We start from the raw sequence: 280787 nt of genomic DNA on the forward strand, positions 1-280787 counted from the left end.
TCTCTATATATAAAGTTAAATTTTAATACAAAACATATTTTTTTAAACCACATATTTAAATAAGAAATAAATTATAAATTACCAGTGGGTGCAAGTCTAACTTATGTAAAAAAAAAAAAGACATGTCTATGTTATGGTAAATTTGTTAATAAAAAATTTTAAATCAATAGTATTGTTGGTATTATGATAAATCCACATCAAAACTCATGTATTCTCTTTATATATAGTAAGTATAGATTCTAAACAAAAATATAAAATCACAAATGCTAATGATATATTATTTTAAATATAAATCTAATTTTTTTAAAATATACTGTATTTAAGAGTATTATTCTATAAATAATATTTTCATAACTAAAAAAACAACCTCAAAATCACTAATTTACTACTTAAAAAGAAAATCAATAATTTATAAATTAGAGGAAATCCTTTTCAAAATTGATACATTTTCATAACTAGAAAAAAAACAAAAAATCACTATTTTACAACTTAAAAATAAAATCACTAATTCTTGACAAACAAAAAATCACTAATTTATAAATAAGATTTACAACTTAAAAAGAAAATCACTAATTTCTAAATAAATCAGCAGAGAGGAATATCATCCTTTCAAACCTTTATCGGGTAAATTTTTTTTCTTTCCTTTTTCTCACTTTTCTCAATGGGTAATCTCTCTTTTCTTTTATCCTATTTTTCAAATTAGTATATTTTTGATTTGGTCAAAATAATCATAATCATAATTATTATAATATTTGTGATATTTAAAAAAATAAAAAATAAAAAGGAAAAAAAGGGTAATCTGAAGAACATTCTCCTTCATCTTCATTCATTCTTCCTTTTTTCTCTCTCTTTTCAAACCAAACACAAAAGAAAAAATCAGAGCTTTTTCATATTTGAATTCTTAATCTCAAACCTCTTTTCAATTTCTTTCTGATTATTAACGTTGATCTCTATTCAACCATCACTGTTTCTGATCTCAAAGTTTCAATTTTTACAAAAAAAAAAAAAAAACTCTGAATCATCGAATTGGGTATGGTTCAAACTTCAATCCAACATCACTATGTGGAAAATTAACCAACTGGGTTTTCTTCTTTTACCTAAATAAGAAAAGGGTTTCTTTTATCTTCACCATAATCATCATCTTCATATCAGGTATTGTTGTTTTCTAGATTCGTAAAAAAAGTGTTTTTTTTTGTGTTTGATGAATTATGTTCAAAAAGGTATTTGGTAAACTACCTAAAAAGTCCTCAAAAGGTTCAGAGAATCGTGAACAAAGTGGGAATTCAAGAAGCCATGGTGGTGGTGTTGCAACCTCGAAAAACAGTGATGTTGTTGTTAACCAATCAGGGAGTAGCAAAACTGGTAATTCTTCTTCTACTTTGAATGTAGGACAATATCATAATCATGGTAATAAATCTTCATTACCTGTTAATGAGAATTCCAATGGAAATTTTAATTCTTATGAAGCATTACCAGCATTTAAGGATGTTCCTAATTCTGAAAAACCGAGCTTGTTTATAAGAAAGCTTAAGATGTGTAGTGTTGTTTTTGACTTCACTGACCCTACCAAGCATCTTAAGGAAAAAGAGATTAAGAGACAAGCTTTGGTGGAACTTGTTGATTATGTGTCTTCTGTTAATGCTAAATTTACTGAGAATGTAATGCAAGAGGTTGTGAAGATGGTGTCTGTAAATATATTCAGAACACTAAGTCCTCAACCGCGCGAAAACAAGCTTGTTGATGGTGTTGAATTGGAGGAGGAGGAGCCTTCGATGGATCCTTCTTGGCCTCATTTGCAAATTGTGTATGAGCTTTTTCTTAGGTTTATTGCATCGCCTGAGCTGGATGCAAAGTTGGCTAAGAGATTCATTGATCAATCGTTCATTTTGAGGCTGCTTGATTTGTTTGACTCCGAAGATCCTAGAGAAAGGGAATACTTGAAAATGTCTTTGCATCGCATCTATGGCAAGTTAATGGCGCATCGCCCTTTCATCAGGAAATCAATCAATAACGTCTTTTTGAATTTTGTTTTCGAGACTGAGAAGCATAATGGGATTGCTGAGTTCTTGGAAATTCTTGGGAGTATTATTAATGGTTTTGCGTTGCCGTTGAAAGAAGAGCATAAACTGTTTCTGGTTCGTATATTGATTCCGTTGCACAAACCAAAGTGCTTGGCAATGTATCATCAGCAGTTATCTTATTGCATTACTCAATTCGTGGAGAAAGACTGCAAGCTTGCTGATACTATCATTAGGGGGTTATTGAAGTACTGGCCAATAACAAATAGTTCAAAGGAAGTTATGTTTCTAGGCGAGTTGGAAGAAGTTTTGGAAGCAACTCAACCTCCAGAATTCCAGCGATGTATGGTGCTATTGTTTCGTCGGGTTGCTCATTGTTTGAATAGCCCCCATTTTCAGGTATTAAATTTTCCATGCTTACCTCAAGCTGATTTTCTTTTACCATAAACATTGTGTTGTTTTTTAAACAATTAGTTTTCAGAAACAACTGTATACTAACCATATGATTCGTTTCCTCATAGTTGAGAAACAATATTAGCTAAAAATGAAAGGTGATACTTGCATCATCTTCACATAAGATGAACTAACTCAAGGGTTTCCTTAAGATACATACTTACAATTTTAAGACATCAGACAAAACCTTCCTGGATTATTAAGGGAGTTATTCGAACTTTATATGCAACAAAAAACCTTCCTGGATTTAGATGTCATATGAAGAATTATCTTGTAGGCACAACTAATTTTGAACTACAGTCATATTCCAGTAAATCTATGTTTCTTATTGATTGTCACTTCACTTCACAGAAAGCTGTTAAACATGATTGTAATCACCATCCAAGATTGCAACAACAACCAAACCTCTTAAATCACTCTTAAGGATTGGCATATAGTTTTTCTTGGTTTCTTTAGCTTTAACTTTGGGCTATTCTTCGTCTGATATACTCTCCTTATTGCTTATCATTGGTTCTTTAGGTCTTCTCCATCTATGCCCAAACCACATAAGATGAGATACTACTATCTTCTATATTATGGATGGTATCCCAATTTTCTTTCTAATAATTGCATTTCTGATTCTATTTTTTCCGTGTAACCACTCATCCAACATAACGTTATGTCCGCGACACTAAATTTGCTTTCTTGTTGGCTTTTTACTGCTCAACATTCACATGTGTACAACATCGCATGTCTTATAATTGTGCGATTAAGTTTTCCTTTAGCTTGAGAGGTACTTTTCTATCGGATATCACATTTGAAACATTCCTTCAGTTCATCTATTATGGTTTCCATTGTTGGGGATCACAAATATATAAAACCAACTACAGCTGAAAATTCCTACCAATGATCAAAGCAAACGAGCACATTTTTGAGTTCTGAAATAACACATTTGGTGTATAAAAAACCACTGAGATGGTGCTGCAAATTCCAATAGTCCTTGCGAATAGAATTTTGACACATACCAGGTCAGAAAAAATCAGCACTTTCACTATATACGTATCACTTTAGACGCGCCTGTTTAAACATATATATCCCTGCTGCTTTCTGATTTAGGGTTAACAACCTCATACATTACGAGCCCAATCCGATAACAATTACATTTCGTTACTCGATGAACATTCATCAAACACAAAATAGTAAATGAGTTTAATATCTTATATCGACTCATTTCAGCATTGTCATGCATTTTACCGTCTTACTCTCGAGAGAAGACTAAAGATATCACTATTTTATGTATGAGGGATGGATCTCATTTAGATCACTCACACTCCTCTAAATGACTTATTGCATGTCCAATATCTGCCTTTGTGACACCCTGTTACAAGTGATGTTTGATAGTGTTAAAACATACAGCTCTCATTGTAGGAATCATAGTAATTTCAAATTGAAGGACTACATACGCTATAGTCTCCTTTAGAAGCGCTTATGATACTGACATAATATTCTATGTAGCGTTCTTATGGCGTGCTAATCTAGTACAATATTACTCTATATACATGACCCGTGAAATGTGATCATCGGTGTAATCACATACTGTTTTTGTCGTCATCGTTAATAGTAGTACTTGACTAAGGATATTTAAGAATAATTTCTATCATTCAATATGATCTCACCATCAAATCATGCACTTGATGTCCTATGGTATTGAGTTTACTCTTCCAAAGACTTTGTCATATTCAAGTATAACAACGAAAATAATTAAATACCTCAAATTACTAATAAAATCAAGATAAAAATGTAAAACTCGATTGAAAACACATTCACTCTAGAGCTCACACCAACAAAATCACCCTTTTTCTTCCTCACTTTGTTTGAAGGAACCAATGTACTTGAAACGTGAGACTTGTGGTACGGTGTGCCTATTTTCTCTACTTTCTCCAATTTTATCCTTTGCATTGGAATATTATTTGTCCTTTGCTAATCTGGCATTGCATATACTCTGTTTTATTCTATATAGATAATAGATTTTCAGAACCTGTGTATTCCAAGCTTTGGCGCTGTATCTCTAACTTTTCAAAAATCTCTTCTCTCAATTCTCTAACTAAGACTATATCAATGGGAGATGGCCCAATAGTACCTTACTCAATTTATCTATTGTGTCCTCTCACCCAAAAGCCAAGCATGAAAGATGTATAGGCCATCCAAAATCATATGCCGAAATTAGTGTAATCCAGAGATTAAGGGTAGTGAGGAGTCAGCTCTTGAACTCGGATATTTGGTTTCTGATACAATGTTTAGCAGACAAATATATAAAAAACTTGGGCTGTTAGGCAAAGGACCTATAAATAATTTATATTGATGTCTGACGGGTCTGGAAATGGAATGACCTTTATGAAGTTAGTCAATGTTATATAGTACGGCCATTCATAATTTAGGAAGGTTTGTTCTGGTGTCTTAAAATGTAAGCTTCTGTCTTGAAGCTAATTCATGTGTTGGTTCTATATTCTGTTAAAGTAAATGAAAATACATGACTATCTTTTCCCTAGAGGAAATTGATTATACGTTCTTGTGAGGCAATACCTCTTTTAACTTTTCATTAAAAACAATTGCTGACTTTCTGTTCATTATGATGTGCTTACTAGACAAGAATGAGTGCAGCTGTCCGAAGATTTTCCCCATAGAAAATCTATTTGCGACTTTAAATAATTAGGCAGATTACATTTTTCCTGCAAATCGTCTATTACTTTATTGCTAAATTTTGAATGTTGATGTTTTTATTTGATGAGGTGAAAGTAACCGTAAGTTTTGTCTAGTTAGTGCAATATGGCTGTGCTTGCAATTTTAAAGACCTAATCATTTCTATGGGGGATAATTTATATCAATGAATAATAGGTTATATTTATAATTTGTACTTCTAGTTAATTAACCTACTTACACAAGTAACAAAAATAAGTTGTAAGCCACTAGTAAATAGGGTATCTCTAGTTTAGCTTTCCATTCTCAAATTTAAAATTTAGAATGGTACTCATTATTACATAGTGCGAATTATATGTGGATAGTGTGCTGTCAACATGATGAAATTATTCTGATTTGATAAACCTTATCATACAATATGTCTTCTGTCATTTTTTCTTTCGTAACATGTTTCTCAGTCTCAAATAAGATAATTTAAGCCTTCTATGTAGCCTATCTTTAGTTTTTACCCTAAACCTTCTAAATATAAAGATTGTGCTAATTTCATTTTAGAAGTGTTTGCACGGCCAGGAATTACTTCATAGCTTTCAACTGATCATAATATTTTTCTTAGTCTTTTGAGTTGATTTTTTGTTGATGTGTTTGACTTATGCGCCTAAATCTTGAATTGCTGTAGAATGTCTAACATGTTTCTTACTCTTTTGAGTTGGCATACATACACTGCACTGTTGTCAAATATCAGCCATGGTGGATTTTTTGACAACCGTCATGGCTAATTTGTCATAAAAAATGGCGGCACCTTGACATTTTATGGCAGATTTTTGGCTTTCCGCCCCACAATCGATAACACTGGTGCACTGATGTCTCAATTGCTCAAGTAGTATTTACAAAGGATTATATGCATCAATTGAACAATAATTTATCTAGCTCAATATGAAGCTGCAGTTTCAATGTATTGTTCTTGTTTTCATGGATATTCGTTTTTGCTTTAGGTGGCGGAAAGAGCTTTGTTCTTGTGGAATAACGATCACATTGTGAACTTAATCAAACAAAACTGCAAAGTGATACTGCCAATCATCTTTCCTGCTTTGGAGAGAAATACTAAAACTCATTGGAATCAAGCTGTCCATAGCTTGACTTTAAATGTTCAGAAGATTTTTCACGATCTCGATCCTGATCTGTATAAAGAATGCTTACAAAAGTTCGAGCAAGATGAATCAAAGGAAGAGGAAGTGACAGCAGGACGTGAAGCCACGTGGAAACGCTTGGAGGAGGTTGCTGCAAAGAAAGCTGCAAGTAACGAAGCTGTGCTTATTAGTAACCTCGCAAATCTGCAGGTTAGATAGAAACGGAACATGTAATCTGTTATATAGCTTCATTTTTTAAGAATGGATTTTATAGTATTTTTTTGGCATGTGATGGGTTGGCCAAGAAAGGCAATTTCTTGAATACTTTGATATTCACTTCCTATAGGAATTGAAGGCTATTTATTATTAGTAGCGGATAATCTCATATTCACGATGATGTCCAAAGCTTAACTTGCATATAGCTTATGCTTTTGTAACCTGAGCTGACACTCAGCACATTTGAGAACTTTTATTTTTAATGCATTTCCAATGAACATTTCATTGACGTTTTGTTACAACAGCAAATCCGGTTCTAAAGAAAACAACTAAATAAACACACAAAATAACACGAGTCCATTTCTCAACAAATACGAGTCATATTCAACACTTCAGGGCAGTGGCTGATTCTAAGTGATTGTGTGCTATTCTCTCGTCTTGGATTGAGGCAGCAACTGGATTTCTCAAGGATCATTCCTCTATCAAGGACTTGAATTTCCATCCATCTATACTTTATCGATCCTTATTACTGGACGGGTTGTACTTTTATCTATGTGCTGGTAGAACTCAACACATACTCAGCACATAGATACAAGTACAACAAGTCAAGTACAAGCATTGCCAAAGTATATAGGTGGATCGAAATTCAAGTGTCTGTTTGAGGGCCTTTGACCCTCTTTTGCACCCAAAAAAAGTCTCTGTTTGAAGCATTAAGGGACAAGTGTTTTGTTTCTGACGTTTGCATTTAACCGGACAAGAATAAGAAAAATATGCTCCCCTTTTAAAGAATTATTTTGGCCCTAAATATAACAACTATGCAATTTATTAGGTGCATTTATTTATTTTTCTTCCAAATATATCCCTATAGTAATATAACATCAAAACTCGTGCAATCTATCTTTTCAAAATACAACATATGCTCTTTTCAATACAAAAATTATTATTTTTGGTATCCTTAGCAGGGTACTAGTTAGCAATTAGCATGATCCATACTTGTCTTGGAATTTGAAAAATTAAAGTTATACATTAATATACAAAGGGTGTTTTTGGAAAATCAATGGACACATTAAATTCACTAACATTTTTTTTATACTAGTATATGTGAAAAAAAGTCAAAGGTACTTACAATAAGCAACGAACAAACAGTTCGCGTGAGTTTCATTATGTTGATATTCATGTGAGTTTAACTCAGTTGATATAGACATCATATTATATATATAAGGGTTGAAGTTCAAACTTCAGACACTCAGTTATTCACCTTAAAAGGTTAAATTTTTAAATACTAAATTACTTGACAAAAAAAGGTACTCCCCCCGGACACAAATATAAGCAAAAAAATACTTCAAATTTTGGTCACTATTATAAGTAAAAGTTAACTATTTTTAAACTAATTAATACTACTATTCCTACTATACCCTTATTTAATTCTATTTTATTTTAGGCATTTATTTCACTTTTACACTTTTACACTTTTTAAAATGGGTAATATAGTAAACTTAACTTATGTTTACATTAAATCAAGAAATTTAACTACACTTACAATTTTTTTTTACTTATATTTGTGTCCGGAAAAAGTATATATATAAGTATATAACTAACCAATTGCGAAATTAATGAAATAAAACAAGTTGCAATGGGTGTGAACAAAAATTATCAATGTCAACGACAATTGTAATATGTTCTTTTGGTCGTTGTAAAAGTGGGCATGACAAAGAAAAATATAAAACAATGACGTATAAATGTTTCCTTACATAAAAATATCTATAGTGTTAATCCCAATCATATATACTTAATTTTTTGTGTGACCACAAGTTGAATCAATGAGGAAATCCACCAGCATGCCAACCGTAACATTAAAATTAATGGCTAGAATTTGTGGTCAATTTTCTTGATTGTGTGAAAAACATATTTTAAATCTTACGAACAAAAGGCATCCTAACAAGTAAAAACCTAACCTATTGTTAATTATTGTAGTTAATTAATTAGATTTTTTTGTTGAACAAGAATTAGATTTTTCTTATTATTATGTTATAAGTTACGAAGTTTCAATTTTCACTGCTATCAATGGTGATTAATCTCTGTTAGAGACTCTGTTGAAAACTATTCTTTTTTCTTTCATATAATGGAGTCGAGAACCCCTAGTGACTACTTAAGCGGTTCAAAATCCTTACCACTTGGATTAATTATGTTGTATTTGGTTTAAATTAGGCATAATATAAAGGTATAAAGTCGATCATATCCATAAGAAAACTTATGAAACTGGTCAAGTCTAATCTAATCTAGTACGAAACAATAATTCAAGAATTCTCTATAAAAAATATACAAGTATAAAGCTTACAAGAAACTTCAAATTTACTAGGAATTAACAACACATATGATCATGAGTATATATGCATGCATATGGAGCATGCTAGGAAAACAAGACAATACAACATTGAAATTGTTTCAACAACATAACGAGAAATTTAAGAATGAAGTTAGAAGTGGAAATAATTTCCAAAGAAACAATCAAACCTTCTTCTCCAACTCCCAACCATCTTCGTCATTACGAACTTTCCTTTCTCGACCAAATTGCTCCGATGGTCTACAACCCAATTGTTCTCTTCTACTCTCAGAATGACACACTCAACACAACCACCATATCCAACAATCTAAAAAAATCCCTATCAAATATATTGGTCCATTTCTACCCTCTTGCCGGACGAATGAACAACGACAACACTTTCATACATTGCAATGACGAAGGAATTCCTTTCATAGAAGCAAAGATCACAAACTACAAACTTAAAGATGTTATTCAAAATCCAATCCCAAGTGAACTCCATCGTTTGCTTCCGTTTCAACTTGATGATATCACAAACATCACATTCGGTATTCAACTCAATTTTTTTGATTGTGGTGGAATTGCCGTCGGTGCTTGCCTTTCTCATCAAATCGCGGATGGTTTATCATTTTTCAATTTCCTCAATAGTTGGGGAAATATTACTAGAAATTCGCATTTTCCAAAACCTAAGTTTGATTCTTCTAATCTTTTCCCGCCCAAAAATATTTCAGGATTTGACCCTAGAAGTGGTATCACTAAAGAAAATATAGTTTGCAAAATGTTTGTTTTTAATGCTGACATGGTTGAAAATCTTAGATCAAAATATGGTAATCTTAATTTTAATTTTAATCCTACACGTGTTGAGGCTTTATCAGCTTTTATATGGAGTCGTTATATTGATGTGATTTATAACGATGGTGTACAAAGAAAATACGGCGTGGTTCATGCAGTGAATCTCCGTCCAAAAATGGAACCACCATTACCTTCAGAATCGTTTGGAAACTATTCGCGGTTTACTATGACGATTCCAAAGTTGAATGGTGGAGAAGAGTGTTACGGGTTAGCGAAGCAAGTGAGAGACGAAATAAAGAAGATTGATAAGGATTATGTGAGGAAGGTTCAAGAAGGTAAGGAACATTTGGAATTTCTTAAGGAAAATTTTGATAGAGTGGTTGTGAAGGAGGAATTGGTTGTGTTTAATTTTACTAGTTTGTGTAGGTTTCCGTTGTATGATGCTGATTTTGGTTGGGGAAAACCTATTTGGGTTGGTTCACCTGCTTTGGCATTTAAGAATTTGGTTGTGTTTGTTGATTGTAAGAATGGAGGTGGTATTGAGGCATATGTTAGCTTGAAGGTTGAGGATATGATCAAGTTTGAAGCTGATATAGAGTTACTTGCATGTGTGAATAAAGCAAGCACCTATTGATTTGTTTGAGACTGCTTCAAATACTCGAACTAGAAGAAGATGATGAACGACATGATTAAAATATTGCACAAATTCCAAAGCGTGTGTATTACACTAAACTTTAGGTTCGATTCGTCCCCACCATAAACTGGATCCAAAAGGGTTAACTGGCGAATCCCCTCCAGGATACTTTGGAAACCTTGACATGGATTGCATACACATATCAAGCATATTGATCAATGATATTTTACGGAATAAAGTTCCTTACATATCAAGCATATCTCAAATGTATATTTTATTCAATCAAATGCTCATAATAGTTGGTACTGTGCATCTTTCTTTCAATTGCTTATGTTATTATTGGTACGTTCAACGCATCATTATATTCCTTATTCTCATCTGGAACTTTAATTTGTACACCAAACACAATTCGCAGCTCACGAAGACAATTTTATTTATACCTATGAAAACGATCAAAATTGGAGAAGATAATGAGTTTAGGGGTATTTTTGGTTGGGTTTGGTGTGAGAATTGAGTTTTTGAAATGGTCAGTTTGGTGTTTTACCATGATCGGATAATTAAAAATACTCACAGAATATTATTCCTTAAAATAATATGAGAGTTTGGTGTTTTACTCTTATATATAATCAATTTTAGGATTGTTTTGGTATAACAAAACTCCCTTTAAATTAAATTGAATTGTTTAAGTGTACTGAATAATCAAGAGTAATAAAAATAGTCACAGTGTAATTGACATCGATGAGACCGATCCGGATCCTCAGCTGCGAGACCCTCTGCTGCGGTTCCTGCTGCATGTGTATTGGCCATTGGATTATTTGTACGGCTGATATATTAGTGAGAAAAATAATGATGAAAACAGTCTAACATGTCCTTGTTTCAATTGTTTTTGCCGACTTCACCTCTGCTCTTCCCTTCCCTTCACTTTCTTTCTTCTATTTATTTTTTTTACGAATTCTTCTCACTTTGCAACTTAAATTCACCTCTGCTCTACATGTTTCGATTAACTAACTTAACCCAATTTCTATTTCAACTTAAATTCACCTCTGCTCTGCATGTTATATATGATTATAGAAGTCTTGGGTTTGAACTCGTTGTTGATTTTGCTTCAATTTTTCCCCCCAATTTGTTGATATATAAGCATAATTAAAGAAGTTTTTTTTTACTCAAGTATTGTCCCCAAATCCCAAATTGATTTGTTCTGCATAATCAGGAGGAGAATAAAATAAAGAAAAACTGTATAGAAAATGGGTTGAAGATTGATTGTGTTTAATAAAAAAGATGATTATCCTGAATAAATGCATGGTGTTTGATAAATAAAAGAAGATAAAGAAAATGGTGTGATGGCGATGGTAATGGAAGCTACGCGAAGTACAGAATCTTGAAATAAAAGACTGAGAAACTGGGAATGGAAAGAAATTGGCTAGAGTGTTTTACCCATATTTTTTAATGTTAGTTTTTATTTTCTATCTCAACCACTGGATTTTGCCAAAATAGAAATTGGGTTAAGTTAGTTAATCGAAACATGTAGAGCAGAGGTGAATTTAAGTTGCAAAGTGAGAAGAATTCGTAAAAAAAATAAATAGAAGAAAGAAAGTGAAGGGAAGGGAAGAGCAGAGGTGAAGTCGGCAAAAACAATTGAAACAAGAAAATGTTAGACTGTTTTCATCATTATTTTTCTCACTAATATATCAGCCGTACAAATAATCCAATGGCCAATACACGTGCAGCAGGAACCGCAGCAGAGGGTCTCGCAGCTGAGGATCCGGATCGCGATGCGACCACATATTTTCGATCTTTGCTATTTTGGGAAAAAGATTCGCTGCTGTCAGATTATCATGTTGTTACACGCAGTAATTGATTTCTGCCGTTCGATCAAAAATCAACGGATATGATCAGTATTACTGAAAAGACACAGTTTTAATATACACCGTTCGATCTGACATTGACGGCTGAGATCAAACACAGTGTGAAACTGTGTGATTTTTGTACAGCAGCAAATCTTAAGACAAATAGGTCTGTCTTTAAGGCGAATTAGCTTTTTGAATTATTAAAATTAATATGTATTTGCCAAAAAAAAAATCAATATGTGATTCATTGAGATACACCGTAAATAAATGTGTTAATTTTTTTTGGTAAACTAAAGGTATCCTTCGCGCGCAACTGCAGAGATTAATCCCCTCGAGGTAACTGAGATCCATTTAAGGGGTTAACCTCTCCCAACAAATATTTCTCCATACGCACCGATCATTATGAGCCAAAAGTTAATTTCAACAAAGAATGTTAAACCAAATTAATTTATTATAAACTAACGGGCCAGACGCCCCTGTGTCTAACTTATGTCCAAAAAAAAAATATGCCTTAAGTTATGATCAGTTTGTTAATAAAAGATTTTTTCAAAGATTTTTTCTGCTAAAAAAAAAAGATGTGCTTTATGTTATGGTGAATTTGTTAATAAAATATTTTTGTTGTTACTAAAAAAAAATCAAGGGTATTGTTGGTATTATGAAAAATCCACATCAAAACTTATATATTCTGCGCTTATCTGTGTTTATTATGTAAGCTTATGTAAAAAAAAAAAAGAGACACGCTTTATATGGTGAGTTTGTTAATAAAAAAAATTTGCTACTCACAAAAAAAGAGACATGTCGGGTATTGTTGATATTATGAAAAGTCCACACAAATTTTTTTTATATCTTCTTTATATATAGATGTACATATACATAATAGAAATATAGATATAGATATAGATATACATAATAGTTATATTTATTTTAAAAAAAAATTGAAAGGAATTCTATGTACAAAAAAAATAAAAATTGAAAGGAAATCTTCTTAATTTATTTCAGTGTTCAACGTGATGATCGGGACTAATGGTGTGTATGCCTCTCCATCCTCCACGTGTATATGGCATTTTCAAAAAAAAATTGTTTATTTTAAATTTAATTATTTTGCACCGTTAATGTAAAGATTTTTCACAAATACATCTAATTATATATTATCACATCATTTAATAAAGGCTTAATTAGTCTATTGGTCCCTTAAAGACATTTTAGGTTTCACAATAGTCCCTTAAAGAAAAAAAAGGCTCGGATTGGTCACTTAAAGAAAAAAATGTCCGGATTGGTCCCTCAAAGACATATATGTTGTCATATTGGTCATTTCCGTTAAATTTTAACTCCAAATATAACAAAAAATTTAAATGGTTAAAATTTTAAAAATTAATAAGGTTTTTGGTGGACCACTTACACTTAATGACATCCACAATTCAGTCAACTAAAACTAATGTTTTTTGTAAAAAATTGACGGAAAGGACCAATTGAGAAACGAACGTGTCTTTAAGGGACCAATCCAGACCTTTTTTTCTTTAAGGGACCATTGTGAAACCTAAAATGTCTTTAAGAGACCAAAAAACTAATTAAGTCTTTAATAAACTATGATTATTCTGATAGGAGAAAATAAAATATATTTTACCATGAGTTTGAGGTATCTGATAATAGTAGTGTATTTTAGAAAGTTTAATTTTAGTTATTAAGAATAAGATGGAGTTTTGCACGGAGATTAAGAAATGATTACTAATGTCATTTGGCAAATTCTTAACTACCCATTCTATAAGATTGAGTCATGTAGCCCATCCTAAGTGTCTTAAATGTATTGGTCCACCAAAATATGTTTTATAATATTATTAGAATATAGTTAATTTTCAATTGTTACCACATAACTTTTAACAATTGCAAATACACACATGTTCCAATTCATGTTTTCTATCCTTCTGTTCCATTTTTTTTTTTTTTTTTTGCTTATTATTCATCATTCTCTTCCATCTTCTTCCTCTTGATATGCATCTTAAGGATTCTCAAAATTCTCTTTTTACTTCTTCTTCTCAAAATGCATCTCTTTCTTCTTATCAAAATTTTTCTCTTTTATAATGGGTAATATGATTTAGGTATCAAATCTGGGTATTTTCTTCAACAAATTTGAGTAGTTCTTTAGCAAATATGAGTTTTTGTTCTTCATATTTTTTCAGATTTTGATTTTTAGTATTTGATTTAACACATTTTTAATTGAAATTAAAATCAGAAATACATTAGAAATGATTTGTATGATGTTTCTGAGTTATTAATTGTGGTTTTTTATGATAAAATTGCCTTGCAACAACCGGAACTAAATCTGCGGCGGCTAGAGGATGGAGATGAACCGTTTTTCTTTTTTTGTTGATGTTTATAATGTATATATATCGTAGGAAACTAATTAATGGCATAACAAGGATGCTTGGTGCGGTGGTTAATGATTGCCTTAATCAAGCAATGGTTGTGGGTCCAAGCCTTGTTGAAGGCAATTTTTTTATGCCAACTTTATTTTCTTTTAAACTATTGGATTTGGGTTCGAGTTAGGATCCTCTTCATTTTTAATTCTTTCCATTTCCTCCATTATTATATAGTTTTGGGAATATAAATACAAAAATGTGACATCAAGTGAGTTCAAATGTCATTTATACATCCCAAAATATTTAAAAACTTTGGTAATGGAAGAAATGAAAAACATAAGAAATGGAGAGGATCTCAACTCTTTGGGTTCAATCCTTTTTTTTTTTTTTTGGTATTCCTTTGGGTTCAATCCTTTGGTTAAACCTTTTTTTTTGTTCAATTTTATTAATCTATTTTTTAAAACTAATTAGATTTGTTCCTTTTTTTTAAAAAAAAAAAAAGTTAATTTGGACTGTCCATAAATTATAGTTCAATTGACAAAAATGTTGAGATTGCTAGTGTCGGACACTGTAATCGATGTTTGAACTTCGGTCCTCCACTTTATGTGTGTGAGTTTCCAATAGTTTACCATTTCTTCTATCACCAAAAAAAAAACTAACTAACTTAGACTAACAATTAATTATAAATTCGAATTTTAAATTAACGAGATTGAAATGTTCGATTGTCGAAATTCAAATATTTTCAATTGTTTGTCCATTTAAGTAATATATTAAACGGTCTAGATCGTCTCATGAATTTTTTTGAATTTCTTTATCATAGTAAAGTTTCATAGTAAAGTTAGTTTAGTCTATGCATAAAATTATAACAAAACAAAAACAATAAAAATATTTTAAAAATTTTAGTAAATAAAAATATTTAAAAATATGCATCTATGCATAAAAAAATATAGAAAAAAAAATAAACATTAAAAAGGTTATAGAAAGTATTAAAACAAATTATCAAAAAAAAAATAACAAGATTATATATGAATCTATGCTTAAAAAATAAAAATAAAAAAACAACAAAAAATATTATAGAAAGCTTAGTAAATAAAACTAAAATTATAGAAAGAAAAAATTATAGAAACAATAACATGAATACGTCTAAGATTTTGGTTTCAATCCATAGGTTTCGATCTTATCTATATCCTCGTGATTGATCGGACTGTTTGTGTTGTCTCGCAATTATCAAAATTTAATTTAATTAAGATTGAAGACACATTTTGATCCATCGCAAATTTCTGACGGAAAAATTTAGTCCCTGGCATTTTCATATTAGGGATAAATTAGTTTTATATTTGTTATAACCGAAGGACTAATATGTCCCCGATATAAAAATGTCAGAGACTAATTTGAATTTTATTTTTATCAAGTATTTTTTTAAACATTTTTTATTAGACATTAAATTATCTCGTAAAAAAGTGATTTTGTTTGCTTATAATATGGAACGGAGTGAGTACTACCAAAGTAGTAGTAGGTAGTATGACGGTCGACTCTGCAAGTGCACAGAATCGCTACCAAGTAATAAAGTGATAAGTTTATCGTTCTCCACAGGGATTGTGCCAAAATTACTAGTTTCACTTAGGAAAATGGATAGTTGTCTTCGCTTTGTTTGTTTGAAAGGTATCTTTGCGGGTAATAGTAAATGACAGGAAATTAAAGACAAAAAATAAATGACAAGAAAAGTAAATATTGTGTGTGTGACCACACGGGGTGGTTAAGTGTGGTCGGATCCCTCCCTTACTCCTGCTTGGTGGTTATTCCCTTGTCTCACTCTATTAGGAATTAGACTATTAAAAATAGGTCAAGAAACAATCGTTCCTTATTTTTATTACAAACTGTTAAGAGCCTAATTAGTGGTTACCCTTACTCTATTTAAGTTTCATCGCCCCAGGTTCCACTTTTTTGTTAAAAACGTTGGTATCATTACCTTAGTGGCTCCATGTGCCATAAGCTGTCATGTGTGCCTTTAACTAGTCCTAACTCTGCCTCAGGTAGAAATTATCGTTCTTTTTAATCCTATACTAAGACCTCAGATACTGAATTTAATGGTCTCATGTTGGACCTTAGCACACCGTCCTTCGTTCGGGATTACTAGCTTCGTTTCCTATGCGATATCCATTAGGTCCTTAGATTTTATTCTAACGTGATTAATATTAAAATAAATATAAAACCAGACGATAAAGGAGTTTGAAAACAGAAACAATTGAATTTATACCCAAATTGTACAAAATACAAAACCAAACATTCGTAAGGGAGTTCCTCGACTCCACCTAACCTAGGAAAAATAAATTACAAAGACAGAAAGGAAAGAACCTTATTGTTCTTGGAGTTCCTTGGCCTCCTCTTTAGAATTCTCCTAACTCTCTTGTGAATATTCAATGTCTCTGAATATTTCTGAATGAATAATAGTAAAGGAGGAAGACTCTATTTATAGTTTTATAACTGGTTTGGGCTTTTTCTGCGCGTCCATCGCACCAATCGTGGACAGAGAGGTACAAATCTAATTAGTTTTTAATAAAATCTAATGTGTAAAAAAAAGGAACAAATCTAATTACTTTTTAAAAAAGAAATTAAAAAATTGAAAAGAAAAAAAAAGTTTTAACCAAAGGATTGAACTCAAAGCAAATAGTTGAAAATAAAATAATGTTACTATAAAAAAATTGCCTTTTACAAGGCTTGAACCAACAACCCATTACTTGCATAAGGTAATCAGTAACCACTACGCCAAGCATCCTTGTTATGCGTTTCATTAGTTTCCTATTATATATATACATTATAAGCAACAACAGAACAAAAACACACGGTTCATCTTCAACCTCTAGCGCCACAGATTTAGATCCAGTTATTGCAGGCCAATTTTATCATAAAAAACCACAACTAATAAGTCAGAAACATCATACAAATCATTTCTAATATATTTCTGATTTTAATTTCAAATTAAAATGTGTTAAATCAAATACTTAAAAAAAAAATCAAATACTTAAAAATCAAAATCCGACAAAATATGAAGAACAAAATACTCAAATTTGATACATGAATCATATTACCCATTATGCAAGAGAAAAATTTTGGTAAGAAGAAAGAGATGCATTTAGAGAAGAAGAAGTAAAAAGAGATTTTTGAGAATCCTTAAAAATGCATATCAAGAGGAAGAAAATGGAAGAGAATGATGAATAATAAGCAAAAATAAAATAAAATGGAAGAGAAGGATAGAAAACATGAATTGGAACATGTGTATTTGCAATTGTTAAAAGTTGTGTGGTAACAATTGAAAATTAACTATATTATAATAATATTATAAAACATATTTTGGTGGACCAATACACTTAAGACACTTAGGATGAGCTACCTAACCCAATCTTATAGAATGGGTAGCCAAGTTCTCACCATGTCATTTTTTTTTGGTCAGGTAGCCTAGTGGCTTGAAATTCCACCTTTAAAGATGGATAAGTGGAGTGTCCAGGGTTCGAACCCTGGCTCCTGCATATAAAATGCTGATGTCCCAACCAATTGAGCTAAGCTCATAGGGACCTCACCATGTCATTTTTATTCTTACTTTATTAAGAAAGAGAAAATATATTTAATTAATATTTTAACTTTAGTAAGAGTGCAAATGGTAAAATATCACTCAATATGCATTGATTTCTTAAAATGACTAAAGTTTCGGGACAAAACTAAAAAAAATAAGGACTAAAGATTTGAGACGGAAGAATTATATTCTTAGACGCATGTGTAAAATAACTTTATTCTGATGATGGTGTATAAATTAAATTCATTTTTTTAATAGATTACATTGGGATAATAATTTCATAATCCTCCATCTCTCTCTCTATATCTCTCACTACCCTATCCAGTTAGTTGAGTCAGTTACAAACCAAACGCATGGAAGCAGCAATGTCATTGAACGCACTCGTTCTTCCACCTCTCTCAAGTTCATCTTCCAGATTCTTCAACGATTCATCACTGAACCACTCACTCTTTTCAATTCCAAGATTACAAACCAGCCGAAGAACTCAACAACAACGACGACATGTTTTGGTTGTTGAAGCTAAGGGTAAAAAAGGAATGATGTCTTCTGGTAAATATCAACGTCCACCTCCACCTCCTCCTTTACCTAAAATTGAAGATGATGGTAATCCGAAATTCGTGGTTTTCATTCGTATGGATGAGCTTTATATTTGGTATCCTCTTAGTATTGTTTCTGGTGGTACTACTGCTAAAATTATGGTTGCTGCTAAAGATAATTTTCTTGGCAAATATATTTATAAGGATACACTTGCTAGAAATCTTGCTGCTGTTATCTACAGAGTATGCTGTTTTCCTTTTTCTTCCCTAATTCTCCTCTAATTAATGGAAGATTAATTAATGCATTTTGCATCATTTTTTTTTTTTATTTCTTGAAATAATTGTTCAAAAAAGAAAAAAAAAATATGGGGGGGCATTCCGAGAATTGAACTCGGGACCTCTCGCACCCTAAGCGAGAATCATACCACTAGACCAAATGCCCTTTTATATGAAGCTATTTGTGTCGTTTGGAAATGAATGATACTTTGGTTTGACTTTTGATATAGTATAGTATATATTATTATATATAGCATATGGCATTTGATTCACATTTATGTGACGTAGCAGAACCAGAGTAAAATATTTGTATGAAAGTTCCTGTGAGCTTAGCTCAGGTATATCACACTATATGTGTAGGAGCCCTAGTTCGAACTCGGGACACTCCACTAATTCACTCTTAAGGTGGATTGACAAAAAAAAATAAAAAAATTGTATGAAAATACATTGTGAGTTGTAATTAGATGGTACATGACTTAGCTAGAAAATTGGTAAAATCTAGGTTATGTTAGTTATTTTTTTCTCCTTGTCACGGCTTGAACCTTGAACCTTCAACTTTTTAACCCTTAGCTCCACGCTCAAGGAAGAGATTGAATGTCATGTTTTATATATACCCCGTTTTATTATAAAATTCACCTTAGAAAAACTAAGGTCAACAACAAGATTTGGTGTCATTTTTGGTATGCCTCCTAAAGTTTTGAGTAGATGAAAATTCTCCCAATTTATGGCCTACCATACGATCCGATATATAAATCGGTAAATGTTCTTTACCATTGTGGATAGCATTATAGCAATGGTATGTCCAATCATTGTTGGTATAATTGTTGATGAGCTCTGACACAAACACCGAACACGGGACTAATATGTTGATATTGGTATATATTTGATAGAATGGCATGTGTTGGACACCAGACACACCGTCGATCATAAGTATTGGCGCTAAAAAATTGATGAGTTTGAGCTCTTATTAACCTTTATGGAATTCCTATATATTCATGATGCTGGGTTTGTGCTTTCTTTTTTATGCATGATCCTTGTATTTCTTACTCACCGGCACTGCTTGCTTCAATTTAAACAGGATGAGAAGGAGATACAGGAATCTGCAATCAAACAATTTCGTGTGCTAAAGTCAGCTACTAAATTCAGATATGGCTACAAACTTGTTGTAATGTTCCTATATTTCCCTAGATATATAATTGAAGATGAATTCCGGGAGACTTTTTCTTTTGTTTATAAACTTTTTCTGATGATGATTTGCAGGAGAATGGTAATGTAAGAGCTGCACTTTCTACCAGTAATGTTATTGAGGTGATATTCTTGACTTGTTTGTTCTTTATCACAATCATAAAAGTAATATTGCTAACAGAAATTTTGCTGAAATTTTAACGATTTTCAAACCTTATACTGCATTAGAGACATATATGTTCGACAAATACACCAAAGAACCCTAGTTGTTCATGCAACTTTTCATTTTAATAAATTTGCACTAAAATATGTAAAGTATTAGTATCATTAGCTTGTAGATTTGTCATTGTCTGCATTATAAAAAATTTATTAGTTTCCTACTTAATTGTAAGGTTTCTTTTACCAAATGTCGAGGAGCAATATTTTTGGATGCATTCTAGTCCTATTGATATATTGTTGTGTTTATTTATATATCCGTTTTGCAGCTTCCTACACCAGATAAACTAAAAACCGTAGCTGATAAAGTGAAAGACTTTTTCAAAGATGTAAAGGGGACCTTTCGCGATATAACATCGTTTGACGATACAGATGGGTCAAAGAAAAGATCCAGAAGAAGAAATTAAGTGAGTTTTACGTCTTTTTGCCTAAACAACAACTCTCAAATGTGCTTGTCAAAGGAAAAAATTTCATCTATATTTTTCTTTTCCAAATCTCTTGATGCCACATATTTGATGACGGTAGGTTACTTTTTAAAATTTCTAACATTTTAAATTATTTTTGTGCTAATGCCAGGGTTAAAAGATGAAACTATATGAGGAAACAATTTGCTTGAATTGTTATGTGCTGCTTGGAGCCACATGAGGTTTAGAAAGCAAGCTTCATGCTGTTTGTAGATTGGTTAATGTCTGCTTTCTTTGCACAACAAGTGATACTCTTGTTTTGTTCTTTATACCTGCACCAAACACATAATTTTATGTTCTGATGAATGAATACCACCTTTATGGCGCTGGTTACTAATTTATGTTTTGATTCACATTGGTACGGAATCACGGATAGCTTGTGGGATGATCATGTAATGGCATCATTTTTACTTCAAGAGATTTATGGATCTGCTGTACAAATTACTTGTTGTAATATTGGCATTCATGCATTTTATTTCAAAGGAATTCATTTTGTTGATCATATGAGTTTTAGGCTTAAACACTTTTTTGTCCCTTATTTTTTAGATTCAATTTGGTCTCTTAAATCTCAAAAATGTATTTTTAGAGGTGTTCACGGGTGGTCAAACTCATTATCCGATCCAACCAAAATTCATTGGTTTAGGTTTGGTTAAAAGATCGCAATGTTTTAGTTAAATCTAAACCAATCCAACTTGGTTTTCAATCTGGTTTAACTGTAACATTACGAACTATTAGTAATACAGGTTTGCTAGGCTAACAAAATCTCCTCTATGATGAACCACTGCATCAAAATCATAATCCATTGCAGATACTCGTGCTCTATTTTGTAAGCACTATATATTGTTAGCCTTCACACACGACAACCACCGCCGTATGGAAGGTGTCTTTCAGGCTCTCACCGCAAAAACCATTTCTCATGAGACCAACTTCATAGTCTTTGACCCCAACTGCTCTATATTTTGACTAATATTGTTAACATTTTAACAGAAAGAATTAATTTGTATTAACAGATTTAACTTCAAGGATTAAAATGACACATTTTAGAGTTAAGAGACCCAGTTGAACCTCTAAAACATTTGCATTGTTAATAGTTGTTGTACTTTTTACAGTATTTTTATATAACAGCATAAAACATACTAAATTAAGAATCTCATCTTGAACATACGCATGTGATTGCCACTAGAAATGCTCTAAATCTATGTATATGTTTTGTGTTTTAGAATGTCTGAATAGGGAATGATTTATGATGGAGAAACTGCAAAAAATGTCAGTAGAAGACAAAGTATGGCATATATATTCAACCAACGTCAGCTAGCTTTTCTATGAACCATATAATTAAGGAATGTGGGAAGTGGCAAACTTATTAATCCATCAATCCAAATACAAGCCTAAATTAACCACAAAATTAAGTTGTGGTACATGCAAGTTCAACCTTTCATTTAACAGGTTAAGCTTTATCTCACATTCATCATCATATCATATTGTAACTATCCTACTATATTCCTATGACTTCAACTGATTCTCTATAATAATATATGTCTGGTTCTGAAAAATTCTGGATAGTTGAATGCTACATTTACATGACCTCAGGTCCCCACCAACTGATCGTGCTTTCCAGAAGAACCCTCCATCATTCATTCCCAAACTTGTATATATTTCACAAACTAAACTTATATAGTACTTCATAAAAATACAAGTAACATTTAATACTTGTGATATTTGTATCTAAAGAAAATGGCACACTCTTTATCCTCAAATCTAGCTCTTAACCTCGCCATAATTTCCAAGACTTCAAGAAGATCACCCCATTTGAAACCCCTCAGAGTCAGAGCCGTGGCAGGGGACGCAAGAGAAAAACTCGACAATTTCTCAAGATCACACAAAAAGAGACTTGTTCCTTCCCCCCCTATAGGTAATTGTCCTTAATTAATTGATCTTTAATTATGAATTTATGATAACTATAGTGTGTATAACCGATCATTAGTTGGTCTAGTGGTGATTGACGCTAGACTTGGTAGGAGGATCACGGTTTGATCTCCCACGACTGCGATCAGGAGGGGGTTGAACCCACTTTATGCCAGAACTGGCCACCAAATTAGATTAGGCAGTCCAGTGGGCAGTGGGCCGAATATCGATTGTAAAAAAAAAACTATAGTGTGTATATAATTAACATTGCACATATATAAAATAACAGGACTATGGGATAGATTTCCTACAGCAAAGACAGTGCATGAGATGATGGAAACAATGGAAAGAATGATGGAAGATCCATTTGCAATGAGCACAATTGAGTGGCCATCATCACCACTTCCGAGTGAAGGAGCTGGCGGGTATCGAAGAAGAGGAAGAACACCATGGGAGATTAAAGTAGGAGAAAGTGAATACAAGATGAGGTTTGATATGCCTGGTATGAACAAAGAGGACGTGAAAGTTTGGGTGGAAGAGAAGATGTTGGTGGTAAAAGCTGAGAAGGAGCCAAAGAAGAAACAGAGTACTCTGCCACAGAATAGAGAAGAAGATGATGAAGAATGGTCAAAGAGCTATGGAAGATATAGTAGCAGAATTGCTTTGCCTGAGAATGTGCAGTTTGAGAGTATTAAGGCAGAGGTTAAGGATGGTGTTCTTTACATAACTATTCCTAAGGCTATTAGTTATTCCAAAGTAGTTGATATTAGTGTTCAATAATTCATATTTTTATGTGGTCTTGTTAATTAGATTTTTTGTGATTTTTTATGTATATGTTTAGATTTGGTTAGAGTTTTTAGTACCCTTTATGTATGGAGAATATGTTTGAATGAGAAATTCTTGAGTGTTATTTATAGCACCTAATATCAAATGCTTACTATATCAAAATAATATCTAATGCTTACAAACAACCAATCCAAACCTCACAACACATTTGTCAAAATAAAAAAAAAAACCTCACGACCATTAAAACTTAAACCTTCTAAAATTTTATATTTTAAATGAGATGACATGATCTCTTTTAGCTTAACTAAAGTTTTGGGCTTGATGTTTAGCGACATATATGATAGAATTATCTTATCCTACTTAAATCTCTTGTTTGGTGCATCAATAGGATATGATAAAATAAACCAATTTCTTATTTTATCTTGTTACTCCTTTGTTATTATAATCCTTATTTTAAGTTGGGTTAACAACCTGATATAGGATTTGCTAAACCTGCCACATGGAAACAACAACATGTGTCTTCGAATCTTGTAAGTGCCACTTTGATCAACTTTATTTTATTTTATTATTTCACCATATTTTTGTCCTACATCTGGCATTTTTTTTTTCTTCAAGTAGGCTAGTGGCTAGAAAATTCACCTTAAAGATGAATAAGTGGAGTGTCCTGGGTTCAAACCCGAGCTTGTGCACATATATAACATGTATTTTATCGGCCTTTTCAAAAATAAAACAAAAAAAACATGTATTTTATCATGTCCATATCAAGTGCGCACAAAACACAGGATATAATAAAATAATGATATTATCTTTATTATCCTATGTGCATCAAACACATGACATGATATATGTTTATCATGTCACTATCCTATCATATCTTTATCTACCTTCTTATCATATCCTATTTTTATCCTATCATGCACACCAAACGGGCCGTTACGGTGTTGAGTGTGATTTTAGGCCAAAAAAAAAATTGCCAAAAACTACCCCTTATGGTGAAAGAATGAAAAGTGGGAAAAATTATGAAAAAATGGGTGGCGGCTAACCCTATTTTATTGAAAGAAAATAGGAGTCGAACATTAATATCACACAAAGACTATCATCATAAAACTCACAAAGACTCATGTGTTACTTTTATAAGAGACTAGTCAAAGTTTCAACTATAATTTATAAAAAAAAAAAAAAGTAAAAGTGAAGTTAAGAAAAGAATACACATTTGTAATTTTTCACGAGAATGGATCATCTCAATTTTCACGTTTCAACTATTGATCAATTTTACACCATTTCTTTTAAATTTAAAAATATTATTCTATATTTTAAATTCAATAGTTTAGATCCCGACATTATTTTCTCAAATTTTTTTTCCAATATGAGAGGATCCTTTCTCATTTTTCACAAAGTTGATCATAGTAAATTATAATAAATAACATTTTCCTATTCAAATCTATACTTTTTTTTATAAAATTCAAAATCAATAAAAAAACATTTATCATCAACTCTGAATCCATCTTCACAATTTAAGGACTCGTTTGACCTAGCTTTTTTTAGAGCTAATGCAAACAACTTATGCAATTTTTATATATTATTATAAGTTTGTCAAGGTAGTTTATGATAAAATAGCTTATAAAATTACAATTTTCACTAGTGTGAACTTATAAAATAGCATAAAACCTAATTTATATTGCATAAGCTCTAAAAAAAGCTAGGCCAAACGAGCCCTAAGTCTTTTATCTAACCTTTTTTTTGGTTAATAGTTTTTTACCCCCTGTAATGTTGGTGATTTTTGCTTTACACCCCTGTAAAAAAAAATTGCTTTTACCCCCCTGCAATTCAAAGTTTTTTTGTTTTTAGACCCTCACTGCACATGTAAATATCTGACTGGACATTTAGATGACATGACTTGCCTACATGTCAAATTATTTTATTTTTAATATTTTTTTAATGCTAGCTGGATATTCCCTCTTTCATTAACACAAAAAAATATTAAATTTCCTTTTTTAACAAATCAAAAAAAATTGAAATATACAAAATAAAATTAAAACATTCATCTTTCTCGTTGTTCCATAGAAACCCAGAGCATTCCCTCTGTTTAAAATTTTGCTCCTTCATCTAACAACAACATTCCTCGAACCTACCTTTTCATCTTGTCACATCTTCTCCATCTTCTTTGATTTACCTTCTTCTTCTTCTCTCTCTCTCTCTCTCTCTCTCTCTCTCTCTCTCTCTCTCTCTCTCTCTCTCTCTCTCTCTCTCTCACGCGTTCCTTCTGTTTCTCGCAAGCGTTCGCACCACCACCACCATTTTCTGGGGTTTAATTTTGATTTGTGATGTTCCTTTCACCATCAAAATAGAGATCCATGCCACTAACCCAAATTCATACCACGAAATCAACAGCGACGACAACGAAAACGAAATCGATGGCAGATCTTATTCATCATAATCTGTTCATTAATTTCGATTTGTGTTGTTTTTGGTGTTTTAGGGTTCGATTAATGTTTGTGTGTTATGATTTTCAGTTTTGCAAATCTGTTCGTTAAGGATTTTGTAGAAAAATGTTTCATTTGGTGTTTTGGATTTGCCTCAAGGGAATGATTCAATTGTTCCTCTTGCTGCAACTATCTTTGCTCTTGGTGGTTGTCGTTTTAATGTTTTTTGTTGTTAGATGAAGAATAAATTTTCATTTTCTGGGTTTTTACTTCAGGAGGAATGTTGTTAGATGAAGGAGCAAGTTGTTCTGGGTTTCTATGGAACAAGGAGAAAGATGAACGTATCAATTTTTTATTTTGTATTTCAGTTTTTTATTAAAGGAAATTTAATATATATTTTTGTTTTAATAAAAAAGGGAATATCTAACTAGCATTAAAAAAATCAAAAACAAAATAATTTGACATGTAGGCAAGCCATGTGCAGTGAGGGTCTAAAAACAAAAAATCTTTAAATTGCAGAGGGTAAAAGAAAAAAATAATTTTACAACGGGGTAAAACAAAAATCACCAACATTACAGGGGTAAAGAGCTATTAACCTTTTTTTTTTTTTTTTATCTAAGCATCTCCCATATTATTTTGACCTTATTTATTTCTGAAAAAGTCTTTTATATAACCTTTTTTTGTTGTTGTCATTCAAATGCAATTACCACCAAGTTGACCAAAATAAAATCTAACGGCTATAAGTATAAAAGAAAGGAAAATATGAAAAACTAGACGTTACTAAGTGCAAAGTTGGATCCACCACCACACCTAGAAAAACAACTTACCTTATATATGATTAATTATATAGTAATTATTAATTAATAATAAAAATTATTATTTTTTAACAAAATTATTAATTAATAATCAATGCTACACAGAAAAAATTCATACTCAAATAAAAACCACAATTCAGTAACGTTTCAAGAAGGAGCCTAGTGAAATAGTTTCAATTTCATTCATCATTTTTTTTTCATAAAGTTTCAATTTCACTCTCTTGAATGCGTTTGTAGAGAAACAAATACTGTGTTTTTCTGTTTGTTATTTTTGTTAACTGTTTTCAGTTATGGCTGAATCTTCAACTTGTCTTGTTCGTTCTTTCTCAACTCCTACAGAAACTAGTTGCGTAACACACGAGGTTAGTTTTCGTTTCAAAATCTCATCTTTATCTCGATTTTGTTGTGCCCATTTGTTCAATTTTAATGGGTTTGTTTTGAATTTTTTAGTTACTGAGAAATTTGTTATCTTTTATTTTTGGGATTGGTTTTAGTCTTTAACTGCTTTTTTTTTGTTTTTTGATTCTAGATTTTGTTTTTCTAATCTTTTCTGCAACTTAATATTTTGTTAATGCGTTAATTTTTTTTTTTTTGAAGAAACTGTTAATGCGTTAATATTATGATTATCATTGTATATGTGTTTGATTATAACAATCTTGTTTGATCCTTTAAAAAAAAACAATCTTGTTTGTAATGTCTTCAATTTTCATTGCAAATTTTTGATATTACTTTATGTTTTCCGTCGCTAATTATTCTATAATTTAGCCTCCTCATGTTGTCCTTATCGAAGATCGAAATAACTCTTGGGTTTCTATGTCACTGGTAAATTCATTAATGTTTATGTTGTTGTTCTGTTAAGGATGTTTTGTTTTTATTTTATCAATGTTCATAGCTAGAAATTTGTTTTCAATTTCCCAGTTTTTAGTCTCTGATGTTTTGTTATATTAATATTAAGTGGTGTTTTTTTTAAAAAAAAAATAGGGTAACCCTCTTCGTGCTCTTAGTGAATCGATATCTTTTGGGAGGTATATGTCAGAAAGCTTGGATTGGGAGAAATGGTCAGCATTCACATGTAATCGCTATGTTGAGGAAGCTGAAAGATATTCCAAACCAGGTTCTGTTGCAGCCAAAAGAGCCTACTTCGAGGCTCATTACAAGAGAAAAGCTTCCCAGAAAGCAGCTGCATTGGTTGAAGAAGCAAATGTTCAAGCTAATCGAAATTTTGATTCGGAAATTTTGGAACGAAACGGTACTGACTCATCCGCTCAGATTAAGTCAGAATCTGACAACATTGAGATTGCCAATGAAGAGAGAAATAAAGATAACCATGTTGTTGATTGTGGTGATGATACAAACCAATGTAAATTCGGTGATGTACAAGATGATTTTGAGATGAAGTCAGAAGCCGACAACATTGAGATAATCAATGAAGAGATGAATAAAGATACTGTTGATAACCAAGTTATTGATTCTGATGATCGATGTAAATGCGATGTTGGAGAAAATGATTTGGAGATAAAGTCAGAAGCTGAAAACACTGAGGTAATCAATGAAGAGATGAATAAAGATACTGCTGATTACCAAGTTGTTGATTGTGATGATACAAACCAATGTAAATGTGACGACAAAGAAAATGATTTAGACATTTCCGAGGTGGAAGGAGCAGAGAAAGTCCTACATCCTTGCAATGCTATGAATCTTGATGTAGAAAGTTGCACGTTTGTTGATAATTCTAATAAGCTTGATCATGTTGAAGTCCATGAGAATATTGCCATCCCCATTGAAGAGAATGTGCCTGATCCTGTAATTTTGTTTGCTTTCTTTCTTTGTTTTTTCCTCTTCACACGAGAAATTTTGTGTCTGTAGCCATTTTTAATATTTGTCATTTTGATTCTGCAGGGCATTACTGGTCAGGAAGTTTTGGCTTTGCCAGTCAAGGGAAGAGAAGAAAATTCTTCTCCAAAATCATTGGCCGAAACTAGGGTTAACAAACTGCCTCATTCCTGTGATGTAAGGAAGGCTTCTGCCGCCCTACCACCCAGAATCAGAATAAACAGCAGTTTGAAACGCGAGAATGCTATTGGAGATGCAGTTGAGAAGAAGAGACTAACTTTGCGGTCACTCCGCACGTCGATCAATCTTCCTTCTAGCACCGGTGAAACAAGCAAAATAGCTGATGCAGTTTTACGACCCAGAAATGGCATGAACAGAATTTCAACAAGTAAGAACTCAGTTGGAAGCTTAGTTGAGAAGAAGAGACCGACTGCATCATCACTTCACATGTCAATCAATGTTCCATCTGGCACTGGTATTGCAAGTAAATTAGCTGCGGTAATGCCTAAACCCAGAAATGGAATGAACATTGTTCCAAAAAGTCCAAGTAAAACAACTAGTAAAACAACTGTAAGGTCACTCCACATGTCTATCAATCTCTCTTCTAGTGCCGATGAGACAAGTAAAGCAACTTCAGTGATTGAACATAACAGATATACAAAAATTCATTGTGATCTGCCCAAAGTTCATCCAGCGACATCACCAAAATCAACTAAGGTATTAACTTATCCTCTCTTTGTTCCTACGTACATTTATCTTTAGGGTTAACAAATAAACATGAATTGAAATCAAAGTCGAACTCGTTAGAAATTGTGCCGGTTGCTAAGAATTTTTTCCCCTTCTTTAGGCATCTCATGGTTTGTTAAATCAAGCTCCAGCAACTCTTCCTTCTCAGGGCAAGAGGTATTTATCTTCCGAACCATTTTTTTGCTGTTAATGTGTTAGAATATCATGCAAATGAGCTTTAGCTTCTGCTGTTTACATCATTCGAAAATTTTGCTAACATGGTCACATTTAACTATGTTAGGACTGAAAGGCCACTTAGCAAATCTGTGTCTGGAGATGTTACCGTTAATGCGAACAGCTGCCTGAAATCTTCAAGCACCGCCAAAATAATCCCCCGTCCCCCTACCATAACATCAGCTTTTAGATTCAGAAGTGAAGAAAGAGCAATAAAACGCAAAGAGGCAAGTTCTTATCCCTGTTCAATACACTAACCATGCACATTATGGCACTACTTAAGGTCACATTATGGCACTACTGAAGGTCACACCATAATATCTTTTCCATTTTTCTATTTCAGTTGTTGCAGATTAAAACTCAGCAGATGAACAAGAACTTGCCGCAGAGCAGTGGCTCTAAATCCAAACTAAATGATGATGGGCCAAGCGGATCACAATCACCAAAAAATCAGATTAGAAAGGTATATTTACTTGTTACTTAAGATTTTGAAAATGACACCGTTAGCCACATTCTATTTAACAACTGTAAATGTCCTTTTGTCGATTCATCTAGATGTTTATCAGCAGATTTAAGCCACATTCTATTAATCATTCTATTTAACAACTGTGGCCTTTTTATTTATTTTTTTATTTTTTATTTTTTTATTTTTTTTGAAAACTTGGTATCCGGCCTTAGGACCGACTAATCCAAGTGGACCAATCCCACCGCCCACTTGCGGGGGCCCCGTTTAAAGCCAGAGTTTTTTTTGCTCTGTATGGACTTAACCCACCGAAATTGGCACCAGTGGGAATCGAACCTGAGACCTTGAGAGGAGCATACTCCAAGGGCCCAAGCCAACACCACTCGACCAACCCCAAGTGGGTTGTGGCCTTTTTATTTATATTTTGAAGGATGTTTGTTTTAGACATTCTATTCATTTCAAGACAGGCGATATGTTTGTTGGGCTGGGATATTTTTTGTGATTATTTTACTGGCAATTTTATTTTATTCTGATTGATTCTTATCTTCAATTTTACTTATTTGTTTTTGTCCAGATATCAGTTGCATTGCCCCGGTCACCAAGACAAGTGAGGCAAGCAAGTTGTAGTTCTAGTACAACAAAAAGCGTGGGAAATTCACGGAAGCCTCCAATCAGCACCAATAATTCCAAACGTATTGCAGAAAAAGATAACATAACAAGACAATCAGGAACTTCATTATCAAATACCACATGGGAAAATGCTTCTCCAAATATTCAGCGTTGAGAACATGAAATTGATTACCCTGAGACTGTCTTTTGAAAAACATGCTGGCGAAGATAGTATACCGAAAGTTAATACTCTGCTTATGATTCGATTCTAAGAGGATCGTTTGGAGGTTTCATGCATGCCGTGATATGTTTTCACAGTTTGTAGGAAATTTTTTAGACCTTTTTTTCTTTTCATTTTTCTAGGTATGTCTAGGCTTCAATAAGTTTTGAACTAGGAACATTATAAAAAGAAAAGAAAAAGTTTTGAACTAGGAACATTATAAAAAAAAAAGTTTTGAACTAGGAACCTTTCAGTGTTAGAAAATTAAATCTGTAACTAAACTAGGTTTAGGCTATATACCTAAAGGCTATATATACCTAAAGGTAACTAGGAAACATGTATATGCTATAATGCTATATATTTGGCATTAATTTGCATGAATGAAATTACTATGGTTTTTTGTTTTTGAAAAAAAAAAATTACATTTGCTAGTGATTTCACCACTTTGCTACTAACCAATTCAAATCATAAGCACTAAGGTACATAAATGTTTTCTGAGAATGTGTTAAAAGCACCTTACCCTTAAAATTTAAGGTCATACATTAGTTGTTGTGGTGGTGTAAACTTCTCTGTTCATATTACCCCTTTTATTTTTAGAGCTGTGTCAATTTTATACACATATTTAACAACAAATTTCGACAATAATTTATATGGTTAACATAGTTCAAACAACTTATATGGTTAGTCATACCCCTAGGAACAGAAAATAGAAACTACAGTACGAAAAATATTTGGTCCTTTATACTTTGGTTAACCCGAAGTTACAATGCATATTTTTTTCACGCAAGTCCTGGAACAAAATAAGTAAGAAGGAAGCAAGCTTATTACTTAAGCTTAATATTTATCACCCCCTACTTTTATACATGCTTTAATATCCAAATCCTTGATGACAGGAAAAAGAATCCCCCAATCCTTGTAATTGTTCAATAATAGTAGATGTAGTTGGCTACTACAAACATTGAATCTGTCATTTCATGCATGAAATTCTGATTTTTTTTCTGAATAAGCAGGAAATATCAGTCTGATCATGCTATGAATAGACCTTGATCAATTACTAAATAATCTGCTGAATCATATAAGTGATTTGGAACTTCTGTGAGAAGCCCTGGATCATAATACTCAGACATTCCTATATTCGGCTGACCAAAGTTCATATTATGCCAATAGAAATATAAGTCCTCGTCCAAAGGTGCTGCAGAAGCAGCCTCGCCTCCGAAAAGTAGGTTTCTTTGGTAAGACTCTAGATCAGAAATGCAACTGAGATTATTAGATGACTGTGTTTTTAAGCTGAAATTAGTAGTTGAAATGGGTTGTGAAGGTTGATCATTCATCATAAGGTTTCCGGGTCGGAAAGGAAAGGTGTCAACTGAACTTCTTATTGAACTCACTGAACTAGTATAGTCTTTCTTGTAACCAGAAAACCTAGGTTTGGTTTCTATACAAGCAGCAACATCTTGCTCGGTTATAGAGGGAGTTGAACTAATTGAAGCAATTGACTGTGATTGATCAACTTGAATGTTATGCTTCTTACCATGGAAAGGCAACAAGTTGAAGTTGTCCTCTAGATGAACAACTGGCTTTTGTTCTTTCTTGAGCTGTGATTTTGGAATATCAGTCCAAGAATACGGTATTGACATGGTGCAATCAAACGCTGCATGTTTTCTTTCTGATTCGAGCGAAGCAAAAGGTTGAATATTTGTATCAGTGATGTTACCAGTCAAAGGTCTTGCCTTTTCTGCAGTGGTGGAATGTGGAACAATTCCTTTGGGATTACCTTCATGACTTTTAGTTTCCATGTTCTGATGATGTAAGGTTCCTTCTGAATAGTTGCATCTGTCAATTGAAGCATCGTTTTGTTGCTTGATTGCTGAGTTCGGAAAATTGAAATTTCCTACATCTTTTGAAGGTAAATCAGAATGCTTCATTCCACTTGGGGAAGATTTTTGTTCGTTATCTTTCTGAAGCCTACTCAAGTAAAGCCGGTATTTCTGCACATAAATTTTTTCTTATCAGGAACTTAAGTTTCAAAATTGTAGAAACATCGTATTTTCCTTTTTACTTCAGTTGTTTTTGCATTTATGCACTATTCTATTAATGTGAAAGCTGTATTGTAAATCTACTATAAGCAACATATACACAAAGTTTAATCACACATACAATAAGAAATATCAAGAACAATCTAGATGCTTATCTGAATGAAAGATATTATACATGTTTCTTTCTAAATTTCTATAGGAAATTATTCAAGAAGTGAAATTATAGAATCACCTGCAAGTGGCTAGCAACATTCTCTCTACTCAGCCATGGAACATTCATCAAATCTAGTATTTTCTTCGGACCAACTTCTGCCAAACAGAATTCACTTGTTACACATCAAAGATATGATGATGACTGTATTAACAAACAGCTTGGCAATCACGCCTGAAAATCTTATTTACAGCTTATTTTGGCTTTTGTAATGATGTTATCCTTGTGTTAGTATTTAGAAGAGCTTATGAAAATAGTTTATAATTGTCCATTAGTGGTTTTCAACTTAACTCACTAAGTTTTCTAGGATAGTTTACGAAAACAACTTACACATCTTATATATAAAAATAGTTTAGCCAAATTCCCTTTTGGATTAAAGAAATAGTTTATGCATGAGCATTTATGGAATAAGTACTTATTAAATAAGTGCTCAAGTTGTTTACTCAAACAAGCTCGTTTAGGGTAGTGCCTAGGTTTAGCACACCAATTAGATTTATAAACGTCCCGACTCTGAAAAACATTTTAGAGAACCTTGACAAGAAACTTACTATCAAAACCAATCTGATTCACTGCTTTAACAAACTTCTGATGAAGATCTACAGACCAAACTACTCTGGCTTTCTTTGAGGAAGATGAATCGAGAAATTCTTTGTCGTCGTGTTTGTTATCTAAATCTTTTCTTTTCTTCGTTGTGGTCATATCTTCTAAAGCAAACAGGTTCCCCTCCTCGGACAGTTCTGATCCATTTGTCATCAAGTGCATGCTCTCAAAACTCTCGAAATTTTCAAAGTCTCTAACCTCGTGTATCCTTTTTCTGAATACATGTTGCCATATATTTCGCAGCTCTTTCATCCTTATAGGCTTAAGGAGATAATCACATGCTCCGTGTTGAACGCCTTTCATCACCCTGCTTGTTTCTCCATCCACAGACATCACTGAACAGCATTGCAAAGTGACTTGTCAGAGCATTTGATCAAAGGATTACAATGTTATCATTGAACAAAAAACTTGAATATATTATTTGATAGAGAACTGACTAATGACAGGAAGATCCATTTCAAGTCCAACGTGCTCAAGAAGTTTGAAACCGTCCATGTCGGGCATGTTTACATCGCTGATCACTATATCGTATCCGTCTTTCCTTTCACGAAGCAAGCTTAGAGCATGTCTTGCTAAGCAACACGTCGTCACTGAAACAATTACCAGAATAGAGTCAGAATGTTAACTGAAGATGTGCTGTCATTACAAAATTTGCTAATTCTGTCAAATCTCACTTATATTAACAGAGTTAGAAACAATGGAAAATGTAACAGAAAAGGAATTGGAATCCTACAATTTGACTGAATAATAGGCTACTTATTATGCTTTATTATTACTACTGTTAGTGTCAAATTGTTGAGCTCTAGCTTTTCCTGATCATAGGTGCCACATATGGTTACATTGAATTATGTCATTTTCTTAAATTGTTGTATGTGTCGACATGTCAGTGTCTGTGTCGTATCTGGTGTGTGTCCATGACACTGCTAGTGTCTCTGTCACATTAATCCTAGTACATGTTATCAATGGATTACCAACATTGGTATGTTAGTTCCAAAGATACCATAAACAATGCCAAAAAAACAGTCAAACTAGATTAGCTAGAATCAAATTTGCTAAGGGAACTCCTTTATTCCTTTTTCTGTCTTTTAAAAGTAGCAGACATGGAAACAGTAACACAGAACCCTAAGCTAATAATTTGGTTATAACCCTTCACCATCTAATATTTCAAGATTTTCTTCTTGAAGATTGGAAAGGATTATACTTTGAAATTTCTTAATATTAATTTACCAGGTAAGAGAAAAGCTATTCCCTCATGTAAGTATAAGAAAAAAGTCAAATGTATTCTGTCCATATTTGGATCAAATACATTTGAACTTTGTTTTTATATTTAAGACCGGATGAAGTAAAACTTAAACAAGGACAAATTTGAAGAAAAAAACAGAAAAATGATACATATAGAATCCAAATAACATAAGTTTTTAACTATTTAAATGCCATCAATTTTTCTATATGCTTATTTGAACTTTGTAGGAAACTGAACCATAACTGTATATTATATAACTCAACAACACACTAAAATTCAAGAATTCAAGAAAAACATGATCATATTTAGCAAAGAATTTAAGCAAAAGTACAAGAAAAATCTATGTCAAATTTGAAGATCCATAGTAATACTACATAATAACAAAAGAGGCAAAAAAACCAGTACTGTGTTGAATCAAACAAACCTTCATAATTACACTTTTTAAGCATCTTTTCAAGGATCTTAAGCCATGTTGGATCATCATCAACAACAAGAACTCTTAAACCATTAGGAAAATCACGCCGAGGCGAAGAAAAGCAACCATTATCCATGTCTTTGAGAGACAAAGCTAGTTCTGTTTCAGTTCAAAAAAGTTTTGGCTTTCTTTGTTGCCTTATAATAAGCTCATAAGTTAAAAAAAAATATATACAATACAGAAAATGCACACAAACAACAGAGAAAGAAAAAGTTAGAGAGAGTGCAACAAGGAATATTGGTGGTGCTAGATAAGTAAAAGTTCATGTGGTGTATGTTAGTATATATCCTTTTGTACAATACAACAAGTTCTGTTCTGTGCTAAATATTTTGAGAAACTAGGAACAGTGAAGAAGGTTTCATTAGTTTAATGAAAGGTAAGACAAAAATGTGTACGTGACATGAGATGAGAGAGTTTGTGACATGCCAAACTTTACAGCCGAAAGATGATGGAAATTAGATTGAGACATTTGGTTGATTTAACATAAGGTTTAGTTGAAAAATAAACTTTATTTTTTGTTGAGATTATGAAGAAGACATTTCAAGTATCTCTTAAAATATGCAAAAACTAGCTCAATTTATGGGAAACGGAGTATACGCAGTTTTTTTTTTTTTGAAAACTTGGTATCCGGTCTTAGGACCGACTAATTCAAGGGGACCAATCCCACCACCCACTTGCGGGGGCCCCATTTAAAGCCAGAGTTTTTTTTTTTTTGCTCTGTATGGACCGGAGTATACGCAGTTACTGCATTAACACAGTAATTATTGTAGACCATTCGATAAAAAACAAACGATTAAGATCAAAACCGTGTTATTGCTATAGACCATCCGATAAAAAATGAATGGTTAAAATCAAAATTTTGTGAAACTATATTGAATAAATGATAGCTGTCTGATCACTTTTTAATGGTTGAGATTGACTACTGCGTGTGACAGTTACAGCAGACAATCCGATTCCAATTTATGTAGGACTATATACAAGCCCTATATATATATCTACTACCAAGGGAAAATAAATAGTAATGTTTTTACTTTTCTACTAGAATCCGCCTATAGTATATAGTTAGTTACCTTAATATATAGTATGATATAGTTATGCTGTTATGCAAGATGTGTGGTGGTGCTTGTTGTGGTTTATTTTAATGGGTCATGCTAACCAGTGTCCCCGGGGCACTAGTTAAGGATATAAAAGGAGTAATTTTTGCATTGAAAAGAGCATTTTTTATACTTATAAAAAGTAGATTACACAATTTTCAATACATTCATACTTTATTTAGCTCCTTAACCAGTGCCTCAGAGGCACTAGTTAGCATTTTCCTATTTTAATAAGTTAATGAGGTTAGAGTGGGAAATCTACGGTTTACATATCACTAGAGAAAGACAAGGAATAAAAACTGGCCAGCTTCTATTTTGGAAAAATGCATGAGACAGGAATTTTATCAACAAAAAGTAAAGTAAAGAGACAGAAAACATATAAAGAGGACATGTCACATCTATTTTGTCTCCTAATTAAGTATTAAATTATCTAACCAAAGAATTAGCATAGTTAATTAGTTACTCTCAGAATGATTCGTTCGAAAAAATCTGAGTTTGATTTTTAGTTGAAACAATCTCCAGTTATAATTTATTTACTTCGTTGCCGAACTATAGATTATTAGAACCCTTTTTCTAGAAACTAAAGAGTTAATTCCAAAAAAGTAGTAAGTTATCTTCTTAATTTGTAGACAAGAGCTTTTTCAAAACAAATAAACCAAACAAGTTCATAATATTTTATGTTTATAAGATAAGTTATTTAAGTTTAGATGATTTTTATGATAATTTTATTTAAATTTTGTATAAATAGAAAAAGGAAATACACAGGCTTGAAATTCCATTCTATTAGTTAATGAGTGAGGAAAAAGTTATGGTGGTGGAAAGGCACGTGGAATGCATTTCAAAGACAAGATCATGGGAAAGTTGTTGGAGGTAAGAAGAGTAAAAACATGTAATTGTTTGACATGTCCTTAACATCATTTGAAGTTGGATTTCCTATTGAATTCAAACAAATAGATAAAAGTGTCCACACCTTCAGTCCTTCACTCATTGAAATGGATTAGTACTCTGTCTGTACTCTCCTTATCCTATGTGATTTTGTAGACCATTTTTAAATAGGTCTTTGATTTTAAGAATATTTTAAAAAAAGTTTTTATTTTTGTTAAATTTTATTTATATATTAGTCCTTTTGAATGTGGGCTTAGACACTAAATTAATAGTAAGTGGATAAAGTTAGACACTAAATTATATAGTAATTTATTAAAATATAGGAACTTAATTGATAATAAGTAATTAAATATAGAGACTAACTCGATAGATTAATAAAGTCATAAACCTTAAAATATTCGTAAAGTTAGAGACTTATTTGAAAATATATTACAGAGTATTTATCCGTGCTTACATAGTATATATATATATACACAAACCATTTATTCAAGCTTCCTGCACTTGGATTTTATCCCTGATTTAAGTTGTCCAAATGTCCAATACCTTAATTAATGGAAGTGGATACATGAAGCAATAAGTTCCTGTGCTTTGAAACAACTTCACATGTATGATTTTTATAATCAACTTTATGCTTAATAATTATTGTTTCCTTATTTTCACCATTAAAATCTAATATTTTTCTCATAAATTGTAGTTCAACTGACAACAAAATGCTGAATTTATTAGGTCAGACGTTATGATTGGAGTTCTAACTCAGACTCCCATGTATGTATGAGTTTGTGATGGTTTTACCATTTCGTCTATGTACCAACAAAAATCTAACATTTTTTGTTCTTCTCATTATATTTTTGAACTAAAATATTAGTGATTAATATTTTTTAAATAACTTGGTATATGATATAATGATGAAAAAATATTAATATCGATGTAATCGTAAGAAAACTCTCTTAAAAATTTCAACTACATGTCATACCACCATATTTTAGACCAAACATTTGATGGAAAGACAAAAACTATCAAATTTTAAAATAGACGATCAATTCTACAAAATGTTAAAAATAGAGGACCAAAACTACAATAAAACCTCAACTTTACATGTTTAATGGTGCAATATTATGTATCGTATTATCTTTGCAGAGATTAATATGTCAGTTATAACTCACGACCACTAGTTAAACTAGAATACCTTGAACCAATACTCAGAGTATTATAAAAAAACAACAAATATTAAGAAATAAAAAGAAGAATTGATAAAAAAAAATCAATATTTAATTTTAGAAAAGTACTACTAATAAAGTAGGACAGAGACATTCTTCCATAGACACATGATTTAGACACACACTCACAAATTAAAATAATTAAAACAAGGGTTATGTTAACGTGTGCCCTAAGGGCACATGATAAGGTATCCTGATATAGAAATACTGCATTTAATAATGTAAAAAATTTAATGATAAAAATAAAAATGCACAAGTTCTTAGAAATAATTTCTATATTTGCTTCCTTAACATGTGCCCTTAAGGGCACAAGTTAACATTCTCCTTAAAACAAAAAGAAAATAGTCACATCAATTAATTTTACTTTAATCATTTTATCTTTTTTTTTTCTTATGTGAATGTGCCTAAGAAAAATTTGTTTAGGTTCGTGCCTATACAAGTATTTCTCCGGTAGGACCTTTTTTTTTTTTGAATAAAAAATGACAACTTTTACGTATATAAAAATTGTACGTTCATGTTAACAAGTGCTCGTGTTTTAAACCGTGATTTGAACAAGGCAATGTTAAACCTCCCTCCAGGGGTGGCCCCTTATGGGGTGGGCAGGGTCATGGCCCGCCCCAAGATTTTAATTTTTTTTCATAGGTATACTATTTAGCGGCGGTTTAAACCCCCGCTAAATAGTCTGTTTAGTTTGTTACTTCCCAGTTTGCGGGGGTTTCAAGTACCCTCAATTTGGACAACCAAAATTCTTTAATAGGTTTCTAGTTTGCAGGGTTTTCCAACCCCTTCTATTTGGACGACCCAAAATTCTCCATTATATATTAATAATTCAAGAAATTGTTTTTTACCCCAACAATTGTCAATCTACCCCAACATTAATTTTGAATGAACGAATTTACCCTCATATATAAACTAAAACCCTAAAGAAAAAAAATTGGTTACCGGAACACTGCTTTCTAATTTTTTTTTTACCTGAACACTTTGGAAAAAAGTGTGCAGGTATGTAAAATTTTTACATATCAGAACACTTTTTTCCAAAGTGTTCCGATAACCAAATTTTCTTCTTCAGGGTGTTAGTTTATATATGAGGGCAAATTCGTCCATTCAAAATTAATATTGGGGTAGATGGACAATTGTTGGCTAGAAAAAAAAATTCATAATTCAAATATCCTTTCTTAATTTTTTTTTTGGAGCATCTCTTCTAATATTTTATTGTTTAATATTTATAGATATTCTAGAATGTGTAATTTATTTTGTGAAAGTATTCAAGTATATTTTTTTTGGAGAAAAAAGTACTCAAATTTTTATTTAAAATAAAGTTTGTGTATAAAAATTCATGTTTGATCAATCTTTTGTTAAATTTTTTTAAATTTATTTATTAAAGATGCTAATGGTCCACCTATTGACTCCTTTTGAGATATCCATTTAGACACATCCTCAACTAGAACATCGACCCGTGCAGTGCACGGGTCTGATTAGCTGTAAGTTATATAATGATTAAATAAGATATGATAATTCCAATAATGTAAGGTATATGAAAAAAGTTGAGTAACATTAAACGATAGTTCAACAATTATTTTGAAAAAATATTCATACGAAGAAAATTATGTTATATTACAGAAGACTTCCTTATAGACCACATTCGAAGTCTTAGTCGTATCTTCACCGTCGTCATCGATGATCAATATTTTTAATCCTTTTCTAGAAGTAACTCTTGAAATTGCAACATACAACTGACCATGTGAAAACACTGGCGACGGAAGATATATCCCAACATGCTTTAAAGATTGTCCCTGACTCTTATTTATAGTCATCGCAAAAGAAATCATTATAGGAAATTGTTTCTGTTGAGATTTAAAAGGAATTATCACGTCAGATGGTATCAGAGAAAATCTAGGTATGAAAACCTGATCACCAATATTACTTCCTGAAATAAATTTTCCTTCAAAAGCACGTTTTCTCAATCTTGTAATAATAAGTCTTGTTCCATTGCATAATCCTAATTTTTTATTCAAATTCCTTAATAGCATAACTGGAACTACAACTTTAAGTCTCAACTTGTGATTTGAAAGTCCCGACATAGAAATCGTGGTCAAAAATTCGGGAGTATAAAAATCATCCACTGTTTGACCGTCTACATTTTTGTGTGAGTGGAGTATCATAACTCAAATATGTTTTTTCTTCACCAGGAATTGAATCCAGCATATAATCATTTATTGTGTCGACTATTGAATTTTTAGGAGCTAGTATAGCTCTATTTTGGAAATACGTTATATCGTTCATGTTTTGTAAAAGTTGAGGATAAGTGCTTTCAACGGTAGAAGCAAGAGGATCACCTGAATTTGGAATCAATAAATCTGATGGAATGTCAAGTTATAAATCATCGTCGTTATCGTCTTTAATTTCTCCATCGCCAACACCCAAAATCCATTCAGAAAACAATCTTCTTTGTTCGACGTCTGCACTCGAAGCACCACCGAGAAGCCTCGTGTTTTTACTCAATGTTAAAACTTCACAAAAATTCCAAAGAACCGAAAAATTAATAGTAGCATGAACAACTTCTGGCCTTGTACCTTTGGATATTACTGGTAGAATTTGTCTAAAATCTCCGCCAAAAACAACAACTTTTCCACCGAAGGGAATGTGTTTATTTTTTTTCATCAACAGGCTTGAGAATATATTTTAAAGTTCGATCAACAGCTTTGAAACAGTGTTTGTGCATCATTGATGCTTCATCCCATATAATGAGCTTTGCTTTTTGTATTAATAGCGCCAAAGGGCTTTTAGGAACTATGGTACATGTTGAAAACTCGTCAACATTTAGAGGAATACAAAACCTTGAATGTGTTGTTCTACCGCCAAGTATAAGCAATGCAGTGATCCCACTTGAGGCAACTGTTAAAACTATCTCACCTTTTGAGCGTAATGCGGCTGACATGACCCTCCAGATAAATGTCATCCCTGTACCGCCATAACCATAAAGAAAAAACACACCATGTTTGTTTTCGTTAACCCTTGTCATGATTGTGTCATATACTTTACGTTCCTCTGAAGTCATAGTTGACATCAATATAACATGTTCCTCGGCTAATGATTGTCTGTTATAATTCAATTCGTCGTGTATTAAACTATTTTGTATACCAGGAACTAATTATGTGTCTGCTCTAGACATTGGAGGATAATCTTTTAAACTCTTCCCACAACTACGTAATATCATCTCAATATCTGCTAGTGCATATTGTATTAATTGATCATCGGTTAACATTAAATCTGCAATGTTAAAATTAAAATAATGAATGTGATTAGTGACATGACTATGGTTGTGTTTGGTTGTATTGCAAAAAAAAAAATTGATTTAGCAGAATTGAGTTTGATAATAACTTTCCAAATCACACGTGATAATAACTTTCCAAATCTCACATGATAATTCTTCTCTAAATTTATGATCCGATAGAAAAAAAAAATCATTGATCAGGAAAGACATAAAAATATTTCGTGATGAATAATATAGTCAACAATAATTTTGATATAATATACTTTTAAAATTGATGGTGCTTATCAATTATTGCACATAATTTTAATCACAATTGATATATTTTCTATAATGGTTGGAAATATTGTCTTGCACTGAAAGGTTGCGGGTTCGAATCCTAATCAAGACAAAATTGTATTATTTTTGAATAAAAATTGCAAGATAAAATGGAGGGAAAACGAGGAAAACAAATTAGGGTTTAGAGTTTGCTTGTGTATACAAACTTATAATATAAAAGATATGATATGTCTTTTTTTAGTAATTTTTTTACATATTCAATTTATATTCGTAGCGGCATGTCCCAACTTTTTTGGCTAGCTCCGCCACCAACTCGCTCCATCTCTCTCTAACATTAAAACCCCTCCATCTCTCTCTATAACACTAAAACCCTTATAAGGTTTAGTGACTCATCACTCATGCCATGTCATGATGCCACTGCTGTTTCCTTTCTGGCATGTAAATATTGACTCCTAATGGATTATTATGGAACCAAACAAACAAAGTAACCGAACTAAGAAAAGAAACATATAAATGTGGAGGGACAAAAAATACTCAAAGGTTCTCTCCGTACGGTACTATTCATAATGCTGCGTCTTTTCCACACTTTTGTTTATTGTACAAACTATGGTTTACGTTTTTAAATTTGTTTTCACATTTGTCTCGAATGTATTAAATAGCGAAGGCATGGTTAGAACCGATTCCCTTCATGTCCTAAATACAGGAGCTTTTAAAGCTCTAACCACTATGCTATCACTTGATTCTTGTATATATCTTCCTTCACTAATATATATATTATAATTATGTAATTTTATAATATACCAAGGATATATTATAGTAGTTTCGTAATTTTTGGAGAGAGACGCGGTCCACCTCAGTCCTCCCCTAATTTCGCCACTTGTATCAATAGATTAGTGGTAGCCTCTAATATTTTTGAATGCAAGGTGTTTGGTTCAAATTCCTACAATGTATTTTTTTTTTCCTTCATAATTATTCAAATGAAAGATGAGAATTGAAATTCCCCATATATATGGTGACTACTAAATAATTGTTGGGATTGATTGCAATGTAAGTCTCACATTGCTAATGAAGGGAAAAAGGTCAAGGAAATTATATTTGAGAAATCTCACATTGTTTAGAAAAGTGAAGAGTGGAGGAGTTCAATGCTATATAAAGAGACCTAAAGTTCCTTGTTTCAACACACCAAGTAGTAGCACTTGTAAACACTTTAAGTTTATATTTGTGTCTTTTCCTTTTTTTCTTATGCTCTTGTTTAAGAGTTTTGAGATGTAGTTCAAATATTTACTTTGGAGAGTGTGGGTGTACTGGGATCATGGGGTGGTTGAGAGTGAGTTTATGTGTTTATTCTATGAGTTTAATTGTTGTGCACTGTCGGTGTAAAGATTCTTTACACATACATTCAATGATATGTTGCCACATCATTTAAGGAATGTGACACATTATGTGTTTTTAAATATCATACATGATGTGTCAGTATATTATTGGATGTATGTGTAAAATAACTTTACACTGACGGTGCATATAAATTAAATTCTTATTCTATATGTCTGTTTTTTTCAACAATAACTAAAAACACAAACAAAAAATATCGAATTATGCCACCATACGATCCATAGAGTCATACATACGTGCACCATAGTGAATTAGTGACGCAATATTGCCAACCAATTTAAATTACTATCCAATTATTATTATTTAAAAAAATAGAAATATGATGAATGATGAAATGAAAAACAAAATGTGTGCAACTGGTAGAGGCCACGATACCCTACAAATACAACGTTTGAAGGCCAGGATAGCTCCATTTGTTGCGCATATGAAGAAGGGATAAGGTTGCATATGCATCTACTTTAAAACTTTTAAAAAATTATTTAACTAAACCAATTATCACTTAATTAAGTTCCATGATCTACAGTCAGAGTATTATTAGTTAATGTTTCATTTTTTAAAAATCTTGCTTTTGGCAGCGCACTTTAATTCTATTTTGAATTGGACTTCAAATGACTACTCAAACTTAACATAACAAACTGTATTTTACTTTGCTTAATTATTTGGTATACACCTTATTTGAATATGTATCGGTACATTACAGAGAAAGATAATTTTGTTAGGTTTATAAATGATATTTATTAATTTTTAAACCTATTAAAATTATCTTCTCAACGGTATACCAATACAATCCAAATTATGTTTACGAGAGTGTTTACCTTTCATTCTATGTTATGTAAGCGTGTCACTTCACCACTTCTAAAGATATATGTATCATTTTAAATCTGACACCTGGATAATTCTTGAGTTTGGAAGCATGGCTTTAGTGGTAGCTACTCTGTTAAGTCGGTCTACTTGGCACTTACAAGTGTGGATGTTGTTTTTAAGTCAATTTCTCTTTTGTTGCGTGTGTGGGAGTCTTGAGGTCTCTCAAGAGCGGTAATATTCTCCTAACCATTACTTTAGGATAGATTAATTGTTATGGAGACTAGTAATTTAAACGTCAAAATATTTATAGATACGTTTCAAGTATTAAACATCATCCCTATCGTAAATGTCAGTCAAATGCGGCCATCCGATAAGCACTTTTCGACCGGTGGTCATCACCGTGAGTCTATGAGTTTGGTTGAGAACACTTTTCATCCGTAAATTCTCTAGAGAAAGGTTCCCACTTTCAAGTTTGTGGGGTAAGAGGCAAAGGTTTAGGGAAATAAGCTAAAAAAAATACTAAATGATCCTTAAAAGGAAATTCCCACTAAGAAATTCTTTATGATAAGGAGAATTAATTACTTAAAAGAAGGGGTAGTGAGTATGCTATGCATGATTGGAGACTCACATAATAGAAAAAGGATCAACTCCATGCAACTTAAGCTAAGTGGAGCATAGCTTTTCATTAATTTAATTTAAACTTTAGAAAATGGGTCTGCCTTATTCTTCCCCATGATGCTTCATCTAGTTGTTGTTTACATGTTTATTCTTTTTAATTAACTTTCTTAGTTAAAATTTTCACTATGTTGTTAGTGTCGGAGGCGGCTTGGAGGCATGTGCGAGGTGTGCGACGGCATAGGGCCTCAAAATTTTGAGGGTCTCAATTCAAAATTTTGAGGTCCTATAATATTACTTATATATTATTTATACCTATAAAATATCAGATGTATATTAATAGATTAATTTTTAGGCCCTAAAATAATAGTTATATTGTTAATGTTCATAAATATCATATGAGTATCAATATATTAGTTATCTATACTCGTAAATATAGTTCTAGTTCATTTTAATTTTTGCATAAAATTTAATCTTAGATTATGATGTTCCTTTTTGATGTTATATACAAAGATAATTATTTTGTATTTCTTGTTCCATTTAATTTAATGCAAGATTTAATATTGATAATTTATATGTTTACAAGAATGTTTTTTTATATTATATGCAATTTAAATCGATAATTTTTTTATTTTTATTAAGGTGTCACTTTTATATTTGGCACAGAATCTCCTAAAACTCGGAGACGCCCCTGGTTACCGTAATTGAGAGAGATGCTAAGTAATGCAATAAGCTAGTTGCTTTGAGAGAATATGCGTAACCTAATCATTTGAGCCACTTGCCATAAAAATGAAACACGTTACGATTACGAATTATGATGAAGTGCATGATCGTTTTAAACCTCCTTTTTTTTTTTTTTGCTGGAATCATTTTTTAACTTCATAAGATATTTGGCCTACTAAAGCAAATGGCCTTGGTATTAACATTCGAAGATTTCTTTTCTCAGTTTCTTTTCTATTCCCGTTTTTTCAATTTTGCCCTTAAAAATAAATATTCCGGAACATATTTTTTTAATTTCTTTTTGTCTTAGAATTTAGAAAGAATCTTCATAACGTGTTTTCTGAATTTTTCTCAAATTTAAACTAAAAAATCTTCAAAAAACGCCCTCTGAAGTTTTTATACTCCATTCGGTCTTAATTATAGGAAAAAAATAATATTTTTTAGATTCATTAAAAATCTAATATATCTAGATTATATTATAGAGTAGATACATTAGGTTATCAATGAACCTAAAAAGTAGTGTTTCTCTTATATTTAGAACAAGAGGGAGTACAAAGCAAAAATAAAAAAGGAGTAGAAAAGAAACATGGGAAGATGGGAAGAGAATTTTTTTTTTAACATTCTAACAAAACAATACATGTTTTTAGTGGGCCAGAAAAATATGTTGAAGTAGCCCAATATCTAAAAATCAAGTGGGCTCACCCATCCACCCCCACCTCTCACGTCTCTCCTAAAATTCTAATAACACCCTACTTAGAATTTTAAAATTTGCAACGTGTTTTGTTTATTTTGGATTTTAGAATTTAAATTGGAAGGTTTATAAAAAATCAATATTGTTCGAACTTTATTATCTGAAATAGGTTATTACGAACATCATCATTACAATTAAATATGTATATATTACCATAGAAAGTAAAATTATGTTAAATATATTACACTATTCATGCTCCAGACATCTATGTCTAGATAAGTCAAATGAGTTTATCTCATATCTCGCATTGACATCTTCTAAGAATAAAAAATGAGACTGCACAACTCCGCATCGATAATTCCATGGGAAAATAGTAGTTTGTCCCACCATTACATTTTTGAGTCAACTTTTTCATTTTTTTCAGTCAACTTTTTTCTTTTGAAAAATGTTCAACATTGCCATTTTTTGTAGGGAAAAGGTTCTATAATTTTTTTTTTCAAAAATAGTTTTTCTTTTTTCATTCAAGGAAAAAAGTTTCATAAATTTACCCCCAAAAATAAAATTTTATAATTTTTTTTGAAAAAAAAAACTTCATAATTTTTTCTGAAAAAAAAAGTTTCATAATTGGCTTAAATATGTAAATTATCCCTCTAAATATAAGTACTTTTGATTTTAATCCTTGTAATTTGTTTTTAGTCCTTGTAAATATATAATATTTTGTACTTGGTCCAATCCTTGTTGTTTTATTTTAGTCCATGCAAAATTAATTTTTACTAAAGTTGGTCATTATAATATGTAAAATATTTGATTTTAGTCTGTCAAACTAGGAACAAAAGAAATATTACAAGACTTAATTTGAACGTAAAAATTTTATAGGGACTAAAACAAAACATCAAGGACAAAAAAAAGAATATTTGAAAGGATTAAAAATAAAAATAAAAAATATATTTTTACCAGAACTAAAACAAAAATATGGTATATTTGCATGGACTAAAAACCCATTTAAACCATAAACCAAAAAAAAAACCCCATTTAAACCTTCATAGTTTGTTTTTGGGAAACTTTTTTAAGTTGGATGGAGTGATTTCAAAATAACAAAATATGGTATATGGACATTGATCCAAGTTTTTATACATCCAAGATGTATTAAAAACACAACTTTTTATTGTCTTTCCACTTGAGATTCTTCAAAAAAGTTTAAAAAGAATAAAAATAATTTGGAGAAAAGTTGACATGCTGAATAAAAATGATATCACTACTATTGTAAGGTTAACAAAATTAATAACCGCCACTTTTAAATACAATTACTATGAGTAAAAAACAATTACTAATTGGCTAATAGATGAATATCAAATATTTTTTAATTTAGAAAAGTAATTCGTAAATAGATAATCAATAAATTAAGAAGAAAATGGTTTCCTTTAAACTGCAAAAAATATTAAGAAAAAAAAATACAAAATTTTAAGTAAAACTAGTGAATAAGGGTGGACAAATTTTACTGTCCTGCTTGAAAATCGAAAACTAGACCACATATATATGGCTCCGCTCCGCTCCATGTTTGGCCCACATGGCCTATTTCTTTGGACTTATCCCTTAAGCTGGTCTAGTCCATCTCCATCTTATAAGTTGACTACTCAACTGTCAATATATTGTCCTTGGTAACCTATTAGGTCTTCCGCCTTCAGGGGTGAGGCGAGCCCAATGAGAAGTTTGGATCTCGCCCGGTCCAAACAACAATTAATATATCTTGCCCGGTTTAGTGTGTAAATGATATTACTACTATAAATTGTTTCTTGATGTTTTTTCCTTTAAAACCCTAAGAGCAGCCGCACAATACAATCTCTCTCTCTTTCTTTCCTCCTCCTTCAAGTGTAACGTCCAAACTCCAAAGAGAGGATGTTCGCCCAGTGGTATTCATTCTCTCTCTATTCTTCTTATTCTTCTTCTTCTCATATCATAACTTTTTCCTATTTTTATTACTTGTTTCTTTCAAGCTTTAGTATTTTTGTTGGTACAAATATGAGGTTATCTTGTACTGATTTTTTCATTTTGTATTACAAATATAAGTTTTTATCTTCTATTTTGCTCTCTTTTAGAATATTGTTTTGTTAAATAAGAAATTAAGGCTCAATCTTCCTCTTCATATTTGATTTCAAGATTTAAATTTTTATTCACTGTTTCAATTTCTCCTTTATATATTTTTCCACAAGGGATTTTGAAGAACGGATCTTGTGGTAAAGTTGAAAGATCTGCATTCTTCATTCCTCGTTTATGGTAAAGTTGAAATATTTGAATCTCCATTCTTCATTTCAAGCTAGATCTAAATGTTGTTGTCTAATAAAAAAAAATAGGTTGGAGAAAGAAAAAACAACATAAAAAATTATAAGAAATTTGATGAGACTATAAATGAAGTAATTAGACTCAATTACCCTTTTATTTTTTCTTCCGGAGATTTCAAAGAAGGGATCTTTTGGTCTTCCCCTTCTAGTTTGCATCTTCATTCATTGTATTGACATGTTTAATTAATTCTCCATTGTTCGTTTAAGGCAAGATCTGAGTAGATGAGTTGTGACTAAAGTTTTGGACTCACATACTCAGATCTTACCTTAAACAAACAATGAAGAATTAAACATCACAACTTTGTCATCTCCGACCTTCCGATCTCATCTGATGTGGTAGACCATCGCCTCTTTGAAATCTCCGGTGAAAAAAATAAAAGGGCAAACTGAGTTTAATTACTTGTTTCTAGTCTCATTAGACTTTCATATAATTTTTTATGTTGTATTTTTTTCTTCTCGAAACTATTTTTTTATTAGACAACAATGAATAAGAATTTTAATTCGGACTTGGATCTTGCCGGAAATGAGGAATAGAGATTCAAAATCTCAACTTTATCATAAATGGGGAATGAAGATGCAAATCCATCAATCTCATCTGAAGGAGCATACCACAAGTATGCAAATCTTCCAATATCTAATCTGAAGAGGAAAAAGATCCCTTCTTTAAAATCTTGTGAATAAAAAAGGTAACTGGACCTAATAACTTTTAGTTTCCATGTTTTGATGTTGTAAGGTTCCTTCTGGATAGTTGCATCTGTGTTAGAAGTCCCACATTGGTTAGAGATATGGCATAGATAGCCTTTATAAGTGTAGTGCAAACCTCAACTCTCAAGCTAACTTTTCTGGTTGAGTATAGGCCTCACAAATTCTAATATGGTATCAGAGCCTGGTTAGATCCATTTGTTGTTTGTTGTGGAGACCTCCCATATTTGGGCCACCCGTTGTTGTTGATTCCACGTTCCAGCTTGTTCAGTTCTGGACGTGAGGGTGTGTGTTAGAAGTCCTACATTGGCTAGAGATATGACATAGATAGCCTTTATAAGTGTAGTGCAAACCTCAACTCTCAAGCTAGCTTTTGTGGTTGAGTATAGGCCTCACAAATTCTAATATTGGTATCAAAGCTAAAGAAATTGCTGAGAGGAAGTTCATTGCAAAGGACATATTGGGAGCAAAGAAGTTTCCTTTGAAAGCCCAAAATTTATTTCCTTCCCTTGAGGGTATTCCTCAAATGGTAGCGACACTTGATGTGTATATTTCCGCTGAGAATAAAGTAAAAGGAGAAGAAGATTGGTATGGTATACTTGGTGTGAACCCGTGTGCCGACGATGATACGGTCAGGAAACATTATAGGAAGCTAGCTCTCATGCTTCACCCAAACAAGAACAAGTCCATCGCCCAAGTTAGATGCTCCATTTCCCTCCATGGCCCCTCTGTCCCCCATTTGCCGCCGCTTTTGCTGATGAACTGCCGAAAATGGTGGAACCTTTCTGTGCTTTTGCATTTATCTTTTTATCATTAGCTGCCCTTCTAGCCTTATCGGACAGTATACTCCACGCCTCTGAAATAAATTTAAAAGCCCCATCGGCTCCGATGGACTTGTTCTTGTCTGGGTGAAGCATGAGAGCTAGCTTCCTATAATGTTTCCTAACCGTATCATCGTCGGCACGCGGGTTCACACCAAGTATACCATACCAATCTTCTTCTCCTTTTACTTTATTCTCAGCAGAAATATACACATCAAGTGTCGCTACCATTTGAGGAATACCCTCAAGGGAAGGAAATAAATTTTGGGCTTTCAAAGCAAACTTCTTTGCTCCCAATATGTCCTTTGCAATGAACTTCCTCTCAGCAATATCTTTAGCTCTGGTAGCCTCGTCCTTATTGCACTCCATTTCTCTCACCTGCTTTCTTGATAATCTCCTCTACTCTCAGTACTTTGATGTAATATAACATCAGCAGTTCTCCAGCTGTGGGTGCCTTAAATGTTTATACATAGTTTGAGTTCACATACTGCTTGTAACTCATCCATGACAATCAAAAACCCACATCTCAATAACTTCAAGACCCAAAATCTTCAGCCAAAAACCTCTAAGCTTCTAGAAATCACAACAAGTCCTGGAAGTTCAAATTAATTGAAGGAATGAAGATCATTGAAGAGAAAAGAGGAAGCGATTTTGGTGAGAGTGTCGTTTATTGCAAAGGACATATTGGGAGCAAAGAAGTTTGCTTTGAAAGCCCAAAATTCATTTCCTTCCCTTGAGGGTATTCCTCAAATGGTAGCGACACTTGATGTGTATATTTCTGCTGAGAATAAAGTAAAAGGAGAAGAAGATTGGTATGGTATACTTGGTGTGAACCCGCGTGCCGACGATGATACAGTTAGGAAACATTATAGGAAGCTAGCTCTCATGCTCCACCCAAACAAGAACAAGTCCATCAGAGCCGATGGGGCTTTTAAATTTATTTCAGAGGCGTGGAGTATACTGTCCGATAAGGCTAGAAGGGCAGCTTATGATGAAAAGATAAATGCAAAAGCACAGAAAGGTTTCACCATTTTCGGCAGTTCATCAGCAAAAGCGGCGGCAAATGGGGCTAACAATAGTAAAAAGAAACCCCCTTCAAGTGCAAAGACTAAAAAAATACTGCTAAAGAACAAACTTCGTCCTCTGCCAATAAATCAAAATCCACATTTTGGACTACTTGTCATCGCTGTAAAATGCAATACGAGTATCTCAGAATGTATCTTAACCTTAAGCTCGTGTGTCCTAGCTACCATGAAGCATTTTTGGCTTTAGAAACTAATGCGCCTCCTGCAAGTGGTATCAGAGCTGGGGCTACATTGAATTTTAAGCAAAAGCCCAATCACCAAGGACCTCATAAAAGCACAAGCCGGTTTTCATATTAGAATTTGTGAGGCCTAAACTCAACCACAAAAGCTAGCTTGAGAGTTGAGGTTTGCACTACACTTATAAAGGCTATCTATGTCATATCTCTAGCCAATGTGGGACTTCTAACAATCTGTCAACTGAAGCATAGTTTTGTTGCTTGTTTGCTAAGTTTGGAAAACTAAAATTTCCTACATCTTTTGAAGGTAAATCAGAATGTTTCATTCCACTTGAGGAAGATTTTTGTTTGTTATCTTTTTGAAGCCTACAGAAGTAAAGCCGGTATTTGAGGATGGGGACAGGTCTCGACGGAACTTTCTCCCCATCCTCATTTCTATAGAGAAAAATTCTCCCCTTCAGGTAGGGGTGTACGTGAGCCAGTTTGGGTTGGGTTTGGCCAAAACCAAAACCCGAACCACATAGGATATTTCGGATTGGGTCAAGTAAAATAACCACTCGTTACAACATTGGGTCTGGTTGGGTAAATCCATTAATTTCCGGGTTGGATTGGGTTGGATCGTGGGTTACCCAAATTATTTTTCTATTTTTTTAATATTGAATATCTAAATGAAGAATCATCATATTTTTTTCATAAAAATAAGTTAAATAACTCACTCATTGTATTTTCTTGAAAAATATTGTAACTTTATTTCTCTATTAAAAATAGTGCAGTGCAATGAATTATCATATTTATTTATAAAAAAATATTCAATTTTTTTATTATTTTTTTAAATAGTACGATGAATTATCATATTTGTTTATAAAAATTATTCAATCTTTTTGTTTTCTAAAAAAAGTAGTATAATTTATTTTCACTATAAAAATATTTAACGATTAAATGACAAAACTTTTAGTATTTTTATAAAAAATATTTCAAAAAACATAACACTAGTGGGCCAGTGGGTTTTTTGGGTTGAGTCCGGTTTTACTCGGAACCCGATTATTTTTATGGGTTTTACACTTTTCAAATCCATATCCACCCAATTGCCCGACCCAACCCATTTTTTTGGGTTGGATTGGTGGTTTGACCGGGTTGACCGGATTTGTCCAATCCATGTACACCCCTACCTTCAGGTCTCCAAACAGGTCAATCTTCGTGAAAATCCTAACTTACAGATACAATTGACATCCCTTAGTATTTCTGCACGACAATAATTAGTTTCCCAACAAGACACTAAATCTCATGAAATCAAGAAAAATATGATCATATTTAGCAAAGCAATTAAGCAAAAGTATAAGAAAAATCTATGTGAACTTTGAAGATTCATTCCATAGTAATACTACATGTAATTTAATTTGCACACAACAAAAGAGGCAAAGAGACAGTCCTGTGTTGAACTTGAATCAAACAAATAAACAAACCTTCATAATTAAACTTCTTGAGCATCTTTTCAATGATCTTAAGTCATGTTGGATCATGATCCTAATGAGAAAATTATATACAAACACAAAATGATCCTAATGAGAAAAGAAAAGATAAAACTGACTCATAAACCAACTGTAAAATCTCTATTATATATTCATGTTTGAGAAACCAAAGTTGCTTCTGTTTGAATTCAAAAGTGTTGAATTGTGATGTAATTATTTACTATCAATTAGGTCCTTAATTATATTTTTACAACTCACTATCGATTATTTTGTCTCTATGTTTAATCACTTACTATCAACTTAGGGGTAATTCTATGGTGCACAAGTTGGTTTCTATTATTGGATCGATAAATCACACTATTAGATCAAATGAGATATGATGTAACTTATTGATCTAATTTTGAAAAATACATTTATGCATGGTACATACAAAACAATGTTGCTTGTGCACATTAGATAATGGGATACCAATTTAAAGAGTCATGAACACCATATGTGCTCACTAATGACCACTGCACGCGAGTCGTCTAGCCGGCTCGGTTTGGGTCTAGACTTGTGAGGTGTATTAATTTTTTAGTACTCGGAATTGAAAAAATAATTTAATTATTTTTAATAATAAGTGTGTTCCTAAAATGCACACTTATTTTGTGTGTTGATCGAGTTCGTTCATATTCGTTTCTAATTGACTCGATCAACGATCGATCTTATCTCTTTGCACGCATGTTGATAACGCTCAAATAAATTTGTTTCTATGCATGCGTTTTTTTTTTAGAATGAATTCTCTCAATTTTCTTTTTCTCCATTTTGCAGGAGTAATTACGGATCGGATCAGTCTGCATTTAGAAAGAGCTCCCACACGTTTCTCTCCAAAACCCCTCTACTACATCGGTTCAAAATACTCCAAAATTCTACAAACCGCAAATTCTCTCTATCCTCTCTCCTCTCTTTCATCTTAAAAATTATTTTTTCTTTGTCAATTCGAGTGTTCATCGTGCAATATTTTGAGTGGTCGTCGTACCATAGAAGGTGCACTTCTCGATCAGTTTTATACAGTGTAGTAGTAAATCAAAGCAGTTTTGATTTATGCTATTTTATTCCTGTTTTATTCCGGGTCATCGTGGTTGACCACATCTTGCATATTTTTATGAAAATCATCTTAAAAAGCTGTAACTCATGTCTGGTATTTTTTCGATGATGTATTTTAAAACCAATTTTCTAAAATTGAAAAGCAACAATAATTATTCAATTGACTAATTTTATTTTTTTGGATTAACTTAATCGACTAAATTTTATTTATATGCATTTTACTCAGGGAAAACCTATACTCCACATTAAAATTGACTTGAGCGTCAGAGTATCTGCAAGTGCACAACCCCCTCCGTTTTATCGAGATCATCAACAGAATAACGCCGACGAAGTGGTTTCTCTGATCCGGTAAGATCACCATCCTCCACCATCTTCATAATATAAACTCCTGAAAGAGTGAAGTAACCAAATTTTGAAATGAAGAGGACAGAGTGAATCTGTGCTCACTGCACTGGACCACTAAATTAATTGCATGGAAATTTGAGAGGGGACCGCACGATATCTGTTCTGTTGCATACTTTTTCAAACTTCAAAAAGCAGAAAATACTAAAACATCAAATAAAGTTGCACCTTTATCGAGTAAATATAATATTGTGCGCTCTATAAAAGCAAAATTTAAAGTACACAGATCAAGTAACCTGCTAAGATTTGGTCCAGTAATGACCTAATGTTCAAATTCTAATAAAAAATTGTAACATTCATTGAGCTATAAGATTGAGCTATAATTTTATAAAAACAAAAAAGTATATAAGTTAATTTTAACCCATCTAATCAAATATATTCCCTTTCGTCTTAAATACTCCCTCCGTCCCGAAATATAGACAAAAAAAATCTCTTTTTGATGTCTTAAAATATAAGCAAAAGACATCATTTTTAATGATAAAGTTACAATATTACCCTAAGTAATACTACTACTCCAATTCATTACTTGTTGTTGAACTCTTCGTAATAATAAGCATTCCTAATTAATAATGTTTTACATAATTTAATACAATAACACATAATATAATTTTCAATCTCAATCGTTCAATCTCAAATTATAACACTCAATCTTATTTTCAACTTATTTTATTATTGTATAATTTAAACCGTCAAATATCATATTGACGGCCGAGATTGAAAATTTACAGTGTGCAAGAAACTCAAATCCACTATCCCACATATAAGTTGCAATAAAATATTCTTATAGGACTTTTATTGTAAATTTTCTTCTCCATCCATTATTCATTATTATACGTATTATCTTTTGAAAGGCTTATCACTATTAACATAACATTTTTTAGGATTATTAACAATTATTTGCTTTGGCCGATAGACAACGTGACAAATACCACCCGATAAAATTTTGGACTAGATTGTACAAAAAAAAGATTCGGGCTAGAAAAATAATGTCAAGTAAATTAATATCGTCATTGTCAATTAAACTAAAACTTTTTTTTTTTACGAATAAAACTTATATATTACCATTGTCAATTAAACTCGAACTTAATATCGTCATTATCAGTTAAGCTAAGTCAGTTTTTAACCCACTTGGGTTGGTGCATTGGTATTGACTTGGGACCTGGGAGTGTGCTCCTCTTGAGGTCTGAGGTTCAATTCTCTCTGTCGCCAATTTGGGTGGACTAATTTAGCTTCTTCAAAAAAAAAAAAGTTAAGCCAGTTTTTAGGAGAAGGAGATTTCAGTAATTCAGATTTTGAAAGTTTAGTTAAGAATTACTCTTATTAGAAATCAAACTTGGATTCTGATTGTCCTGCATGAAATCAGCACTCGAACCCGTTATCGTTCTAGTAGACATATGATTATTAAACTCATATAATTATAAATTATAAATTATAAATATAAAGAAATAAAAAAATTCGGAATTTAAATCACAATTCTTTAATAATGGCTATTAATTGAGCAGCTTTTACCGGACAATTTATTGGAGATTTATTAGTGCAAACAAAATAAATGTGCACAAGTCAAATTTTTATTTCTTTTTATACCAAATGTTACATGATTTCTTTCATTATTGAGCTTGTGTGTTCTCTTTTTAGTATGGTAAAGAGAAAAAGGAAAAGGAACATGTAGTCTTATTTTCTTAAAGAAAAAGAAGATTCCAAAAATCAAATAAAGAAAGCTACACACATGAATGAACCATCAATAGGAAAAGTTAAAGTAATAAAGTTATAAATAAGTGGAAGAAAGCTGGTTGAGATGATGCTAATCTCAAACAAATCAATTATTTTTCTCAATCAACCAAAATTCTTGATGCAAATTATTACTTTGTTCTCTTCCTAACTCCAATGGCTTTATTTTCTCTCTTTCTGCTTACACTTCTTGTGTTAATATCATGTTCAGCTTCTCAACTTCAAGGTATGTATAAGTATAATGTAGCCATGCATGTTAATTAAACTAGACTAATGTTTATTTATTATGTGAGAATCATAGGTGGGAACAATTCTTAGTTGGACTTTATTTATGTCAGACCGAATATCATGTCATTTTTTATATATATGATAGAAGAAGAAGAAAACAGAATTATGATGGTAGGGTTATAAATCTATGAGTTTTTTTTTCACCACTAGCCGGTCTACTAGATCGCCTAATCTGGTTCTGGAGTTAGGTCTGACATCAAGTGGTTCTAGCCCCTCCCGACCGCAGTTGCAGGGGATCCAACTGTGGTCCTCCCTATCAAGTCTAGCGTCAATCACCACAGTACCAACTAACGAGTGATTATTATTGTCTTTGGAATGCAGAGTTTATAAGCATTGATTGTGGAGGAACAAGAAGTAACTACACTGACACAACCACAGGGATACCATGGATTTCAGATTCTGAGATAATGAAACATGGAGACAAAGTAGAAGTACAAAACCCTAATGGAAACCAAAATCAGTATCAGAAACGCAGAGATTTTCCAACAGATAGTAGAAAATATTGTTATACACTTGAAACTGAAGAGAGAAGAAGGTATTTGGTAAGAGCAACTTTTCAGTATGGAAGTTTGGAAGATGGACATACATACCCTCAGTTTCAACTTTATTTGGATGCAACAAGATGGGCTACTGTGTCAATTTCTGAAGTTGAAAGAATATATGTTAAGGAAATGATCTTTAGGGCGCCTTCGAATTCTGTTGATGTTTGTGTTTGTTGTGCTACAACTGGTTCTCCTTTTATATCTACTCTTGAGCTTAGGCCTTTGAATCTTTCTATGTATGCAACTGATTTTGAGGATGATTTCTTCTTGAAAGTAGTTGCAAGGATTAACTTTGGTGCTCCAACTGAGGATGCTGTCAGGTTTGGTAGTTCTGTCTTATATTTTTCTTTGAGTGAATCGTCGATTTAGTCCTTGAAATTGTAGCGCACTGTCTATTTTGGACCATCAAATTGTTAATACTATTTTAACTTGGTCATTGTTCGGTATGGCTCATTGTTTATTGATAAGTGGTCCGGTCGCTTGCCCTTTGTACTTAGCCTATTTGTTTGTTGGGCTGTGACTGAGAGGTGCAGGGGGCTTACCTTACCACCCCGTGGTATGGCTCAGGGGTAATCTTGTAAACTGGGCCATACTCCGTATTATTTAAGCACGCATGTTGTAATTTGTAACCATAAGCTTCAATAATAGAAAGACACTGCAGTCTGCAGCCACTTTGCAGTCAGAGATCTAGGAAAAATTTGCTTAACTCCATGATCAAATCATGTGTGTTCTATGTTTGGTATCATGGTGGCTATGTCAGAATCACGGTTACTCACCATGATTTTTCAAAAGCTATTCTTTGTAGCTTCTGCAAACTCATGGTGGATCACCGTGATTATGACATACTCACTCTGATACCAAATATAGGCTTAATCCTTTTGGATCAATGAATTTAGTCCCTAAATTTGTCTAAGATAAACTAATGTGATTAAGACATTTCAAATTCATATACCATTTTGAAATTTCATTAAATTTAGAGGCCAGGTTGATGTTGCATGACTAGCTTAATTTGAAAAAGTTTGAAGAATAAAAATGTCATATATTTGGTGCTATGAGCTTGATTTATGTATCTAATGTTTATCAGGTATCCGGAGGATCCATATGATAGAATATGGGAGTCTGATCTTGTTAAAAGACAAAATTATCTTGTCGGGAAGGCAGCAGGAACAGAAAGAATTAACACAACAAGGAACATAGAAATAGAGACAAGAGAATATCCGCCAGTTAAGGTGATGCAAACTGCAGTTGTTGGCACAAAAGGGTTACTTAGCTATAGAATTAACCTTGAAGACTTTCCTGCTAGAGCTAGAGCTTATGCTTATTTAGCAGAGATTGAAGATTTGGGTCAGAATGAGACTAGGAAATTCAAATTGGCACAACCTTATATAGCTGACTATAGCAATGCAGTGGTGAACATAGCTGAGAATGCTAATGGAAGCTACACTCTTTATGAACCAAGTTATATGAATGTGAGTTTGCAATTTGTTCTTAACTTTTCCTTTAAGAGGACACTAGATTCGACTAGAGGACCTCTATTAAATGCAATGGAAATAAGCAAATATCAAGAAATTGCTTCGAAGACCTCCAAGCAAGATTGTAAGTTCTTAATATTAGTCTGTATTTCGAAAAGTAGATGTTTTGGTGCATATATATTCAAGGATTTTATATAATATTCTAATATTTATAGATACAAATTATAGCATATTAGTTACAAAAATAGGAATCAAGGTGTGTACCTGTAGGATCTATGAGAGCCGAGTGAATTAAGGTTCATAGAGAACAAGGATGACAGCAAAACTACCATCCTTGCCGTCTAGGTTTTCGGCCTTAGCAAATTATATTAGTAAAATCAACAATAACATATGTTGTATTAAATGAACAAATTGCTAACCATACTTTTGTTTTACAGCAAATTGTCTAAGTGCGTTTGCCTCTTTGTCGGATGAAATTATCCCGAAGAACGAAGGCGATCCTTGCGTTCCAACTTCCTGGGAGTGGGTGAATTGTAGTACTATTACACCTCCAAGAATTACAAAGATGTAAAGTCTCTACACCGTTTTGTTGACACATTATAATTTTGATTTCCAAAAGTTGATATTATAGATTGCTACCGATATCTTCAATGAAATGTTTCTATTGTTCACATAATAATATAACATTTTTTCCATAGTAAACATTTTCTTGAAGTTAAAACTGCACATGTTTTACTGATTGCAATAACTTGTATTAGAAACTTGACAAGAAAGAATTTGACCGGTGAAATTCCGCGAGAGCTCAGTAACATGGATGCATTGGAAGAACTGTAAGTAAAACATCCTTCAAAACAACAAATGATTTAATTTATATTTATGTTTTTAATTTTCTTTTCTTTTGTAATTCATAATTGTTTTCTTAGGTGGTTAGACGGAAACTTACTTACAGGACAACTACCAGACATGAGCAATCTTATCAATCTAAAGATTGTGTAAGTTCTTTAGTTTGGAATCAATATCTTGGAAAACACTCTTCTTTTTTTCTTCTCATTTTCATTTATTTCCGATAATGATATGCAGGCATCTAGAGAACAACAAATTGACCGGTTCATTACCGTCTTACCTCGGTAGCTTGCCAAGTTTACAAGCATTGTATGTAGCATTTAATCACCAATGTTAATCGTCTCTATGTTCGGAACAACTTTAGCATTTTTCGTTGTTAGCCCCGAATTACTCCAACTGAAATGTATCTTTGCCAGGTACATACAGAATAACTCATTTACCGGGGTTATACCAGACGGATTATTAGCTACAAAAATCACTTTCAAGTAAGTAAGCACAGGAAAATCATTTGTTTTCCCGACTAGTTTAATATCCAGATTGAAGTGACGGACATTTATTTTCTCTTCCAGCTATGATAATAATCCAGGACTACATAAAAAGAACAAAAAGCATTTTCAGTTGATAATAGGAATTTCTATCGGAATACTGGTGATTCTATTCGTCTTGTTCTTAGCAAGTTTGGTGTTATTGCATTACCTGAGGAAAAAGGCTTCTCGAAAGAGAAATGATGAAAAAGGTAAATGAAACAAATCAGATTTAATAATTTTAACTTTGACAAATATAAATTTCTACCGTTAAAGCATTATCGTGCTATGCAGGTATTTCAGGACGCAGTACTAAACACATAACTGGATACTCTTTCGGTGTGGATGGAAATTTAATGGATGAAGGTACTGCATACTATATTAATCTCTCGGATTTGAAAGAAGCTACAAACAATTTTTCAAAGAAAATTGGAAAAGGAAGCTTTGGATCTGTCTATTATGGGAAAATGAAAGACGGAAAAGAGATTGCAGTTAAGACTATGACTGATCCATCCAGCCATGGGAACCATCAATTTGCAACCGAGGTAGAATTACTCGTGGTTCTATCAAAAGATTTGTGCTTCTTCAATTTTATTAGTACTAGCATTAATTCTCTATAGTATAGTTATAGAATCAAATATAATAGGAACTAAAAGAACACGAGATAATCTTTAATTTCACCGAATTGACTGTAGCGTCCCAAATGCAGGTAGCTCTCTTATCAAGAATACATCACAGAAACTTGGTTCCTTTGATTGGATATTGCGAAGAAGAATATCAGCATATTCTGGTTTATGAGTATATGCACAACGGCACTCTAAGGGATCACATTCATGGTTTAGTTCCATTCCTTTGTATTCATTTACAAACTTAGTTGTGAAAACTATATCATGATTTAAATTCTAATGTTTTCCCAGAATGTTCGAGTCAGAAGCGATTAGACTGGTTAACTCGTCTTCGAATTGCAGAAGATTCAGCCAAAGGTTGATCGATGACATTGATTAATTCCTTGGTCTATAAGTAATTTTCTATATTTCATTTTTCCAAGATAACAGTTGAATAACAAAATTTTATTTCTATAGGTCTTGAATATTTACACACCGGATGCAATCCTAGTATCATTCACCGAGACGTAAAGACAAGCAACATTCTCCTAGACATTAATATGAGAGCAAAAGTGTCAGACTTTGGACTCTCGAGACTGGCCGAAGAAGATTTAACACATATATCAAGTGTTGCAAGGGGAACTGTGGGCTACTTGGATCCTGAGTAAGACATTATACTCATCATTTTTCCGTGATCAACATCAACGATATCATTTTTCGTAAACATGTTGAGCTCAAATTATTTTTCCACATTAACAGGTACTATGCAAATCAACAATTGACTGAAAAGAGCGATGTATACAGTTTTGGAGTTGTTTTATTGGAACTGATATCTGGAAAGAAGCCTGTATCACCAGAAGATTATGGTCCAGAAATGAATATAGTTCATTGGGTATGTCGATGATTGCCTTTAAAAAACTATCCAAAATTCAAAAAGTAGAATCAGTATCAGGGCCGGCCCAAGCATAAGGCAGCCCAAACCTTTGGTAGAGTTCAGGGAAACAACTTTTACCCATAAGCTGTTTTTAGCTTATGAAAACAGCTTATAGTTTTATGAAAACAATTTGACATTATTTTATCTTGTTGCAGAAATAGCTTATACAAATAAGCACTTACTCCATCCATCCTTATTATAAGCAAAAGTCCACTTTTCAGATTCATTGAATAACCGGTGTATCTGGTCTATAAATTGATGTATCTAGTCTATATTATATATCAGACCAGATACATCAGTTATTCAATGAACCTGAAAAGTGGACTTTTGCTTATAATTAAGGATGAGTAGTATATGATAAACGATTGTGCTATAAACACTTAATTAAGATGTTTATCCGAGCAAGGCCTAAATTACAAATCTTGTTTCTGCAGGCAAGATCTTTAATCCGCAAAGGCGATATAATTAGCATTATGGATCCTTTACTAATTGGAAGTGTGAAAACTGAATCAATATGGAGGGTTGCTGAAATTGCCATGCAATGTGTAGAACCACATGGTGCATCCAGGCCAAGGATGCAAGAAGTGATTTTGGCTATACAAGATGCTTCTAAGATAGAAAAAGGGACAGAAAGTCAACTAAAGATATCATCTTCAAGTGATTCAAAACCACAATCTTCAAGGAAAACTTTGCTTACAAGTTTTCTTGAAATTGAAAGCCCTGATTTATCAAATGGTTGTCTTCCATCAGCAAGATAATTTTATTTTGTTTTCTTATATTCATATTAAGGTGAGTTATATTTTGTACATGGCATATCACTATTTTTGTCCTTCCTTATACTATTAATTATTAAATATATGTTTATAACACGATAACACTAAGATCCCTTCAAATCTTAGAAGCATAAATTATAAGTTGCAATATTACCGAATTATTTGATTTACTTTAGTCATTTATATAAGGAAAATGTGTTTTTTTTTATTTATTTAGAATTTTCCTCTTTAAAGCATATTATAATGTCTCTATCAACTAGAAATTATGATCATGCTCGCTCACGGGGACATGAAAATGCTCTTTCTTATTGTGGATAGATAGAGAATTCGGACAAAAAGAGACATCAAAACTAAAATTAGTCTTTCACTTTTAAATAAATTTTTTCTCTTTCAAGTATTAGATTTGTTGCAGTTTCGATCGCAATATTTCTATTGGCAAATAGGGGACTTAATATATCTTTAACTAGGATATGATATTCATGTAAATTTAATTTGAGCTAGTTATTTTTAAAAAAAAAGTTTTAAAACAATATATGATAGGAATTTATCTTTATTTATCCATCTACGATCGAAAAAACTAAAAATATCGTAATCTAAATGTAATGTCTTCAATCCCTCATTGATCAATATTGTTGTTTCTACACATCTTTAATCTTGTAGATATGTCTGATATGTGCATAAGGAGAGTATACGCAAAGAAAAAATAATTATTTTTGGGACACTTGTCCGACACGTGTCATATGTGAGTCTTACAGGTATCAGACGCTGATCAAAGGAGTATCAAACTAAAGGAAAAATTGAATTTTTTCCGACGCCGATATGAGCTATCCGACACGTGTCATACAAGTGTCGGACACTGACACGTATTGAACACCGCGACACGTATTGAACACCGCGACACGTCTAAACAAAGAGGTGCCGGTGCTTCCTATGTATTAGCTATAACTAGAGCAATCTATACTCCTACAAGAATAATACTCTCATATTTCTTTTCTTCTCAATCATTCATTTATTTTTTTTCTTTTTCTTCTAAACTTTTTTTTTTTATGAATCATCACTTTTAGATAATGAAAATGAGTTAGTCAAAAAAAAATAATAATAATGAAAATGAGAGATGACAACACCAAAAGAGTATAAGATGATCAAAATCCCACAAACTTGTGTATATAACATATCAAATATTTCTGAAGTTTTTTATCGTATGTATGACATGATTGGTGCATAATAGCATTTCATAAAACTAACTTCGAGAGCCTGTTTGAAGATTATAATGTTTAATCATAATATTTGTACATTTTAACTAGAAATTAGTATATCACAAAAACCTAATCGGGGCATCTAAAAATGAAAACCTAATATATGTATAATGTTATAATAATCGATGGCATTGGCAGTTCATCTGGAATATACAATAGAGTTGTTATTATCAAGTACTCCTAACTATCAATAATTATAAATAAAAAGAATATACAATAGTGTTTCCATTGATTGGTCAACTCATGCGTGCTTTACGAAAAGACTAGGATATGATACATTTTTGTTAGAAAGGATAAGATAAGATAATTCTTTTGCTTCCTTACCAAAAAAACATATAATATTTGTATAGTATTTATATTTTTTTTAAATGATAATCTTAACAATTTTAAACTTACTCGGCTCCTGTTCATAAAAATAAAATAAAAACTCTCTAAGACCATGAGCAATGAGTGTTGAAAGATGATGTTGAATGAGTGTTGAAAGTTGAAAATGATTGGAGGAGGTGTGTTGAAAATGATGTGGAGGAGAGAAGTGTTGAATTTTTTCAACTGTGTTGAATGGTGAAGCATGGGACACGCGGCGCAAATTTTGTGGTCCAACCATGGCGCGTGCCGCACACGCGTAGATAGGGCGTGTCGGCGAGGCTGTGACGCGGAGAGAGAAGCTATTGCAGGACACGTGGGGAGCTGTAATTGGCCGTTCGAATTTTTATTTCATCCATACTTTGAACTCAATTATTTCATTGCAAATTAATATTTTTTTTTTTTTACCAAAATTCATGATTTTTTTTTTGTCTATAAATAGAGACTTGGTTCATTTGATTTGGACAAAAAAAAAAACTAATTTTTTCACTATCTTAATCTTATTATTATCTTTCTATCAGTGTTTATTTTGAAGTTTTAGTATTTTTTAGTGACTTGGTTCATTAAGTTGTTTGTGTGTCTATTGCATTTTAAATTACTTGTATCGTACTAATTACGTTACTTGTGTGTTGTATTTTAAATTAAGTTAAAATGATTTGTATCGTATAAATTATTTAAATAAATTTTTTTTATTAAAAAAACTAAAAAATAAATTGTTAAGTGTTTATTATTTTAATTTAATTTTAATCGATAATTGTAATTTTATGTAATCATAAAAACAAAAAAATAAATTTAAATAAGAATATGAAATAAAAATGGTGGGGTAGAGAAAGTGGTAGGATAGAGTGTTGAATGAAAAAACTATTGGAGAAGATAAAAGTTGAATGAGTGTTGAATGATTAGGTAGAAAAAAGAGAAAATAATTTATAGCTTATATGTTCATTCAACGTGAAAGAAGAAAAGAAAATTACGTTATTTCATATTTACTTTGTGTCTATGTCTACTTTTTTTTCAATTTTCTATAAATAATAAATTTATACTCTTATCATTTGAATTCCGGTATGGATCTTATAAATGACATGAACTACCCTATTCTCTACATTTAGAACGATGTTTAAAAAAAAAGTATTTTTGTACAAAAAATTAATCATTAATAAATTCAATCCATCCTTTGCACCTTAAAAAAAGTGCATGAGCAAGTTGGACGGACTAATTTAAAGGTTTAATGTGAAATATGAAGTGAGACATTTTAAAAACTAACAACCAGTTTAATTAGTTTTTTAATAATATTAAACAACACAAAAATAAATACTATTAAATACATTAATAAACTAAATTTATGTTGTGACCTAAAATAATTAATTTAATAAAATTAATACTATTAATTAAATCAAACTAATAAATTTAAGGCCTAAAAATTGTAAGGTCCTAGATGGCCACCTCACTTGCTACCCTTGGAATTGGAACGGCCATGTGGACCACCCTACCAATTGAGTACAAAATTTTGTAATTTTGTAACTTCTATCTATCATTAGAAAAGCAAGTTATGTTTTCGTGAGTTTAACCTAATTGACAGAACCGGTAAAAAAAAAAAAAATCTAGTTGATAGAGATATTTTATTTTATATGTGTAAGTTGAAATTTAAATCGGATATTTCACTCATTTATCTTAAAAAAAATAAAATTTTAACCACTAAACTACCTCATAAAAATTTGAGTTTGTCAAATTTTATAATTTATATAAGAGTTGTGTTAATGTGTAAAAAAAAAAAAGCTATGTTAATATCCATATTTAGTGCACATGCACATGTTAAAGTATCTATATATAAACAAACTTTACATTAACAATGAATCGTGCTACTTAATAACTAGTGACTTTAGATATTAGTTAAGAAAAAATAAAAATTGAAAAAAAAAACTATTTTTTTACTATAGGAAAGACAATAATGAGGATGAGAATACCAAGATGAACACTAACATCAAAAAAAGTCTTCGTAAAGTTGCAGATGGACACTTCACAGTTGCTGTGAAGGTGTTGGGTTCATCTGGAGTGGCCCTCTATAATGAAGACACCATGAAAGTCTCGGAGGAAAAACACTCGTACAAGCCACCTCCCTCTGCACCAACCACGATGTTTGTTGAAGCTCCTCTTGCGGTCAAAGTCGACACTGTTCTCAAGTGCATTCAATCGTTCCCTAAAGGGACATCAGGTGGTAGAGATGGATTGCGTGCCCAATACTTATTAGATGCGATGTGTGGAGAAGGTTCTTCGGTGGCAAGAGACCTTTTAGATGTTATCACGCTAGTGGTCAACTTATGGCTTAAAGGGAGATGCCCAACCAGTTTGTCTGAGTTTGTAGCTTCTGCACCCTTGACACCGTTACTAAAGTTGGATGGTGGGATACGGCCTATTGCAGTAGGTACTATTTGGAGGCGTTTAGTATCTAAGGTCGCTATGAAAGGAGTCGGAAAAGATATGCCTAAATATCTCAATGATTTTCAATTTAGGGTCGGAATATCAAGCGGTGCAGAGGCTGTTTTGCACAGTGCCGACAAGGTACTAAGCCAGCGACATGAAGATGGTTCTTTGGCTATGCTTACAGTAGACTTCTCGAATGCTTTCAACATGGTTGATAGGTCGGCATTGTTACAAGAGGTAAAGGTGAGATTTCCATCTATTTCTTTGCTGGTTGAGTTTCTTTATGGCCATGCAGCGAGGTTGTACCTTGGGGATGGACATATTATGGCAACCGCTGGAGTGCAACAAGGTGACCCGTTGGGACCACTCCTTTTCACTCTTGTGCTACACCCCCTCATTCATAAGATCATAGACAACTGCAATATTCTTCTTCATGCTTGGTACCTTGATGACGAGACTATCAAATGAGATTCAGAGGAAGTGGCTAAATCCCTTGATACCATCAGAGCGACGGGTCCAGGATTAGGCCTTCATTTGAATATTTGTAAAACAGAGATCTTTTGGCCCTCTTGTGATGAAAGCAAACTTCGTGAGGGGTTGTTCCCTCCGACATTGGGAGGCCGTTGTCTGGGTGAAATTGCTCAAAGGTGCTGTTAGTCGAGATAAAGATTTTATTAAGGAGGTGGCCATGAAGAGGGTTGTTAGGGTTGTTGAGTTAATTCAACTTCTTCCTAAGTTAAGAGATCCACAGAGTGAGCTTCTTCTACTTCGGTCATGCATGGGTATTGCCAACCTTTTTTTGGCCTCAGGACATGAACCCATTTACATTGAGGAGGCAGCTGTTTTGTTTGATAAAGAGTTGAGAGTGGCGGTTGAGAACATCGTGGTTGGGGAAGGTCCGTTCTTTGGAGACCTTCAATGGAGGATTGTTTCTTTACCCATTAAAATTGGGGGCTTAGGTTTGTATTCAGCAGTAAAGGCCACCTCATATGCCTTTGTAGCCTCTAGGGCCCAATCTTGGATTTTGCAAGATCATATATTGAGAGACAACGGAGTTTGCGGCATGGACTCGGATTTTGACAAAGCTTTGGACGGTCTGCGGGATTTTATTCCGACTTTTGACTTTAGCAATTTTGCTAGCAAGGACACCGTCCCCCCTAAAGCCCAACATGTTTTGACGAGTGTTCTTTTTGGTAAAATTGTTCAAGACATGGAAGTTGGTTTTAACATGACCACAAGAGAAAAAACAGTTTTTGGGTGTTTGAAAGCGGCACATGCTCAAGACTTTATCCTCGTTATTCCCATTGATGAGTTAGGCCAACACATGTCCCCGATTGAGTATCGTACCATCCTTAGATATCGCCTCATGATTCCATTATTTCCTAAGGATGGAGTTTGTCCGGTTTGTCGTAAAGTGTGCCTCGACACTTTTGGGGACCATGCACCGCATTGTAGGGAGCTCCCTGGCTTCAAATACATACATGACTTGGTCAGAGATGTGATTTTTGATATCTTTAAGCATGCGGGGATCTCTGTGAAGAAAGAGGCACCAGTGAACTTCTTGACCGACCCACAAGAAGGGAGATCGACACTTCGCCCGACGGATGTTCTGGTGTTTGGATGGGTAGGCGGGAAACATGCTTGTGTGGATTTGACTGGAGTTTCCCCACTTGTAGGACTAGCGGTAGGAGATTTTACTTTAGGACAGACAGCCCTCAAAGCTGCTTCAAGCAAAATGACCAAACATGGGAAAACATGTTCTGACAACAACACGTTTTTATACCATTTGCATTTGACACTTTTGGCTTTCTAACACCGGAGGCAACCTTTTAAATAGAGTTCAAAAGGTCATACATAATAATGTTGTGTCGCCTAGGTCGATGAATGTAGTTTTTCAAATATTGGGTTTTGCTGTCCAAAAAGGTTTAGCAGCGCAGCTTGTTGTCCGTCTACCTTTTGTTCATATTTAATCTAATTATTATAAAAATTAATATATCTATTCTGAATTGCTGTAGAAAAAAATTAATTTTTTTAAGGGTCTTGTTAACATGTGCATATAGGGCACATGATAAAGTATCTTAATATAGAAATTTAACATTTAATGATACAAGACATTTAATGCTTGAAAAGTTAAAATGCACAAATTCTAAGGCATAATTTCTATTTTTACTTGTTCAAAGGTAGGGTGGGCCTTGGACTTTTGACAACTTTACACTGATTATTGAAAGGTTGAAGGTGGGAGTTTCACTATATGATATTCCGTTATTTCATGTCAACTTCTGGGTGCAAATTCATCATGTTCCGGTAGGAATGATGATTGAGAAGGTAGGGAAAGGGTTGGCAAACTATATTGGAGAATTTTTGGAGTATGATAAAAATAATAACACGAGCTTCTGGAGACAGTATATGAGGGTGAAGGTTCGGGTAGATGTTAGAAAACCATTAAAAATCGAGAAGAGGATTGCTGTGAATGGTGGTGAGGGGGGTGTTGTAAAATTCAAATATGAAAAACTCGGACTCTTTTGCTTTGTGTGTGGTATCCTTGGCCACTCAGAAGATAAGTGTGATGTTAGATATGCCATGGAGAGGGATGATGGGAGGCGAAGTTGGTCTAGCGAAATTAGAGCAGATGTCCGTCGTCCTGGTGGTCGTATGGACTCGCGATGGCTGCATGAGGAAGGGAGAGGTAGGGCCGATACGTTTACTGGAAGCCAGTCAAGGGGAAGTGCACCGAATTCTTCGCATTCTTCCCAATCTCATTCAGAACGCCCAAGTGCACATGCTACAGATAGGGAAAGTGAACCAGGGGTTAACGCTGTGGTGCTTCATGACAACAATGACATAATATCTACCCCGTCAATGGTGGCTAATAGACGAAATTCAGTTGTTCCCACTGAACCAGGTGTTATTAGGAATGTTGATACACCGCTTTTAGCCCTCTCTGCTAGGTCCAATCTGAGAGAAAGTAGACAGATTAACCCATTGTTAACTGAAGTGGCTCACCTTGAGCAGATGGAAACTCATATGGAGAAAAAGCGCAGACGTGCTGAAGTCATAACTCCAGCAGCGACAGATGAGCAACTTAATCAGCATTTTTTAGCGGCAGGTCCTGGCAGTTCCCAGGACTGCCGGGACTCATGAATGTTCTTAGTTGGAATTGTCGGGGCTTGGGCGGCCCGAGCGCAATTCCTAATTTACAGAAGCTTGCCCGAGAACATAAGCCGGATATTTTATTCTTGTCTGAAACATTATCTCATGCTCGACACATTGAACCTATTCGGGTCACGTTAGGTTACGATTCTTGTCTGGCCATTGATGTGGAGGTATGGCGGTGTTCTGGAAGGATAATAGTAAATGTAGCGTTTTAAATTATTCGAGAAATTTTATTAATATGTTAGTGGAGGATGAGCAGAAGGGGGAGTGGAGGTTAACATGTTATTATGGATATCCGGAGCGTAGTAGACGGAGGCATGCATGGAATCTTCTGAGAGAGTTAGTCAATATGTCCCCTGTACCCTGGTGTATAATTGGTGATTTTAATGATCTACTCTCACAGGAGGATAAAAAGGGCATTCACCCACATCCCAATTGGTTGTGTATGGGATTCAGACAAGCTATCGCTGACTGCAATTTGATCGATATTCCTCTTGCAGGACACCCATTTACTTGGATCAAAAGTAGAGGTACACCTCATGTTATTGAAGAGCGGTTGGATAGAGCTATGGCTAGTACGAGTTGGATGCATCTCTTTCCTGACGTAAGACTATCTAACCTCTTGGCCTCACATTCAGATCATAGTCCAATTTTACTCCAATGCTCTCCTACTATAACAGTCCGCTTCAATGGCGCCTTTCGGTTTGAGAATAAATGGCTGAAGGAACCAGATTTGGAAGAGACGGTGATTGATGGTTGGGGTACGAATGACAATGTTGCGATAGTTGATCGTGTTGCTCGGTGTGCTAACAAGTTACAAAGGTGGGGCAAAAGGAAAAGAGTGAAGTTTAAACAAGAGATTGAAGAATGCGTCCGTGAGATGGAGGCGTTGAGGGATAATCAGGGGGAGGAAGAGAGTAGGAGGTTTCAGGAATGTTCTGACAAGCATGCTACTTTACTGGTTCAGGAGGAAGGGTACTGGAAGCAGCGAGCCAAGATGCATTGGCTTCAAGAAGGTGACTTGAATACTCGATTTTTTCATATGTCCGCTTCAGTTCGTAGTAAGAAAAAAAAGATTACCAAACTTATGGATGAAGCAGGTACTGCAGTTCATACTCAAGAGGATTTGTGCGGGGTAGCTAAGAATTATTTTAATGCTCTCTTCAGAAATATAAGTGGTATTCATGAACCTGTGCTTAATCTTATCCAGCAAAGGGTGACTGAGGAGGATAATCATTTACTTACGGCACCCCTGACCAAAATTGAATTACAACAAGCTTTATTTCAGATGCACCCGGATAAATCACCAGGTCCTGATGGTTTCAACCCAGCTTTCTACCAAAGGTTCTGGGAACATTGCGGAGACGATATTTTTGTAGCTGCATCTTCCTGGTTAGATAGGGGGTATTTCCCTTCTAGCCTTAATGAAACAAATATTTGCCTCATCCCTAAATGTGATAATCCTACTTCGATGAAAGATTTGAGACCTATTTCTCTGTGTAATGTCCTCTACAAGATAGTTTCTAAAGTGCTTGCTAATAGGTTGAAGCTTTGTCTGGATAAATGTGTTTCCCAGGAGCAGTCAGCTTTTGTCGAAGGTCGGTCGATCCTTGATAATGCTCTTATTGCTATTGAAGTTATACATGCTATGAAGAGAAAGACTAGAGGATATAGAGGTGAGTTAGCATTAAAAATTGATATTAGTAAGGCTTATGACAAGGTGGATTGGGGTTTCCTTCGTGGTATGTTAGTCAAAATGGGGTTTGGAGAGAAGTGGATACAATGGATGATGATGTGTGTGAGTTCTGTTAACTATTCAGTGCTTATGAATTTTGACAAGGTTGGTCCTATTACTCCGGGAAGAGGTTTACGGCAGGGAGACCCATTGTCCCCTTATTTATTTATTCTTGTGGCGGAAGGGCTGACCGCTCTAATACACCAAGCTGTTAGAAAAGGAGACATTCATGGTGTGCGAATTTGTCGAGGCGCCCCTGAAGTGTCTCATCTCTTGTTTGCAGATGACTGTTTCTTATTTTGCAGAGCTAATGTTGCTAAGGTGACCCAACTTTTAAGTATTCTACAAACTTATGAACATGCCTCGGGTCAGGAAGTTAACTTGTCTAAGTCTGAAGTGTTCATTAGTCGCAATATGTCACAGGCGGCTCAAGCTGATTTAGCCGGTATACTCGGTGTGCGACATGTGTTGGGCACAGGTATTTATCTCGGCCTACCGTCTATGGTAGGTAGAAGTAAGAAGGCAATTTTTTCCTATATTAAAGACTGTATCTGGAAGAGGATAAATTCATGGAGAGGACGAGCCTTATCGAAAGCTGGAAAAGAGATTATGATAAAGTCAGTGCTTCAGGCCATCCCAGCTTATGTTATGAGTATGTTTATCCTCCCTTCTTCTTTTATTGATGATATTGAAAAAATGATAAATGCCTTTTGGTGGGGAGGTGGTAATGGTAATAGTTAGGGTTGGGAACAGGCCAGGCCAGGCCAGGCCTTGACAGGCCTAAGCCTGGCCTACAATTTTTTTTCAGTCCTGAGCCTGGCCTGCGGCCTATCAAATGTTATTTTTTTTGGCCTGGCCCGAGCCTTTTAAAAGCCTGACCAGGCCTTATAGCCTGTGTTACATTAAAGCTTCTCTATATAGTTTTTTTAAATAGGCTAAACATGCCTTAAAAAGTTCACATTTAAATTTTTATAATTTCTACAACATTAAGAAAAAGCTAATAGTATGATTAACACAATAATTAAAAACTAATAAAATAACAAATACGATTACGAAAAATAATAATTATTATAAATAATATTTTTTTATAAGATATAAATAATAATATTATATAAATAATAATTATTATAAACAGGCCGGCCTATCAGGCTTCGTAGGCCTTTTTAGAAGCCTAAGCCTGACCTATTTATGTAAACAGGCCGTTTTCAAAGCCTAAGCCTGACATTTTTAATAACCAGGCCAGGCCATGCTTATACAGGCCAGGCCGAAGGCCCCTGTAGGCCGCCTGGCCTATTCCCAACCCTAGTAATAGTAAAGGTATTCATTGGTTAGCATGGGAGAGACTTGCTTGCCCCAAAGACAAAGGGGGTTTGGGTTTTCGGAATTTTGAAGCCTTTAACATGGCTATGGTAGCGAAACAAGCATGGAAAATTTTACAAAGTCCAGATACATTGGTGGCTAGACTTATTAAAGCAAGGTATTTTCCACGATCTACTTTGTTGGAGGCGTCCTTGGGCTATAATCCTAGTTTTGCATGGCGTAGTATCTGAAAAGCTAGACAGGTTCTTTTACTTGGGTGTAGGTGGAGTATTGGTGGTGGTGACAAGATACACGTCATGTCGGATCCTTGGTTACGTGGGAATGGGGAACGCTGGATTCCTTCGCCTCAACCTGAAGGAATGTATAACTTACTTGTTAGGGACCTGATGATAGATAATTATAAAGCTTGGAATGTGACTAAAATTCGCATGTTATTCCCAGTCCAGGTGGTAGAGAGGATTATTGCGACACCTCTCATTGGGTCGGTTTATGTGGATAAAATGGTTTGGGAGGAGGAACGAAATGGGTGTTACTCTGTTAAATCCGGGTACAAGCTTGCTATGAAGTGTATTTTCCGTAATGATAAATACCATGTGAAAGGTAATTGGAAAGAAATATGGAAAGCGCATGCTCCACATAAAGCGCGTCATCTTCTTTGGCGGTTATGTAGGGGATGTATTCCAACGAGGCGTCGGTTATTAGAACGTCATGTCGATTGTGATGTTCATTGTCCATTATGTGAAGATGAGGTGGAAGATGATGTACACGCTTTTTTCACCTGCGCCTCTGCTCAATCTAGTTGGCAAGCAGCTGGATTATCATCTGTCTTGGGTTCCGCAGCTTGTCAGCAAGGTAGTGCGGCGGATAGAATGTTTGCCTTGTGTCGGAATGAGGATTACGCTACTATAGGTAGAGTGGCTATGCTGTTATGGAGTATATGGCATAACCGGAATGATAAAATTTGGAACGATAATGTTAGAAGCCCAAATCAAGTTGGCCGGGCTGCGTTTGATCAGTGGAACGAGTGGATTGCCGTCCATAAATTGCGAAGTAACGATGATCATGATGTTCCGCTTGCCAGTACCATTCGGTGGGAAAAGCCTCGTATAGGATGGTTAAAGTGCAATGTAGATGCAGCATTTTTTGTCGGTGCAGGTAGGACCGCGATGGGTGCTTGTTTTCGTAATAATTCTGGTGAGTTTATGGCTGGAATCACGCAGTGGCAGCAACTGACCTTATCAACAGAGGAGGGTGAAGCATGGGCACTATTGCAAGCTATGAATGACGCTAAGAGTAGGGGTTTTGAAAGCGTCCAGTTTGAAAGTGACTCTCAAGTGTTGGTTGATGCTATTCGTACCAAATGGTGAGGCAATTCAGAGTTTCTTTCAATCGTTAATGAAATTATTCTTGTTATGTTATCATGTGTGAACTTTGAAGTTAAGTTTATTAGGAGACAAGTGAATTCGGTTGCTCACACTTTAGCTAGGGCGGCCAATTCCTGGACTAGTTTCCATAGATTTGAGATTATTCCTTCATGTATTGAACTTTTGATAATTAATGAAATGCAGTAAGTTTGTTTGGTTCAAAAAAAAATTTCTATTTTTACTACCTTAACATGTGCCATATATGCACATATTAACATTCTCCTTTTTTTAAAAATAGTACTCAAAAAATATTTTTTTTGACGGAAGTACTCCAAAAATATTAGTTATCATTATAATAATTAATAACCCTTTGATTTGTTTCAAAAAAAAAAAAAACTTTGATTTGATTTTGAAATTTGCTGGAAATATTAAACAAAAAATTGAAAAAAAGTGAATCTAAATACGATAAAATAGGGATCCACTATCCCACTAATAACAATGTGGATGAGGAAAGAGAAAGAATAATATAATAATATAGATTTTTGAAAGAACAAAAAAACAGGATAAGTGTTTTATCAAAGAAAAAGATATGCGTCGAAAATACAAAAGATAGATTAATTTTTTTTTTTGTTTACATAAAGATAGAGATTAAATTTAAATGGCCGTGTTAAAAACACGGTCTAATCAATACTTAATTAATGGTGTGTCGTTGGTCTAATCAATACTCTTAATTTGACGATCATCAACGCATCTTTTTTCTTACGGCATTCCTTACCTCACCCACCCTCTTAACACCAAAACCCAACCACACTCATTTCATCCTCTTAATCACACCTTCTTTCTCTTAAAACTTTTCAACTTTTCTTCTTTTCATCCATTATTTCACAATAACCCTTTTCTTTTTTTCACTTTTTCGTTCAAATTTAGATAAAGGGTCATCATCAAAATTTCATTACCTTCAACCCAGTTCATAAAAATCAAGTCTTGAATCAAATACTTTTGAATTAGGATAAAGGGTCATCATAAAGAGTTGTTTTTTGTGAGTCCCTTGATTCTCTGCTTCAACTTTCCACAAAATTAGTTATTATGGCACTCATACCATACTACCTTTCTCGGTTACCTTATCAGGATTCCCTCCAAATACTTGAGGCTGATATTCAACAAGCTAATGCTTTGTAAGTTTCAATTTTTCTTTTTTCAACTTTCCTTTTTCATGCATATTTTTTAGGGATAAAGGTGTTTTTAAATAATTGTTAATTAATTGCCTTTAATTGTTGATCATGAATCATGGAGTTCAGATAATAGGTTATCAATTTGAATTAGTGTTGCAATTTGTTGCCAGTTTGCCTTTCATTCATGTGTAATTATTAATAAAAAAAATATTATTTGAATTTGAATTTGAATTATGGGTTTGTGTGACTTCTAGGGCTGCTGCAATTCCAAGAGCTAGAGGAGGGACTCTTATTAAAATGAAATTGGTTTGCAATCAATTGGCTCCTCTTGTTTTGTTGTTTCTCCAATGGATGGATTGTTCTTGTGCTGGCTTTTTGCACAGTTATCTCAGCCTCTTTCACATACTTATATACAAAGTGAGTTCATTTGTTTCTTTCTTTGTTAACTCTTGATTCTACATATTTGGTTTTTTGCCGAGGAGCGTAGTGGCTAGAAATTCACTTGTTTAAGGTAAATAAGTGGGAGTATCAGGGTTCGAACCCTGGTCCTGCATATTAGATGCAATGTTCCTACCAACTGAGTTATGCTCACTGGGACTACATATTTGGTTTTGTTGCCTTGTTCTTTTGTTTCTTTTTTTTGTTCTTGTTGTTGTTGTTGATGATGTTATTGCTATCTTATTTTAACATAGGAACCAAATGATGGTAGATCAATCATGTCTACTCGTGGTAGGAAAGCAACCATCAAGGACTTTTATGGTATGTGAATGAATTTGACTTGCATAAAGTGTTTTTTTTTGCTTATCCTAAAATGTAGTATTGTTTTTTATGGCTGCATTGACTGATTATTCCTTAATTTGTTGTTCTTATGTCATTGAAAAACTTGAACTTTCAGCCGTTATATTACCGTCTCTTCAACGACTTCACGGTAGCTTTGATGACAAGTTGGAAACTTGTGAAGATGGGAAGACGTGTTTAGAAGGTTCAAGTTGTGGTAATAAGGTAATTGAAGGAGATGGGAAACTAACAAATGTTGATTTGCAAAGAGAAGATGAATGTGGGATTTGCTTAGAGCCTTGTACCAAAATGGTTTTGCCTAATTGCTGTCACGCCATGTGCATCAAATGCTACCGCAAGTGGTAATTAGTCACATTTTTTTGTATCTTATACTATTAGACTTGTTTAAATTGACTTATTTGAGCTTATTTATTGACTTAAGCATTTATGAGACTGGTTGGGAGAGCTTATTGAAACAATTTATGACATGTGCGTAAACTCTTTTCAACTTATTTCCGTAAGCTCTCCAGGATAAGTGTTTATGCTATAAGCGCTTGATTAAGTTTTTATCTAGACATGGCCATTGTCAAGTTGCATAGATGGTTTATTGGTTTATCATTTTGACAATCTTCTTCTGCTGGACTTGTTCAATTCGCAGGAACAGAAAGTCAGAGTCTTGTCCTTTTTGCCGCGGTAGCTTGAGGAGGGTTAATTCGGAGGATCTATGGGTATTAACTTGTGATGAAGATGTTGTTGATACTGAAACAGTTTCTAAAGAGGACTTGTTGCGTTTTTACCTCTATATCAACAAACTTCCCAAAGATAGCCCAGATGCACTTTTCCTAATGTATTATGAATACCTGATTTGATTTTCTTTTGAAAGAGTAGGAATCGAACTCAGTACCCTGAGGTTTACAACACTCACTTTGCGCATCAACCACTTGCGCTAGACCTCAGTGGTTTATTACTTTATTTGATATTATTTCACAAAATAAGAAGAAAGTATGTACATATAGAAAAATCCGGACCGCAAATGTGAATAGAGTCCGGCAAAAAAATTAAATTATTGTAATTTCATCGTAGCAATTGTAAGAGAAGTTTCTTGGATTTTTAGACCAAGAATACCACTCTTCTTAGTTCTATGATGCATCTTCATTATTGTAGACATTGTTCTTACAATTAACTTGGAATTCCTTGTTTAAGTTCTACTGGTTAGCTAAAGTTTTCTAACAAAGATAAGCAAAATCTTATTGTATATTACTTGTTGATTACTTGTTGAAAAAGATTGATGTTGAGAAGATGAATTCATGTGATTAGAATATGTATATTGGTCAAACAAGTTTATGAAGTTATCGAATCTTCTATAAGCTGTCAGAGTAGACTTTGTCAAACATAGGCATCATTTAATGGTTTGAAGAAATATGAATTTGTTTGAATACTCTTAAATTTATTTGTAGGCTAATGCTGCGGTGGACCACAAGGTCCACCGTGGACAAGTGATCTACCGAATATAAATTTTATGAAATTCACGGTTGGATTGAAAGTTTATATCGTATAGATCATCCATAAATTTTTTAACATTTTTTGAAAATCATTTGATATGTTATTGAGACCCATCAAGATTTACGTTATTTAATAAATCATTAATCTTAATGTGTCTCAATAACATATCAAATGATTTTCAATTTTTCTAAATTTTTCTATGGATGATCTATATGATATAAACTTTCAATCCAACGGTGGATTTTATAAAATTCGTATTCGTTATAATGTTATTCATGACTGGTCCACCATGACCACTTAATGAAGTGATCCATATTAGAATTTAGCTTTTATTTGTATAAATAGTTGTTAGAGAATTATGAGTGTTATAAAGTTAGTAAACAATTTTATTTTTATTTTTTTGACAAAAAGTAAACAATTCTATTATATTTCTAATTTATGATTTATGATATATGTATTATGAATTATCTCGTGAATTCAAAAGAGACTTTGTCAAGGACGAGTTTGCATTTGTCTTCACTATAGGTTGAAAGAAAGACTCTCCCGATTTTAGTAGTGCCAATTCTGGTTGGTCTAATGGTGTTGGCTTGAGATTTTGGAGTGTACTTTTCTTAATGTCACAAGTTCGATTTCTCTTTGTGTTAATTTCGGTGGACTAGTTCATACAGAGGGGGAAAAATGGCTTTAAATTAGACCTCACAAGTGGCGGTGAAATTGGTCTTCGGATTAGTCGGTATTTGGTCCGGATAGTTTTTAAAAAAAATTAATTTTCTCAAATTTTAAGATTATTTATGAAAAAAAAACATAATTCAAAATTTAAATTCAAATATATTTTTAAAAAAAAAAAAACAATTCAAATTTTAATGTCTTAAACCCATTTTCATGGCTTAACTCTTATGAGGGTTTACATCATAACGGCCATAGAGTACGTTAGTCTGAGAAGTTCAAATTTGTTAGTATATATTGGATTTTACTAAGAAAGGAAAAACTTATGCTGTTTGTTTTTTTCTTTGAGTAAAAAATTCCTATGTTGTTGAAAAAGGATGAATAGGTTCTCAAAAGGAATAGTTAATGAGAAAAGATTCAGTCAAAAAAATAAAATAAGATTAATGAGAAGAGATAGTCAGAGTACAATTAATGATAACAGATTTTTCATTATCTAAGCATGACATTGATCCCTCAAATAAAAAGAAGGAGCGTGACACAGGATTAAGAATAAAGAATACTCCCTCCGTCGTCCAAATCTTTAATCAGATACATCAAGTTTTATCGACTCACTTTTGCTTATATTTTGCGATGGAGGAGTACTCTACTACTACTTGAAAATAGAGATTAGATGGTGTCATGTTTGGTGCAGTCAGATCTTTTGTACCGTCCAATCAAGATCGGACAATTTAAATTTTTGTTGACAATAAAATACAATAGTTTAGTACTAAAATTTTAGACTGTCTGATTGAGATCAGATGGTCACAAATTCTTGATCGCATAATTATATGCTTCTCTGAATGTGTGTAATCCAGATCCCTACTCTTAAGTAAAATCATCGAAGAAAAAGAAGAAGCGTGACATTGATCACACAAGGCAGGTTGGAGAGCAGCAGAGATGCACTGTGGCGAGTCAAAATCCTCTCTATTTTTATTATTACTTATGTTTTGGGAATATAAATGTAATAATGTGATATTCGATGGTTTCAACTATTTAATATATATTTTACGTCAACAAAAATTAATATATATTCAAAAACTATAGCATGTATAATATTTAAAAACTATAGTTTCTGTGATTCCGTGAGTTTAGCTTAGTTAACAGAGCATCACAATATATACAGGAGTTAGGATTCGAACCCCGGACACTCCACTTACTCACTTTTAAGGTGAAATTTTTATTGGCTACTTAACCAAAAAAAAAAGTAATAGAGATAAAAAATGGAGAGAATCACAACTAGCTCGTGGTTGTGACTCACAATCATGAGTGGACTGTTCTTATTAGGGGTACATACAAGTAAAAAAAAAAAAGGAGCATAACTATTATGGTGTAGAAATATGCATAAGAGATGATGAAGAGAGTTTTATTCGGGTTCAAACCGTGTGGACTTCTGGCAATCCCTTACCACATGAAATTGAGGCATGAGATTAACCAAAACCATTATTTGACTATGAGATTTGGGTCTATTAGTGTTGTCATAGGACTAGATTGCAAGTGGTAGATGACATTACCGTTAAATTCAACATTTGTTCCAAACTTGATGCCATTTTGAATGTTTATAAAGCTTCAAAAGACAACCAACCATAAAAATCACAAACGCTTTGTCCTCTCTATACAACCAAACATCACCTTCCTCCATATTTCCCAAATCCAAATGCTTTTATGTTAATATCTTATGATGGTGGTGTGCTTGTCGGTTTCGCAGTGGCACCACCTAAAAACCCAATCAGGGTTGTTTCCATAGTCGTCAGCTCTGCCGCGGACTACTTTGTCTTATACCCGGTTGGGTTGATCTCTCTCGGACGTCGTCATTCGTTATTCGGGCTCCGATAGTTCTGTTGTGCTTATTATGTTCTGGTTGTCCGATTGTTGTCCTAGCTTGGTTCTGGTTGCTCTGCAACTTCATTACTATAGTTTGGTGTTGCTGGATTTTTGCCTTGTTGCATCGCGGTGTGAAGTTTGGGTTCTTTTTGTTTTCGAGTTTACACGCTTAGCCTTGACCTGGATCTGTTCGTTTCTCGTTATCCTTCAAGTTCTACGTTTTTTATTTTCAATTCTAGGTTTGCTATGTTTGGACTATGTGCCTTGAAAGAGCCTTGGCTTCGTGATATGAAAAGCTTTTATGTTTCAGGTTGTTTTTATGGCCATTGGTAGTGATTGAACTTGTTTTCGTGTTGTCAGTCGGTTCCATTCGTCATTCTTAAAGATCTAGGCTCGGTACTCATATTGGGATGAGGATTCACTGCTGTCCAATTTTGGTGCAGTTCCTGCATTTAACATGAGATTGTGGGAGACTTTAAAATGTATCCAACAATTCAACATAAATCAGGTTGAAATAAAGTTGGATTGTCTTCAAGTGGTTCAAACTATCGAGTCCAAGACTAAACAAATGACATAATTCAACATTATTATTGAAGAGTATATGAGATTATTAGATGTGTTTATTAATCGTTAGGTCAGTTCACACTACAACAAAACTGCTCTGGAGCGTCGGCCAAAATTAGACGCTAAATGACAAAAAACGGACGCTACAACGTATTTAGCGTCTGCTTAGCGTCCAGGTCGTGGCAGACACTTAAACGCCTGAAGCTAGACAGTTGCGTCCAATAGACTCTATTTGGCGTCCATCTGAGGAGATGCTATGTTGAAGCTACAATCACAAGTATACGGCAGACGCTAGTAGCTTCGGCGTTTGTATGACGCTATGGGTATGGTTTGGTTCTATTAATTGTTGCCAATAGAGTCCGTGTGGCGGACGCTATTTCTAGCGTCTGCTTTATTTTGAAGCTATTTATTAGCCAATAGAGTCGGCTTAGCAGACGCTATTTTATTTTATTTTAAAAAAAAAAATATTTTTAATTAAACTCTCTCCCAACCACACATTCAAATCCATAAAATCAATAGTCATACAAAGTGACAAACACAATATCTCAACCAACAAACAAACTAAACTTATTTGGTGTAAATTTTTAGAATCTCAAGAGATTGGCAACCATTATGTTATACAACAATAACACTAAAAAAAACAAATCAAATATATGTCTAACAAATCGAAAGTAAAGTCTACACCAAAAAAACCTATTTGGTGAAGATCCTTCCAAATCTTCGGTGACAACCTGAAAATTTATACACAAGAAAGATTGGTAAAGATCCCAATAAGATATAAAACACTAAATGAATAACTCAAATCGTTAGCTCATATTGCACCAAATTAGTGGCTAAATTAATCATGAGGCAATTCAAAGAGTAAGGACCAATTAGATACAATTGAGAAGCTTAGGGATAAAACTAAACAAATGCAAATCAGATTTTGAAGTATTTTTGTCATAGAGATAGATAATTATATGCCCATACATATATGTGTAATTAGCTAAAGATAAGGCAACTGATAAGCACATCAAAAGTCGTCCAAATTCAAAGAAAATTAAATGTGTGAATATGTAGATGAAGAAATAGAAGAACTAATCACTCACAAGCTGAGTGGGATAAAAAATTGCAAAATTTATGCAAATAACTGATACAAGACATTAAATCCAATAGCACACATCCCACAAAATCTTAAGGTCATAAACTTTTTGAGAGAAAGGCTCACATAGAGTGGAGAAGCAAACGACGACAACAAGTATGCATTTTGGAACAAGTTAAAATCATGCGTATATAACAAAATGTCAATTAGACTCAAGCAATCGGGACTTTTATTTGTTCAATGTGAGGGAAGAAAAAACCAATTAAAAACATAGTAGATTCAAGAAATGTCACAAATACATAGACTTTAGCAATTTCTATAAGCAACAAGCATGTACTTTCTCCAACATGTTAGAGATGAAAAGAAACAACCACAATGTACATATATTTATGGATCACCCACATCGTAAGCATGCTATTTTATACACTTTCATTCCAAGCATGATATAGAGATGTAAAACATGATTTAAAAATACAAAGCACGAGAGATCACAACTATCAGACAATCAACCAAAGAGTCACACAACACAATTTAATCCTAATTTTCACACTTGTTGCAATTAATAGAATAGAGTACTGATGCAGAAATCTATTTAATCCTCAAAGGAAATTAATCCTAAACAACCGACGTGGAACTGTTACTTTTTAAAAAAAAAAATGTTTTTTTTCTGCTGCTCTAAAAAACCATTTTTTTGCTGCTATACAAACATTAGAAATACTCCAAAATCATACACAACTCATAATTCAAAACAAATTACTTGAGTCTCTTGGAATGACTAACAGAAATAAAGATAGAACCTCCACTATCATTCATACATTACAATCCATAACTAATAAGAAAATCATGTAATTGCAAGTCATTGAGGCACAATAATGAACATAGGTGAAATGACAACAATAAATTCTCTTGAGCAAAGAGCAATATAGAGACTAAAACTATGATGGAACCAAAGAGCAATATAGAAACTAAAACTGAAATGAAAGCATATCAAGATCAATAACTAAAAAACCTTTGTCCCCATCATCAGTGAATGAGGACATACTAATACAACACTTACTTCTAACCACTCTTGAGCTCCTGCCTGCTCCCATGCTGACAAACCACCCTTTCTACTCTGCAATAATTAAAAAACAAATCCAATTATCCTGAAACAAACAAGGTTCAATTACCTCAACCTCAAGCACATCAAGGTCTACCAAAAAAGCAAAACCATGTTCCTTGAACTCTTACCTTCTAACATTAAGCTTAGATAATAGAAAGTTAGAAAAAGAGGGAAGATTTACTAATACTGACCTTCCGATAACCCCTTCATAAAAAACAAAGAACCATCCTTGCTATTTTAAACTGTCCCTTTCCGAGCAGCTCTAGTAGCCATTTGTAACACTGTCACTTTCCGAGTAGCTCTTTTTAGACTAGAGAAATCAAGAAACACATTTTCAATAAGAAAAATAAGTTGACGAATCACATAAGAACTTATATGATAAATGCTTAAGCTACTTATCCAAAACAAGGAGTGGAGTTCAATGTATAAAATTATATTCAATGTATGGATATACAACTTATATACCATACGATGTGAAGATTAAAGAATTTACCTACCTCTAGTACTCGAACTCAGAGTTTCAGATTCGCTGCCTCTACTTGTTTTGCAAAGTCCTCTATTGTTTGAACTTTGTAAGGCATTGACATGAAATTTGTTCTTACCTATGAATGTTACAACAGACTTGCCGATTCTAGGCAGCAAGAGTGACTATTCTCTCATATCTTAGTGGTCTTCTTTGATACCAGAATAAATGTATCCAATTCAATGGAAATGAGGAAACATGCGGAAGAGGTTTCTTCTTGAAGGTTGTTTCCTCAACGAATGGGAGTTGTTGGTCAGCTTTGTTGGCGGGTTGCGTCAATAATGGGATTCAAAGAGACAAGATTCACACAAAGAGACAGAGTTAGGGTTTCTTTTCTTTGAGAGGGAATATGCAGGGATAATGAAAAAGGGATGGATTAATTAATGAATAAAGCACAATATGATAAGCCACCAGGTAAACTATAAACATTCAACAACATTTATTCAAAGGACATATCAATCGAGCAATACCATAGTAAAGTTTCAAGATAGAAAGTTGTGACCTCAACAATGGCATAGCTAACTATAAGTAGTATAATATAACCAAATTGTTGTCACCAAATTTAAGTGGCATGCATAATATAGTAAATTATGTTGATTAAAATAAAATATACCTATGAAGAACCAACAAATCTAGTATTTTGCATGATAATCAAATAGCTTTAGAGATGCATAAGTAACTCAGTATTCTGCAATAGAATCAATGACCAAATAGTTTTAGAGATACAAAGAATTGTAACTAATTCCACAACAGTGTCAAAGTTGAGTTGCTATATTCAAATTGGTCAAATTCACTTACGTATGATGTCGTTGTTGTTCGGTAAGGTGTTTGAGAAATCAAAATAGAAAATCAAATCCATATCTGAGAAGAACATCTGGTATTTGATACCAGGAGCTTTTGTCACCTTAGATCTGAAACGGCTGTTCGGCATCGTCGTTGTTGAACCTATCGTTAGTTGGCATGGCTAAATTGAAGAAGGAGATAGCGATAGGTGGATGATTTGACGATGGATTCAGCGACATGTTTTTTGGAAAAAAACAAAAGGGATTCGGTTGAACGAAAACCCTAAGAAAATCATGTGACCTTTGATTGAGTGATCTTTGTGAAGTCGTGAACCGTTCACCGAATTTGAGGAAAAAGGTTTTAGGGTTCATATGAAGCAGTGAAGAGGGTTTCGTCCCTTCTATTGAATTGGGTTTTTTGAAAATTTGAAAATCGAAACTAGGGTTCTTGAGATTGAGTGAGAAAGGGAAATAAAAAATGAAAGGGTATAAAAGAGGATTTCATGGTTAAAAGTAAAATATCAAGATTTTATTAATTTTCTTATTTTAGTATTTATTTAATTTAGTCTTTTTAGCATCCGCTCCAGCAGATGCTAGTAAATTTGTTAATTAACTAATAAAAAAGAGAAGTATTTGAGTCTAACAAATCAGACGCTAATATGTATTGTAATTTTCATTTTCGATTAGCTTCGAAGTAACGTCAATAAGAGCGGATGCTATGTTTAATGATTCTTTAAAAATTAAAATTAAATGGAAAATAGTTATAGCGTCCAGTCAGCAGACGTAATTGTGATGCTAGTAGCGTCCGTGTCGTGGCCGACGCTAAAATGTTGAAGCTAGAAGGCAGTTTTCTTGTAGTGTCACTACAAGAAAACACTGCATTATTGAGGGCTCAAAGCCTCCCAGAAGAGCTAAAAACCGTCAATAATGTATTAATCGACAAGCTATTCAAGTATTTTACGAGTTAACTCAAACAATTCACCGATCATGAACACCGTCTTCGTGGACCTTCCTCAAGAATATTGCCGGCCAAGAATTTTGTTTAAAATTGCGAATGGTGTGGGCACAACACCATTGACGTTATATGAAGCAACAAAATATGCTCGTGTTCCATATATATAATTTTAAATTTAATTTTTAAATAACGTATCGCGGCTATATCGTATCGAAAATTTTGAAAATTTTCTCATATCGATGTCGTATCGTATCGGTATCGTGTCACGTATCAGAACTTCATAGATACTAATATTTTGAAAGTAATAATGTGACAACTAATAATGAGAGGCAACTTGTTGTTGAGCCAGAGAAGAAGAAGAAGAATAATAATAATAATAATAATAATAATAATAATAATAATAATAATAATAATAATAATAATAATAATAATAATAATAATAATAATAATACATCTGTACCACAATATATGTCGCTTTGACACTTTTACACATATTAAGAAAGGTAATTAATGTTGTATGAAAAAGAGAGATTATGAGTTGATTTACAAAATTATCCTTCATTTATGGTTTGGAAAAAATAAATTGAAGAATTGAAAGAAGAGAGAGAAAGAAATAGTTAAGAGTATAATAGAAAAAATAGCATTAAATGCTTCATTGGTAATATAAAGGACATATATTGTGGTACAATTTTTTTCTCCAAAGTGGCATATATTGTGGTACGGAGGGAATAATAATAATAATTAGCTTCTCATTCTTAATGTTCCTAATGTAGGTGAGTCTTCGACAGACAATTCAGCTGAGAAGATTGTTAATAAAAACGCTAATGAGATTCTTAAAGAAATCGATGCTGCTATAGTTACTGATCTTGGACGGCAGAATGAGGATGTTGCTCTTCTTAAAAAAAAAAAAGAATGAGGATGTTGCTGCCATGATTACTACTCCTGAGAGGCAGAATGATAATGATTTTAATCATAGTGCTTCTGAGGAAGTCTAGAAGATAAATAGCGCAAGTTCATACTGATACCACACAGAATAATGCAGAGATTGTTGATCCAAATATTCCGGAGTTAGTCTCTGACTTGGAAGAAGAAGTAGTATACTAGTATTTGAAACTCAAATTATTTTGCACCAGCTATTTTACCACAAGTAGTACTTGATGATATTGAGAAAATAAAAAAAAAATCATGGGCAACTAGAACATGTATCAATATCGAACGAGAGGTTTTATTCATTCCGTAGATCTCTAAGAAAACTAAAAAACAAAATCTACAAATTACGCGAAGCGTTGAGAGTTATCATACTCGGTCTAGAGGTCCACCTCTGTCATACTTTCAATGATCCTTTGTGGGAGTATTAGAATGAAATATGAAAGTGTTACCAAGTCGACTTCTCTTAAATACATTACAAATGTTTTCTTCTGTGGGAAATCTTGACTAAAATCTTTACTGAGGACTAGTTTATAGATAGCATCCGTAATTTTGGATTTGTTTGTTTCTTTTTTCTATTTTTTTTAACTTCTTTTATGTTTTTGTTTATTTTGCTTTTTATATGGGTAAGAGGTTTTAGTGTTTTACCCTCCAATTTATATAGTTTCTCGCCTTTTTTGTATTATATTGACTTAACTACACATTTGGTCCCTTACGTTTATTTTAAGTTTTAATTTGGTCCTTTACGTTTAAAAAGTATCAATTTGGTCCCTTACGTTTATTTTAGGTTTCAACTTAGTCATTTCCGTTAGTTTTGTCACTAACACCGTATGAATAGTACACGTGTCAATGTGTCCAAGTGCCACGTGTTTGTCCACATAAGCAAATTGGCTATCACATGTGACAAAATTGACGGAAAGGACTAACTTGAAACTTAAAATAAACGTAAGGGACCAAATTGATACTTTTTAAACGTAAGAGACCAAATTAAAACCTAAAATAAACGTAAGGGACTAAATGTGTAGTAAAGCCTATTATAATTTATATGAGCAAAGAAGATGAGATTATTGCTACCAGACGTTATTATAAATTATAATATCTATTATTACTATGATATTTATTTTATAATACTCTTAATTTACAAAAAAATGTTACTCATCAAATCTTTTATTATTATTCACACTGGATTAATAATATTATTTTGCTTGAAATGTCTCAAGTTTATTACCATTAAAAAAAATAATAATATCAAAGTAGCAATAAAAATAACAATAATAATAATAAATTTATGAGGTTATTGAATTGAGATTTTGAAAGACTATTTTGACAAAAAAAATCTCAAAAATTTTAAAAGATTTTGTGAAATTTTAAATAATTTTTTTAAAAGACATTTTTTTTGGTTTACTTTAAAAGACATTTTAGAATCATGATTCTTAACGCAAAATTTTAATGAATTTCTAACACAAATTTTTAGATTTCAAAATATTCAATACATTTATTGTCAAAAAAAAAATTCCATACAGTTTAAATAAAAAATTACAAAAATAAATGAAAAAGATGATAAATAAATTAATGTTTGAATAAAAAATAAAATGATAGAAATTTCAAATCTTTTAATAACAATGTCATCACTACCTAAAAAAATAACAATTTTTTTATGAGAATGATAATAGTAGTAATTTTTTTGAATAAGAATAATAATGATTTTTTATTAATACTAGTCAAAATATTTTTTTGATTGTAATTATCGGTAAAAAAAAATAAAAATAGAAATGCTGATGACTTTATTATTTTTTGTTTCTTACAACAATCTGAATTTGGTCGTCGCAACGTAACAAACAGATTTGGTGTGCATTAATCACTTTGCTTGCCACTCACTCTCTGCAACTTATTTCAGATTTTCCAACTCAATTTACATTTTAGGGTTTCTTTTCAGATTCTCTGGTTCGTTTGCTTCATTTCAGATTCATTCAATTCAATTCAATTCAATTTAATGCTTATTATTTAGCTGTTATTATTCTGTTTTCTAATAAATTTCAAAATCAAAAAATCGAATTTGCAGATCCGAATGAAATGTCTGAGAATAATCACGTAGAAGAGCAGATTCCGGATTCAGATCCTCAATCAAATGGGGTTACCGAATCAAACATTGATACTATTCAAAATCAGGTACATATCCCCAAATTCCCAATAATCTATGTGTAATTCAAATGGGGATTGTAAAAAGTTTTAATTTTTAATCAATTAATTAATGGGTGTGAGCAAAGTTTTAATTTTTAATCAATTAATTAGTGGGAGTGAGCAAAGTTTTGATTTTTAATCAATTAATTAATGGGAGTGAGTGAAGCAGGTAAATCATGTTGATATTAAAGATGAAGTTTTGGGAGAAACTGAAGATGGGAAATCTGTAGAGGATACTGCTAGAGATGACATGTTTGTTGATTGCCCCGACGAGTTAATCACATTCGATGGTAAGCTAAAGGAAGAAGAAGCTGTAGCTGCTGAAAATGAAGATGAAAAGGAGGAAGGGGAAAGTCAAATTCTAAATCAACAACAGAGTCAATTTGTTGGATTGGATAATGGCGTAGTGGGGGAGGTGGAACAGCTGCGCCTTAAGTTGGAGAATGCGGTTGCTGAGAAAGATAGTGTTGTGGAGGAATATCAGGTGTGTTGTTTATAATTGACTCGTTTTTGGCTAGTGCAGATTTGATTTTGTTGTTGAAAAAGACAATTTTGTTTATTTGTTTATTTTGGTAATTTTCAGGATCGTCTATTTGCGAGGGACCGTGAGATAGAGAATCTAAATGCAAAGATTTCCCAATTAATGCTATCCAATGAGAGCTTGCAAGATTCAACAGAAGTTCAGCTTGAAGAGGATAGTGATATTGATAATGTGATAGCTAAGATGATATCTTCGCTTGCAACAGTTATTAATCAAGAGCAAGTACTGGATAACTCTAGAAGTGGAAAAATAGTATATATCGAGGAAAGTACCCGGGTTTTGATCGAAAAGTATAATCTGATTCTTTCTGAAGTTTATCAACTTGGGCAGTCGTGCTCTGAGGTCGGCTTGGATATTAGAGAGCAGGAATATGGGAACATACTCACTGATGCCCGTGGTGGGTTACTGGAGCTCAAGAGGAAGCAAGATGAATTGGTCGAAAAACTGTCGCATTTAGAAGGCGAAAATCAGAAACTGGTAGAAGAGCTTGACAAGGAAAGGGCGGTGATAGGGACATTGAATGCTGAGCTTGGAAATGTAAAAGTAGAACTTGAGCATGAAAAGGTTAAAAGTGGTAATACCAAAGAGAAGCTTAGTATGGCTGTGACAAAAGGAAAGGCCTTGGTACAGCAGCGGGATTCATTAAAGGCATCTTTGGCTGATAAATCCAGCGAGCTTGAAAAAAGTTTAATTGAATTGCAGGAGAAGTCAGCTGCACTAGAAGCTGCTGAATTTATTAAAGAGGAGTTGGCACAGAGTGAAAATATGGTTGCATCCCTGAATAATTCATTACAACAAAATAATGCAATTTTTGAGCAAGTAGAAGAAATATTGTCTCATGCTGAACTTGATCAGCCTGAAATGCTTGATTTTCCAGAGAGATTAAGATGGCTCGTAGATGACAGAAATAAACTTAAGGGTGCCTTCCTGGAATTATGCAAATTGAAGGAATCTCTATCTCTATTGGACCTGCCAGAATCTGTTTCATCATCCGACCTGGAATCACAGATGAACTGGCTTATAGATTCTTTTAGTAAGGCCCGCAATGATATTTATGTTCTACAAGAAGAAATTTCTACAATCAAGGAAGCATCCGTCAACTACATTGACCGTTTGAGTATTTCACTTTTGTTGGAGTCACAGGAAAAAGATTACCTTCAGTCTGAATTAACAGATTTAAGGTTTGAATATGGAGAGTTTGTTGGCAAGAACCATCAGAACTCTTTGGAGAAGGATCAGATAGTGAAAATGTTAGTTGATTTTTCTGGTCTAAACATGGAAGATGAAGGAATTGATCAATTTTCTTCTAACACTTCGATGATCATTGATTTATGCTTTAAAAAAATGAAAGGAAAGAATGGTAACCTCTCCAGAGCATCTCATATTGATCCCGAATTGTTTGAAAGGATTCAAAGTCTCCTGTATGTTAGGGATCAAGGCTTAAAGCTCTACGAGGATATACTGGAAGAAGATATGCTAATTAGATCAGACGTGTCAAATGAGTTAAAAGTGGTATCTGACGAAATTATAGCACTGAAAAACGAAAGGAGTTCTCTGCTGAAAGATCTTGAACGATCAGAAGAGAAGACTGGCATGCTTAGGGACAAGTTGTCCATGGCAGTTAAGAAAGGAAAGGGATTGGTTCAAGATAGGGACAATCTAAAAGGTCTTATAAATGAAAAGAACTCGGAGATTGAGCGGTTGAAGGTTGATTTGCAGAAGCAAGAATCTGCAGTTTCTGAATACAAGGATGAGATCAATAGATTGTCCAGTGACTTGGAAAGCATTCCAAAGCTAGAGGGTGTTATAAATGAAAAGAACTCAGAGATTGATCAGTTGAAGGTTGATTTGCAGAAGCAAGAGTCTGCAGTTTCTGAATACAAGGATGAGATCAACAGATTGTATAGTGATTTGGAAAGCATTCCAAAGCTAGAGGCTGTTATAAATGAAAAGAACTCAGAGATTGAGCAGTTGAAGGTTGATTTGCAGAAGCAAGAATCTGCAGTTTCTGAATACAAGGATGAGATCAATAGACTGTCCAGTGATTTGGAAAGCATTCCAAAGCTAGAGGCTGTTATAAATGAAAAGAACTCGGAGATTGAGCAGTTGAAGGTTGATTTGCAGAAGCAAGAATCTGTAGTTTCTGAATACAAGGATGATATCAATAGATTGTCCACTGACTTGGAAAGCATTCATAAGCTACAGGCTGATATAAATGAAAAGAACTCGGAGATTGAGCAGTTGAAGGTTGATTTGCAGAAGCAAGAATCTGTAGTTTCTGAATACAAGGATGAGATCAATAGATTGTCCAGTGATTTGGAAAGCATTCCAAAGCTAGAGGCTGATCTTCTAGAAATAAAAAGTGAAAAGAATCAGTTTGAACAGTTCTTGTTGGAGAGCAATAACATGTTACAGAGAGTGATGGAATGCATTGATGGTATTGTTCTTCCAGTTGATCCAGTTTTTGGCGAACCTATAGAAAAGGTGAAGTGGCTTGCTGGTTATGTCAGTGAATGCCAAGATGCTAAGGTGCATGTAGAGCAACAGTTGCAGGTAGTAAAGGAGGAGGCCAGTATACTTGAAGCTAAATTGGCAGAAGCCCAAGAAACTGTAAATTCCCACGGGCAAAGATTGTCAACTTCAGAGGGCAGTGTTTCTCAACTTGCTGAAGAAAAGGCAGAGTTAGAATGCGAGAAAGAAAAAGTTGCGGAAGAGTTACAGAAAGTTAAAGAAAAAGTTGCTGAAGCTTGCAGTACTAGTACGTCACTTGAAGATGCCTTATCACAAGCAGAAAAAGATATTTCTGTTCTTTCTGAAGAGAAAGAGCAGGCTCAAGTATCTAGAGTTGCTGCAGAGACAGAGTTAGAGAGAGTTAGAGATGAAGCAGTCAACCAGACAAGAGAACTAGAAGAGGCAAGAAGAACCATAAAGGATCTAGAAGTTGAACTATCTCAGGTTGAGAGTAAGGTCAATTTATTGACTGAAAAGTATAATGCTGAGCAAGATGTCAAGGCTGAATTGGAAAGTGAATTGAAGAAGCTGCAAGATGAAGCAGAAAATAATGCTAGCAAGTTGGTAGGTTCCTCTGCAACTATAAAATCACTGGAAGATGCATTGTTGAAGGCCCAAGATGATATTTCTATTCTAGAAGATGCAAATAAAATTGCCAAACAGGAAATATCTTCGCTCAGTTCAAAGTTAAATTCATACATGGATGAGTTATCTGGAAAGAATGGCAACTTGGAGAACAAATCCATAGAGCTCAGTGGCTTCCTTAATGATCTTCAGGTTCTTATGAAAGACGCTACTCTATTTCTCAGGATAAAACAATGTTTTGAGAGGAAATGTGAGAGCCTGAAGAATGTGGATCTCATTGTGAACAAAGTAAGAAACCACATTGCTGTGGTTTCTAAGGGTTCTGAAGGGCACCTTGAGATGGAGGTACTATTCTTACTGTATCCTTTTTATGCTGTCATTATTTTCTCACGTTCTGTGCATTTGATACTGTTTTGATTTAATCTACACATATTTGCAATCTAAGTCTTCCGATCACTAAGATATATGCATCCATATATAATTGGGAAATTCTGTGGTAATTAATACACGACACTTTGAATTTGTACTGAATAACAAATTGCATGGGGTTTTTGGGTCTGTTCAATTGTCCTATATCACTTTTCTAAATATTTTCCATGTATATGTGGTGTTTGTTCCAGGAAGATCCACCTGTGAGAAAATCAATTTCAGACGGCCTTGAAAACTTTGAAGTTGAACTGGACAACGGGGAGTTTAATGGAATTGATATTGACACCTTAATCTCATCATTTGGAAAGATTGTGAAAGGATTTCAGCTGAGAAATAAACATATTGCAGATAGGTTTGATGAATTTTCTGATTCTATTGATGACTTTATTTCTCCTCTCCATGGAAAACTCATGGAAACAGAGTCTAATATAATGGCTATTGTTGAGCACGTGGAAGTTATGAGAGAAAAGGCAAATAGTGTGACAAAGTTGAACGAAGAAAAGGATAGTACCATTGCCGCTTTAGAAAATGATATCAATTTATTGCTGTCTGCATGCACTGATTCTACCAGTGAACTTCAGAATGAAGTTCACCATAATCTTGGGCAACTTGGCTCCACTTTTGAGGTTGAGAAGTTAAACCATGAAGCAGATGAACAAGTAGCAGATCATAAGAACAGCAAATATGCAGATGCATCAAGAAAGTTGATAAATGCTTCTGGCAAAGTTCAAACTTTGATTAAACTATTCAAACTTAAAAGTGAGCAAGTAGATGCAATAGTTAGAGATTTGCAGACCAAATTGAACGAAACAACGTTTGATTTTGAATTGGCTACAGAGGAGAGAGACTTGAATAAAGACAGAGTTTTGCTATTGGAGTCTGATATTCAATCACTCCAAAGTGCATGCAGGGAGCTTAAGGATAAGGCAGAGGGTTATCATGTTCTGGAAGAAGAATTAAAGGAAAAAGAGGAAAAGATTTCATCATTGCACAGTGCTTTGTTGGCAAAAGAAGAAGGTATACAATGTTGAAATCTGTATTGACCTAACCATGTTAAATTTTATTTAAACAATCATTTGTTGATTTACTTTGTTGTGACTAGATTTTCCTTTGTCTATTGGCAGAAAGCTCCATCCTTTCAGCATCTCAGCTGAGTGATATCTTCAACAAGATAGATAGGATCGAAATCCCTATTGTAGAGTCTGAAGATGATATTGAGCCACATGCTTCAGACCCTGTGAAGAAGCTCTTTTACATTATTGATAGTGTTAGTAGGTTGCATCATCAAATAAGTTCTCTGTCTCACGATAAAAAGGAGATGCAATCAATCCTCGAAACTAAGGCTCTTGAAATTAAGGATCTAAAGGAGGAAGTTAAACAACTCAGTAGACACTCTGAAGACTCAAAAATGGTCAAGAATGAACTGTCTGAACTGATGTCTGTTTTAGAAAAAATTATAGATATTTTGGGAGCCAATGAATGCGTTGTAGATAGAAAATCTAAAGATGTTAGAGAATTATTGCCACCATTGGAAAAGCATATCATTGCAATTCTTTCAGAATCTGAAAACTCAAAATCCAAGGCCCAGGAGCTTGGTATTAAATTAGTTGGAAGTCAGAAGGTTATTGATGAATTAACAACCAAGGTTAAATCACTTGAAGATTTGATTCAAGATAGGATTGCTCAGCCAGAAATTGTCCAGGACAGGAGCATATATGAAGCACCTTCATTGCCTGCTGGCTCTGAGATAACTGAAGTTGAAGAGGTATTTTATTTTAACAGTTTCCTGAGCGTAAATTTTTTACATGATGCAATGTTAGAGCCTACGGGACAATTTCAGTTTAAATGTTTAGTCATTGCTACATCAAAAACAGAACATATTTCATATTATTATTTTTTTGTTTGCCGTAGTATAGGTGGGCCCGAATGATTAACAGTTTGACAGAAATACAGCATATAGATATGTCTGCTAGCGCTTTATTTTATTCTTGCACTCGAGCTGATGAATAAGTAATTTACTTTGAGGGTTTGCTTTATGCATATCGAAACTTTATTTGCTGCTTCCTGGTTGACCCTTTCTTGGTTTATCAACAATGAATTTGTCCAAGTGGTATGGGATTTGGGCCCCTTAAACAAGTGTTCATGGGTTCGATACCCGACTCTTGCGTATGGAAAAAATTTGGTTGGGAGAGGAGAACCCATTTTGTGTGCCCCACAAGTTCCATGACAGAGATTAGTCATCGCTAAATGGCGTTGGAAACTTTGTACCTATAACATGATAATGCAGTTTATTAATTTTTTTATTATGGTGCTGCCTTCTCAAAGCTGAAATGCTTTTCCTCTAGCTGCCAAAAGCACATATTGAGGTAATTAAGGGAAGTGCATATATAAATAGTTTGCTTATTTACACAGGGACCTCTTGGCAAGAAAGCATTATCTCCTGTCCCATCGGCTGCTCACGTACGAAATATGCGAAAAGGATCTACTGACCATCTAGCACTTGATATTAACGTGGAGTCTGATCCTTTAATCAACAGTGCTGATACTAATGATGATAAAGGTAATTACTAGTTTCTCTTTGCTGTAAATTGTTTGATTTTAAAGCTCGAAGACTTAATAATCGATTACTTTGCAGGTCATGTATTCAAGTCTCTGAACACTTCTGGATTCGTACCGAAACAAGGAAAGCTCATTGCAGATCGTATTGATGGAATCTGGTAAGTTGCTATTTTCTGTATATATAATTTTCACCGATGGTAAAGTGGAGCATTTGAAATTGCCTGTTTCAGCATTTTAACGTGTAACCGTATAAGTAAATTGTTAGACGGTTAGACCTCTCGTTAGAAATATCAGATTCTATCACAAGCTTAAAAATTTCATTGAAAAACACTTATGTTGGGTTGATTTCTTTATGCAGGGTATCTGGTAGCGGGGTTCTCATGAGTCGTCCGAGAGCAAGATTAGGACTCATCGGCTATTTGCTAATCATGCATATATGGCTATTGGGGACAGTATTGTAGAAAAAACTGTGATCTTACCAATCTGTACTACTCAACACAATGTCCTACATCTGCAAATTGTAATGTAGATAGATATAGTAACAATGTCCTTCAGAAGCCTACCTTGTTTTTCTTTAGTCTCATCTTCAAGCCCTCTATTAGTTCTCTGCAATCACATTTTAGGGATTCAGAGATTCTAGTTTTCATGTTTGGGCTCAAATTTTTTATGTTATTTTAATTGCAGCCCCTTACATTGTATTGTCCCTACATTTGTTTCAAAATTAAGGGATGTGGTAGGTAGGAAATAGATAGATGAATTTTTTCACTTGTTAGTATAATAAAAATGTAAAATGATTTTTAAGTGATTCTTTTCTATCTCAAGCAATTAATAAAATATATTATACTGAGATCAATGAAACATTTGTATATTTTTCTTTAGGCCAAAATTCAAATGCATCCGGACTCCTGAGTTCCTTCAAGTAATTTATTGTAACGTTATCCTTTTAAGTTATTCTTCGTTACAAAAATACTTATTTTTGAGCTTATGAAAATAGCTTATCAAATAAATAAATTTTTGTGTTAATTTATAAGTTTTTACTAACAAAAATTGTATCTTTATAAGATGTTTTATTATAAACTACCTTGAAAAGCTTATAATATACACAAAGCCTTATTTATTTGCATAAATTGTTTCTCATAAACTCAAAAATGAGTCAATCCAAATGGACCCCTGGTGAGGTGGTACTTGTTGAGACAAAATCCTATTTTGATGTTTTAAAGATAACAACCCTTAATTAAATTTTAATTTGATTCTGATCATTTTGTGATCTAACAAGTGCTCTTGAGTGATTTAATTTAAGAACAGATGCAATGGATTAAATTAACCTTGTTTCACTCATAAGAAAAGAATCAAGCACGTTTTAGACAAATCTGCCTCAAGAGAATGATCTCAGATTGGTCTCCAGACTTATGTGTTCTAAAGCATAAGCACTTATTCAAGTCAACTGGTACAAGACAAGAATGAACTTTTAAGTTGGACTTATTAAAGGATCATAACAGTGCAAATAAGTCATTTAAGGCAAGGAATTGATTTTGGTTCTTGAGCTTACTCGAATAAGCTTCTTTAAGGAATAATAACTTCACATCTTGCAACAAGGCTTTATGTTCTCCAAGAACATCATTAAAGAAGTTAATCTAGACCAATGAGAACTCAGCAACAAGTACATACAGCTTGCAATGAAGTTTCATATCTGATCCAAAGTACAAGCTTATGACATGGGTGGCTACACTCTCCCATAAAATAGTACTTATCTCACTATTCATGTGTCCTTTGAAGGACAAGTGAACAGTGGCTACTCTATGCCTTTGATGAAGAGTTTACAGCTGGTTGACAACTTGCAACAACTTGCAACAGCTATATTTTCGTTGGGCCTTATCCACACCATCTCAGAGAATGGTCTCCAACGTCCTGGAGAATGATCTCCCAGTTTCTGCACTTAGGTGGCAATCTTATCCAAATGAATTCAAATCTTATTTTCCCACATGGGAAATACATTTGTAACGGATATACACTCAGAGACAACTCATTGACAGTTGGTGGAAGAATATTTCTGACCAACAAGTACAATGTGACAGTCAGAGACCATTAGAAGAATGATTTCCTGGAGCATCTCAAAGACAAAATCACATGGGCTGTTTTGTTTCTCTCACAACGGCTAGTTCCTCACTCACAACGTATATGTGTGATGTCCAAGCAACAAAGGAGCATCTCCATCTATAAATAGCACGTTGGTTTAATTGGAAGAGCAAGAACTTGAAGCACACAAAGCAATCTAATACATTCCATATCAAGCAATCAAGCTCTCCTTTTCACTCTTACTCTAAAGCTCTTTAGAAATCTAGGATCATATATTTGTAGAGTACTTTGAGTGTATCAATTTGTAAGCTTCACATCCGGTTAGGTGTATAAGCTTAGATCCAAAAGAAACCATTGAAAAATCATTAGGATTCTCTCAAGTCAATTGGGTATAATTGATTGAGGTAGATCAGCTGGTTATAGCTGGATACTTTGTGATCTTGGTTTAGATCATAAAGGGTCTTTGATCTGGGCTTAGATCAAAGGGAAGTTTTCTGTAATCTTGGTCTAGATTATAGTGGATAATCTCACGCAAGTGGGGACTGGAGTAGCCCATACTATTAAGGGGTGAACCAGGATAAATTCATTGTGTTATTCTCTCTTCCCTTACTCCTTTTTATTTGTGCAAGCACTAACTCATTTTACTGCACTTATATTCCAGGAGAACGTTCTCCAGTTAGTCTAACCGTTTACTGTCATAGTGTGTGTTGTGCTTAAATTGTTTTGCAGTTAAAATTTTAAAGGGTCACAATTCAAACCCCCCTTTCTTGTGACAAACATTGTTACTTCAATTGGCATCAGAGCACTGCCTCTAAAAGCTAAGCATCTAACAAGTGCTTGAGGAAAAGATTTAGGAAGGAAGTAATGTCTAAACCTGCAAAATTCATCTCAGAAGGAGGATCATCAACTAGACCACCTCTTTTTGAAGGAAATGACTACTACTACTGGAAAGACAAGATGGAATTGTTTCTTAGGTCACAAGATATCAACATGTGGGCTGTAGTAGAAGTTGGAGACTATGCTCCACTGGTCAAAGATTCATTCACACCAAAACCACAGCTTGAGTGGACAACTCAAGAATCTGACAGGGTACTACTAAACACTAAAGCTCAATTATTTATTAAAAGTGCTCTGTGCAGGGAAGAATATGACAGGATCATGGAATGCAAGACGGCCAAAGAAATGTGGACCACTCTTCAAACACACCATGAAGGAACCAGCCACATAAAAGAAACAAGGATTGACATAGGAGTACGAAAGTTTGAACTGTTTGAAATGAATAACAGTGAAACTATAGATCAAATGTATGGAAGGTTTACAGTCATCATAAATGAGCTAAATTCTCTTGGTAAAAAATATACCACACATGAGAGAATAAGAAAGCTACTAAGATGTCTACCAGAAGAATGGAGACACATAGTAACTGCAATAACTGTAGCAAAAGATCTCAAAACAATGGATCTAGAAGATTTCATTGGATCTTTAAAAGCTCATGAAGCAATACTTCAAGAGAAGAAACCAGCAAAGAACAAAATGATTGCTCTAGAATCACAAGTAGAAGAAAACTTAAAAAGGGAAATAACATGTGATGAAGAGAATCCTCTTCAACAAGATGATGAGGAAGAAATGACTTTTCTCTCAAGAAGAATCCAAAAGCTAATGATGAGAAGAAATCAAATCAAAAGATCATTCCCATCAAGAAGAAATGAAACTGACTTAAGTCAAGTAAAATGCTACGGATGCAATCAAACTGGACATTACAAAAATGAATGTCCAAAGCTAAGGCAAAGAAAACCTCCCTACAACAAATCCATGATGGCTACATGGGACGATCTAGAAGAATCACCAGAAGAAGAAGAAGCAAATGTTTGCCTAATGACCATAACTGACTTTGATGAGGTAAACCTTGAACCTTGTTCATCATGCATGAAAACTGAAAAATTATTTGATAATCTCTTATATGATTCACAAATTACTGCTCAAAAATATGATCAACTTAAAATTGAACTTACTAGAGTAATTCAAGAAAAAGATGAATATAAAACTAAAAATAAAATTTTAGAAGAAACTTTGGAAAAAGCTCAGCATGATCTAGATAAAGTTTATAAGTTAAAAGAAAACTTAGAACTAAAACAAAGTGTTTCAGTTTTAGAAAAAGACATAACCAAATGTGTGAAAGCTACTGAAACTTTTGAAAATATTATAGGAGTTCAACAAAGAGTTGTTGATAAAGATGGAATAGGTTCTAAAACGTATCAAACAATTTATGATAAAAATTTCTTACCTAAAAAGGATCAAAAAATAAAAAGACTATTTTGTTCCTTCTGTCATAAACATGGACATATAAGATACTTTTGCTTTAAGAAAAGATCTACACACCATGTAAAAGATCATTCTCCAGATAATCTCCAAAACTATTTTCAAAAGAAATCATACAAAAGATCACCTCATAAGAAAATACCATTTAAAAACACTAACCATCAAGGACCCAAAACACTATGGGTACCAAAAGTCTTACTAAACTCAAATGCAGGAATGTCTACTAGCAGTCAAGAAAAAGCCATGGTACTTGGACAGTGGCTGCTCGAGGCACATGACCGGAGACAGACACAGCTTCCTTTCCCTTGAGGAAAAGGAAGGAGGAACCGTTACCTTTGGTAATAATGAAAAAGCTAGTATCAAAGGTAAAGGTATAATAGGTAAAATTAATTCTGCTAAATTAGAAAATGTTCATTATGTAGAGGGTCTAGAACATAACTTAATAAGTATTAGTCAACTGTGTGATAATGGTCTTGAAGTAATTTTTAAAACTCATACATGCGAAATTAAACAAATATCTACTGGAAAAACTCTTTTTAATGGATCAAGAAAAAAGAATGTATATGTCATATATCTAGATGAACTGCCTGTTGAGTCATGTTTTGTATCTCTTGAAAAGGATAAATGGATTTGGCACAAAAGGGCAGGACATGTAAATATGAGGACAATTGCAAAACTTTCTCAACTTGATCTAGTAAGAGGATTACCAAAGATAAGTTTTGACAAAGATAAATTATGTGAAAGTTGTACAAAAGGAAAACAAACCAAAAGTAGTTTTAAACCTAAAGACTTTATTTCAACTAAAAGACCTCTTGAATTACTTCACATAGATTTGTTTGGACCTGTCAAAACTACTAGTCTAGGTGGTAAAAATTATGGCTTTGTTATTGTTGATGACTACTCTAGATACACATGGGTTTTGTTTTTAAAAAGTAAAGATGAATCTTTTAAATCTTTTAAAATCTTTTGTAAAAAGGTTCAAAATGAAAAAGGTTCAAATATCATTTCCATAAGAAGTGATCATGGTGGAGAATTTGAAAACTCCTATTTTGAATCATTCTTCAATGAAAATGGTATTTCTCACAACTTTTCTTGTCCAAGAACTCCTCAACAAAATGGAGTTGTTGAAAGGAAAAATAGAACCTTACAAGAAATGGCAAGAACTATGATAGATGAATCCAATGTTGAAAAATACTTTTGGGCTGAAGCTATCAACACTGCTTGCTATATCTTGAATAGAATGTCTATAAGAAAAGTTTTAAACAAAACACCTTATGAACTTTGGAAAGATAAAAAACCAAATGTCTCTTATTTTCACATTTTTGGGTGTTATTGTTACATCTTAAATATTAAAGATAATCTAGGAAAATTTGACTCTAAATCTGATAAAGGAATTTTCTTAGGATACTCTCTAACCTCTAAAGCATATAGAGTTTATAATCTAACATCAAAATCTTTAGAAGAAAGCATGCATGTAAAATTTGATGAATTTGATGATATATCATGTGTAAGAGAAATAGATGATGAAGATGAGCAAAACTCATCAAAAGAACAAGTTATAGAACAGGAATCACCACCACAAGAACCTCCTAGAACTTGGAAGGTTGTAAGCAATCACCCTCAAGAACAAATAATAGGTGACACTGCAGAAGGTGTAAGAACCAGAAGATCATTTCAAGTTGATGAGAACAATCTAGCTATGATCTCTCAAATTGAGCCAAAATCCATAGAAGAAGCAATCACTGATGAATCATGGATAATTGCTATGAAAGAAGAACTTTCACAATTTGAGAAGAATGAAGTTTGGAAGCTAGTACCAGATCCTTTAGACCATTCTATCATTGGAACTAGATGGGTCTTCAGAAACAAAATGGATGAAAATGGTAAGGTAATTCGCAACAAAGCAAGACTTGTTGCTCAAGGTTATAATCAACAAGAAGGTATAGACTATGATGAAACATTTGCACCAGTAGCAAGGTTAGAAGCAATAAGAATCTTACTTGCATATGCATCTCATAAATGTTTTAAACTTTTTCAAATGGACGTAAAAAGTGCTTTTCTAAATGGATTTTTAAATGAAGAGGTTTATGTCCATCAACCTCCTGGTTTTAAAAATGAACAAAAACCTAATCATGTTTTTAAACTTACCAAAGCTCTATATGGACTTAAACAAGCACCAAGAGCATGGTATGATAGACTAAGCTCTTTTCTAATTGAAAATGGTTTTTCTAGAGGAAAAATAGATACAACACTTTTTAGAAAAACAAATGAAAATGATTTGTTAATTGTACAAGTATATGTTGATGATATTATATTTGGTGCTACTAATGAAAAAATGTGCGAGGATTTTTCAAACCTTATGCAAAGTGAATTTGAGATGAGCATGATGGGAGAACTCAGATTCTTTCTTGGCTTGCAAATCAAGCAACAAGATGATGGAATTTTTATTAGTCAAGAAAAATACATCAAAGATCTTCTCAAAAAATACAACATGAATGAAGCAAAGATCATGACTACTCCAATGCATCCATCAACAAATTTAGACAAAGATGAAAATGGTAAAACTGTGTCTGAGAAGGAATATAGAGGAATGATTGGATCACTTCTATATTTAACTGCAAGTAGACCAGACATTGTATTCTCAGTTGGTCTTTGTGCAAGATTTCAAACATCTCCAAGAGAATCTCATCTTACAGCAGTCAAAAGGATTTTTAGATATTTGGTGGGAACACCAGATGTTGGTCTATGGTACAAAAAGGGATCTCATTTTGACCTAAAAGCCTATTGTGATGCTGACTATGCTGGTGACAAGCTTGAAAGAAAAAGCACAAGTGGTGCTTGTCAGTTTCTTGGTGAAGCTCTTGTAAGTTGGTGCTGTAGGAAGCAAAACACCATAGCACTCTCAACAACTGAAGCAGAATATGTATCAGCTGCAAATTGTTGTTCACAAGTGATATGGATCAAAAACCAACTTGAGGACTTTTCTCTAAGGTACACAAATATTAAAATTCTTTGTGATAATACTAGTGCCATTAATTTATCAAAGAATCCCATTCAGCATTCTAGATCTAAACATATTGAAATTAAACATCATTTCATACGTGACCATGTTTGCAAAAAAAATGTTGAATTAATATTTGTTGATACTGAATCTCAATTAGCTGATATTTTTACAAAACCTCTAGTTGAAGATCGTTTTAATTTTATTAAAGAAAATTTGAAAATTATAAAAATCCCAGCTAAGCATTGTTGAACAAAACCTCATTCTTGAAGAACGTCAGGAGAACATTCTCCCTCTAAACGAATAAGAACACTTCTTAAAAAGGTGATATATTTTTATCTGAATTTCATATTTGTTTCTTAAAAAATTCTGATTAAAAAACTTTAAACCTTTTACTCTTCCCAGGTCATCTCTCTCTCTCGCCTTAACTCCTTCTCTCTCTCTTTTAGTTTTCCTAAGTACTAATTGCAACTATTCATAATTGTACTAAGCTACACCTAACCTATCCATCAAATCTTTTCCTATTCTCTAGACACTCTCTCATTAGCGGTTTATTTAATCAAAACAAACTCTACACTCTTTCATCATCACTTCTGAAATCCTTATCTCTTCTCCACTATTCACCAAACCCTCACTGTTCATCTTCCAAAATCAATTCTGCTTCCATGGCTCGTTTGAAGAAACCTGCAAACAAGAACAAAATGGAAAATTGTTCATCCTCTTCTCAAAAGTCAGGTACCAAATCATCCTCCTCTACCTCTTCTAAATCCCTTTCAAATCGTGAAAATGAGATTGAAGTTCAATCAAATCCCTCAAATACCCCTCAAATAAACCAACCCACTATTGAAACACAATCACCACCACCAACAACGGTTCAAATCTCTGAAGTTTTAATTGGAACCATTCCAATTACTTGTAAAACCGTCATTGAACCCATTCAATGTTCTCAAACCACTGCTGAAATCAAAACCACCACTCCAAAAATCAAAACTAACCCTATCACTAAGAAAACTTCAACTTCAACCAAAACCAAAAAATCCAAATCACTTGATGCTTCAAAAGTCAGAAAATCAAGTAGATTAGCCTCAGGTGCTGGGAGAAGACCAGCAATAGATAAAACTGTGTACTCTCTCTCTGATGATGATTCAGAAAATACACACTCAGGCTCTCCAAAAGCCAAATCTGTTCCTGAAATTAAAACCTACTCAAAAAGACCTTCATCGTCCAAACACCACACCAAACCTTCAAAATCTGAATCTTCTGAAGAAGATATCATGATTAGAAAACTCAAAAAACCTGCTCCTCTTATTCATGAGGATTGTCAACAAAGTTTTGAAATTTTTTCCAAGAAAAAACCTGTTCTTCCTGGTAGAGTGTATAACTTTGATGATCTTATTAACACAGATCATGACCTAACCCAATATACCAACCCTCTTGGATGGACAAACTTGTTCAACATTAGAGAAACTCATTATCCTAACCTTATCTCAGCCTTTTACTTCAATGCTGTCATTTCCTCTGAACAAACCTACATTGCCTCTGAACTCAAAGGAGTAAAATTCAAGGTCTCTGAACAACTTCTAAGTGAACTCCTAGATGTACCCTCATCTGGTCACAAACTATATGGAGAAAGCTGGTTCTCCATGGCAGGAATAAACAAGGAAACATTCATGTCTGAAATCTTTGAACCCGGAACCCCTCTCAAAAATCCATCCTCTTCCAAACTCAAACTTGTGTTCAAAATGTTCCACAACATGTGTCTACATGCCATATTTCCCAGAAAAGGTAGCAAGGATAAAGTCACTGACAATGATATGTTGATAATGTATCATATGTTCAACAAAATTCCTCTTAACCTACCCTTTGTCATGCTCAAACATATGATGTCTGTCATTGAAAATGAATCCAGAAAAGTCACTCTTCCTTATGGAATGTTTCTAACAAGAGTCTTTAACAAATTCAAAGTAAGCTTTGAAGGAGAAGAAGGAAAGAATTCATCTACCACATTCTCTCTAAAGAATATTGGAAGAATGAAGTTCATAGGAGATATTGAAGACCACACCATTCCTGATCCAAGCCAAAAAAGGAAAAGAGAGGAATTTGAAAAGGATAGCAATCTGAACCTTCTAGCTGAAGTCATCACAACACAGCAGGGAGACCATCCAGAGATCATTCTCCCAGTCTCAGCTCAAACAGAACAAACCAAAGAAACTGTAAGTGAGAAAACCACTTCTGCTCAGTTCAACCCTTTTGTATCCCTAGAGTTTGATAACCTAAGAAATGATTTTGACAACCCTCAAAACCCACACACCTCTGTCTTGGATAAAAGCTTTTCCACCATTAATAATCCTGTCAATACATCCATCTTCTCACCTTTATTAACCTCTCCACAAACCTCTTTTGACACAACAGATTTTCTGAAAAATTTTATTTCAACTCCTTCAGATTTTTCAAAAATACATCAGCCTATCTATACTGATGCTGGTCCATCTCTGCCATCCTTCCCTCAAAACTTTGCTTCCATGAACTCCTTTTGCACTAGCTATCCATCAACTGATTCTGCTGCATACCAAAACTCTGCTAATTTACCTCCTTTTGACTCAAGACCCACCAAAAAGTCAAAAGTTGAGAAAGATATGGCTAAGCTTTTCCAAGCCATCAAGATCAACAACACTCTGATGAACTACACTATCCATGAGCACCAGCTCTTTAGGACCTGGCTCATTGAAGAATTCTGCCCTGCAATGCGTGTCAATCCACCTCCATCCAATCCTCCTCCACAAGTTCCAGATTTTCCAGAACTTGACAAAGACTCCAACTCTGATCCTTCCTCTCCTACAGATCCTCAGTAGCACTCCTTCATACCTCCCAGGCCTTTTTGCTGTTGACAAAAGGGGGAGAATGAATTCTGTAGTAATTAGGGGGAGATTGTGATATTTTGAAATATTTTAAAAAAAAAACTCTTTTGATTATGTTGTTGTCAGTCTTAGAATTTGTAGATATAGTTGGAAGTTGTTTTGGTTTCAACTTCTAATTGTATGTTGTTTGAATTCTAAGAACTTAGATTATGTTTTTGAATTATTATGTTTTGATCATTAATCATGTACTTGAACAATGTCATATTCCCTGATTATGAGGTTGATTAATGAATGTTATGTTTGATTCAAATTTATGTCTTTACATACTTTTACTCAATTTGCATTTGCATATTTTATAAATTGATAAAGAATGCTAAAATTGAGGGGGAGCCTTATATGATTAAATCACAAGTATTATTACTGAATATGGTTTAATCAGAATCACAATCAAAAATTAATTAAAGGTTTTGTCATCATCAAAAAGGGGGAGATTGTTGAGACAAAATCCTATTTTGATGTTTTAAAGATAACAACCCTTAATTAAATTTTAATTTGATTCTGATCATTTTGTGATCTAACAAGTGCTCTTGAGTGATTTAATTTAAGAATAGATGCAATGGATTAAATTAACCTTGTTTCACTCATAAGAAAAGAATCAAGCACGTTTTAGACAAATCTGCCTCAAGAGAATGATCTCAGATTGGTCTCCAGACTTATGTGTTCTAAAGCATAAACACTTATTCAAGTCAACTGGTACAAGACAAGAATGAACTTTTAAGTTGGACTTATTAAAGGATCATAACAGTGCAAATAAGTCATTTAAGGCAAGGAATTGATTTTGGTTCTTGAGCTTACTCGAATAAGCATCTTTAAGGAATAATAACTTCACATCTTGCAACAAGGCTTTATGTTCTCCAAGAACATCATTAAAGAAGTTAATCTAGACCAATGAGAACTCAGCAACAAGTACATACAGCTTGCAATGAAGTTTCATATCTGATCCAAAGTACAAGCTTATGACATGGGTGGCTACACTCTCCCATAAAATAGTACTTATCTCACTATTCATGTGTCCTTTGAAGGACAAGTGAACAGTGGCTACTCTATGCCTTTGATGAAGAGTTTACAGCTGGTTGACAACTTGCAACAACTTGCAACAGCTATATTTTCGTTGGGCCTTATCCACACCATCTCAGAGAATGGTCTCCAACGTCCTGGAGAATGATCTCCCAGTTTCTGCACTTAGGTGGCAATCTTATCCAAATGAATTCAAATCTTATTTTCCCACATGGGAAATACATTTGTAACGGATATACACTCAGAGACAACTCATTGACAGTTGGTGGAAGAATATTTCTGACCAACAAGTACAATGTGACAGTCAGAGACCATTAGAAGAATGATCTCCTGGAGCATCTCAAAGACAAAATCACATGGGCTGTTTTGTTTCTCTCACAACGGCTAGTTCCTCACTCACAACGTATATGTGTGATGTCCAAGCAACAAAGGAGCATCTCCATCTATAAATAGCACGTTGGTTTAATTGGAAGAGCAAGAACTTGAAGCACACAAAGCAATCTAATACATTCCATATCAAGCAATCAAGCTCTCCTTTTCACTCTTACTCTAAAGCTCTTTAGAAATCTAGGATCATATATTTGTAGAGTACTTTGAGTGTATCAATTTGTAAGCTTCACATCCGGTTAGGTGTATAAGCTTAGATCCAAAAGAAACCATTGAAAAATCATTAGGATTCTCTCAAGTCAATTGGGTATAATTGATTGAGGTAGATCAGCTGGTTATAGCTGGATATTTTGTGATCTTGGTTTAGATCATAAAGGGTCTTTGATCTGGGCTTAGATCAAAGGGAAGTTTTCTGTAATCTTGGTCTAGATTATAGTGGATAATCTCACGCAAGTGGGGACTGGAGTAGCCCATACTATTAAGGGGTGAACCAGGATAAATTCATTGTGTTATTCTCTCTTCCCTTACTCCTTTTTATTTGTGCAAGCACTAACTCATTTTACTGCACTTATATTCCAGGAGAACGTTCTCCAGTTAGTCTAACCGTTTACTGTCATAGTGTGTGTTGTGCTTAAATTGTTTTGCAGTTAAAATTTTAAAGGGTCACAATTCAAACCCCCCTTTCTTGTGACAAACATTGTTACTTCAGTACTGAACACTGCGTTTTCACTTCCAAATAACAAAATGTTCATTGCCACCTTACTAAGTTAACAGTTATATATGTCGGCGCTTTAGTAAAGGGGGTTAGAAGGATAATGTTGCAATAAATTAAGAAACTTAATGGACTTATTTGTTACTTAATAACTTAAAGGCTTTAATGCAGTTTTGATCCCCTATTTTGAAAATCATGAACTTTTGATCCCCTATTTTAAAAGTCAGCTTTTTGATCCCCCTATTTTAGTTTTTTATGAGTTTTAGTCTCCAAACTCATTTTGATCAATTTTTGATGATGTGTCAAGCTAATTAATGACATGGCAGTGTCCATGTTGGACAAACATATATTATATTTTAAAAAATTAAATCAAATATGACATGGCAGTGTCCATGTCATTATTTTTTAAAATTTAAATCAAATATTATATTTTAAAACAATAAAATAATTCCAATAAAAATCATGAACCCAAGTACCCAAATATGAAAAACGCAGCAACGCATAAAGTTTATCTTCCTCTCAATCGTGTCCTTCATATTGCTCCTCCTCTCTCTCAGTCTCCTTCTTCTTCGATTTTCATCATTCATCGTCTCTCTGTCGCAACAATCTTTCTCCAACATCTCCCTCTCAATCGTTTCTCTCCCTCTTAATCATGTTTACTTCAAACTGTATAATCAGCTCCATGTTATTTTGATTTCTATTTTCAAAATAATAATATGTTTATCCTTTCACAGTTAAAGGGCAAAAAAGGTTGTAACAATTTTGATATAGTTGATGAAGAACTAACTATTCGAGGGAAAAAAGTGATATTGTCTTTGTTGGAAAAAATTGAAAGTTGAAGAAGGTTTCAAATTTGGCAAACAAAAAGGAGAATGACTTTGAAGATGAAGTTTTAATGCAGTTGGTGGCAAACAAGGGATCCATGAAGTTGTCATGGTTTTTGAGAATTTTCTTGTTGGTGGCAACAATTATGTTGAAATAGGCGGTTTAATTAAGTTATAAGATATCTTGTAATGGATTAAGTTAGGTGGTAACAAATTATTCAAACTCTGCTTTAAGGTTGGTTCCATGATTTGGGAATAAGTTTCTGATTTTTTTTATTTCCGCGTTTTTCTTTTTCGTTATCTTCGTTTTACTAATTTCTAATTATTGTTAACTATTTATTTAATTATTTTATTGTTTTAATATTTGATTAAAGAAAAAAATAATGACATGGAATATGTTTGTCCAACATGGACACTGTCACGTCACTAATTAGCTTGACACATCATCAAAAAATTGACCAAAATGAGTTGGGGGACTAAAACTAATAAAAAACTAAAATATGAGGATCAAAAAGTTGGCTTTAAAATAAGAGATCAAAAGTTCAAGATTTTTAAAATAGGGGTACCAAAACCGCATTAAAACCAGACTTATTTATTATTTAAAAAACTTAAAGAACAAACACGAAACCTAAAATTTCGAATGCATTTGGCATTTTCTTTAACTTGTGAGTTTGTTAATTTCTTATATTATAATTAGTTTCATAATTGCTTATAAATATTTTACTCTTTTAAAGTTTTATGCAAAATTTACACCTTTATCTTCCACATTGTTTTTTATTTTTTACTACGATGAAGATTAGTACCTTTATATATCTTCAACAACATATATAATATGCTGATGTATATATATAGCATCAAAGAATATTCTAATTTTCATTTCTGTTTGTTGTTCTAATTATATGATAATATGTCAATTTATTTATCATAAATAGATTTTTTTTAACAGAATTAGAGGTATTACTATGAATACAAATTCTACAACTGTTTTTCGGTGTAGCGGTTATAGAAACGGTTAATTTTAGATATAGAAAAAAGAAATCATAGAATCTGTTCGATTCAGGAGAAATTTTCTCTTTCTTTAAATCTAACGATCCTACATCTATTACACACCATACACTAAGAGATATGAATTTGTTAATGAAAGGGTAATGTTGGAAAAATTAAATGTAAATTAAGATTTTCATAATAATAACAATAACAACAATGACGTAAAAGCAAATAACCCATGTTTTTATCGAGTTGGTTCCATAAATCCAACGGCTATTTTTCGTTGCACTTGGTTTATGAATCCGTTGGCTTTAAATAAAATGCTGTATTTGAGCTTTTTGTTATTAAATTCCACCTCATCCCTATAATTTCTTTTTATTAAGTCTCCATTTGCTTTCCTTATAATTTGTATCCATCTTTTAAAGAATATCTGGTCTTGTTGAATAACATCACAAAGCATCTTCAATCTCATGGCTTCGGTATGATCTTCTCCATCTCCATCTTTTTTAATTATCATACAATGCATGTTTCTAATCAATTCTCAATCATTTGATGTTTTTATATCATTCCTTAATCCTAATTATTTTCAATCTTATGCAATCCATATTAAATTATTCTTTTCTCCCTTCTCTAGGAAAAAGGAAAATGTTTTATGTCACAATATTCATGAACATTATATCATTGATATAGATCTTATGATTTGTTTCCCAAGAAATCAACCTAGCCATTTCCCATTTCCTTGTGATCAAATTTTACATTAAATATATAGTATTATTTTAATTATTTGGTTTTGCTTAATGGCAAAATTAATGTTATATGCTTGCAATTAATTGAAATTCGAGATCTTTTCAATTAATAATTTTTTTTTGGCATAATAAAATATGTATTTGCAGTATTCTGAACAAGATGGAAAACCTTTACCGAAGTTTGGAGAATGGGATGTAAACGATCCGGCCTCAGCCGAAGGTTTCACTGTTATATTCAACAAGGCTAGAGATGAAAAGAAAATTGCCTCTGCGTCTGGACGATTTCCTTCACAGCGAAGATATGACTCTCGCCGTGTCAAGGATAATAAAAAACTAAACTCGTCCTCAAAGGTACATACATACTCATTAATTCCTAAACTATTTCCAATTAATTTATATACTAATCACACAATTTGTATGGTTGATGTTAATAAACAATTTAATAAATTGTGAAGCTGTGTGATTTATTTACAATTAATTTTTCGTTCATGTGTAATTATCTTGATTGTCTTTAATTTTGTGTGCAGAAAAAGTGGTTTTGCTTTAGCGCTTAGCAAAGATAAAAGGATGCATATCATGTATTTTCTTAAACAGATGGAAGAACAGAAAATGGAAAAAATAGTCCAGCTTGCTCAAATCATTGATTGGTGTAGCTTCTAGGTGTTGATTTCATGCATCAAAGCTACTTAATTATAAATTCAACATCCAAAGATTTAATGTAAATATATATACATTTTTTGCTATATATTGCTTGAGAAAGCATGGCATTTTTTTTATTTTTTTGTTCTTTTTATAAATTTGCTCATGATATGTACTATATAATCTAATGTATTAGGAAACCAATTACTATGATATGTTCGTTGAAAGTTGAAATATTCATGATGGTTTGATTGATTGATTGATTAATCTCAAGGTCTTCACATTACTCCAATGAAATATTCTCTCATCATTTTAATAAGTTTGATGGTTTATATATATCTAATTTATACAACATTGCATTATAAAGTTTTGTGAAATACCAACGAATAAATTTGTTTAAATGGAAAGAGATTTGAATATTCTAAGTGGTTATACATTTGATCTTTGATTTTTGGGTTATTTGGTTGTTCGGCGGGTTCGCACATTCACGACAAACTCTCACGTCAACATTGAAGCTTGGATTTATAGTTTAGAATATTCACAATCACAACAAATATACATTGAGATGCGATTTTATAATTGTTGTGGTTTTGAAATGCCGATTCAAACACACGCTTAATCATTATAATGCAAAACTCTAAATTTGATATGATAAATTAATAAAGGTGATTTTTTTTTTGTTGAGTAAAAATAATGGTATTATTTTAAGGAAGGACCTCAATCAACTATGAAAACATTTATTTATTTTAATACTATGAAAGCCTTTATTTTAATGTAATAAAGGTGCAATAAAGATAAAGAGAAATGATATTTGACATCAATTTTTCCATGTCAAATACCATTTAATTTAATTTTTGTATATTTTTAAAATATACATAAGTTTTTATTGTAAAAAAAAATATATACATAAGTTTTAAAAGATAAAAAAATAAGAAAACGATAAGCATAAACACATACAATATCTATATATATATTTTGATATTTAAATAACAAAGCTAAAAAGGAAAAGTAGAAAAAATTTGGCGGATAAAATCAAGACAAAAATTATAAATTTAGAAAATATAAAAAAGGTTGCTACTTCTCGCTTAATTGCTTTATAAATTTTTTCCTTAGGGTCTTTAGACCCTCTTGTTTACAAAAAAAAAAAAAAAAAAGTCAAAGAAAAAATAAAGAATTATAGATTAAGATTACAAAAAACACATACAAAAAATATACCAGTGTTAAAATGTCTTACTATCTAATCTATATTATTGACCGGATACATTATTTTTTCAACAAACAGATAAAATATTTTTTGCTTATAATTGTGCCCGAAGGGAGTATAAGTCATTATAGTACCAATACTATAGTGTGACATAATTAGTAGATCTTAATTACTTCAAAAAATTAATCTCTACAATTACTCGCAGATGATATTTGTTTTATCAATAAAAAAAAATCATTATAGTAATAATAAATTAATAATACAGTAATTGTTAGGCAAATCAAAGTGTGAAACAAACAACTAATCATTAATAATAATCAGTTTAGTAGTGATTAACGATGGATCATGATTCTATTCTCCGTAGCTATGATTGAAAGAGCATTGAAACCGGTTAGACTTAATATCAGAATTGACCCCGAACCAGATTAAATCGGACAAACAAAAAAAAGTGTGAAACAAACAAACAGTAGAATTTTGTTGACTAGGAAAACAAAGAAACAAACAAGGAAGAACAAAACAACAACATTGTGACTTGTCAGCTTAGATTCAATGCAACCTGAACTGAAACTCTCTGAACAACACTGAAACTTCTGTACCTCAGCAGATGAAAACTGAATGGCCAAGATGAAGTGTGCTGTCGAAGGTGGCTGTCCCACAGACTATGTAGCTGTTACTGTTTCCATCGTCTCCTTCATTATGTAAGTTTCTTTCTTTCTAATGGGTCACTGTTACTCTGCCAAATTTTCACTCCAATTCCTGTTTGATAATATGTCTCAATGAACTTTGAGTTTTCAATCTGATTAACAAGTTCTTATCTTGCATATATTTTCTTTACCCTTTCCATTTGCAAATTTGTTTTCCACCATTTTAATTTTCTTATTCTTTCATGATTTATGTGATTCCATTTTAGTTTGGTCTTTAGCTTAATTAAGCGCTTATGAATAAGCTGTTTCTGTAATTAACAAAAGGGGACCAAATTAAACTCTATAAAAATAAGTTACTAATACTATGGCTCTGTTTGGGAAAGCCAATAAGCTAGCTTATATAAGCTAAAAGCTCTGTTTGGTAACGGCTTTTAAAAACGAGCTTATAGCTTATTTTTCAAATGATATTTCAAGTAGCTTATGAGCTTATAGCTTATCATATTTTCTTCCAATTTTACCCCTGTCATCTTACTTGAAAAAATTAAATATTAATTAAACATATCTTTTTTATGTCCTTTCATACTTATAAGCTAGTTCAACTGCTAATTTTATCAAACACTACAAATTCATCAACTAGCTTATTTGCTACAAGCTAAAAGCTAGTTTATAAGCTAACCGCTATAAGTTCATCCGCTATAAGTTAATTTATCAGTTATCCGCTATTTTTTACCAAACAGAGCCTATAATATAATACAAAAATGTTTCATGGACACCCACTTTTTCGTATAAACATGACACATGGTTAATCGTGTGTAAAAATGTAGTTAATTCACTGTTAATTTAGATCAAGTTGAAAATTGTGGTTAATTTATGTAATTGAATTAAACACAATTTGGGTCGTGAATTGAAATTTAACTATCTACTCAACTGAATCAACCACATTTTTGCGCATGATTAATCAAGTGTTGCACGGGTGTGCGAAAAAGGGGTGCCCATGTATCATTACTGCTATAATAAGCTGTCAAGACAAGCTTGCAAAAATATGTTGAAAGCTGATTATGAACATAATATAACCTATTTTTGTAAGCTCTTCAGAACAATTATGCAAGGGCATATGTTATAATATAAGTTCAATTAGCTCTTCTAAATGCTGCTTTATCTTATTGTTAAAGCTTTGTTTGTTTCAAAATATATATAAATTAGACTTTTTATGTATTTGCTATTGGTAATGGCTGGCTTCTATCTTTCAGGCTACTCGTATGGTCAACATTTCCCTTCATAGTTCACAAGGTTCCTCGTACTAAAGGCAGTGGTTTTTGGATACCTGTAATTCAAGTTGTTGCCAGCTTCAACCTTCTTCTATCAATTATGGTAGAAAGAAAACCAATATTAGATGTTCAGTCATTACTCATTACAGTATATATGTTCAATTACTCAGATCCCCTTGTATGTTTTCACGCTTACTATTTCGATATTTTTGTATGCAGATGTCAAACAATTTCTTGAAATTTGAAAAGAGGCATTGGTGGTATTCGTGCTACTTGTGGGCAGGTTACCTTGCCATCTTTTCTGACTTGTTTATACTTTGTAGTCGAGTATATTAATATGTGTTGCTGTATTAGCATAACCATACTTATTGTTTATTTCCAGTTTGGGTTGAAGGTCCACTAGGGTTTGGTTTGCTGTTGAGCTGCCGCATAACGCAAGCATTTCAGTTATATTTTATCTTTGTCAAGTAAGTGACAACATGATATTGAATTGTTAGGCTCTATAGCTTCCGGTTTCTGCTTTAGGAGGCACTTTGCTCAGTTCATACAAAATTTATGATGGGAATAAACCATTTCACAGCCTTAAAATTTCTACCCAACCCCGTTTTCGCAGTGTGAAATTTTTATTTTTATTTTCATTTTGTATCTTTTTATTTTTACTCACGCCATTGTTTATAAGGTACCTAATTAAATGAGCTACCGTTCATATGTCAATTGTGTGCTGAATTAATTTCTTTGCTGATATTTCAGGAGGCGTTTACCACTAATCAGATCATTTTTTTTAATTCCACTTATTCTATTTCCCTGGATTGTTGGTGCTGCTGGTAAGAATCTAAATTAATTTGAAGTTACTTATTGCTGTTGTTTGTGTTGTATAAACTTTGCTGCTGGGAGAAGAGGTAGTAGACTAGCAGTAGTGGCTATAAATTCATCCTAGTGCTTTAATGTTTTTTCGCCTGTAAAGCTGCATCTTTTTTATGTAATTTATTGTGTTCTTTTTAAAAAAATTGTCGGACAATGTCTACTTCAGTTGAAGGAGTTATTCATTTCAAAATCATTCTGTTGTACGTACTTAGTATTCTCAACATCTTGTATTATTTCAAGAATTGGTGACCAGAATCACCCCTTTGCCTAGCATTTCTCTTTTGCTTTGCTAAGTTGGTATTTTTCCTGTATTTATTTCTAATAAATTTCTTAATTCATGCTTTAGTTATCCATATAAAGAAGCCTCTTAATAATCGCTGCCACATGTCGGCTCAGTGGACCATACCAGTTGCCATCCTTCATTCGTTGTATGTTGCCACTTTGGTTGGGGTAACTGCTGCTGTTCATCATATAGAGTTCAGGTTTGATGAACTCAGAGACCTCTGGCGGGGAATACTTGTATCATCTATATCCATCGGTACACTTTTTCCTATATTCTACAAGATACTCCATTATATCTTTATTAAAGCCTGTAGCTTAAGCTTTCTACTGATCAGTGCTCTAAGGAAAATATCAGTGTTCTTAAATTCACAATTTAGTCGAAACGAGTAACACTCATATATGCTAAAAAACAGAAGCAGAAATCAATGTTAGCTCTTCAATGCAATATTTTCAAATGTTTATATCTCGGTATGCTTTCGGAACTGCTTTGCATAAGCCTTATGTTAAATACAGGATGATTTACTTTCTGAAAAGTGAAAACAGATTTTATGACTACACTATGCAGTCCCTTTGACTAGCAACAAATTTTTTATTTTATTTAACAATGGCTTGATGGCTTAAAGATAACTGATGTTCATCTTGTAAAGTCTAGCCGAATACCTAAATCTACTAATTTTTTTTCCAAACTAGTGTTATAAAAGATGAGGTTGAGGAAGGAAAATATGTGTTCAAATTACTGTAATTATGTTAATATGATAAGAATCATGTATTGAATGCTATTACACAAGAATCATGGTTAGTCTTAAATATTTATACTAATATTAGGGAAACAGATCATGATATATAAGGATATATGAAAACTAATCCCAAGAGATAACCATAAGAAATTACTTCAAGATACTGCAAGATATTTTTCATATATTCTAACAAATATTTTCTGAATATCTTAGTTTGGTGGCTTCAATAATTTAACCTTTGCTCACTTATTCTGTCAGTTGTATGGATTACTGCTTACATACTTAATGAAATTCATGACAATATCCGGTGGCTTGAAGTTGTCTCCAGATTTCTTCTTTTAGTTTTGGTATGTTTTCCAACTGCTTATTTTGCATAACAATGGATTAGGATTACTGCTTATTTTTCATATATTCTTGTATTTACGTCATCTTATTTTGTCTTTATTAAAGGCTAGCATACTCGTTCTGGCTTTCTTTTCAATATCAAGTTCACAACCACTGCTCTCGCAAATCAGCTTGCGGAGAAGAGAATCCAGAGAATTTCGCACAATGGGCCAGGCTTTGGGAATACCTGATAGTGGGGTATTAACACAACGTGAACAGAATTCGAGGATAGATCCTAATGAACCATTGGATAAGCTTCTTTTGAACAAGAAATTCAGGCAATCTTTTATGGCATTTGCTGATAGGTAAAATTTCCTTTTGTTTCATATGCTGGAATCGTGGTTTCTCTTATTTAAAAAAAATGATTTATTTAGGAGAAATAATAAAGGTGCAATGGGTAGCCTTTTCAATGCACTAAATAAAATAGATGTTACCTTCGGATAAAAGAGTCTCGGTTGAGATAAACGAATCTTTTGTAATCTTGTCCTGCTCCCTCAGGGTCTATAAAGTTTGTAATTAAACAGTAATATATTATTGTTTTAATATATTTACAGTTGCTTGGCTGGGGAGAGTGTGCACTTCTTTGATGAGGTGCATGAGCTAAGTAAAATATCGGAAAATGACTGCGTGAGAAGAATCTATATGGCACGGCATATTATTGAGAAGTACATAGCTGCAGGTTGGTACTTTTTGTTACAGATAGCTTCCTTTATTCATCCTTTGCCTTGTTTTCCTCCATGACATCTGCTTTTACCATTGCCAAAATTGTGAAACCGGATTTGTCTAAATCTTTTTATTAACACAGCTATTTCATTTTAGACACAGTTGCATGTCTTGCCGATGGTGTTTTCCGCGAATGAGTTCAGTCTCAAGAGCTTTCACTTAATAGAAAAAAATAATAACCACATGCTTTCAAGTTTTCCTTCAAAATGCATGGTGCTGGTGTTTTAATATTTGCTAGAATGTAATTTTACAGGTGCAGCTATGGAGATAAACATCTCTCACAGAAGCAAACAGGAAATTTTGTCAACTTCCGACCTCGCCCGCGCCGATCTCTTTCATAATGCACTTAACGAGATCGTGCAGCTGATGAAAACGGTGAGTTTCTTAGATTCAAAACAATTTGACGAGACTCTCTTGATTAAAATTAGCCTGGAGGGCTGTATAATATTCGTCTAACTTACATATATTCCATCCACTTTCCCAGAACTTGGCAAAAGATTATTGGTCATCGATGTTCTTCCTGAAGTTCCAAGAGGAATGTGACATGAGATGTAATGGTTATGAGCTTGAGCAAATGACAGGGTGGAACTATTCTCCAAGGTTGAGTTCGGTGCATGGTACAGATGATCCTTTTCACCAAGATCATCTTTTGAAGAACTCGGAATGTGACAATGATACTGACTCGTGACTTGGTAGCGCTTATCGACCTGCCAAACCGGATTTACCTTTATAGAAAATCACTGATATAGTACTTTTTCCTATATATATTGTTAGTGTCTACAAGTGAGGTGTATGTAGGAAGGAAAAAAAAAGCAATTCGATTTTTGTTTTTATTTTTTGTTACGATTTGTATAGTTAGGTTAGGATCATCCGATCATGTACATGTTACCCTTGTTGCTGACACTGATAGTCTGATACTGGTTTGAACCCTAAACACATCTTTGGTCTACCATTTTAAGCATACAAAAGACATCTTGTTGTACTCTCGTTGAATGCAGCGAACTAATAATAACGTCCTTGGTATTACCGAGTTTAATTTTTATGCATGGCGGTGTAAATGTTTTTTACACATGCATTCAATCACAATACAATATAGATATTAGTATTGAAACAAACACCAATAATGTTTTGTGACAGTATATTGTAAGCTTACAATGTTATTGTTCTGTTAACTTTTTTTTTTTTTTTTGAGAAATATTGTTCTGTTAACTTTGTTAGGATTAACTTGTGTTTGTTGTTGGTTAGTTTGGTTGTTTCTAATTTTTTATTTTTGAATGGCAAAGATAACGCGGAAAGAAAACGCCGAAAGAAGAACGCCGAAAGAAGAAAAAACTCCAAAAATGGCAAAGTATCGTGTCCGATACATACTCGATACCGATACTCGTCCGATACACGTATCGGAAAAGTATCGTCAATTAATATTATTTTTTAAAATAAAATATAACCAATACTTGTCGGATACTTCTCTAATACGCATATCGATCGAAAAAGTATCGGGCAATTAATGCTCTTTGATGATGGAAATGTAGGAGATGAGACTGATACAATTCGTATTTTCTCTTCTCCTAAGTATTGAATGTTAGAGTATGATGTTACCAACTATGTCTTTATTAGTTTTTCTCCTTGTCATGACTTGAACTATGGACCTCAAACTTCTTAACCCTAAGCTCAACTAGCTTAACCAGTTGAGCTACCCGTCCCACCCCTTTTTGGGTAGTACTTAACTTAATATATGTAATTGTCATGTGTTTTCTTATTTTGAGTTATCATTATCGATTTTAGTTATGTTTATATATTGTCCATTTATATATATTTAATTTTAAATTTAATTTTTAAATAACGTATCCCGGACGTATCGTATCGAGAATTTTTAAAAAAAAAATTGTGTCACCGTATCAGTGTCGTATCGTATCGGTATCGTGTCACGTATCAGAGCTTCATAGTAAGGAAGTGTACTAGAAATACACTACTCCCAAAAAACTGCAAACCGAAAAGCACTACTACTAAAATACAAAAAAACACGAATGGAAAAAACACCAAACGTCCAGCTAAAAAACCTGAATCGAGACACCTGACAAAGGGGGGAAAAGAGGAAAGAAGAGAGGACAGACATAGAACATGACACCCACCACCAAGAATCAACGGGACCCACAACCCGCAACCACAAACCGCTAACACTCCAGCACAGGATCAGATCCACGTCCCACTCATAGAACGAGCAGTGGTTACCGGGGTTTTAGCCAAAAACCACTTCCATGATGAAAGTTTCACATTATTCACCAAAGATTGAGAGAAACAGTTCCTCTTGCAAATATGACATCATTCCGAGAATTCCAGATTGTCCAAACAATAACATGTCAAATTAACACCTACCCTAACCTATTCTTCTTAACCACTCGAAGGGCGAGAAAATCTTGAAAGACACCATTAATACTCATGGGAGTCACAAGCCTTAATTGTTTCTAATTGATTGTGTCCACTATCGGTGTCAGCCAGGAGCATGTATTCATTTCTTCATCTTTCAATTATAAGTAATACTTTATTTCTTTTTGACTATTTCTCTTTCTCTGATTCCTCTTAAAACTCTTCTTAAGTCTCACATTTGCTGAACTCATTCATTAATTGATCGGTAAATGTAGAATTGCGTCACTGTAAAAAAATCAGTTTCTAAATACTGTAGTATCCAATTTCATGCAAAATAGCATCTCATTGGGAATGATTTTTCTCAAAAGATTTATCTAATGTTCTCTCATGTTTCTAAATCTCCACCCTCAATTTCCTCTCTACTATCATATCTTTTTGACTTTTTCAATGTACGGTTGAGATATAACTGGACATTCATGCCACATTGGTTACAATATTAAGAGTGAGGGTATTATAATGGCTTGTTTTCAATAAGAAAATTTCAAAAGCCTCCAAAATACTAAATTTACCCTTAAATCCGGATCATACAATTCTGGTTTCCAAACTCAAAAACCTTCATAACCCAAAAACATTAAACTTCCAAAACCTTCTCAAATTAATATTTGGTCTTTCATCAAAATCATCTCCAAGACATCACATTCAACTAGTCTTGAAGTCATAAGCAACAGATAAGTTTTCATTTCCTCACTTCATTTAGAGTTGAATACCCTACAATATCGCACACACTGCAACTGTTGTAAGTTGTTGATTCAAAGTTCAAAATAATTTGATTTTATTTTCAACGACTCTACAACCATTGCAGGTAGGAGTTACTCACATGGGTCTTCAACATTTATTGGACCACTCAATTGCTATCTGTCAATATTATTAATATATATATATATATATATATAAATGGATGGAATTCTTGATTTCAACCCCACACTGCACACATGATTATATTTATATTCACTCACATCTTATGAACTCACGGTTGGTGAACATTAAATATCAAACAAACATCAACATATTGATATATATGTTATCTTTGTCAGCAGTAAAATACTGCTACACTTCTTCAAAGTGCAAACCTATGAACTCTCTTTCTTTCTCCATCTCGTGAGTGATATTTAACAAGAAATGGATTTTCAAGATTTCTTCTTAGCAGTAACAATCACCTTAGGCTTCATCAAAATATGCAAATCTCTATTCCATTTTCTCAACTGGATATGGATCATGTTCTTAAGACCAACAAAACAGCTCAAAAAATATGGTTCATGGGCTATAATCACTGGCTCCACTGATGGAATAGGCAAAGCTATGGCTTTTGAGTTTGCATCTAAGGGACTCAACATACTCTTAGTTGGTAGAAACCCTCTTAAACTTGAGACAACATCAAAACAGATAATAGATAAACATGGTGGAAATGTTGAGGTAAAAAGTGTTGTTATAGACATGCAAAATATCAGTGGAAAAGAAATAATGAAAAGGGTGGAAGAAGCAATAGATGGTTTAGATGTTGGAATTTTAGTTAATGGTGCTGGTGTAGCTTATCCTTATGCTAGATATTTTCATGAGGTTGATTTGGATTTGATGGATTCTATTATCAAAGTGAATGTGGAAGGAACAACTTGGGTTACAAAAGCTGTGATTCCTAGTATGATTAAGAAGAAAAAAGGTGCTATTATTAACATTGGTTCTGGTTCTACTGTTGTTCTTCCTTCTTATCCTCTTGTCACACTTTATGCAGCTTCAAAAGCGTAAGTTGCTTTTAGAAATGTCTTTTTTTCTTCATGTCTAATAAATATAAGTTTTATTGTATGTTTGGATTAACAATGAGTTTCACAGAATCACTTATAGTGTGATTTTAGCAAGAATTATAACCTTCAACAAAATCACAGTCCTGCCATGATTTTGACAAACTTAAATATTTGTATATGTTGGATATGCCTTGAAATCTCAGTTACAAGAAAGTCAGAAAAATCTTTGTTGAATCTCTTTTGCATCTTTGCTGTTTTGGAGATTTTTTGGAAAAAAATATATTTTTTTGGAAGACACTCTGACTTGGATTTGTTTTATTTTAAAACAGATTTGTTACTAATTTTTTGGCATATATTTTTCTATAAATAGGGAGTGCTTTATTCATAGAAAAATTGAGAAAGAGAGTAGAGATGTAGAGGCAAGGATTAGGGTTTGCCACCACACAAGGGCTAGGGTTTTAGAGAGGAAAAAGAGTTTTCTCTTGGTACAACTCTAGGGTGGGTGAATTATCTTTGTGGTACACCTTGGGAAACACTTATCAAATTGAGTCTCTTGGCCACGGGAAGAGATTCGGGAGAATTAGGATTAATTCTTGTAACTCAATTGAAACTCTTTGTAAAGTTACTCGTTTGCTATAGTGGAACAGAGGGGCTGCTCTCTCCCCCAGACTAGGTCATTATTGGACCGAACTGGGTAAACAAATATTGTGTTCTTTCTTCTCCTTTATCTCGTTTATCGGTTATTATTATTATTGCTTATTCCGCTTGTTATTTGGTTGCCGTTCTATTGCTCCACACATCAAGTTCTTTTATTGGTGTGATTTTATTGACGAATTCACAACAATTGGCGCCCACCGTGGGGCAATTGGAACAATTTGAAGCGAGCGCCATGGGTTCCAAGTCGGATATCGAGGACTTTCCGAAAGCAATTTGGAATTGTGGAAAGTGAAGATGGAAGCAATTTTAATGTTCGGGATGATGGATAAAACATGGAGTGTTGTTATCCGGTGCCTCGAAGATAAAAGGTTAATGGAGATCGCGAAGAAGGTCGGCCTGGAGAGGCGGTGGTAATAATACTCGACATCAGCCTGGAGAGGCGGTGCTAAGAATACTCGGGTTACTTCTGAAACAACAACTTTATTATTATGTAGAGGTGCTAGTGGAAGTTGAGAACATGTGGAGTATTTGGGTCATGGACTTTTGATGCTCCTATCACATGTGTTCAAAGAATGAATACTTTGAGACTCTAGAGTTAGTTGAAGATGGAGTTGTTCATTTTGAAGACGGAAAGCTTGAAGGTTCAAGTTATGGGTACAGCTTGTCTTACGAAGTTTGACAATCGTGATTTTCTTTACACGATGTGAGGTATGTTTCCGAACATAGATGCAAAGATAGTTGGTCATGCATCTATAACTAGTGGTGATTATCATAATGTGGTTGAGTTGTGGGACTTCAGGTGGACCTGTTAGTGACATGAGTTTAGTTGGACTAGTGAACAAGGTTTACTAGGTGTTGAACTGAACTGGAATTGTTGGAGACTAACAATAGCTTGAAGTATGTTTCAGAAGAGTTGAAAAGGTCTTGCGTGTTACAAGGTGGAGATCATGGTAGGTATACTTTGGTGGAAACTCAGTTTGAGGTGGAGTCTTCCAATAGTGGTAGACAGTCAACATTAGCTCTTGGCTATCTAATCGGAGATATGAAGGAGAGTGGTATTGTTGAACCAAAGGGGATTACCATGGAGACCTTGTGGATTATGTTTCAATTGTGGCTGAAAAAGTGCAAGACCTTGAGAGGATCTTCAGTGAGGCAATTGAAAGCAACGGTGATCAGACTTGGTAACTTGTGAGACTGCTGGAGGTAGTTGGATACAAGGAGAGTTTGATGTTGCAGCTTGTGGAACCACCTAAAATTCCAAGGTTGGTTTGGAGCCAAGCAAAACTTCGAGAGTACGGAAGGCATTCCGGGGTCGAAGAGTGGTGAAGGCTTGTAGGGCTATCGCAAAATCCCATGGATAGTCGGAGGCAAGCGATTCTTCAGCAGGACGGAAAAGGCACAATCCGGGGGCTGAAGAGGGATGGTGGAGCTTGTTGAGCTATCTAAAATTCCGATGATAGTTGGGAGCAAGCGCAGTGGTTGGATGGGATCACCATCGATTTAAAGGCAAGGTGGAGAATTGTTGGATATGCCTTGAAATCTCAGTTACAAGAAAGTCAGAAAAATCTTTGTTGAATCTCTTTTGCATCTTTGCTGTTTTGGAGATTTTTTGGAAAAAAATATATTTTTTTGGAAGACACTCTGACTTGGATTTGTTTTATTTTAAAACAGATTTGTTACTAATTTTTTGGCATATATTTTTCTATAAATAGGGAGTGCTTTATTCATAGAAAAATTGAGAAAGAGAGTAGAGATGTAGAGGCAAGGATTAAGGTTTGCCACCACACAAGGGCTAGGGTTTTAGAGAGGAAAAAGAGTTTTCTCTTGGTACAACTCTAGGGTGGGTGAATTATCTTTGTGGTACACCTTGGGAAACACTTATCAAATTGAGTCTCTTGGCCACGGGAAGAGATTCGAGATTTGGGTAGAATTAGGATTAATTCTTGTAACTCAATTGAAACTCTTTGTAAAGTTACTCGTTTGCTATAGTGGAACGGAGGGGCTGCTCTCTCCCCCAGACTAAGTCATTATTGGACCGAACTGGGTAAACAAATATTGTGTTCTTTCTTCTCCTTTATCTCGTTTATCGGTTATTATTATTATTGCTTATTCCGCTTGTTATTTGGTTGCAGTTCTATTGCTCCACACATCAAGTTCTTTTATTGGTGTGATTTTATTGACGAATTCACAACAGTATAGGCACACTCACATCAAGTAAAAAAAATTAAAGATAAAGTAATTAAAGTGATATAAATTGATGCGACAATTTTTTTTTATTTTTTTGATTTGTGTAAGTGTGCCTAAAATTTTGTGTCTAACTAATTGTGCTTAGGTAAGACTTTCTCACTCACAGATAATCCAAGGCATGTTAGTATTTTCACTACATCTAATTTTGTGTATATGGCTATAGCCTTTCTTATTTTCGTAGAAAGTATTTCATCACTTTAATTAAAAAAAAAAAACTAATTAAGAAACAAATTACTTTTTCCTTTCATTGTTAGCTATTAAACTAATCATTTATATTTCAATTAGAACAAAATATGAATCCAGATCTTCATGCTAATTTTACAGGTATCTTGCAATGTTCTCTTCATGCATCAATTTGGAATACAAGCATCAAGGAATTGACATCCAGTGTCAGGTTCTGTGTTGCCCCTCTTCTTTTGCTTCATCCTAGATATCTTGTATCTTGACTTATTTGAGTTTATTTACTGGTTGTGAAACACATATATACACTCCTCGGATTAGCCATGTCCCTGTTTCGGACACCTATCAGTGTCTGACACCAACATGACACCGACACTTGTGATTACATTGAATTATGTCATTTTCTAAAATTATTATTGATGTCAATGTGTCAGTGTCGTGTTGTATCCGGTATCCCTGTATGTGTTTATTATAGCTTTCATGGGAAATGTATCTATCTACCAACCTCACTTATATGATGTGGTGCTATGCTATGTTGAATATGCAGGTTCCATTATTTGTGTCAACAAAAATGACAAGAATGAGAGCATCTCTTTTTGTTCCAACACCAGAAATATATAGCAAAGCATGCACAAAATGGATTGGCTATGAAAAACTGGTTGTACCTTACTTCTTTCATGAGCTGCAATCCTTTCTTATAAGGACAATTCCAGATGTATTTTTGGATTCCTACATGCTTCGTTATTTTCTAAACATGCGTAAAAGAGGACTCATTAAGGATTCACAAAAGGCATCTAAGTAGTAATTCTGAAACAAATCAACATTTGAGGCCAAATTAAGGACTCCAAATATGTACTTTCCTTTTTTGTATTTTCTAGATTGGACTTTTGGGTCCATCATTTTCCTGTTATAATAATAACAATCTTAAGCATGTGGGTCAGTTTGTTTAAATGGCTACATGTGATGATGTTTTAAAAAGATTGAAATGGTCATGATTCAAAATATATTTTAGTAATATATAATAAATAAAAAATAGGTAGATTAATATAAAATTTAGGTGTATTTGTTTATCTTTATTTCGCATTAATTCTTAACTTAAAATATACTAGTTGCCAACTTGTGCAATGCATGAATCTTTTAGAATGTCATATATATCGCTCAAAATGTTTGATCAATGCAAATTAGTAGCATTGTAAAGAGGGATGCCTAAGCCTAAGTATCAACTATTTTAGTCATCTTCAACACATGGCAAGAAATTCACAATGAATGATTAGAAGAAATGGTGTAGAAATCATCAGAAGCAATTGTCTAGCAGCTACCAGCTATTATAGGCAGTGATAGAGCCGGAAACATTGAGAAGTGAGGGCAATACTTAAGTAAATAAAAATATAATGAGGAGGGTTATATTGACTCCAAGAGTAAGTTTTATAACTTACTCCAAATCTTGACCTTTGATTTTAATTCCAATTAATGGCTAAGATGGATTGATAATAATTGTTAAGGTGAGACTTATTCCTTTGTTGCACTTGAAAATCAAGATTATCAAAACATACTTTAAATAGAATATATTAACTCTAGCAATTAATTGTAAGTACACAATTATTTTTTTTACGAATAAACCATTTTTTTTTTGGACACTTTAAGTACAACATTTCTTTTTCTTTTTTTTTTGTTGACAATACACCATTTATTTCATGTGTGCTCTTTTCTTCTCTTTGCCTATACACCTAATTTTATGTTTGTTCAATCCGCGTTTATGATGATGGTTGGACCATAGTGATGATTTTTTTGGATTTTTATATCTTTTGCTTTTGAACTTTTAGCTCTTATTATGCTTATGGCAAGAGTTAATGTTGGTTATTTAATTTATTTTTTTGGTACATAATATTGGTTATTTATTTGTGTTATGTGTTTTATTCATGTGTTCCTTTGCCGTTGTTATGTTGAAAACTATTTTAAATGGAGTTGATTATTTTATTGTATATTTTTTATAAGAAAATGTACCAATTATTGTTATTTTTATGCAATCATTTGTTTACCTTTTTTTTTTGGTTTAAAATTTGTTTTCTTTTTTTTGTTGGTACAAATGTTATCATTTGTATTTTTATACTTTTTTTTTGGTAGAGTATTTTTATCCTTTCTACTATGCAATTTATTATGCGTATAAAAAATTAACAAAGGCGAAGAATCATTATTTTGATAATTAATGGTTTAATTTCTTCTTTTTTTATGGTAGAAGAATTCATTAATTCATTCTATTTGAGGTATGTTTTGATTATCCTTATTTTCCAGTGCAACAAAGAAATAAGTCTCACCTTAATAATTATTATCAATCAATCTTAGCCATTAATTGGAATTAAAATCAAAGGTCAAGATTTGGAGTAAGTTATAAAACTTACTCTTGGTGTCAATATAACCCTCCTCAAATATAATATTTAAAATATAGCATATTATTTTTAATGTGTATACACTATAATATGTATCATAAATATTTTTTAGTTTTATTATTCAAAACATTACCAAAATTAAATAAGTGTTTCAAAAATATATTAACACAAGAACATTTTTTAATTAATCCTTTGATTCCCAGGAGAATGAGTCATTCAGTTGCGATGTAACTATAGTCAGATTAATAATTATTCCACCAAGTTTTATTTTTTTTGTTATTATTTGAAGGCAAATGCTAATAAGTTGCATAGAGGGAAATTGCTACTTATCGCGAGAGAAACCTCACGACAATTTCACGAGCGCAAGTTTTACTTAATATATATCATAAACTAAAACCATGACCCCCCCCCCCCCTGTTTTCCGCTAAAGAACGATTTTAATTGGCCAAAATGGAATTCGTGATCAGTTCGTGAAAAATCCATCGGGATAAATAGCACTGCTCTCCATAGAGATATTTATTAAGAAACTAAATATAAAAAAAAATCCTTTAAAAAATTGTGCATTCTAACACCTTAAATGTAAAAAAAAATTATTTTCAAGAGAAAATTCTCTTCTATTTCCCTTTTTAGTTTCTTAATAATAGACACTTGTTAGCAAGATCCTTATTTAAAATATAAAAAAGAGAATTGTGCAAAAATATCAACTTTTAGATATTAAATTTTACACAAGTGCATTTATTGTTGTGGTAATAATATTATTATTTTTTTGACAAATCTATGCATTGCAAGTCACAGGCACATGTACATATTATTACATGGTAGTAGTAGCAAATTCAAACTGAAGTGGGGCACCAGCCCACACAGCGATATACATGGCTCCGTCCCTGATTATAGGTATACTGAGTGTGCATGTAACGATGGCAAATGCATATAATGATAGCAAGTACAACCGACTATGTGTGAGCATTGGATGCAACCATCCTGAGTTTTTCGGCCACTAAGATTTGTGTGGTTTGAGGAAAAGAAAGAGGGAAGAAAGAAAATCACGGAAACCAATAAATGAACTTAGACTAAAGTTAGTTCAAATTTATTTATTAGTTTCCGTGTTTTTTCTTTCTTCCATCTTTCTTTCCCTCAAACCAACCGGATGCAACTTTCTTGCTTTGGTGAAAGTCTAAGTGAAGAGACAAGTAAATCAACATTTTGACATGATATATATTGGTTTTGTTTACAAGAAACTCTAAATAATTGGCGCTCATCACCTAAGTTACTCTTGCAAATATAGCTTTAGTCACTCAATGCAAAAATCTTTTGGAAGCTAACATTTTGACATGATGTATTAGTTTTGTTAGACCTCATCTAATTTGCTGTTATATTTTATCAATATAGCTTTACTTACACTGTAAAAATCTTTTGGAACTCACCAAATCTTTTTGGAACTTAGCATTCAATATGCTCTTTTTACATCTTTAGCTTGCACATTTAGCAATTAACAATTAATGTTAATCAATAAATGAGTTAGTTGGTTTAGTGGTTATTGGTGTTGGACTTAATATGGAGGACTACAGTTCGATCCCCTGCAACTGCGATCGGGAGGAGGTTGGAACCAAAACTGACCTCCGAACTTAGATTAGGTGGTCCAATTGACCGGATATTAGTGATGGAAAAAAAAATAGACATAGGTTAGCTTAGCTACCCACATAGTAAGATATGTCATAGTTTTTTTTTTTTTATGATGTTGGCAATGAGGATCGAACCTATAACCTCATGTATATTACTCAAATCTCTTACCACTAGACCAAACCGGTAAATATGATACACAATAGATATTTGGAAACCGGTAAAATTATATTATGAGTAATTTATTTTATTTATTTATAACATTTTAGTTCTTTATTTCTTTTTTTCATTTTGATCTTTTGTAACATTTCAGTATTTAATCTATGTTTTTTCTCATTTAGATTCTTTATCTTTTATAATGCGCACATATAAATTTTTTTCTCATTTTTTATTAAAAACATAAGATTATTATTTTTATTTTTCAAAAATATAATTTTATTAAAAATTAAAAAAAATCCATAAATAAGATGAACTATAAATACAAAGGGCGAATAAACCACTCTCATTTAGCGTTGTTAGGTTGGATCTTTATTTATTATTCTTATTATTTTTTATAAGAAATCTAGTGGTTATAATATCATGTTTTAAAGATGAATAAGTAAGAATATCGGTGTTCGGACTTCAATATTTGTATATTACATATAATAATTGAATTATATTCGCGAGACAGTTTATTATTATTTACTGTAATTTTGGGGTCAAATAGTCAAGTAACTAAGAAGTTCACCCTTAAAGTGAATAAATAGGATCACCGGAGTTCGAACTCTGCCTCTGCATATATAATGCAATATCCCTGTAATCTAAGCTAAATTTACTGGACGGTTTATTATTTTATTATTAGGCCTTTATTTGTCTAAACAACTTTTATCAACAAAAAATAAATGGACCAATTGAAGGTGATTCTCAGACTCCGGTTTTGGACTAGTTGTTGTTAGTTTTGAACTTCTTTTTTAAAAGTGTTGATTTTGAGCTTATTCCTTACACGTTCTCATCAATTAATTTTGAGGTCATTTGACATTTTAAGCTAAAGACTCAAGTTTATACTATTTTTGTATTTATTTATTGAATTTTATTTTGGGGAAAAACTAACATGTGTCCTAAGATTTAAAAGTCAAAATTTATTTTTTCAAAGTAAAATTATTATATGAAGCATCCTTAACATGGGTCCTTAAAACACATGTTAACATCACCCTTTATTTTATCGTTAAAAGAATAGTGAAGCTATAAAGCAGCCATTTGAACACAAAACATAGTCCCCCAATAAAACAACCTACCCACAGCATCAGCATGCATATTCAATGAAATGAATCAATGTCTTTGAAAACATAACATACTCAATTTTACAAGTGGCTAGTATCATGTTCTGTGGATTCTGCGCCCATTTTATTACAATAAGTAATTCACCATAAATTCTGTGCACTTCTGCATTTCATTCTCCATAACTTATTTTCTCCCTCTTTACAAAATTACTACTACTTCACCCATCTTACATACTATTACTAGTACCCCCCCCCTCCCCCTCCCCACACACACACGTACACAATATGCAATGCTGTATAATCAATAGGCTTAGGACACAACCCTTATGGTTTGTCCTCATCTTCCTTGTAGGCTTAATCACCATTCTGAGGTTTGCTTTCATTTATTTCAGGTGTTTCTATGCCAAATATCTCAGGGCTCCTAAGAAACTCAAAGAGTGATGAATTATATACAACATCTATATCTATAGAATTCATATCAATAAGGCTTTTTTGTTTTTCAGATTGCTGCCCTATGAGTTTTGTTCATCATTTAATTTTTCTCTAAGTTTGTAATCTTTTTTTAATAAAAAAAATTGTACTGTAATTTATTAAGTTTACCTACTTTTGTTATTATTTGATTTGATTTTGTGGTCACCTTTTGTCTATAAGCCATGTGGATATATAGTTGTTACTTGTTAGCCTAAAACAAATATATAACGTGACAAGTTGTACAAAAAATATATAATAATGTAAAGTAGCAAGTTAGAAAGAAATTAACATTTTTGTCTAGGGGTGAATGAGTGATTGATGCTGAATTTGGTAGGAATGACCATAGTTCGTTCCACGCAACTGAGATTGAAAGGGAATTGAAACCATTTGATGCGAGAACTGACTCCCGAACCAGATTAGACGGTCCATGGGCTGCTGAATATATGGTGGAAATAAAACAAAAAGAAACATTTTTTTATAGACAAACGAAATGATAATAGTCATTGTAAACTAACTATAATAAAAGACGGAGTTCCGGTCAATCTGCGTTGCTAGGAACCTGGGATAGAGAGTTCAAAATTTTGAACGTTAAAAATAAAAACGTGATCGTTAGTTGGTTCAGTGGTGATTGACGCTAAACTTGGTAGAGAGGATCACGGTTGGATCCCTGACAATTGCGATCGGGAGAGATCTGAAATTACTTGATGGTCAGAACTAACCACATTCTAGATTAAACTGATGGTAAAAGCAAAAATAAATAAAAAAAATCTTTTTCGTTTTTGTCCCTAACAAACATAAATTTGACATATACTTTACATTTTCAAATATAATATGAAAATATATAGGTTTGATAAAATTAATGACATAACATAAACATATTGGGAACATAAATTGATCAATATGGACCGAAACCAACACAAAAAATCACTACAAGAAAATCAGGCTATACCCACAACCATTTTTGCTATTACCCACGGCTTTACCTTAGGTAGAGCGAATTTACCCACGGAATACCCACGACATGTGGCCGTGGAATAAAGCTTCGTAGGTAAGTTGTTACCTGCTGATATATCGTGGGTAACGTTACCCATGTAATACCGACGACCTTTCCCACTGTATTATCGAGGACTTGACAGTGGGAACCTATCCACAAAAAAGCCATCAGTAAGCATTACCCACAGCATTGCCATGGGTATAGTCAATTTTATAAAAAAATAAAATAAAAGTTTTAATATTTTCCAGTAGCCACTAGTACCACGGAAAAAACCCCTCAATAACTTTAAACAAAAATCTGAAAAATATAAAAATTTTATCACTGAAATAATAATTTACAAACACAAAAGATCACTATCAAATAAGGTGTAGGCATAGCAAAAAATGCAAGTAACACTTCAAATCTCAAAATGAACCTATAATTTCTCACATCTCCTTGAGTCTCATCCTTTGATGTCTTTGCTTGCTCCTGAATTGATGTCATTTGTGCAACCATCTTGTTTGAGGAATCTGGTCCAAGTCTTTTCTTTAGCGGACATCTATAAAATATACAAAAAAACCTAATAAGTTTAACAAAAATCCAACAATATACCCAAAGATAATAAACCCAAAATTTAAGAAATTAAGTTTTGTAATCATAGTAGAAAGTAACAGTAACAAAATGTCAAGACTAGTCATAATGAACTTACCAATCAAATAATACAAAAGAAACCATTGTCAGTGACTAGATCTCCTATAAATAAAATAAAAAAGGTGTATGAGTTAGCAACTCTATAAAATTGGAATTAAGAAAATTGATTTCCAAATATATATGATTAAAAAATTGGAAAGCCTGATATTCCATCCAGTGAACTGTCATAATTACCATTGCATAATTAACAAATGCAAAGGGAAACAAATCATACCCTCCAAAACGATACTTATTGCCTGACCAAAATAATAATTCCGTTAATCTAAGCTCGTTTGGGGTGATTGTAAAACAGATGCAAAGGGAAACAAATCATACCCATAAAAAAAATTATAGTAAGACAATATAAACATGAACAAACCATAACATGAACGAGATTGTAAATATCATCACCTCGCGATGCTTACAAGAAACCTGGTGTGCATCCCATATAGGGACTCTGACTTCAGAACAACTTCACAAACCCGACAAACATAGTATTTGACATTGCATAGATGTACCAGTCTTGAATCCCTACATTAAACCTGCAAAATTCACCAGAAAGTTCCCCATTCTGGCATCATTCAGCTTGGTTATTTATAAACAATGCATTCGAGTTTATGAACGAAAGAACTTGCCGGATGCCCTTTCAGTAACTCCTTTGTTACGAAACCTTTTGTCAATTTTATCTGAGAAGAACGTCCTTCACATTATGAGTATCATGAGAGCAACCTCGCGTTCAATAGAGTCTCTGAAATTTGTCATAAAAACAAATTAGAAAATCACTAACTATGAATGAAACAAGCAAAGCCTTGGGTTTCCTAATGCTAGTTTCCTATGAATGAATGAACTCACTTAAGGCTTCTCCAAATGATACAACAACTATTACTCCACCTTATCCTGCTACAAACTACTCAGGTCAAGGCAAAACATAAAATTATCCATCCCAGACACAATATTAATTAATGGAACTAAAAAACCAAACTCCCAATAAGAACACCCCCTTCCAAGCTAACACTAGCTGCTGAAATACTACTTCAGGCATAAACTGTAACAAATAAAATTCAAAATTGTGCAAGTAACAATCTAATAAACTATGCTACTTAACTCATTTACCAATTTGGCTGCAACATAATGCGTGTATCTAATGTTTGGGTGAGTCAATATGATGTATGAACTTACCAAGGGAAGATCAAGTGTAAACCCATTCACTCCATATCAAGTGCTAAGCAGAAACTACAATTCCATAGTTTATTCAATCATAATGATATATTCATGAAATGAAAAATAAACCAATGGATGAGGAGTCAGCCGGATGATGATGATGAGAATTTACAATGTTGAAAGCATATATCCCCTACACATTCAGATTTCTCACGTTTGTTCTACACAACCCATGTAAACAGGAAAAACAAACAATAATTAACCATTACCACACAACACAAACAAACATGAATCAATCAAAACTCTGTGAAACTGGGGGTAAAATTGAGGATTAGGGTTTTAAAACGTTTGGGTCATTTCACATTTAGAAACAATTATAGGTTAAACACTCACCAGAAATTCACTTCCTCACTATGGTTAGGCGAGGTAAAGCGTGAATCTGAACAATCTCAGACAAGAGGAGAACAACGGCTAAATTGTGCGGTGGTGAAGCTGCGAACGCGAGAAGATGAGCGAACGATTATGTTGTTACGTTTCTGCGACCAGATGGAAAAAGAGAGATGATTGTTGTTGTGAGTAGAGAGTGAGGTGGTCGGAGATGAGTGGGGCGAGAAAAGTGTCTGAGAGTGAGATGAGAAAAGTGAAAAGGGAATGGAAAGGTAAAGTTAAACGTATTAGATAAAAAAATAAAAAATAATTAGAATTACAGTATAGACGGAAATGCCGTGGGTAGAGAAAATTACTTTTTCCCCTTACATGCGGTCATGCCGTGGGAACCGTTACTTACGGATATGTTGTGGGTACTAAAAGTTATTTTTTTTGCTTACCCACAAATATATCGTGGGAATTGCGTTTTCGCAAAAAAAAAATTGGGTGGGATGGAATAGTTTCCTTATTTTTACATTACCCATAGATAAGCCATGGATAATACTCACGGAAAAGAGCCTTGGGTAAAAAAGTCGTGGGTATGTGCAACTTTTCTTGTAGTGAATTATGCGAAGACGAAAAACATTTTGTATTTATTTTTAAGGTATAAAATCAAAATTCGTTATATTTTTAGGGACAAAAAATTTATTTAACTTTAAATTATACATATTCAAAATATCAAATTGTGCTCAAAATATTACATATATGCCCTATAATCGTTCTCTATACAGTTTCTTGTACTTAAATTGTAAATAGTCAAGTCATTTTGTTAGATTATATATTCTTGTACACTTGCATAACATATTAGTGCTAATCTAGTTTTTTCTTCTCTTGAACTTATTTGGAGTGTTGAATTACCTCACCATATCGGGGTTTTTTCATTATGGAGGTGCTAATCTAGGTTTTGCTTTAACACCAGCACTTTTTTTTTTTTTACAGGAAGACACCCGCACTTTTTTTTTTTTTTAAGACACCCGCACTTTGATAAACCTAGATAGAACCTATAAAATAAATTTAAGATGAGAAAATAATGTTTAGGTCTAACACAAAAAAATACTGTTGTATATATTTCGAATAGAGTAAATTACAAGGCCCTATATAATATTCTTCAATACCCCATACTTCTTCATTAATGCCTTATCATGTATCCTCTACATTGGACTACGTACGTACTGGTTGTTACTATTAGTGCTTTGAAACCTGTTATGGTACCATACACCACACCACATTAATATACGTGACGAGACAGGTAACAACACTCACAAAGATTAGGTCACCTATTTACAATTCAAACCAAACAAAACACAATTACTCACATCTTCTCAAATCTTTTATTTTTAGTGTTAATATATCTACGGCCATTTTAATTATTGACAATACAAGCACAAAAATTTGAGGAAAAAAAATACTTAAACTAATTCATGTCACGTAGAAAATTAAAATTTAAAGTTTATTTTGAAGGCACGTGGGAAACTGTATTTGGACAACAAAGTAAGAAAAAGTGTTGTGTCAAGTGTAAGGTGAGTTAAGTTCTACATTGTTGAGAAAAGTGGGTGTTTGATATTTTATAAGTGAGATACCCATAAACTTGTATGTCTTAAGGTTTTGAGTAAAGATGTGGTGTCTAACTTACTTTGTATAATTACTCTAAGCTGAATGTGCATGATCTATCGGCTGTCCTCTCGTGATCCAACAATGAGAGTATTTTTTTGGCAAAATGCATCTATAGATCTTTAAGTTTTACGTATGTCTCGGACAGGTCAAGTTACAAATAGATCTTTTAAGTTTGTATTAGATATGTCTTTTAAGTTTGTAATTTGGTAACATCTAGGTCTTATTTCTTAACCTATTTGATACAAACGTAAAAATTAAAGGACCTACTTTGCCGACCTCTTTTATAAGCAAATATGCTCATTTGCACGCTTATTAAGAATTTACTTTTTTATCTTGATTTTATGTAAAATTTCTATTACAATTCCTAAAATGACCTTAAATTTGCATTGGAATTCTACAATCATTTTAAAAAGTTGAATCATTAATGAGGGTATTTTTGGAAGTATAACATTAAATAAACTTTATTTTGGTAACTTTTGTTTATATTTAAACCCAAAATTTTTTGTTGACTTTTGCTTATAAATAAGGTCGGGGGAGTATCTGATACAAACATCATGTTACTTCAAAAACTTAAAAGACGTATTTGATACAAACGTAAAACTTAAAGGACTTATTTGTAACTTAAAATACTTAAAAGACCTATAATACAAACGTAAAACTTAAAGAACATACGAATGCATTTTGCCTATTTTTTTTTTTTTTTTGTATTAACACTTTAATTTCCACAAAAAAGACCCAAATAATTCAGAATTCGATCATGACTAAAATAAAGTATGATAAAATATTATTTCACTAAAATCAAACTCATATTCTTCCGAACAAACCCATTACTAGTTGAGTCTAATAGATTAAAGAAGAGAAAATATATTAGTACATGCAATGAGATGCATAAGCATAAGCATAAGTATTGAATTCCATGGTGTCCTCCCAACTGTCCAACCTCCCTACTTAATTCTGTTGATTTTTCAGCTCATCTACCTTACCAGTTAAGTACTACCATACTATTCATTCCCACACTACTCTCTTACCATAAATCCAATACTCTTCTTCTCTCTTTTTTCATAAACAAAAAACCACTCTCTCTGTTTTCTCTCTTCACATTTCATATCAAGAAAACATGGATTCCTGCTGTATAATCAGTAAGCTCAAAACTCAACCTTTCTGGTTCCTACTTTTCTTCTCCCTCGGTCTCTTCACAATTCTCAGATTCACTCTCATTCTTCTCAACTGGGTCTATGTCAATTTTCTCAGACAACCCAAAAATCTCAAAAAGTATGGATCTTGGGCACTCGTTACTGGACCCACCGACGGCATTGGAAAAAGCTTCGCTTTTGAACTCGCTCGTAAAGGTTTGAACCTAATCCTTGTCGGTCGCAACCCCGACAAACTCAAAGACGTTTCAGATTCTGTTAAAGCTAAGTTCGGAAAAACCGAGGTTAAAACTGTTGTTGTTGATTTTGCCGGTGATCTTGATGAGGGTGTGAATAGAATTCGTGAAACGATTGAAGGGTTGGATATTGGGGTTTTGATTAATAACGTGGGAATTTCTTACCCTTATGCGAGGTTTTTTCATGAAGTTGATGAAGAGCTTTTGAAGAATTTGATTCAGGTTAATGTTGTTGGAACTACTAAGGTTACTCAAACTGTTTTACCTGGAATGATAAGGAGAAAAAAAGGAGCAATTGTTAATATTGGTTCTGGTGCTGCTATTGTTATTCCTTCTGATCCACTTTATGCTGTTTATGCTGCCACAAAAGCGTGAGTGTTGTTAATTGCTGAGATTTGTTCTTTTTTGAGGTTGTGAAATATGGATGTTTTGATGTTTTTGAAATTGAGGGTTTTTGTGTTTGTTGTTTCAGGTACATAGATCAATTTTCTAGATGTCTCTATGTTGAATACAAGAACAAAGGGATTGATGTGCAGTGTCAGGTATTATGCTGTTCTTTTGTTTGAGTCACTCATTTTGTCTACCTGTAGCTTATAGTTATAGTATGCCATGGTTTTAAACAAAGGTTCGCGACCGCACGAATTTCTTGCGGTCGCAACATAACAGTTTTTGATGTTGAGACCGGAACATGATTGCGTGATTGAGGTTGTATAGGTTGCATTTGACTGTAATTCTGTCACTATTAAGGATCACGACACAACCGTAATACTAACTGCTGTAACTGCTATTTAAAACATGCTTAGTAAAAAAAAATTGGGGGGTTAAAAGTCTTTTTTCTTTAAATTAAAATACCCCTATGTATGAAGGGACATTGCATGTAATATGCAGGACTGAGGTTTGAATCCGATACTCCCACTTATTCACCTTGGTGAATTTCTAGCCACTAGGCTACTTGACAAAAAAAAATACCCCTATATGTGAAGTTGCAGAAAGTATACCCTGGCTAATTAATTATTACCAAATTAGAAGAGGTTGGAACTTGGAAATCTAGCTAATTGAATTTTGTGGTGATGAGATATAAAAATAGCATAGGGATTAACTTTTGTAGCATCACATTATCATTATTATTATGGACTTTACCAAGGGGGAACTATCACCATAATGCAGAAATGCAAAACGTATGATTTAGTTGGTAAAGTACGCATGTTTATGGTTACAACAGTTTACTTATATAAACCGTGGACAAAAACTTAAATAGAAAAGAAACCCTTTTATTGTTTCCTTTGTTCAAGTTGGTTCAACTAAATGGCTCTGAAGTTTGTTGGAAGTTGAAGACCTGATACGTTCTAATTCTGTTTGATATTGATATTTTTTTATGACAAGAATTCCGGCCGTGTGTGTTTCGAGTTTGGATCCTCTTTGTTTTTTGAAAAACTCAATTTATGAGAGGGAGAGACAAAAAAGATATTGAAATGATCACTTCTATAATTATTGTAGCTTTAATTAATGACTAGATTTTGAAACATGAAAGTGTAAACAACGATTGTGAAATTTAGATGGATGCACTGTGCACTTTCACAAGTCTATGTTGCTTTTGTGATTTCCCTTTCCCACACACCATCCAATGTTTTTCTTCGAGTAGTTGGAAAGCCGTCCACCTAATTAATCTGTTTATTGAAGAAAATTGACTACTCCCTACTCCCTCCGGCCTTAATTATAAGCAAAAGTCATCTTTTCAGATTCATTGAATAACTGATGATGTAATATCTCGGCTATTGAAAAGTAAACTTTTGCTTATAATTAAGGCTGGATTAATATGTTGTAATGGATTGATTACATGCAGTGTTTGGTATGATTCTTGTCATGTTTCTGATGGATATATTTTTTTATTTCAGGTTCCATTATATGTTGCAACAAAGATGGCATCAATCCGGAGATCTTCGTTTTTTGTTCCATCAACAGATGGTTATGCCAAAGCAGGTGTGAAATGGATCGGATATGAACCTCGTTGCACACCATACTGGCCCCATACCCTTCTTTGGGCCGTGGCTTGCTCGTTGCCTGAGTCTATAGTTGATGCTTGGCGCCTACGATTTTGTATCGGTATTAGAAAGAGGGGTCAGCTCAAAGAGTCAAGGAAGCAAGAATAAAACGATACTTGTTTGTTTGTTTGTATTATGTAGGCGTAGATGTTGTTGCTGATAACTGCACACTGCTGCTAGTAGATCATGTTTCGAAGTTGTGAAGTTGTTTCATGTGTTTCTAGTTTTACTTTTACTGTTGTTGGTCTTAATGAGTATCGAATTGTGTTGCCTATTCTTTTTTCATGCCACAATTCCGTTTGTGTTTCTGTTCTTTAATGTTCTACTTCTATAGTTTCTGTTGTTTTTTATACCTTTTCTCCCATTTTGAGGCTCGAGCTTTAAGAGCGAGCAAGCAATTAGGGTCTCAAAATTGCGAAAATCGGTCAAAATACATTTTATAAATTGGCAAATACATCATTGAAACTGTAACTCATTTGAGTCATTTAGACGTGATTGTGAGTCTGTGACATTTTGATCGGGCACTAGTAATTATTTTGTTTACTTGTTTTCGGTGAGAGAATCTTTCCTTTATCCGTCCAGGCCAGGTGCATGACTTTCCCCAAGGCATATTAATGATTGTCCGCAGCAACCCTCTCGGCATAGGCCGGGCCGCTTGAGAGCTTCGTGTGCCGGGTCATTGTAGGCTTGTACCTTCCATGAAATCTATCTAACTACTAAGTAATGAGGATATGAGTTGAAGAAACCTCACAAACTTGACCACACTATTCACAGCTTTGTAGGGGAATTAGTTGAAGAAACCCCTTAAGTTCTTAGGCCACAAACTTGACCACACTATTCAATATTCATAGCTGTGTAGAGGAATTGAAATTTTGATTATGATGGAGTTGATGGAGAGATATCACTTGAAGTTGATGGTTAAAATATGATGAAATGTGCATGTAAAGCTATTACTGTGATTTTCTTACCAATTGTTTTATTTTTGAACATAAAAAAATAAAATAAAATAAATTAGAGGTTCCAAGCTTAGAGATAAGAACGCTCTTTGAGCTCCTAGATCTTTTCTATTCGGAATCTTTGCTATTTGGGTTGAGGCAACATCTCTTCACCCTAATTTTTTCTATAAAATATATAAATAAATAAATAAAATATTTAAATAAAGAGTAAAATTGAAAGGATAAAGCAATTATTATCAAAAATAAAATGAAAGGATATAATTACACCAAAATTTGGTATTCAATTTATAGTATATATTACTATAGATGTATTATTACATTATTATTTTCTATTTTATGACTTATATTATTATTATTATTATTATTTTCATAAAAATAATATTATATAAATTAATTAATTTAAATTTAAATGTGAGAGTAAAACTATTTTACAAACAAATAATGAAATCACACAGTACACAATATACATATTTTAGGAATTAATTTTTTGTTTCTTCTCTCCTTTCAACCATTTTTTTTTCCAGATAAACAAACCATATATTGAACCACATCCTTAAGAAAGAAAAAAAACGTGTAATCACATATTGAACTACCTATTTAAGAAGTTTAAATCTTTTACCACTTTGATCAATTTATAATTTATGTTTTAGGAACTTACTCGAATCTAATCAAATAGCATCATAATGGAGGATTAGTTGGGAATTGGGATAGAGTTTGCCGATCGAAGGATAAAGGAGGGTTAGACATAAAAGAGTTATTTAATGATTCACTTTTATGTAAATGGAAGTGGCGGTGTCTAAATGATTTGTCTGCTTCTTGGTTCAAGTTTTTGCATTTTCGTTATGGATCTTTTGCCGCTAATTTCTTATATGGGGAAGGAAGGGATGGTCTTAAACATGCTTCAATTTGGTGGCGGGATATGTGGAAAATAGGAGGCGCGGAGGAAGGGGCTGGTTTGTTAATAATATTAGTAACAATCTCGGCGACGGTAACAATATTGCTTTTTGGAAGGAAAAATGGTTAGGAATGGTAACTGTTAAGTAAATTGTATCCATCTTTATTTCATAAATCAACTCATAAAGATGCTTGCATTTCAAATATGGGGATATGGAATAACAACATGTGGTCTTGGAAACTCAATTGGATGGCAGCACTTGATGATGCATATACTGAATCATTCGATGAGCTGCATCAATTGCTTGAACAAGTTCGGCCCAACAGAGCTTCTAGTGACAGGCGAAGATGATCATCAAATTATGATGGTTCTTTTTCGGTTCGATCAGCGTACATGGTTTTGCAGGACAGACATGTAGGTATTGCTCTGGATACACATACAGTGGCAACATTGAAAAGATTATGGAAAAACAATGTTCCACCAAAAGTTAGCGTTTTTTGTTGGCGGTTGTTACTTGAAAAATTACCAACCCGGGAGGCTTTATTTCGCAAAGGTATTATCACGAATAATCATGGGAGAAGTTACGTATTTTGCTTCAAAGAGGTAGATGACATACGATACATTTTTTTCACTTGCTGCATTACTTCACAAATTTGGCAGATAATATTTGTTTGGTTGGACACTAATGTCATCCCTTTTGAGGACGTTACAAGTCATTTCTCTTTGTTCGGTGAATTAGCAAAAGACAATCATAGCAAGCGAATCCATCATATAATTTGGTTGGTGACGACGCAGAGTATTTGACGTACGCGTAATAACATTATTTTTAGAGGAGATTATATCAATATATCAATATATCATATTTAGTGGAACAAATTGTTTATTTTTTCTTGGTTTTGGTTTATAGGCCGAACAAAGAACAATGTTAATTTAACTTTCTTTGATTGGCATAATAATCATTTAGATTGTTTTCAACACATCTAAAGTGACTTATTCTAAATTATAAGGGTTGAGTTGAGTATCCTTTGTACTCATTCTAATCCATTTTTTGATTATAAAAAAAAGTAGCATTGTAATGTAATTTTTGTTTTTTTACAAGATGATAATGTAATTTATTATTTTTGTTACAATAATGTTATTTGATTTTATACAAGCGTAAAATTAAAATATTACGAAATCAAATTATTATTCAGTCAAAAACAAAATATTATCAAATCAAATAAAATTATTATATAAGATGGTGTGGTCATTACCATAAACCCTTGAGTTGAGTTGAGTTGAGAGGCTGATATGAACACGAATAATGCATTCTTCACCAATCCGATTCTAAATTAGGGTTTTAGCTCCCAACCACTCAATGATGACAATGGCGACGCCCAATTCTCACAACCCCAACGTCATCTTCATCGACACTAATCTCGATACTCACTTCGCCCTCACCGTCTCCGATCACGATTCCGTTTTCGACCTCAAAAGTAAGCTCTTTCTCTCGATACTCTTCTTCTTTTATCATTGTTGATTGAACATCAAATAATTTTCATGCTTTTCATATGTAGAGATAATCGAGTCGGAACATCCTTCATGCTTTCCCAAAATTGGACCAATACAGATTCATGGGATTAAGGTACTTAAACTCTACTGTCTAGTGTCTACAATGTTGTTTAAACAATGCTTGTTGCAACTTGCAATGTCTTATTCATTGTTTTGTTTTGTTTTTTTGGTAGGTTAAACGTAACGGTTACTTTTATCACTTATCGGATTCCATGATTGTGAAAAGTGCTTTTAGTAGTTTCAATAAGACTTGGTATCTTAGTGTTGATGTTTCTGCATTGGAAGATTGTAGACAGAATGAGAAACTGCTTTCTCATGTTTCTCTTCATCAGATGGATTCTATTGGCTTTGCCAATAATGGTTTGGTTGATTCCGGTGATAATAATAATAATGCAATCATTTTACCGTGTAGTAACCAGTTGCAACTGTTGGAGAACAAGAAAGATGAGAGGGAAGGAGTTTCTGTTAAAGAAGCACAGGCTGGTGTCAAATCATCGGGCAATAATGAAGTAACAACTCCATTGCCTGGTTCAATCCCCAAGACAGATGACCGTAGTCATTTGAATAATGAAGTTCAAAGTTTACGTATGGAATGCGAAGTAGATGGGCTTGGTAAAGGATATAAGAATGATTGTAATGTGGGTGTGGAAGAATCTTCAATATCTGTGCGGAGTGAGAAGAGAAAACGGAAGAGTAAAAGGAAAAGAGAAGACGCTGTGGATGTGGGAGGTGATAACTCAAAAGAAGAAATACCTTCTGACCAGCAGCATGTTTCAGAGCACGTTGAAAAAGAAGCTGTGAGAAATTTGGAGACGGTTCCAAGTTTAAACATTGAATGTATAGTAGATGGATCCGGTGAAGAAAATAAGGAAGTGCAGTCAACATCTGTGCCAAGTGCGAAGAGAAGAAAGAAGAGTAAGAAGGAAAAAGAAGGCATTGTCGGGGGTGATAATTCAAAAGAAGAAATCCCTTCTGATCGCCCACGTGTTTTAGAGCGCACTGAAAAAGAAGCTACAAAATTTTTGGAGGTGGTTCCGAATTTATCTATTGAATGTGAAGTAGATGGATCCGGTGAAAGAAATAAGGATGAAGATAATGTGGGTGAAGAACTACCTTTAGTATCTGTGCCAAGTACAAAGACAAAAAAGAAGAGTAAAAATAAGAGCAAAAAGAAAAAAGACACTGTGGGAGGTGATAACTCAAAAGATAACATTGCTGCTGTGAATAATCCCGCCGATTGTCCATCCAAAATGGCATCCAGTTTCAACAATTTTCAGGTGCCTCAATCAGAGAACAAACAGGATGAAAAAGAAGAAATCCCTTCTGACGGCCCATGTGCTTCACATAACACTAAAAAAGAGGCTGTAAAAAATTTGGAGATGGTTCCAAATTCACATATTGAATGTGAGGTAGATGGATCCAATAAAGGCAGTAAGAATGACTCTATTGTATGTGAGGAAGGAACTTTTAAATCCGCACAAAGTTCAAAGAATAAGCAGAAGAGTAAGAGTAAAAGGAAAAAAGAAGACACTGTCGGGGGTGATGTCTCAAAAGATAACATTGTTTCCATTGATAATCCTCTTGGCCATCCATCCGAAAAGGCATCCAGTATTAACAATTTTCAGGTGCCTCAATCAGAGAACAAACAGCATGAAAAAGAAATCCCTTTTGATCTCCCACGTGTTCCAGAGCACACTGAAAAATCTGTCAAAAATTTGGAGATGGTTCCAAATTCACATATTGAATGTGAGGTAGATGGATCCAATAAAGGCAGTAAGAATGACTCTATTGTATGCGAGGAAGGAACTTCTAAATCCGCACCAAGTTCAAAGAATAAGCAGAAGAGTAAGAGTAAAAGGAAAAAAGAAGACACTGTCGGGGGTGATGTCTCAAAAGATAACATTGCTTCCATTGATAATCCTCTTGGCTATCCATCCGAAAAGGCATCCAGTATTAACAATTTTCAAGTGCCCCAATCAGAGAACAAACAGGGTGAAAAAGAAATCCATGTTGATCTCCCACGTGTTCCAGAGCACACTGAAAAATCTGACAAAAATTTGGAGATGGTTCCAAATTCACATATTGAATATGAGGTAGATGGATTCAAGCCCGCACCAAGTGCAAAGAAAAAGCGTAAGAGTGGAAGGAAAAAAGAAGACACGACACGAGATGACACTTTGAAAGAGAAGGATGTGTCTGTTGTTGTACCAGTTCAGCATGATATTGTAGTCCTAGCCAACTCTTCAAAGAATGCAGATAAAGAAATAATTAAGGAAACTGAGGTTCTAAAGGAGCATCAGAACACTGAAAGTAACAATAACAACACCAAGAATGATGGTAATGTTGTGTCAATGAAGGAGGCTTCAGAACTCAAATCTCCTGTAAAGAAGAAGCATAAGAAAAGCAAGAGATCTCTAAGTCATAATTCTAACGAAACTTCAAAGGTAGAAACAGCATCTCAAAAGGATCAAGCACAGACGGCTGATGGAGCTCACAGGGAAAGGAAAGAATCAGAAGGTACTCCGTAAATAAATGGGTGAAAATAGAAAATACCTTCATTTAAGTTTTTATCATGTCAATATTACTTTGATAAATAAATTTTAGAATAGTATACTTCTAGATCTATCACTGATCTTTCTTTTTTTTGCGGGTAGATATCGTTTTGAGCAAAACAAATCTTGACAAAATGGAGATTGAAACAGATGCATGCAAAGAAAGCATACAGTTTACAACAAAAGAAACAGGAAATTATAAGAACCAAAGTGATATTGAAATGGAAGTACAGCCTTCTGATGCGAATGAGCCCAAGGATTTGATGGAGGATAACGCGAATGTTGTTGGTCGTTTTCATGAAAGTGAAGTTGGTCAAATCAAGGGAGCTGCGGAAGGAGAAGTACCACCACAAAATGATGACGTGAGTGGAATGAAGGAACCTGTAAAACCGATGAAAGAAAAAAAGGAGATAAAAAAAGTTAAGAATAAAGGTGGAGGACAGACACCTAAAAAAGATAATGGCCTTGAAGATGCTTTGGAGAGTGAAACTGTTGTTGCCAAGTCTCTTAAAGCCACCGTTTGTGATGCTATGCCAGAAAATACCGAGACACAGGAAAATCCTCTAAATCAAACAGAAGGGAAAGTAATGCAGCAGGAGGAAATACAAGGTTCTGTTCTTTCTGTGACTAATAAGGGAGGTGATTTTAGCACGGACAATGCTGATTCCTTGGAACAAACTAAAACAAAATCGAATGCCGAAAATGTGGACGAACATGTCAGTAAGAGACTGAAAAAGAAACCAAATAACAAACAATCTTCTACCCCAAAGGGCACATCAGATATGCTAACAAATGGTCATGTTTTTGATAGTAAGAAAGAGTGTGATGCACACAAGATTGATAAGGCACCAAATGCACACAAGACTGGACAAGTTCCAATATTGTCTAGTCTGTCTGATAGTGCCATGTCCTCAATTGGTGAAAATAGAAAACCTCGTGGCAATGCTTCTGTGAAAAATATGGATTTGGAAAAACAAAGGGAACACATTCCTATTTTGAACAAAAAGCTTGAAGGTTCCAACAAAATGGTTGAAAATAAAGCAAGTAAAGCTTCTGGGAATTATGTCACGAGAGTTGTGAGTAACTCGCACCCGAAGAAAAGCATGTTAGACGGACCAATTTTCAAGGCTGATGATAGCAGTGCATCTGAAGATGAAGATGAAAATAAGGTTGATGATTCTGATGCTAGCACTAGAACTCCATCTGATAATTCCCTCGTATCTGATTTTGACTTTGACGGGTATGATAGTCCAGGTCTGGATTCACAACAAAATGGTAAGTGTAATCTACTTTAATTGCAAGTGTACCTTCATTTATAGTGAATGCAAATATTCTTCAGGTGGTTGGAGAGTGTCAGACTGTGTTTGTTACGAGTTAACTTGTCCTTTTCTCTCTATTCATTGACACTTGATCTTTGGTAATTTTGTAATGCACTGGTAGTCCTTATATCCTGTGTTTGAAGAGCTTCTAGCATATGTCATAAATCATTAATTAAGGTTTAAAATATTGAATTTTATGGAACTTGAGATAAAAAGCTTGTTTGATCCCTCTTCTAGTTGAGACTTTTGAAGTTTTTATTATCTAGTTGTTCCTTTGTTAGTGCTGGTAGATGAATTGGCTATTAGATTATGGAGAAAGCTGGGCTTAAGGAATGTTAGCAAGACCCTTAGATTATTGCAGTTCAGATTTTTTTTATTAGTCTCGTTCGTTTCTATTCCAAGAAATTACAGGCAGGCACTCAGCATACTTGATAATTTTTCTGTTAACTACTTGGGCCACTATTTTCTTATCTACTGTACTTACTCGGAAAACTTTTGGTAGTCGTTAATATTATGTTGCAGTCTTACTATATGTTATCACTGTACCATTTGTTTCCTGGCTTGAATTTTGAAGATTTATATCATTGTATGTCTAAGTTCACAATATCTTGCTTTTTTCATAAATATGATGTTAAACTCTGGGAGTCATTTTTTGTCTCTTTTTATATCAAATTGGATCAGGTACTTACGATGGGAAAAGGCTGGAAAATGATGAAAGAAGTCCCTTAAAAGCAAGGTAAGTTAATAAATTGTATTTCTGCTATGAGTTTGCAAAGTGGGCTCATTGTATATCTGCATGTTTTAAAGCAATTAATTGTTTCTAATGTGTCTCTTTCTGCTTCCATACTAAGTTTTGTTTTTCATCCTTGGAAAATTCTTTGCACACGACCATTTGCATCTGAACAAAATCTTGAAACACTTGCTTACTATCATTCAGTCTATAACTACATGCTTCTTATCATGTTGGACTGGATTGTGTGCAATGGTAATGGCTAACTTACCACAACATCTTCCTAGGAGTTTCATATTTTATTTTGAGCTAATCAAGTATGATTTTCTGATATGGTTCCAACGGTGGGAAAGAGGAAAACCTATGATCCGGCTGATTAGGATTAGTTACGTTGAATAGGATTTATTATTTTATTTGTTTTTATTATTTTTAATAAGTTAGTTCAGTATTGTTAGGATAAGGTTTAGAGTTAGAACAAGTTATTATCCTAGTTTAAACGAATAGTAAATATAGGATAAGTATTGTTAGTAAATAATAATAATAATAATAATAATAATAATAGTGTGAATGATGTAAACTAGTCACATTGTTCTCATAATTATAATACAACATCTTTTAGATGGACATTGGATAGTTTATGTTATAATGAATTGAGTCATTTACATCCACGACCATAGTGTGAATGATGTAAACTAGTCACATTGTTCTCATAATTTTACCAATTTATTTGTAGTCATAACGTCCAATGCTACATGCATCTGTATGATGAAAGTTTTTCATTTTATTGCTGAGACATGCATCAAACGACTCTTTGAATGTATAAAATGTTTTGTCTTTGTCTGGGACATGCTTGCTGTTGCTGATTTCATAAGATAGATGTTTTGGGGGCTTCTCTTTTGTTTTACTTTTCATTATTCCTGTCTTATGTACATTTTTGAATTTGCTATGGGTGAATTCTGAATCATTCTTTGTCCAGTTTGTTAGGCCCAACAAAAATGTCAATTAATCGTGTTGTTCTAAGCTCAGCAAGGTATAAGAGGTCCAAACTTATAGCCTCTCAATTGGATGAAACGCAGTCTCCAGAATCGCAGGAAGTTGTTCCAGACAGCCTTGCTATGTAATCACAAGTTTCAGCAGTGATATTTTTGTTCTCCTCTGTAGCTGGTATGAGGTGTATCATTTACATTGCACTTACGGGAGGGTTTACGCCATCTTTTTACCTTCTTTCCAAATAGTGCTGATTTTCTTTTAAGCTTGTTTATGGATCATGCCAGTGATTTTTGTCTCGAGTTAAGTTTATTATTATACTATATCATTCTGGTATATTATTAAACGAAGAACATCAATCGAATTTTGTTGTAGAAAGTTTGAAGTGAATGCCAAACCATTATGTTGCGCATCAATATAATGTGAATAATATTATGTTATTTGTGGAAGTTCTTACTTGTTTAGGTTCTCTACAGTTTATACAGCATTGATAGATTTTAGAATAAGACTATTTTCTCAAGCAAGAAATTATTGCTTTCAAACCAAAACATTATGTTCGCACTGAATCATACAACACCTGCGCATTCATGTTTCAGATCTAAAACACAAACGGGCGATCATAAATGTATAGGGAAGTGATCAAGAATTACAATGTAACTTGATTGCACACAAGTCAATGTTGTATTTGATCAACAGTGATGAAAATTTATTTTGATTATAACTTAGTTGAACAAAAAGTACATTTTGTTTGTGTATGTTTTCATGAGTTAGAACAATAAGTTTGAGAGTTTAATTAATTTCTTATCATGAAAGTTTCAAATTAGAATACAATTGTTTTCTCTCTATGTAAGCCAAACACAGGCATCTGTCAAAATTAATTTTGTGATACTAAATTCACTTTTACCTCACAAAATGAATCCAAACATGCTATGATAACAGGTATGTATGTAGTGAATTTGTTAGAAATTGTAAAAATATAAAAAAGTGATATGCAAAATGAGATTATCTCAAAAAGATTATGTCAAATAAGAAAATGGAATGGCTGCTAAGTTTAAGTAGAAAGCCAAGTTTGATATATAACACAAAATATAGAGAAAGAGAGAGAATTAGATACAAGTCACAGAAGTTTTACAACAAAACATTGCACAAAATTCCCCTAGTTTCTCATCCTATTGATCTGGTTGAGAGCAGGCTGCAAAATATTGTAAAGCACCCAAAGTATAGCTGGAGCAACCACAAACAACAGAAGTGTACCCCTGTTGTCACTTCCTGCTGCAGCAGCAGCTTCAGCAATCGAACCAATCTCGCTAGCCGATGCTTCTGACACCATACCTGAAGCTGCAAGCCCACCAAGCCCAAGACCAAGCCCAACAATAACTCCTCTTGTGCTACGCATACGGTTGATTTGGTTCAAAGCTGGCTGCAAAATATTGAACAAAACCCAAGCTATAGCTGGAATCAATGGCAACAAAAGTGCTATTCCTCTGTTATCACCTTCAGCTATTTCTGCTATTTGTTGAGCAGCAAAAGCCGCGTCGGAGGTTGCAAGTGATGAAAATATTGCTCCTGCAATTGCAAATGAAGGTGACACAAATTTTGTGTTCTCAATTGAGATAAGACCCTTTGGTTGGTTCTGAGTGGCAGTGATTTTGCATGTTGTTGTTGTTAGCTTAGTTGTGGGATTTTGTAACTTGGGTAGGCTTGTGTTTAGGCACTTTGAGTTAATCATCATTGCCATTGTTGCTGCCATTGATGAATATGTTGAGATAGCAGTGATTCTCAAGAGTGTGGAGTGAATTTGGTCGTTGCTATGGAAGAATGAAGAGTAGAGTTTGGAATATAGATGGGAAAGCCACGTAGGAGAAATGAGAACCAGTAATATTGTGATTTCAAGATTCTTTTCTTATCTAAATTGTCTCATTGGTGGGATTTCCACCTCGTATTCTATGGTTTCTTATCACTTCACTTTATATTCAAACTAAAATTCATTAAACATTATTATTGTCTTTATTTGTTTGGTGTGACAACATAAGGATCAGTAATATTTTTAAGAAAATAGAGCCGCCTCAAAAATAAGACTACTAAAAACTCTTTGTTTATAAATTTTAACTCAATTGAAAAAAATACGTAAAATTTATCAAAATTGTTCTCAAATACTATATATATTTTTTTTTACTTTAGACATTCAACAAAATTATATTTTATAGATACTGTGTTGGAGCGTGTGAGCATGATGCTCAGGGAAGGTTTGTGACGGCGTATGTGAAAAGATTTGAAGGAACGTCGGAGATAGTAGAAGCGGATGCAGTGGGTGTATCGGAAGCTTTACAATGGATCCATAATGCTCATATGACAAACATTCAGATTGAAACGAAACGGGTTGTCTACAAGTGGTACAAGCTATTAATAGCAAGTCTAGAAATAACACTGAGTTTGACATTATTATTGAGTTGTTTCGAAGTTTATTAAATTTGATTCAGAATTGTAAGATCAGTCATGTTAGAAGTTTATTGAACATATTTATTTTATTTACTAACGAGTACGGATATCGACGGATACATATACCATTAAATCCGCATCCGTATCCATTAACTATCGAGTAGTTGGAAATTATATGCTGATACATCATACTTATCCGTACACATGAAGGAACTAATTCAAATCTCATACTACCACAACCTTGTCATTCAATTATATGCTGATACATCATAATTATCTTGATACGATACTAGTGACCAACTTAGTAAATATAATTAACAACTAACCGGAACATGTATGAGTCCATCCACTCTATAAATAAGGGGTTCACCCCATGTATGATCATTCATTATTACACTAATTTGTTTTCTGTTTGTTTTGTACTATGTCTTACTTTAGCATCACAGTGTCTCTGGATGTAACCCCTTTTGTATGAAGGAGTATACAACCATAGGCGCTGAGCTTGAAGATCACACCACCATCTCATGTGGAAGTAGGTCAACATTTCTCCGAAAAATCTATGAAAATCCAGTAGAACTATTGTATCTGCCTTGGATTTTTTTACTCGTTTGACTCGTCTTCTTAATGGTATTAAGAGTCATAATAATGTTCATTTATGAACTAACTCGAGCATTGCTCGATTTTATTTTATCAAACTCATTGATCCATATATAAGAAGGATTTTTTCTTCGTTCATACATGAACAATTTCCAACTCCAATCTCACACAACAAAAAATGCATCCACATTCAAATTCCTTCACAGTGACAATGCCACAAATGTTTTTTTTTTTTCTTTGAAATTCCAAACTTTATTATTTTCTTTGAAATTAAACTTACCATCTTCCAGTGAATATGCATATTCTCTTTATAAGATTTATTCAACCAATTTATAATCTTGTTACTTTACAATTTGAAGATTTGCATCCCCACAGTTTTTATCATAATATTGGCTCATAAAGTTCGATAGATGTTTGTTGAACCAATTCTTTTCCTCACCCATAATTTATAATTATGTTTTCTCTTTAGGTCCTTCATGGTTCTTTTTCCTCCCTTGAATTTTACTTTTTGTCCTTCAATAAAAACTTCGGTTGCTCCGAACCGATTTTTTTTTTTTTGCCTTGAAAAAAAATTTGGTTTCTGTTAACTGAATTTGAACTAGAAAAAACTTCGGTTTCTGCGAACCGAAGTTTTTATCAAGGGCAAAATTAGAATATTTTAGGGTATAAAAGATACATGGGAGGCCTAGAGAGAAAACATCATTTATAATACAAGATTCAACTGGCGGTGAAAGCAAAAAAATAAAAAAAAATAAAGTGGGAACAAGATTTTTTTGTACGAGTAGTAGTCTATTTAAGCAAATTAGTGCTTGTACTGTTTTGTTAACACTAAAATATACTCAGGATATAATTCTACATTGTATTAGTGCTTCTGATTTTTGGGATCTCACTTCCGCAAAAACCCTAGCTGCTGGTATTGCTGTTTCATTTTTTTCTCCGCCTTCATTCAGGACTTTTTTTCCTCCAGTGCAGTCTTCTGCAGTTTTTTTCTTCTTATTTTGAATCTTTTCTGTTCAGTGGATCCTTGTTAGTTGTTACCATTACTGTTCACGTAGCCTTTGCTACTGTTCAATCGTTTCCGCACTTTGCTTTGCAAATCCAACATCACCACCCAAAACATTAGACTCGCTTCGAAAAAATCAGACTGTACCTGAAAAATCACCTTTGTACAATCATTCATGTGCCACCATGTGCGGTTCTGCTCCGATGCCATGTAGTGGCTTGATCAAGTGCTGTGGCAGAATTTAGAGCTATAAAACACAGAATTTGTAAACTATTGTGGATGAAACAGTGCTAGAAGATTCGAAGATACACCGAAGGTTCTATGAAATTGTTTTGTGACAATAGATCAAACATCGGTCTTGCTCATAATGATGTTCAGCATGACAAAACAAAACACATTGAAACAGACTGTCATTTCATTAAAGAGAAGCTAGTTAGTGGATCGATAACTACGACCTGCATTCCTTCTATGCATCAGCTGTCAAATGTGATTTTTTTTTTTTGGTCAGAGAACATGAGAATAAATCATATTTCCACTGATCCTTTGTGGACAAGACAAACATGCACCAATTTAGAAACTCTAATTTCAATCCCATGGAAACAATATGGATATTAAAGTACATAAATGATCAAATTACATTGCCCCCCTTAAATGGCTGTCAATTACTTTATGATATTAATCTCAATAGTTACATACAGAGATACCTTAGTTTGTATAGAAAAAAATTACATTGCGCTCTGTGCTCTCAACCTTTAAATTGCCATTCCCGACGGCACATTGGGCAATGTGCTTGTGAGGTTTGAGAATTCACCCATTTCAAGATACAATGCAAATGAAATGCGTGATTGCATGCCCCCCAAACTGCAAGTAGTAGAAAAAAAGAGTTAGACTACTAAATACTACTTAATACAAATAAATATAGAATCAATTGATCGGTTAAGAATTTAATCAATACAAATCTTGTAACATAGAGAATGACAAGTTGTCAATGAAGCATGATTTCATGACCCAAATATATTTCGAATCTTATAGCAAGTTCTCTTGAAAAATTCTCAATTATGCAGGAATTTTTTCTGACTTTGACATAAAGCTTTAAAAATATTCAACTTGTGTCATTTTATGCAAAAAACAACATATCTTAGCAGCAGTTTGAACTAAAGAATACACACACACACACACATGGTGGAATTACGTGGCAGATGTTTTGACAACCGCCATATGAAGGGATGCTTGCCAAAGGCTGCAATGGCAAGTTAATACGGCGGAATTTTGGTTTTCTTCCATGAATACTAGAGTTATCCATACCTATCTACATTCAGAAAAATTAGAGTGATACAGTGACACTATAGAGACCTCAAAAAGCAATAAAAGAAATTGTTTGTGTATAAGGTTAGCAACATACAAAACTTCAAACAAATGAATAAATTCATCCACACTACAATGATATTTTTGTTAGTTGAATAAGGTTTTTATTGTAGAGTATTCACTCAATTAACTGCTAAAGGAGTATTTTCTAAGTCTTCCGTAAGATAAATTCAGTCAATTAATAGAAAAAGTTATTAGAACAAATGAAAACACAAACAATTACCAGCTATGCAATTTACTACTTCTTGAGTACCATGGAACTCCCAATATACAAACATTATTAGATTAAGTAATTAACCAAAGACAATTTAATTATGCAAATATAATGACAACTTTATATGAAAGTCGCAAGATAGTAACTTACTGAGTGGGCAGTCATCCCCAGGAAGTTTACAATCAGGACAACATCCATCAAACGCCATCCTACAAATTCCACACGTTTCATCCTGTGCATCCCAAGTCCATGAAGCAACAGCATGCCATCTACATTTGAGAAAACAGAATTAGGAAAATTACCAGCAAGTTATGTAGAAAATAGGTAGGTTGAAATTTTGAAATAAAACTTAACACAATTTTTTATTAAAATGCAACACAATCAGTTCGATAGTAGCCATCTATAACCCACTTGGGTTGGTCAGGTGGTATTGACTTGAAACCTGGGAGTGCGCTCCTTTTAAGGTCTCAGATTCAATTCTCTCTTGTGCCAATTTGGGTAGGCTAATTTATCTTCTAAAAAAAAAAAAAGATAGTAGCCATCTATGAAGCACGGACAGAGACACAGACAGTGTCGCACTAATAATTTGAGAAAATGACATAATAATTCAATGTAATCATCATTGTATAGTTAGTAAAATCAAAGATAAAGAAGATAACATACTCTTTTAACAGAAGATCAGCAGCAAAAAGAGAGAGCTAAGTCAAGAAAAACATAACTTGTTCTTTCTGAAAATACTCAATTAGACTAAAAGAGTAAAAGCATGAAAATTTGAAAACATAAATCAGTGAAGCAAATGAACAAACGGGTAAAAGGAAAAAACAAAGAATTAGAAAAAATTGAAAGAGGAACAATGAATAATGAAAGGGAATTGTAATTTTGAGAAGGATACGTATGATCTTGACTTTCATTTTAACCTGTTGTAATTGCGTTCCTCTTTTTTTGCAGATTTAAGCAATTAATGGAGCTAGAGGCAAGGAAGAAACAGCAGAGAGAAGAAGAAAAAAGGAAGGCTGAGGAAGCAGCAGCTAAAACTAATCACGAGCAAACAATTGAAGGGAGAAATCAAGCTGTAGGCGACTATCAATTTTGCCCTCCTCTTACAACAAACACAGTGACCATTTTGCAAGTTCTGGTTTTTTTGTTTTTTCATCGCCGTCTGCTATTCATGCTAAAGGGATTGTCTCTAGGTTAGAGATGAAGTAGGATTTGGGCCTAAAAAGCCATATGTTTATGTTGACCCGGGACCATTAATTTATGTTACAAATTGAAATTTTTTTTTAATAAAAATAACTAGACCCACGTGTTTTTTTCTATACAAAAGCCTCTTTTTAGATACTGAAATTAACTCTTATTTTATTTTTTTTAGAAAAAATAATTATTATAATGTTGATATCTCCTTTTAAATTTATTAAGGATAATGTGGTCATTATACTTTCAAAATCAATTTTGATTTAAACTATCCAAATAACATTCTACTCATAAGAATCACTTTTATGAGTCCATCCAAACATAAAACAAATCTGTTCAACTCACTTTTAACCAAACTCAATTCTCTCAAAATCAATTCTAGTCGCCGTCAAACCAAACACACACTAAAACCAATTCTGTGGAAATCACATTGGAAAGGAGAAATAGATTTGTGTGTTTTTATTTGATGAGTTTTTTTTATTTGATGAGATGGAAGGCTGAAATTACACATTATTTCCTTGTTTCATCATCCAATTGAGAGAATCTGCTCTCATTTTTTGGTTTTCCCGCAACAGTTTAATCTGATTCGGAGTCAATTCTGACATTAAATGGTTACAGCCCTTCCCAATTTAATTTGATTCGGAGTCAATTCTGACATTAAGTGGTTAAAGTCCTTCCCGATCGCAGTTACGGGAATATCTGCTCTCATTTGAACCCAAATATCGTGAATAAAGAAATTTTAAATTTAAATTGTCCTATCCTATGTATGAGTTTCAAACAATTCTAAACAAACAAAAAAATAATATACACCCACAATGTAAAATTAATTTACCAATAATATACCAACACGTTATATATAATTTTATATATATATAGTTTGGTAACACATATAACCTAGCTTATAGCTTATTATATGAGCTTATAAGCTTGTTTCAAAAAATTAGAGGTGTTTGGTAACAAGCTTTTTGTACTAGCTTATAGCTTTTTTTTCAGATGCTATTTCAAGTAGCATTTGAGCTTATAGCTTATAACTTTTTACACTTTATTCCATTTTTACCCTTTAATTTAATAACTACCCACTCTAAAAAATAAACTACCCACTATCAATTATGTAATTTTATATTTAATAATCACTTTAAAAGCTAATTTTACCAAACACTTTAATTTCAATAAGCTAGCTTTTCAGCTATCAGCTAGCTTATAGCTTATTTTTACCAAACAGACCCATAATATTTAAAAGAAAATATAATGTGTCACACTGATAATTAAATGACAAGGCAATACATACATCATTGAATGAATGTATATGTAAAAAGTACATACCAATTAAACTCTTTCGTAAAACCCAACAGGAGAGAAGAAAAAAAAAATCCCCAAAACCCCTTCTCAAAACACAAAAATTGTATGTTGAATTACATCGCCTCCATTTCCGTAGCTACCTTTCTTCCACCACTCTCTGCACACACCGCTTATTATACTACACTTATTACAACGCCCCTATCAAACAACCGGTTCGGTAATTAGTGTTTTTTTTATTAAACCGGCTCGCTTCCAAGCCAACTAATGGCGGCTCTATTACCTTGCACACCGACTATACTCTCTACTCCGTTCGCAAACCGGACCACAACACATTTTCCACTTCGACCTCACTCCCACACCTTCCCACCCTCAACCAAACGCTTTCTTCGCGGTTCACTTTCCGTTGCCCGATTCGGATTTCAACCCGGTTTTTTACCCGAACCGGAAGATGCTGAATTCGTTATTAGGGAATTGTATAATCGAGCGGAAGGTTTGCTTTATACGATTGCTGATGCTGCTGTTTCGTCTTCTGATACGGTGGTAACCACCACCACCTCCACCGCCAAGCAGAACAACGATTGGTTTTCTGGAATTACCAATTATATGGAGACTATTCTCAAGGTATTATTGGTTTCTCAAACTTTTTATTCAACTTTTTTTTTAATTTTATTTTGATTCTATTGATTGCAAAAATTGATGCTGTTATTTGAATTTGAGTTATCATCGTACTCGACGAAACCTAGTTCAATGAATATAGAAGGAATTTTTGTGTGTTTGGGGTGGATGAAATTATAGTTATAGTTGTAGCTTTCTATATTTTGAACCTATTGGTGGTGGTAGGTAGGTACTAGGTAGGGTTCTTGTTAATGGTTTTTTCCTGTTATACTGTAGTACTTTTGTTTTGAAGAATCTGTTATAGTACTTGTCACTTGAGAAAATCACCATATGCAAAATTTCACTGGTTTCTCATACTGGTTGTTGCTGCTTTGGATACAACTTTAAAGTTATATATTTTGCATAACGAATTAGCAATAAATGATAAGCAATTTCATAGAGCATTGTATTTTCGGAATTCGTGTTTCTTGTAGTTCGCTTTCTTATATAAGTTATGAACTTGTGATTTATTTCTACCGTCATGCATTATCTAAGGGAAGTATTGTATCCTTTTCAGGTACTCAAGGATGGACTTTCTACTTTGCATGTGCCATATGCTTATGGTTTTGCAATTATAATGCTTACGGTTCTTGTAAAAGCTGCCACATTTCCGTTGACAAAAAAACAGGTTTGTCGTTTTCGGATTGTGTTTGTTTCACTTGTTTTTAATAGCTCAAAATGATCAATATGAGCTGTGCTCTTTTTTTTTATACACGTGGACGTGAAATGGTGATTATTGACTTTGACATTTAACTGGCTGTTTTCTTCCTTATGTCGTTTTCATCATGATTCAGTTAGAAAAACTTTTGTGCGACTGTTTTCAGGTAGAATCTGGCTTGGCAATGCGATCTTTGCAACCTCAAGTAAAGGCTATCCAAAAACAGTATGCTGGGGATCAGGTATTTATTATGACTTCTATAAGTATTACTTTTTCCAAAAAAATATATTTTATAATTACCACTGGTATTCTTTTTTGAGATATTTCCTGGTAATTTAAACAATGAATTCTTTTTTATTTAGCATCATAATTCCTACTCTGTGCAACTAGGAAATTGAATGAGCTCAACTATATTGTTTGATGGAATTATGATGCCAGTACTCATGTTAGATTGTGTTTGGATTTTGAAATGCTGAGAAATGGGATTTGGTTTCATTTGTAAATCAAATTTTGTGTTTGAAATGATAAAAGATAAGAAATGCTTGTTGCCTGCCTTCCTTTCATTTTCACGTGTAATTATCTTGAAAACATATAGCAATACGATGTTTTTAAAAAGCAATGATTTAATTTTTAAAATCTCATTGATTTCTTTTCTCGTGCAAATCCTATTGAATATGGTAGGTATTCATGGGAATTGATTTGATTTAATTTAATTATTAAGACTGACCATTTACCCTTATTGAATAGCCTTTCCAATATAACAGAAAGTGATACCATTATAAGACTTGATTTTAAACATCAAGTTTGATTTCTAAATCAATTCAAAATCATTTTTTATTTGAGGATTCCAACGTACGATGTTAGCATTTTGGCACTTTATCCTCTGTCCAATGATTATTTATTTATTTATTTCAATTGACAAGATTTCTATATTGTCTTCTTGCAGGAGAGAATTCAACTTGAAACTGCCCGGTTATATAAATTAGCCAACATTAATCCTCTAGCAGGTATCCATGACATAATTGTTGGTATTGCAAAAGGGTTGTAGACTTTAGTTATAGATATTTCCTTTGGCTTGGCCTTGCCCAGTTTTCTTGTCAAAAGTCCTGTTGTTTTCTGATTTTTAATTTTGATTGTACCGTTTCTAACGCTTTACATGGAACTATAAGTATTGTTATATAGGCGACTACTAACATGCAAAAGTTAGACAAATGGTGTATGATGCACATAGTTTTAGCCTTTGGATTTATCTACCTACACAATTACTGCTAGTACCCATCACATGGTATAATTTTCACAACCCCTTTTAAAGCTCCTCCCCAACTCTGGCAGACTCTCCACCCTCAGCCCCGCCATGAACACCGCCATATAGACGGTCTTGTAGATTTCTCTCACTCTATGTGTGTTTTATCCTCTCCGAGCCACAAGACACGCTCCTCCGACGAGCTTCTCCGTTGACCTTCCTCTCACACACCATCTCTCAACTCAGATGCTTCTGTGGACGGCATTGTAGATCTCTCTCTCTCTCTCTCTCTATATATATATATATATATATATATATGTGTGTGTGTGTGTGTGTGTGTGTGTGTGTGTGTTCTCTCTCCCCGCCACAAGACTCCCTCTTCCGGCGAGCATCTTCGGTGACCTTCCTCCTCTCACGTTCCTTCTCTCAACTCAGATCTATATTTTTTTTAAACTTTGTTCTTCACACCTTTCTGGTTCAACTACAATGGTTTTAATTTAGAGAGAGTGAGAGAGAGTTTTTATTTTAATTTTGAAATAAGAGAGGAAAAGTAGTATACATATGGGTTACTATAAGATCCGTGAAATTGCTTAATCCAATGGTTCATAAAAGTGGTGGCGTGTAAGAGCTTATTATGGGCCTGCTTGTTTCAGCTTTGAAAAAATGGATTTTTTTTAAAAAAAATCTAGAGATTTTTTTATATGAGTGATAAAAAAATGGATTTTGATAAAAGCCCTTGAAAATAGATTCTCATTTTGATGAAAAAAAATGATTTTTTTACTAAAATGATTTTTGAAAAAATCTGAAACAAACCAAAGTAAGATAAAAAAAATAGATTTTTTTGGGTAGGTAGATGGATGCAGCGATCAATCCACTTCAGTATAAAACATTAATATTGCTTTTTAAAATTGAACTTGCTAATTCTTTTATTTATCAACCTTCATTCTTCCAGGATGCCTGCCTGTTCTCTTAACAACACCAGTGTGGATCGGGCTATATCGAGCCTTTTCTAATGTGGCAGATGAGGTATGTTGCCTATTATGTTGATTTTCTATTTGATAGTATATTATGCTGTTTTTCAGGAATACATATCTTTCTATCCATGGCTAATGTTATGTTTTTGTCTAATAATTTGTAAAGGGACTTCTTAGTGAAGGCTTCTTTTGGATACCTTCTCTTTCTGGTCCAACTACAACTGCAGCCCGGCAAAGTGGAAGTGCTATCTCATGGCTTTTTCCTTTTGTGGTAACTATCTCACTTAGCAAGTACTATTAAACGTGTTGAGACTATTAAATCTGCAATCTTGTAAGAATTATTTTCTGATCAGGTCATTTAGTTTCATTCTGAAATCTTATGAAATAGAATATTGAACTCTACAATTTGTTTCATTAATAAGAGGCACATTACTTACATTTTGTATTTTTTAGGTGCATATTTGCTGGGAATCAGTTGATATGTATTTTCCTTTTAAGTAAACATTGGATCTTATAGATTAAGGGAATGGATTCTCTCAAGTGTAATTTACACTTGAGAGAATAAAGTGTGTTTTGTTACCATTGATCAAGAGAGAGACACATATAAAAATTTAGAGAAAATGAATTTAGATGGTGTTAGATTACACTTTATTCTCTCAAGTGTAAATCACACTTGAGAGAATCCATTCCCTATAGATTAAACAAGTGTTGCCCCTGGCCCACTTATGCTCTTCGGCCTCCTCCTTGAATAAGTCCTCACAATTAGAGGCCTATTACTAACATGATTCGCCTTCATTGATCTAGATTATTGTGAAAAGTTTCCTAATCATTTTGATTTTTTGTTCACATTGTTTGTAAATTGTAATTTCTGGCAGACTCTAGGTGGATTTAAATTTGGGGTTTCTTTTCATGATTTTTATTTTTATTTTTTTTTCATTTCAGGATGGTCACCCTCCCCTTGGATGGCCAGATACGTTGGCTTACCTTGTCTTGCCTGTTTTGTTGGTTATCTCTCAATACATTTCTCTTCAAATAATACAATCATCACAGGTAATTGATGTTGTATAATTAAATTGGATACTTCTTTGCTCTAATAATTAAAGCTCTAGTGAAAAGAGAGCGTGCCTTTGGGGTAGCCTGCCCCTTGAGTGCAAGGTTATCATCATAATTTTTTTTTTGAACGGCAAATATATTATTATTAATAACCGGTCTCTGCACAAGACGAACAGAGGCCGGGAAATGTGGAACTACAAAACAAAGGTGCCGTATATAAGCGGAACACCAATGAATAAAGCCAAAACCGGACACCAACTAATAGAGGTTCACTTCTAATCCCATTCTTAGAAGGACATTCCTCAGCCGCCAGACTACCAAAGAAGACCATCAACCCGACCCATAAAGATGTCAATAGACTCTAACTTCCGATCCTATTATCCCATTCATCATCATTGTATTCCTTCTGTATCATCTCTTTCAATCCTATTATCCCATTCAATTAATAGTATAAAAATTCTCTCAGAGTTCTTTTCTCATTTTTGTTGGTCAATCTTTATTCTATTTAGAATCATTTGCTTGTTTATTCAATTAGAATCATTCTCGTTTATTTAATTCTGCCCAGTTTTGGGAATTCTTTCCATATACCAAAAGAAAGGTTCCTAACGCACACTGAATTTACTACTGATATAATCTAGTTTATAGGCCATATTTGAATTCAACACTAACGAACACAAGGTTTCCCCCTAACAAGTAGTTACCCTTTTCAACAAACACAGATAACTGTCTAAACTGCAGACACCCTATTAATACAAACCATAACTATACACACATAAAACCGTAACTTCTTTTATGGAACCTTGTTGACTGTACAAGTGTCTGTTTTTATACCGCATACGATATAGCATGGTTAGTTATATGTTTAAGCTTACCACTTTTCATGCTTGTTAATTAATTGGTATGTTGGTATGATTTTTGTCCTTTTTGTATAGCCAGGCTGTCTAACTGGATTTTCTTTTATCTAATATGTCATGCGTCATGTGAACTCCACCCATTCTTCTACAAGAATTAAAGAGAAGTATTTATGTTAATATACTTTGGTGTCTGCAGATTAAATTGCATCTCTGTCTTTACATATTTAGTCAAATTACTCATCATTTTTCATGTCAATTTTCAGGCTACTGATCCCAACGTGAAGAGTAATCAAGTCTTAAACAAGGTCCTTCCATTAGTGATCGGTTATTTTGCACTTTCAGTTCCTTCTGGTCTTAGCCTTTACTGGTAAGCATAAGCAAAAACCTTCAAAATGGTCCTATGTGTTTAAACATGTTATCTATATTTACTTATTATATACATTTAAGTTGTGCAGGTTCACAAATAATATATTGAGCACTTTACAGCAAATATGGCTTCAAAAGTTAGGAGGTGCAAAAAATCCTTTGAGCCAAGTTCTAGATGATAATGTGAGAAATGACCCAATGCAGATTCAGAAAAATGATCCAATGCAGATTCAGAAGTCAGTATCTAAACTAAATTCCACAAAAGTTGAAGAAGCCAGAAAAGATGAAAAATTGACATCAGAGGGGCCACGACCTGGTGACAGGTTAGTTATTATTATTGTAGGTAGCTACACTTTCTTAAAATGCTATTGATTTATTTTAACCTGTTGTAATTGCGTTCCTCTTTTTCTTGCAGATTTAAGCAATTAATGGAGCTAGAGGCAAGGAAGAAACAGCAGAGAGAAGAAGAAAAAAGGAAGGCTGAGGAAGCAGCAGCTAAAGCTAATCACGAGCAAACAATTGAAGGGAGAAATCAAGCTGTAGGCGACTTAGTTGAAAATTCCCAATCTGTGGGTGCCGATACTGATCCATCCATATCTGGAGTAGTAAATGGTAATCTGTTGAGTAAGGACTTGGAGGGAAATCAGAATTCTACATCTAAATCTGGTTCTGAAAATGATGAAGGTTCTGATAATTTCAATGCAGTAAACAAGAAAAGTCTAGAAAAGGTATTATTGTATGTTTCCTAATTTTTTTTGGTGAAGATAAATTGCCTCATTCATAGGTATGCTAGAAAATGCTTTTTGATTTCTATTGCCTAGCATTTAATAATGGTGGGGGTAAGTGGGAACTATAATGTGCTGGTCGTAATTTTGTGCGCATGGACACCATCAATCAACTTTTCAATTTGACCGATGTTAAGAATCACGCGAGAATAAATTTTGTAGCAACATATCCTATGATATCAAGTATTTGCTTGGCAATTCCATTTACCTCTTTTATGAGCCTTCATACGAAACTATAGTGTGCAACATTATACTCCTAGCTGAGTTATGATTGGTAGGGTGTTGATAATAATGTGTTAATTTTTTAATTTTCGTTTATTACCCTCTCGGGGCAATGAGGCAACTTTTTTTTTTTTTTACCATTAGGATAAGAATAACTGAGTTATTTTGCAAATCATGCAATTCTCTCTTTAATTTCACAATTTTACAGGAACCAAGAGAAGTATTAACAACCACAACTACAAACAAGCAACCTCATGGAGAAGATCCAGATCATGTGACAAAGGATTGACCAAATTAAAAGAGTTAGAAATCTGCTGTAAGATTGACCGGCCCAGTTGGCATCTATAGGCTATGATAGAAATTAGAAATGCAACATCCCATGCAATTGGAGATCTTCTGGTTAACAGTGTACATTGCCACCGAAATTATGGAATGAACGAGATTCAAGGTTTCTACAATTGCCGAGCGGGTGGGGTTGGGTTGTTATAGATTTGATGGCTGATATGCAGCTTAACAGTTTGAGTTTGTATTATATTTTTTCCATCAATTTTCACTGATAAATGAATAAAGACACTACCCTTTATAGTATGCTTGTCATCTTCGATGCTATTCTTGTTTATCCGAGTATCATGGATCAATAAACTTTGGCCAAGTTATACGAATACTGTACTCAGAGAACTTCCATAATGCCTTTGTCTGCCTTCAAAAGTATACACATGTAACAGGATTTTACAATGGGCATTATAGAACTTTTTCCCATGCTATTTGGATACTCACTTGCACTAATTATGAGTTTATCTTGCAGTAAATAAGTAGCTTTGTTCTTGAAATTTCACTGATCAATTAATTTTGTCCCTGAATTTATTGAAATAGTTAAAACGACCTTCAATTTTATAGATGTCAATCGAATTAGTCCCTCTATTATCTGTTGCTGTTAGATGCGCTAAGGTATGTTGAAAAGGTATGACATGGTGTGTACATGTCACATCCAAGTAGGAAGTAAACAAAATCATTTTTACATTTTCACATACTAACCCTTTCTTCATTTTCTTTACTCATTTCACCTTTCCATCTTCCTTATTCATGTCTGTTTGAAGTTTTATGTGAGATTTCAACATCATCGTCGTTTTGCCTCCATACGAGAACAACATCATCGCCTTCTCTATCTCGTCTTCTGTGCATTAACATCAATGCAAGGACTAAATTGATACCAATAACATTAACATAAAGGCTAAATTAATATAAGTTATGATAATTTAGAGATGCAATTGATTGATTTTACAAAACTAACTTCATTTTCTACCTCTTGAGGGAGGATTCACAGCAATAAAAAATTCAACATAAACTCAACATTTTCTATCTCGTCTTCATTTTCTATTAAAATGGAGGTCGAAGATGAACTTTTTTCCATATGAATCAAATTAAACTCATAACTACATGCTTCCGAACATGAAAGACCATTACCACTCATCAATCAATCCAGTAAGCCAAATTTATTCTATTAATTAATTAATTAATTAATTACTCTTAATTTCAACTACTTACTACTTAAATTTGTCTTTATATTCTCTCTCATTCATTCCTAATTAACAACTCAAATGGATATTGTTAGTTAGACCCTACAACAACTACAAATAAATTCAAATTGGCATGGCAAGAACAACTGTTTCAACTATATGGTGTGTTTATTTCAAGGTATGAAATTGCATTCCTTGAAATGATATTCCTAGGAATATTATTTCCAGGAATAACATTCCTACTCATGTGTTTGGTTAAAATTTAGATTTCATGGGAATGTTTTTAAAATTTATATAAAATAAAAAATTGAAAAAATAAAAATGCAAATAAATGTGAGTGGTAGTGGGAAGTTATGAGAAGTTATAGGAAGTTGAGTTTTATTCCCATGGGAATGTTATATTCCCACCATATTAGCATGGGAATAACAAGTGTAGAAGTTATGTGTAATTAACATTCCTGGGATTAAAAAATTTCTGGGAACAAATTTTCAAAACTTAAAACAAACATAGCAATGTTACATTCAAGATCACATATTCCGAGAAATAACATTACAAACCTTGAAACAAACACACCAATCATAACGATAACCACAATAGTACGTGCAATTACAACACTTCCATTTTCGTAGCTACCTTCTTCCATTACGAAGCCAATGGCGGTTCTGTTACCTTCCACACCAACTATACTCTCTACTCCGTTCGGAAATCGAACCACAACACATTTTCCACTTCGACCTCACTCCCACACCTTCTTACCCTCCACCAAACGCTTTCTTCGCGGTTCACTTTCCGTTTCCCGCTTCGGATTTCAACCTGGGTTTTTAACCCAACCGGATGACACCGAATTTGTTATCAGGGAATTGTTTAACCGAGCGGAGGGTTTTCTTTACACAATTGCCGATGCCGCTGTTTTGTCTTCCGATACGGTGGTAAACACCGCCATCGCCACCGCTAAGCAGGATCACGATTGGCTTTCATTAATCACCAATTACGTCGAGACTGTTCTCAAGGTATTGCTTTCTCAAACTTTTACTCAACTTTATTTAATTTTTATTATAAAATTTAAACCGTAATTTGAATTTGAATTATTAACATACTAGACGATACCTGATTCATTGAATACAAGGAAATTGTGTATTTTAGAGCGGTAAATTAAGATTTTAGTTGTCTCGTGAGTATAACTCAGTTGGTCGGGATATTGCTATATGCGAGGGCAAGGCCGGTATTCGAGCCTTAGACACTTCACTTATTCACTTTAAGACTGAAATATTTGTCACTAGGCTACTTGACAAAAAACGAGTAAGATTTTAGTTTTAACTTTTTACATTTTGAACTTAATCGTCGTGGTAACTAGGTAAGGTAGGGTTCTGGTTAATGGTGTTTGCTGTTATTGTTGTGGCTTGAGAAATATTTTCACTTTTCAGGTACTTAAGTTTGGGCTTTCTACTTTGCATGTGCCGTATGCTTATGGTTTTGCAATTATAATGCTCGCAGTTCTTGTAAATGCTGTTGTATTTCCGTTGAGAATAAAACAGGTTTGTCGTTTTCGAAATGTGCTTCATTTCCTTGTTTTGAAGAGCTGAAAATTATCAATATGAGTTGTGTTCTTTCGATACTCCTAAAATTATGGATAAGAAATGCAATCTTTTGTGTTACTGTTCTCAGGTAGAATATGCCGAGGTAATGCGATCTTTGCAACCTAAAGAAGAGGCTATTCTAAAACAGTATGCCGGGGATGAGGTATTTTTTATGGCTTCTATAAGTATTACTTTTTCCAATAAAATATATTTTAATATTACCACTGGGTATTCTTTTTGAGATATTTCCTAGTAATTTAAACAACGAATTCTTTCTTATTTAACATCATAATTCCTACTCTGTACAAGTAAGCAATTGAACGAGATCTACTATATTGTTTGATGGAATTATGAAGTCGGTACTCCTGTTAGAGTGTGTTACTGTGTTTGGATTTTGGAATACTGAGAAATAGGATCTGGTTTGATTTGTAAATCAAACTTTGTGTTTGAAATGATAAAAGATATGACATTATTTTGATTTTTTAAATCTCATCGATTTCTTTTCTCATGTCACAAATCCTATTTAATATGGTAGTATTTGTGGGAATTGATTTGATTTGAATTATTTATTTAGATTGAATGATTGACCATTTACCCTTATTGAATAGCCTTTCAAATAAAACAAAAAGTGTTGGATATTCCGCCTTCATTGCGGTCCGCCCCCATCTGCCTAATTGCGGCATTTGAGTTGCCTTCATTGCAGCCTCCAACACCTTCATTGTTAGCATTTTTATTATTTAGAAGTTAATTCCATTTTTATTGAGTTCTAAACATAAGATTTGATTTTAAACATCAAGTTTGATTTCTAAATCAAGTCAAAATCATTTTTTTATTTGAGGATTCCAACACATGATGTTAGCATTTTGGCTCTGTATTCTCTAGCCAATGATTTTCTTTTTCTTTTCAATTGACAAGATTTCTATGTTGTCTTCTTGCAGGATACAATTGTACTTGAAACTGTTCGGTTATATGAATCAAGCAGCATTGATCCTGTAGTAGGTATCCATGACATAATTGTTAGTATTGCAAAAGGGTTGTTTAGTTATAGATATTTCCTTTGGCTTTGAGGATGTGGTCTTCCTTAGCTTTCTTATCACCAGTCAGGTTGTTTTCTGATTTTTTTCCACAATTTTGATTGTACTGTTTCGTTTTACATGGAACTATAAGCATTGTTATATAGGCTACGACTAACATGCAAAAGTTAGACAAATGGTGCATGGTGCATGAGTATTTTAGCCTATGGATTTATCTATCTACACAATAATAGCTTGTACCCATCACAGTATCATTTTCACAATCCCTTCTAGAGCTCCAACCAACTCCGGAAGACTCTCCACCCTCAGCCCCGCCGTGAACTCCGCCATATATACGATCTTGTAGATTTGTCTCACTCTATGTGTGTTTTCTCCTCTTCCAGCCACAAGACTCCCTCCTCCGGCGAGCTTCTGCGGTGACCCCCTGCTCTCAACTCAGATCTCTTTGTGGACTGTCTGCTGGACCTCTCTGTCTCTATATGTGCTTTTCTCTGTCCCCTCTTCCGGCGAGTTCTTCAGTGACCTTCCTCCTCCTCACGCGCTCCTTCTCTCAACTCAGATCTCTATTTTTTTTTTTTGTTGTAATTTTGTTCTTCACAGCGTCTCGTTCAACTACAATGGTTTTGATTTAGATTCACTTTCAAATTCAAATTCAATCCACTCCAGTATAAAACATTTATATTGCTTTTTAAAATTGAACTTACTAATTCTTTTAATCAGCCTTTATTCTTCCCAGGATTGCTACCCAGTCTCTTAACAATACCAGTGTGGATCGGGCTATATCGAGCCTTTTCTAATATGGCAGATGGGGTATGTTGCTTATGGTGATTTTCTATTTGATAGTTTACTTTGCTGTTTTTCAGGTATACACATGGCTAATCTTATGTTTTTGTGTAATAATTTGTAAAGGGACCTATTAGTGAAGGCTTCTTTTGGATACCTTCTCTTTCTGGTCCAACTACAATTGGAGCTTGGCAAAATGGAAGTGGTATCTCTTGGCTTTTTCCTTTTGTGGTAAATATCTCACTTAGCAAGTACAATTACACATGTTGAAACTATTAAATTTGCAACCTTGTAAGAATTATTTTCTGACCAGGTCATTTACTTTCATTCTGAAATCTTATGAAATGGAATTGTGACCTCTATTGATTTTTTCATTAATAAGAGGCACATTTCTTACATTTTGTACTTTTTAGGTGCATGTTTGCTGAGAATCAGCTTGATTTTGATGTGTTTGTCTTTCCAATAAAATTTTGTTTTTATAGATTAAACAAGTGCTTTCCCTGTCCCACTTATGTTCTTCAGCTTCCTCCTTGAATAAGTCAACACGTATTACTAACATCATTCACCTTCATTGATCTAGATTATTGTGAAGAGTTTCCATATTATAATTTTTATTTTTTTGTTCACATTGTTTGTAATTTCTGGCAGATTCCAGGTGGAATTAAATTTGGGGTTTGTTTTTATGCTTTTTGTTTTATTTTTTCATTTCAGGATGGTCACCCGCCCCTTGGATGGCCAGATACATTGGCTTACCTTGTCTTGCCTGTTTTGTATGTTGTCTCTGAATACATTTCTCGCCAAATAATACAATCATCACAGGTATTTGATGTTGCATGTATAATTAAATTAGATTTTTCTCGGCTCTATAATTAATGTTGTCGCTGAACGTGTGGACTCAGAAATAAACACACTGTTAGGATATAGAATATAGGACAATTAGAGTAGTTAAGAGTTAGTTAGTAAGTTGAAGATTTTGTTAGGTGGTTGTTAAGAGTTGTTAATTTGGTTATTTTTAAAAGGCCTTGGAATAGCTCTTATTGGTAGAGAAAACTTGATGGGAATTCAAATATTGAGTGGGGTAATAGGGTCAAAAAATGAAGAGTTTATGAAATGAGAAATACAACGACTAGTTTGACCATTACCCAATCGAAAAAGTATGTTATCCAAACGCATTTCAAGTAATTGTAGTAAAACTTGACCGGTTGACCCTTTGGCTTTTCCAGCGATAGGAACGTATTTAAGCAATTGTCGTTCTGTAAGGTGGCCAAAATGAGTAATTAGAATGATGAGGTGTCCTAGTTAGTGGGATATTCATTCTGGGATATATAAGGGGATTTTCCAGGAGAGAGAAAGGATAATGAAATTAGTTGTCAATCAGGCCAAAGAGATTTATTTGAGTGAGCTTTGCTCCATGGAGATTGTTGGAAAATATTTAGTTTCCTAGTTTGTTATTTCTAGAAGATTCTAAGCTTATCTATTATTTCCTTTTATGTTTGTCCTCTTCCTATTTAAACCAGCCTTGAGCTGAGGAATAACACATAACAGTATTCACTTATTATTTTCTACATGGTATCGAGAGCTCCCGATTTTGGGGGTCTCGCTTCCGCAAAACCCTAGCCGCCGTCGTGTTTACAATCTGACCACGACAACTGATTTTGTGTGCGGCACTGTTCACCGTGATACTGTTTATACGAACTGTTCATTCGCTGATACTGTTCATCGACGGTACTGTTCAAACGTACTGTCATTACAGGGTACTGTTCACCGGCGGTACTGTTCACCCACCGGCTGCACTGTTCATTACATGATTACTGTTCACCGCGCTACTTTTCCTTTGCTCCTTCCGGTACTACTTGGCTAAGATTATTAATTATGACGTTTTTTTATTCTTGACGACGATCATCCACTTTCAAATACCGTCGTGAATGCAAATATTGTCATCGTTTGGGACATACTATTTTTCAATGTTGGAAATTACATGGTCTTCCGCGACCTTCAAATCAGAAGAACAAAGGTAGAGGTGAGGGTCATACATTCCAAGCCAGTAATTCTGATCAAGAGCATCAGTCTTCTTCAATTCAGCTTTCATTCACGATGGAACAACTAGACAGACTGTACAAAATTCTTGAATCTAACACTCTTTCTGGCTCTGTTGCCCCCAAAGGTACTTCTGCCCTTTTTAGTGTCAGTCCCAGTCGTGCTTGGATAGTAGATTCGGGTGCAAGTGATCACATGACAGGTGATTCTACTCTGTTTTCTTCTTATAGTCCATGTGCAGGTAACCATAAAATAAAAATTGCGGATGGATCCTTTTCAGCCATTGCGGGTAAAGGTTCGGTTGCTTTGTCTCCAAGTCTAACCCTTAAAGATGTTCTTCATGTCCCAAATCTATCTTGTAGTCTCATGTCTGTCAGTAAATTAGCCCAAGATAGAAATTGTCAAACTAATTTTTTCCGTACTCATTGCGTTTTTCAGGATTTGAACTCGGGGAAGATGATTGGTAGTGCTAAGGAGAGTGGAGGACTCTACTACTTCGACATTGAACCTGAATCACAACTACCTTCCAAACCAATAAGTTCATGCTTTGAATCTTTTTTAGTTTTGAATAATAATAATGATGATCTTATGTTATGACATTCACGATTAGGTCATCCTAGTTTTCCTTATTTAAAACACTTATTTCCTGAGTTATTTCGTAATAAGGATTTATCTTTGTTTAAATGTGAAGCATGTGAATTTGCAAAACATCATCGTTCTCATTTTCCATTACAGCCCTACAAACCATCAAAACCTTTTTCTGTTATTCACAGTGATGTTTGGGGCCCTAACCGAACGAGTACACTTTCTCATAAAAAATGGTTTATCACATTTATAGATGATCATTCAAGAGTTTGTTGGGTGTACTTGTTAAAGGGGAAATCTGACGTTTGTCAAGCCGTAAAAGATTTTGTTAAGATGGTGCAAAATCAATTTCAAACAAATATTCAAGTATTTAGAAGTGATAACGGCAAAGAATATTTTAACACAATGTTGAGTGATTTTTTTCGTGAAAATGGAATTGTGCATCAAAGTTCATGTCCTAACACTCCCCAACAAAATGGAGTTGCAGAAAGAAAAAATAGGCACTTGTTGGAGGTGGCTAGAGCTTTACTTTTCGCAAGTAAAGTACCAAATTATTTGTGGGGTGAAGCAGTTTTAACTGCTGCATACTTAATTAACAGAGTGCCCTCCAAAGTTCTTAATTTTAAAACTCCAATTCATATTTTCAAAGAATGTTTTCCTAATGATCGTGTTTCAAATGATTTGACCTTAAAAATCTTTGGTTGCACTGCATTTGTTCATGAACATAAGAATATTAGCAAACTCGAACCGCGTGCTATAAAATGTGTTTTTGTTGGGTATTCTCCAACCCAGAAGGGATATAAATGTTTTGATCCAAAAAACCAGAAAATGTTTGTTACCATGGATGTTACATTCTTTGAAAACAAACCTTTTTTTGACACGCATCTTCAGGGGGGGAAATTTAAATGAAGATTCGTCTCAAACTGAAGACATGAGTTTTTTTAACTCGTTTCAAACTGAGGACATGAGTTTTTTTAATAATTTATCTTTGCCGGTATCACAAAGTTCTAAGACCTATACTTCTGCACCAACGAAAAATGGCCATGATTCTTTATCTAATCCTACTCCTGTTATGAGTAGTGAGCTTGGTGAATCCGAGCCTACATTTTCTCATGAAGAAAACAATGAGAATCTTGAAAACAATGATAATGATGATCTAATTGAAATGCCACAAAATAATGAGTCATATAAAGATAATAGGTTTGAAGCAGGAAACAAGATTTGGAAAGGAAAGGTTTTTGTGAGAAAGAATCACAAAGAAAGTGATGAGTCCACATCTCAACACTGTCATGAATCTGAACCGGGGGATGATCAACTTCCTAAAAAAAGAAAAGGTAAGTCTATCTCTGTTTCTGAGAGTCGTATTTTGTATCCTGATATGGATGATCCTGTGGCTGTTAGAAAACCTGTTAGATCTTGCACTAAATACCCATTGTCCAATTTTATATCATATTCAAATTTGTCTTCGTCTTTTTCTGCCTTTACCTCAAAATTGTCTAGTGTAGAGATTACAAAAAATGTACAGGTTGCTCTAGAAGTTCCAAAGTGGAGGGAAGCTGTACTTGAGGAGATGAAAGCTCTTGAAAAGAACAAAACCTGGAGTGTTATGACACTACCGGATGACAAGAAGACGGTTGGATGCAAATGAGTGTTTACTGTGAAGTATAATTCAGATGGGTCAATCGAAAGGTACAAGGCTCGATTGGTGGCTAAGGGTTTTACTCAAACCTATGGTATAGACTACTCAGAGACTTTTGCTCCTGTTGCAAAATTGAACACTGTAAGAATTCTCTTGTCTCTTGCTGCTAACTTAGATTGGCCCCTACATCAGTTGGATGTTAAGAATGCTTTTCTCAATGGTGATTTAGAAGAAGAAGTATATATGGACATTCCTCCTGGCTTTGAAGACAAGTTTGCATCAAATGTATGCAAACTAAATAAGTCTTTGTATGGATTAAAGCAGTCTCCTAGAGCTTGGTTTGAAAAGTTCACTTATTCCATGAAGAAACAAGGGTACATTCAAGGACAAGCTGACCACACCTTGTTCACAAAGTTCTCCCAAGATGGAAAAATTGCTGTCCTAATTGTTTATGTTGATGATATCGTCCTTACTGGAGATGATATAGTTGAAATGGCAAGAGTAAAAGAGAAATTAGCATTAGACTTTGAAATCAAGGACTTGGGATCCATGAGATATTTTCTTGGTATGGAGGTTGCTCGATCAAAAGATGGTATTGTAGTTTCCCAGCAAAAATACATTCTAGATTTATTGAAAGAAACAGGAATGAGTGGGTGTCGACCAGCAGATACTCCCATGGATCCTAATGCAAAACTTTGGGAAGAAGGTAGTGTTCCTGTTGATACTGGAAGGTACCAGAGATTGGTTGGGAAACTGATTTATTTGTCACACACTAGACCTGACATTGCTTTTTCGGTTAGTGTAGTAAGTCAATTTATGCATTCTCCTTTTGAGGAACATCTTGAGACAGTCTATAGGATACTGCGATATTTGAAAGCAAATCCGGGAAAGGGATTATTTTTTAAGAAGACAAGTGAAAGAAATGTGTCTATTTTTACCGATGCTGATTGGGCAGGTTCAGTCACTGACAGAAGATCAACCTCCGGATATTGTACCTATGTTTGGGGTAATCTTGTGACATGGAGGAGCAAGAAACAAGGAGTTGTAGCAAGAAGTAGTGCAGAAGCTGTGTTTAGAGCTATGGCTCAAGGTATTTGTGAAGGATTATGGATCCACAGAGTCCTAGAAGAGCTTAAGATGAAAATTGAGCTTCCATTGAAATTATACTCTGACAGTAAAGCCGCTATCAGCATAGCTCATAACCCAGTTCAACATGACAGAACCAAGCATATTGAGATCGACCGACATTTCATAAAAGAGAAGTTAGATGCCGGAATCATATGTCTACCTTTTGTAACTTCGAGTCAGCAAACTGCAGATATCTTGACCAAAAGCTTAGCAAGACCCACCTTTGAGCATTTGATCGGCAAGTTGGGCATGATAGATATCTATGCACCAACTTGAGGGGGGGTGTTGGAAAATATTTAGTTTCCTAGTTTGTTATTTCTAGAAGATTCTAAGCTTATCTATTATTTCCTTTTATGTTTGTACTCTTCCTATTTAAACCAGCCTTGAGCTGAGGAATAACACATAACAGTATTCACTTATTATTTTCTACAGAGATAATAGAGAGATCCTCTGTTATCTTTTACTGAACCATTTCTTCTATACTTTTGCTTGCTGTTTACTTTCTGCAGGGACCATTGGTTTTTACCAATTTGGTCCGACCTGCCGGATATACCATTTCCCAAATCTGTGTTTGCAAATTCGTGATCGGAAACTGCTTCCAAGGGTTTCTGTGTTGCAATCGGAACTCTTAGAAATGAGTATTGGGCCTAACTCATCCTTACAAAATCGGCTTGTAAGGTGAGGATTGCCTCTAGTATATAAACACTTAGTAAGGCCATCTCTCAACCGATGTGGGACTCTTAACACACCCCTCACGCCCAGCACTATTAGGCTTGGTGCGTGGATATAAACGGTAGGTGGCCCGATAGCGGAAACCTGATAACAGGTGGCCCAACGGATCGTAGAGAGGCTCTGATACCATGTATCTTGAGTGATTGAGTGCTCATGATGGTTAAGCTTTGTGCCTTATTGGCTTTGTTGATTTGCTTCTGCCTATGGTGGTTAAGCGTTGATTTGTTGCTTCCTCCGAGTAGTTTAGCCTTGAGTTGTGGTTTCTACTTGATGGTTAAGCATTTGCCCTTAGTTGGCTTTGATGGGTTGTGTTTCTTCCTTATGATGGTTAAGCACAACTAGTTGCATTTGAGTTGTCCTTTTAGCCGATGTATTCCGGCAAATCTCATTGTATTTTCTTTTGATTTGATGTACTTTTGTATTGCTTATCCCAAGCTAGAAGTGTTGTGAACACTTTCTAGCTTGCGGGAGGGTGTTAAAGATATAGTTAGTTAGTAATTAGGAGGATTAGTTAGTAGTTTCTTGATGCCTATATATAGGCTTTGATGTAATCTTTTACATTCACTTTTCTCATTTTGTAATATTTTTTCTTCATCAATATTATATACTTTTGAGCTATTTTCTCTCTTCTCCCATGGATACTTTTGAGCTATTTTCTCTCTTCTCCCATGGATGCCATGTTTCTTAACATGGTATCAGAGCAAAAATGGTATCCACCTTAGAGAAATATTCCGCTGCAATTTTCTCGGGAAAATTTAATTTTTTCTCAATCTTCATTTTCCATTGCCCTTTCTGTTCTATTTTTCCTGAGAAATTCATTTTCTAGCACTGTTCATTTTCCATCTTAGAAAATCACTTTTCTCCTCTTTCACTTTCGATTTTGTTTACTGATTTTCTTATTCTGGTCCATTTTTTTCTTGTTCGAATTCTTGATCGATCAAATTTTCAGCCTATGAATCTTTCAATTTCTTGTTGAGTTTGTTTCTTTTCCGATCAATTTCCGTTCCTTCTTCATTTTGCGATTTCTCCTCAATCGCAATTTTTCATCCTTTTCCCAAATTCTAGGGTTCGCGATTTCAATTTTAATCGCATTTCAGTTCACTGAATCATTCATTTCCGCTTCCGATCTCATCACGACTATGTCTGGTACTGTGATATTTGATAATTGCTTGGTATGACGCATCATAGAGGATGCGATTTGATTCAAAGTGACGGAGGTTTCAATTCGACGATTCTTGGAAGAAGTCGTGTTGATTGTTATTCTCTTGGAGTGTTATTTTCTGCGTTAACATGCAAAGGTTCGGAGATTAGATTGCTCTTGGTGGTGATCTTTGCCTCTGTTTTCTCCATCATCTTCATTGCTTTGAGGTTTGAGATATATTTCTTTTGACAATTCTGTTGTGTATTAGTTGCTTCTGGTTCTTGCCTTTCTTTGAATTTGAAGCCTAATTGCAACAATTTTGAGTTGATATCTGCAATTGATACATTACATATGAGTTGTGTTATTGCAAGTTTATGTTGCAACTTGCAAGTGATGATTTCAGAGGTGATTTACTGCAAGTTTCTTGTGCAATGGATATGATATGCCACACGATTCTGGATATATCTTGTGCTGGATATTTCAGTTATCCTTTGGTGTTTTCTTACTTCAGTTTATAAAGCATTTACATGCTTTCACAGTTCTTGTTGGTATGGATGTTTGTTGCTCCATATGAGGACGCTGCTATTGATGCAAGTGTGGTAGATGGTGTTGTTGTGATTACACCTACTTGTCTTTGTGTTGCATTCGTTTCTGCAATGGTCTTGTTTTGAAGGTTTTACTATGAGATGAATATGAATTGGAAGCATATATTAGTGATGGTTCTTTGAATTTCTAGTTTTTCTTTGTTTGGTGTTTATGGGCTGAAGACATAGTTAATCTCATGCTCATGGATTTAGCTTGCGTGGCTTACCCAATAATTTGGAACTTGTTGTCTATTTGGTGAAGCCCTACAACAAGTTACTGCTAGAGTATGGAATTAATTTGATTTGGTTTAGTGGAGCATTTCTCACACCTATTGTATGTTGGAGGAATTCTTTGGGATTTTAGTAGCACAAAGTTCTGTTATTGTTGTTGGCCTTTGCAGTTTGTGAGTGGCTTATTGGACTTGCTACTGGTTTTGCCTCTGATTTTGAAGATTAAAGGCTGGTTTGAGTTCTTTAATCTACTCTTTGTTGCCCTGTTTTAGGCAGGTGCTTAGCCATATTGGCTTTGTTGCATTTATGCTATCTCTTGAGCAGGTTGTATTTGCTTGTTTTGTCAAGTGGTTAGTTGGTTTTTTTTATGTGCTATCTCATCTTGAGCACAACATTGGTATTGATGCTTTACTCTCTAGCCATCAACCACGCTACTTGATCTTTCTCCTTGATTTGTTGGTCCTTAGATGAGCTAATTACCTTTAGCACAACTTGAGTATTGATGCTTCACTTTGTAGACATCGGACCCTTTTGACATGGTATCAGAGCCTCTATGACTAAGTGGTCTAGAGTTCGATCCCCGCTCCCCTTACTTTCTAATTAAAAAGTGGAATTTAAGCATATGGTAGGTGGGCCTATGCATTATCCACGCTTCAAGCCCAAGTGGGCTCTTGCGTGAGGGGGCGTGTTAGAAATAATATAAAACCATTGATATGACTCTATCCTAACACCTTAAGGTTTTGGGATAATCGGTTATTTGACAGGAACCAGTAGTGAAGAAGCACACATCCAGATTTTGCCTCGCGAAGGTTCTACAGTACCATCAGATGTAGCTCTATTTCATCGGATGCCATCCAAGAAGGTTTCAAACTCAGTTAACATGGAGTCGTGTGTCGCACAGATGGATGGGAAGTTTGCGTCATTGGAAGAGAGGTTCTCACAGATGGAGGTTAACATGATTGATGCTCAAATGTGAAGAATGAAAAAGAAAAAAGTCATGAGGTAGAATTGGAGGAGAAGGAAAAGAAAGAGAAAATTGAGATCAATGAGAGGAAGATAGATAAAAATGTTGGAAAGTCATGGCATACTACAACAATAGTACCTTTGGCTGAAAAATTCATTGACTTATCTTGTAATGACTTTTTAATCCAAATTCAACTTATATAGGAGATGCAAGAACATGAATAAAATAAGTTGAACCATCTACTTTGTGTGAATTTTGAAGCTTTGCTTCTTGTTGGTTCTGGATTGAACCATCTATCGATCTTATCAAGAAACTACGTTTCTTGTGGCGATCCTCACTTGGTTTATCGCTATTCTTGGATTAGAATTGTGATTGCCTTCATTTCTGTCTATTTCCGTCAATTCTCTTTATTTTTATTTAGTTACCAATATTTTCGCCATCAGTGGAGACTAGTTTGACCAATGAAGTGGCCAAAATGAGTAATTAGAATGATGAGGTGTCCTAGTTAGTGGAATATTCCTTCTGGGATTTTTAAGGGGATTTTCTAGGAGATAGAAAAGATTGATTAAGTTAGTTGTCAATAGGCCAAAGAGATTTCTTTGAGAGTGAGCTTTGCTCCATGGAGTTAATATAGAGATCCTCTATTATTTTGTACTAACTCAAATAAAGTCGTTATTTCCATTCCTTTGATTTTTTTTTTTGACGGAGCTTCCATTCCTTTGATTTATTTCTGCTATACTTTTGCTTGTTGCTGTTTACTTTCTGCAGGGACCATCAGTTTATACCAAAACTCTAGAGAAAGAAGCAGAGTGGTCCTTTGGGGTATCCTTGACCTTTGAGAGAAAGGTTATCATCTTCATTGTATTCCTTTTTCAATCAACACATTTAACTGCCTACACCGAAGACACCCTATTAATACCATACCATAACTATCCACAAATTAAAACATAACTGACTCGTACATAAAAACATACTACCTCCGTCCCAAAATTATTGTCGCAATTGACCACTTAACACATGCCAATACACAACTTTGACCATTAATATTTTTAGTTATCTATAATTAAAAATTATAAAAGTTAATATTTTGAAAATATTCATCGAGACAAATTGAGCAATATCTTATATACTAACATTTACTTTTATGTATTAGTAAAAAAATGTCAAAATAGGTTATATGAATGGTGCACATAGTCAAGTTGTGACCATTATTTTGGGATGGAGGGAGTAACTCCTGAGGAACACCTGTATAGGCACAAACAAACTTTAAATTTGGGCACACATACAAAACTCAAATAAAATTAAAAGATAAATGAAATAGTCAATATCAATTGATGTGACTAAATTAATTATGATTTAATTTTTACCATTTATGTGTGTGTGCCTATACATAATAGATTTGGAGTTGTGCCTATGATAGAAAAGCTCGTAACTTCTTATCTGAAACCTTGTTGACTGTACAAGTGTCTGTGTTGTACCGCATTAGAGCTATAGCTATGGTTAGTCATATATAGGTTTAAGTAGAACACTTTACAAGCTTGTTAATTAGTATGTTGGTATGATTTTTGTCCTTTTTGTATAGCCAGGCTGTCTAACTGGATTATCTTTTAACTATATGTCATGAGTCAGAATAGTCATGCGAACTCCTCCCATTTTTCTACAAGAATTAAAGAAAATGTTTATGTTAATTTACTTTGGTGTCTGCAGATTAAAGTGCATCTTTGTCTTTACATTTTTAGTCGAATTACTCACCATTTTTCATGTCAATTTTCAGGATACTGATCCCAATGTGAAGAGTTCTCAAGAAATCTTTCATGTCAATATTCAAGATACTGATTTTGATTTCGACATGGAGAGTTTTCAAGTCAAAGATGAGGTCATTTTATTAGTGTTTGGTTGTTTTACTCTTTTAGTTCCTTCAGGTCTTGGACTTTACTGGTAAGCATAAGTAAAGCCTTCCAAATTGTCATATATGTTTAACTGTGTTATCTATATTTACTTGCTATATATATACTTTTAAGTTGTGCAGGTTCACATATAATATATTGAGCACTTTACAGAGAATATGGCTTCAAAAGTTAGAAGGTGCAAAAAATCCTTTGAGACATGTTCTAGATGATAATGTGAAAAATGACCAAATGCAGATTCAGAAGTCAGTATCTAAACTAAATTCCACAAAAGTTGAAAAAACTAGAACAGTTGACAAATATACTGCAGAGTGGCCACGACCTGGTGACAGGTTAGTACTAACAATCACAACTACTGGATTAGACCCAGATGACGTGACATTGGATTGAATTAGAAGAGCTGAATATGTTATAAGATTTACCGGCCCGGTTGGCATCTATAGGCTATGTTAGAACTTAGAAATGCGACGATGTCCCATGCAATTTGAGGTCTCTCTGGTTAACATTGTAGTACATTGCTATAGAAATGATGGAATGAACAAGATTCAAAGGTTTCCACAATTGAGGAGGAGGAGGAGTTGGGTTGTTATAGATTTGATGTCTGATATGCAGCGTCATAGTTTCAGTTTGTATTAGTACTACAGTATCATGGCCAAGGTATATGCTATGACTGAGAACTTCCATAATGCTTTTTGTCTGCCCTCAAAAGTATAGGCATGTAACAAGATTTTACAGTGGCCTTTATAGCATTTTTCATGATATTTGGTTGCACTCACTTACAAAGTGTGTCCAAACTCTAACTTTTGATAACTTTTAATGCGAAGATAAGTTGCATTTTATGTGATAAACAACTTATTTGCAACTTATAGTATAAACGTTTATCATGATAAGTGCTTGTTTATATGCTTACATAAGCTATTTGTATATGTTATAATAAGCTGTTTTTAAGCTATTTTGGAGAATGGTTCGTCAAAAAAAAAAAAGCTATTTTGGAGAAATTGTGAAACTTAGTTGAAAAATGCTTATGAAAAATGTCAATAGTTATTTTTATAAATTTTTCCAAATAGTTAAGAAGATTTATGCAAATAGATAATCTCAAATAATTCATTGCAAAGAATCCTAGTTTGATAAAGTGAACACCGTAGTTTCACGAATTGGATGAAATGGTTGTACCATAATTTAGGGCAGTTCCTTGTAGCTGTGGCCATTGTTTGTTATTTTGGGTTCTTATTTTTTGAGTGAGTCTCTCTCACACATCATTCATAAGCAACACATACTTATTTTACTCCAATGCAATGGTGTTTAAAATGAGTCTCTAGAGTGGATCTCACATGTCATACTTTAATGTACTTTTAATATTTACACTTAAATTTATTTTAATTAAAATATTATTTAAATGAATTATTTCATACAAATTTGAGTAAATATCATATAGCAATTTGTTGCTAAGAGACTGTGTACTTGCGTCTCTTATAAAGGGATGGACAGGAAAAATAAGAGATACCAAGCATACCAAGCTCCAATGGTGAAAATAAATACTCCATCCAGACACAAATATAAGCAAAAAAAACACTTTGAATTTTGGTCACTATTATAAGCAAAAGTTAACTACTTTTAAACTAATTAATACTACTATTCCTAATATACCGGTAATATAGTAAACTTAACTGATGTTTTTCATTAAATCAAGAAAATTAACTACACTTAACTAAATTTCTTAAACACCGCATAAACAGTTATTTTTACTTATATTTATGTCCGGAGGAAGTATAAGACACCACATAAATGTGTATATTGGAGATTGGAAATTCTCTTAGTACATTGTAGTAAGATACTAATACCTTTGTATTGAGGTTATTTATTTTTTCCACGTTATTTTTAAAGTGTTTATGTAAGTATTAGAGCAGACAACAATGGTGTTTTTGTTATTGATTTTCTTTTTTATACTTCAAAATAATCAACAGAGACCAAGAATGCAAAATGAGGTAAATGTGGAGACTAATATCACACATTTAAAATTAGGGCAATCAAAATCGCACAATTAAAAAATGCAAGAACCAAAACTACAATTTAACCTATAATATAATATACGAGTAAAGATCAGAGTTCGAACTCTGAAATTTTACTTATTCACTTTAATATTTTTTTATTTTACGAATTTAAAGTTGAAATTTTAACCCCCAAAGTACCCATAAAAACAAAACATTGATGTGGCTCTCTATTCAATTCAACTAACAATGTTAGGATTTTCAAATTGGCAAGAATAACTGATACAACTATATCCTCACCACAATTACATCGCTTCCATTTCCGTAGCTACCTTCTTCAGCCACCGTCTTCACTCCGCTTCACACCGTACTAATGGCGGTTCTGTTACCTTCCACACCAACTATACTCTCTACTCCGTTCCTAAACCGGACAACAACACATTTTCCACTTCTACCTCACTCCCACACCTTCTCACCATCCACCAAACGCTTTCTTCGCGGTTCACTTTCTGTTTCCCGCTTCGGATTTCAACCCGGGTTTTCCCCCCAACCGGATAATGCCGAATTCGTTATCAGGGAATTCTTTAACCGAGCGGAGGGTTTTCTTTACACCATTGCCGATGCCGCTGTTTTGTCTTCCGATACGGTGGTAAACACTGCCATCGCCACCGCTAAGCAGGACAAAGATTGGCTTTCATTAATTACCAATTACGTCGAGACTGTTCTCAAGGTATTGCTTTCTCCAACTTTTATTCAACTTTATTTTATTTATTTATTTTTATTTTTATTCTGTTGATTGTAAAATTGAAACCTTTATTTGAATTATCAACTTAGGCTCGGTTTGGTAAGATTAAGCTATAAACTGCTGAAAAATCAGCTGAAAACTGAAAAGCTGGTAGAATGAAATTAAAGTGTTTGACAAATGTAGTTGTCATAAAATATAAAAAGCTAGCTCAAACGACAATCGCTACTTGAAATAGCTTCCCAAAATAAGCTATAAGCTATTGGAGAAGTTTGTTACCAAACAAGCTTATAAGCTAGTCCAATAAGTTATAAGCTATATTGGACATACCAAACAGACACATGCAAAATATCATTGTAGTTATAATTTTCGTATATGTGTATCTTGTAGTTCTCTTTCTAAAATTGTTATGATTTATTTTTAAGGTGTAAATCAGATAACCAAACTACACATGTTTTTTATGGTTGATTCTATTTCTATGATCATACATTGTCAAGTAATTTTGAAGGGAGGTATTTTTCACTTTTCAGGTACTTAAGTATGGGCTTTCTACTTTGCATGTGCCGTATGCTTATGGTTTTGCAATTATAATTCTTGCAGCTCTTGTAAATGCTGCCATATTTCCGTTGGTGAGAAAACAGGTTTGTTGTTTTTGAAATGTGCTTGATTCACTTGTTTTGAAGAGCTGAAAATTATCAATATGAGTTGTGTTCTTTTGATACTTCTAAAATTATGGATAAGAAATGCTATCTTTGGTGTTACTGTTCTCAGGTAGAATATGACATGGCAATGCAATCTTTGCAACCTCAATTAGAAGCTATCCTAAAACAGTATGCTGGGGATCAGGTATTTCTTATGGCTTCTGTAAGAATTAATTTTTCCAATAAAATATATTTTATAATTGTGACGACCCAAATTCACATCGTGACCGGCGCACGAACTAACGCTAGTCTGGCAAGCTTAATGATCAAACTTAACAAATATAAGTACGTCACCAAATCAATAACTTTACAGGAAATATAGTAATCGGGTATAATTAAAATAAAATCGTTGTAAGAGAGTTGAGAGCTGGCTCCATCTCGTTGATAGCCCTTTCCTCCTAAGGGTGACCTCTCACTTAGTGGCGGCTCCATCTAAAGGATAGCCCTTTTCTCCAAATTGAGAGATGGCTCCATCTTGTTGATAGCCCTTTCCTCCTAAGTGCGACCTCGAACTTAGTGGCGGCTCCATCTAACGGATAACCCTTTTCTCCGAATTGAGAGATGGCTCCATCTCGTTGATAGCCCTTTCCTCCTAAGAGGAGTCTCTCACTTAGTGGCGGCTCCATCTAACGGATAGCCCTTTTCTCTGAATCGAAAAAAAAAACGGAACCTATTCACAACTCACATTTAAAGAGGCTTTTTAAAGAGAGAGAACATGGAACGAGACATTATAGAGAACGAAACATGGAACTTCAGTTTGTGATGATTTTAAATGAACATCAAGGACCCTATTTATACTTAAACCAAATTACCTTGACATGGAAATTACTAACTCTCATTGGACCGTAAATTCTTGTTCACTAAGTAATGAAACTACTTTTTCTTGGACAGCAAAGATTATTTTTAGCATGAGGTGTCATGATGTATTGGTTTTTGAGATGATGACAAAGAGATAATTTTGGTGTGTTCACTAATAAGCTTTCCACGTAGAAAAGTGTATGTATATCAATAGTTTAGTTAATGGCAACCGACATCAAAGTTTGGTTTTCTTTCTAATATAGAAATGAAAAACACAATATTATAGAACAAAACATATGATAAGAAATCATTTGAAAACCAACGTCTATGCCATGAAAATATATTTAATTATTAAGATGCTTATCCCTATAAAATAATATAAATATTTCCACAATTATTCCTTACTATTATTAGTAGTATTATTGTTATTTTTTAATTATATACTAATAGATTTTCAAAATTCTTGGATATTACAATAATGACCACTGGGTATTCCTTTTGACATATTTCGTGGTAATTTAAACAATGAAATCTTTTTTATTTAACATCATAAGTCCTATTCTGTGCCACTAGGCATTTGAACGAGCTCTACTATATTGTTTGATGGAGTTATGAAGCCAGTAGTCCTCCTGGTAATGCTTATTTGGATTTTGGAATGCTGAGAAATGGGATCTGGTTTAAAGTGTGTTTGAATATTGGAATGCTGAGAAATGGGATTTGGTTTCATTTGTAAATCAAATTTTGTGTTTGAAATGATAAATGATAAAAGATAAGAAATTATTTGATTTTTTTAAAATGTCATCGACTTCTTTTCTCGTGTCGCAAATCCTATTGAATATTGTAGTATTTGTCGGAAGTGATTTGAATTAATTATTTAGATCAACCATTTACCCTTATTAAATCAAGTCAAAATCATTTTTTATTTGAGGATTCCAACATATGATGTTAGCATTTTGGCTCTGTATTCTCTGGCCAAAAGATTTCTATGTTGTCTTCTTGCAGGATACAATCGCATTTGAAACTGCTCGGTTATATAAATCAACCAACATTAATCCTGTACCAGGTATCCATGACATAATTGTTAGTATTGCAAAAGGGTTGTTTAGTTATAGATATTTCCCTTGGCTTTGAGGTGTAAGACATACCTCCCTATTACACATTAGACAAAGCCTGTTATATATGTCATAGACAGGCAAGAGCTTATTATGGCTTAGGTAGGTAAATGGATCCAGCGATGAATCCACTCTAGTATAAAGCATTAATGTTGCTTTTTTAAAATTGAACTTGCTAATTCTTTTATTATTCAATCAACCTTCATTCTTCCCAGGATTCCTGCCCGTTCCCTTAACAATAGCAGTGTGGATCGGGCTATATCAAGCCTTTTCTAAGATGGCAGATGGGGTATGTTGCTTATTATGTTGATTTTCTATTTGATAGTTTACTTTGCTGTTTTTCAGGTATACATATCTTTCTATCCTCCATGGCTAATGTTATGTTTTTGTCTAATAATTTGTAAAGGGACCTCTTAGTGAAGGCTTTTTTTGGATACCTTCTCTTTCTGGTCCAACTACAGTTGCAGCTCAGCAAAATGGAAATGGTATCTCTTGGCTTTTTACTTTTGTGGTAAATATCTCACTTAGCAAGTACAATTACACATGTTAAGACTATTAAATTTGCAACCTTGTAAGAATTTTTCCTGACCAGGTCATTTACTTTCATTCTGAAATCTTATGAAATGGAATTGTGAACTCTATTCATTTGTTCATTAATAAAAGGCACATTTCTTACATTTTGTACTTTTTAGGTGCATGTTTGCTGAGAATCTGTTGTTTGATTTTGATGTATTTGTCTTTCTAATAAACTTTGAATTTTTATAGATTAAACAACTGTCGTCCCTAGCCTGCTTATGTTCTTCCGCTTCCTCCTTGAATAAGTCCTCACAATTGGAGGCCATGATTCACCTTCATTGATCTAGATAATTGTGAAAAGTTTCTATATTATCATTTTGAATTTTTGTTCACATTGTTTGTAATTTCCGGCTGATTCTGGATGGATTTATATTTTTTTCTTACATTTTTGTTTTATTTTTTCATTTCAGGATGGTCGCCCTCTCCTTGGATGGCCAGATACACTGGCTTACCTTGTGTTGCCTGTTTTGCTGGTTGTCTCTCAATACATTTCTCTCCAAATAATACCATCATCAGAGGTATTTGATGTTGCATGTACAATTAACATATAGAGGGGTAATAGGGTCAAAACTTGTAGTTTATGAAAGGAGAAATAAGACTAGTTTGACCAATAATGTTAGGACCTCTGTTAGATTATTATTATTATTATTATTATTATTATTATTATTATTATTATTATTATTATTATTATTATTATTATTATTATTATTATTATTATTATTATTATTATTATTATTATTATTATTATTATTATTATTATTATTATTATTATTATTATTATTATTATTATTATTATTATTATTATTATTATTATTATTATTATTATTATTATTATTATTATTATTATTATTATTATTATTATTATTATTATTATTATTATTATTATTATTATTATTATTATTATTATTATTATTATTATTATTATTATTATTATTATTATTATTATTATTATTATTATTATTATTATTATTATTATTATTATTATTATTATTATTATTATTATTATTATTATTATTATTATTATTATTATTATTATTATTATTATTATTATTATTATTATTATTATTATTATTATTATTATTATTATTATTATTATTATTATTATTATTATTATTATTATTATTATTATTATTATTATTATTATTATTATTATTATTATTATTATTATTATTATTATTATTATTATTATTATTATTATTATTATTATTATTATTATTATTATTATTATTATTATTATTATTATTATTATTATTATTATTATTATTATTATTATTATTATTATTATTATTATTATTATTATTATTATTATTATTATTATTATTATTATTATTATTATTATTATTATTATTATTATTATTATTATTATTATTATTATTATTATTATTATTATTATTATTATTATTATTATTATTATTATTATTATTATTATTATTATTATTATTATTATTATTATTATTATTATTATTACTAGCGGGCCAGAAAGGCGCGTTCTGCGCCTGCCTGTGTCTAACTTATGTCCAAAAAAAAACGACATGTCTTATGTTATGGTGAGTTTGTTAATAAAAGATTTTCGCTACTAAAAAAAATTTGTGACTTATGTTATGGTGAATTTGTTAATAAAAAATTTTTATTGCTAAAAAAAATAAGGGTATTGTTGGTATTATGAAAAGTCCACACCAAAAATTATTATTACATTATGTATAGAATAGAATAGATGAAGGGCAAAATTGGCAAATAAAAATCCACACGTAAAAATGGTTATGCATGCGGTTACCAATTCCTGGAATCAACCACTCATGTATGAGAGGATAAAGTTGGAAATAAAAAAAATCCACACCAAAAAAAGTTATGTATAGATTATTATATGTATAGATATAGATATGTATAGATGTATAGATATAGATGTATAGATGTATAGATATAGATGTATAGATATATGTATAGATATAGATATATGTATAGATTATTATTATTATTATTATTATTATTATTATTATTATTATTATTATTATTATTATTATTATTACTAGCGGGCCAGGCAGGCGCGTTCCGCGCCTACCTGTGTCTAACTTATGTACCCAAAAAAAAAGATACGCCTTATGTTATGGTGAGTTTGTTAATAAAAGATTTTTGTTGCTACTAAAAAAAAGCAAGGGTAATGTTGGTATTATGAAAATTCTACCCCAAAACTCATGTATTCTTTTTATATATTATAGTATAGAATAGATATAGATGAAAAAACCATAAAAAAAAAGAGAGGAAGTTAAGGGCAACTATGGAATAATTAAAAAACCATAAAGGAAGTTAAGGGCAAAATGGACCAAAAAAAATCCAGCCCAAACTCCCTTATCCCCTTTATATATTGTTATAGATATAGTATAGAATAGATATAGATGAAAAAACCATAAAAAAAAAGAGAGGAAGTTAAGGGCAACTATGGAATAATTAAAAAACCATAAAGGAAGTTAAGGGCAAAATGGACCAAAAAAAATCCAGCCCAAACTCCCTTATCCCCTTTATATATTGTTATAGATTATTATTATTATTATTATTATTATTATTATTATAGCAGTTATTGTGTAAGTTATTAATTAATAAGTAGTTATTAAGGTAGTTATGTATTGTGTGTGAATAAAAGGGAAACTGTAGGCTGTCATAGATCATTGAGAATTATTCAGTGACAAATCATATGATTTAGGCAGGGAGAGGGTTGCGTCTCTTCTCTGATGAGCATTTGCTCTGGGATTATAGGGATCATTCTCTGTAATTGTTCTTTTCATTCCAATCAATATATTTTCAATTTCTTTTAAATTTGGGTTTTTATCAAATAAGGTTGCTAAAATTGAGTAATTAGAACAATGAGGTGTCCTAGACCCTAGTTAGTTGAATATTCCTTCCGGGATATTTAAGGGGATTTTCTAGGCGAGAGAAAAGATTGATGAAGTTAGTTGTCAATCAGGCGAAAGAGATTTCTTTGAGAGTGAGCTTAGCTCCATGGAGATAATATAGAGATCCTCTATTATCTTGTACTGAACCATAAATAATATCATTATTTCCAATCCTTTGATCCATTTCTTCTATACTTTTGCTTCTTGTTGCGTTTACTTTCTGCAGGGACCATCAATTTATGCCAAAGCTCTAAGGGAAGGAGATGCGTCCTTTAGCATATCATTGTCCTTTGGGAGAAAGGTTATCATCTTCTTTGTATACCTTTTGTATCTTCTATTTCAATCCGATTATCCCATTCAATTGATAGTAACAGAATGATATTCAAAGAGTTCTTTTCTCAATTTTGTTGATCAATCTTTATTCTAGTTAGAATCATTATCTTGTTTATTCAATTCTGTGCAGTTTTAGGAATTCTTAACATATACCAAAAGAAAGGTTCCTCACATCACACACTGAATTTATTACTGATATAATCTAGTTTATATGCCATATTTAAATTCAACACTAACAAACACAAAGTTTCCCCCTAACAAGGAGTTTCCTTTTTGAACAAACACAGTTAACTGTCTACACTGCAGACACCCCATTAATGTCAAACGATAACTATCACGAATAAATACATAACTTACTCGTACATTAAAACATACTGTAACTTCTTATCTGAACCTTGTTGACTGTACAAGTGTCTGTGTTTTACCGCATAAGAGCTATAGCTATGGTTAGTCATAGATAGGTTTAAGTAGAACACTTTTGAAGCTTGTTAATTAACACTTAAAGAAAATATTTATGTTAATTTATTTTGGTGTCTGCAGATTAAAGTGCATCTTTGTCTTTACATTTTTAGTCAAATTACTTATCATTTTTCATGTCAATTTTCAGGATACTGATCCAAACGAGAAGAGTTCTCAAGAAGCCTTTGATGTCAATTTTCAAGATACTGATCCCAACGTGGAGAGTTCTAAAGTCTTAGACAATGTCCTTATGTCATTAGTGATTGGTTGTTTTGCTCTTTTAGTTCCTTCTGGTCTTACCCTTTACTGGTAAGCATAAGCAAAACCTTCCAAATTGTCCTATTTCTTTAACTGTGTTATCTATATTTACTTATTATATATGTTTAAGTTGTGCAGGTTCACAGATAATGTATTGAACACTTTACAGCAAATATGGCTTCGAAAGTTAGGAGGTGCAAAACTTCCTGAGACCAGTTCTAGATGATAATGTTAAAAATGACCCAATGCAGATTTAGAAGTCAGTATCTAAACTAAATACCACAAAAGTTGAAGAAACTATAGAAAAGTTGAAAAATTTACAATAGAGGGGCCACTGGTGACAGGTTAGTATTAACAATAACAACTACTGGAGAAGACCCAGGTGACGTGCCAAAGGATTGACCAAATTAGAAGAGTTGGAAATATGCTGTAAAATTGACCGGCCCAGTTGGCTTCTATAGGCTATGTTAGAACTTTGAAATGTGACGTCTCGTGCAATTTGAGGTCTTTGGTTATCACTGTAGTAAATTTCTACATAAATGATGATGGAATGAACGAGATTCGAGGTTTCTACAATTGCCGAGGAGGAGGAGGGGTTGGGTTGTTATAGATTTGATGTCCGATATGCAGCATCGTAGTTTGAGTTTGTATTACTACAGTATCATGGATCAATAAACTCTGGCCAAGTTATATGCTATGACTGGAACACTGTCATAATTGGAGAACGTCCATTATGCGTTTGTCTGCCCTCAAAAGTATAGGCATGTAACATGATTTTACAGTGGGCTATATAGCTTTTTTCATGATATATTTGGTTGCTCACTTACAAGTGTGTCCAAACTCTAATTTTTTATGCAAAGACAAGTTACCCCTCTATGGGATAAACAACTTATTTGCAGCTTATAGCATAAATGCTTATTATGATAAGTGTTTGTGTATAAGTTTACATAAGCTATTTGTATATGGTAAAAGCTGTTTTTACAAGCTATTTTCTTTTTTGGCAAAATTTAGCAAATATATAAGCTCAAATAATTCAGTGCAAAGTAACAATCCTAGTTTGATAAAGTGAACACATTAATTTCAAAGTAATTTCAAGAGTTTTCAAATGGTGTCGTTTTACCTTTGTATTGAGACTTTATGTTTTCGGACCGGTTCATCGGACCATGTAGCCCTTTGCTTATGGGGCCTTGCTAGGCATGCCGGACCATGAAGTTTAACAGGTCAAACCGGGTCGGCCCCTTTATATGTCCTGGGCCCTCGACATGGCCAGCCCCTTTGACGGCGTACGTTGTACCCCTCCCTAAATTATTTCTGAAACGTTGCTGTACCCCTCCCTATATTATCACCGTTTTTTTCTTTAAGGTTTAATATATTTTTTGTCCCTATAGTTTTCCGAAATTTTCATTTTAGTCCCTACAATTTTTTTCCACACATTTTACTCCCTAAAGTTTTTTCACATTTTTAAATGATTTTTTGTATTCATGTTTATAATTTTATAAGAACATCTCCAATAAATTTTTTGAATTTTTTAACATGAATGAATTATTTATGAATTTTTATGTCAAAAAGCTAAAAAATTCATATTTAATTCATCTTTTGTTAAAAAAATTTAAACTTTTCTAACAAAGATTCATATAATGTAATAAACATGACCGTATGAAAATATATTTAAAAAAATTGTAAAGAATAAAATTTAATAATATATAATATATATTAAATTAATAAATTTAAATAACTAAATTTGAAGTATCTTAATATATAAAATATATATTAAATTAATAAATTTAAATAACTAAATTTGAAGTATCTTAAATATTAATTAGATATTGATTTTATAATGATATTTTTACGATAGCTTTTATTATATAGAATGTCTTTTTATATCATTTTACGTGTAGTAGGAAGCAAACAGCAGGAAGAGATAGAGCGGGTGTAGATGCTTGTGAAAAAACGGGAGCTGAAGCATCAGGAATTGGGCAACAGGAAGACTTGGAAATTCTTTTGAAAAAGGTGGCTAACACTAATATAGGGCCTATCCACTACTATGGTGGTCATTATCGCTAGTTAATTGAACCACCAATTTCAGCAAACACTTCAATTAGTTTATCCATAAGTCATCAGCCATCTATAAATTATAAGCTATAAACTATAAGTCATCAGCTATATGTTAACTTATCAGTCTTCCGCTATTTTTGTCGAACAAAGCATAAGTGTCTAAAATATAGTTACATTTCTAATGTTAGGTTAATCATATATGTATATTTATGATGCATTGATTTTACAAATTTTCATAAAAATTCTATAAAAATTTACTCTCTTCGGACACAAATATAAGAAAAAAAACACTTCAAATTTTGGACACAAATATAAAAAAAAGTCAATTACTTTTAAACTAATTAATACTACTATTTTTAATATACCATCATTTAATCATTTTACTTTTCAAAAGTTTATGTGATTTTCAAGGCATAAATCACTTTTCAAAGGATAATATAGTAAACTTAACTCTTGCATATTAAATTTCAAAGGATAATATACTCCATCTGTCCCGAAATATAGGCAAAAAAAAAAAAAAAAAAATCACGCTTATTAAGAAACTCTAAATTTTACCAAAATAAGCAATTGAGTTGCCTAAACTACACTTATCATAATGAAAATAAAACCAACTGTCCAAGTAAATGTCACTTCCTTGGTAATGGAAAAAGAAGCTTACTTTTACTTTATGATGATAGAAGCCAAAAAGCCAAAAAGTTGGACAGTTGCTACTATGCAGTATGCACGCCAGATTAAATTGGGATACAACAATTCTTTTTTTATTATTTTTTTTAAGAAACTCAAGAGTTTATTGGGAAACTCTACAAGTAATGAATTGGAGTAGTAGTATTACTAAGGGTAATATTGTAACTTTATCATTAAAAATGATGTCTTTTGCTTATATTTTGGGACATAAAAAAGAAGTGGTTATGGTGCATAAGCTTTTTCCTTATCGACCGTGCATAAATAATAAAAATTTCTTAATGCACCCTTCAAATTGCTTTGTGCACCCCCCCAAATTGCTTAGCACACCCCCCAAATTTCTAGTGTACCCCAGATTTCTAGTGCACCCCCTAAAAATTTGGGGGTGCGCTAAGCAATCTGGGGGGTGCGCTAGAAATTTGGGTGTGCGCTAAGCAATTTTGGGTATTTATGCACGGTGCATAAACATGACTTATGCACCGTGCATAAATAAATATGGCTTATGCACCATAACTTGTGCCGTTTTTTTTGGCTATATTTCAGGACGGAGGGAGTAGTAAACTTAACTCTTGCATATTAAATTAAAAAAATTAAACGATTTTCAAATTGGCAAAAATCACTGTTGCAACTCTATCACCTCACCGCAATTGTATGTACTGTACGTGCAACTAATGGCGGCTCTGTTATCTTGCACACCAACTATACTCTCTACTCCGTTCGCAAACCGGACCACAACACATTTTCCACTTCGACCTCACTCCCACACCTTCCCACCCTCCACCAAACGCTTTCTTCGCGGTTCACTTTCCGTTGCCCGTTTCGGATTTCAACCCGGTTTTTTACCCCAACCGGATGACACCGAATTCGTTATTAGGGAATTGTATAATCGAGCGGAGGGTTTTCTTTACACAATTGCTGATGCCGCTGTTTTGTCTTCCGATACGGTGGTAAACACCGCCATCGCCTCCTCCGAGCAGAATAACGATTGGTTTTCATTAATTACCAATTACGTCGAGACTGTTCTCAAGGTATTGCTTTCTCAAGCTTTTGTTCAACTTTATTTTATTTATTTATTTTTTAATTTTATTTTTATTCTTTTGATTGTAAAATTGAAACCGTTATTTGAATTATCAACTTAGGCTCGGTTTGGTAAAATTAAGCCATAAGCTGCTGAAAAATTAGCTCAAAGTTGAAAAGCTACTAGAATGAAATGTAAGTGTTTGGCAAATGTAGCTGTTGTAAGTGTAAATTGACATAAAAGTACATAGTGGATAGTTATTATATTTTTTAAAAATGAAAATAATAAGCATAAAAATGGGATACAATATAAAAAGTTATAAGCTCAAACGACAAATGCTACTTGAAATAGCTTCCCAAAATATGCCATAAGCTATTGGAGAAGCTTGTTACCAAACACCTGTCGTTTTTATTAAACAAGCTTATAAGCTAGTCCAATAAGTTATAAGCTATATTGGACATACCAAACAGACACATGCAAAATATCATTGTAGTTATAATTTTCATATAGGTGTATCTTGTAGTTCTCTTTCTAAAATTGTTATGATTTATTTTTAAGGTGTCAATCACATAACCAAACTACACAAGGTTTTGATGGTTGATTCTATTTCTATGATCATACATTGTCAAGTAATTCTTAAGGGATGTATTTTTCACTTTTCAGATACTTAAGTATGGGCTTTCTACTTTGCATGTGCCGTATGCGTATGGTTTTGCAATTATAATGCTCGCAGTTCTTCTAAAAGCTGCCATATTTCCGTTGGCGAGAAAAAAGGTTTGTCGTTTTTGAAATGTGCTTGATTCACTTGTTTTGAAGAGCTGAAAATTATCAAATATGAGTCGTGTTCTTTTTTTTTTTTTTGGTTTTCGAGTTGTGTTCTTTTGATACTCCTAAAATTATGGATAAGAAATGCTATCTTTTGTGTTACTGTTCTCAGGTAGAATATGACATGGCAATGCAATCTTTGCAACTTAATTTAGAGGCTATCCTAAAACAGGATGCTGGGGATCAGGTAATTGTTATGGCTTCTGTAAGAATTAATTTTTTCAATAAAATATAAAATATATTTTATAATTACCACTGGGTATTCCTTTTGAGATATTTCGTGGTAATTTAAACAATGAAATCTTTTTTATTTAACATCATAAGTCCTATTCTGTGCAACTAGGCAATTGAACGAGCTCTACTATATTGTTTGATGGAGTTATGATGCCAGTAGTCCTGTTAGTGCTTGTTTGGATTTTGGAATGCTAAGAAGTGGGATCTGGTTTAAAGTGTGCTTGAATATTGGAATGCTGAGAAATGGGATTTGGTTTCATTTGTAAATCAAATTTTGTGTTGGAAATGATAAATGATAAAAGATAAGAAATTATTTGATTTTTTTACATCGCATCGACTTCTTTTCTCGTGTCGCAAATCCTATTGAATATGGTAGTATTTGTGGGAAGTGATTTGAATTAATCAAGTCAATATCATTTTTTATTTGAGGATTCCAACACATGATGTTAGCTTTTGGCTCTGTATTCTCTGGCCAATGATTTTTTTTCTTTCTTTTTTCAATTGACAAGATTTCAATGTTGTCTTCTTGCAGGATACAATTGTACTTGAAACTATTCCGTTATATGAATCAAGCAGCATTGATCCATTACTAGGTATCCATGACATGATTGTTAGTATATTGCAAAAGGGTTGTTTAGTTATAGATATTTCCTTTGGCTTTGAGGTGTAAGACTTACCTCCCTATTACACATTAGACAAAGCCTGTTATATATGTCATAGACAGGCAAGAGCTTATTATGGCTTTGGTAGGTAAATGGATCCAGCGATCAATCCACTCTAGTATAAAGCATTAATGTTGCTTTTTTTAAAATTGGACTTGCTAATTCTTTTATTAATGAACCTTCATTCTTCCCAGGATGTCTGCTCGTTCTCTTAAAAATACCAGTGTGGATCGGGCTATATCAAGCCTTTTCTAAGATGGCAGATGGGGTATGTTGCTTATTATGTTGATTTTCTATTTGATAGTTTACTTAGCTGTTTTTCAGGTATACATATCTTTCTATCCTCCATGGCTAATGTTATGTTTTTGTCTAATAATTTGTAAAGGGACATCTAAGTGAAGGCTTCTTTTGGATACCTTCTCTTTCTGGTCCAACTACAATTGCAGCTCAGCAAAATGGAAATGGTATCTCTTGGCTTTTTCCATTTGTGGTAAATATCTTACTTAGCAAGTACAATTACACATGTTGAGACTCTATTAAATTTGCAACCTTGTAAGAATTATTTTCTGACCAGGTCATTTACTTTCATTCTGAAATCATATGTGAAATGGAATTGTGAACTCTATTTATTTGTTCATTAATAAGAGGCAGATTTCTTACAATTTGTACTTTTTAGGTGCATGTTTGCTAAGAACCAGTTGTTTGATTTTTATGTATTTTTCTTTCCAATAAACTTTGGATTTTTCAAGATTAAACAAGTGCCATCCTTGGCCTGCTTATGTTCTTCCGCTTCCTCCTTGAATAAGTCCTTACAATTGGAGGCCTATTACTAACATGATTCACCTTTATTGATCTAGATAATTGTGAAAAGTTTCCATATTATCATTTTGATTTTTTGTTCACATTGTTTGTAATTTCTGGCAGATTCCGGATGGATTTAAATTTCGGGTTTGTTTTTATGCTTTTTGTTTTATTTTTTCATTTCAGGATGGTCACCCTCTCCTTGGATGGCCAGATACACTGGCTTACCTTGTGTTGCCTGTTTTGCTGGTTGTCTTTCAATACATTTCTCTCCAAATAATACCATCATCAGAGGTATTTGATGTGCATGTAGAATTAACATAGAGAGGGGTAATAGGGTCAAAACTTGGAGTTTATGAAAGGAGAAATAAGACAAGTTTTACCAATGAGGTGGCTAAAATTGAGTAATCAGAACGATGAGGTGTCCTCGTTAGTGGAATATTCCTTCTGGGATATTTAAGGGGATTTTCTAGGAGAGAGAAAGGATGATGAAATTAGTATTCAATCCGGCCAAAGAGATTTATTTGAGAGTGAGCTTAGCTCCATGGAGATAATATAGAGATCCTCTATTATCTTGTACTGAACCATAAACAATATCATTATTTCCATTTCTTCTTTACTTTTGCTTCTTGATGCAGGGACCATTAGCTTACTTTCGGCGGGGACTATCACTTTATGCCATAGTTGCAAGGGGAGAAGAAGAAGATTCGTCCTTTAGCACATCCTTGACCTTTGGGAGAAAGGTTATCATCTTTTTTGTATACCTTTTGTATCTTCTATTTCAATCCTATATCCCATTCAATTGATAGTAACAGAAAGATATTCAAAGAGTTCTTCTTTTCTCAATTTTGTTGATCAATCTTTATTCTAGTTAGAATCATTCTCTTGTTTATTCAATTCTGCCCAGTTTTAGGAATTCTTAACATATACCAAAAGAAAGGTTCCTCACATCACACACTGAATTTATTACTGATATAATCTAGTTTATAGGCCATATTTGAATTCAACACTAACAAACACAAAGTGTCCCCCTAACAAGGAGTTTCCTTTTTGAACAAACACAGTTAACTGCCTACACTGCATACACCCTATTAATGCCAAACAATAACTATCAGCACATTAAAACATAACTTACTTGTACATAAAAACATACTGTAACTTCTTATCTGAACCTTGTTGACTGTACAAGTGTCTGTTTTACCGCATAAGAGCTATAGCTATAGCTATGGTTAGTCATAGATAGGTTTGAGTAGATCACTTTTGAAACTTGTTAATTAACACTTAAAGAAAATATTTATGTTAATTTATTTTGGTGTCTGCAGATTAAAGTGCATCTTTGTCTTTACATTTTTAGTCAAATTACTTATCATTTTTCATGTCAATTTTCAGGATACTGATCCAAACGTGAAGATTTCTCAAGAAGCCTTTGATGTCAATTTTCAAGATACTGATCCCAACGTGGAGAGTTCTAAAGTCTTAGACAATGTCCTTATGTCATTAGTGATTGGTTGTTTTGCTCTTTTAGTTCCTTCTGGTCTTTCCCTTTACTGGTAAGCATAAGCAAAACCTTCCAAATTGTCCTATTTCTTTAACTGTGTTATATATATTTACTAATTATATATGTTTAAGTTGTGCAGGTTCACAGATAATGTATTGAACACTTTACAGCAAATATGGCTTCGAAAGTTAGGAGGTGCAACAATTCCTGAGACCAGTTCTAGATGATAATGTTAAAAATGACCCAATTCAGATTTAGAAGTCAGTATCTAAACTAAATACCACAAAAGTAGAAGAAACTTGAAAAGTTGAAAAATTTACAATTGAGGGGCCACTGGTGACAGGTTAGTATTAACAATAACAACTACCGGAGAAGACCCAGGTGACGTGCCAAAGGATTGACCAAATTAGAAGAGTTGGAAATATGCTGTAATATTGACCGGCCCAGTTGGCTTTTATAGGCTATGTTAGAACTTTGAAATGTGACGTCCCGTGCAATTTGAGGTCTTTGGTTATCACTGTAGTTAAGTTCTACATAAATGATGATGGAATGAACGAGATTCGAGGTTTCTACAATTGCCGAGGAGGAGGAGGGGTTTGGTTGTTATAGATTTGATGTCTGATACGCAGCATCGTAGTTTGAGTTTGTATTACTACAGTATCATGGATCAGTAAACTCTGGCCAAGTTATATGCTATGACTGGAACACCTTCAAAAGTATAGGCATGTAATCGGATTTTACAGTGGGCTACATAGCATTTTTCTTTATATATGGTTGCTCACTTACAAGTGTGTCCAAACTCTAATTTTTTAAGCGAAGATGAGTTACCTTCTATGTGATAAACAACTTATTTGCAGCTTATAGCATAAACGCTTATTATGATAACTACTAGTGTGTATAAGCTTACATAAGCTATTTGTATATGGTAAAGTGAACACATTAGTATGGTATTCCGAAACTGTTTACGTGATATTCTTATATTTTTGAAGTCACACACAATCTTTACTTACTAATACACTACTAATAGTACAGCACAGGAAAAAGGACAATAATGATATGGTTTGATTATGACGATTCATTAAAACGGATGATTGAGAGTGTTTATTGGGAGGATGGTGGAGGAGTTACAGTGTGCTAGCTAGAACTAGGTGTTATTAATAGTAGTTTATTTCACAACTTAGAATGAAAATCAATTTTTACATTGCAATTCTCTCACTTTTTATTTTATCACACTTGTGCTTTGAAATTGAGGATATTTTTCAGCTTTGTAAAGAAAACAATATTGCATTACATTTTAAAACAATAACGTTTACTTCGATATTTAAAATTTGTTATTATATTAACGTAGAAAATTTATTTAAAATAAAATATTTAAAAATTTGTTATATAATATTTTTAAAATATAAGTGAAACTATTATGTTTTTTTTACAAAGAAACTATTGTGTTATTCCTTGTAAAATTTATTTATCCAATTTTTTATGCTTCAGTGAAAATAGGAATCCAATTTTTTTAGATTCCTATTTTTATGCGGTTTCTTATTTTTCCCATATTCTTTCTATAATTTTTTTTACTGACTAATCTTTTTATTATTTTATTTTATGTGTGTGTGTCTATATATATATATATATATATATATATATATATATATATATTATTTTTTATTATTTTTTATGTGAAATTACAATGAATGATACAAAATTTGCAACGTGGTTAAACATAATAAGGGTAAATTTGGTGCTAATCGATTTTATTATATTAGAAGTAGAAAGTAGATAAATACAAACATTTTCTATAAAATTCATGGTTAAAAAGATCATGGGAGCCGAAGTGACTTGGTTTAGCGATAAGGGCTAAACTATTATAATATGATGAATTAAGGTTCGAATTTTGACAAAAAAAAAAAGTATGGATATTTATTGTTCGATACACTTCAAATAAAATTTTATCCAATCAAAAACAATTTAAACAAGAAATAAAAATTATGAGAAGTTGAACTTACCTGATCAGGATTGACATAGTTGGAAGTGATCCTTTGCATTGCGGTTGTTCTGAAAGGGGAAAGTTGTACTTGCAGATACTCTGGCGCTAAAGTTTAGTCCCTAAGAACATTTATACATGTGTTTTATGCATCAGAAGGATATACTCTCCGGTGCGGAACTAATGTAATAACATTAATGTAGAACATATAAGTCTTCGCCATTAATGTCTGTAACCAAGGTAAATCACCTGAGAACTCTAAAAGTACAAAAAGAAAAAATTATTTAATAAAAGGCCTCATATTCCACTATTTTCAAAATTAATATTGCCTAAATAAAGATTAATTCAATTGATTTTATTGTCAATTAAAAAAAAACTATTTTGTACATGAAAAACAATTTTTAAACCAATATTTATTAATTTTACTAAAATACTATTATGTGTTATTATATATAAAAGTACCTCATTTTTTGTGTGAATAAATATTATTCATCTTTAAATTTACCTTAGGCTTATATATGTGTTGGGTCAATCCTATAGTGGTGTGATTAAGTGAGTTTTTTTTACATTTTGTCAGGACTTGAATCTTAGACCTCCAACTGCTCTATCCTTTAAACAAGAAATAAAAATTATGAGAAGTTGAACTTACCTGACCAGGATTGACGTAGTTGAAAGTGATCCTCTGTATTGCGTTTGTTCTGAAAGGGGAAAGTTGTACTTGCAGATACTCTGGCACTAAAGTTTAGTCCCTAAGAACATTTATCATGTGTTTTATGCATGAGAAGGATATATACTCTCCAGCGCGGAATTAATGTAATAACATTAACGTGAGAACATATAAGTCTTCGCCATTAATGTTTTTCACCAAGGTAAATCACCTAAGAACTCTAAAAGTACAAAAAGATAAAATTATTTAATAAAAGGCCTCATATTCCACTATTTTCAAAATTAATATTGCCTAAATAAAGATTAATTCAATTGATTTTATTGTCAATTAAAAAAAAAACTATTTTGATTATTTTGTATTCTAAAGTACATGAAAAACAATTTTTAAACCAATATTTATTAATTTTACTAAAATACTATTATGTGCTATTATATATAAAAGTACCTCATTTTTTGTGTGAATAAATATTATTCATCTTTAAATTTACCTTAGGCCTATATATGTGTTGGGTCAATCCTATAGTGCTGTGAATAAGTGAGTTTTTTTTTACATTTTGTCATAGGACTTGAACCTTAGACCTCCAACTGCTCTATCCTTTAATTCAACTAGTTCATCTGGTCTTAGTCACCCATTGAAATACAATATATGAGTATATCGGTGGGAAAAATAAATAATAATCATTACAATATTGATCATATTTTAAAAGGACAAATAATTTGAGACATATAGACATTGAAAAAAAATAAACACACTTATATAGTTAATATTTGCTTATATTTGAGAGCAAAAATTGTGAATACTTTTGATTTTGATTATAAATAAGACCACAATACAACAACACTACAGATACACGAAGCACCAAAAAAGTTGCTAAGACATTGATCAGCATATAATAGTATGTTTGGCCATTTCTTTCATAAAAACCAAAATTGATTGCTTGTTCAACAATTTTCTGTTTTGTTGGCAAAGGCCCTTTCATTCATTTTATCTTGCTTTCTTGATTAATTTAAACAAGCAAATGAATTTGTGATTATATCTTTTGTAACGCCATTTAATTTCTGATATACTCGAAGTTGATGGAAAGGTCTACTCTGACACCCTCAATCGTACTATATGATTATAAATATTCTCAAATTTAAGCGTAGTTGATCATGATTCCCAATAACAAGATAGTTGTCAAAAATTATGTGCCTGTTTGTTTTGCCTTTTTTTTTAAAAAAATAGATTTTATAGTGTTATATAATTTTGTGTAAAAAAAATTTACAAAGAAACTTTTATAAAAGCTTCAAATGAAAATTTGGTTTGAATAGTTATTTTTGAAATGTTATTTTAGATATTTTATCATTTTATTGAATTTTTTTTGGATACCAAAATTTCAAAAAATTACTTAATTTTGAAGCTATTTCAAATAGATTTTCATAAAAATCATTTTTGAAATACAACGTTTTGAAAAAATTGCGATTTTGACTATTTTTTAATATTCAATAATGTATGTTTATATTATATGATGTCAAAATTAATGTTTCAATAATGTAATATTTTGAAAAACGATTTTACAAAATCTATTTTCAAAAAAAAAAAAAAAAATTAATTAATTAAAAGCTGGAACAAAGAGGCTCTATAACTAATCTTCACCAAGTTTTCATGTAATTTGTGTACACGGCTCAACCACTTCGATTTATATTTTGAAATGTGCTCCTTAATTCAGGGACAATCCTAAAGCTAGCATTCATCATTCAACTCTTAATATTTCTCTAACTTGTTTTCATAAACCAAAAAGTTTAATACAGTATTTATTTTTGGGTTACCATGTCATAGTTATGAAGTTTCCACCGTCGTTAGTAATAACTAATCTGCAACGAAAAACATATGAGGAATATAAGGTGAATTCTTTCTTTTCAGATGAATTTTTTTCATACACAAGTAGCCAGTAATCAAACATCTAATGAACTGCTTAAGAGTGCTAAGAACATTATCATTGGACCAATTCTTAAGTTAAATATGACATGACATATGTAGTTATTGTTTAACTTGAAGCATGCATGCATGCATATACATCATATGCTATATGCATATTTTGTAGCTAGATTTTTTTTTTGACAGTAAAAGGCTTATCTCATTTCATTCATAATAATATCGTAAATACATGTAGGAATATCGATAAAATTATGGAAACTAGCTAACGATGTAGCCGCCCCGGCAAGCCTATGAGCAACTTCATTTGCTTGTCTCCGGATGAACTTAACATGAGAGTTCACAAGAGTAGAAGCTAAAATAGTTCTACAATCACCTAAGATAGCTCCAAGATCAGAAAAATAGGTTTTTTTGCTATAAAGACTATCTACTACGTTTGCAATCCATCTCAAAGTCTATGTCGTGTAATTGTAGGTCCACCGCCCATTTTAAAGCCTGTAACAAACCAATGGCTTCTCCATGCTCCACATCAAGAATAGGCTCAACCCATTGTGTTCTGGCAGCCACAAACCTTCCATGGTCATCCCTTATACACATACCAATACCCACTTTGTTATGAGTAAGGGAAAAAGAAGCATCTACATTGCACTTGTACCTTCCATGACTTGGCTTGACCCAAATCATCTTCTGCGGGACTGTCTGAACAGTGTTGGTTAGAGAGCGGATCTGTTGTGCATCGCGCCAGCTTGTTATTAAATGTCTAGCTCGTTCTACCACAGTTTGGTCGGAGTCGGTGATATTATCCCATACTTGATTATTTCTGCGCTTCCATATACTCCACACCATCACACTAAAGAATTCTTGCTGATCTTTGTCTAGCCTGTGCAAAACTGAGAACAGATTATCATCAATATTATTATTAGTATTCAAACCTGCATTTACATGATTCCATAGCCCTGCTCGCTGCCAACAACGCCTACTTGTCATACACATAAACAGCACATGCAAGATGTCTTCTTCTGCGTCGTTACAAATAGCACATTGCACCGGATAGATAACAATCATTTAGATAAAAAGATATATGTGGTAGCTTAGTGATATTGTGTGTTTGTGTATTTATGAAATGGAAGATTTGTTTGTGACGCTTTTGCCAACAAATAATAGCGTGAGGAATGAAAGGTAGAAGTTGTACATGACTTTGTTAGTAAGAAAGTGACCCTATACGCACATGCTATTATTATTGATTTCTTCAACGTGTGGGTGAGTCTTTGCAATTGCACATGATATATGCATTACCTTTTCCAACATTGAGGGACGAATTAATCAATTTTATTTATAATAAATTAAAAAACAAAAGAAATTATTTCACCAAAAAAAAAAGAACAAGGAACTTAACGTTCAATTATGGAAGCAAAAATGATTAATACTTACTCCACACTAGGGGTGATCGTATCCGAACCAATCCAAAAGTAAAACCGCAAATCGAACCAAACCAAACCGAAAACCGCAAAAACCGCATTTGGTTTGGATGTATTTGGATGGCTTTCTTACTGAACCGCAAACCGCAAAACCGCAAACCGCAAAAACCGCGGATAACCGCAAAAACCGCATTAAGTTACTATTATATATTTATATTCCAATATCGTAAAAGAAAATATATTTATATTCCAATATACATGCCCAATTACCAAGTCAGTCGACCAAATTAATCGAACTTCAAGTTGTTTTTATTTTTTGTACTGAAATTTTATTTTGGTGTTGTAATGTTATTTTAAATAAACAAATTTTATCGGTACCGTGATGTTATTTTGAAAATTCAATTTTTTTATATATTTAAAATTGTAAGTTACTATAATGTTATTTTGGATAAATAATTTTTGTTGGTACTACAATGTTATTTTGGAACTTCAATTTTTTATTTTTTTTTATGCTTAAAATTGTTCGGTACAATCGTTATGTTTTAAACCGCACCAACCGAACCGATCCAAACCGCATTGGTTTGGTTTGGTTTGGATGACTTTTTAAAAATCAACCGAACCAAACCGAACCAAACCGAACCGCATGCATTTTTATCTCGCGGTTAGGATGACTTTTATGCTCAAAACCGAACCAAACCGCACCGCGATCACCCCTACTCCACACCACATGATGGGGTGATGGGGATGGATGTGTACGTACATATTGTACAAGCAAGAGTTAATTAAAAACATAGAGTTTGTGAAATATATAAGAGGAAATTACACTATTAATAATGCTACTAAATTCAGAGTCGTATTATTTATTTTTTTTTGAACACAGAGTCGTATTATTTGAAACTATCACTGCTGGAGCTGTCAATTTAGGGGGTCAACGAAATTTGGGCCAAGCCTCAATATCAAGGGGTCTAAATATGATAAATATAAATATGTACTATATTATATAGACCCCAAAAAGACTAAGCCCTCTCAGATAAAATATAGGCCCCTCAGATAAAAAGGTTTTTGATTTTTTCGGAAAAAAAGTTTTCGATATTTTTCCGGAAAAAAGTTTTCGATTTTTTTGGGGAAAAAAAGTTTTGAATTTAGATAAAAACAATTTTGGAGTTTTTTCAGAAAAAAGTTCCGATATTTTTATGGGAAAAAAAGTTTCAGATTTTTCCAGAACAAAAGTTTCCGGTCTTTTTTTGGAAATTATTTTCAATTTTTTCTCCGAAAAATGTTTTCAGGGAAAAAAGTTTACGATCTTTTTTCGGAAAAAGGTTTCTGATTTTTTTCGGAAAAAAGTTTCTGATATTTTTTCGGAAAAAAATTCTGATTTTTTCTCGGAAAATATTTTCTGATATTTTCGGGGAATTTTTTTTTTTATTTTAGATAAAAAACAATTCCGGATTTTTTTCGGAAAAATTTCCGATATTTTTTTCGGATAAAAGGTTTCCAATTTTTCCGGAAAAAAAATTCCGATCTTTTTTTGGGAAAAAATTTCGATTTTTTCTCGGAAAAAAGTTTTGATTTCAGATAAAAAAATTTCCTGAGTTTTTTCCGGAAAAAGTTTCCAATCTTTTTTCGGGCAAAAAGTTTAGATTTTTTTCGACAAAAAGTTCCTGATTTTGTCAGAGAATAAAGTTTCGATTTTAGGTAAAAATAATTCTGGAGTTTTTTTCGAAAAAATATTTTCGATCTTTTTTCGGGAAAAAATGTACGATATTGTTGTCGGAAAAAAGTTTCAGATTTTTACCGTGAAAAAAGTTATAATATTTTCGTCCGAAAAAAGTTTCAATTTTTTTTGCGAATTTTTTTTAAAAAAAAAATTCCAAAACAATTTTCCAACAATAAATTTTTAAAATTCTTTCAAAACAAGTTATTCTTGAGTATATGTTAGACACAATAATAAGGCCCCACAAGGGAGCCAATAATTTAAAAAAATATAATAGGGCTGGGCCTAAACTAATAAATATAAAAAAAATTAAAATGGGGTCTGATATTTTGGGGCTCATTAGGGGAAATATTTCTCATCCCACCTACCCACTTTCTCACCCATCCCCTGGAAATTCCATTTTTGCCCTTGGTCAAAAAATTCGGGACGCGTTTTCCGAATTTTTTTAGTTCAAATTTGGAAAAAATTCGGAAAACACATTCCGAAGTTGTTTTTAAAGGCAAAAAAAATTTGGAAAACGTGTTCCGAATTTTTTGACCAAGGACAAAAATGGAATTTCCAGGGGGTGGGTGAGAAAGTGGGTAGTGGGATGAGAAATTTTCCATTAGGGGGCCTAATAATGAGACCTCTAAATTGAGGTCTGTTTGAAAACTCTAATCACTACTACCCGTTTTGAATGCTTAAAAAAAAAACCCGTTTTGAATGTGACTAAAAAGTCACACAGTTAAGGTGTAAGTCTCTAATTCAATTAATAGTGTTGAGGAGTCTTAACGCTTCTCCTGTATCAACTTCAAAAAAGAGTAAGATTCACTATATATATTTTAGCTATAGGACAAACTAATCTTGGTCATCTCGAATTAAACACACCTATTCCCACTTTGTTACGTGATCTCAAGAATGAAGCATCCACATTACTTACTTTAAGCTTCATGTAACTGGGTTTTGCCAAACAGTATTTTGTATGTGAAACTCGAATAACATTAACTTGAGTAGATCAGTGATGCTCTATATCCAAAATGTTATCCATACATACAATGTCTATAAGCACTTTGAACTAAGTAAATTTTGTTCTTTTTCAAACCTCTAGATCACTTTGTCTCTCTGAATAACATTAATAAGTGTATTTAATTATGATTTTTGCAGTTATAGTGATGTCAACAAGACCATGAATAAATACAATATCCCACTGTTTGGTATCTTGCTGAAGTGCATCTGCAACTGTTAGCTGGTGCATGTTCATAATCATATATAAGAATTGGCCTAGGAATGGTTGTGCCATCATGGGGTGTCAAAAGTTCTCAAAAAACTTAGGTGCATTTTGACTTAAATATCTTCTCGTGGTCAAGAGACTTAATTTGATAAGTGTTTCTCAAGGTGTAATCAATTCCCTTTGCCCAACCCTAGAGTTATACCAAGAGACAACCCCTCTTATTTCTCTCTAAAACCCAAGCCTTCTGTCGGCACAAATCCTAATTGATTCCCTACATCTCTACTCTCTTAATTTTTCTATGAATAAATTAACCTCTATTTATAGAAAAATATATACCTAAATCCTATAAACAAATCTGTTTTAAAATAAAACAAATCCAAGTCAGAGTGCCCTCCAAGAAAAGATTTTTCCCAAAAAAACAACAAAACAGCACATGCGGTCAATACGCGCTACGCCTAGGCGCCAGCTCCCACGCCTAGGCGTGAGCAGGCAGAACCTCCCAAAAAAATGATTTTCTGACTTCTTGGGACCGAGCTTTCAAGGCATACTCAACAATTCTCTATCTTGCCTTTAAATTGATGGTGATCCCATCAACCACCGTGATGATCTCCATCCTCCTTGAACTCTCTCATTCAAGATCACCGGCCAAGTCTAAGTCCCACTTGAACCTTGACTTAGGTACCACCCTCCACCTGCTTCCCACAAGTTGTTCTTCCCCTTCATCCCTCGGAATGCCTTCCGCCATCATGAAGATCTTCCCTCCCACTACCATAGGATGTTTGGTAGCACTCACAAGATTCACCGCACCCTCTTCAGATTCCGGAGTGATCAAGTCTGTACCTCCCTGAAGAAACGTTTGTTCACTATCATCGGCGTTTTAGATAGCCCAACAAGCTTCACCACCCTTTGACCCCAGGAATGTCTTCCGTCCTCTCGAAGTATTGCTTGGCTCCAAACCAACCCTGAAATTTTAGGCGGTTCCACAAGCTGCAACATCAAACTCTCCTTGTATCCAACTACCTTCAGCAGTCTCACAAGTTTGTTGAAGCAAAATCCTTTTTGATATGTGTTTTAATGACAACAAACCTTATGGAATAAATGTTAAGTTTAATGAATGGTGATCTACTAATGGTTGCACTTGAGTTTTTGTTCAAAGACAGATAATGACAAAAGTGGACGAGCTAGAGGCCACTCACATCAACAAGTGCATTTTATATACTCAAACAATGAAAGAACTAGAGTATCATCAGATAATTACAACAGTAGTATCACAAGCTTCATGAAGATTTTTAAAGACTGTTGTTTGAATCATACGAGGATTCATTGAAGGTTCAAGCAATAAAGTGAACTTCATGGTTAATAGTCTTCATCTTCACCACAAGGTTTACAATGAGAATTAAATATTCAAGGAAGATTAAGAGGACCGTAGTTGAAGAATCAAGATGGAAAAACCTGCATCACAAGCTACAAAAGAGTATGTTCGATGTTGTGTGACAAAACTTACATTGAGTTTGTACTACATGCTTTGAAGAATTACAATTTCAATTAATGTCAAAAGGAATGATGCATGTACGAAAGATCGTGAAAAGTTACTCAAAGTATCATCCTACCAAAGCTTGTCAAGATGACAATGTTTGAGAATGATCTTCCATGAGGTTTTCAAAGGAGCTTATGCACAATGCATAAAAGTTCTAATCATTCTCAATGATGAGTACACTCACGCCTCCACTAAATAATCTTAAAGATACTCATTGAACAAGCAACGATGTGTGCAAAACATCAAAGAGGAATTGTGGGAAGTTTGCAACAACAAAAGAATTCAAAGTTGATTGACCAAAGAAGATATTATCTTCTCATAAAGAAAAGAAATATTATCAACTCTTATGAAACAATGTTCTCATTATAAACATGTTTATTTTCCTCAAGAGCATTCATATCAGTTCAGCACAATTACAAGAATCAACTTTGAAGAAGAAATCATTTCAAAGGTTGAATTATTTATGTCAGAAAAACGTTCTCACGACATTCTCCCAAGTTTGCGTGTTCAAGGATAATCATTTTTCATAAGTCAACTTGGTATAAGACAAGAATGAAATTTTATATGAGAATTATTTCAATGATCATAACAGTGGCATAAATCATTTAAGGCAACGAATGAATTATGACTAGAGAACATTCTCTTGTTGTCATATTCAAGGAGTTACATGAACACATCTTTTGCCAAATGCTTTATGTTCTCTGTTGGGTTTTTGTATGTTGGCTACATTTTGCAAAAACATATTTTAGCCAAGTGTTGAGACATATGTGCAGACCCCAAGTGTTGTGACAAATGTTGGTACACTTTGGAACAACACCTGTCTGTGTATCTGTGCGCGCCAGCTAGCGGTTATTATTTTCTACTCAATCTTTTGAAGATTTGATTGAAGAATTGTTTCAAGGTTTCTTACAGAGGAAGGCGCACGTGTTTAATGTGTTTCAGGAGGCAGCCAAACCCTAGTTATATTTTCTAAAGGAATTATATATTTGGAAAATATATTTTTGTGTTTCAAAAATAGAACTATTATTTTCAAAAATATATCACTGCTGCCGCAATTCAAGAAGCCCTAATTTTGTCTTGAAGCCCAAGTCGTTCTACTACTATAAATACGAAGGCAAGCATATGGTTTCAAGTATCTAAAATCGTGTTCTTACAAAGCGTGTGTTTAGAGATTTTAGAGTGTTAATTGTGAGCCTTTCTTGTGTCTCATTGATGCAAGCTTAGGACCTGAGTGTTATTGAGTTGTAAGTGTGAACTTCTCCTAAGCTTTGAAGTACGGAGATTGTTCTAGTGTGTTGTGTGGTTTGCTCGCAAGCTTTTAAGCAAGAGTGAATCCTAGTTTCTTAGGAGTGTGTCTCCACCTGTTGTAATCGTTGAAGTTTATAACAACGCTGTCTGTGTTGTTAAGGTGGGAATTGGGACGGGGTCTCATATCTAGGAGTTCCTAGGTAGAAGTGTCATTGGGTAGTGATTAAGTGAGAAGTTGTAAACGGGTGAGTTTAGCTTCGAAGTAATACTGCTGATAGTGGACTTCATTCCTGGATTGGTATCCCCCAGAGTAGGCTTTAGGCTGAACTGGGTTAACAACTCTTGTGTGTTATTTACTTTATTGTCTTTATCGTTTTATGTTTAATGCTCTGTTCTTAGACAAGTGTTGGTGCACCTTTCGCAACATCTGTCTAATACAGACAAGTGTTGATACATCTTGATCAACACGTGTCCACTGTGTGCCAGGAATTTCAATTGGCATCAGAGCAGGCATCCTGTTCTGAATTTTAGGGTGAGCTCCAGGGAAACTTTTTCTGGCAGTGATGGACAAAGAAGGAGGGTTTGTTACCAGACCACCTCTTCTGGTTGGCGCTTCAAATTATGACTATTGGAAGTCTCGTATGATGGCCTTCCTAAAACAAATTGATAGCAAGACATAGAAAGCAGTTCTGAGAGGGTGGACTCCACCTGTGAAGATGGACAAAGATGGTAAACCAACTCTTGAGTTGAAATCTGCTGAAGAATGGTCCAAAGAAGAGGATGAGCTTGCTCTTGCAAACTCAAAAGCATTATACGCACTATATAATGGTGTTGACAAGCACATATTCAGACTCATCAAAAAGTGTGTCTCTGCTAAGGAAGCTTGGACCATCCTTGAGACTGTTCATGAAGGCACCTCTAAAGTGAAAATGTCAAAGCTACAACTCCTAACCACTAAGTTTGAGAATCTAAGGATGAATGATGATGAAACTATTCAGGATTTTCACATGACCATACTTGATTATGATAATCAATTTGATGCCTTGGGTGAAAAGATACCCGAAGAAAAGCTGGTAAGGAAAATGCTCAGGTCTCTACCTAAGAAGTTTGACATGAAAGTCACAGCTATAGAAGAAGCAAAGGATATCACAGAGGTTCCTAGACCAAACAAGGGACCATCTACTAGAACACAGAAGAATCATCCTCTGGAACTTGTCATTGGAAATCCAAATCAAGGAATTACAACAAGAAGATCAAAAGAAGCAATCTCTAACTCATGCTTCATATCTAAGATTGAACCAAAGAATGTTAAAGAAGCCTTGACTGATGAATACTGGATCAATGCTATGCAGGAGGAACTAACTCAGTTCAAGAGAAGTGAGGTATGGGATCTAGTACCTAGACCAGATGGTATAAATGTTATTGGTACAAAGTGGGTCTACAAGAACAAAACTGATGAAAATGGTGATATTACTAGAAATAAAGCCAGACTTGTGGCACAAGGATACACCCAGATAGAAGGAGTAGACTTTGATGAAACTTTTGCTCCAGTTGCTCGTTTGGAGTCCATAAGATTGCTCTTAGCTGTGGCATGCATCTTAAAATTCAAGTTATATCAGATGGATGTAAAGAGTGCATTCCTAAATGGCTATCTAAATGAAGAGGTATATGTTGAACAACCAAAAGGGTTTGTAGATCCAAGCTTTCCTAACCATGTCTACAAACTAAAGAAAGCTCTCTATGGATTAAAACAAGCCCCTAGAGCATGGTATGAAAGATTGACTGAATTTCTTGTCAGTCATGGATACAAGAAAGGTGGCAATGATAAAACCCTGTTTGTAAGAGAGGAGAAAGGGAAGCTAATGATAGCTCAGATATATGTGGATGATATTGTATTTGGTGGAATGTCACGACAAATGGACAAATGGTGGAACATTTTGTGCATCAAATGCAATCTGAATTTGAAATGAGTCTTGTAGGTGAACTAACTTATTTTTTAGGTCTTCAGGTCAAACAAATGGAAGACACCATATTTATCTCTCAGGAAAAATATGCAAGAAACATTGTGAAGAAGTTTGGAATGGAAGGTGGTAGTCACAAAAGGACACCTGCACCTACACATTTAAAGCTTACCAAAGATGAGAAAGGGATTGATGTGGATCAAAGTCTCTACAAAAGTATGATTGGAAACTTGCTATATCTCACAGCTAGCAGACCTGATATCATATTTGCAGTAGGTGTTTGTGCTAGATATCAATCTGAACCCAAGATGAGTCATCTGACTCAAGTAAAGAGAATCTTCAAATATGTCAATGGAACATGTGGCTATGGAATTTTATACTCTCATGGTAATGATTCTACCTTAGTTGGCTATTGTGATGCAGATTGGGCAGTAAGTGTTGATGATAGAAAAAGCACTTCTGGTGCATGTTTCTTCTTGGGAAGCAATCTAGTATCTTGGTTTAGTAAGAAACAGAATAGTGTGTCTCTATCCACAGCTGAGGCAGAATATATAGCAGCTGGGAGTAGCTGCTCTCAATTATTATGGATGAGACAAATGTTGAAGGAGTATAGTGTTGAGCAAGATGTCATGACACTTTACTGTGATAATCTGAGTGCTATAAATATTTCTAAAAATCCTATTCAGCACAGTAGGACTAAGCACATTGATATACGACATCATTTTATAAGAGAGCTTGTGGAAGAAAAAATTGTTACACTTGAACACATTTCATCTGAAGAACAATTAGTAGATATTTTTACGAAGGCATTAGATGCGAATCAATTTGAAAAATTAAGAGGCAAACTTGGAATTTGCCTTTTTGAAGACAAATAGCAGTTACAGCATGTAATGCGTGTAACCACCTCTCACCCGCATCTTCACTTAAAGTTACACGCTAATTAAGGAAGTTTTTATTCAACTTCCCATAACCTCTATCAACCACAATCATTTCTACTCATCCACTATCTCTCTCACATTCAAGTTCTTTCCAACTTCCTCATCAACATTGTTCTAACCTCTATTGTTTTCAGAAAATTTTATTCAAAAATCATGTCTGATTCTGCAAAATCCTCACCAACAAAGAATGATGGTGTTCCATCGCTACAACAAATGGTAATCAACGCCATTCCACTCTCAAGTATACCACCTTTAAGTCCTGCGAAAAAGGTAAAGAAGGCTTCGAAGAAGGAGAAGACACCGCGTGTAAACCTCAACTCTTCATCTCCCTCTGCCTCAATTAAGAAAGCGAAGAAGAAGAGCAAGAAATCAAAATCTGAATCGAGGAGTACTTTTACAATGTCTGAGCTTCACGTTGATCCACTTCCATCGAGTGGTGTTGCAACGCCTGCCGCTGATCCTACAGTTGAGAATGTTGACGCATCTGGTAAGAATTCTCTTAATCAAAACCTTGATGTTCCAAATCCTGCTGAAACCCTAGGTTTAAAGGACCCTGTTGTGTCTGGAAATTTGGGGAAAAGTGTTCCTAACTCCCCTATTGCTGTTGATGCTAATATTGGTGCTTCTACTGAGACCAATAATGATGTTGCTGATGAGTCTCTCAAGAAAACTGGTCCTGAGACTCATGTTGCGTCAAGTGTTGTGACACCTGACGCTGCGCCAAATGTTGTGCCAGATGTTACCACATCTTTGGCACCAGAAAACCTTGTGAACTATTCTGAGTCTGATGAGAGTCCCCCACCTAAGACTGCTGAAAAGGATGATAATGAAAATCCTGATGTTGTAATTGTAAATGAAACAACTGTTAGTGATAAGACTATCCCTACAAATTCTGAGGCAAGTGTAGCTAGGAGGACTAGAAGTAGGGCTGGTAAAGGTGTAGAAACTGCTAACACACCTATCCAAACACCCAAACCATCTAGGGCTGGAAAAATTACTGGTAGAAAGCCCCTATATGGACCTCCAAAACCTGTGAGTAAGGTGGTTCCTAGAACTGAGGAAAAAGAAAAAGCTAGGAAAAGGAAAGCTCCACCAACTAGTGACTCTGAGTTTGAGCCAGAGACAGATGTTGCTGCATCTGGCAGCACATCTAGGAAGAGTATAGGAAGAAAGAAGGTCCCTCAATCTGTTCCCTATGCTCCATTAGACAATGTATCATTCCATTTGGAGAATGGGTCTGCTAGATGGAAATTTGTATATCACAGGAGGTTGGCACTAGAGAGGAATCTAAAAGATGATATCCTTCAATGCCAAAGTGTTGTTGAAGCTATTGAGTATGCAGGTTTAATGAAGACTGTCTGTGGTTTGGACAAGTGCTATGACAGGCTTGTCAAAGAATTTTTGATTAATGTGGCTGACAACTGTAATGATCCAGCAAGTCCTGAATATAGGCAAGTATTTGTTCGTGGGAAATGTGTCAAATTCTCACCAACTGTGATTAACCAACATCTGCAAAGAAGTTCTGATGAGGTGGCTGCTCTAAAAGTCACAGACAATGAGGTCTGTAAGGTCCTCACAGGTGGCAGGATAAAGGTATGGCCAAGCAAGGCTAAGTTGGCTGCAACTTCTCTCTCTCCATTTTATGCTGTTTTGAATAGGATTGCTGCACACAATTGGGTGCCTACAACCCACTCAGGTGATGTGGCCAGAGAATTGGGAAAATTCATTTATGCTGTAGGTACTAAGGCAAAGTTTGACTATTTCTTTCAAGAAACTTTAAGCCATGCTTTGACCTATGATGTTGAGAAGCCAGTAGCTCTTCCCACTCTGTTATGCAATATAATCCTTGAACAACATCCAGATATTTTGAGAAGCACTGATGTTCCCTGTAAAAGGAAAGAGGTGTTGGCCATTGAGCAAAGGCTGCTAGAAGGGACAAATGTTGCAGCGGGTGTTGGCACATCTGTCCAGGCTGGTGTACTCTCTAGGAAGCAGATGATTGCTGATTTGACTGAGGCTAGCAGAGCACTTGAGGCCAGAAAATTGAAAATAGATCGTGTGATTGAGGCCCTCAAGGCTGAGGAAGCTGCTGAGACTGCTGAAGGTGAGCCTGATGGACAAGAAGGATTGGAAACTAGTGGCTCTGATGATGATACTGATGATATGCTGGAGGACTCTGATGAAAGTTCTTCTATATGATTTCTGATGTTTTTCTTATGTTTTTCCTGATGTACTTTTGGTGTTTCTTTGTTGTTACTTTTATGGGCAAGGCCCTGGATTTCTAGCACCTGTGTGTGCATTATGGTCTGTAATATGTGCACTCTGGATTTCTTGTCTGCTACTCTATGTTTTCATATGCATGATGTTTGTCAAAATTATGGCTAAAAAGGGGGAGTAGTGTATGTGTGTGTGACAAGTGTGTGGACAGATGTTCTCACATCTGGTGACTGTTTCTGTGCATATGATCTATGCTCGTATTGAGGGGGAGTGTGAGTTATATGCATGTGTTGAGGGGGAGTAGTGAATTATTCTTTCTCTATCTAATGAAAAGTATGCATGAATTCAGGGGGAGTGTGAGTGATATTATCTCTTGATCGCCTGAATGTATTTGATGACAAATGTTGTGCCAAGTGTTATGGCACCTGCCTATTGAGTCCACTATCCACTATGATTGAGAATTTATTTTTCTCAGATGTTTATGGGAATTTATTTTTCCCTGATGTTCTTATGTTGAAGGAATGCGCTTTAAACTATTAGGAGTTTATTTCTCCTACTTCTTAGCATCTACTATGTGAGTTTATTTCTCCCTTGTGTTGTTCCATGAGGCTAGTTGTGTCTTATTCCGCTGTTGCATTGCCTCTGATGCTGCTTGACTATCTTGGAAGTAGTCTTATTGTGTGTTACTTGCTTTCCTAGTTGTGTGATCATGATGACTCGAAGGAAAGTTAATACTGTATCTCTCTTAATGCTGGTCTAATATTGTTTTAGCCAAAATTTGCCAAAGGGGAAGATTGTTGGGTTTTTGTATGTTGGCTACATTTTGCAAAAACATATTTTAGCCAAGTGTTGAGACATATGTGCTGACCCCAAGTGTTGTGACAAATGTTGGTACACTTTGGAACAACACCTGTCTGTGTATCTGTGCGCGCCAGCTAGCGGTTATTATTTTCTACTCAATCTTTTGAAGATTTGATTGAAGAATTGTTTCAAGGTTTCTTACAGAGGAAGGCGCACGTGTTTAATGTGTTTCAGGAGGCAGCCAAACCCTAGTTATATTTTCTAAAGGAATTATATTTTTGGAAAATATATTTTTGTGTTTCAAAAATAGAACTATTATTTTCAAAAATATATCACTGCTGCCGCAATTCAAGAAGCCCTAATTTTGTCTTGAAGCCCAAGTCGTTCTACTACTATAAATACGAAGGCAAGCATATGGTTTCAAGTATCTAAAATCGTGTTCTTACAAAGCGTGTGTTTAGAGATTTTAGAGTGTTAATTGTGAGCCTTTCTTGTGTCTCATTGATGCAAGCTTAGGACCTGAGTGTTATTGAGTTGTAAGTGTGAACTTCTCCTAAGCTTTGAAGTACGGAGATTGTTCTAGTGTGTTGTGTGGTTTGCTCGCAAGCTTTTAAGCAAGAGTGAATCCTAGTTTCTTAGGAGTGTGTCTCCACCTGTTGTAATCGTTGAAGTTTATAACAACGCTGTCTGTGTTGTTAAGGTGGGAATTGGGACGGGGTCTCATATCTAGGAGTTCCTAGGTAGAAGTGTCATTGGGTAGTGATTAAGTGAGAAGTTGTAAACGGGTGAGTTTAGCTTCGAAGTAATACTGCTGATAGTGGACTTCATTCCTGGATTGGTATCCCCCAGAGTAGGCTTTAGGCTGAACTGGGTTAACAACTCTTGTGTGTTATTTACTTTATTGTCTTTATCGTTTTATGTTTTATGCTCTGTTCTTAGACAAGTGTTGGTGCACCTTTCGCAACATCTGTCTAATACAGACAAGTGTTGATACATCTTGATCAACACCTGTCCACTGTGTGCCAGGAATTTCATTCTCCAAGAGCATCATTAAAGAAATTAATCTAGACCAATGAGAACTCAACAAAGAGTACGTACAGCTTGCAAGGAAGCTTCAATCTGATCCAAGTACATTATCTATGACATTGGTGGCTAAATTCTCCCATAAAAGAGACATTTCTTCACTATTCATTTGTACTTGCAAGGACAAGATGAAAAGTTGTTCTACTACTCTATTCTGATTATTTACAACTGTAAGACAACTTGCAACAACTCTTTAAGCACATAGGGATTATCTACACCAGTACAGAGAATGATCTCCATAATTTTGGAGAATGGTCTCCCAGATTTTTGCATTTATGTGGCAATCTTATCCAAAGCATCCCAATCTTATCTCCATACATGGAAAATATATTTGCAACGGATATATGTCAGAAACAACTCATTTACGGTTGGAAAAACGAATATCTCTGTCATCTAGTACTATGTCACAGTTAGAGACCATCGGAAGAATGGTCTCCCAGATTTTTGCACTTATGTGGCAATCTTATCTAAAGGCATCCCAATCTGATTTCCACACATGGGGAATATGTTTGCAACAGATATATACTCAGAAACAACTCATTGACATTTGGCTAAAGAATATTTTTGCCATCAAGTACAATGTGACAGTCAGAGACCATTGGAAGATTGATCTCCTGAAGCATCTAAAGGACAGATTCACATGGACTGTTTTGTTTCTCTCACAACAGCTATTTCTATACTCTCAACGGTTATAATTGATGTTCAAACTACAGAGAGACATCTCCATCTATAAATAGCATGGTTGGTTGCATAAGAAGATCAAGAGTTCAAGCCACAAAATCATCAATCACTTGTTTTTGTCAACAAGTAATAAAACTCTTCTTTTTCACTCATACTCTAAGCTCTCTAGAAAATTAGGATCTATATTTCAATGAGTATTTTGAGTGTATTTTATTTGTAAGCTTCACAACCGGTTAGGTGTGATTAAAAGTTTAGATCCAGAAACCATTGATAACCTTTGTAAGGATCTTACTCAAATCAGTTTGTGTTAAGCTATTTGAGGGTACCTTGTTAAGGTGGATCAACTTGTGATAGCTGGATATTTTGTGGTCTTGGTTTTAGATCACAAAAGGGTCTTTGATCTGGGCTTAGATCAAAGGGAAGATTGTAATCTGGATCTAGATTATAGTGGAAAACTCACAGGCGTGGAGACTGGACTCGCCTAGGATTCGGGTGAACCAGTATAAATTTTATGTGTGAATCTCTCTAACCTTTAACTATTTATTTTCTGTAAACACACATCACACAAACCACTTAATGTACATTCACTTTGAATTCTCACACAGCAGAGAACATTCTCCAAACATAGCAGAGAACATTCTCTGAACAAGCTGTTTTATATTTCACTAACATTTATCCAAGTATACACTTGAGATCAATTTTGTAGTGCATGATTAAATTTTTAAAAGGGTCACAATTCAAACCCCCCTTTCTTATGACTATTTCTTCCACTTCAAAGTTACCAAGTCTGATCACCTGTTGCTTTCAATTGCCTCCCTGAAGATCTTCCAACTTTTGCACTTCTTCAGCCTCAATTGAAACATAACACACAGGGGCTCCATAGCTACACTCAACAACACCACTCTTCTCCCTATCTCCTAGATTGCCAAGAGTTATTGTTGACTGTCTACCACTATTGGAAGACTCCACCTCAAATTGAGTTTCCACCAAAGTATACCCACCATGATCTCCACCTTGTAACACACAAGACGTCTCCAACTCCTCTAAAACATACTTCAAGCTATTGTTAGTCTCCAACAATTCCAGTTTAGTTCAACACCTAGTGAACCTTCTTCACTAGTCCAACTAAACCAATGTCACTAACAAGTCCACCTAAAGTCCCACAACTCAACCACATTATGAGAATCACCACTAGTTATAGATGCATGACCAATAGTACACTACAAGAATAAAGAAATTTTGCAGCGACTAAATAACAACAATTTAAATTATTGTTGGCAAATATGATGATTTGGTAGCAATGATCATAGATGGTCTTGTGAGTCGCTGCTAAATATGCAAAGTGTCAGTTTTTTTAGATAGTGGCACATGTTTTGGAATATATTAAAAAATAATTTAAAAAATAAAAAATAGTTAAAATTAAGATGCAACTTTTAACATAGTGGTGGATTTGTAAAAAAAAAAAAAGTGTAGTGTTGACGACCAATTACAAATTGGAAACATTATTCAATTTATTATAATCATGCCGATGATGATAATAATAATACAAATATTTTTTTTTGACAAATAATAACACAAATATATTTTCCACAAAAATAACATAACATCAAAAAAATACTATAAAAAATAAAATAAACAGTAATAAAAAAGTAGAGTAAATAAAAATAAAAAATTAGAGTAAATAACTGTTGAAATAAAAAGCAGCCAAAAAATTCAATTTGTTAGAAAAATAAGGTGTATAACTACTGGAGTAAAAAGTGGAACCATAAATAGCTATTTTTTTGGGTTGGTGGAATCATGGGATAATCTCTATAATTTGATTTTTTTTTATTTTTTATTTACAAAAATCATGTTTGATCCATAGTGATAGTGGGTGGTTAAATTTTATAAGTGCGGATAAAAAACAAAGTCTTCCCACTCATTTTATTCCTCAAGATGAGTTTTAGAAACTGCCTCTAAACCAAATTTATAAAAGGCTATTTTTTTTATCTTTTTCAAACCAATATATCATTATGTTATACAACTCAATTATACTTCTCTTTCCTTAAAACTGTGTTCAACTTAATCTCAACTCATATTCTTTGATGTTATCACTATATTCACCATTTATTGAAGGAATGCAACAATCACAGTTGTTGGAGAATTTTAAGAATTCAAACAAGATGTGTTTAATTCATTACTTATCTCTATTGTGCTTTGTAAGATTCAAAGAAGACAAAGCAACACCATAGCCATTCTATCATTGTTATTCTTTAATTCATTCTTTTTTTTTTTCTTTCTCAAATATAAAGTTCTTGTTATTTATTGGCATCTAGTATTTTTAAAATTTCATTGATTGATTTTTTTTTCTTTCTTTTCTGCAGACGTATTAAATTGTAGAAGAAGAAAAAATGCAAGAGAAAGCATGCGGATGTAACTTCAACTACTATATCAAGAGATGTTCAAGACATAGTTAGGAAAAACAATTCATTTTATTATTAGATTTTTTATTTCTTGAAAATTATGTGTATCTTTCTATTCATGGAGACAACAAATTGTATACTCATATGTTAACTGTATAAAAATTTATTGATATTTTGATGTGTTGTGTTAATTTGATTGTGTCTATATTGTGTTGATATTTTTATATTATGAACATAAATTACATATTCAGAAAATATATATAAATTACAATTTCACATTATATTTATAAAATATAATTTATATTTAAATAATAAATTATGACCGCAACATTTGTTTTTGAGCAAAATAAAAATATAAAAAAAAATAATAAATAATTTGAGAAAATATGTTATCGCAGCGACTTTAATCGCTAAGATAAGTTAGATATAATAAAATTCTTGCTTGAAAAATGAACTTATCCCAACAAAAGTTTCAAAAATAGCAACAAATATTGTTGTTGGCAAAATTACTAATGTCAACGATATTAAATTTCGCTGCAAAACTTTTTGCAACGGAACTTATCGCAACAGCCTGCAGCGACTTTTTGGTTGTTGGTATAAAACTCTTTTCCATCAACTTTTTACATTTGCCAACGACTATTGTCCATGCAAAAAATTCATTTTCTTGTAGTGGTAGAACCAACTATCTTTGCATCTAAGTTCAGAAACATACTTCATATCGTGTAAAGAAACTCATGATTGACAAACTTCGTAAGATAAACTGAACTCATACCTTGAACCTTCGAGCTTTCCCATTTTCAAGATGAACAACTCCACCTTCAACTAGCTCTAGAGTCTCAAAGTATTCATTCTTTGACCACATGTGATGGGAGTATCCAACGTCCATGACTCAATACTCTACCGAATCTCAACTTCCACTAGCGTCTCTGCATCCTCATAATAAAGATGTTGTTTCAGAAGTAACCCGAGTATTCTTAGCACCGCCTCTACAAGCTGATGTCGAGTATTATTACAACTGCCTCTCCAGACCGACCTTCTTCGCAATTTCCATTAACTCTTTATCTTCGAGGCGCCGGATAACAACACTCCATGTTTTACTCATCATCTCGAACATTAAAATTGCTTCCATCTTCACTTTCCACGATTCCAAATTGCATTCGGAAAGTCCCTCGATATCCGACTTAGAACCCATGATGCTCACTTCAAATAGTTCTGATTGCCCCACGGTGGGCGCCAGTTGTTGTGAATTCGTCGTAAAATCACACCAAAAAAATAACTTGATGTGTGGAGTAATAGAACGACAACCAAATAACAAGCGGATAAGCAATAATAATCACAAACGATAAACAAGATAAAGGAGAAGAAAGAACACGATAATTTGTTTACCAAGTTCGGTCCAACAATGACCTAGTCTGGGGAGAGAGCAGCCCCTCAGTTCCACTATATCAAAGAGTAACTTTACAAAGAAATTCTCAATTGAATTACAAGAATTAATCCAATTCTACCCAAATCTCGAATCTCTTCCTGTGGCGAAGAGACTCAATTTGATAAGTGTTTCTCAAAGTGTAATCAATTCCCTTTGTCCAACCCTAGAGTTATACCAAGAGACAACCCCTCTTATTTTTCTCTAAAACCCTAGCCTTCTGTCGGCGGCAAATCCTAATTGATTCCCTACATCTCTACTCTCTTAATTTTTCTATGAATAAATCAACCTCTATTTATAGAAAAACATATGCCTAAATCCTAGAAACAAATTTGTTTTAAAATAAAACAAATCCAAGTCAGAGTGCACTCCAAGAAAAGATTTTTCCCAAAAAAACAACAAAACAACACATGCTGTCAACACGCGATGCGCCTGGGCGCCAGCTCCCACGCCTGGGCGTGAGCAGGCAGAACCTTCCAAAAAAACATGATTTTCTGATTTCTTGTGACCGAGATTTCAAGGCATACTCAACACAAGCGTTAGTTGGTTCAATGGTGATTGACGCTAAACTTGGTAGAGATGACCGCGGTTCGATCCACCACAACTGTAATCGAAAGGGGCTAAAACCAATTGAAGCCAAAACTGACCACTGAATCAGATTAAAAAATAAGTACTCATCACATTATGAGTTTAGCTTGGGTGTCCGTTCAACGTGACTATAAGCAAGTGTTCGACAATATCTGTAATAAACTTGGTACCAATTCTAATTTTGTTGATACGTTAAATATATTTCAAGTTTCTCCTAATTTATTCCAAATTTTAAGTCATTAGAAACTTTCACATTCATAAAATGGTGGGACCGAGATTCGAATCCCGGTTTGATCTAACAATTTCGACATTTTTACTAATTGAACTAAAATTTATGGACAAGATAATTTTTATTAGGAACAAACAAATAATGTTGCTCATTTGTTAGCAAAGACATCAATGTTTAAGCTAAGGGGAAATAGCTATTTTAGTCTCTCAATGTGCAATTCGCTGTCATTTTGGTCCCCCACTGAGGAAAAACTATTGACAGTCTCTGAACCTGCATTTCGTTAGTCAGTTTGGTCCATGTTGTTAAATTTGGCCGTTTACTCAACAAAAAAGCAGACGTGACATTTTTTTGGACACACGTCAGTTTGCTGAGTTGGCACGAGGGACGGGGAAACAACCATAATGACAGAGAGTTGCACATTCAGGGACCAAAATGGTTGTTTCCTCGTCCATATTGCCAACTCAGCAAGTTGATGTGTGCCCAAAAAAATGTCACGTCAATTTTTTTGTTGAGTTAACGATCAAACTTAACAGCATGGACTAAACTGACTAATGGAATGCAGATTCAGGGACTATTTAGTAGTTTTTCCTCTGCGAAGAACCAGAATGACAGCGAGTCACATATTGACGGACCAAAATGACTATTTTCCCTTAAGCTAATTCTCTTTTTTTTAAGCAACTATTTAAGCTAATTCTTAAAGTTATGATATAAAATATCTTGTATTACTGTAAATTCATTTATGAAATGAAATGAGTTAATTGTGATTATGGAAAAAAATATATATTATTTACATAACTACATTTTTAAAGAGTGTCCCAACACTAGTTAGCGAGATCCTTTAAATAATTGTATACTACATATAGATAATAAAAAAAAGTTACTTGGGGTGGGTGGGGTAGCTCAGTTGGCACTTGCTGACTGAGCAGGTGTAGGCTGTTGGTCAGGGGTTCGATCCTTGACAGCAGCAATTGTAGTATTTTCTTTGTAAATAAGTTGATGGTACTTATAAACCATCAACTTTTTAAAAAAATAAAAAAATAAAAAAAAGTTACTTTTTAGATTCATTATAGAACGAATGTATCTAAACTAAAATACAATTTAGATACATTCATTTTACAATGAATCTAAAAAGCTTATTAGAAAGAAAAAAAAAACAATGAATCTAAAAAATACAAGTTTTCTTATATCCGGTCCTTAATATAAAAAGAGTTTCATTTTATAGATATATTAAAAAAAATTTATTTAGATTATATTATCGACTAGATACTTTATTTTTTTTCATGTATCTAAAAAGTTAATTTATTCGTATATTAAGGATTAGATGAAGTATATTAGAGGAGCATAAAATATGGTAATTTTGATGGAGAAAAGAAAAGCAAATATATTTGACTATTTTTGTTCTGTCGCATTGATGATAAACAGTAAAAACGCAGATCAGTTTCAACTATGTTGCCAATGTGACACATCATCCTCCTCATCATATCAGCTCAAAAAATCAAACAATACAATAATCAAAAAAATGAAAAAAATGAAATGGAAACAAACAAAGAAGAAAAAAGATAAAAGCTAAAATTATTCAGTCTATTCTATTCCTATCTCACATTCATTCATTCATTCATTCATTCACTCTCAAAAAAAAAAAAAAAACAAAACAAAAACTCTGTTTTCTCTCCTTCTATCTCTCAACTTCCTCATCATAATCATAATCTTCCAAACACAACATACCACACACACACACTCCAACGTTAATCCATCAAAACAAAAACAAAAACCCATCATCTCTCTCTGTCTTGTTTCTCTCATATCATCCACCAATTCTTCTCTTCCTCAACAACATATGCAGATTCACTTTCACAATTCCTTCATCTTTCTTACATGTAATCATCATAATCACCCTTTTCATACTTTTCTATAATTCTTCGATCTTTCTCACCATCACAAATCTTCTTCTGTTCTGTTTTGTTCTGTTCTTCTTCCCCTGAATAAATTTTCTATTTTTATTTTTTTTTTATTTTCTGGTTGCGTATTCAGCAAGTGTAGTTGTTGAATTTGATCACCCAAATAATTCTCTGATCTGAAAAACTCACACAAAATTATAATTAATAATTAAAATTAATTACTATGTTCATCTTCAACAGACCCTTTTTACGGTTCCAATTACAATCCCCTGTTTCCTCTGTTTCTGGGTTTTCAGCCATGAATATAAAAAACGATTTTTCTGGTTCAATTTTTCATTTTGATTATGATGATCTCACTTTGATCAATCACGATGACTTCACATGAATCGAAGATTTTAACTTTGATCACAAAAAGTTGAAAAAATTCTTTCTTTTTTAGGAATATCCCACACCGTTAATTAGGAGAAGAATCAATACTATACTTCTTCTCAAAGTTTTCATCTTTGGATTCATCTTCAAATATCCTTTACTTTTTTCCATTTTTTCTTGCTTTTTATTCATCTGGGTCATCATTTAATATCTAAATTAACAATTTTTAAAACGATCGGTGTTGATTTTCATCTTTGGCTAAGGTTTTTGCTTTTTGTTTCTTAATTTGGTGTTTATGAAGTGTTTTTTTTTTTTCTTTTTCTGATCATCCACTTTTATTGGAGGTTCATGAGTTCATGGGTCTAAAATCTAAATGCATGCTTTTTTGTATTTATAGTTCATGATTTATAAATTTTTAATGTTATAAATATAATCAACCTAGACATTGATCATATAGTTTTTTTTTTCTTTTCATTTTGTGTCACATAATTATGAGTTTATGTTAAGTATGTTTTTCTTTGTAGGTTTGAGACGTGAGAGTTGCTAGTGAATTATATTTTTGAGGTACACATTTTTCAAGTTAGTAAAATAATATGTGAAGTTTGACTTTAACATGCTATAATTAGAGAAAACAAAGAAATTAATCAATCAATGTAATTAATTGAATGTAGTAGTAATAAATTTGCACATATTTTGGTAACTTAGATATTTTCTTCTGCAAAGTTTGGGGGCACTGCCTAAAGTATTTGCAGTGCCCATGGATGCCACAACAAGCGGAACCCCAACTATCCAATACCATACTTCTAACATCAATGACCAGACAATTACTGCCATTGTTGTTGCCACGCCACTTCCGACATTTCAAAGGCAACAACGCCATTGCTTAGGAAACTCTACTCCCGGAGAGTTTCCTTTGTCAGCTAAACCCGCTATTGTTCTCCATGTCCTTACTTCATGTAATTTGGATCCTCAAGACCTTGCTAAACTAGAGGCAAGTTCAAGTCCTATCTATGCTTATCAAATTGTTGTTTTTGCTACCATTATCGATCGAGATTAAAGGGTATACACTGTCAATGTAAAACTGGCTGATTTACACTATCGGTGCATCCCCTTTAAACTCTTGCCAATTTACCAATGCAAATAATTTTGCTGGCTTTGTTTTTATGTGTATATTGCAGGGAACATGCTCCTTCTTCAGGAAGCCAGCAAACTATGCTCCGGATTTTGAGCTGTCGTTATGCGAACTTGCTGCATTTGACATGTGCATGAAGAGAGCCATCTTTAAGCCAATGACAACAGAAGAAATGCAAGATTTGAAACAAAGATGTGGAGGTTCTTGGAAGTTAGTTCTGAGGTATTTGTTGGCTGGAGAAGCATGTTGTAGGAGGGAGAAATCACAGGCAATAGCAGGTCCTGGTCACAGCATTGGTGTGACATCTAAAGGGAATGTTTATTCATTTGGATCCAACAGCTCAGGACAGCTAGGGCATGGAACTACCGAAGAAGAATGGCGACCTCGACCAATAAGGTGGGACATTGTAAACTTATGGTTAACTTGAAACTTGAAAGTGAACTAGTTGATTTAAAAGTTAATGGAACTTCATTATGTTTCAGAACTTTGCAAGGCATTAGAATTATACAAGCTACTGCTGGTGCTGGGAGGACGATGTTGATCACTGATTCTGGACGGGTCTATGCATTTGGGAAAGATTCTTTTGGAGAAGCTGAATATGGAGGTCAAGGTTCTAAAACTGTTACAACTCCGCAGTTAGTGGAGTCGTTGAAAAACATATATGTTGTTCAAGCTACGATTGGTAACTTTTTCACAGCTGTATTGTCAAGAGAAGGAAGGGTCTACACATTTTCTTGGGGTTCTGATGGCAAACTTGGCCACCACACCGATTCAAATGATACGGAACCTCGTCCTTTATTAGGAGCTTTGGAAGACATACCAGTAGTGCAAATTGCTGCTGGATATTGCTACCTTCTTTGTCTGGCTTGTCAGCCAAGTGGAATGTGAGTTCCAATCACATATCTTAATCTAATTCTTACATGTATTTACATTATAAGTCCGTCTAACATTGTTAAGATTCCCAAGAAAAGACCTGAAAGGGTGTTTCTAAGAGATGAAATGATGAATAGTCCTCTCCTTACAAGCCAGTTTTGTAGGATTTAGTTAAGTCTAATATAAAATTAACTAGTTTATAGATGTAACTTCATTCTTGTTGTATTAATCATTTGAATGTTTTGTATGTCATGTGTCCTTGAAAACTTACAGGTCAGTGTACTCAGTTGGATGTGGCTTGGGAGGCAAGCTAGGACACGGAACAAGAACTGATGAGAAGTTCCCTCGTTTGATCGAACAGTTCCAGACGCTAAACCTTCAACCCATGGTTGTTGCAGCCGGTGCTTGGCATGCTGCTGTGGTAGGACAGGATGGTCGTGTTTGCACATGGGGATGGGGCCGATACGGTTGTTTGGGACATGGGAATGAAGAATGTGAAGCAGCACCTAAGGTAGTAGAAGCATTGAACAATGTCAAAGCTGTTCATGTTGCCACAGGAGATTACACAACCTTTGTTGTGTCTGAAGAAGGGGATGTATATTCTTTTGGTTGTGGAGAATCCGCTAGTCTCGGGCATAATGCAATAATTGATGAACAGGTCAGCTTAGCTTATTCATTTATTCCATTACCATGTATGAAGGTCACACTGTGTGGCCGTGCATTTCCCGAATTGTAATTAGTAAACAAAAATCTAATTAACGGATATAGCATTTTAGGAAGCAATGTAGCACCGGCACACCATATAGACAAATGTGGTTACATTTAATACCTTCCATATTATCAACTTACTACCGGTGTCTGCGTTAGTAACGTGTCTGATGTCTGTGTCTATATCAGTGCTTCATAGTTAGACAGACTTCAATTAAACAATTTACCGTGTTTTATAAACCTATATTTTTAGACATATAACGGTGATACTTTTTTTTGTTAATGTTATGATTACAGGGAAACAGACATGTAAATGTGTTGACTCCGGAGCTTGTGACATCACTGAAACAGATCAACGAAAGGGTGGTACAGATTAGTCTGACCAATTCCATTTACTGGAATGCTCATACCTTTGCTCTCACTGAATCAGGGAAGCTTTATTCATTTGGGGCTGGAGACAAAGGACAGCTAGGAATCGAACTTGTTGCAAACCAGACCGAAAGGGTAAATCCAGAACGAGTCGACATTGATCTTGGTTAACTGTTTATGCCTCTAATCACCAATTCTTTAAACCATTTTATATCGTCTAATTTATGATCGTCACCATGCATAGCATTTAGTGTTTAAGTTTCCTTGTCTATTTTGTAAATATAATCAAAGAATGCAGTGTCATGAAGGTCCAAGGTAGGTAAAACAACAGCTAACAAGGGCCTGTCTTTATTTATGGTCTTTCATATTTACTCTTAGGTTTCAACCGTTTGTTCATAGTTTATTTATACATTGTTGAAGGTTCATTTTATTTGAAGTTTAGTTTGTCTTGAATTTGTTTTTTTCATTGCATCATTTGCTCTAAAATTGTTTGTCAAATTTATCATTCATTTATTATATGGTTTGGATTGTTTTTCTCTTTGTACCCCAAATCATGTGCCATTCTTTTTTGAAGACTAATTTCATTTATTGATTTCTTAATGTGTGTATATATCATGGTTTCAAAAGTTAGTTTTGAGATTAGCTTTCCTAGATTGAAAATATTATTTCTACAACTGTGTTTGATAAAAAAATTCTATTTCTATGAATTTTTTTAAAAATTGTGTTTAATGTAAAATTAGAAATAGAAAAATAATAGAGAAAACTAGGTTATATTAGTAGTTGTGTTTTATTCTTGGGTATAAAAATTCACACCCACTAACATGGAAATATAAGTTTGAAAATAAAAAATTAAGCTATACAAATGAGGTAGCAAAGTGGCATTGTGTTTTCTAAACAAAAATAATAATAATGGAGAAGTTGTGTGTACTGTGTTAATTTTATTCTTAGGAATAAAATAAAATCTAGATAGGTGTTCGCAAGACCTATCACAATCGGTAATGTCAATATTGTTAAGTTAAACATTTTTATTCAATGTGAGTTTTAGGTGGTGTTTATCACTTCGTATAAAAAATAATAATTTTGGTAGATAGTTCTGAAATATTCAATAGTTATGGTTTATATTTAAATTTGAATAAAAAAATTGTAGCTAGTTTCTAAATTTCTATTTTATATAGTATTTGAAAACTAGCTACCCTTAAAATATAATAAAAGTGAATATTTTTTTGTTACATTTTTAAAAAATTAAAATATAAATTAAAAGTGAATATTTGTCAATAAAATATAATGAAAGAACAAAATTTAGGTGTACTTTTTATATGCTTTTTTGTATTATTTCTTTTTAGACTAAAAAAATGATATTCATCTATCCAAATTGATAATTATATCTAAGTTCTACTGCCACGAGCCTACGCATTTCATCCAAAATCCTTTTTTCAAGATGTAGAACCAAAGGAGGTGGTGAGAGGAGTGGTGTTTGGTCCTTCGCACCACCATTTTTTCAGTTCTCCGACGGTACAACCTCCATGGTGTGGTGTTTTGAGGGTGATCTAGATATAGTGTAGTGTCACTAGTTCTTCTCCGGAGAGGTTCAACGCTCGGGTTGCTTCATGCTCTGGCAGAGGTGATGATTTTGTACCATGTTCTCTTTCTTCGGCAGTTGTTTTGATTCAGGGTTTTTCTGCAATCTTCATCGCACAGGCAGTTTTGGTGATTACAATTTGCTCAGTGTGAGCGGATGTTCCTTGCCGCGATTCTAGAAAACAGATTTTCACTGTCAAGTAGACATTTTGCCTTGTACCAGTGGTCTCCCTCGTGTTGGTTGCTTTGGTGGATTGCAGTTTGCTCAGATCTGTGTGAAGTGTTTTTGGTTGACCGTGTTTTCTCTTTATCCTAAAAGGGTTGTGTTATTCCTACATTTTCTTTGTTCTGGCATGGTATTTTGTTATTATGGTGTTTGTGGAGCTTGGTGATTTAGGCACTGTTTGGTAAGTTCAATAAGCTAGCTTATAGCTTATTGGACTAGCTTATAAGCTTGTTTGATAAAAATGTGAAGTGTTTGGTAACGAGCTTCTCTAACTAGCTTATAGCGTTTTTTGAGATGTTATTTCAAGTAGCGTTTGAGTTTATAGTTTATAGCTTTTTACATTTTATTCTATATTTACCTTTATTAGTTTTTTTTTTGTTTTTTTTTTTTTTAAAATTATAATAACTACCACTAACACTTACAAAAAAAAAAACTACCCGCTAACCATGTACTTTTATGTCATTTTAAACTTACAACAGCTAAATTTGTCAAACGCTTTAATTTTACTCTACTAGCTTTTCAGCTATAAGCTACCAGCTATCAGCTATAAGCTAACTTTTCAGCTATAAGTTAGCTTATCAGTTATCAGCTAGTTTATAACTTATTTTTACCAAACAGCCTTAGACATTTTTGTCACATTGTGTGGTGTTGTTGTAAGTTGAGGTGTTTGGCTGGTTAGAGTGGATGGCTTTGGTTTTTGTTTGGCTATGGTCCGGTTGTTTGGTTGTGGTTGTTGCGGAGAGGTCTAGTGTTTATAATGTGTTGTATCATAGGTTGTGGTTTTTATAGAAGAAAAAACAGTAAAGGAGATAGGACAAAATTAAACAATGTTGCATTGAGACGACAAAAATTATAAAGAGGAAAAAAACACAAAAAAAAAATGATATATGTGAAAACCATTTTGGCCTCAAGGATTATTTCAAGAAGTTAAATTTTTAATGTAAAAAATTTAAGGTGAGAGGATGGTTATATAAGTTTTATTTCAAAGCAAAATTCATAGGCTTTTTCTTTTATTGTTCTCATAACCCTCGAACAAAATTATATTTGTTAGATTGGAGGAGAATGAAAGAGAGAAGAGAGGGAAACAAAATCTCTGTTCTTTTTTTGTTTTTACAAAAAAATATTTCATTTTTTTACTCTCCTCAAAAAGTGAGTTTTGAAGAGAAAAAATGTTTGTTTAAATTATTTTACCGATAAATTTACACTTAAATATTCTTATATTTGATGTTACGTATAAAATGTACTTTTACAAAAGAAATTCTATTAAAATCTCTTCCCTTTTTTCTTCTTGTCAAACCAAAAGATTATTTTAAAATCTTTCACTCCTCATTGCCTTGTTGAACCCTCGTTGTTGAACCAAATAAACAGACATAATTTAATTTATTAGCAAATTATTATGTTGTAAGGATTTTCCATTATACTAAAGTGTATGAAAGGGGCGCAGATCCTCTCCCGAGTATGGTGTTTTCAGTTAAATCTCAACCACATGATTTTTTTTTTTTTGCAAATTGGCTATTCTATTAAAAAAATATTGAACAACCAAGATGAAAACTTTACTTCCTGAAAACCACACAGGAGAGAATCTCTTCCCGTATAAAAGGATCCAAGATTGATTTTCTCAAGAATCCACCCACATATTTAGATGTTTTCTCTATCGATCCCCGTGATTCTTTTTAACTCCCTAATATTTCAATTTTGCCCTTGCAGAAAAATTCGATTCGCAGAAATCAAATTTTTTCTAGTACAAATTCAGAGAAAATTTCGATTTCTAAAAATCGGATTTTTTGCAAGGGAAAAATTGAAAATTCAAAGTGTATAAAAGAAACACGGACGGTCGGAAGAGAAAACATATTATTTTGGTTTGTTAATTCTTTTGACACATTTGGGTCAGGCCTACATCCCCTTTCTTGCTAACCGGTCCAGATGGTTTATCTATTTCACTAAACTTCAAGTCCAACAATTCCATACACCTCCTTGTTCTATTCTACCATTTTAATTTAGTGTTATCTCTCAACGACTTTATGGGTGCGTTTGATTTGCTAAGAAATAGGGGATTGGACTGGACAACTTTTATTGTACCCTGTTTGACTTGAAACTGGTTATGAGACTAGACAAATTAGGAAGCAAGGGACAAAACAAAAACAAGATTTTTGTCCCTCACCGAACCACATGACAACTTTTTGCTCACAGTACAACTATAAAAAATACGAAAATACCCATTTTATTTTCGAATATAAAAATATTAACGCCCTATATCTCTCCGGTACAGTTTCGTTCTGTCCTGTATTATTTTGTGCTGTCATGTACTGTACTGTCCAGTTCTTACTATTTTACGAATCAAACGTATCCTATTTTTTCTTTTAAGACAACTTCCTTCGAAAACTTGGTAAGAAAGCTAACGTATTTCTTCCAAATTTTCAACTAAAATACATCAATTTTTTTTTATCAGTGTTTGCTTATATTTTAAAATGGGTAGAATTTAATTAGTCGAGAGTATTTGACAAAAATATACTATATAAATAAGTTTAATATCTCTACAATATTTGTTCAAATAAAATTTTAGGGTGCCAACCTAAATCTAACAAAAATTAAGTTAATTCCCACCAGTGGCGGAGCCAGGAATAGATATTCGGGTGGGCCACTAAAAAATAATAATAGATAAATTAAATACAAAATTATTTTGTATATAAAAATTTAAGTTATAATAAGTATAAAATTAATTATAAAAAAATTAGTTAAATACCTTAAAGATCAAGTGTATTGATACATTCAAATTTTTAATTGTAGTAATTTAGAAGGCATGTATTTGTTTAATGGTATGATGTATTATTATGCCGCTCAAGATTACCTGTTTAAGGGTCCGTTTGGATTAGTTTATTTTTGAGTTTATGCAATAAAAATTAGGTTTTACGCTATTTTATAAGTTCACACTAGTGAAAATTGTATTTTTATAAGCTATTTTAGCATAAACTAGCTTGACAAACTTATAATAATACATAAAATTTGTATAAGCTGTTTGCATAAGCTTAAAAATAAGTTAATACAAACGGGCCTTAAATCCTTATGCTACTTGTTAAAATTGATTTTATTTAAAAAATTAAAAGAGAAAAAAAATCAATGAATAATGCTAGCAACACACTCTTTAATAAACACACTCCAACACACTCTCTTTTATTGGTTGAAATTCACATGGGTCCCATAAAAAAATGTGGACCCATATAACTTTTATGGGACCCATATAAGATGGCAAAAATTCAGGAAAAAAAGGTAAAATTCAGGAAAAAAAAGGCAAAATTTAAAATAGGAAAAAGAGCAAAAATTAAGATGGCAAGGATTTGAACCCATGCCCTTTCTCTTCATAGGAGGCACTCTAAAGCCACTAGGCCATGTATACAATTATGATTAATTTCGCGCATACCAGTATATATTATCTTTCACTTATTTTGGGGTGGGCCATGGCCCAGGCTGGCCACCCCTGTCTCCGCTACTGATTCCCACCAAAGTTAAGTTAGTTACAATAGAATTTTATATATTGTGTTCCTATAAATGAATAGTTCACTAGTTTTAGTTGAGACATTGAATAAGTTATATGTAGAAGATTCAGAGTTTAATACATCAACATTTTTGCCTCAAAAAATTAACTACTACTATTTGTTTATCAATAAAATGTATATTGTCTATCCCTAATTAATGATATTTATATTCGTGATCATCATTTAACAAAAAAAAAGGCAGGGCCGACTCAACAAAATATGAGGCATAAAACGAATTCCGAAAAGAGACCTTTAATTTATTTTTTTTGTCAAGTTGATTAGTGGCTACAAAATTCACCTTAAAGGTGAATATAAGTCGAGTGTTTCGAGTTCGAATCTTGACTCCTGCACATGTAGTGTGATGTCCCTGCTAACTGAGCTAAACTCAATGGGGATGAATGATGGAATTGAATTCTCATATATCAAAAATCATATTAAAACCCTTGTTTGAATTCTCACGGGGCCAAGTATGATCTGGTTAACTTGACGGCAAGAGTGACGGACAGAGTTGAAGATTGAATAGAATATTAGGATTTGGTAACATCATGGGAAAGGTAGCTAGTTGAGCACATGGTGTGCTGATGATGATAAGCAAAATGCACTATTACATCCTAATCCAAATCAAATAATGCAAATCACATGCAAATTTTGACAAAACTTATCCTAATGTATGTACGGTGGTATACGACCCCATTATAATCATTTGAATCAATACTATAACAATTTCTTATTCATATTCTTTTCATTTACTATAACATGCATTCAATTAAAGCACATGATTTCTAGCTAGAGAATTAGTCATATGATCAAACACCTTCACATGCCCGTTGTACGTAACACCATATTTAATTGCCTTTGTACAAAAACTTGAGAGAAGACTCCCTAATTAAATGAAGGATTTGTCTAACATAACATGTACAATATATTGCAGATGGTAAAGTAATCAAAAATAGTAACTATTTAATGAAAAACATAATTATTTATTAAAAAATTAAATATTTAATATGAAATGCACAAGTTTCATTGCAAACTTACTATTTTGAATTTCTTAACATGTGCAAAGTTGCACATGATAGAAAAGAGATACGCAAGCAATGAGATGTGAGTATAAGGTATGGTCACAAAACCAATTATATGACCAACCCACTAGACAAATTTTAAATCTCAAACACATTTCTATTTTTGTGTTTTGACTAAATTTATTGTTATATATCGTCCATAAATCTTAACTTAATTTATTGATATTTTATGTGTTTTATTAATAGGATAAAATTAGTAATTAGATTGATAATTAGACATTGTTAAGTTTGAAACCTTCATTCAAATTCAAATATTGTATTTAATAGTAGTGTGCTACGGATTGAACTTAACTTCACCTTAAAATCATGGTTTAAAGGGAGCGTTGTTCAATTTATATAAATCCTCACATCAGGTTCATGACTTCCGATGTAGGACTCCAAGTTGGGTTCATGAAGTCCAATTGCACGTGAAAATTAGTAACAAATTCATCTGTTGAGCAACCGGCATCCCGACGGTTCATGCTTCCCCTTTGTTTTATAGGGTTCATTCTTCCTGTTTGATCCCGACGCCAAAGATCGAACTAGACTCTAATATCAATTGATAAAGATTGAACCTAATTCCACCTCAAAATCATGGTTCAAAGAGGATTGCCCAATCCTACATAAAACCTCACAACCAGGGGCGGAGCCACTTGAGGGCTGGGCAGGGCCATGGCCCGCACCAAGTTTCAAAAAATTTATTTTTTATAGGTATATAGACATATTTTTAGCTTGGACTTGTATTATATATTAATAGTTGCATATATTTAACAACAATAGGATGCATTTTATTTTTAACTATTTTTTTTTAACAAAAAGTCATGTTTTATTGTTTTCAACCTTAAATTTTTTTTTTTCATCAAACATGGCCCTCCCCAAAAAATTATGCTAGCTCCGTCACTGCTCACAACGGGTTCATTACTTTCAATTTGGAACTCCAAGTTGGATTTATGAAGTCCAACTTGCACATGAAAATCGTTAACATTTGTATTTCTGAATTTATTTTAAGTGATACATGTCACTTTATCTAAAAATAGATAAATTTTAAAATAATTTATAAAGTAAAACATTTCTCAAAACGTCAATTTCGTAAAAATGACAATTATATCCTCAATATAGTAAAATTTATAGATTGATTTCAAACCATTTTTTCATAAAGAAAATTATCGTTCACCTTACAATTTAGTTTATAATGATGAGTTAATTGGATTTGAATCCTTTCCAGCTTTTTATGTGTAGTTCTCTTTTCTTTTTTTTTTTCATTTTTCTAATCTAATGATTGATTGACGTAGGAGAAAGAAAACCGTAGTATACACTACTATTTCAGTGAATAAAGTAATCGGCGACAGGCAATGAACTAGATAACTGACGGCAGTGTGAGAAGAAAACTGAAACAGACGGTGGGGGTTACAGATTGCAGCGGCGGCGGCGACGGTTCATCTTTTGTTGTCTTGTACGGGATGATTGATAAGTTAATATGAAAACTTAATAAAAAAGTTATACATTTTTTTAATTAATGAAAAATATGTTATAACTTATCAACACATCGTAGTATACACTACTATTGCACGAAATCGTCCATGATAATATATACATTCTCTTGATATAGTCATGACTAAAGTTAATGAAAATTGCACGTTACTGTATTTCTTGATTTGACTAAAGTGTATATACATTCTCACAGTTTGATCAATTTTTGTGTATGATTAGAGATAACAGTTCCGTATGATTCTTGTCATTATGCACTTCAACAACCTGTTTACAAAACAAATCAACTTGTAGTTTTTTTTTCCTTCTTAAGTCAATTACTTGAGCAGCTTTTCCGTTCCAACCAAACGTGATTATTCTGTTAACGTGAAAGAAGCCACTATTGTACGTATCATATTTGGAATATTCCATAAACGGTTATAGTTGGATAAGTTAAGAATCAGACAAATACTAAAAAGTACTAATTAAACATGTAAAATATTAAAAAAAATATTATTATAGTATAAAATGATAATTTGTAAACTTTGAAAGGGTTGAATAAACCACTTTTCGTTTTAAAATTTATATACTTATTTTCTTAATAAGTGTCTTATAAGTTATAAGTGCACTCTTTAACGTTTTCATAAATTAAAACTTTTATATTGATTTATGATTAGTTAGAAGTTGATTATATTAGTTAGCTTAGAATTTTTTTTGAAGGATAGTTAGCTTAGGAGAACGCTATATATATAAGTTGGTTAATGTATGGTCATCCTACATTTATTGTTTTACGTACTTCTTTGTACTATCAATTTTAAAATTAAATTTTTCAATAATTTTAGCTATTAAGTTGTTGTGATCTACAATACTTCTCATCTTCGATTTTTATATTGAGAAATATGAACACTATATATTTTTTTGGTTACACGGCTAATCAAAACAAAACACTATATATAATCATGAATTAGAAAAGAAAAAAATAGTTTTCGTGAATTTAACATGGTTGTAAAGCACATCACATTATATATGTAGTTAGGAGTTAAAGTTTAAACATTGTACATTTTATTTATTCACCTCAAAAATTATTATCTTCTCTACAAGTTATTCAATTTTCATATAATAACGGTTGATACTAGGGGTGTACACGAGTTGGGCAAATCCGGTCGACCCGGTCAAACCCACCCAATCCAACCCAAAAAAGTGGGTTGGGTCGGGCAAGTGGGTGGATATGGATTTCAAAAATGAAAAACCCATTAAAGAAGTCGGTTTCGGGTAAAACCGGACCCAACCCAAAAAACCCACTAACCCACTAGTGCTATGTTTCTTGAATTTTTTTTATGAAAATACTAAAGATTTTTTCATTTGATTATTAAATATTTTCATATTGAAAATGAGTTATACTATTTTTTACGAAAATCAAAAAGATTGAATAATTTTTATGAACAAATATAATAATTTTTTGCATTATTTTTTTAAAATTAAAAAAATGTAATAATTTTCATAAATAAATATAGTGATTCATGGTTTAGTCATTTGATATTAAAAAAAACAAAAAAAATCATTTGGATAACACGCTATCCAACCTGTAAATTAGTAGATTTACACAAAAAAATGGGTGATTATTTTTTATAGTGAAAAAAAGTTACCCTATTTTTCAAGAAAATACATTGATTGAGTTATTTTTTATGAAAAAATATGATGATTCAACATTTAGATATTTAATATAAAAAAATGGAAAAAGAATTTGGGTAACCCACAACCCAACCCAATCCAACCCAGAAATTAGTGGATTTACCCAACCCGGCTCAATGTTATAACGGGTAGTTATTTTATTAAACCCAACCCGGAGTACCATATGTGGTTTGGGTTTTGGTTTTGGCCAAACCCAACCCAATCCGGCCCACGTACACCCCTAGTTGATACTCCTTAACTAAAAAATTTATTTCATTAATTGAGGATCATATTTATGAGTAAGGAATTTATCTTTTCAATTCCAACATAGAAACTAGGTATGGCAATAAACACCCTTTAGGCAGAGATACTACATCATGATCTGGATTCATGATTCCCTATAGGGAAATTCCACGGTCACAAGCAGTGATGCATATTAGCTGTTGATTTGAGATTGTATATTTATATATGTAATCCATGTCTATCCAATCTCAAATGCCTAGTGTGTTTGGATGGTGAATTTTTTGAGGTAAAGTAATATTTTGAGGGAATTCAAATGATTTAAGGTGAATTCCATTGTTTGAATGAAAATTTGAAGAATTTTCAAAATGATGATGGAAATTTATGAAGTATTTTGTTCAAGTTAAATTTAGAGAATTTCAAAATGACACCTAAAACCAAAGAATTTGAAATTTCTTCTTCTCTATAAACTTTTAAAAATTACTAATTGATAGTAAAACCTAAAATCGATGATAAATGCTAAATCGGCCGAAAATCCAAAAAATCGGCAAAAAAAACCTAAAATCGGCCAAAAGCCCAAAAATCGACTATAAACCCTAAAATCGGCCGAAAACTCAAAAAATCGCCAGAAAAACCTAAAATCGGCCAAAATTCCAAAAATCGACTATAAACCCTAAAATCGGCCGAAAAACCTAAAATCGACCGAAAACCTAAAATCGGTCGAAATCCCAAAAATCGATTATAAACCCTCAAATCGGCCGAAAAACCCAAAGTCGACCCTAAAGCCAAAAAACTCGGCCGAAAACCTAAAATCGGCCAAAATCCAAAAAATTGGCCAAAATCGCAAAATTTGACTTTAAACCTTAAAATCAGCCGAAAAACCTAAAATCGACCGAAAACTCAAAAAATCGACCAAAAAACATAAAATCGTCCAAAAACCCTAAAATCGACTATAAACCCTAAAATCGGCTGAAAATAAAAAAATCGGCCGAAAAATCTAAAATCGTCCCTAAACCCAAAAAAACTCGGCCGAAATCCTAAAATCACCCAAAATCCTGAAATCGGCTATAAACCCTAAAATCGACCGAAAAACCTAAAATCCACCGAAAACCCAAAAATCAACTATAAACCAATTTTCGGCCGATATTAGGGTTTATAGTCGATTTTTGGGATTTTCGGACGATTTTTTGTTTTTCGGTCGATTTTTGGTTTTATAGTCGATCTTTGGGTTTATAGTCAATTTTTGGGGTTTTGGCCGATTTTAGGTTTTTCACCCGATATTTTGGGTTTAGGATCGATTTTTGGTTTTTCGACTGAATTTTTGGGTTTTCGGCCAATTTTAGAGTTTATAGTCGATTTTAGGTTTTTCAACCGATTTTGTGTTTACGTTCGATTTTAGGGTATTTCGACCGATTTTTTCGGTTTTTTGGCCGATTTTATGGTTTTTAGCCGATTTTAGGTTTTTCGGCCGATTTTATGGTTTATAGTCGATTTTAGGTTTTTCAGCCGATTTATGGTTTTTGACCGATTTTGGATTTTTTTCCGCCGATTTTGGGTTTTTCGGCCAATGTTTTGTGTTTAGGGTCGATTTTATTAAAATAAATAAAATTAAATGAAGGAAATTCGATTACATTACCCAAACAAAGAATTTTACAATTGATGGAATTTCAACACTTTATCCAAATACTGAAATTTGAAAATCAAGGGAATTCAATTGAATCAATTGAATTGCCTAGTATTTAAAATCCCTTAAATTTCTAGAATCCCTCATCCAAACACACTTTAAGGGTTGGTATTTACCTATCAATTGTGGGTGTAAAATAAACTTGAGTCTAATTGTGATTCATATTTGAAACTCATCAAAATTATGGTTATTTGGTTTAACCCCACCATATGTTTGTAAAAAAAAATAATAATAACTACACTATTTTACATAAAAAATATATTTAAAAAAAAATCTTGTGAGAAAGATGTGCCACGTGGTATTCATCCAGAATCACTTTTGAACTGAAGTAAAGTGAATGAAAGTGGAGGAGAAGGACAAATATATATATATATATATATATATATATATATATATATATATATATATATATATATATATATATATATAGTTATTTAAAATAAACATATTAGGGCCATGCATGAAGATAGATAGCCATTAATGTTGAGCATTGTTAGCCACACCCCATTGGAATCTCACTGTATTACTCTCTTTTTGACAAAAAAAAGTGATCCACCCAAGTAACAGATTGGTTTAGTTTGGCCCAATTTGAAGAAGCTAGTTGAGACTTCAATAAATTAAGGGCTGAGATTAGGCACTGAACTTTGTAGGTCCCATTTAGAGAAGTATTAAAGGGAACACATACCACATGGGTGAACATGCATTCTCATCTATGTCACCCCATTCACGGATGGTACGGTTTTCCCATGTGTAAATAAATTACTTATATTAGCTTCTATTTTTAGGAAATAAACTAATATGTTAATCTCATCACCTAAGAATTTTAGCTTATATTTATTGTATTTAAGGACAAAAATGCATTTTTTACCTTTAAATAAGTTCAATTGGACGTGCATTGGGTGTAGTCGGCACCCATGACTGTGAATGCAATAAGTGAGTTCAAGACTGTTCCATCAAAATTGAACGGTTGATTTTAATCAGATGATTCTAATAAATTGACTGCATCACATCGATTGAACTGAAATTATGTCGATCAATCTCTATTAGAAAAATGTCTACTTCTTATATTAGATAATTTCTCGAATATAATTACATAAAAAAAAATCTATCGTAAATATAAACTAAAAATAGTATCAAAACATTTTACATAAATTCATCACTATTTTTAACATATGGTACATGGTCATTGATCCGAGATAGATCGAACACAGCCGGAGTGACTGAGGCGCAGAAAAAGATGGATGTGTACTTCTTGGTAGGTTGTTTGCACCTCAAATACTTTGACGTTTAAGTAAGTTTTGATTGAGACGAGTGTGAGATTTAACATAATTGGATCTCACGTGTACCTTTCTCTCGCCGCATAGATTCTTATCCGGCAAGTTTTTCAAGAGAAGTGGATAAAAAACTTGTCAAGGGATTCACGCCGTAATCACCGGATCACCATATCATACGGTGATTGATTACTTTATCAGTAACATGTGCGTGTAAGGTTTATAAGTAGGGTCAATTCTATCACCTTACAAGTCGAAAATTGACTTGGACATAATTCAATCCTACAAAAACGATAAGATTGTATTAAGTTTAATCCAACAAAATCGACTTATAATTAAGATGAGAATTGTATGTATTTATAAACTCATATTCACGTTACTTTACATCTAATACCAAGCTTATGAAATGATCATAGTATTACTTATCAGCTATGCAATATTATCTATAATTTGTTGCTTAAATATTTGAGTCTATGTTTTAATAGAGTCTATTTTGTTATAATATTTGAAATCAACAAGGGAAAAAAAAAGTCATTAGATTCCATCTCAGCACATTTTATTTTCCTGCGCAGTTGACGCTCATGCATGTGTTATCTCGTCAGGCCATTTAGGGTTCTTTCTAAACAATTAATTAATATGATGAACAATTGTCACAATTAATTCCCCTGCTATCTCATCCCATCACTATGTAATGCTAGATAAGGCATCATATACATTAATCGTTTATGTAGTTAATTACCACTCATATGGATCACGATGTTAAATTGCAGTGGGAAATAAATTATATACATGGATATTAATGTTGGTGAATGGTGAAGGAATGGCATATAATAAATGATGTTTGTGTAATGTTTTAGAAAGCAGAAACCTACTTCAACGGCCATAGCTAAAACTATAATAGTAATAATAATAAGTTGAAATTCACTAATAATGTAGGGTCTACTTGCTGTAACTCACTAACTCAAAGAGTATTCACACTACATATAGTAATGCAAATTACCACCAAAAAAAAAAAGAAAAAAGAAAAATCATCTATGCAAGTGTCGGCACAAAGTTAATTTTTGATTAAAAATCAACATTCTAAAACACTTAACTATTTAGAACTATCAATTTTGAATAAATCAAGTACTATTAAATTGATGACATGACATGGAATGAAGTACTAGCTTACTTGTAAAATTACCATAACAAAAATACTTAAAATTTGTCTTATCAAGAATGATTACCTTAATTAAATCATGCAAATCTTGGGTTTATGAACCAAATATTTATTTATTTAATGATGCACAAATTTCCATTTTGTTCCCTATATATAGTATAAACTGTCTTAACATTTCTTCATAAAAAAAAAATCATACTCTACCTTCTCTCTTTCTTCAAAATTAAGGGTAGTTCAAGAAGTTATGGCACTTCCACTCTCATTCATTCTTCTCTTATTACTTCTTGTACCTCCCTTCATTCAATCCACCCCACTTCAAGATCCTGAATTAATAGTCCATCAAGTACAAAAGTAAGTAACTATATATATACTATATAACATATTTTTAATGTTGTTTTTATTCTTCTCTTATTATTATATATGATATGATATATTAAAATGTTTGTTTTTATGTTTTGTATAGGAGTATTAATGATTCAAGAAGAAACTTGGCATTTCTTTCTTGTGGAAGTGGCAACCCAATTGATGATTGTTGGAGATGTGATCAAAATTGGGAAAAGAATCGACAACGATTAGCGGATTGTTCGATTGGATTTGGAAAGCATGCAATTGGTGGTAGAGATGGTAAAATATATGTAGTAACTGACCCTGGTGATCATCCAGTGACACCAAAGCCAGGAACATTAAGATATGGTGTTATTCAAGAAGAACCATTATGGATAATCTTCAAACGTGATATGGTGATTAAGCTTAAACAAGAATTAATGATGAATTCATTCAAAACTATTGATGGTAGAGGAACAAATGTACACATTGCTGGTGGACCTTGTATAACTATACAATTTGTGACAAATATTATTATTCATGGGATTAATGTACATGATTGTAAAAGAGGTGGAAATGCTTATGTTAGAGATTCACCTACACATTATGGTTTTAGGACACTTTCTGATGGTGATGGTATTTCTGTTTTTGGTGGAAGTCATGTTTGGATTGATCATGTTTCTCTCTCTAATTGTAGAGATGGATTAATTGATGTTATTCATGGATCAACAGCTATTACTATTTCTAATAATTTTATGACTCATCATAATAAGGTTATGCTTTTGGGTCATAGTGATAGTTTCACTAGAGATAAGAATATGCAAGTTACTATTGCTTTTAACCATTTTGGAGAAGGGCTAGTTCAAAGAATGCCAAGGTAACACTAACAACTTCTCTTGTCTCTTGAATTATATATAGATTATACTATTAAGTTTTTATTAGGGGTAGGGTAGCTTAAATTTCTGACTTTTTTTAACATAATGTTTGTTACATTTTGTAGATGTAGGCATGGATATTTTCATGTGGTGAACAATGACTATACACATTGGCAAATGTATGCTATAGGTGGAAGTGCTAATCCAACTATCAACAGCCAAGGCAATAGATTTCTTGCTCCCAATGATAATACCTTCAAAGAGGTTAGATCCATAGACCAAAATAAAATATACCTCTTTAACTCATTATTGCATACTACTCTCTTTGGCCGTTTTTATCTGTGAAAAAATAACTTTTTAGGCTTATTGGAAAACTGATGTATCATGGTCTATATAGACCAGTTACATCAGTTAGACCAGATGCACCAGTTTTTCAATGAACATAAAGTTGTGTTTTGCTTATAAAGGTGACCGGGGGAATACTATTTTAGGATATTAGTTCAACGTAATTCAATCATACTAAATCATCTTATAAGGGCTCTAAACGTTTTTTTTTTATAACGGTGACATTAAATGGTCATTTTACGACTATTTCCACTGAGCTGACATCTGATTGACAGGTGACGAAGCGTGAGAATGCAGGACAGAGTAAATGGAAGAATTGGAATTGGAGATCAAGTGGTGATTTGTTGTTAAATGGTGCATTTTTTAGGCCATCAGGAGCAGGTTCATCATCAAGCTATGCAAGAGCATCTAGTTTAGCAGCAAAACCATCTTCTGTAGTAGCTTCTATCACTGCATCAGCTGGATCACTAAACTGCAGAAAGGGATCACGTTGCTGAAATCAAAAGCCTAAAATTATATTACTTTAGAAATAAAGGCAAGAATTATTAATATGCCAAGACAACTGTATCTATCTACTTTTGAAAACAAAAACAAAAGTGACTCAACTTTTTTTGTATATTGAACTTTTTGGACATTTTGTTTTGTAACTACAACCTTAGCTTGTGTCTAAAACAAAGACTATGTAACATGATATAGTTGATAGATACAAGTTATAGAGTTGATATAATTATATGTTTAATTCAATGAAATGCTCTCACTTTTGATGATCAAAGGCGTGTTTATTGTCTAACTTGTGTCAATCTCTGATACAGACGCATGTAGTTATATTTAATTATATCATTTTCTTTAATTATTATTAAAGTGTTGCCGTGTTAAAATGCGTAAGTGGTTAATAGATGAAATGTTTATAAGTTTTTTATCAGTGGATAAAGAAAATAATGTGATTGGATCATGTGGAGGGTACCCCTTGCATCACATGGAGTGGAAGGGAAACTCAATTATCTGTCATTTTGGTAATTGGAACCATGAAGATCATGGAAGGGGACCCATAAGCATCTTAATGAATTGTGTCAGCATTGATGAATTTGAGACTTTTTCTCTGACATGCAATGCAATACAACAAATAATCTTTTTGAAAATCAATTAATAAAGGATATAAGGTGACAATGATTAAGTTTGTGTCACAGACAAGAAACTGTTGTCATAAATGTCACACACTGATTTTCAAAGTATAGTATGCTGCAATGCTAAATGAAATTTTTGGCATTTAAGCTAATATAGATTTGTCATTTTTTGTCTTCTGTCTATTTTAATTAAGTCTAGATCGGTACTAATAAGGATGGATCATAGGCACCTGACTTATTTGATGGTTACAGTTCTTAACTATATGTGATTATTTAATAGCACAGTTAAGTTATTGGTTGATTGTTTTCCTTCTGCTTGTTGATTGAATGTGATTATTTGTTTATGTTTTTTTATTTTTGACGAAAAAGTAGTTACAGCATTTCATTGATTAAAATGTGTTTCACATAATTTGTGATATCAACCAGAATTTGAACAGTAGCTAAAGATGGGGCCGCTGTAGTAAGGGCGTGAGCAATTTCATTTGCTTGTTTCCTTACAAACTCAACACTAGAGTTTACATAAAAAGAGGAAAAAAGAACTTTACAATGTTGAATAATAGCACCGAACTCCGTAAAGTCTTTGAAAACTATCAACCACCAAAATCAACCGGACCCAAATTGAGTTAATGCACCCATCGTAAAGTAGAGAGAAAATCAAGAGCTTCTCCAACATGAATTTCACATTTTGGTTCAACTCATTCAGTTTTAGCAGGAATAAAAGCACATGTCTCATCGCGTCTACAAATACCAATATCAATGTGATTGTAATTAGATGGGAATGCAGCATCTATATTGCATTTGATTTTCCTCGGAGATGGTTTTTTTCCACTTAATTACATTCATCTTCATTTTAGTATGCACATCTACTGAAATAGATATTTTAAAAACTTATAATTAGATATTTTAACATGTAACTAGGAAGACTAATAAGGATTGGTTCAAATGTTGAGGGGGTCATACTTTTTAAACAACTAGTAGCATATTCAACCTTCAAGAAAATTCGGTTAAAAAAGAAAATTTACTTTGGGCCCATTATAAATTTTCTGACGGAGATTAATTCTCATTAAATGGTAGAAATTTCGTGTGTTAAAAAATTATAAAACTACTTATTCTTTATAATTATAAAATTACTCTTTAAACCTTATCTTTCTATACTACTCTTTTACTTCATTTTGGTTGGATGGTTGATGTCATGTATTAATTGCCCCACGGGTTTGTCCTAAAACATGTTGGCAACCAACAAGTTCGGATTCTTTCCCTATGCTTAAGGGTGGTCTGGTCTGTTTGTTCCATGTATTGCCCCCAAACCCCAAGATCCAAGGCTTAGAGGTAAACTTGCTACTACTTTTTTTTTTCTTTTCATTCTAAACAAAATTTTTACTATAATTCATTCTATTTACTTTCCATGTTAATAACTGAAGGTAGAAGAGATTTTATATAAACTATAAAATTTTAACAATTTTAATAAATGATGAGTTTTTTTTTATCAAGTAGCTAAGTGGTTACAATTTTATCCCATAAAATAAATAAGTGGAATATCGAATTAAAACCTCACATTTGTATACCGATGTCCCTACTGAACTATTTTTTTTTTTTAAAACAAAACCCATATTATTAAAACAACTGCAAAATAGGGCCCATATTTTTTGGATATAGAATTTATTTTTTTTATGAAAAGGGAAATTATGTTTGTACATCAAAAAATTGTTGTCAAGTGATTTTAGTGTGTATTTTTAAAATGTGTATAAGGTGTAAAAGATTAAAATAAAAAAATGATAAGGATAAATATATACGATATCACATATGATGCCAATATCTAAGCAAAAAAAAATATGATGTCAATATTTTAATATTAAAATAAGTTAAAAATTCCGGGGAAAAAAGAAGCTTTCCCAAATTGGTCACCACTTCCAAGGCCCTTTTAATCTTCACTGTTTTGGGCCCTCTCAAAGGCGCTCTTGTTAAGAAACTTTTTCTTCCCCCCCCCCCCCCCCCCCCCCCCCCCCACACATTTCTTTTATACCTCCAATAATCCTGTTTTGCCACTTGACTTTTGGTTTGCAAAACTTCGGTTTATAGAAACCGGAATTTCCAATCAAAAACTCTCTTTCAAAAATTTTCGTTTTTCCTTGGATTTGTGGCTTAAAATCAATATTGGAACATTGGCTAAATGTTTGTACACTCATTAAGGCTCAAACATAAGGTAATTATCACTAACACCTTCACTGTTGTAACTAAACACATCAGTTGCATTTCTGTTTCTATATTACAAAACTTCGGTTTCTATAAATCGAAATTTTCAAAAGTTTAAATATTTCTATGAAGAAATTTAATTCATTCAATTAAAGAGAAAAAAAAGAGAGGGATTGAATCAAGCGTTGGATCTTGTCATGGATGATTTGAAAAAAGAATCAATTAGTTTAAGTATGCAACTGAAAAACAATTGAAAATTTCGGTTTCTAAAAACGGAAATTTAAATATTTCGGTACGTAAAAATTGAAGTCAACATTTTAGGGTTAAAAAAGGTAAATTGGGGGTATAAAAGAAACGTGGGGCCAGAAGAGAAATTTTCCCTTGTAATTCCATGGTAGGATGGCATATATGTCGAAATACATCTATTATTTATGAATGTACTATGTTTAAATAAGTTGTAATAAAAAAATTATGTTATTAATGTGTATGTTATTAAAAGTAGGCATAATTAATTAAATGGTCCCTTAAAGAAGAAAAAAATCCGAATTGGTCTCTTATTGATATCACGTTTGACACATTGGTCTATTTCGTTAATTTATTAACACCAAATATATTAGGTGGACCAACATTACATGTGGTCCACCATAGATCTTAATAAATCATTTAATCTTAACCTTTGATTCTTTTGTCAAAATAGTAACCATTGGATTTTGTATGTACACCATCAACAACTATTTTTTCTCTCCATTTCTTCATCTTCTTCAATGGACTCACCATGAACACACCATTGAAGCTCCAATGGAGCTTTCACAAAAAAAAACTTCAATCGACCTCAAAAATCACAAAAGAATACACAAATTTGCTTGATTTTTCGCACTGGTCATGAATCTATGCTTAGATTTCACAGTGGAGGCTTATATTTTGAAAATCGAAACAACAACTTAAGAACATAAAAATGACCAAAACATGATTCAAGCAAACCCACGCAAAATTAACGGTTGGAAAAGTTTCAGAACGTGATATTGAACATTAATCAACCAATATTTACTTGGTTTAAGCTTGAGAAGGAAATTGAAGAGACATATTGAGGAAGAAGATGATGTAGAAAAATTGAGGAAGAAGATGAATTTTTGGGTTTGTTTGAAGGTTGATTGAAGATTTGAGTATATTTGTTTGAATGGAGGAAGAAGATGAAGAAGAGAGGAGGAAGAAGATGAACATTGTTTTTTTGCACCATTTAACGTTTTTTGTCAAAAACTAACGGAAATGACCAAAATGACTAACGGAGATGTCTTTAAGGGACCAATCTGGACCTTTTTTTCTTTAAGGGACCATTGTGAAACCTAAAATATCTTTAAGGGACTATTTGACTAATTAAGCCTTAAAAGTAAAACACTCCTAAACAAATAATTGATGTAAGTTAGCAGTTTCTATAAGCATTTTTTTTTTTTTGATAAATTTCTATAAGCATTTGTTAATTCACGTTTTTTTTTTTTTTTGAGTCAAATAAGTAAATAGTCCCTATCTTTTTCAAGGTTTTGGTTTTAATCTCTAAAGATTTTTTCACATTTTTTGGTCCCTGAAAAATTTTCTATCATAATTTTTGGTCCCTACTTTTAATCAAGCTCTTATATACTTTCACATGTTTGAATGATTTTTTGCATGCATGTTTATAATATTATAAGAACATCTACGATAAAAATTTAGAAAGTTTTTAACATAAGATGAATTATTTATGAATTTTTATGTGAAAAAAACTAAAAACTTCATATTTAATTCATCTTTTGTTAAAAAAAACTAAAATTTTGCAAGAGAGATTAATATAATGTACTAAACATGACCACAGAAAAAATAAATTAAAATTTTGAATGATATACACGAGTTGAATCAAAAGTAGGGACCAAAAATCATGACATGAAATACTTTAGGGACCAAAAGTTGCTGAAAATTTTTATGTGGACTAAAAACAAAATTTGAGATATTTATAGAGACCAAAAACATATATAACCTTTTTTTTATGCTAATCCACACCAACTAGTATTTATGAAAGTGTGTTTTAACAAATTATAACTAAAAATAGTTAAATATACTTTAAGGTGCATGTTGCTAAAACACATCTTTATAATTACTAGCGGGTGCATTTGAGAAAATCCCTTATTTAAAATATATCTTTATAAATACCATCAGATGACCAAATATAAGGTGGAGAGAAATCATCGATTGTACAAAGGCTCAACAGACACGCCCCATCTTTTGTTGGACAAGATCAAGCTTTTCTCTTTTAGGTAGTTGAAGTCGACGAGTATTACGTTAGCTTCAAATTAATTATCATAGTTGGTGGTCTAGTCTTTTGCTTTGTTTGGGCCTTGTATGATTTGTTTTATTTTTGGATTACTTGACTCTTGTAAACTTTTGTAGTCTACATCGGTACGTCTTGTGCTGGGAGGGGTTGTTTTATGTTAATATATTTCATTTTGACTTGTTCAAAAAAAAAAAGGTGGCACAAGTGGTAGATACTTGGGTCCTTTAATTATTTGGTTTTGAGTTCAATCTTCGGTCAGTGCATATGGAGAAGCATTTGTTGGAAGAAGTGGACCCCTTAAATGAGTCTCAATTATCTCGAGAGAATTAGCCATCTACAATTGCACGCAAATGATACATTTGATTTACCAAAAAATACTAGCGTTGTATTTAACTGTATACTTTTTTTTTTTTGATAAATTTAACGGTATACTTTTATACAGCACAAAATTGAACTTTTTTGTACATATCCAAAGTAATCTTAGAGGTGAGAAATGTTTCTCCCCAAATCTTTTGCATGTTGAGCCATAAATTACTCATCCCCAATGTTGGGTACGTCACGAGGGACAGCCGGGGATCATCCACATTGGGCTCAAGAACAACTTCACAAGTGAGTTGGACATCACACTTTAACCCAAAACCTTAAGGTTTATGGATCCTTCACTTATAAAGTGTTCAACCTCCACTTTTCTAAGCAATGTGGGACTTAACCACTCACACTTGCCACAACAATCTCCCCCTCAAGTGTGAGTCTATCCATTCTTGGATATGCTCCCCCTCAAGCGGAAGCATTCTTCAGCTACACTACACTTGTACCGCTGCTGCTCCACGGGACTCGCCGTCTGACCACCTTTGTTAGGAAGACTTTCGATACAATGAGCCAGTTCAACCCTTCGTAGAACTATCGGCTCTGATACCACTGTTGGGTATGTCACGAGGGGGCAGCCGGGGGATTATCCACATTGGGCTCAAGAACAACTTCACAAGTGAGTTGGACATCACACTTTAACCCAAAACCTTAAGGTTTATGGGTCCTCTCACTTATAAAGTGTTCAACCTCCACTTTTCTAAGCAATGTGAGACTTAACCACTCACACTTGCCACAACACCCAACAAGGGGGTCGTGACTGAACATCTTGTTAGGGCTATGACATTTGCATCACCTCCATAAAACACTTTCTCCTATGCCCTTATGATTCTTATCTAGTACATGGCTTCTGATTAACTTGTTGATATTTTGTTTTACAAAGCTTGTTGACTTTGATACAAACAGAGCTACAAAGCTTGTTGAATTCAACTTGATCAATTGATTTAATTCTCATTTTCATTGTCATATACTTAAACTAACTAATCCTTAATACAAAAGTTGTTCCGCCTATACGATAACTATGAATGGACCAGTATCCTCTACAGTCTGCAGTAAACAAAACCCACATTTACACATAGTAGTGGATCTCGGTCATCAATTCAAGATCGAACGTTCACATTATAGCTTTATAAGTATTAAACAATCTCTATGATTTACTAATGACTGAACGGCTCATTGCAGCAAAGAACAAGGCAGCTGAGGATCCAAATCGCTAACATTCACTACATTGACACGTAGTTACTGTGTGAATTTCAAATCTGATAATTAATTTGTGAGAACATTTAGATTTGCGCATATGCTAACTGGTAAATTACGGGCAACACTCTCACCTCTTACACATAAAATATCAAAATTATTTAAAGTTTGTTCCTGTAAGGGTACAAGATGGAAATTATGAGAATATCTCATAGTAATCATATTATTAATTGTTGTAAATTCGGATCGAAAACCACACCAATAATACTTTTGATGTGTGGGACAAATGAATTAAAGCAACCAAAACAAAATGGATGAGCAATAATCAACAAAAGCTAAAACACAATAAAGCGATAAAAGACACGATGAAATTATTTACACAGTTTCGTCAAAACCGACCTACTCTAGGGGAGAGAGACCCTCCAATCCATTATCAAACTTCCTTCTTGATTACAAAGATTCATTACAAAAAAGTTACAAGAATTAGACTTCAACCATAATTCTACCATTTTCCTAAATCTCTTCCCGTGACCAAGAGATTTCAATGATAAGTGATTACAAGGGGTTAAAAACACTTCTCAACCCTAGAATATACCCAAAAAGAACCTTTTTGATCCTAGATTGATGTTGGATGAAGAAACCCTAAAAACCTCACATTTTCTCTCACTTACGGCTGCAAAAACATGACACATATATATTACTGCATGTTTTTCCGCCTGGGAGCAGATTTCCGCCTGAGGCACGGACTTTTCCGCCTGAGGCATGGACATAGAAACCAGCCTCTTTTTCTGCTGCACAATTTCGCACGGGGCACCAGAATTTCGCCTGGGGCACCAAAACAACAGCTTTTGCTATTTTTCCACGTTTTCAAGGCAATTTGCAACAAATCTCCACCTTGCCTTTAAAACGATGGTGATGTCAACTTCCCATCAACCATCGTGCCTCCCCACCTTGAACTACCGTCCAAGACACCAGATCAAATCCAAGTCCCACTCGAATCTTGACCTTGACACCAACCTTCACTTGTTTCCAACAACTATTGCTAGACTCACAAGCTTCTGGTTTGAACCTTCTTCCTTCATCCCTCGGAATTCCTTCCGCCCTCATGAAGTTCTTGCCTCCCACTACCATAGGATTTTTAGGTAGCTCCACAAGTTTACACCGTACCATCTTCGACCCCAGAATGTTCCTTTCCGTACTCCCGAAGAAACGCTTGCTTCCGACTATCCATGGAATTTTAGAATAATCCTACAAGCCTCACCACACCTTCTCAATCCCCGGAATGCCTTATGTACTTTCCGTACTCTTGAAGATTTGCTTGCCTCCAACCAACCTTGGAATTTTAGGTGGTTCCACAAGCCGCAACATCAAATTCTCCTTGCCTTTAACTCCCTCCAGCAGTCCTACAAGTTACCAAGTTCGATCACCGTTGCTTTCACACAAGATCTCCATAGCCATACCACTTTGGTGTACCTCCACCTCAAACCGAGATTCCTCCACCAAAGCCTCAAACCGGTATATCCACTATGTCTTCCACCTTATAACTAAGTATTCTTAGCACCGCCTCTCCAGGCTGATGTCGAGTATTATTCCACCGCCTCTCCAGGCCGAAGCCGAGTATTATTACCACCGCCTCTCCAGGCTGATGTTGAGTATTATTACCACCGCCTCTCCAGGCCGACCTTCATCGCAATCTCCATTAGCTTTTTACCTCCGAGGTATCGGATAACAACACGCCATGTTTTATCCATCATCTCAGACATTAAAATTTCTCTTGATCCCATCTTCACTTTCCACAATTCTAAATTGTCTCCGGAAAGTCCCTCGATAACCCATTTTGAAACCATGGTACTTAATCCGTTTAACCCTTTGCCCCACAGTGGGCGCCAATTGTTGCGAATTCGGATCAAAAACCACACCAATAATGCTTTTGATGTGTGGGACAAATGAATTGAAGCAACCAAAACAAAATGGATGAGCAATAATCAACAAAAGCTAAAACACAATAAAGCGATAAAAGACACGATGAAATTATTTACACAGTTCCGTCAAAACCGACCTACTCTAGGGGAGAGAGACCCTTCAATCCACTATCAAACTTCCTTCTTGATTACAAAGATTCATTACAAAAAAGTTACAAGAATTACACTTCAACCCTAATTCTACCCTTTTCCCAAATCTCTTCCCGTGGCCAAGAGATTTCAATGATAAGTGATTACAAGGTTTTAAAAACACTTCCCAGCCCTAGAATATACCCAAAAGGAACCCCTTTTGATCCTAGATTGATGTTGGATGAAGAAATCCTAAAAACCTCACAAAAGCTAAAACTACATAAAGCGATAAAGAACACGATGAAAATTGTTTACACAGTTCCGTCAAAACTGACCTACTCTAGGGGAGAGAGACCCTCCAATTCACTATCAAACTTCCTTCTTGATTACAAAGATTCATTACAAAAAAGTTACAAGAATTAGACTTCAACCCTAATTCTACCATTTTCCCAAATCTCTTCCCGTGACCAAGAGATTTCAATGATAAGTGATTACAAGGTGTTAAAAACACTTCCCAACCCTAGAATATACCCAAAAGGAACCCCTTTTGATCCTAGATTGATGTTGGATGAAGAAACCCTAAAAACCTCACATTTTCTCTCACTTACGGTTGCAAAAACGTTGCACATATATATTAGGCTTAATTAATAAAATGGTCCCTTAAAGACATTTTTGGTTTCATATTGGTCCCTTAAAGAAAAAAAGGTCTAAATAGGTCCCTTAAAGAAAAAAAAGGTCCGAATAGGTCCCTTAAAGACATATTCGTTAATCAGTTTGGTCCTATTTAGACCTCTTTTTAGGGACCAAACTGATTAACGGAGATGTCTTTAAGGGACCTATTCGGACTTTTTTTCTTTAAGGGACCTATTTGAACCTTTTTTTTCTTTAAGGGACCAATCTGAAACCAAAAATGTTTTTAAGGAATCATTTTATTAATTAAGCCTATATATTACTGCGTGTTTTTCCGCCTGGGGTGCAGACTTTTCCGCCTGAGGCGCGGAAACAGAAACCAGCCTCTTTTTCTACTGCACAATTTCGCACGGAGCACCAAAACAGCAGCTTTTGCTGTTTTTCCATGTTTTCAAGGCAATTTGCAACAATAACCACCAAAGAATCTATTCCAACACAAACACTATGAATAGACATATTACAAGCAAAAGATCATGAACTAAACTCGAAAGTTCTGCCAAAATTAAAGTGGCTCTACCAAGATTGCAAATAAAATTGAAACAACCAACGTTAGTAGTTAGTAATTAGTATTGTTAGTTTTCGTTCAGAGTAGAGATTGAACTCCTGACTTCTTCATCTCTAGTTCCTAACACATTCATCCTTAGCCACCAAATCATTCTTATAACTTTCGGTGGATACGTAAATTAGTCTTAAAAATCATAAGGAACATTCAAAATAATCTTTAATTTGTGTGAATTGATAAATACATCCTCGAAAATGAAAAATATTATTCAAAATGGTTCCTCCTAACTTTTCAAGTCAAGAGACTATGATGACACGTTAAATGAGCATGTCTACTTCATTGTAAGCTCACAAAAAATCGACGATTTTTGTAATTTTAGGAGATATTTCACAAAAAATAAGATAATATTTTGATATGAATGCTTAAAAATTTGAGAATCAATTTGCAAATTCAGTCTGGTAAGAAGATTGGGTTTGAAGGGCATGTCTCAATCTGAGGCTAAAGACAAGGGAATCTCTGAAATGCTAGGCCGGCTTTTCATAGTTTTCAAAAACGTTAAAAGAATGCTCTTTGTAATAAAATATACTATTTTCTAATAATAAAAATGTTTGATAAATATATACAAAGATTATATAGTAGAGCAACATTTAACAATCTACATCACAGTGTCAACAAACAATACATGCTTTCGGCAATATTTTAATAATTTCATAATAGAGAAAGACGGCTATTTAGTTAGCTTCAAAAAATAAAAGTAAATAAATAAATGGTTTATTATTTGTTAATTATAATTATAATGAAGAGAGACCGTTGGGAGTTAGTACCATGCTGTGAAGTATTGAGCAGTTAGATCGTAATCTATGGAGGCGGAGAGATTAGATTGGTGAATTAGGAATGAACTCCAATAAACATTCACTACATAATATATTATGGACGTTTCACATAGAATTAAGGGTACAATTAAGCAATTAAATAAAATTGTTTAGCGGGAGAGGAATATAACGTGATCAAAGTTCCCTACATGGCTGCCTGCGTCCCAAGTAATCTAATCTAGTGAATAACCAAATATTTTAATTTATTTTTTGATATTTTGTAGTTACTCCAAATTCATGGTCCCGTAGTATAGCATCTCAGCTTTCCCAGCAGAAAGAGTGATCAACTTAAGAAAGTCTCATTCTTTTCATTATGATTTACTTCTTTTGGGATTCATGGTACATGATCCTTTTTTAATTTTTTTTAGATAAAATATATTTTTTATATTACAAGTATTTATGTATCATTTATTTAAAAATCGAATAAAATCGAACCAACAGAACCGAAGTAAACCGCATAAAGTTGGATTTGATTGAATCGGATTTTGTTTTAGTCACCCAAAAACCGAACCAAACCGCGTGTTATTTCCTCTTTAGATCGGATGACTTTTTGTATCATCGCCGATCTAAACCGAACCGCGAGCATCCCTAAAACTATCCTAATTCACTTCTTAAATATTACTACATGCACAAGAAAATTATAGAAATAAACATGTAGTAATATTTATAAATGGTGGATGATTCAATCTGAGTGAATTGTGGAAGAGACTTTGATACCATCTAAAATTGATTATTTGGCCTAACTCAATCCAGCAAAACCAACTTGTAAGGTGAGGACCGTCTACTTTATAAATACATATTCAAACAATTTCGCACCGATGGAGATTTCTTAATAGACAGCATAAAAAGAGAAAGTGAGAGATTCTGATGCTATCATCTCCAAGGGTACTTCTTATATAAAGACAGAAAACTCATATAAAGCTCAAATTTCAGTGTGTTGTAATTCTTTTCTTTATTACTAATTCTTTTCTTTATTACTATATTTTCTAATTAATAATGTCCTCCTAACTCCTGAAATGGAAATTTTGTTCCTAATTAATCACTTATTTAAGTAACGGTATAGTACAACAATAGAGCTCCTTAACCGTGTATGAGTTGACCTTGGAAGAAAGATGCCTCATATATATAATATAGGGATGCAATTGTAGGGGTCCTTAAATCATCAAATCACATTTGACAAGCAATTTTTTTTTGTTGGTGATCATTCTTGTACACATTTTATTTGGATATGTTTCGATACACTATTGAGGTAGATAATTTTGATAAGTCTAAAAATTAATAAATATTATTTATAAATTTATTAAAATTATTCACCTCAACGCTGATACATATTCAAATAAAATGTGTAATTTACCTTTGTTTAATTAGGAATTTAGTATCCTCCTCCACGGTTTGTTATCTATATATAAGCTTCTATCACTCTTATAACACAAGTCACAACTATTTAATTTTCCTACTTAATACTAATCTTTTCTAAGTAATATGGCATTATTTGCTACCACACTAGTGTTCTATTTTTTGCTTCTTGCTCCAATTTTGATTTATTCCTCTCATGTTGAAGATCCTGAATTAGTGGTCCAAGAAGTGCAAAAGTATGTTATCCAGTACTTTGTTAATGACACCCCTCCCCTATGTCTTTTTTAATATCAGACCAAATTTGTATTATTCTGCCAAAAATGTTATGTTGGAATTCTGTTTTTCTTTTAATTATTATTTTCTTTTTCACATGAACATCTAGCATTCCTTTTTCTTTTCTTTTTTTTTTTTTTTTGAAGAAAAACATCTAGCATTTTAATTGGTTTAATTGGTAGAATTTGACTACAAGCCATCACTAGAAAATACTAAGCTAAAGTATTTTTTTAGCTAAAGTATTTATTTATTATATGCATTTCATGGTGAAACATATATGTTACTAATTTTATTATTTATTTGTTTCTATAGGAGCATAATTGAGAATCAAAACAGAAGAAAATTGGGTTATTATTCTTGTGGCACAAACAACCCAATTGATGATTGTTGGAGATGTGACCCAAATTGGGAAAATAACCGCAAACGTCTAGCTGAATGTGCTATTGGATTTGGAAGACATGCAATTGGAGGTAAAGATGGTAAATATTACATAGTAAGTGACTCAAGTGATGACCCTATAAATCCAAAACAAGGTACATTAAGACATGCTGTTATTCAACAAGAGCCATTATGGATTATTTTCAAACATGACATGGTGATTAATCTAAAAATGGATCTTCTAATGAATTCCTACAAAACAATTGATGGTAGAGGAGTAAATGTACACATAGCTGAAGGACCATGTATTAGGATACAACAAAAGAATAATATTATAATTCATGGTATACATATTCATCATTGTGTAAGAGGTGGTAGTGGCTATGTGAGTGATTCACCTAATCATCGTGTGTTGAAAACAAGATCAGATGGTGATGGGATTACAATTTTTGGTGGGAGGCATATTTGGGTGGATCATTGTTCTTTGTCTAATTGTTTTGATGGTTTGATTGATGTTGTTCATGGATCAACGGCTATTACTATTTCTAATAATTATATGACACATCATAATAAAGTTATGCTTTTGGGACATAGTGATTCATTTGATGAGGATAAAATTATGCAAGCTACTATTGCTTTTAACCATTTTGGAGAAGGGCTTGGGGGAAGAATGCCAAGGTATGTTATTAGTTAATTGCTCTCTTTGATTAAGATAATTAAAACCCTACTTGTCTTTTGATATTAAGTATCTTTTTCATTGTGTGTATGGAAAAATGGATTTGGATTTATTGCATTCAGCAATCTATGGATTCGCACAGTCAAAGAGGTTGATGTTGTTGATTGAGATAGAATGATTTAGAATTTTTGTTTGGTATTTCGATTTTTCTAAAATCAAAATATGCATTGAAATATGAATCGTCTGATCTAGATCAATATCTTCGACGTCCATAATTGTGTGGATTGATGGCTGCTGCAGCCTGCAGTTAATTCAAATCCATAGAAAACACACTAGTCCCTTAAAAGAATTTTATTGCATCATAATCTCGAGAGATTAGTCACACGTCCAATGTTAATATATTTTCCTACCGAAAATTTGCAGATGTAGGTTCGGATACTTTCATGTGGTGAACAACGATTACACACATTGGCAACAGTACGCAATAGGCGGAAGTTCATCCCCAACTATTTTCAGTCAAGGCAACAGATTTCTAGCTCCAGATGATGATGACCACAAAGAGGTATAAGATACTCTAACATGCCAATATGCCATGTGTTAATGATTTTATGCCAATTTGATGTGGTAAAATGTGATTTTTCAGATCACAAAGCACTTTGACTCATCAAAGGGTGAATGGCAGAACTGGAATTGGAGGTCTGAAGGAGATCTAATGTTGAATGGTGCATTCTTCACGCCGTCTGGAGCAGGAGCAACTTCTTCGAGATACGCCAAAGCCTCGAGTATGTCAGCACGACCACCTATGCTTGTGGCTTCAATGACAGCAGGAGCTGGAGTTCTTAGATGCAAAAAGGGTTATCAATGCTACTAGATTGCTAATAGTATCCACTGCGCCAAGAAAATGAGGATTACCGATATCAATTAGGACAAGTGACATCCATTCCCATGAAGGTGAATGTAGGATAGAAGTGTGTGTTGTAAAGTAGTAGTAGTTACAAATATTAGAGAGCAAGTTTGTGCTGTTGTCTGTTGACAAAAATATGTAGTCCATACGTATATTTGCGTTGCTTAAAAGACCACTGCCGTTTCATCTAAATATGGAAAAATTTGCCTCTGCACTATTAGAAAACCTTTGGTCTTCAAACTATACACATCTTCAAATTTGTTCAAAATTCAAAATTATGCAAAGAAATGGAGTGTGGGACAGAGTTCAGGGTGCATAAATTAACTAAACTGATTGGACACATTAATGATATGGTTCAATCTTAAAAACCACTAACATACAAACTGGTTAATTTTCTATCCAGTTTAAATTCAATTACAAACCAGTTTTTCGTTAGAACCAGTTTTTTGAAATTTTATTATTAGAAGTTTTTGACAATTTATTTCATGCAAAAATACACTTAATTTGTATTCATGAGGCTTCTATTGGCATATGTACCCGCCAATACCTCCAATGGGGATAGATATTAAACATACCAAGTAACAAATACATATAGAAGAATGTGTTCACATTACTAATAAACAGTCACAAAAATAGAAGCTTTTTTTTAACTAATAATGAACTTCTGTTGATGAGTTAAATTATTACACTCCATTTATGTATCTTACCGTACTGTTTTCTAGAATACATACATTGATACATGTAATTTGGAAGACTTAATTAGACGTGCAATATCAAAATACTACATACAAACAAAAAAATCCTTTAAATATCAAACTTAAGATCTGCAAGCTCAAACCATGAAGCAATTATATGGTTTTCCTCACGAACCACTCTGATCTCACCAGGTGGTGAGATCCAGAACAAACATGATCCTGCAATACAACTCAAAATTGACATGATAAAAGGAATTCATAATATTCAAATTAAACAAAAAATAAAGCATCAATCAAAAGAGCAGTCGCCCTTTGTCAGAAAAAAGGAACAGTCACTCAACTCCAATACAAAAAGGTCGTGCCAAAATCTTAATGTAAATACTTCCAAGTTAAAATACAAACTATGCCTAAAATCATACCAACAGAACAAAATACCATCGGCAATTCTACATCTTGACATGCAACATGAGTTCAAAAATAGATATATCAGTACTCAGATGGGGAAATAACATCATCAATTTTCAATATCATCTTGACAACTTGGGTAGCCAGCAAGATCTGTTGCTGTTTTCCGATCAGAGTTTCGAAGACATTTTGCTCCCGCATGTCATTGGTGCCAACATCATTGCAATCAATGCCAAAGTGAGGATTATTATCCTGAACACAGGATAAAGTAAGTGTCATTTATTATATACAGAAATATAGAAATCAATCAACTATAGACATACATAACACTTAAATGCATGTGCATTGATAACCAGGCTAAAAGCAATCATCATATTCAATTATTACCTTTATTTGTTGAGATTTCACAGCAGATAACGTTTCAATTGGTTGGAGACCACTATTTTCAGCAAGGGCCATGGGGATAGACTCCAAAGCATCTCCAAATGCTCTAATGGCATACTGCAGGGAAAAGAAAAATCACCAATCAACAAAGCATTAAAGAACAACCAAATGACAGTAAATTAGTACTGTAATTAGAAAAACAGCAAAGTCAATGGCTTTTATTTCAAAAACTTATACTTTTTTCATGATTGTACGTTTCTAAATGATAGGCAGACTCCACTTCTGTTATTTACATGTCTACTTTCAAACTATGTTATTCTGATACTCCTCCACATGTCTAATCAAATTCTATGTGTGTGTATTTGAGATGAGTTGTGGAGAAGAAAATTCCCATATCCAGGCATTCATATAATGTGAAATGTATTTAATTATGTAATATTAATATCTGTATGTTGGGTACGCTAGTGTTGGCATACCAAATGCTTAGAATTTAAGATCCATGTGACTGATGTGGCTATAAAAATTCATTTCAGAAACATAACTAGGATACGAGAGTGCGAGAGAGAGAGAGAGAGAGAGAGAGAGAGAGAGAGAGAGAGATTGGATTATCAGATATTGCATATTCATAAACATCGGTATCGAAATATTCATACCCTTCAAATGAACTTTTGATTAGACCAGATTCTTAAAATCTGAACTTCAGTTGCATTTGAATTTACCTATGTGATGCAAATTTCGCTATCGGAGTAACGTCTTGTAAAAATTTGGTTTCAGTCTAATATGTTGCAGTTTCTGGGTTATTGTATAACCTATTTATAGATTTTTCTTCTATTGTTTAGTTTGGATTCTACTGATAAACTTAATACTCAGTGATAATAAAGAACAAAGTTTTCAGTGAAACAGAGCAGTGTTTTCAAATATCAGCCTGGCCATGGCAGATATCAGTGGCAGATTATTGGAAAACCAATACGGCCAGTTTTGAAGGAAATGGGCGCCATATGTCAGATTTTTGCCTCTCCATCATGGTCCACAATCGATGCATTTGAGACTGAGACAACTACAACAGTCCATTTTGCCCCTCCATGTTCACTATTTTGTTTCTCTTTTTTTTCAATTTGGAAATAAATACTCAGATTAATTTCATGTTTTAAATTTAAATATTTTGACTTAGATTTAATAAAAATATGCAAGGTATATATGTTTTCCAGATAAGTAACCCCAAGATAGGCTCTGCTGTTCACTATAGTATGTTAAAGAACAAATTGGGATGAAAATGAATGCTAAAGATGCCTATTTTCCAACACCAGAAGTTTAGAATGATGGTAAGCACAGCTCCCAAATAAATTAAACTGTGGGTAAATAATATGCATACCTGTTCTACTCCAGGGTATTTATCAGCTGCAGCCTCCACGGCAATAGAGCACGCAATCTCAGCTGAACCACCACCATACACGATTGAATTGTTGCGAATAAGATTCCTGGCAACACACAATGCATCGTGTATACTGCGCTTTGTCTCCTCAATGATCATTTTGTTACCTAACAAGTGTCAAACAAGACGGCTTAAGTAAATTTGTCAAGATTGCTCAGACATTCATCAGTCTTCAAAGTTATATTCCATAAAAGCTCCATAAAAGATGTTAATACTTCACACTCTATAATAGTATAGTGGTAAATACAATGTTGAACAATAATACAACTATAAAACAATGTCTCTCCTAAAAGATGACCAATTAGACAAACTTTAGTGCAAAACAGTAAAACAAAAATGTCTAAAAGTACTTCTCACCTCCACGAATGAAAATTGTTACAGCCCTTGAGTTTGCACAATGCTCAATGTACAGCATTCGGTCTTTAGTTGTTCCAAATGCTTTTTCTCTAACGATACCAGCCTTGAATAGATCAAATATTAATGTTACTTATAGTCAAATTGTAAAAACAAACAGCATAAGAATCATTGCATAAAGCAGCCACCCAGACAAGGCAACAGATGCAAGGATGTCACTACTGGCACATGTTAAAAATTAATTTCCCCACAATTTGTATGTGAATTCAAAAAACAAACAAACCAAAAAACTGGAAATGTCTCGGTAAGTGGTAACCCAAAAAAAAAAGAAATCAAGATTGAGACGGTACCTTTCCCAACTTTTCTGCAGTTAACTCCTGGAACCTAGGTACTATTCTTCCACCTTCATTTACAAATAGATAATCACTTTGTTAATTAATAGACATAGATCAGTAATAACTTACTTAGAATAGACGACACTCATTACCCGTAAGATACAAAGTTATCAAAATCAAAATAATATTCAAAATTTCAAATCAAAAGAACCCTACTTGAAGCATATACCTGTTGCTATGGCAATCAATTCCAACTCAACACCACCAACCCATCTAACAGCAGGTAAGTTCCTGTGCATCAAGAGATGGTTTGCTTCGTCATCAAAACCCCACTGACAAATAACAAGGGTTGCACCGACATCCTGCAAAAAATATAAATAATTCTTCTCAATAAAGTTCAAATGCTTTCTAAGAAGGCCAAAAGTAAGTTTGTAAGTATGCATATCAATCTGAACATAAATCCCAATTAGGTCATACACCAGCTAAAAGGTAAATTGATGGGTAAAAAATCATTAATATAAATATTTACAAGACTCTCAATGAAATCCAACCTTGCATTGTTGAACCATGTCATCAAAATATTTCTGTTCTTGTTTCCTCAATGTCTGAAACTTCTCCACTGTATCAATATCAACCTTATGCTTGGTTTTTGGCTTCGGGGGCTCAAATGGGCAAGTTAGGATAGCAATTTTAGCATCTTCAATTTGCTTTGGCATTTGAGGATGGCTCATATCCTTGTCAACAATGATTCCATATACCAACTCAGTATCTTCTAACTTTCCACCAACTTTCCCTTCTACTTTAATTAGATCCAGGTTAACATCTTTCCTCTCTAGATCAGCAACAGCAAGAACAGCTTTGACAGCAATCTCAGCCAAGCTACGCTTGCATCGATTCACACTGCAACATTAAAACAAAAGATACATAAATATAAAATTGTACAACACACACAATAGATCATCATGTATTGATTAATTAACTCATTAATCCAACACTTACATCTTCGATGACAAAGTAGTCATACAAGTCTGAATCAAAGGCTCCAAAATAGTCTCTCCAAATTCAAACTTATTGGCAATCCGTTCTAGATTTTCAACAGCAATCCTCGAAGCCATTTCATACCCTTCAGCAATCCTAATAGGATGAATTCCACGTTCCAAAAGTCTCTCAGCTTGCTCAAGAAGAGATCCAGCCAACACAACAACTCCAGTAGTACCATCACCAATTTCATAGTCCTGACTCCTCGACAACTCCACCATCAGCTTCGCAATCTGGTTGTCAACATCCATCTGTTCCAATATCGTTGCTCCATCATTTGCTTCACACAAACACAAAAACGCTACTATAAATTTCCATTTCCAATAACAATTAAAAAAAAAACAAAAACAAATCTCATCTCATCTCATACTACTAACTTACTCTATAATTTGAAGTAACAAATTCAAATTTTAGGGTTTCATTTTAGGGTTTCGATTAATTAATAGAGTGGAAATGAGTGAAATGAAATGAAGAGAAAAATGGAAAAACATACAGATGATGACGTCACCGTCGGGGCTTTGAAGCATTTTATCCATGCCTTTAGGACCGAGAGATGTTCGGAGAATACGAGCGACGGCTTTACCGGCGGAGATATTAGCTTTCTGAGCATCGAGACCACGAAGCCTATTTTTGTTTTCTTGTTCTCTGAGAATTATGAAAGGTCTTCCGAACTCGTCGAAAGCCAACGCCATTGTTGTTACACGATCAAGATCGGAAACCTTATGGTGTTGTTTCCGATTGAAAAATCTCAGAAAATGGGATCGGGAAAATGAGAAAAGTGTAGAACCCTAAAAACAGAGAAAGAGACTGAGAGTGAAGTTGCTATTTGCTATAGCTTCTAACTTCTTCTTTATGGTTCCCACCTTTTTCTCAAATTTTTTAATTACAAGCCCGACGAAGTTGGGCCGGGCCGGATGGGATGAGATGGGCTGGACAGGATTGGTCGCTATGTTTAGAGAATTGCTTTTTAGGCCCCTCGTGTTGCTTCTTCCAAAAATCCGAAAATACCCTAAATTTCATCCCAATTTAATTTGTGTATGTTTGGTTTCAATTTTGGAGCAGCCGGAATTGATTTTAGACGTGTATAATTGATTCTGTCTTGTTTGGTTTCTCAAAATAGTATTAATTCTGCCTCCAGAATTGATTCTACTTGAAGTTAGAAATCGCAGCTTCTGATTCTATAATTGATTTTTACACTCAAATTCTTTGTTCAACTCACTTTTGTATGAATATATTCAAACGTAAATATTCTGTCAAACTCAATTCTATCAAACTTAATTCTGTCAAAATCAATTCTGTTTACCGCATAATCAAACACATACTTTATATCCTACAATCCGAAATGGAATTAGCTTCCTAGTTATTTGCCATAAACTCAATATTAAGACGGTGGTTCGTTGAGTGCACAAATTTTTTTTAGAGACGAAAATGTGACACAACTTTTTCTTATTGAGATGAAAAATTTATTTAATTCTAAAAAAAAAAAAAAAAACACATATTTAACCTGCTTTTAGTACAAAGAGAAATATGATGACCCAATACCTGCAACTCAACCCACCGAAAGAAGGCGGATTCTAGTGTGGGTCACTGCAACATGTCTCCCACTAGTGAAGAGTTATTTTTACCGGGTATTACAGGTTGCTCCTGTTTTTTTTTTTTAAGTAATTATTAATTGAGAATATAATATTTTAATTATTATTAGACATTAAAACACATAATAATAATAATAATAATAATAATAATAATAATAATAATAATAATTAAAAAATACTTTCTCACCTAACATATCTGGGACACTTATTTATACAAAATATTCATACTTTCATCGTAGCAAATCAAACGAACAAAACAACCATATGTGAAGACAACTGGTTTGGCTCGATCGAGAAGCAAAGCAAAGTGAAGACAACGGAAGGTTCTCTGAGGTAAGTTTATCCGGCTTAATTATTTCCCTTAAATCCTTCATTTTTTGTCGACTATTCACGCTAGAATCCGCCTCAAATTCATAAAGATTTTCATAGATCTGTTTATGAAATAGGGATGGTTAAACATTTGCCATGTCCGTTAAATATGTAGGCTTTAAGACATAGAGGGTAGACCAAACAGTCAAAATCCATTGTTCGTGAACATAGCTTCAGGGGAAGTGAATGAATGTTGCTATTATGTTTTAATTTTTTTAATTTTGATAGTATTTTAAATAGTAACATTCAGTCAAAATTTTAAAATTTTCTTGTCATATAACTACGTATTATTTGGAGAATTATTTATATAAAATTTAGACGGAATAATTCTGTCCTTGATAAAAATAAAACTCAAATTAATTGCTAACATTTTTATACTCGGGACAAATTAGTCCCTCTGTTATAACAATTTGGGGACTAAAATTTGGATTTTATTTTTGTTAACGACTAAATTGTCGGTAAAAAATTTGTGAGGATCAAAATGAGTCTTCCCTCTAAAATTTATATGTAATGACCCTTTGATCCAACTCAACCCGCTTACCACCAGGTTGGGTCGGTTTTAGTATAACAAAAAAAATACGGATTTCACATCCAACCCATTCCACTTTTTTTGATTGAATTGTGTTGCAGATTTGGCTGAAATCGATCCAGCTCAACCCGTCCATGTACACTCCTAACCGCAACTAAGTCTAACTTTCCCCGCTAACAAAACTGTCATTATACTCATTTATACTGACACTACCTATCACTATACTAACACTAAGTATTCCAAAAGAGCATAAATCTATATAAAAATAAAACTAAAAAGAATAACTATACTCTTTGGGGAACAACTCTTGTAGATAGAATGAATACAACAATTTTAAAGGTGAAATGATATACTAATATTAAGTTGACATTGATAAAGTTTATAGATTACAGTATACAAGCACTAAAACTTATAATTCTGAAGCTCACCCCGCTTCCAGTGCCTTCGAGTAATAATGTATGTAGCTGATTAGTTGTGTGGGGGTCGAAAGCTAATATTTCCATAGCATTATACTATTTATATAGCCTTCTGTTATGTTGTGTTTTTAACTCTGGTGATAGAGTATGTTTTTTATGCATGATTATGTCGTTATGCTGCATCGGTCTGCACTAGTATTTGATGCACTGGTTGCCTATTTGTATAGTCTCTCTTTTTACTTTAGCATTTGGTGTTGTACCATGACAGTTTAGTTGTATTCTTCTAATAGCTTGCTGTAACAGATCTAGGTTGATCTGGAGGCCTAAAGTATATGTATTGGTGAATGTTATGTAATCTTACTTGTGCCCAATTCTCCCATTAATAAATTTTGCTATTTCAAAGAAAAATAGTTGTAGGTTGACCCCTTTTTGATAAAATAGATGCTTTGCATACATTAATATTGTTTTGAATGATATAAATTGGGTGGTAATATAGAAATGGAAAAAAATAAATTAAACAAAGATAATACTAAATTGACTGCACAAAATGAATATTTTGTGGAGCATATCTAAATTACACAAAATTTAAAAACAGCATTTTATATATATGTTCATTGCTGTGTTGCACAGATACGGGTACGGTGCCCGATACAGGTGCTGGTACGGGTACGGGGTACGGAATTTTTCAAAAAATTAAGGTACGGGTACGTGACATAAAAAAATATACTTAATTAAAATATATTTGTGGTTACTGGTGTAAGAAAGTAGTAGTAAATAGGCATATATATTAACATAAGTATATCAATATCACTATATTGTTTCTTTGTGACTCTTACTGTAAAAATAAAATAGGCATATAAGAATATCACTATACTAGAGTATCACGTGTGTGGTGAATGAAAGTAGTAGACTGTAGAAGTTTTCTTTGACTGCAAAATTGAAAATTGAGGTGACTTTTCTTCCTCCACTGGCAAACAAGACAAGAAGACAACTTTGAGTAGGTGAGAAGTCTTATAGTACAACTTTTATAATGAATAAAAAAACCCTAAATGTATGTACTTTACTGGAAACAAAGCGTCCACAGTAACCGTTCTGTACCGCGCCTGCACCCATTCCGTACCGCAATGTTTGAAAAAAAAAAAGAAGGTACGCGTCAGGTATGTCTCGTACACGCACAGTACTCGTATCCGTACCGCTACAGTACCCGGTACCGGTACTTTTTAAAAAACGTCGTACCAGTGCTTCACAGGTTCATTGCAATCTACACAACAAAAGCAAGGAACCCTCATGTCATAGGTAGAGTTCTTTATCATAACAATCCAAAGCCAAAAACAATTATTTTCGCTTTAGAGAAATTGAGGCTGATTTCCAATCTAACTATGATCAGTCAGTGTTGCAGACTAGTCTGAGAGGCATAGAGAGATCCGCAGCAAAACAGTTTACAAAAGAGATATTTATTCTGTTTCAATATGTACTTAAGAAGGCAATGTTACTCCGAGTTATTGATTGTCAAGAAATGAGTACGTGATATATTTTGAAAGTTGTGAAATATTGTGGTGATGGTCGTGTATGACATGTAACATATTGTGAAGATCCACTTGATCTAAGATGTTCTTGTTTGAGGATGGAATTTATAGGATTACCATGTGATCATATTGTTGTTGTAGTGTTGTATCTAAATATTGATGATCTTCCAAGTTGTTTGGTCTTACCTAGGTGGTCAAAATATGCAAAGGATCAAATTCGGGAAAAATATGGTAATGGTTCCCTATACTGGGGCTCACAACCAGCTGCGAGATATTCAGTCATTGTTCAGATGTGTAAGGTTGTTGCTGAGTTGGTTCATGATGATCTAAATGAGTTTAATAACGTCATTGACATGTTGGGAGGTGAAATTCGTCAGTTGAATATTAAAAAACAAAAAACAAAATGGTGATGAATCATTTCCCAATTTACAGACGGATAATCACGGATAATTCAATTGTTGATGACATTATGGATCCTGATATTGTTAGAACCAAAGGGTGTGGTGCTCTTCCTACCGGTACACCAAGTACTCAGAGACATCCTCGCGGTTGTGGTATATGTCGTGTTGCTGGTCATAATAAGCGTTCTTGTCCTCACAACGATATGGGCAGAAATAGTAGTCTTCAAACCCAATCACCATTGACCACTACTGTTGGTACACAAGACATGTTTGACTTACCTAGTCAAACTGTAAGTTGACACGTATTTTTTTATTCTTTTTCAGTATGTCTAGTTAGTTATTCATTCAATATTTGACAAATGGGAATAATTTTTGGTAGGTAATGGGAAGGCACAATAGAAAGTGTATGGGGTGCTTCAGATGTTGGTTTTGAATATGATAGTAGTAAGTGTGGCGCCCTTAACTTTTAGTACATTACATTAAACTTTTTTTTGTGCAATGTTTTTGTGGTGTTGTAGCTTATATTACTGCGTTTGATTTTATTTCAGGTGTTGGACATGTTTTCGTGCAATTTATCTGCCTCGATCTGAACTAGTTAATGTGTTGTAAAATTTACGTTGTTGTCTTTGGTTTCATTTTGTGTTGCTTCATGATCGTTAGTGTTGATCGTTGGTGTTTGTAATAATTATTTATGGATCCTTTGTAGTAGTTACAATTGTGTTTCTTGAATTAATTATGCATTTATGTTGTGTAAGGAACCAAGCCTCTTTTTTTTTACAAAGCCAAGCATGTTTAATTTATTATGCACTTATGTTGTGTAAGGAACCAAGCCTGTTGATTTTGGTTATTTAGTGAACTGAAGTATTAATGGTTATCTATGTTGTGTTAGGTACTATGTTTTGTAACGAACCAAGCTTGTTGCTTGTGGTTATTTAGTGAATTCATTTATCTATTTTGAAACTGTGATTAGCCTGTTGATTGCTGTTATTCATTGAGCTTGTATTTATTTATGTATATAAGTGATTAAGTTAAGTAGTGTATTGTTGTCAAAAAAAAGAAGTTAAGTAAGTGTATTACAAAGAAGCGAAAATCAGAGATAAGCTACGCACGAATAATTAGGTTACCAAAAAATAATCAGCACCGTATATCTTCTTTAATCTTAAGGGCCCGTTTACCAAATTAGGTTACACATGTGTATTTAAAATTAGATTTAATTTAATTGATATATAATTATTTAAATTTATATTGTATTAAAGACAAAAAAAATAGAATTTAATTTATATGCACCGTCGGTATAAAGTTATTTTGCACATATGTCCAATAATATACTGACACATCATGTATGGTAATTGAAAACACGTGATGTGTCACATTCATTAAATGATGTGGCAACGCGTCATTGAATGTATGTGTAAAAAATATTTACACCAACGGTGCACAACAATTAAACTCAAAAAAATTCGGTTAAATATGTTTTTAGTGCCTACATTTTAACACGTATCTTTTTTCACAAGAGTTATTGTGCACTTTTTCACACCAAATCATCTTTTATTTGTATTTGCATTTCCTGATCTAAGTGTTTACAGAGAAATGTAAATACAAATAAAATGTGATTTGGTGTGAAAAAGTGAACAATAACTCTTGTGGAAAAAGACATGTATCATCATGTTATTGGACAGTTGCACCACATTTGCATTCTGTTAAAAAAAAAATTAACAGCAGAGACCAATTTTGATAACTGAAAAAAGTGTATGATTTTTTTTTAACTAAAAAAAAATGTAGGGACTATTCTTGACTACATGACAAAATGTAGGGACTAAAAACATATTTAACCTAAAAAATTATAGTGTATTGTTTTTTTTTACAATAGTTATACTGTATTGTTAAGTTTAATTATTTAAGTTCTTTTAGATTAAAATGCATAATGTATTATACTAGTAATTTCTTATGCAAAAAGACATAAAAAAAATACAATGGACCTTTGAACTTTGGTCTTTGGAGCCCATCTCTTATTATGTTTAACCCGCAATATAAAGCCCATCCTAGTATCATCTCTAACCTTGGAGATGTTAATGTAGCACATACCAAAAAATGCACCAGCAACCATGACACATCCCGCTTTCCTTTGCCCAAAAATGTCAAAAATGATTCATGCCATAGCAACTCTAAAATAAAAGAAAGCCAAAATTATAGTGCAAACAGTTATAAAGGGGTGGAACTTGCGTTTGCCGTTCTCCACCGCCAAAACAATCAGACGGAAAATCGCGTTTTGGGTGTGGTAAACTCCCGTTTCGAGCTTCCCGACGTATAACCAACATACGCAGTAAGAGCATCCACAATGGAGCACTCTAATTTTGAGTACTTAAATGGGTCCCACATGGACACATCACTAATTTATTATTTTTTAATAATAGCACCTAATAGGTAGGGGTGGACAAACACCCTCAACCCATTACAAACCGAACCGTGTGATTCGGGTTGAACGGGTCGGGTCCAACGGTTGGGGTGGGTTCAAGTGGCAACATATATGGTTGAGATATTAAATAGGGTCGGTTTGCGGGTGATGGAATACAACCCATCGGTTACCCGAACCGAACCGAAGTTATTATTATTATTTATTATTATTATTATTATTATTATTATTATTATTATTATTATTTTGCTGATTTAGGAATCACGGTGTAAAAATCAAAGGTAACTCTTGAAACCCTAGATCTGCTATGTAGCTCAATTGGTAGTGGGAATGGATTGAACACGTATTTGAACCCTAGGGTACTTGGTTCGATTCCCACGGAAGGCAAAAACTCCACTAGAGAGGGGGGTGGAGAAGATCGTGATGTGACAGCCGGGATTGCCTACTAAATACGTAGAAAAGGGGCTCGGGCTGTTACAGATTTCATGTTTATGCTTATTTTTACTATTAATTTTCCTACTGCAAGTTTTCATTATTTTTCTGGTTTTATATACTGATTGAAAGCTTTTCTTTTTCTTCCATCATATGGTTTTATATACTGATTTTATATACTATTTTGTTCTATTTGAATTTTTTGTTTTGTTTTTTTTCATGGTACTTAGATATGGAGGGTCATGGTTAGCATTCAGTAAGTTGAAAGCTTCTTTTTCTACTCTCGAAGGTATTGATTTTTAAGTATTAGTTTGTTGATTTTGTGTTCTATTTTGTGTTCTATTTTACTGACTTTGTGTCCCTTTTTGTGTTGTTCATAAGTGTATTACCTAAGTTAGGCTTTAACAAATGGAGCAAGGGGATGAGAGAATGACTAATGCTAGACAAGGATATGTGCAACAACTTCGTTGTAAGTTTTAAATCATAACAAATAATAATTGAAGGGGTTTATGTTATTTTGTTAAAGATGAGTGTTATATGGCACGAGGGTTCTGTGCATGACACAAGTTCAAATAAGCATGCAATTTGATTTGTTATTAGAGTTTTTATGGTTTATACATATGAACAAACATCTATGATATATCCAAAGAAATATTATTAGTATCATACAATCCAATGAGACATTGATGGTGGCAACAACTTTGGCTTGTGGTGTTACACATTGCAATGATATATATCCACTGATTCACAATTAATAGTGTTACATATTACTCATATAAAACTTGTCTTAGACAAAATTAATCATTTTGACTGAAATGAAAATTAAGATGCAAATCAAAAAGCTACATAAACTCCAATCGTGCAGTTTTGACGACAGAAAGTTGTCGTACAATCTAGCATTTTCCTTTGTTAAATGATAGGTTTTATGAAACATGTTTTGCAATTTAATGTCTAACTTAAACTCAAATAGTTAAAAAAAAAAAATTATTGTTTCTGCAATGCCTCAACCTATCCTGATGTGCAATCAACACCAGCAACTGTTAGACCTGAAGCTAATCTTCCACCTACTGGTCGGAAGAGGAGAAAATCCAATGCTAAAGGTAGTAGAAAAAGGTCTGAAGTTTGAGATAACTTTAACATAATCCCTAATAGTGATCTAGAGACTGCTGCATGTAAACATTGCCATCAAAGGTATGGGTGTAGCTCTAAGAATGGCACATCAAACATGAAAAATCATCTTATGAACACTTGTCCCATATATCCTTTTAGCTTGAAAAATGATCGTACCCAAACAATCTTACAATTTCCATCTATTGAGGGAGCTGATTTGGTTGCAGTAACTGCTAGATTTGATCAGTTAGATTGCCGAAATGCATTGGCTGTTTATATTATTTTAGATGAGAAACCGTTTGGGACAGTTGAAGGGGAGGGATTTAAATACTTTTGCAGCCGAATGCAGCCCCAATTTAGCATACCATCAAGGCGAACCACAGCTAGGGACTGTTTTAAGTTGTATCTTGAGGAAAAAATTAAATTGAAAGCGTTGTCTAAGTTTGATTGTAGTAGGGTAGCGATTACTACTGATTGCTGGACTTCAGTCCAAAATCTTAATTATTTGACCGTCACTGCCTACTTTATTGATAGAGAGTAGAAGTACCAAAAATGGATAGTTAGTTTCACTACTATCCCAAATCACAAGGGTGAGACTGTGGGCAAGAAGTTTGAGGAGGTATTGAAGGAGTGGGGACTTAGAAATGTGTCTACTGTCACAGTTGATAATGTGTCATCAAATGACGTTGCAGTAGCATATTTGAAAAAGAGAATTAAAAACATGAATGACCTTTTATTTGATGGGTTTGGATTTCATATGCGCTGTTGCGCTCATGTGCTTAATTTGGTAGTGGGTGACGGATTAAAAGACCTCTACCCCTCAGTTTCAAGTGTACGAAATGCGGTTAGATTTGTAAGATCTTCACCTCATATGGCTGCAAAGTTCAAGGAGTGCGTTGAATTTGCTGGTATTGAATGCAAAAAATTGGTGTGTCTTGATGTTTCCACAAGGTGGAACTCGACTTATTTGATGTTGGCTGCAGCTGAAAAGTATAAGCCGCCTTTGATAAGCTTGAAGATGTAGATGCAACATATAGGGATTACTTTGATGATGATGAGTCACCCCCCCTCTAACTTTGATTGGGAAAATGTTAGGGCATTTGTGAAATTTTTGAAATACTTTTATGAAGCAACAATAGTGTTTTCAGTATCAACCGAAGCAAGTTTGCACACAGTTTTTCCCCATTTGGCTACAATCTTTATTGAATTAAGAAAATCAGCCATAAACCTCAATGGTTATTTTGCTACTGTGGCTAAGGACATGTTGCAAAAGTACAACAGATACTGGGGTAATATAGGTAACATGAACGAGCTTATTTATTTTGGTGTTATTTTGGATCCTCGGTTTAAGTTAAGATATGTGGGGTGGTGCTTTGAAGACATGTATGAAAACGAGTCTGATGTCAAGGAAAAAATTTTAGAAACTATCAATAACAATCTTTCCAAAATGTATGATTGTTACAAGCAAGCTAATGACAACCGTAACACATCTAGGGATTTAGCTTCTAGTGTTGTAGAGGTTGCTTCCCATGTTCAAACAGCTGTTGAAACAACCACCCAATTGGCCAGAGAAAATGCTTTTCAAAACCATTTGAAGGTTATTGATAGCGTGACCGTAGAAACTGAACTTCAGGGTTATCTCAAAGCAAAAAATATTGAGTTTGTGGAAAAATTTGACATTCTTTCTTGGTGGAAAAACAAAGCTGTTGAGTACCCAATTCTGTGCCAATTGGTTAGAGATATCATGCCCACTCCGGTTTCTACCGTAGCTTCTGAGAGTGCTTTTAGCACGGGTGGGAGGATTTTAGAGGTCTATCGAAGCTCACTCAAACCAGATATGGCTGAGGCTCTAATCTGTACACAGAACTGGTTGAGACCATCATTTTACCAATTCAAAGCCATCAAATTTGACGAGGAGTGTGAAATTTGTGAAGACGCATTTAATGGTACGATTATTTTTTAATATTAATTTTAGTTTTTATTTTGTGTGCAGTGTGAGTGATACTAACTTTGTTTTTTAAATGTATCATAGGATTGGTTGGAAGTTCAGTTGCAAGTGGGCAACCTTCTTCTCAATCTCAATCACAACCTTCTGGCTGTGTTTGAGACTAATGAAGTATGATCTAAACATTTTTTACTCAATTTCAGTTATTGTTGTATGTTAATTTTAACCGTGTAATGTTTTTATGTCTCTTCAGCCACATTTTTTGAAGCCACATTTTTTGGAACAATATATTTTGAAGTCACAGCCAACCAATAATATTTTGGAACAACATACTTTTGGACTTAGGATGCAATATAGCCCTAATATTTAGGACTCGAGGAAGCTAATATTTTGGACTCAAGGAAACAATATAGCCCGAATCTTTTGGGTAAGCTTATTTTATTAATTAGTCATGCAACTCTTGCTTTCACCACTTGAGGTGTTAATTTTTTCTTGACTCTTAAGATACTCTTGTGTCTGGCTGCCAGCTTGCAACTGATGGTGATGTTGTCGATGTTAAAGGACTGTCTAATGGTATTCTCTCTTGTAAAGTTTCACAATTTAGTAATGTTAATCCGAAGAAACTCAAGGTACTAGATATTAGCTCTGCTATAATTTACTAATGCAATTTGTGGATTCTCTGAAAGGAGCTGACATGTGCAAGTGAATGAATTTACTGAATGCTGAGTATTCATGTTGCAAGCATTTTTTAGCTTATATTCTTATGTTGCAAGCAGTTTTTAACATCAATTAGACTATAACATGTTACATGTAATATGCAATTCATAATCTATACTTGTGGAAGCTCTATTTTATTCAATTTTAAAATGTCAATGGAACATACATTCAATTTTAAACTGATTACACTTTATTCAGTTTAAACGTATATTTATAATTATACTAATGTAGACATATGAGAAAGAAAGCAAGGGAGGATCACAAGGAAATTAAACTGTAAGCTGATTCTGAATTATTATTAAGGTATGATATTTTGAGTTGGAAACTTGTTGAGTTGTTTATTTTTGCATTTAAATTGCCATTTTCTTTCTAATTAGCATCACTAATGATGTGAAATTAATAAATTTGCAGGATGCCTCAACACAGGATGAGCTACACACGAGAGACAAATCATGTTCTTTAACACAATTGACAACAAACTTTGTAGAATTTGATACATTTTAATCTCATTTGGGTTGGCTGTGATTTAAGCTTTGAATGATGAATGTGTTGTAATTTTAATTGTATTTATAGCTCTAATGCCTCCAAACTTTGGAATTATGTGATCCAATGGAGGATTTATTCAGTTTATACGTAATTAATACTCTAATGCCTCAAAACTCTGGAATTATGTGGTCCAATGGAGAATTTATATTCAGTTTATGTTATTTAGCTTATGTTCAGTTTATGAATGACAAAAGAATGCAAAGAACAACTCAATACTTGGAATTTTATTGGTAAATAAGGCCCAAATTAGCCCAGTTTTGAATTGATAAAATTAGTCAAATTAGCTCAGTTTTTTTAGATGAAAAAATAGCCAAGTTTTAAATAAGAAAATGAAGTAAAATTTGAGTTATTTTGTATTTGGGCTTGTTTTACAATTTGGCCCAGTTGTAATCCCAAACCGTTGTAACCCGTTCCACCGAACCGAAACCGACAGACCCGAACCCGATTAAGACCGGAACAATATTAGGTCGCAATTGGGTCTTGTTGTGCCACCTAATGGGTTGATTAGTTCTGGTGTTTGGGCCCGAACCCGAACCGAACCGATGCCCAGCCCTACTAATAGGTACTCAACCCCTCCAATGGAGCACTTATTAAAAAGTTCTAAAATGGGTCCATCAATAATTTCACAGCATTACAAATAACTTATTATTTAATTATATATTTTATAATATAAATTGATTGAATGATAAAATTACAAAATTAGTATATACTATTTTTTTATAATTCGAAAAATAATTAAAATTCAAAATTTAATTTAAAATAATATTGCCAAATTTTAAGAATTACATAATTAAAAAATAATTTAAAATAACATTACATAATTTTGAAAACAATTAATTTTGTTGATCATCATACCCAAAACATTGTCAAATGTGCTCGACAAGATCATGTTGAAGTTGAAGATGAGCTCGCCTATCTTGAATTTGTGCTCTTCTTTGAAGGTATGATGCGAGAGTTGGATGAGGACCATTATTTGTGTCACTTGTTGAAACATCATTGTTGGGGAGCTGATCATAAGAATAATTAAAATGACCAGCATACGTGTGTCGTTCGTCTTCCACAATCATGCTATGCAATATAATGCATGCATATAATATATGTTTATTAATTGTATCCATATGTCAATTACACACCGGGTCACATACAATTGTGAATCGAGGTTGAAGCACTCCAAATGCACGCTCCATGTCCTTTCTTGCTACTTCTTGATGTTGGGCAAACAATTTTCTTTTATCTCATTGTGGCATTAGAATTGTCTTGACAAGTGTAGTCCATTATGGATAAATATCATCGGCTAAATAATACCCCATATTATATTGGGTTCTATTTACCGAATATTGCACCAACGTCTACATGTTTGGCATTAATTTTTTTAGAGGCATGCCAATTCAAAAATTGTGCTTTTGTGATGTACAAAAAATATTGTGTTTTTGTACCATTAATTCAAATTGAATATATAAAATAAAGTAGGTTCATGAAAAGAATATTTTAATGAAAAATAAGGTGGGTCCAAGAGGAGAGAGAAGGTTCTTATTTTAGAAGTAGTACCTAATAGGTACTCAAATGGGTGGTACTCCAATGGTAGTACCTAATAAGTACCATAAGTACCTAATAGGTACTACACCATTGGAGATGGTCTAAGTGCTTCTAATAGTGATGAAACATAGCTTCAGTGACGACGATTTTCAGATTTATGCTGCTTGTTATTATCGTTACATTGTCGTAAAAATAAAATTGGTTTTTTTTAACCCTTACAATTACAATAATAAAGGTGCATCAAGTTTTGAAATTAATACAGTTTATTTATATATTTTTTGATTTTAAAAACTTAAAATAATTTACAGGAAAGTAATGTCAAATTCCAAAAAATAATTATTAACTTTCAGTCAAATCATTCATAAAAGTATAAAAGAAAAGATAAATTAAAAAAACCTACTAATACACTGTAGCAACAATTTTCCTGTAAATCATCCACACCGTTCATTGTATTTCCAACATATCTAGTAGTGGAAAATTACTCTTCACCAGTGAGAGACATGTTACACTGACCCACACTAGAATCCGCCCCAGAAAGAAACCCAAGCATATAGTATACTATCTCATACACATAGTAGCGAGTGAATGTAGCTAGGCTTTAACTGGATGTAGCCTTTTTCACCAGTTTTTTACAAATTAAATTTTCTCCCCAACACAATTGAATATTAGTTTAGATCCTCATAACTTTTACTTTTATATTTTTAACATAAGCAAAATAAAAAAACGTGAAGTTAATGTTTCTCATCTTTATCACACATTTTCTCTTAAATTTTCCATATTATTTTGGAAGAAAATTAGTTGCTTGATCATAATATTGTACCTTTTTTGTTCCAAATGTGTACTAGAGTTGGGATTTTTGCATATCTTTTTTCGGATTTGTTCTCATCAGTCTGCAATCATTGACAGAGATTTTGATATTTCTTTATGTTTTTGCTCTATATTTATACAATTTCTTTATGTGTACTAGAGGAGTAGCTCTAGTTCAGTCGGTTGGTTTTGCTAGCAATGGTGTGGAGCTTTTTAATTTGTTTTCTGAGATTTTCTTTTTAACTATATTTTGTTTTACGAGTTTGGTGGTTCAGGTCCTTGTATGTAGATATTAATTCAAGTTCTCATTGCTTTTCTTGGAAAGAAAAAAAAAAAAAAACATGACAATGCTTTTATAAAATTTAGGTGAATAACTAAATAGACTTATGAAGAACAAATAGCATTAGCCATTGTACAAAAACAAAAAACAAAAATTATTGAATAATTCACAAGGTAAGGTCCGACAAAAAAATTATTCACACCAATAATCGAATTCGGGTTCTCCTGAATAATCCGTCTTAAAAAAAGTCATCAACCACTTGAACCAAATTATTTAATTAATTAATAAATTTACAAATAAGACGAATATGTTTTTTGTGTAATTCAAGCTGTGCATAATAAATTGAACATATACATAACAGCTTGATCAAATTTCTAATCACCAAGCTACTAGGTTTGGTTTAGTGGTGAGGAGCTTGAGTAGTATGTTATAGGTCATGAGTTCGATTCCCACTCATTGTAAACCAACAAAAAAAACAAATTTCTAATCACCGTTTTCTAAATAAAAAAGAAAACAATATATATATTTGATGGAATTGAATATAAAATTGTACAATAGCTAATGGGCACATTCATAAATAAACAAAAATTGGTAAGATAATTGGTATAAAAGGCAACCTTTCTTAAATCCAAGCCATCCAATAGTTTAATATTATATCGATGGTGGATTTAAGTTTTTCCCACCATGGGAAAAAAAAATCCCTTCCCATCTTAAATGTCACCATTATTCAATATCTTATTATTGCCATTACTATTCAATTTAAACTTTGCATGTTTATTACATGCATGAAGGCACCTATAACGTTTTGAAAGGCTTGCTCAAGCATAAATCGTTGCATCATGATTCATGACTCTTCTAACTATTAGTATCTTCTATGACCTGTTTGGATAAATAATTTAATTATTTGCGGTTTATAGTATGATAAGCATTAAGCTTACATGAGCTATTTTTATAGCAAAAGAAAAAATAAAGAAAAATTATTTGTATATATGTTAATGAGTTTTTTTTCTTCATGTTATATTAGAAAACTTATGAAAATAAGCTGAAAAAATAATTATGAAAATTGTTATACTAACAAAACTTATACACTGTTTCACAAAGCTTATATTAGGAGATAAGCTTAAATAAACCGATCCAAATTGAACTATCCATGCTCAATATCATCAAATTATTATTGAAAATCACATACAAGTTCATATCATTGGTAAACTAATAATACTAGCATGTCAAAGCTCAATTACTTCTAGATTGCGGGTTCCGCCTAACCTAACTCAGTACAGTAACGTGATTTTCTTGCTATCTGATGACAACTAATCATATGATGTTTTTAGTAGTAAATTAGAGTAGTTTTAATAGTAATTGAAGCCCAAAAGCAAGCAAATACCGGGAAAAGTGAAGTTACAAGACCCAAAAGCAAGAAAAGTGGAAAAAGCAGCAAAAAAGGACAAAGATGTAATAAGGCAGCGCAACCATCGTACCCACGATGAGTCTCGGCGTGGCGCGATGAGAAAGCGGTTGAATTGAAGAAAATCTGCATAAAATCTTTTCCATCGTGGCACGATGGCTTGCCATCGTAGCACGATGATGACTTGAAGAATAATACGCAGAAAATCCTTAGAAGATCTTCCATCGCACCATGATAGGATCCATCGTGGCCACGATGAGGCGAAAATATACGCCATCGTGGCCACGATGGGTGCGATGGACACGCAGAAAAAGCCCAAACCCAGCTGAAAAACTATAAATAGAGCCTCCTTCCTCCACTATTATGAATTCCAAACTATTCAGAGACATTGAATATTCACTCTAGAGTAGGAGAACTCTAAGGAGAAGGCAAGGAGGCCAAGGAACTCCGAGGCCAACAAGGTTATTTTCTTTCTGCTTTTGTAATTTATTTTTTCTAGGTTAGGTGCAGTCGAGGAACTCCCTTACGAATGCTTGGTTTGTAATTTATACAATTTGGGTATAATTCAATTGCTTTCTTATTGCTAACTCTTTTATCGTCTGATATTATATTTCTTTTAATATTGATCACATTAGAATAAAATCTAAGGACCTAGTGGATATCGCATAGGAAACGAAGCTAGTAATCTCGAACGAAGGACGGTATGCTATGGCCAACATGAGACCATTAAATTCAGTATCCGAGGTCTTAGTATAGGATTAGAACGCACGATAATTTCTACCTTACAGAGTTGCTTCTGGGTAAGTGACTAGTTTTAGGCACACGTGACAGCTTATGACACACAGAGTCACGGGGGTAATGATACCAAAGTTTAAACGAAAAAAGTGGAACTTTGGGGCGATGATGCTTAAATAAAGTAAGGATAACCTTTAACTAGGCTCTGTAAAGCTTGTAATAGAAATAGGAACAAATATTGCTTCAAACCTATTTTCAACAGTCTAAATTCTAATAGAGGGAAAGAATTGAGCAACCAACCAGGAGTAAGGGAGGGATCCGACCACACTTAACCACCCCGTGTGGTCACACACACACCCTTTACTTTTCAGTCATTTAATTTCAGCATTTATTTTCTGTCATTTACTAATTACCCGCAAAGATACCTTTCAAAACAAACAAAGCGAAGACAACTACGATATTGTTAAGCGAAACTAGTAACTTTGGCACAATCCCTGTGAAGAACGATAAACTTACTACTTTATTACTTGGTAGCGATTCTGTGCACTTGCAACCGTCACCATCAAAACAATGGTTAACAAAGAAGTCTAGTCCTTTGCTTTGGCTGAGCCTTGTATAGTTTCTTTTGGTTCCTGTATTTTTGACTTTATTTGTAACCTTGTTTAGTCTTATTGGCACGTCTTGTGCTGAAAGACTAATATATATATATATATATATATATATATATATATATATATATATATATATATATATATATATATATATATATATATATCATTTTGGCTTGTTAAAAAAAACTGTATGAAAAGAATTTGGTTGGTACTTATTTAAATATTTTAATTTAATACACTCATAAATTATAATTAAAAAATTTCACACTTATTAAGAAAATTAAAATATAATATTACAATTTGAAGTAGGATTTTTTATATTTTTCTTGTAATAATTTATATGGGAAAATATAAAAATAATTTTTATTGACTATTGATTATGAAAAAAAAGTAAATTAAGTGCAATTTTACAAAGATCAATTGTAGTTCCAAAAGTAAAAATAAATTTTAAAAATGATAAAAGTTATTTTTTTTCTTATAATTCAGAACAAGGAAAAATATATATTTTTCTTATAAATTGAGACTGAGGGAATATGGTAATGCTCTTTATTTATTGACATTTCAATCCTAATTGTGTCATTCATGATTTGCCAGATATATTTGAGGTTGTTACCGAAGATGGAACAAACTCTCTTCTTTTTTTTTATTGAGATGAAAATAAAAATAAAAAAGGAGAAAAATAATAGACTAAGTCATCAGTTGTCTATAAACCCCGAAGGTATCTGCAAGAAGAATGTTATCCAACTGTGAAGGAGGAGCAATTCGGAACAACTTTTTAATTTGTGTGTTTAATTTAAAGGTTAAGTAGGATGACTTAGTCTGATGACTAGAAATTCATGATGGATAAATAGGATGACCAATGTTCGAACTCCGATCCCCTGCATATATAATGCAATGTTCATGCCAATTGAGTTAAGATCACATGACGAAGTATTTAATATTTGTCACCTCATTAAACTGTTAATTTTATCAAATATTTTAATTAATTTACTAGTCGTCGGATATAAATTACTACCTCATTCCAATATATAAGATATTTTTGTAAAATTTTGTTATTCTATTTTATAAGATCATTTTCAAAGTTTAAGGCGTATTAATTAAATTTTCACAAAAACATCTCTAATTAAGTAAAGATGAATAAAATATGGAAAATGTTAAATAGTGCACCAAGTGCACTAGTTAAGCATACCAAAATTGAAATTTTGTCTTGAAACTTGTGCATTCAATGCATTGAAAGTGTAAAAAGTTGTTTTTATCAACATTAACTTTATGTTTTATTTCTATTTTTGGTATGCTTAACAAGTGCACTAGATGCACTGTTTAACATGACCCATAAAATATTATCATTTCTTTCTCTTAATAAACTAGTATAACTTACCCGTGCGAATGCACGGGTTAATGCTCAATGAAAAATATGAATAATTAAACTTTTAATATTTTGTTATTTTTTAATTATTGAGTCAGAAAAAATATTTTGTGATTTTTTAATCATTTGTAAAATTAATTTTACATTTAATGTAATAATTTATTTAAATATGAAAAATATTGTTATCAATTTTGGAAATTTTAAAGAGGAATGGCGGAATGGAAAATGATATTCCACTTAAACTACATGTTATTTTTTTCCCGTTTCATCAGTCTCTGCAAGTTCTTTTATTTTTGCAAAAAAAAAAAAAAAAATTACTATGCAAAATTAATCTAACGGGTATTATGCATCTATTCTTAATCGTCATCTCTCTATTGTAGACCTTCGCTTTCTTCTGGGAATTTACTCCCACGTCCCCGTGTGGAAAAATATTCTCACATGTGGGAATAAAAAAAATCTATAGAATCTTCAAAACTCAGTATCTGTTTCAACAATAAATAAATGCCAGAATTTTTTTTTATAAACAATAAATGTCAGAATTTCAATCTACCCTAAAATGGCGAGATTAGTTCATATTTGACACCACAAATAAATTCACCAATAACAACTATCTCAAAGAGACTGCACTTCCACCATCACTTAACCCATTACATTGTTCACAACACAAGAATGGTGATTTTTTACACATTTAATCTCCTGCAAAATTGTAAATTATGTGTAACTAAAATATTTCTTCACCTTTTGGTACAAAAATTAAAATGTTTGTAATATAACATATGAACACCTAATTACTCAATCCGTTGCAATTTTCAAAAACAAAATCCAATATAATATAGATCACCTTGTTCAAAACTAAAACATAAAAGAAAATTTACAATAGAAAAAAAGATAAGATAAAGATAAACTTAACACTATTGAGAAAATACATCATTTGATCAATTTCTTAGTATATCAAACAATTAAACATATAGGCCACATTTTAGCTCATATATATATTTTTATTGATATTCCAACTTTCATTTTGTGAGAATGTCATGCATTTCTTCCCGTCTTTCAATTGAATCCCTATCGAAAACAAAAACCGGATTAATAAAAAAAATGATAAATATCAAAATAAAATAATCTAAATAATAAAAAAGAAACATAAAAAATCAGGCAAAAAAGAAACATAAGAAAACTTGAACAAATCCGTCAAAAAAATTATTGATCAAAGAAGAAGAAATTAAAAATAAAATAAAAGTGACAATAGATAGAAAAATTAGTGAGTATTAGAGGAAAAAAGAGAGGGAGAAAATGAGGATAGAAAAATGTGATTTATTTTATGTTATAGACCTTATATATATACACCGAATAAATGAATCATATTTTGATTTTATATAAGGAAATTTCTAAAATAAGCCCGTAATAAGCCAATAATTAATATAAAAACTTCTCTAAGAAGTGAAGACTCCCATAAAATATCAATCAATTTAATTCAATTAAATGCTAATAAGGTGGGATTAAAAACAAAAATAATGTATTCATAAAAAAAAAGGAACAAAACAAGAAATTAATTTATAAGAATAAAAAATTTCTATATATGTTTATAATTGAGCATTGATGACTAATACTTGAGAAATGTTTGACTTTTAATTATTATTAATATTTAATACAGAATGCAATGTTCAAGGAAAGAATAATCAATTGATTTGAATCAACAAAATTTATAATAATAATAATAAAGGACCAAAATAAAAATTAAGGAATCTATTAATTTAATTTTAAAATAAATTATTTTCATATTTTTTGTGCATGTATATAATGTAAAAATAATTTGTTGTAAAACTACTCATTTATGTTAAAGGTAATTTAGACAAATGCACTCATATAATAATCAAGTTTTTTTTTACTAATCAAATAATACAGTTAAAAAATAAGAATTGAAAAGCATTGTTGATATTTTTCAAACGAACAAAGAATCTCAACATTGAATGTTGTTCAAATTAATTTATAAGAATAAGAAATTTCTATATATAATTATAGTTATAATTGAGCATTGATGACTAAAGAAAACTCCTAAATATATTTAAATAAAAAACATAAAACGTCTGGTTAAATGACACGTAAGACATAAATAGCTGGTTAATTGATATGTAGGATGATTTTTTTTGACACCTATGAATTTGATCATGAGAGAGAAACTCAATAGTAGGGCAAGATATAAGGCATTAAATTCGATTACGGAAAAATCGTGCATTTGATGATATTAGGGTTAAAAGAATTGGGTGTCTGAGGCGGCACAATTGGTCATGTCTCAAAAAGATCTGAAATTGATTTTTTTTTTTTGCGCTAAAATTTAATTTCAAAAGTATCTGCCATAATTAGAAGTCAACTATTTATGGTGTCATTGATTGAATATTTGATTTAATATGGTGCAGGTATTCACAATCGAAAATCATGGGAAATATTAATGAGGTCAACCATGAAGATTGAAGTGAATCGAAATAGAATGTCCATCAATTTATGGCTTATTTGAAGTTCAATGTGTGATGGCAGAAATCAATCATCAAAAAAACGTGTTTCAATCTGCACCTTGACATATGATGGCAGAATTCATCATAGAGTGTCCATCAATTTACTATTAAATTAAATTAATATTATTCCACTGACAAATTATTATTACTATCAGAAGAAGAAAAAAAACGTGTATATAAAATTATTATTATTATTATGATTACTATTTTTTTTTTTGCTACAGAAAGTATTATTATGACTATTAATTACCAAAAAAATTATATGTTTATTGTTTCTTTCAGTGCAATAATAGTATACAATTATTCAAAATAGAAATATTATTTTTTATTATATACAATTATTTAGAATAAAATTATGACCTTTATAATGTGTCTTTCATCCGAAAAACATGTATTAATTATTATGCAATTGACAACTAATTCAAAATATCATATACAATTTGTACCAAAAAAAATTCAAAATA

The 280787-nt window shown here is 33.2% G+C and overlaps 25 protein-coding genes, 4 long non-coding RNA genes, 1 other non-coding gene and 2 pseudogenes across 40 annotated transcripts; 23 read left to right on the forward strand and 9 right to left on the reverse strand.

Moving 5' to 3' along the window:
- Positions 1-628: 628 nt before the first annotated feature.
- Positions 629-6665, forward strand: LOC123907980 (serine/threonine protein phosphatase 2A 57 kDa regulatory subunit B' theta isoform-like). The gene is made up of 2 exons (XM_045958466.1): positions 629-2417; positions 6140-6665. The coding sequence occupies exons 1-2, from the start codon at positions 1209-1211 to the stop codon at positions 6491-6493; spliced, it is 1563 nt and encodes a 520-aa protein (XP_045814422.1). The 5' UTR covers positions 629-1208; the 3' UTR covers positions 6494-6665.
- A 2216-nt stretch (positions 6666-8881) lies between these two features.
- On the forward strand, positions 8882-10852 carry LOC123908681 (stemmadenine O-acetyltransferase-like). 2 transcript variants are annotated; one of them, XM_045959395.1, is made up of 2 exons: positions 8882-9940; positions 10032-10736. In XM_045959395.1, the coding sequence occupies exons 1-2, from the start codon at positions 8962-8964 to the stop codon at positions 10163-10165; spliced, it is 1113 nt and encodes a 370-aa protein (XP_045815351.1). In that variant the 5' UTR covers positions 8882-8961; the 3' UTR covers positions 10166-10736. The 2 variants fall into 2 exon arrangements, with proteins under 2 accessions (XP_045815351.1, XP_045815350.1); XM_045959394.1 differs by having other exon boundaries at positions 8882-10852.
- A 7423-nt stretch (positions 10853-18275) lies between these two features.
- On the forward strand, positions 18276-21193 carry LOC123908306 (protein HHL1, chloroplastic). The gene is made up of 5 exons (XM_045958910.1): positions 18276-18793; positions 19905-19991; positions 20087-20134; positions 20497-20634; positions 20804-21193. Exons 1-4 carry the CDS (start codon positions 18368-18370, stop codon positions 20632-20634), a joined length of 699 nt encoding a protein of 232 aa, XP_045814866.1. The 5' UTR covers positions 18276-18367; the 3' UTR covers positions 20804-21193.
- TRNAP-AGG lies at positions 18921-18992 on the reverse strand. Its single transcript has one exon. It is a non-coding gene; the product is annotated as a tRNA-Pro (tRNA).
- Positions 21194-21958: 765 nt separating the features above from the next.
- LOC123908307 (small heat shock protein, chloroplastic-like) lies at positions 21959-23520 on the forward strand. Its single transcript, XM_045958911.1, has 2 exons — positions 21959-22603; positions 22886-23520. Exons 1-2 carry the CDS (start codon positions 22426-22428, stop codon positions 23374-23376), a joined length of 669 nt encoding a protein of 222 aa, XP_045814867.1. The 5' UTR covers positions 21959-22425; the 3' UTR covers positions 23377-23520.
- A 3089-nt stretch (positions 23521-26609) lies between these two features.
- Positions 26610-31319, forward strand: LOC123908539. The gene is made up of 7 exons (XM_045959210.1): positions 26610-26982; positions 27602-28423; positions 28520-29170; positions 29301-29356; positions 29481-29640; positions 29757-29876; positions 30451-31319. The coding sequence occupies exons 1-7, from the start codon at positions 26911-26913 to the stop codon at positions 30658-30660; spliced, it is 2091 nt and encodes a 696-aa protein (XP_045815166.1). The 5' UTR covers positions 26610-26910; the 3' UTR covers positions 30661-31319.
- A 105-nt stretch (positions 31320-31424) lies between these two features.
- On the reverse strand, positions 31425-36321 carry LOC123908540 (two-component response regulator ARR11). 2 transcript variants are annotated; one of them, XM_045959211.1, is made up of 5 exons: positions 35220-36321; positions 33990-34142; positions 33501-33887; positions 32974-33050; positions 31425-32693 (listed from the first exon to the last, which is right to left on the reverse strand). In XM_045959211.1, exons 1-5 carry the CDS (start codon positions 35344-35346, stop codon positions 31731-31733), a joined length of 1707 nt encoding a protein of 568 aa, XP_045815167.1. In that variant the 5' UTR covers positions 35347-36321; the 3' UTR covers positions 31425-31730. The 2 variants fall into 2 exon arrangements, with proteins under 2 accessions (XP_045815167.1, XP_045815168.1); XM_045959212.1 differs by having other exon boundaries at positions 32974-33047; positions 35220-35817.
- Positions 36322-40082: 3761 nt separating this feature from the next.
- Positions 40083-41731, reverse strand: LOC123909883 (annotated as a pseudogene).
- A 7369-nt stretch (positions 41732-49100) lies between these two features.
- Positions 49101-51482, forward strand: LOC123904922 (annotated as a pseudogene).
- A 4421-nt stretch (positions 51483-55903) lies between these two features.
- LOC123907743 (probable LRR receptor-like serine/threonine-protein kinase At1g67720) lies at positions 55904-62197 on the forward strand. The gene is made up of 15 exons (XM_045958119.1): positions 55904-56272; positions 56656-57196; positions 57961-58472; positions 58786-58915; positions 59107-59178; positions 59272-59340; positions 59429-59500; positions 59608-59676; positions 59761-59927; positions 60010-60260; positions 60425-60551; positions 60633-60698; positions 60798-60984; positions 61080-61212; positions 61689-62197. The coding sequence occupies exons 1-15, from the start codon at positions 56203-56205 to the stop codon at positions 62010-62012; spliced, it is 2790 nt and encodes a 929-aa protein (XP_045814075.1). The 5' UTR covers positions 55904-56202; the 3' UTR covers positions 62013-62197.
- Positions 62198-72352: 10155 nt separating this feature from the next.
- LOC123904924 lies at positions 72353-73639 on the forward strand. Its single transcript, XM_045954523.1, has 2 exons — positions 72353-72429; positions 72535-73639. Exons 1-2 carry the CDS (start codon positions 72353-72355, stop codon positions 73637-73639), a joined length of 1182 nt encoding a protein of 393 aa, XP_045810479.1.
- A 590-nt stretch (positions 73640-74229) lies between these two features.
- Positions 74230-76787, forward strand: LOC123909833 (E3 ubiquitin-protein ligase AIRP2-like). The gene is made up of 5 exons (XM_045960751.1): positions 74230-74811; positions 75063-75225; positions 75501-75567; positions 75704-75947; positions 76244-76787. The coding sequence occupies exons 1-5, from the start codon at positions 74723-74725 to the stop codon at positions 76452-76454; spliced, it is 774 nt and encodes a 257-aa protein (XP_045816707.1). The 5' UTR covers positions 74230-74722; the 3' UTR covers positions 76455-76787.
- A 3953-nt stretch (positions 76788-80740) lies between these two features.
- LOC123909860 lies at positions 80741-82676 on the reverse strand. Its single transcript, XR_006810021.1, has 3 exons — positions 82553-82676; positions 82317-82373; positions 80741-80909 (listed from the first exon to the last, which is right to left on the reverse strand). It is a non-coding gene; the product is annotated as an uncharacterized LOC123909860 (long non-coding RNA).
- Positions 82677-87316: 4640 nt separating this feature from the next.
- LOC123904116 (myosin-11) lies at positions 87317-95207 on the forward strand. Of its 3 annotated transcripts, XM_045953807.1 has the most exons (10): positions 87362-87492; positions 87611-87717; positions 87896-88213; positions 88313-89977; positions 90248-91711; positions 91987-92812; positions 92920-93560; positions 94208-94355; positions 94431-94512; positions 94713-95207. In XM_045953807.1, the coding sequence occupies exons 2-10, from the start codon at positions 87622-87624 to the stop codon at positions 94813-94815; spliced, it is 5343 nt and encodes a 1780-aa protein (XP_045809763.1). In that variant the 5' UTR covers positions 87362-87492; positions 87611-87621; the 3' UTR covers positions 94816-95207. The 3 variants fall into 3 exon arrangements, with proteins under 3 accessions (XP_045809762.1, XP_045809761.1, XP_045809763.1); XM_045953806.1 differs by having other exon boundaries at positions 87317-87492; positions 87899-88213; positions 88313-91711; XM_045953805.1 differs by having other exon boundaries at positions 87329-87492; positions 88313-91711.
- Positions 95208-108963: 13756 nt separating this feature from the next.
- LOC123909438 (protein NOI4-like) lies at positions 108964-110277 on the forward strand. Its single transcript, XM_045960279.1, has 3 exons — positions 108964-109074; positions 109489-109692; positions 109869-110277. The coding sequence occupies exons 1-3, from the start codon at positions 109066-109068 to the stop codon at positions 109893-109895; spliced, it is 240 nt and encodes a 79-aa protein (XP_045816235.1). The 5' UTR covers positions 108964-109065; the 3' UTR covers positions 109896-110277.
- Positions 110278-111641: 1364 nt separating this feature from the next.
- On the forward strand, positions 111642-117126 carry LOC123908109 (regulator of G-protein signaling 1). Its single transcript, XM_045958641.1, has 11 exons — positions 111642-111882; positions 113079-113199; positions 113316-113379; positions 113479-113563; positions 113847-113920; positions 114307-114498; positions 115238-115326; positions 115430-115668; positions 115918-116042; positions 116340-116461; positions 116571-117126. The coding sequence occupies exons 1-11, from the start codon at positions 111800-111802 to the stop codon at positions 116772-116774; spliced, it is 1398 nt and encodes a 465-aa protein (XP_045814597.1). The 5' UTR covers positions 111642-111799; the 3' UTR covers positions 116775-117126.
- Positions 117127-119431: 2305 nt separating this feature from the next.
- On the forward strand, positions 119432-124264 carry LOC123911256 (very-long-chain 3-oxoacyl-CoA reductase 1-like). Its single transcript, XM_045962634.1, has 3 exons — positions 119432-120249; positions 123478-123547; positions 123881-124264. The coding sequence occupies exons 1-3, from the start codon at positions 119630-119632 to the stop codon at positions 124133-124135; spliced, it is 945 nt and encodes a 314-aa protein (XP_045818590.1). The 5' UTR covers positions 119432-119629; the 3' UTR covers positions 124136-124264.
- Positions 124265-130343: 6079 nt separating this feature from the next.
- On the reverse strand, positions 130344-131300 carry LOC123909048. The gene is made up of 3 exons (XR_006809805.1): positions 131145-131300; positions 130753-130796; positions 130344-130602 (listed from the first exon to the last, which is right to left on the reverse strand). It is a non-coding gene; the product is annotated as an uncharacterized LOC123909048 (long non-coding RNA).
- Positions 131301-131324: 24 nt separating this feature from the next.
- On the reverse strand, positions 131325-132529 carry LOC123909047. The gene is made up of 3 exons (XR_006809804.1): positions 132288-132529; positions 131913-132115; positions 131325-131481 (listed from the first exon to the last, which is right to left on the reverse strand). It is a non-coding gene; the product is annotated as an uncharacterized LOC123909047 (long non-coding RNA).
- A 2241-nt stretch (positions 132530-134770) lies between these two features.
- LOC123909045 (very-long-chain 3-oxoacyl-CoA reductase 1-like) lies at positions 134771-137656 on the forward strand. Its single transcript, XM_045959827.1, has 3 exons — positions 134771-135692; positions 135794-135863; positions 137217-137656. The coding sequence occupies exons 1-3, from the start codon at positions 135052-135054 to the stop codon at positions 137469-137471; spliced, it is 966 nt and encodes a 321-aa protein (XP_045815783.1). The 5' UTR covers positions 134771-135051; the 3' UTR covers positions 137472-137656.
- Positions 137657-140409: 2753 nt separating this feature from the next.
- Positions 140410-146802, forward strand: LOC123906270. 2 transcript variants are annotated; one of them, XM_045956139.1, is made up of 7 exons: positions 140488-140689; positions 140771-140838; positions 140939-142147; positions 142490-143282; positions 143420-144592; positions 145318-145372; positions 146343-146802. In XM_045956139.1, the coding sequence occupies exons 1-7, from the start codon at positions 140572-140574 to the stop codon at positions 146485-146487; spliced, it is 3561 nt and encodes a 1186-aa protein (XP_045812095.1). In that variant the 5' UTR covers positions 140488-140571; the 3' UTR covers positions 146488-146802. The 2 variants fall into 2 exon arrangements, with proteins under 2 accessions (XP_045812094.1, XP_045812095.1); XM_045956138.1 differs by having other exon boundaries at positions 140410-140689; positions 140939-143282.
- Positions 146803-147355: 553 nt separating this feature from the next.
- LOC123906271 (photosystem II core complex proteins psbY, chloroplastic-like) lies at positions 147356-148202 on the reverse strand. Its single transcript, XM_045956140.1, has one exon. It carries the CDS (start codon positions 148101-148103, stop codon positions 147510-147512), a length of 594 nt encoding a protein of 197 aa, XP_045812096.1. The 5' UTR covers positions 148104-148202; the 3' UTR covers positions 147356-147509.
- Positions 148203-151231: 3029 nt separating this feature from the next.
- Positions 151232-153216, reverse strand: LOC123906967. Its single transcript, XR_006809066.1, has 3 exons — positions 152864-153216; positions 152122-152240; positions 151232-151253 (listed from the first exon to the last, which is right to left on the reverse strand). It is a non-coding gene; the product is annotated as an uncharacterized LOC123906967 (long non-coding RNA).
- Positions 153217-154456: 1240 nt separating this feature from the next.
- Positions 154457-161858, forward strand: LOC123906966 (ALBINO3-like protein 1, chloroplastic). Its single transcript, XM_045957001.1, has 11 exons — positions 154457-155082; positions 155633-155743; positions 155940-156014; positions 156720-156780; positions 157969-158042; positions 158157-158261; positions 158933-159040; positions 160161-160264; positions 160353-160586; positions 160679-160991; positions 161479-161858. The coding sequence occupies exons 1-11, from the start codon at positions 154726-154728 to the stop codon at positions 161557-161559; spliced, it is 1623 nt and encodes a 540-aa protein (XP_045812957.1). The 5' UTR covers positions 154457-154725; the 3' UTR covers positions 161560-161858.
- A 995-nt stretch (positions 161859-162853) lies between these two features.
- On the forward strand, positions 162854-178013 carry LOC123908320 (ALBINO3-like protein 1, chloroplastic). Of its 3 annotated transcripts, none has more exons than XM_045958933.1 (11): positions 162854-162946; positions 163363-163797; positions 164212-164322; positions 164453-164527; positions 165303-165363; positions 166135-166208; positions 166308-166412; positions 166893-167000; positions 175991-176068; positions 176997-177160; positions 177244-178013. In XM_045958933.1, the coding sequence occupies exons 2-11, from the start codon at positions 163441-163443 to the stop codon at positions 177269-177271; spliced, it is 1161 nt and encodes a 386-aa protein (XP_045814889.1). In that variant the 5' UTR covers positions 162854-162946; positions 163363-163440; the 3' UTR covers positions 177272-178013. The 3 variants fall into 3 exon arrangements, with proteins under 3 accessions (XP_045814889.1, XP_045814888.1, XP_045814887.1); XM_045958931.1 differs by having other exon boundaries at positions 162856-162946; positions 177252-178013; XM_045958932.1 differs by lacking the exon at positions 175991-176068 and having other exon boundaries at positions 162855-162946; positions 177252-178013.
- Positions 178014-179349: 1336 nt separating this feature from the next.
- On the forward strand, positions 179350-187806 carry LOC123907667 (ALBINO3-like protein 1, chloroplastic). The gene is made up of 10 exons (XM_045958023.1): positions 179350-179847; positions 180390-180500; positions 180631-180705; positions 182361-182421; positions 182686-182759; positions 182877-182981; positions 183457-183564; positions 186161-186235; positions 186875-187035; positions 187123-187806. Exons 1-10 carry the CDS (start codon positions 179491-179493, stop codon positions 187208-187210), a joined length of 1215 nt encoding a protein of 404 aa, XP_045813979.1. The 5' UTR covers positions 179350-179490; the 3' UTR covers positions 187211-187806.
- A 2484-nt stretch (positions 187807-190290) lies between these two features.
- Positions 190291-195757, forward strand: LOC123907666 (ALBINO3-like protein 1, chloroplastic). Its single transcript, XM_045958022.1, has 10 exons — positions 190291-190748; positions 191402-191512; positions 191676-191750; positions 192330-192390; positions 192654-192727; positions 192845-192949; positions 193447-193554; positions 193899-194003; positions 194650-194810; positions 194898-195757. Exons 1-10 carry the CDS (start codon positions 190392-190394, stop codon positions 194983-194985), a joined length of 1245 nt encoding a protein of 414 aa, XP_045813978.1. The 5' UTR covers positions 190291-190391; the 3' UTR covers positions 194986-195757.
- A 13739-nt stretch (positions 195758-209496) lies between these two features.
- On the forward strand, positions 209497-214610 carry LOC123904925. The gene is made up of 6 exons (XM_045954524.1): positions 209497-209923; positions 210080-210375; positions 210574-210685; positions 210779-210936; positions 211420-211528; positions 214507-214610. The coding sequence occupies exons 1-6, from the start codon at positions 209497-209499 to the stop codon at positions 214608-214610; spliced, it is 1206 nt and encodes a 401-aa protein (XP_045810480.1).
- Positions 214611-220273: 5663 nt separating this feature from the next.
- LOC123909697 (ultraviolet-B receptor UVR8) lies at positions 220274-224569 on the forward strand. 4 transcript variants are annotated; one of them, XM_045960573.1, is made up of 7 exons: positions 220274-220644; positions 221559-221598; positions 221740-222025; positions 222213-222562; positions 222649-223050; positions 223313-223697; positions 224045-224569. In XM_045960573.1, exons 3-7 carry the CDS (start codon positions 221792-221794, stop codon positions 224285-224287), a joined length of 1614 nt encoding a protein of 537 aa, XP_045816529.1. In that variant the 5' UTR covers positions 220274-220644; positions 221559-221598; positions 221740-221791; the 3' UTR covers positions 224288-224569. The 4 variants fall into 4 exon arrangements, with proteins under 4 accessions (XP_045816529.1, XP_045816530.1, XP_045816527.1 ...); XM_045960574.1 differs by having other exon boundaries at positions 221758-222025; XM_045960571.1 differs by having other exon boundaries at positions 220308-220644; positions 221559-222025.
- A 13424-nt stretch (positions 224570-237993) lies between these two features.
- Positions 237994-240314, forward strand: LOC123910305 (probable pectate lyase 5). The gene is made up of 4 exons (XM_045961402.1): positions 237994-238354; positions 238467-239204; positions 239328-239466; positions 239823-240314. The coding sequence occupies exons 1-4, from the start codon at positions 238248-238250 to the stop codon at positions 240042-240044; spliced, it is 1206 nt and encodes a 401-aa protein (XP_045817358.1). The 5' UTR covers positions 237994-238247; the 3' UTR covers positions 240045-240314.
- An 11979-nt stretch (positions 240315-252293) lies between these two features.
- On the forward strand, positions 252294-254735 carry LOC123908829 (probable pectate lyase 5). Its single transcript, XM_045959555.1, has 4 exons — positions 252294-252436; positions 252786-253529; positions 253951-254089; positions 254171-254735. The coding sequence occupies exons 1-4, from the start codon at positions 252327-252329 to the stop codon at positions 254396-254398; spliced, it is 1221 nt and encodes a 406-aa protein (XP_045815511.1). The 5' UTR covers positions 252294-252326; the 3' UTR covers positions 254399-254735.
- A 628-nt stretch (positions 254736-255363) lies between these two features.
- On the reverse strand, positions 255364-259936 carry LOC123906410 (T-complex protein 1 subunit epsilon). Its single transcript, XM_045956310.1, has 9 exons — positions 259568-259936; positions 259036-259354; positions 258588-258936; positions 258266-258398; positions 258052-258104; positions 257705-257807; positions 257288-257454; positions 255919-256032; positions 255364-255783 (listed from the first exon to the last, which is right to left on the reverse strand). Exons 1-9 carry the CDS (start codon positions 259764-259766, stop codon positions 255613-255615), a joined length of 1608 nt encoding a protein of 535 aa, XP_045812266.1. The 5' UTR covers positions 259767-259936; the 3' UTR covers positions 255364-255612.
- Positions 259937-280787: the final 20851 nt, after the last annotated feature.

Source organism: Trifolium pratense, linkage group LG2, assembly GCF_020283565.1.
Source record: "Trifolium pratense cultivar HEN17-A07 linkage group LG2, ARS_RC_1.1, whole genome shotgun sequence".
In the NCBI taxonomy this organism is placed as follows: Eukaryota; Viridiplantae; Streptophyta; class Magnoliopsida; order Fabales; family Fabaceae; genus Trifolium; species Trifolium pratense.

Bases quoted from the DNA above. Each gene is read 5' to 3' on its own strand.
- LOC123909833 (XM_045960751.1), top strand. From the start codon at position 74,723: ATGGCACTCATACCATACTACCTTTCTCGGTTACCTTATCAGGATTCC. The intron at 74,812-75,062 runs GTAAGTTTCAAT...TGTGACTTCTAG, and splicing joins ATTCAACAAGCTAATGCTTT to GGCTGCTGCAATTCCAAGAG. The intron at 75,226-75,500 runs GTGAGTTCATTT...ATTTTAACATAG, and splicing joins TTCACATACTTATATACAAA to GAACCAAATGATGGTAGATC.
- LOC123911256 (XM_045962634.1), top strand. From the start codon at position 119,630: ATGGATTTTCAAGATTTCTTCTTAGCAGTAACAATCACCTTAGGCTTC. The intron at 120,250-123,477 runs GTAAGTTGCTTT...CTAATTTTACAG, and splicing joins CTTTATGCAGCTTCAAAAGC to GTATCTTGCAATGTTCTCTT. The intron at 123,548-123,880 runs GTTCTGTGTTGC...TTGAATATGCAG, and splicing joins GAATTGACATCCAGTGTCAG to GTTCCATTATTTGTGTCAAC.
- LOC123907980 (XM_045958466.1), top strand. From the start codon at position 1,209: ATGTTCAAAAAGGTATTTGGTAAACTACCTAAAAAGTCCTCAAAAGGT. The intron at 2,418-6,139 runs GTATTAAATTTT...TTTTTGCTTTAG, and splicing joins TGAATAGCCCCCATTTTCAG to GTGGCGGAAAGAGCTTTGTT.
- LOC123908306 (XM_045958910.1), top strand. From the start codon at position 18,368: ATGGAAGCAGCAATGTCATTGAACGCACTCGTTCTTCCACCTCTCTCA. The intron at 19,992-20,086 runs GTAATGTTCCTA...GATGATTTGCAG, and splicing joins GATATGGCTACAAACTTGTT to GAGAATGGTAATGTAAGAGC. The intron at 20,135-20,496 runs GTGATATTCTTG...TCCGTTTTGCAG, and splicing joins CTACCAGTAATGTTATTGAG to CTTCCTACACCAGATAAACT.
- LOC123908829 (XM_045959555.1), top strand. From the start codon at position 252,327: ATGGCATTATTTGCTACCACACTAGTGTTCTATTTTTTGCTTCTTGCT. The intron at 252,437-252,785 runs GTATGTTATCCA...TTGTTTCTATAG, and splicing joins GTGGTCCAAGAAGTGCAAAA to GAGCATAATTGAGAATCAAA. The intron at 253,530-253,950 runs GTATGTTATTAG...GAAAATTTGCAG, and splicing joins CTTGGGGGAAGAATGCCAAG to ATGTAGGTTCGGATACTTTC.
- LOC123908307 (XM_045958911.1), top strand. From the start codon at position 22,426: ATGGCACACTCTTTATCCTCAAATCTAGCTCTTAACCTCGCCATAATT. The intron at 22,604-22,885 runs GTAATTGTCCTT...ATAAAATAACAG, and splicing joins TGTTCCTTCCCCCCCTATAG to GACTATGGGATAGATTTCCT.
- LOC123906271 (XM_045956140.1), bottom strand. From the start codon at position 148,103: ATGGCAGCAACAATGGCAATGATGATTAACTCAAAGTGCCTAAACACA.
- LOC123908109 (XM_045958641.1), top strand. From the start codon at position 111,800: ATGGCCAAGATGAAGTGTGCTGTCGAAGGTGGCTGTCCCACAGACTAT. The intron at 114,499-115,237 runs GTACACTTTTTC...TTATTCTGTCAG, and splicing joins TGTATCATCTATATCCATCG to TTGTATGGATTACTGCTTAC. The intron at 115,327-115,429 runs GTATGTTTTCCA...TCTTTATTAAAG, and splicing joins GATTTCTTCTTTTAGTTTTG to GCTAGCATACTCGTTCTGGC.
- LOC123907743 (XM_045958119.1), top strand. From the start codon at position 56,203: ATGGCTTTATTTTCTCTCTTTCTGCTTACACTTCTTGTGTTAATATCA. The intron at 56,273-56,655 runs GTATGTATAAGT...TTTGGAATGCAG, and splicing joins TTCAGCTTCTCAACTTCAAG to AGTTTATAAGCATTGATTGT. The intron at 58,473-58,785 runs GTAAGTTCTTAA...TTTGTTTTACAG, and splicing joins GAAGACCTCCAAGCAAGATT to CAAATTGTCTAAGTGCGTTT.
- LOC123904116 (XM_045953805.1), top strand. From the start codon at position 87,622: ATGTCTGAGAATAATCACGTAGAAGAGCAGATTCCGGATTCAGATCCT. The intron at 87,718-87,895 runs GTACATATCCCC...GAGTGAGTGAAG, and splicing joins TTGATACTATTCAAAATCAG to CAGGTAAATCATGTTGATAT. The intron at 92,813-92,919 runs GTATACAATGTT...GTCTATTGGCAG, and splicing joins TTTGTTGGCAAAAGAAGAAG to AAAGCTCCATCCTTTCAGCA.
- LOC123908320 (XM_045958931.1), top strand. From the start codon at position 163,441: ATGGCGGTTCTGTTACCTTCCACACCAACTATACTCTCTACTCCGTTC. The intron at 166,413-166,892 runs GTAAATATCTCA...TTTTCATTTCAG, and splicing joins CTTGGCTTTTTCCTTTTGTG to GATGGTCACCCGCCCCTTGG. The intron at 176,069-176,996 runs GTTATCATCTTC...GTCAATTTTCAG, and splicing joins CCTTGACCTTTGAGAGAAAG to GATACTGATCCCAATGTGAA.
- LOC123907667 (XM_045958023.1), top strand. From the start codon at position 179,491: ATGGCGGTTCTGTTACCTTCCACACCAACTATACTCTCTACTCCGTTC. The intron at 179,848-180,389 runs GTATTGCTTTCT...TTCACTTTTCAG, and splicing joins ACGTCGAGACTGTTCTCAAG to GTACTTAAGTATGGGCTTTC. The intron at 182,982-183,456 runs GTAAATATCTCA...TTTTCATTTCAG, and splicing joins CTTGGCTTTTTACTTTTGTG to GATGGTCGCCCTCTCCTTGG.
- LOC123909045 (XM_045959827.1), top strand. From the start codon at position 135,052: ATGGATTCCTGCTGTATAATCAGTAAGCTCAAAACTCAACCTTTCTGG. The intron at 135,693-135,793 runs GTGAGTGTTGTT...TTGTTGTTTCAG, and splicing joins GTTTATGCTGCCACAAAAGC to GTACATAGATCAATTTTCTA. The intron at 135,864-137,216 runs GTATTATGCTGT...TTTTTATTTCAG, and splicing joins GGATTGATGTGCAGTGTCAG to GTTCCATTATATGTTGCAAC.
- LOC123907666 (XM_045958022.1), top strand. From the start codon at position 190,392: ATGGCGGCTCTGTTATCTTGCACACCAACTATACTCTCTACTCCGTTC. The intron at 191,513-191,675 runs GTTTGTCGTTTT...TACTGTTCTCAG, and splicing joins TTCCGTTGGCGAGAAAAAAG to GTAGAATATGACATGGCAAT. The intron at 192,950-193,446 runs GTAAATATCTTA...TTTTCATTTCAG, and splicing joins CTTGGCTTTTTCCATTTGTG to GATGGTCACCCTCTCCTTGG.
- LOC123906410 (XM_045956310.1), bottom strand. From the start codon at position 259,766: ATGGCGTTGGCTTTCGACGAGTTCGGAAGACCTTTCATAATTCTCAGA. The intron at 258,399-258,587 runs GTTGGATTTCAT...TATTTTTTGCAG, and splicing joins ACATGGTTCAACAATGCAAG to GATGTCGGTGCAACCCTTGT. The intron at 257,808-258,051 runs GTACCGTCTCAA...GATCTATTCAAG, and splicing joins CTGCAGAAAAGTTGGGAAAG to GCTGGTATCGTTAGAGAAAA.
- LOC123909438 (XM_045960279.1), top strand. The intron at 109,693-109,868 runs GTACATACATAC...TTTTGTGTGCAG, and splicing joins AACTAAACTCGTCCTCAAAG to AAAAAGTGGTTTTGCTTTAG.
- LOC123908539 (XM_045959210.1), top strand. From the start codon at position 26,911: ATGGCTGAATCTTCAACTTGTCTTGTTCGTTCTTTCTCAACTCCTACA. The intron at 28,424-28,519 runs GTAATTTTGTTT...TTGATTCTGCAG, and splicing joins AAGAGAATGTGCCTGATCCT to GGCATTACTGGTCAGGAAGT. The intron at 29,641-29,756 runs GCAAGTTCTTAT...TTTCTATTTCAG, and splicing joins GAGCAATAAAACGCAAAGAG to TTGTTGCAGATTAAAACTCA.
- LOC123904925 (XM_045954524.1), top strand. From the start codon at position 209,497: ATGTCTGATTCTGCAAAATCCTCACCAACAAAGAATGATGGTGTTCCA. The intron at 209,924-210,079 runs GTGTTCCTAACT...ATGTTGTGCCAG, and splicing joins GTCTGGAAATTTGGGGAAAA to ATGTTACCACATCTTTGGCA. The intron at 210,937-211,419 runs GTATGGCCAAGC...GAGGCCCTCAAG, and splicing joins TCACAGGTGGCAGGATAAAG to GCTGAGGAAGCTGCTGAGAC.
- LOC123910305 (XM_045961402.1), top strand. From the start codon at position 238,248: ATGGCACTTCCACTCTCATTCATTCTTCTCTTATTACTTCTTGTACCT. The intron at 238,355-238,466 runs GTAAGTAACTAT...TGTTTTGTATAG, and splicing joins ATAGTCCATCAAGTACAAAA to GAGTATTAATGATTCAAGAA. The intron at 239,467-239,822 runs GTTAGATCCATA...TCTGATTGACAG, and splicing joins ATGATAATACCTTCAAAGAG to GTGACGAAGCGTGAGAATGC.
- LOC123908681 (XM_045959394.1), top strand. From the start codon at position 8,962: ATGAAGTTAGAAGTGGAAATAATTTCCAAAGAAACAATCAAACCTTCT.
- LOC123904924 (XM_045954523.1), top strand. From the start codon at position 72,353: ATGGCTATGGTAGCGAAACAAGCATGGAAAATTTTACAAAGTCCAGAT. The intron at 72,430-72,534 runs GTATTTTCCACG...ACTTGGGTGTAG, and splicing joins GCTAGACTTATTAAAGCAAG to GTGGAGTATTGGTGGTGGTG.
- LOC123906270 (XM_045956138.1), top strand. From the start codon at position 140,572: ATGATGACAATGGCGACGCCCAATTCTCACAACCCCAACGTCATCTTC. The intron at 143,283-143,419 runs GTACTCCGTAAA...TTTTGCGGGTAG, and splicing joins GGAAAGGAAAGAATCAGAAG to ATATCGTTTTGAGCAAAACA. The intron at 144,593-145,317 runs GTAAGTGTAATC...AAATTGGATCAG, and splicing joins TCTGGATTCACAACAAAATG to GTACTTACGATGGGAAAAGG.
- LOC123906966 (XM_045957001.1), top strand. From the start codon at position 154,726: ATGGCGGCTCTATTACCTTGCACACCGACTATACTCTCTACTCCGTTC. The intron at 156,781-157,968 runs GTATCCATGACA...TCATTCTTCCAG, and splicing joins CAACATTAATCCTCTAGCAG to GATGCCTGCCTGTTCTCTTA. The intron at 160,992-161,478 runs GTATTATTGTAT...ACAATTTTACAG, and splicing joins ACAAGAAAAGTCTAGAAAAG to GAACCAAGAGAAGTATTAAC.
- LOC123909697 (XM_045960573.1), top strand. From the start codon at position 221,792: ATGGATGCCACAACAAGCGGAACCCCAACTATCCAATACCATACTTCT. The intron at 222,563-222,648 runs GTGGGACATTGT...ATTATGTTTCAG, and splicing joins TGGCGACCTCGACCAATAAG to AACTTTGCAAGGCATTAGAA. The intron at 223,051-223,312 runs GTGAGTTCCAAT...GAAAACTTACAG, and splicing joins GCTTGTCAGCCAAGTGGAAT to GTCAGTGTACTCAGTTGGAT.
- LOC123908540 (XM_045959211.1), bottom strand. From the start codon at position 35,346: ATGGATAATGGTTGCTTTTCTTCGCCTCGGCGTGATTTTCCTAATGGT. The intron at 33,051-33,500 runs GTAAGTTTCTTG...TCTGTTTGGCAG, and splicing joins GAATCAGATTGGTTTTGATA to AAGTTGGTCCGAAGAAAATA. The intron at 32,694-32,973 runs GTGATTCTATAA...ATTTATGTGCAG, and splicing joins ATGTTGCTAGCCACTTGCAG to AAATACCGGCTTTACTTGAG.